Source organism: Ischnura elegans, chromosome 9, assembly GCF_921293095.1.
Source record: "Ischnura elegans chromosome 9, ioIscEleg1.1, whole genome shotgun sequence".
Classification (NCBI taxonomy): domain Eukaryota; kingdom Metazoa; phylum Arthropoda; class Insecta; order Odonata; family Coenagrionidae; genus Ischnura; species Ischnura elegans.
Genome location: NC_060254.1, coordinates 109,204,217 through 109,448,009, shown reverse-complemented (window position 1 = coordinate 109,448,009; position 243,793 = coordinate 109,204,217). Strand labels below are relative to the sequence as shown.

Genomic DNA, 243,793 nt, shown 5'->3' with positions numbered 1-243,793 from the left:
TTAATGAGATTCCCTCCCTCACCAAGTGTTTCCCCCTGAACAAGTCAATGAGCCATAACTCAGTATGTAATGGCATCACTATAGCTCATGAAAAGTGGGCGGTGACAACTTTGGCATTTTTTATTTCAAAATACACGATGAAAGAATGGCTGGATGAGGAGGATTTTCTTTAAGCCATAACTTAGTGTACTTACCGCATCAAGTAAAAATGTTATTGGGTGGAATCAATAGAACATACCAGACTATGAAAATGTCATAATATTTTATTCAAGAGAAAGAATTGCCACAAATGCACTTTTCAGATCAGCGTATGAAATTCATTTGTCCATAATGAAACACCATATTAGATTGTAAGATACTGACTGAAGGAAGCTCAACTGATAGATATTTACTTAATGTACTCAGTACCATTTTTATTTCATTTCATTATGGACACTGGCAGTATTCGTTCATTTTTATAAATTTAGCTGTGTGAGATGTAACATGATGTGCTTAATATGAAATTATTTTCTTTATAGAAGGCTTATTTCTTCCATAGATAGACTGCATTTTTGCATATTGGCCTGATTCAATGGTTGCGATGACTGTGATAGTTGATTCAGTATAAATTTTGGTAGGGTTATATTTTTATTGTTATCATTTAATTATTAAGAACATATCAACTCTTGTACAAATGTATTATTGAGATGTCTAAAAGACATTTTCTATTTTTTTTTTCATAATCCAAAGGCTTAACCTTTCTAGTGAACTGTTTTGTTGAGCTAAAGAAGAACTTTCTGGGTGTTGATTTCCAGTTTGAAATCCGACCAGAGATGGTTTTCCATTGTTGCTCCTCTAGCAACAATTGATCAGTTATTCATTTTTTTAAATTTGCTACAGAACCAGTTTACAAATGTCACATCAAATCATAATAAATCGTAAAGAAACAGTTTTTAACAAATATTTATCCAAGGTGTTTCAGTTAATTTTGGACGCCATACATAATGGAGGGATTTGTGGTCCTCAGAAGAATTTTTCAACTTCTATGGTGACACACTTAAGTGGGATACACCCTCCTCCAGAATATGTTTATGGAAAAAGATACAAACTAATTATGGCAGAGTGTTTCACCATCATTTACTTTTGTTGTGCTTCAATCCTGGAAATGGATTTTTAAAGTTCATTGTTCATTGATTGCCATTCAGTAGCACAGGCGAAAGAAGTTATTCTGGAAGGCCTACCATTAAGTCTAAATTTTTTATCGAAGTACTTGAAGCCATTATTTTGGATTTAGTCTTCAAGGTAATCTAAGTACATTAACAAATAATGATCATTTATTTCATCAAAACCTTATGATTAAAAACTATTGAGTTATAATAGCAGTAGGAAGTTGACAATTTTTACCTCAAAAATCACCTATGTTTTCTTAATGTGGTGTCCACAAATTATCATATTGACTATTTATTATCTCAAAATATGCATCCTTGAAACATTGACTAAAATACCACTTTTAGATCCGCTAATAACTTTTTCTGGGTCCAGAATTACTCAACATTTACTACTCAGTTGGCAATCATTTTCGTGAGAAGTCTTAATGGTTTACACTTCAGAACTCCCATCCTCTTTAGTGAAGTTACTCTTATCACCTTGTCCATATTGCTAATGTCCTCGGAACAACCACATCTTCGGTGAAGGTTCATTAACACTTCATGTTTTTTTTCATTCAGCTCAAGCTCTCTTGTCTGCAAAATGTTCACTCTGCTAGGTGGTAAGGTACTCCTGGTTTACGCCTCCACATAAGGAATCCAAGCAGGAGACCCAAGCATGCACCAACAACACACGTTGAGAATCCTAATCCTACCATCGAGCCTGAAAAAAATCATCATAATTGGTTGTTAGCATTTAGTTCTGTCATTCCATGATCGGATATTACGTCAATGTATGCATCATACCAACCTGGTGATCTCACTCTTAAAATGGGAAAATTGAGGAGGGAGTTTGATGAATACTCTTGTGATTGGCATTGACATTAGGGAATCTAATTCCAGCCCTATTGGCCAAAACATGGGTGATGGTATACACAAATTAATTATGATGAACAGCAGTGAATTGGAAAACCAAGCGTCATGAACCACAGTGCTTGTTGGTGGTGTGTGTAAAATGCTAGCATAATGCATTACGTTCTTGAACTCTTTACATATCACTTTTATAGATGTAATCTAAGAGTGTAATCTATGTTTTATTTTTTAACTAGTTTTTTTAAATATTATATAAACTTATATATTGATGGAATATCTAATACATATTATTTTTTATTTTAATCGAGCCTTGAAAATGAAAGTAATGTTGACTATATGTGATCTATTAACTGAAGCTAATCATCCACGCTCCTAGATTATATTTATATATTAAAATATTAACTGTATAATTACAATTATGCTATGATCATTATCATCATCAGCCAACAATTTCCTAAGATTGGTTTGACGCAACTCTCCACTTCTCTCTCCTATCCGCTAACCTTTTTATAGCGACTTATTTCATCTCTTTTACAACCTTCATTACCTGTCCCATATAACTTATATTCGGGGCCGTCCCTTGCCTGTCTTCCCTTCCACCTGCCCTTCTACAATTGTTTTCATCATGCCTCAGAACGTGGCCAACTAAGTTGTCCAGTCTCCTGCTTCAGGTTTTTTTAAAGACTTCTCTTTTCTCCCACTCTTCTTAGCACTATGACTACTATTGCAACTTACTACAACTTTTCCTACCCTCCCTATGTCATTTGCCAAGATTCGGAAGTGTTCAGCAGACTATAGACTTTAAGTGCTGCTCTTTTCTCATAGCCCTTCTCGATGGTTTGATGATTAAATGTTTAATCTGTTTTTTAAAATCCTCCCCCTGGTTTGCCCCCCCCTCCCCCCCGAACGGAATTCCTGGCTACGCCCCTGACTTGGGGTCACACCTGTCCACCAATCATAGGAAGCATTAAATATAAGGAAGGGAGAATTCGAGATGTGTTATCTCTGATACTACTCGAATAAATTCCTAATCACCAATTAAATGATTGTCCATGCCAATATTTTAACCATCTTGCTTTTAATTGTTGTGAATTATTATATAAATACGTACAAAATAATGCATTGCATCAAAATTCCTTATTAATTTATTTTTCATTATATATTTTTTTAAGATTTTTCCCATGGTATCTCTAAGGTGTGCACAACTTGAACTTTTGGTGATAAATGGGCGAGTTTTTTCGTAAATTTTACCCTTACAATAAATGTTGAGTGAGTTTATATTACCATATGCATATTTATGATTACGATCGTACCCTTGGTCCTTCACCTTTCAAATACGGCGCTATGTTGGAAAAGTTTTTGTGTCAAATGTGTTATATTTATCCGTCTCAGATATTTGAGTAATTTCAATACTAATTTTTTAAATCCTATTTTTAGTTTTGAATAAATATCAGATCATATTGTGATCGTTACCTCGTAGACAACGGAATACCCTTTGACCTTGGCGGGCGCGCTGACTAAAGTTGGCGGGAGTTTGAAAAAAATCAGCGCATTTACATCTGTTCCGGCTGATGATTTTGTGCAATTTAAACGGAATATCGTTTTCAATTTATATTTATTGACTTATGACTGTGAATATGTTTTAAGTCAGGATTACATCATAATGTTGACTGCCGAATGTCATTTGCGAACTTGCCAATCGTGTGGCGTATGGAATGGCGCCGTATTCGGTCGTCATGAGTTGTGCGAGTTATCACTGCTTCAGGGGGGAAGGAATCACTTGTTAATAATTACATCTCGATTATTAGTACAGTTAATATCCTTTGTTGCACATATTTCCGTGGCATAGTTGTTTCAGCTTTATTTTTTACAGCTTACGTATCCAACTTCAACCGCTTGAGCTGTCCCAAATGGTCCCAACTTGACTGCCCCTCGTGGAATGAAGCGTCCGTAACTCGGCCCTTACGATGCAACCAAGGTCTAAGATTCAAGGTGTTTTGCTCTTTTTATGCCAGTTTCATCGCCAGCAAATGTTTTATTAGCTATGCAAGCAAAGTTGAGGTGCCCTATTCACGCCTCATTGCAACCATTCGATGTTTACCGACAGACAACATTTGGAGTAGAGGCTTCCATTTCCTTGTGCAGCTATTCCAATGCGCATTTAACTCTGTATTGGCATAAACACTATGCATTAAGGTCAGTGCTCTAAATGCATCATTCTCATTTGTGTTCATTTGACCTTTGTATGCTATGATCGCTGAGGAGAGTTAAAGAAAGTGATCTTGCGACCGTGTTTTCGTTGCATTGGTCTTCTTTCAGCGCTTTTCTATTTTTCAAGGTTCATTATTAATGTCATAGTGAACGTAATGTGAGTTGACGCTTTGCTTGAGATAAGAGCATCGCATCATATGACGATAACAGTTTCATATATAGTTTTTGTGGGTACCACTCGTCTTCTATTCTTGTCAATCTGAAATAGAGGATGTGTTACGATGGGCATTTGCATTGTGATTCTTGCCATCCAACTCGAAGGAAGCATCTTTGATTTTCAGAAGATTAGAGCAGTGATTTTCTGTTTTTAGACATGCCCGATCATCATATTTATATGTGAGAGCAGGGATAAAGTGGTTTACATCCATTAGTTAGTGAAATGGTTGATATTCCATTAAATGACAGTTATCTACATTTGCATCTGTGATGTTCTTCAACTGTCCAATCAGTCGTATCAATAGTAATTTGTGGTGACAACTGGGGGATTTCGTCTCAAATTGTTCTATCTCGTACTGAAATATCAACAGGAATTTCAAGGGAAAGTAGTGGTAGGTATGGAGTTTTTGAATATTGGAGGATGCCTCACTATTGTGCGTTCCTACCGCAATTGTGTTTGAAGTGCTATGTGATTAGTCCGTCTGATTGGGATATTACTTTTTTGTGGGTAAATATGGTACTTTTTAATAATGAAAGACACTTTGTTTCTTCCACAAGTTTATAAAAAATTATATTGACTGGTTTCGGCTATTACACCATTATCAAATACATTCAATGTGCTAAAGTGTCTTTCATTATTAATACCTACCCTTCCACCACGTACGTGCTTAAAGTTTCGATTTAATGGTTATTTTTCACAATTTTTTCGGGTGTTGCCCTGTTTCAACTTTAATTACATTATGTGATGTAGGTATCTACTGGCAAACATTCAAATATTCTCAGATATACTATTTGCAACATTTTCTGGTGTGTTAATATTTCCAGACTGATTTAGGCGACTCATTAATTGTGAATTTCACCATAATTCTTTTCAATAATTTACGGAAAGCCAAAAGTAAGAAGAAGGATGGTAACATTCGAGCACCACTGTACCCTCTTCATCTCCTGAGTATCCATGACTGCTCATTCCACTTGAGAGATAGATGTGAAACGATTTGAATTGGGTCAGTCAGTTTTATGCTTTTTGAATATCAAGTTTTATCAGTGATCATTGTGGATGTTTAACATTTCTTAATATCTTAACTCAGGCACTCCGGTGTTGATGTCAGAATAAATTTAAGATAACAATCATAGCAATGCCTGCTATCTTGTTCTCTTCATCCTCACATTTACAAGTGAACCTAAATTGTTACGAGTTAGTGCAAGCATGTTTGATTTCTTGTAAATGGGAGCTTTTGGATATCTTATGTTTAATTTGCCTTGAATAATTTCTTGGTATCTTAACACATTCAGCAGTCCAAGCCGAGATATGGAGCTCGTCAATTGATGTGCTCTGCCTCTGTACGTGATTATAATATCCACTTCTGAGTCTTAAGATCGTGTGTATGGCCTTCAGCAAGCTTTCCTCTTTCGACCCGTGTGCGCCTTTTGTAAATAGCAGTATTTGAACGGAAGTTATGGTGCGCTTCTCTATTTTTCTTTCTCATTTTATCGGCCAATTCTGACGATGTTCATGAAAATTGGGCCTGCATTGAAAGTGTTAAAGATCACGATGCTGTGAGTGAAAAGCTCAAAAGAGATTGGTTATAATTACCTGTCGTATAACTTGTTTGTAAGTACATGACTGGAGATGACCTTCTTCTTGTAAGAGGGTGGAATGCTTCTGGAGTTTTCACCAGTGATCCTGGTGCAATTTGAACCACCTTAAAAAGTAGAAAGCACATTATTCCGTGTGAATGCATCTATACGTACCAGAAAAAGATAGAACCAAGTCATTAACACCTACCCATTATTTCAACTTGAGATTAAAGTATAATTATTAGAAATTGATGTTTTCTTTTTATTATAAAAGCATGATCTTAATCTTGAGAAATAAATATATTTGTTCATTAATGAGATAAAGTCTGAAAAGATAAAGAAAAAATATGTTCTTTACTTTGGCTCAGAATAGGCTCACCTTTTGTCTCTGTGCTCCCAATGCTATGCGAAGTGGCACTTCATGGCGTCTTGTGATCCCTCGAAGCATTTGGAAAGCATCTGCGAGACTCAGCTGTGGGCGTGGCTGCTCGACTGGGCCTGTCACTCCTGGAGCCTCCAGGAGGACGAACCAAACGTGGGTCACTGGCCCCACTGCACCATCTTCGTCTCCTGTGTTTCCATGACTGCCCATTCCACTTGAGAGCTAGGAGTGAAACGATTTGTTGGGTAGGTCAGTTGTACGCTTTTTGAATCGTATCAGAGATCATGGTGGGTTTTTAACATTTACAAATATCTTATCCCTATTATTTTCTGTGCCTCTATCGACAGGGAATCCCTTGAAACTAAGCAAGATATTTGGTGATTCATTGGATTGGGAAAAATCTGGAATGTGACTTAAAATTCATGATTAGGCTTGTTGACCATTTTTTTATTACTGTCGATTATGATAGACTTGAAAAATGAAAGAGACCTTTATGTTTCTTTTATGATCGAAAGCCTACTTCTCAAGTTTATATTCTTGTGATGGATAGCTGGTAGGGAAGCTGATTTTGAATGCATTTTATCCCTTAATGGTGAGATTCAAATGCCCTGTCTGCTATGGCAATACAAATATCTTCTGAGATGGGTTTGCAATAGCCATGAAAATGAGATTTAGTAGTGTCATTTTGTGGCAACTATTAATTCGTGGTTTTTCTCTTGAGTTGAAATAATTTATTTTTTCTTGGACTGAATTTTTGTGAATAGATAACTAGTTTCAAGGTTTTAGAACTGTACAACTTAGGTTTCTGGTAATTATGTAATCTTCATTGTGTGTGCTGTTTACCTAAATCATCAACCATAGCTTATAATCATTTTTCAGACTTGCTGGACAAGGATAGATATCTGTCAAATGTAAATGGATCAAATATAAATACATATCCCCTCTTTTACTGCAATATGAAACTTAAGCCACTCTTCCCTTACCATCTTCTCTGCAGGAACAATACTTATACATAGTGAATACCCTCATCATGATCAGTCGGCTAGGCAAAGATTGGTCCACCAGGAACTTAGTCGATAAAACCATTCAAAGCTCCTGAAATAATAAGATTTACTTCCCCTATTACCTGTTTCTTTACTTCATCGATATTTTCTTGGACATCTCTCACCTCATCTTTATAGTTACAGAGCGTATGTTGGCATACAAAACCTGCTCCAATACTCTGAGCATAGCTTTGGTCTCGATTTTATTCTTTATGCATTATCCTTTAATATATGTATTTTGGAAGAAACTTTTTATATGCTTTCCAGTGCTCTTTTAGAGCATTATCCCAAGTGTGGCATTACTCTTTACAGTTCTCGAGTGTATTATCCTGTAGCTTTCTCTCTTTAATTCCCCTTCTTTGGACTATTTCATTTTATGGATTTCCAGTACGTATAGATCCATTCTTGACATTTCCCCCTTAACCCTTACGCTACTAATGATAATAAATATGCGGCAGGACGTTTCTTGACCCAGGAGACAAAAGCCGAAAATTTTTGTTGGAGATTTTACAACATAGGCAAACGAATGCTGAAAATATACGTTTCCTTACTTCTCCCCCTTTAATGATGGTCACGGGTTCGCGAAGTCTTAGTTTCGGGACCAAACAAAGGGTGGCTTAGGCCGTACCCTCGAAATCTGGGAGCAGTTACCCCATGTCTTATATCAGCCCTCTTTGTGGTAATAAGGGACCGCAGTCATACAATTGTTCATTCAGTTTTCAGTTTTTGTTGAAGTAATTATTTGTTCCTTTCTCAAAAAATATAAACTAAAAATTCTTTGTCTTTTGAGCAGCATTTACAATTTTTGAACGAAATTCTACGATAAATATTAACTTATATGTATCTCGATTTCAGTATAAAAATCAACATGGAAATTGTTGATTCAATAGATCCATTAATATAGACAGTAGAGCTTCATTCAAAATTTGACAGATCTCAGAATAAAACGAGGAATTCTATTCAAAGTCTCCAATTTACGTGCAAGCAACAATTATCCTCACAGCTAATTCATATAAGCAAAGCATGATTGACCGCTGCTGCTGGTAGGGTTGTGAACCGCAAAAGGAGGGAGACCAACTACCCTCGGAGTCGAAGATAATACTGAGTCCCCGTTGGGAGGGGTCGAAAAAGGTTGGAGCTAAGAGTGTGTGATTATCTGCGAGACCCTTCTTCACGAAAGTCCTGCAAAAATGCTCCATACAGAGGGGACGGAAGAGTCTCTTGGAGCTCAGTACAGCAGTCATGCTAAGGAGAGAACTCCACCATCTCTAAAAGGTTAAAGTTCTCTGGTCAAACATAGGTTTGAAGCAGTCACACATTCGGTGTTCGCATCTTCAAAAGTTTATTACATTTGCATGATGTACTCTCTCTTTTAGTACCTGCCCTGAGATATAAATGGAGCCTGGTTTACCACTGAAATATTTTGCTCAAGAGAATTCCATTATGTCTGATAGTAAATAGTTGAGTAGAGTAACTGTGATACCTCAGGATAATAATGCTGTGCTTCCCCTTGACTTCCACATCTTGATTCTACTGCCATTGAAGTACCTAAATGTTACCTCGCCTGTACTGATATGATTGTCACTATTAAGACTATAGGGTAGTTTCTTTCATCAAAGAAAACGAAAGGCATTGATTGCGATTCGTTACCCACCATTAGCGTATTCATAATACTAAACTAAATTATTTGGTTTTAGAAATCCCAGTTTAGACAAATGGCAATGGTCAATTTTAACTGCATTTGAAAAAGGCCAGATTGGTGCCCATGCGATGACACTCCACGTGACGTCACAGGGACCTAGTTTCTATACGAGTAGATAGGAGCTTTACATTGTCTGAGATTACCAATGAGGCATATGACTTCAAGGAGAGGCACAGGCTTCAAGGAAACATCTCTTAATAATCACCTATTAAAACTGCCTATTGTCGGAAAGTTTCCTTCGTTTGATAAGGCATTAATAATCCTTAAACAATAAAAAGTTATGGTACTTTTTCACACCATTTATTCAAGACAATCGTCCCGGAGGCGACATCATCAGGTACAGAAATCGTTAGTTTGTTGTTGTTTATCTGGTTGCTATTACGCGTTGGTAGGGGAGGGTTGCGACGAAACCAGCCGTCTTGAATATATCGTGTGAAAAAGTACCAAAACTTTTTATTGTTAACAATGGATTTTCACAAAGTTAAGCCTGAAAAAATCGAGTTTATTAATAATCTTTATTTAAGCCAAGCGCTACCAGCTAGCAGGGTGCTCTGCTACCTGCTAGCAGTCTGCGCCTCCCCCCAAGGTAACCTCACACGCCGACAGCTGGAACCAGGAATACGTCGCACGGGCTTTTCCCATCATTCCTACTTAGCCATCGCGTTTTCGCGCGCTTGAAAATTTTCACTTTTCATTTAATCGCGAAAAATAGATATCGTCATTAAAAAAGCTAAAAGCGTGAAATTCGTACTCCATAAGTAATAATCTTTTGATTTAGGCAATAAAAAAATAATAGGGAACCACCCTATTGTGGTCTCCACGTACACTGATATGAAGAAATTCAGGCGCTCTCTCTCTTCTGGGTAAAGGGAAGCATATTTGTTGGTGGCCCGCCTTACCTAGGGGTTGACCAAATCCACTTCATTATATCATTCCTTTTTCTCGATAGTCTCTTTTTTGATAAGTACGCTTGCTTATTTTTTGGCTAACAGCTTTAAGCTTAACCATTAGCCCTGTCTTGCACCTTGGGTGACTCCCCAATCCTCTTTATATCTATTGGCTACCTTAATTTGTGCTTTTGAAGATGAACATATTAAAAATGAGTTGGTTGTCCCACCAACTGAAGCCTCAAAGTTGTAAACCTTGAGGTTAATATTTTAGAAAGTTTCAGGAATTATCATTGTAATGCTTGCATTATAATTTTCATGCATCATAATATGGCAAGACATGTGGTGATGGTGACACTGATACTTAAAATCCATTGTCAATGACTCCTACCAATGCTTGGAACTGGCATTCATTTTAGAAGAATTGCATAATTATCCTTTTACATTTCTTACGGCATAACTACGATACCTTTCTGATGTATGTCTGGAAATATTTTAATTGGTGTAGCTTGATAACTATGACATTCTGACTCAATGTTCTTTGGATAAAGAATTCTTAATCTTGCTTCATCGGCCACTTCCTGCACTAAAGTAATGAACTTAAGTTGTTAATCATGTTGTTTTCATCTATTTTGTGTGTGCTGAAAAATATCATATTACCGTTAATTGGCTGACACGCAGGGGAGTAACTCCAGCTATGCCTGCTATAGCTCTTCTCAAGGATTCTCTTGCAGATTCCATGCTGTATTGCACCAAATCTTCATATTTCACTGAAAAGAGGATTAAGTCATTCTTAATATCAGAGTCATTAGTGTGATATCAATAGCTGTTGCATTAAATTTTATCATTATACATTATTTAAGGATTCATGTTTGTTTTTTTTTTTGCAAAAATGTCAGTCATTACTTATATCAATGGTGACCAATGGTCTAGTATGCATTTAGTTGGTCTTAGAGAAATCTGTGTAATTTTGTTATGACTTTCCAGCATCATGGACAGTTGATATTGTTAAATCAAAGAATATGATTGGATTATTCATTTTTTCCAGTGAAATACAGGCGTCTGTGGATATGCCAATATTTCTGTTAAAATCTTACTCGTCTCATACTTGCTATTAGTGTGATTTGTGTTCTGTGGAGTACACAGAACACAAAAAGGTCACTCTCTCAGCAATACTACACTATACCTCTTGAGTGACTTACCTAATAGAGAAAGCCTCAGAAATAGGCGATTGATTCGATCCAGGCAGGGTGCTACATCAAAGTGGGACCATCCCGGACGTCCTGTTTTGTAGGCAACATAATGTGTTGTGGCAACTTCAGAGAACGTCCAAGAATTTTCCTGCAAATCGAGCAACAGCAAAATCAGCTAATTACCAAAAATTGCTAACTAGAGCTGTCTGCTTACTCATAGTGGGTAGATACGTGTTTGGTATTTTTTAGCATATGTATTTATGCATAATGTCCTTATCAAAATTAAGTAATGTGGTTGTCCGGAGTAAACTTTGGTAATTTTGTTGTTTGTTGTGAAACGGCATTGTAGCTCTCGTAAAGAAGATTAATCATAAGACAAGTCCCATGTAAATATATGTAATGTATAAATGTCATTTTGGCTCCCTGAAACATGAGCTTTAGAGTGAATCCCAGTGCTCAGACATTCATTTTTCTTTTGATAGAAAAGAGTGTATTTGCACGAATCACGATTAATGCAATTCTTAGATGACACCCTTTTTTTTGGAACTTCACTTGGGTAGAAGTTTAATTTTGAAATATATTTACCTTATATCTCCGAACATAGTCCTCTTATGTTTTTCCCAAAATTTGTGGAAGAGAAGTGTTATGTTGGGCCATATCATGGCCTCATTTAATAATGTAGTTTTAGAGGAAGCAATGCCTACATTGGAGTGCAAGTACTTGAGTAAATAATAAGCATCACTATCAAGGTGTAAATTATGGCCTAGTGGACGTAATGTGAAGGGAGAAGGGTGAAATTTTAAAGTCTTGCATTGCCTTGCAAAACTTAAAATTTTGAAACCTTTTCTGGTGTGGATATTGCATTACTTACTATTCACGATTTGTATGGATTTGCACGTTTTCTCTTTAATATCCATGTTACATTGACAAGTACAAGTCTTTGATGGCTGCTAAACAAATCGCAAACTACAATCACACTAAACAAATGCTATCGCTGTGTAATGTAGGTCATAAGAAACGTTATTTTAAAGTAATTTCTCTATCCAATCAACTTAATTTCAAGTAAGTCTTTCCAAATCTCCCCTAACAATTCCCTTTCTTTCTTTTGGCAACCCAACATGTACAGAATTTGCATTCAGACGTTACAGCTGCATTTATTTTTGCTTAATGCTCATCTATGTAGTTATCTGGACCCATTTTCTTTCTACTTCCTTGTTCTGTCCATTGCGATTCCGGACCTTGACGTCTTGTGCAAGCACTCCAAGGATGTTGTGTTTTCAAGCAGCAGATAAAGTCATTTTTAAAGACAGAGATCTGAAGGAGTGACTGACTATATGGGCCTACTCTCTCAGTTTTAAAACATAATTCATCTAAAAAGTTTTCGTCGAGTATATATTAGTTAGGGGCCTTTTCATTCTAGTAGTTTTAAATAATTATACTTGTTCTCCATTCTGAGGAGATTGACGAGTCCTTTTCAGCGATGCAATGAAACCATGATCCATGCAGTAATTTATGGATGTAATTTGAGTCTATGTACCTAAAAACTACTATTGTATGATGTCCTATGGTGGCATGGTTCCGCATTTTAGATTTGGGAATTCTTAAATGTAACTCTCAGGCATTGTAACTGACAATGTCATGAAAAAAATATTTTCATCTGTATTCGGTAGGAAAATCGGGAAAGCTTTGCTGTCCTTACTATGATTTTTCTTTGTAGTCAAGGGTTGCAGATTGGATTTAATATTAATTGTGATTTAGGTTCTCACGTGCATTATTTCCTATAGGGTATTTTATAATAATATTGCATCTTATAAAAAAAATTTCTTCCTGTAGTCTAGATCAATGTTACCATATCAAATAACTTTCATAACTTTTTTGTTTCTATGAAAGGATGGCAAGGAATAGACCAAAGCTCAGTCTTTCTTTTGTTTGTTTTGTTTAATGTACTGAAATGCTTTATGAATATTTTTGAGAGGTGGAGGTGTATGAAAAATAGGCATTTGATGGCACATGAGTTGGAAATGGGAATCATTTTCGTAGTTATACTTACTGAAGGGGCTGTGTACGTAGCAATTCCAATAGGAACTCGCTGGACTTGACCCAGGTCTTCCGTTTCCACTGTCCAGTCTTTATGCGAAAGAAATACTTCAACTGTTGAATATTCTCCAATTCCGTATTTTAATGATCTTCCTCCAGTGAACCCTTCTGCAATACTTTCATCTGATCGTCCCCTCTTATCATCAATAATATCTTGGGGATAATTAATGTTGTCTCTGTGTTGGTTGGCAGCCACCCAAACATCGCAGACAACACCTCGAACGTCTCTCTGTGAATAAAAATATCTTTAGCATTAGAACGAGTGCTGCAAAAAATTTGTATAATCTATAGCAACACCAAATCAATGCCGTGAATCTCCTACAGTTTCGATTTTCCAGAAGTATATGCCCATAAGTGAGATATGTTCTTAAGTGAACTGAAGAGCGCTTTCTCATTTTTCCATGCACTGCACCTTACACATTCATAATCGTGAGGTTATGCTCAATTCTTGAGAAAAGAGGAGAAATTTATCTTTGTGCATCATTCAATTCTAAGCTTTGTTAATGACTGTTTTGTTATTGTAAATACTCTCATGTAGCTCTATGAAATCACACCAACATTCAGAGAAATGTTGCCTCACCAGTCCCCAGTATACAAAGTCTTCTCGGGCTGCGTGCTGTAGAAACTCCTGTGCATGACGAAGCCGTATCCTGGTGGTAGTGTCGATTTCTGATGATGATCCAGTGGAGAAGGTTGATGTCGACGCAGGTGCTGGCGCTGCATCTGGGGAATCTGTGGGAATGGGTCCAATGGAGCAGTTGCCAGTACGCTCGTTGATTCGGTATTGCACTCCAGTCTTGAAGTCATGTACGATTCTATAGCTGTCTCCAGGTGGTGGGAGATTAGTCTGAGGGAGAAATTTAGTGAATTAGTTTAACCAGCCATGCATTAACTACAACTTTTGTTGATTAGACTGTTATTTCCCAAATAATCAATGTGTTCCATGAGTTGCTGAAAATTTGCTGAGAAGTTGAATTGAATATACTTATGTATCTTGGTTCATGACGAATTGCTAATCTAGAGAAACCTGTGTCACTGTATTTGTACAAATCTTAGACAAACTTAAATCTATGACAATACCATTACTTAAGGGAACCAATAATGAATAATTATATTTAGACCTGTAATAAATTATTTTAACTAATACAAAAATATGGTACAGTTCAGTGTACCACTGTCTGTAAATTTGTGTAAAGAATCAGCTAAAAAATGAATCTTTGAATATCAAATGCTTTTCAACATTTATTGCTCAGCATAGGTTTCTCTGCTATGTATTTCAATTTTTATCGCACTCTTTCCAACTTTAAAATTGGCTTTCACTGCACTAGAGTCATCAAAAGAGACTATAGCCTCAAATCTGAGAAAATGCAGCACGAAATTTGTTTAGTTTTCTTTGGGTATTGACTTACTATGTATAAAAATCTTTCCTTCACGATGACATAGTAAGAGATACGTACATATTTCAATCAAATGCTTTTTGATTTTACCAATTCAAATTTCTCACTAATTCCAATTTCACTGAAAAATATCTAAGAAATCGAATTATTATAGTAAAACTCATTCAAATCACTCTGTTTTAAGACCTGGAATTGAGGTTTTGCTAAATATCGTATCAAGGGATACCAACGTAGATACATATTTTACAGTTTTTCATACAGTATTCTACAATAATAATGTAACTGATTCCATAGTAATACATAGTCAAATCCTAGCATTTGTAAATGAATTGACTCATTAAAAGTCTCAAGAGAAACTGCTTAAATTAATTGAAACATCACTTCTTGGATTAGTCTATGGTGGTTACAGCAATATGCGATGGAATCATCTTCCAACTCCAAGCACTATTAACCTTGGTGAAATTTCTTTGGGAATAAAGAAACTTGGAAAGTGTTACAATCTTAGAAGTTTCGCAGGATACTTGAATTTTGTGAATTATTTTAGGTGTTCGCATCATTTAGTGATGGAATATTTCTCGAGTTTTCCCCAGCTGCTATTGTAACAGTGCCTCATGGCTGGGCAGGCTACGCATTGGGAAACTCTGAGAAATTTTGCTACCAAGCTCTGTTTGTATTCCCAGTTTGGGGGAATTTTCTCATTGCAATGAATTTTTTTATAACTTATTTCCATTTTAATATCCCCTGCGGCCCTGGTAAAGGGTAAGTCAAATATAAATATGTATTTTTAAAAAGGTGGTTTCCATTTGAATTTTTTGACCTAAGCTCAACAAATCAATATTCAGTTCTCATCATCATTTGAATTAAGAAGTTACTATTAGCTGTTTTATAAATATTTTCGGTGACCGTATGCGGCGGCCCGTGTTCAGTGGATCCCTGTTTTTTTGTTGACTGGGAATGGAGAATCGAGGAAATCGCCTGTGAGCTTATGCTGCGTGCAGCAAGATTATGTATGTAAAGGTTGCATACCACTACAGGATATATGCTGATTTCAGCCATTTCTGCGGTCTCCAATGAATGCATGCTTAGCATAGCAATGCTGAAATCTGGGAAAACATTAGCTTTTCTAGGTGCTTTATTACATATAATTTCAACTGTCCGTGATGATATTGTTATTATATTGTAAAGGAAAATTCATCATCAGTCCGTTTTATGATGATCAATTTTATGAGCATTATCAAATTTTTTGGGGAATGAATTATGTAAACCACAATAATTGATTTTATGGATCAGTTTTTATTAATTTTATTTAGCTTTTTCCATGATGATGGCTTCGCTCGTCGGTAATAATTTTTAATTGCAGGATTTAATTCTGAGATGATCACATTATTTAATTTCATATTAATTAAAATGGTACACATTCAGCAAGATTGCCATTTTGAAGAGAACTTAACAGCAATAAAAATGGAGGAAATGGGATTGTAAAATGACAAATCAATCGGTGACAAATCATAACAACAAACCGATTCGGTGGCCACATCCTCTGTATTTTGCTAGTTTTTTTGGCCATTTTGCATTTAATGAGATGATGATTTATATTTAAGTTTTAAGTGCGCTCTACTGTAGTTTTGAGTCAGCATCTTGAGCTGTTGATTACATTTAAAGGTTGTTGCAGTCGAGCTACAGGGAAGGTCGAAACTTGGCCACTCTCGATTTTCGTGCGGGAAGGTCGTTGTGGTTGAGCCCTTGCTTCAGAATTAGGACTTGGGAGGGGGGGTGTGCGGAACTATAAAAGGCTAAAATATTCAGAAAACGTGGAAAGCTCTCTTGGAGGGCGGCCGCCGACGAAAATTTGCGTAGCATGTGCAAGGAACTTACGGTGGACCGTGGAAAGTTTTCGGGGCTGCTTTGGCGGCGGTGGGCTGACTTATTTATCGTGATCCTGCAGTCGTGGAGAGGATTTTCTTGATGAGTCAGACACCCTCTCGACCGGTGTCTCATTTTGTCGTCTTCGCCACGAATTACTCTTTAAAAAACTTTGTTTATCATGTTTGAAATATTTACTAGTAGACACTTTTTTGCGATAAGCTATATCTTCAGCATGAAAATTTAACCTCGACTCTTGTACCACTGCCTAAGCTAAAACTTCCAAATGCTAGCGTGCTCTTCAGGCAACTGATGCGCCATGAAATCAAGACAAAATGCGACGGGTCGTGCTGTAGTCCTAGTGCGGCCATTTGCAAGCTTTACTCTCTTGATACCGTCCACAAGTGGCTGAGACTGCAGGTTAATTAAAAATATAAAACTTTAAGGTCAAATACTTTAAATTTAAATATTAGAAATACTTGAGGAAATCAGACCAGTCGAGAGGGAGTAAATATCTTCTTAAGAGGACGCCTCAATGCGGTCGCATTTTGGATTTTTTCGTGACGTGTTGGGCGTTTAAAACATATTAGTTAGAAATGAGCTATCGTCTAGAAATTTTCTAGGGATATAGAGAAGAATTTTGTCAACATTTTCCAGTATCTCAGATTAGTAGTTTCGCACCTGGTAAAAGAACTAAAAAAATGAAACTGAATTGGGTGAAATGCTTTGATTTCAGGCAATTGCGGACAAGGTTCCACACTAAATATGCTGAAAAATTTTCAGGTGATAGCGTAAGTTAAAAATGAGTAGTTACTATAATTAGTAATCGCGAATATAAGTGCCCGTCCATCGGAGCTTGGATTTATGTTACCGCCACTTTGGGTGCAATTAAATCGGTTTCCAAAAATGTCCGCAGTGCAATGCGATCCATTTATTCTCAATATTTTCCGCGTAACATTCTTCACTGTGAGGAATAGCATTTAAAAGTTAAGAATATGATTAATCTCATCACCACAGGTAAAGATTTCGGTAGACAGTCGTAATTATGTTTTATTTTTCGGTGAAATTGGATCGCTCTGCCCGTCAGCGACGCGTGTGGCGACTTTTGGAAACCCATTTCAACGCTCGGTGGGTAACAACAAATGCAGAGGAGGAGTGGGGAATGCCCGTTTTTTTTTTACTGTGTATTCGCTGTCAGGCAGTGGCAGATTCAGATGGGGGCGTAGTGGGCGCGCGCCCCCCCTTGCGGGCCCGCCCGTATTACCAAACATTGCAGAACCACTTTTATTTTAACTTTTTTACATCATAAGATAGTATTTTCTTGTATATAAGTGCAATAAATTTAATAAAAATTTTCTCAAACTGTGCATGTGACTTGATTATTTTTTATTAGGATAAAATTGAAGGTAGCTCATGATATCTTCTGCGCCCCCCTTCGAGTTTTTTCTGTATCCTTACTGCGGAAGAAGAAGAAACTAAGAAGAAACTAGAAAGATAGGAATGGCGAAAGAAGTTTTCAAGAAGAAGAAGAGAGCATTGTGTAACAAGGCACTGGAATTAAAATTGAAGGAAGAGATTGGTGAAATGCTATGTGTGGAGTGTGTTTATGTATGGATGTGAGACTTGGACGATGGGGAAGAGAGACAGGGACAGGATTGAGGCGTTTGAGATGTGGGTTTGGAGGAAGATGGAGGGAATACGGTGGACGGATCGAGTTAGGAATGAGCAAGTGTTAAATAGGATAGATGAGAAAAGAACATTGATAGAAAAAATAAATCAAAGGAAGGGTTAGTGGCTGGGACATTTGATGAGAGGGAATGGAATTTTGAAAGTAGATTTGGAGGGAACGGTGGAAGGGATCAGAAGAAGGGGAAGGAGAAGGTTGAAGTTTATCGACAACGTAAAAATTGGAAGAAATGGAGACTTCAAGGAGATGGCCGGAGAGAAGGGAGACAGCATTGGCGCGGGGGACCTGCAGAACACCACAAGATGATGAATGCGGTGAGCAGTGACTTACCTGCAGTGGCAGTGAGACCGGGGGCTGTTGCTGGTAGATGGATGCGGGAGGGGCTGGCGGGGGTCGGGCGAGGAGGGGGAAGAGCAGTCGGTGGAGCTGCTGTTGCAGTCTGGGTCTCCACTCGAAGCTCACGAGGCTCTCGCCCAGGTCGTAGTGCTGCTCCTGGTACGACAGCAGCCTCGCGTTCTGCTGAGCGGAGGAGGAATTGGAATTAATCCACGCTCAGCCAGTTCCTCAGCATAACCACTGCCCCATTGCTAATCTACTAGTGTCATAGCGGGTTTCTAATCTTAGTCTAACTACGTGCTCACCAAATTCACTACTACTTCCACTACCACCATTGAAACATGGTGTCGAACGAGTTAGTGCTTGACCACGTTCAGAAACGAAGACGAAGTCACCTGCTATATATCTGAATTTTTTAACTCTTCGAATGTGCTTGGCTTAACACCGTGTATTTTACATCTGAAGTTTGGCTCGGTGACCATGATACTTCGAAGCCTAATCCAACCAAAACTATGCTGTGAAACGCGTTTGGTGATTAAAAAACTGATAATCAATGTGATTCACGCGACTATTCTCAGAGGAAAATTCAAAGATTGGGAAGTTCTCATTCCGAGGATTCCCATGATTCCAACCAGTATGCTCTTTGAGTTAACACGAATTCAAATGCCAATTCGTGTTGCATTCGCGATGACGATTATCAAATCACAAGGTGAGTGTTTGTGCTCTGAATCTAGAGACGCCATGTTTTTCTCATGGTCATACGTTACATGTTCACGTGATGGTAAACCATCCGCTTTATTTGTTCTTCCGCCTGATAACGAAACCAAAACTGCTGTATATCAGAAGGTACTTGGCTCAAGGGAGTATAGACGAATGTGTGGGGTAGACCACATATACGCAAATGTGTCTGAATGAAATTATACATGAAGGATTGTGTAGGGCAGACGTTTACACAGCTGGCACTGGGGCAGGTTTACGCAGTGAACTTTTCCGAACCGAGTTATATCTAGCGCGCCACAAGTCCGGGCGTATTAACGCTGTTCTCTAGTGGCTATTTTTCACGAGATATCGAGCGTCAGTCAAGCATTGGTCCAGCGTTGCGTAAACTTGCCCCAAGAACGGGGCAAGACTTGGACCTAAAAAATTTTTTTACGAGATAATATGAAAATAGGCCAGCAACTGAATGTATAAAATTCGGACTTTATCAACTGCTTGACAAAAACCACAATGTCTAAAATTTCCTAAGTTGGGACATAAAAATTAGAGAATTCATTGAAACAAATCCGCGTTTGCGTGACCCGGCGCAATGTGTAGATTGAATGAAGAAAATATGTTTCTAACGAGCCATTTTAATGCTCATTGTTGTAGTTTCGTTGACTTTATTTCGTAATTTATTATAATAAGTCAAAAATTATTAAAATCGGCAGTGTATCTCTTTCTGATTTCTAAATGGTGTAACTATAATGATTCATTGATTGCTAGGCGGTACAGCGTAGGTCGGGTCAGCTAGCATGGCAGTAAAAAAATAATGAGTAGATAAATTCATTTTACGAATAAAATTTGGATGTTTGGGTTTATATCAGCACAATTCACGTGAGCTGCAGGCGAGTATCATCCTTCATTTTTTTCGTTGTATATTTTTTAAAGTCGCTAGATATTTCTCTCGGCAATGTTGCATATGGTAAGGATTAAGTTTCATAATTTATCTTCATTGCGTACGGAATTTTGGGGATCGATCTGTTCTGTGAGATTGGCTATTGAAGAGTCTTAATATAACTAAATATTTAATCTTATCACCTTTTCCTAACGTGAGGAATGGGAGTGCGAATAACGCCGTTAAGTGAGATGAGATATACTTATTAGTGATTATTAGAGATGCGTGAAAATCGCAAATGCCTTAAATAGATGCGACGTGCGCAAATAAATGCGACATAGATGCGATGACTGGACTTTTATGATATTTTTACGCAAATTTGCCTTTCGTACATTTTGTGACGAAATTATTTTAAATGCTCCGCCGACACTCACCGATTAAAGCATGTGAGCGACTGGCCAGCTGCTAGTTGGCTGGGACTATACGTGGCCAAACACTACTAGTGGGCGCGGGCAAGCTACACCTCCGCCTCTATATGTCTTATTCCTGGTATGGTATGGCATTTGGAGGAGGCGACCGACAGCTGAGGTCATTTGCGCCATGAGGAAAGGGGTAGGTAAGGAAGGGTGGAGAGAAACCCGGCGTCGGCATAAGCCTGCTCTTAACGAAGGGGACCACGGCTTAACGTCCCATCCGACGGACGGATTATTGTGCTTGAAATGTCCTCCACACTTCATTCAAGCAGGGAACGGGCAATCATCGAAAATTCTCTGCCACTGCCGGGATTTGAACCCGAGCCCGCCGGGTGGGAAGCCAACACTCTTATTCCATAATTTATTACTGTTCTACAACATAATTATTTAAAATATTCTGTATTTTGTCATATAACTGTGTTTCTCTACATTTCATCGTCATCTAATTCATTATGTAAATAAAAAATAGACGCTACAAAATGCGATAAACTTTTATTGAAAGTGCGACAAAATAAAAATGAAAGTGCGATTTTCATGTATCTCTGATGATTATATCTTAGAATTTTTGTGTCTTGATCTGGTCACACGAATATGCGAAAATTTTTAAGCACCTCTATATCTGGGGTCATTAGTGTCTCCTGCCAGCTTATCAGAGCCCTGCAGCTATTAATTATCAAATCTGTGATCACTACTCCAATTCAGTTGGAGCCATCTTAAACTTCAACTAATGTGCGCATGGAAATATTACTCAACTGTTTGAAATTAATCATGACTTCAATATATGTGCATGTTTTCATAATGTCGGTTATACTACGTTTTTATTCATGGCGGTATGAGTAATTAGTGTTGGGTCGATGATTCGATTTTTTAAAGAGTGGCGATGGAAGGCTTGAGTTCAACAGGTGGACTGTTCCATGTCTGTTTTACGCTCACACACAGTCATTTACGTTTTGTTTTGTGGCTTTTTTTCATATTCTAAGCTGTCGTCTGACGAACGAGCAGCTGCTTCGGAAAGGCGCAAAAAATGCGATGTCTCGCAAAAAATGTTTTCGTATCGAGTCAAAACATTAATGTAGATCTTAAATAATATATAAAATGACCAGAATGAATTGATGTCGACAGCGGCCCGTTGATTTTAATGCAGTCAGCTTTTATAATGGAAAACATACTTTAAGTAAATTTATTCCATTCGTAACAAAGGTAATGCTGTTGGAACTTTCATTATGGACGTTAGGATAGCCCTTATGTAGCCGTTGTGAATGCGGCTTTTTTTTACCAAATTGTGTAATTTTAACATTCGTCTGTGGTGTAAGCACACCGTTGCATTTTTTGATTCGTTAAAAAGATTATAATGTGAGCGTGGTAAGAAAGAAATCCCAGTGGTCTTCGTCTTTGCTGTTGACCGTGAACATGTGAGTTTTCATTCCAAATTCGAGGGCGTTATTCCCAAATGGTATCGGTTCAGCTATCTGAAACTAGGCTCAACATTGTTAAGTGTCAGTTTGACTTGTCTATTTGGGAATTCGTGTCTGCAACTCTTTCTTCTTCCCAGGTTGAGTGATGGTCACTGGCGCGAGTGAAAAACTTCACAAACGTGAGTGCATGCGTGCTCAAGGCCAACGTGAGTCTGCTAAGTGAGTGAGTAAACTAGTACGTGTGTGCGTGGTCTTCTGTTTCCTACTCTATTTTTGTAGCATTTACCACTTTGAATTCTTGGCCACTCTTCCAGACCTCAACTCACCCAGTTCATAGAAGGTACTTGGGTGGTAATTTAATTTCTTTCAGTTTTATAGTACTATTATTTACCCGTCGATCGATGGCCTTCCTCAAGTTATGGGTGTCGCTGTGTTTGTGTTTTTTACTTCTTTAATGCGATCTGTTGTTTTGTCTTAGATAGCGACTATTGCTGCGAAGCGGTTAGCGTTGCGAAGCAGATTACTGAAAACATTAAAATATTAAGTGGTGAAAGGCGCTGAAAGTAATTAATTCACAATCGTTGAAAGTCCATTACGCACCAGGAATCAAGAGTTATATAAAGCAGTATAGCATATGTATGCCAAGGGGAAGACAAGGGTGTTGGTGTACATCAACCACTTTTTAAGTTTTCTTCCAGGGTGTTTGTAATTTTGAATTATGAAACTATGTTAATAATTTTTCTACTGGTTAAACTAGCAATGCAATTTATTGTATAAACTGTTTTGTAATTTTATAATAATTGAGGAATTATTTCAGTTTTGTGCATGCATCTATGAGGGCTGTTCAAGAATTAAGACATGTTTATTAATTAAAATGATCGATATGTCGATCAATTCATAACATAAATCATACCGTCGAACCAACTTGATAACTTTGTGTTTACCAATTAATGGTAACTAGGAGCTACCTTTTCTATATTCAGGGCTGTTACTGGTCAGGGGACTAGAGGAAAAGCCAGAGAATCTCGTCCATGGCGTTTTAGAATGTCATGATACGCGAATATAAAGACCCGCCGCGCTGTTGGCTGGCTGATCGCTTGTGCCTTTGACACGAAAAGATGAGGTAAATTTGCCTATGAAAATAAGTTAATGTGAGGTAGAACCATTTTACTCGTTGCTTTGCGAAAATAACTATTTTAATGATATTATAAACGCATTATAAAGCAGAGTTCCCTCTAAACCGTGAATAAGCCACGAATTTCGTGTACCGTGAAAAAACCTGGAAATAGCCGTGAAATTCGTCGTAAAACCTTGAAAACATCTCAAACTTGATTGCAGATCTACGATTGACGGATAAAAAGGAAAATCGTTTCGTCGATCATATTTCAAAGTCAATCAATTTCAGACACTCTCCACGAATTTATCTGCACACGTAATATTCGAAGCGCAAATATTGGTCCGTGTGCCATGACGAGGCACAGACCTTAAGGCTGTGATTGGAAGACCGTTAACCAAAGTGATCAATTAGCCCTGGCGAGAAATCAGACACCTCTTCACTTCCCTGTCACCCTCCACTTTCCCACTCACAATCTTTAGCCGGCCCTAAATTTTGCTAACGATAGGCGACGTCACGAGATAATAGAACTTTCGTTGCTGCGTTTTGCATTCCTGGCGTTTATCGCGTTTGCTATATTTTTAGTTAGCGTGCGGCCAGTGATTTTTATGTGATCAATATTTCTTCCTAAAATTTACTATCAAAAGACCGTGAATTTTATAATTTGGTTCGAGTGGGAGCTGTGTAAAGCATTAATTATACTTACTAGAAACGCATTCATTATGTTTCCAAATAAAAATGAATCAAAACAGAATTTTTTAAAATTATCCGTCCACTTAAGTGGCGGTTGGTCTTGTCAGGATAGGCGTCGATTTACTCTGTGAATACTATCAGTCCGTGTGCATCAAATTAATTACCTTTTCCGCGCATGAAAAGATCTTCCCAGGCCACCCCTTTGCCCGCAGACCGTATTTTAGAGACCAGTGGTGCACAATATGGTAGGTCATGTCGTTCTCTGGTGTCGGTGTTAAATTTTGACTTATTAGCTTGTTCCCAAGTGCCTATGTGGCAATAGCGTGGAAAAATAGTATGAAGTGACATATGAGATAATCACAGGAAGAAGTTAGTCAATGCATCGCGGTCTTCAAATTCATTTAAGAACTTGCTCTCCGAACAGCCATCATAGATAGAGCTGATACCGATTATCTTGAAATTTGGCATTTTTGTTTCTTAAGGAACAGTTTCTGTCTCTCTACTTTTGATCTATGTTATTTGATATGATATTTGTTTTTGAGCGCTCAAACCGTTCACCGAGTGAGTGTTCAATTACTTTGTTTTTCAGTGCTTTCCCCATCTTCAGGTGGTGGGCAGTGCTTACGTGCACAATGGTTTCCATGGTGAGGGAGAATTGGTCCGAGAGCTGTGGCATCCGACGTCGCGAGGAGGCTTCGATCGGGGGGCAGAAGACCCCTGGGGGCGGAACGAAGGGGGAGCCCACCCTGTACAGGCTCCCTCCGCCTCCACCGCCTCCACCCCCGCCTCCTCCGCCCCCCACCTTGAAGTTCACCACGTTGTACACCAGGTGGATGTAAGTGTTGGGGAACCCGAACCTCTTCCCTAAACGAGAAAAGAAGAAGAGATGATGAGACGACATCGCTCATTGGTGAGGTCCACTGTTTTGTATTAGTACATGCGATTTGGTTCTCTTGAGTCTTTTGTTCAGATTGATGTCCATCGTTTATTTAAAACAAATATTGCCTAGTTGCTGAAGAAAATAATTATGAATAGAGATGATAATGATGTACGATGCCTAAATCGCAATTAAATTTCACTAAGACGGAATGCTTAACTGCCCGCGAATATTATCTTCTGTTGAGCTTGATTTTTATAAAATTTTCCTGATTATCAACAAAGTGACATTATCGTGTGGTTAGTGCTCTTTTTCCGAGTTATTTTTAGAATCAAACGCTATTCGTTCATATCTGGGTCATGGTTAAGTCTGTGACAGTTTCATTAGCCTTCTGCTAGTTGAGCCATCCCCTACTATTGGTGTCTAAAATTTTATGTCTGACTGTTGAAAGTTACTTCTCTCATGGTGGTCTATCGAAATTCATCATATCCGAGTTGAAAATTATAATTAAAAAGGTATATCATGTCAACTCTGTAAATTTGAATTTGACCCTCTGTAGCAGAAGGAAATCGACCAATGTTTTGTTTTTTCTTTTTTTTTGTGATTTGTTAGCGGAACCTTTGTGGCTTCTCATTTCACGTTGTGTCTGGGAAATATTTATTCGTATTTTTTTTTAAATGGCCGTCCAAGCTGTGCGTCATATCGGTTCAAACCATGACATTTCCTGAGCTGCGAAAGCGGAAATTGGGGTGCCGTGTGTGAAGTGCGCCACAATGCCACGGGACGCTGGGATTTTCTGCATTTTGCGAGGGAGAGATGGAATTTCGTGGCAATCCGGAGGAAACTGCGGTGGTGAAGGATGATTTCGCTGGACATTTATTTCAAAAAATACCTGCTGGCCGCCTGGCGACCGATCGTGGGCTTGACACGAAATTCATTCGGCTGCAAGCTGACAGGCAGATTTCCCCTTCAGAAAATAACAGATGAGCAAATGACAGTATTTTGAGTGCAGAAAATGGTTGCGTGTTTCATGTTGAGATGGAGCGGGGTAACAAAGTGTCAACGTAGTGCATACACACTCAAAGTTCTGCTGTAAAATTTTATTCTTACCTTTGGTAATTCATTAATTATATTCAACTTCGTTTGCAATGGTCTCGGATCTTTTCATAGGACCTTCGATTGTAGCATTTAGAGTTAACATTAATTTATTCTCACTGCTATGGTTTTTCGACATCCTGGCCCTTGATATGCCGATCTAGCATTTATAGGTTGTCTCTTAATCCATGGTGCTCCTGAAGGTGAGTTAGCCCCCAGCCCTCTTAACGTTACGATTAAGAATTCTCTATCATACGAATACTAATGGTTTCGCATACAGAAAAAATATTGAAAATAATTCAAGTTTATCTTCAGAAATCGCGCTTCATGTGTGTGTCCCCAGTACGTAGTACCCAGTAGTATTGGTAGTAGGAGTAGTAGTAGTAATAGTAGGTGATTTACCTCCAAAAGCGGCCGTAACTACACTGGCGCGCGACTGCATGACGCTTGTTTACCGTTGCGATGCCCACATGTATTAATGTATCCATTGTTAATTTCTCCCACGCAAAGGCGTAAAGATGTATCATATTCGTATGTTTTCGCAGAGAATTATTCTAAGGAAGAAAACCATCGGAAAATTTAATCTTATAGATATTTCATTTGACGTTATTTGAATATAACGGTATATTTTACACCACTCGCCTGGCTTTGTGTATCATCTTAGGTTAGCTGTGTATTGTAAAAGGCGTCCGACAAGGTGTTTGGCCGGTGCTTATGGTTTTTGTTGGACAGGTAAATACTAATATATCAGTCTTAGGAAGTTATTTTTATCCGGCTACTTAATTTTTTAATGTCATTTTGTTTATCTTCAGACGTTACTTCTGTTTTAACATGTCGTGGTATCTTATTTCATACCTTTTTACATTTACCTTCTCATGCACCTAATAACACCCTGATCTAGTGACAATCAAGAAGATCAGATATCATATTTCTTCCTTAACGATTTGGGGCCTACAGGTGCCACCAAGTGCAACTCAGTAAAAACGCGCGTCCCTTTCTCCCCTGCCAACACGATGAATTTAATTTGTATCTGATGACGAGCAGAGGAGTGCTACACATTTTCGGTAATTTTCCGTGTTAGTAATCAAATCTCTTGGACCTAATTCATATTTAGTGATGAGTATCGTGTCCACTCGAAAATGCTCTCATTTTCTCCGCGTTCCTCTTGATTCCCTGCAAAGAGGAGAAATTCCCTCAAGCGGTGAGAATATTGGCTCCAAGAACCCTTGCCCCTCTTCCTTGCGATAGCTCGAAGGCTATTATGCTGGTGCTTGCTGTATGCTGCGTTATCCGCGTCCCGTTGTATTGAATAATATCGAATGGAATATGGGCTGTATTGCGTTACAGTATTCTCCTGGGAAAACATCCTTTATTTGTGCAGAGCGTAGCTGATTGTATAAGCTTAGGGGAGCATGTTTATGGATGGTAGACTGTGGCTCCAGGGATGGATCCCTTAAAAATAAGCTATTGCTCTGTCGAGGGAGGTATAGGTCGGAGTTGGATCGGCCTTTCTCTAGGGGATGCGTTTTCTATGGGTTCGGAGCCACTTTGTGCTGATTCGAGACATATCTATTATGTATGCATTAACTTTGCAGGTGACCAATGCTCTCAGGTTGATAGATGGTGCTGCTATATGTGTTGTATTCATCTTTTTCCTTTAGAGAAAAATTACCCCTCAGTAAGAGTAACTTTTAGCTCAAAGCGCGAAGTGTGTGGGAAATACAATATTTTTTCAATGTTTCGTATTTTTTTCATAGTGATACTTTCGAAGAGATCACAATGAGCTAGCTCTTTATGCATGATGTGTAAATAATTTTGGTAAATAATGCATGTGAAAATGGTTTTTTCTCAGTGCTGTATTTATTCATTTATTAAATAGAAAAACGTTGAATTACACAAATATATTTGATGCACTATAGGTTTCTGTCTCTTCAGCCCATTTTCAAGCTTAGAATATGGAAAAAATTTATTTCAGACATCCTTCTCTTGAAAATGACCTGAAGTGCCCAAAACCGAGTCTTTAATATATACGCGGAATGGAGCATTTTAATTGCCTAAATTTCATTACGATTTCGTCTAGTGAACTGGCCTACAGTTGACTTTTCTGTATTTTCATGTTGAGTCGTCACGAAGGCGTTATTGAACCAGCATATATCAGCAGATGGCGATTTCAGCGCAGAGATGTGCAAAGAGTTGGTAAAGAGACGAACGAGGCTTTGAGAACGGTCGAGAAGAGAGCATTTTCAGGAATATATGGAAGAAGAATCAAATGTAAAATGAAGTGAGGCATATTAAGCTGTGAACGATTTAGACTCTTTGCCTTCGGTAATAAGCTAATGCACCTGGGTAAATAGTGGCATAAAATGGTTTCCTTGTCGTCAGGATTGTGTCTTTTCTTCCTTCATTTTTTCGACGAAGAAACACAATTTCATTACCTTAAGGTTTCGTTTGTCTCGTTGGTAAATTTTTTCGGAAGGCTTCTTCACTCTCTATTCTCAGGTAATCCTATTATAATTTTAAAATTATAGGAAATTATTTTTCATTTGATTCTTAAGCAATCATTATATACTAAATACTTTGTAATACTTTAAACATTGCAGTAAGGGGAAAGTAACATAGTATGTGTATAACACCTCAAAATCTGGTCTTCGTTGTAAAAGGTAATGGGAAGGCCTTCCTAAATATAACCAGTTTTTTTTTGCAGGCTTGGCGAGATAGTCTTATTGTTAGTGATTATCGTTAGGAGGCAGGCGAGTCATAAGGCCTGATTGCACTGCACGTTGGCATGCACACATTAATGCTTAAACGCATGGTCGCCAGAATTCATCGGCAAATTTTTTAGAATCAAGAAACGCAAACTAGATTTTTTAGGTTCATGCATTCGTACAATCTCCAGTCCGTGAGAAGCATTGACGTAAATGTATATTCATGAACTCATTCCAGCTAATGAATCGTGTCGTGTTTCTACTTTTTCGTAGAGATGGGTAAGGGACGAAGTATTTATTTCTTGCGCTTTTCATCGATAGCACCATTAAAATTGTCTACTTTCTTAGAAGTTATGTCCTTGAAGCCTTCCAAAAGTTTTTATTTTTAATCCGTGGTTCTCATTTGAAAGTGGCTCTTACTCCCTCGTTTTCTTTGTCTTGTTTTTTTCCGTATCCTTTTTGATGGGAGGTTGATGGCGTTCCTTTGCCCATAAGAACCATCTGTTAAGGAGACCTATTTTATGTTCCATAACATGCTTTCCATATCCGGATATTAAAATCGCGTTCTATTTTATCTGTGGTCGGATAATTCACTTTTCATTTGCTTCTAGCCGATTTAGTGCCAAATTATGTTTTTCTCACTTATGATTAACTTTGGCTGATTAAATGAATAAAACTTTCGCGGTCCATATGTGAATAATTAAGAACTTTTGGGTTAGCCCGCGTTGTAAAGTTACGACGTTTTTTCTCCTTTTCCGAGAACCACTTCGGGGCTAATGTGACATTTGCGCATCAGCATTCGAAGTCTCACATCAGCCCTCAAGAGGTCTCCAACAGAGGAGAGGAAACGTTCGCCTTAGACCTCAAAGCGCTGGTCAACCTAAAATAGTTAATTATTGGGCTAACAATCTTTGAGATATGTATAAATATTTAGGTGCATAAAGTCGAGTCTTATTATACAGGAACATAATTATACCAGGTAGTTATTACCGTGGCAGATATAAAAAAACACGTCCTTTTAGAGAGATTAGAAATCTCTGAGCAGCTACAAAATAATTTGTACCTTCGTAGTATACAAGATATGGAAAAAAACACTTTCAAAGTGATAGTAGCTCAAGAATTTTATCAGATAGCGCGTAATTTAAGTAAAATTACGACAGGAAACGAAATTAAGGTAAAAATTAAAAGATGGTTGATTAAATAGTGATATTGTTCAAAATAAAGAAAATTGTAAGGAGTAGAAAAACGAATAAATTTACAAATATTGTCAACGAATGAGAAGTTTAACTTTATATTTTATGGTATATTGCTATCGTATATTTGATTGTATACTGAATATTGGAATGGAGCACCGTGTATAAAAATAATCATATATTTGAATGATGCCATGTACTGAATAGCCCTTAGAAGTGTAACTCAGATTCATTTTATTTCAAATGTATCAATATCTCGTATTTTATGTGTTAATAAAGACTTATTATATTTTGTCCTTATATCAGTAAGTATTAAATTAAAATATAATATCGATGGCTAAGTTTTAACAACACGTATCTCAAAAATAGCAGATTTTCAGGAGAGCAAAAAAAAAAACGATTAATATTTGTTACTTGCACACTGAAATTAAAAACCAAAAGTTCATAAAATTGAAAAAGATGCATTCATTTGCAAACAAAGAGTTGTTTTTTGCTTGTATTTTATTAAAAAAAATGTTATTACGCTTTTTTTAAGATACCCGTCTCAAACCGGCCGAATTTGAGATACGTGTTGTTAGATCTTAGCCATCGATATATTTTTGGGAAAACTGATGACACTCGATAAAAGTTAAGTGCACCAAAATGTAGGCATGGAATGTTTTGGCCTGCCTTAATGTCGCAAATGAAGTCATAATGAGGAAAGACGTGAGTGTGTGCTACTCACCGCTGCCGTCGATGGTGAGCGTGGCTGGCATGAGGGGGTGTCCCTCTGTCTTGACGTACGTGGCTTCGACCCTCACGCTGTTGTTGGAACCCCCGCTGCTGCCCCTTCGCCACGTGACCAGCCCCACCGACCCCACCCCCACCTCCTGCACCGTGGTCGCCTCCTCCTCCTCCTCCTCCTCCCTCCGCCTCTCCTCCGCCGCCTCCTCGTCTTCGTCGGAGGCGTTCCTGCCGCCGCCGCCGCCCCCACCCCTCTCGCCCCCGCCTCCTCCTTCCCTGCCCCCTCCGCCCCCTCCGACCACCCCGTCGTCCAGCTCGTCCTCTTCGCCCGCCTCCTCGTCGTCCACGTCCTCGCTGACCTCCGCGACTCCAGGGCCCCTGCTTCCCGAGCGGAGGAAGTCGAGCGCCGCGGCGAAGCGCACGTAGGACTCGCCGCAGTCGCGACCCCGCTCATCGCAGAAGCAGTGGCTGGGCAGCAGCGTCGAGATCCTGCACCGGACGCCTTCGGAGGGAGAGAGAGAGGACATTTTAAAATTGCGATGAAATTGGTGGAAAATGACAGGAAAATCCGATTGATAATTAACCCTTTGACTGCCAACCGATTTTCTAGGTAATGTGCCAAAAGTGCCGAGGCATTTTAGCTGATTTTGCAGTAGGTTAGGGGAAAAAGTTAGGTCCCAAAAACAAGTAATGGTATAAGTTCAAAAATTTTAGGAAATCTTTATTATATGTGGTACCTTTTTATTATATTATTTGACGATTTTTTGTTATATGAGTTAATTTGTATAATTTGAAGAAAATAGTTAATGTTAAAATAAAATGAATATTGACAATTGTATGATTAGTTAATTATCAGCATCTAAGAGTGACATTGCATGAGGAGCGCGATAGCTCTCCCCGGCACTCTAAGGGTTAAAAAAGGAAGATATACTATATGTATCTCCGAATCGATTTACTCGGCAATCATCTTTGGTTCAGAGACATGCATGACTGCCAAGTCAATCGAAAAAACACTTCTGGAGATTTTTTTCGAAATTAATGGGTCATTCGGATTTTTCTGTCTTCGGACGTTTTCATTTCTTCAGTAACTAAACTGCTTCATTTAATGAAATGGATTGGTTGAAGCTGTGTTTTCTGTCGGTACAATTTGATCATTTCCGCGAAAGTTTTTGCCCTGGGTGTGTGGTATAAATGAGTGTTGTATAGTTGTGTAGAATCGTCTAATCTACATCATTCACATCTCTCATCAATTTTTTTGAGTATCCTCTATAATACTTCTTTATTTATCCCTTTGGTTTGTATCTTTTTTTTCATTGTTTACTTTGCTGTGCGGGCCAACGTGCTGTAAATGTACTAGCATGTTGATCGAAATATGGAAAATTTCTGAACGAGATTATTTGAATCCTCTCGCTGGATATACGCTCCCTAAAAAAGGACAACCTAGTCTGGAGAGTAAATCTCCTCGTGCCAAATTCTTGCCAAATGGTCCAACGGGAAGCTCATAACGAAAAGGTACACAGAACAGCAATTACTGGAATCCCGAAGCCAGATGGATCTCGATCAATTTCACAGCTTTGGCATCTGAGCGATGTGGCGACCTCGGCTTCCGCGCTCAGAGTAATTGGGTTTTCTAAGACCCCCACAACCCCACACCCCTCGGGTGACGTTTGTATGCATTATTGAGTGGAATCGTAAATTGAAATGCACGCAAAACGGGGCTCAGAAATGTATCTTTAAGTCTTATCCATTATTCCCCACCATTAGTATTTTAACGAATGTGTCTTATTTCGGTTAAAGGGAACCATGAAAATATTAAAGCTTCGTTCTTGATGACTCAATCTGGCGAAACTTGAGTTATTGAGTACCTGAACAATCGATGGCATATTCCTTCAATCATAGGACAGACCGCATTTCGATTATGAAATTGATTGCAGAGGACTCGAGGTAGTTTTTATTGTCTTGCGTAGTCAAAACTATATTCCTTGCGATTGAAGTTCATTGTATTCATATTTTCTTTGTGGCACGGGGTCGTTCAGTCATACCCGAAACCGCTAATCATTAAAATATCTTAAGTGTGTCCATTATTCCCTCTATTAAGTTCTTTTAACGCGTGCATTATTTCGGGTAAAGGGAACCATGAAAACGTCATTAACCCCATTAAAGATTTGGTCACAACAACTCAATCGGGCGGTACTATTCGGAACGGAAACAATTCTGTACGAGGAAGGGAGAATAAGTATAAATAAAACGATGTAAAAAAAACATCCTCATTCAACCGTTTTTTCGTAAGAGTAAAATAAGAAATCGCAAGAGTTCCCGCCCTCTTTTTGTCAGTTGGTGACGTCATTAGAGTTACTCGTTCAAGGAGAACTTCTCATTGAGGGAAAGAATCACACGATTGTTAACAATAGCGAAGCACACGCGGCCCGCGCACAAAAGACACAGTGGAGAGGAGCGGGAACACGCTAGACATGACGTCATTAAGTCATCTTGCCAAAAGATTAAAGCCGTCGATTTTTCACCACGGAGCGCTCGAGAAGTAAATGAGGCAACGAATCGAAAATTGAAAAAAAAAGACGCGTCTCCTAATTTTTTTTTCAAATTCTCTTACAATGGACGATGAGGTGAAATTGGTGATAGCTTCGTTATGGAAATAATGATTGTAATATACCTGTATACCTAGTTGTCCTACACAAGAACTAAATCACACCGAAATAATAAAAGTAGTGTAACAAAGGTTTTAAATGGAAAAAAGTAATTATCCATGCTCATTATTTTTATTCCCAGCCCCAGGTTAATTTCGAAAGATTAAATGTTCTTTCAAATAGTGACAATTCTAAGTCTAGTGGTGCTCTTTTAAGTTGTTTTCAACCAACTGACTCTCTTTAAGTTTTCAAATCCATAGTTTCGCCTAGTTAAGCCAACCTAAGTTGATTTGAACAAGGTAGTGACCTTTAGCGCATTAACAAATTGCCAAGGAATGATTTACAAACCGCAGCATCTACGTTGGTAATAAGCTAACCGTAGAAGTAAAATAAGTGCGTTTGCCAGCGGGTGTGTGTGTTATTTCAACCCGATGAATAATGATTTACATGAAATAACCCAAAGTTGTTGCCCATCGCGACGGAAGATGCCATGTACTACATAACGAGCCTCCCTTGCTCTCATGTTTCCTTCTTGTTATTTATTCAAGAGTTCTCGCATAAGTAGTGACATCAACCTACCCTTGAATGGGCAGCTGGAGAGAGTGAGTCGTTGGTTACTATTGTCGTTGCTTTTTATTTTGGAACTTTCGTATGAAATCTCCAGAATGAGAGAAAGTGAAAAAAGCGGAATTAACGTGGTGAAGACGGAGGATCTAGTTTTAAATTATTGAGGGGTTATTGTACAGGGAGGATGAAAGAAGCGGTGAATTAAAATAAAGTGATTCTATTTTTTACTCTATGAATATATTGTACAGGCATATTTTTTCGCATTCTACGTGTGTCATTGGTCCTATATATACATATTCAAGGTTTCAAGATAGACACATAGCAAATTGAGATCTAGATTGGTAAAATACATTTGTGTGCATCTCCTTCTCTCCCAACCACTACCGTACGTGTATGTAATAGAATGAAAGGGGATTTATTATCAACGTTTGCACCATAATAATGACTCGGTGTGCTGAAAAATTTGTCGGCTGTGAAATTCACCGTACGAAGTTCCTTTTCCCATTTCCTAGAGTGATTTTTATTTTCTATGAAATGCCATTTTATCGATGCAGCTGGATATACCTCATCCATGGCTGTCTTCTTTTCTCTAGCCGTCTATATTTTTTACTTCAGTCGCATCCTGTATAGTGCTAACTGTGGATTTTGTCAAACGCCTAATTTCGTAGCTGATATCTGTGTCATAGTTTGATTCGATGGAAGAGACATAATCGCAAGCCATGTCGGAAAAAGCAACATCCTGAGGATCAACATCGCTCCTCTCTCTTCCCAGTGGTCCTGAAATTTTTACCGCGGATACGAGAGCGGACGGCGCCAATCAGGCAAGGAATCGATAAACGTGGTCGTAACCACGTTTTTTGCCTCGATTCCAACATCCATATTGTATTTGGCATTCGGCGATGTCACTAGCAAGGGCATTCGACGACGTGGAAATTTGTTGAGCATCGTGGAATTTCGAAAAATAATAAAATTACCTGAGCAGAAAAATGACAGGCTAACCAAATGGCTCTCTTTCGTCATGACGTAGGAATTCGAAAAGAGCCGGCTTTATAGTAATCATATATCATTCAGTTTTGCGTCCATTTAAATATTTTTCATTTCCAAAACCCATAAAATTCGGATGAATGTGCATGAACATTTTTCATCTCATGGAAATGTATTCGACTGATTTTGCGTATTGTATTGTTATTGGAAGCCAAGTGTTGTAAAGCATGACTATGATGGATGTCTCTGATAGCAATATTGTAGACAAAATTGAAAATTATTCTAATTTTTTTTCTTGTAATGACAATCCCGTGGAAATATTTTATAGTTGTGCTTGGAAGTGGTAAACTCTTTCAAGTTAATAGTTTTTCTGCGTTGTTTATGTCAGCCTCTGTCAGGTATTATTGCATGCGAAGAATATGAAATAGATTGACTTATGACCGTTTTTTTTCTTTGAGACCAGCTTGAGCTTATTGGCTGAATGTGACCCGTATTTACTCGTAAGGGTACCTCCGTTGTAAATTAAGTTCAGTAATTCTGTAAACATGTATTGAAAGGCATTATTTTCAGTAATTGGAGGAGCACTTGAGGTCTCGGTATAGTGAAAAAACACCAAGTGAGTTCATTTCCTTTGCCAAATCTTCATCGCATGCTTAGTGTGTTGTTGATGACTAGGCGGGTGTGAGGATAGGAAGGGACAGAATTAAGGCTGAAAAGTGGAATATTTGAACGCTCTATCTAAAAAGTAATGGAGGATATAACTCGCCTAACGTCTTGAAGAACCAACGCGATAGAATTTCCAAGAGTTATTGTTTTGAGGCACTATAGATGTTTGAATAATCCGAAGAATGTGAGAGTTTCATCTGAGATGGCTTATAATATTTGGTAATATGCCGAAGAAAATATTATTTTTCTCGTGTTTATGAATTTTGTCCTGTGGCGAAAAAAGATGCTTTATTTTATAGCCTCGTTGTAGATCTATTGTTACTAATGTTTTCTCTCGCATCCTACTTCATTGCTTTATTTGTCTACTAAATGAATTTATTTATTCCTACTCTCTCTGTTCGAGAAGCAGAAAATGGACATTTTGAAAAAATCCTTTTTACACAAAGGAATAAAGGAGTGGAATGACCTTCCAGAAGACATTCTTTAAGATCTTCCCCGCAAATGCTAATTTTTAAAAAGTAATTGTTCGTTGATTCTTGGTTGATTTAAGTGTGCTTTATTAACAGTGTTGGAAATTGGGTTATTTAGTTCAATCTTCATTTTTTAATTGTGTGATATTCTAAGTAACGTATTTATTTATTCTATAGGTGTATTTTCTGCCTCTTCATTGCTCTCAGATCGGTAGACTTTTCGTTCATTTATTTAAATCTCATGTTGCCACCAGGCAATAGCCTACTTGTAGCAATATGCAATACGTAAGCAAACGAATACCCCCTCAGAATGAGGACCGTAACTTGGTTATAATAGTTGGGTAAAATGATTGTTCCAATCGAGTGTTTTTCAAGTATTATAAAGGAAACTGGTGTCAGATTGTTTATTTGAGTTTCTTATTTATATCCTCACCCTGAATTAAATGATAAATGTCTTGGTAATCATGGTCTTTGTGGAATATAACAACGCATGTTAGTTCTAAAAACAATATTAAGTACTGCTGTAGTTAATTTTCTCGGTGTAGTTTGCTTTTGGCACTGCTTAGATTCGTGGCTATCGAAGCGTTCGGGTCGAAACCTAGGTGTTGTATTTCTCCTTGTTCATTCAGGACCTGAGCTTTGTGGAGACATTGCTTTCCCTGTGTTCGAGGTCTGAAGGGACTCCCATTCTGTGTTAACCACATCCAAAGGGATGTTTATTATGCAAATGTATGCGAAGAGGGAACCGTAGGTTATGTATAACTCGGGGGCATGGCCGTTGTTGATCGCTGCAGGTTTTGTTTATCCGGGCATCTATCGTGCGTGGCTCACGCTCCAAGGCTAGCGTTTGGGTCCCAAAGAATTTGTTGATCCCTGCGTGCAATGACTCATCTGTTCAGTCTTACGGCATTGCTCCTGCTCGCCGGTTTGCTGATTAACGGGGGTTAGCATTTGTATGTGTGCGTGCGACAGGAGTTGAGGAGTCTTTGATGCTTCGACAGTCGTTACTTCTCCACAGGACCACGGCTTCCTCGGTTTTTGCGCCCTTAATGAGAGAAAGATAAGGGAAACGTCATGATTGAAAGACGATTGCCGTGGTAAGGAATCAGCAGAAATTTTAATAAAATCATTATTTTATTCTGTGAGATTCCAGTATAGTCGACAGCCATCGCTTTCATTTCGGGGATTTCGTTAGCACTACGTTTGAAGGGGGCAAATGGTGAATCACTTTTAGGAGAGACTTCCGGGATTCTTCAAGAGGTATTCTTCCCCCTTCTTTGGTGCGTAACTTAAGTTTCCAGAGAAAACGTTGTTTATGGTGCACTTCGTGTTTCGGTGGTTGTTCTCCAGCGATTCACTTTTCTCGACCGTTTCGCGAATTGCCGAAAGAAGTGAGGAATTCTTCCCTGGAGGCATATCTGTTTATGTTTTTGGGGAAATTCAATCCTGGCCCTCAATCTCGTGTGAAAGTACATCTCAGTAGCAAAAATGAAACCAAACCCAATTTTTATTGTGGGCCACCTGAAGGGTCTTTGTAGGGGGCTTTGAGCGAGTTATAAAAATTCTCCTTGCAAAATTGCGTGAATATGGTGTAACGTAAGATGTGCGTATACTTATCTACATCTACATAATACCCCGCAAGCCGCCTAAAAGTGAGAAAAGCGAGTGTGTTAGGACACCAGCCGTTTACAGATAAAAAAATGAAGTGCTTTAAGGAAGTTGGGACTAGCGTTTATCAAAGTCCTTTATGGTTCGGGGGAAAAACGAATCCCCAAATCTATTCATTCGGCAAAACATCTCTCTTCATTTATCGCTTCTATCGGACCTGGAATTATAGTGTGGCTCTAATATTATGTTCTCTGTGTCGCTCTTAAAGATATCCATTCTCAATTGCTCAAGCAATCTAAGCCTAGGGCGCAGCCTCCGAGTCGCCAGTGGCTCCCAGCCTAATTCGCTTAACATCTGGGTAACACTGTCTGCACGCCCGTAGCAGTTTTTGAAGACACGCGCAGCCTTCCTTTGAATTTTATTCAGTTCGCGGATTAAGTCTTTCTGCACCGGATACCATACGCTCGCTGCATATTCAAGGTGCGGTCGGACTAGCGCAAAATAGCACCTTTCTTTTACTTTCTCATCCGAAAATCTTCCCACAATACGCTTGACGAATGCTAATTTCTTCAGGACTATGCCGCAAATATTCCTTATATGTGTTCCCCACGAGAGGTTCGAGGTTATCGTAACTCCCAGGTACTTCACTTCGTCTGTTGCCATATTTTTTGCCTCGTTCACATTACAATTGTCCGAGCGATCGTCATAACGATAGTTGGCCGAACTAGCCGTGTGAATGCATGTCCTGATAATAGTTACCGTAGTTCCGAACGTTGCCACTTTAAGATGGTTAGGCGCCGGGAGACCGGAAGAGGAAGCGACAAGAGAAAGACGAAAAGTTCGTGAACCTCCCTTCGCTATATTTTTTTTCATGTATTTGTCCTGGGAAGGAAGAATATGGGCGGAAGAAAAATTAGTCGGTAAATACGCGTTGAACACAGTAATATCTTGTCCCTGCATGCCTCAACAGCTTTGCTAACCGTCAATTTCCCGTACACTTTAGATGTCAGCACTAGAGGGCAGCACAGGATTTAACCATCTTCGTGGGGATCGGGTTGGTGTGGTGGCTAGAGTGTTGGCTTCCCACCCGGCGGGCTCGGGTTCAAATCCCGGCGGTGGAAGAGAATTTTCAGATACTACCCGATCCCTGCTTGAGTGTTGTGTGGAGGACATTTCAAGCGCAACACTCCGTCCATCGGATGGGACGTTAAGCCGTGGTCCCCTTGGCGCCTTTCGTTAAGAGCAGGCTAATGCCGACGCCGGGTTTCTCTCCACCCTTCTCTGCCTATCCTTTCATTATGGCGCAAATGACCTCAGCTGTCGGTCGCCTCCCCCAAATACCATACCATACCACCATCTTCGTGTGAATGCACGATAGTTTTTGGACGGTGTGGTGTGCATGTGGGAGTCCAAATGCATGCTGCATGCTGGTGATTGATCACCCCCTGCCAAACACCCTAGAGGTGGCTCGCAGGGTAATTTGTAGATGTAGATGTAGTTCTAACGATTGCTGGAACAATCGTGATATGAACGAGGCATTTATTTTTCTTACCGGAGATGACGTGTCCCACTCCCGTGTCTAGGTTGGCGAGGCAGAGTCTGGCCGGCGGGTGCTTGGGCGAGTGCGGCACCCTGCCCCCGTTAGCCATGAGCATGGACGAGGGCATGGCGGTGGGCGGAGCGGACGAATAGGCAGGCGGACCGCTCGGCGTCGACAGGCTCGTCGACAGCCTTTTGTTCTCCTGGTGCTCGGAGACGGTGAAGCGACGGTCCTTGGCCGCATCCCACACGTCCAGCGCCATGTGGAAGATCTGCGGAGGAAAAGCAATGCCAAATTATGAATGGAATCGGAATAGGGTGGTTTCCTAATATTTTTTAATGCCTAAATCGAAAGATTACATCTACATCTACATCTACAAATTACCCTGCGAGCCACCTCTAGGGTGTTTGGCAGGGGGTGATCAATCACCAGCATGCAGCATGCATTTGGACTCCCACATGCACACCACACCGTCCAAGAAACGTCCCGTATAATAACAAACTATACTACTATATGCTGTTAGAAATAGAATATAGAATAGAAATTCAGAAACATGCAGTAAGTTTTACATAGGTTAGTAGGCTACTCTACAAGTCATGCAATCTATTTACGCGTTCTATTGCTGCCGTTATAATCTCTTATTGATCGTGGAAAAAATGACATTCGGAATCTGTCTGTTCTGCAATCTATCTCTCTTATTTTATTTATATGATCTGATCTTCCGTAGTACGTTGGCGTCCGCAAGATATGGTTAACTTCGTCAGAAAAGACACTGCTCTTGAATTTATCTAAAAGGTTTAGTCTATTTTTCAATCTACGGTCCGACAGAGATTCCCATCCGAGTTTATGTAAGAGGTCAGTTACACTAACAAGACTATCGTAACGACCTTTCACATACCTGGCAGCTCTTCTTTGCACGCGTTCTAACTCTGTTATTAAGCCTTTTTCATGAGGGTCCCAAACACTGGCAGCGTATTCCAAATGTGGTCTAACGAGGGAAAAGTAGCTAATTTCTCTCACTTTGTCGTCGCACTTTCCTAATATTCTTTTAACAAAACCCATTTTACGATTAGCTTGACCGGTTATTTCTCGAATATGTTAAATTATTACTCCTGGAGTACATATTTCACGCGTTTAGATTTTTACAGGACGGTATCTATTTTTCGCGATTAAATGAAAAGTGAAAATTTTCATGCGCGCGAAAACGCGACGGCTAAGTATGAATGCTGGGAAAACCCCGTGTGACGTCATTCTGGTTCCCGCTTCCGCCATGTGAGGGTCAGGATATTGTGCGCCGCTGCGATGCTGGCTGCTAGCAGGTAGCAGAGTACCCTGCTAGCAGGTAGCGCTTGGCTTAAATAAGGATTATTAATACCTTATCAAAAGAATGAAACTCTCCGACCTTAGGAAGTTTTAATAGGTGATTATTGAGAGATGTTTCCTTGAGCTCTGTGCCTCATGAATGCATTGGTAATCTCAGAAGATGTCAAAGTCCTGACTACGCGTTTAGAAACTAGGTCCCTGTGACGTCACGTTGAGTGGCATCGAATGGGCGCCAATCTGGCCTTTTTCAAATACAGTTGAAATTGACCATTGCCATTCGTCTAAAGTGGGAATTACAAAACAAAATAATTTGTATATTATGAATACAGTAATGGTGGATAACGAATCGCAATCAATGCCTTTCGTATTCTTTGATGAAGGAAACTACCCTTTTTGGGGGCCGAATTAAGATGAGAATAATGTCACTGCTCCCTCCATAATCCGGTACTTCGCTACTCCGGCCCTGAAGATAATCCGGTGCTTTTTTACAGGTAGCTACCAAGCGGGTAGCTCCGTAATTTTGAGCAGTCTACTTGTCAGGTGAGATTAGTCCAACTCATAAAATTGGGATACTGCGTAGTGCTTGCTGAGACATGCGCGTACATTTGTCCCTCGGTTGAAAGGAGGGGGAAATTAATTATTGTAGTATTACTTTGCGTAAACACTTCAATTGTATGTTCTGATGTAGTGTACGATACAACATATAATACACATGTAGGTATACAATAAAGCATAGCTTTTGGCGTTTATTTGCGCCATCAGTAGTGATTTCCAGTAATCCGGCGTTTTCGGTAATCCGGTAGTGATCTGATCCAATATATGCGGATCACCGCAAGACCACCGTGCTGACCGGCAGGGGCTGGCGATTTTGTATACGAACACTTAGAATGAAAATTTTAAACTCTTCAGTTTTAATGGTATAATTTTATGAAATTACAGCGTTTTCCAACGTATTCCGACCGTAGGACATTTTCGTACGAAAAGTAGTGCAGAATCAACATTTAAGGAATAATTAAGTATACATTAAATGTTTTCAGGATCATCGGTAACAAGTATTTTATCATAATGCTGTATTTAATATTCGAAAAATGGAATTTTGACATAAATAAGTCTTTTAACAATTACGTATTTCAGTTGGTTGATTACAAAGCTATTTACGTGACACTCCTCTTCTTCAATAATTCCATTGAATAAAGGGATAATTTTAATAAATTAGTATTTATAGCATTGATATTTATCAGCTATATTTCAACCGTAAGAATATTAGATTAGATCGATATGAAATTAAAATAACAATGACGGTGATGACGATTTTTAATTTTAAAGTGCTCTAAAAAAAATTAATTTAGTGCGCATTCACAATCGTTGACCATAGGTTACGTCTCCATTACCCGTTGATAACGTGAAGAATATGTTTGACATGTAATTAATGTATACATTCCCATAATTAAAAAAATGATCGATCTCACTACTTCTACAGGTGTAGAAATTCAGTTCCTCGTCAGTAGTACTTACGTTTTATAAAATGTTTATCGTTTTACGTGCCCAAAGCTATCCGGTCCTTTAGAAAATAATGAGTATTTTTGCTGTTGAAATAGTTAAATCGCCTTCAAAAGTAGGTGTTTTTTATATCAATCTATAGAGTCTACCCAATCGACTGAGAATGTTTTTAAGTGTGCAGGTGGTAGCTTTCAAATCGGTCAAAAATTGCCTGGTAATGATTATCCTCGAGGTGAATAATGGATTACATTCTCTGTCTTTCGTCTTTCTTTTGTTCTCCGTCTTTGTGCAAGAAAGAGTTTTCAGCAACAGTGGACGTCATAGCACTCGTTGGCTATCGATCGAAGCTGGACTCAGTGGAGCCTACTTATGGGTGAAACTAATTATGAATGGATGGCAGTAAAATTTTATTCCTGGCATTGGAATTAATCAAGGCTTGAAGTCATTATACTTTTCCATGAAGTTTTTGCAGGCACCGTAAATAGCCTATAAAGGGCATTTTTCATTCTTATTTGGAATAAAAGCAATGCCGTTGGTGAAAGGCATCAATCATCGGTCGCCCGAGAGTTTTCTCCCCCTACATATTTTGCATTGCTTTTCTTTTTGCATTGGTTCACCTGTGGCATATGAAATCCTGCCCTCTTGTGGACATATCCCTTAACATTATCAGCGGAAGTAAAATGAGGGCGAACTGAATGCACGAGAATTGGAAACTGTATATATCCGTGTGCCTCACATCACAGTGTTCGTGTAGTTGTGGCCGTTGTCAAATCCATTTGAGGTTTTCGAGTCGTTTCCAAGCCTGCCTTTATTAGACCTTTTTCACGCCGCCGCCGCCACCGTGCACAAGAATACTTTTTCCTCCTCATCTCTGGTCATTTGCTCCACGACGAGGAGTTTCGCGGGGGCGGGGGGACTAATTGCTATGTAATGCACCCTCGCCTAAGTGCTGGGTATTTCCTTCTAGGTCTCCTATTCTCCCCACTCCCCGGGCTGACTTTCTATTGGCCGACGCCAGTGGAATTGCAAAAGCGAGCTGAAAGGTTTTGCAGGTGGTCTGAGTGAGAATTAGTAATGAATTTCACTAAGCCTGGATCGTTCGTAAATTGAATTGTGCAGGTGGCGCGCCGCGGATGGAAATCCCTACCCCCCCACCTCTTGGCTCTACTTTTGAAGAGGCAAATTTGCTCTGCTTTGCACGACAAGAACAAAACACCATTCAGGGAATCATAATGGAACACTTAGTGGAATGGTGGTGAGGTTGAATATTTCTGGGCGGTTAAATCCCGTAGTAATTGATCCAGCGTCAGTTTCACGATACTCGCCAAAGCATATCTTTCCGTTACAGTGTAGTGTGCTTTTGAACGCCGTGGCTAACGAGCAGGATTGCTATCATGCGCAAGTTCATAATTGATACGGTAATGCGTGAAAATGTTGCCGTGGTGGAAATTTGCGCCGTGATTTTCGCATGAAATGCAGCGACTGAGATGCGTTGCTAACTGAAGTAAGTTATGTGCTTGACATTGATAAGAATTGGACGTTTCGCCTAGAAGCGGAGTGGTTATCAATTTCATTAAAATTTTAAACCATCCTCTCGTAATTGCGTTTTATCGGCTGTCATGCACGAATGAGCACGCCTCGCTGGCTGTTCTGAATTTCGCACTTGAAAATGCAACGATTCCTGTATGATCTAATGACGGTGCTTGTGGGTGGGTGCAAAAAAAGTATAAGCATTGCAGCTTATAATGGCAATGCCGTTTTGACGGAACACGTAATACAAGGTTCTACGGAGCAATTATAATAATGAAACATACTAGACACCTACGATTTTCAATTTCTAAATTATTGCCAAGTTAATACTTCAGCTGAATTCCAAATGTGTCATTTGCATGCAATTGACTACGGGTAACTACGGGATCAAGGTAAAGAATATATTCAATACAAAATACATGGTAAGTAACATAATTTATATTTTAATATCTCAGCATGACGAGTGCAAATAATATTTTTAAATAGGGTAATACTTTCTTTAGATAATCATGTTATTTTTATGGTAAAATTATTTTTATTCTCATATCATTGTGTAACTCCTGTGTATTAATGCCAGAGAAATGATATTAATGAAGAAGAAAAAAACACAGTTCAATTAAAAATTTTCAGTCTGCTCAGATGTACTCATCCGTATATGTATCCATTACTTTATGGTATATTAAGAATGGCCAGTCATCGTGTCACGTGGGTATTGTATCGAATAATTTGGCTGTATTTTTTTACATGCATTAATGAATTACCTGAACGAAAGTATGGGAAACTTATAGTTTTTTTCTGTCAATTGCCGAGGAAAATGCTGGGGTAGAATGAATTGAGGTCTTCAACTTCAGAAAGTATTAAAAATCATATAGCTTGCCGATTTTTTTATATTGTTTTTCAACTTGTGCTAAAGGTATTTACATGGAGGAATTTATAATCATTGATCACCGTCAATGGGAAAATTTAGAGGTCGTCTTCGTTAAAAATGAACTCCTGCGGATGCTGTGAAAATAGTAAGCATGACGTCAAAACCATTAAACTGAGTTGAGGGCCCGTTGATATGAGCCTCGGAGGTGAAGAATATTTGACGTCACCATCGCGGAAAGCGCTGAGCTTGCATGAGTTAAAAAAGTGCCTTCTTGTGTAGAGTTTGTCGACCATGGTTTTGTTTTCAGCCTTGCTTAATCAGGAGCACATATACAACGGAGTGTGCCGATATTTTATCATTTTCAAAGGGCACCTCGTGGAAATAGATTGAGACGCGAATAGAAGGATCGTATTCATATCGGGAGTGTTGTAGAAACAGCTATAGAATTAGTTTAAAATTTGATATAGCGTAGGTACCTATGGAATTTTTTATATTCTTAATTTTTCATTTTGGCATGCACGACAATGAAAATGGGTTATGCATACACTCATTACTGAAATTTTATTTACCCTGTTGCATTTATCATCATCCTTTCATTAGCTCATCGCTACTCTGGAAAATATTTTGCTTTGCAACTGCTTCGGAACCCTTTTGACACTGTTTTGATACATTGTATTTAACATGGAACTCATTTATACATAGTGTAGTGTCATTGGCCCACTCCTATTCCTTCTTTATATAAACGACATTGGCGAAGTAGTACACAGTAAGTTACGATTATTTGCAGACGACGCTGTAGCTTACAGAGAAATCCGTTCCAGCAAAGATATGGATGAACTAACGAATGACCTTGCTGCTATCCAAGCTTGGTGCGATGCTTGGCAGTTGGAATTAAATTTGGAAAAATGCGTCGTAATGAATTTCTGGAAGAAGAATAACTCCCTACAGCGTAACTATATCATTCGAGGCACCCAATTAAATGCAGTTGAATCCGTGAAATATCTAGGCGTTAGACTCAATAATGATCTATCGTGGAATAAACATATTCGAGAAATAACCGGTCAAGCTAATCGTAAAATGGGTTTTGTTAAAAGAATATTAGGAAAGTGCGACGACAAAGTGAGAGAAATTAGCTACTTTTCCCTCGTTAGACCACATTTGGAATACGCTGCCAGTGTTTGGGACCCTCATGAAAAAGGCTTAATAACAGAGTTAGAACGCGTGCAAAGAAGAGCTGCCAGGTATGTGAAAGGTCGTTACGATAGTCTTGTTAGTGTAACTGACCTCTTAGATAAACTCGGATGGGAATCTCTGTCGGACCGTAGATTGAAAAATAGACTAAACCCTTTAGATAAATTCAAGAGCAGTGTCTTTTCTGACGAAGTTAACCATATCTTGCGGACGCCAACGTACTACGGAAAATCAGATCATATAAATAAAATAAGAGAGATAGATTGTAGAACAGACAGATTCCGAATGTCATTTTTTCCACGATCAATAAGAGATTATAGCGGCAGCAATAGAACTCGTAAATAGATTGCTTTACTTGTAGTGTAGCCTACTAACCTATGTAAAACTTAATGCATGTTTCTGAATTTCTAATCTATATTCTATTTCTAACAGCATATAGTAGTATAGTTTGTTATTATACGGGACGTTTTTTGGACGGTGCGGTGTGCATGTGGGAGTCCAAATGCATGCTGCATGCTGGTGATTGATCACCCCCTGCCAAACACCCTAGAGGTGGCTCGCAGGGTATTATGTAGATGTAGATGTATACAAAATTTTGGAAGTATGAACAAATTTTTAACTCATTTGTAATCTCCCTTTGAACACCTTTGTACAGAATGTGTTCGTGTAGAGCTGCTTTCTACACATTTTCAACTCCTTTTGAAAGATTCGACAGGATTTCTAGACGTCATCATTAATATTGTAACTGCTGAGTACGGAGAATACTCATGTGTAACTGCTTCCAAACATTTTCAATTCCTTTTGAACTATCCCATGCGATTTATAGACGTGGTCATTTGTTTTGGAACTGGCTTCTTAGCGCCAACATGCCATGGCCAAGTTCAGTCATGTTCGTTCGCTCGAGAAAACGAAAATTCTCAAATATATGTGTGCCATAGAAATACATTAGCGGTTTAAGAAGTAATCGTAAGTCAGATGAGAAATGGAGACGGAACGCCCAAATGGCAATTCGAATTAGTTTTAAAAAATATTATATTTTCCGTATTGCTCAAATCGTATTTTTGGAGCCGTGTTATCATCACTGCGTACCGAGAATCTTGGTTACATAAAATAATAGGTATTCAATAGCAACTACATGGCAAACGTTGTTAATAATGGCATTTTCATGTAGATTATTATTATTATAAAAAACATCAATGTCAATGCTTTCTAGTATATTTTGTACATAAATGCTGAATTTTGCGATTACCTTTATTGCAAAAATTTTGTTAATCCTTTCGTTCTTTAATATTTTCGGAAAAGTATATTTTACATCGATGTATATACAGAAAAAATACAAGTCGATTCATTGTCTTCCCGATCCCGGGGAAATGGTAATATATTTTTTGTTCTGTATTTTAAAACTTTTTTAACCAAATATCTGTCTCTCCTTCGAAAATCTGTTTCAATGTCGCTGTATTGAGGTACTCGGAAAGGCCTTTTTTTCGTACTTTCCATCGTATTTTCGGATATTTTTCATGACGATTTTCAAGAAAAAATATTCTGAAAAGGAGGTATTTCATATAAATGAATTCATGTACACCACATACGCTGACGCAGATTTTTTTCAGATATCCTTACTGATGCGTCCGTTTACCTCTTATTTTCTGCCTACTAGTTTTTTTCTTTTAATACTGCCAACGTAGTAGATTATATTTATAGTCGAATAACAATTTTCTGCATCCTTGATCGACAATGCTTCACGTATTCATTTTTGTGATAAATATTTTTTTTGCTATTCACTGTTGATATTAATAATGCGTTCATCTAATTTTGATAAGCCTTAAATTTAATTGTTCCATTGGTTTAGAAGTGTACTCCCTTCAAATCTTTCTAGCTCAGGAATATTTTGTGTTGTCGCATTTGCGTTCCATTTGTTCTCATACAGTGCTTTTGGACTTGTTTTTATTCTTATTAATGACCGTGTCATTCCATGCTGTCTGCCATAGGCGGGTAATTATTATTTTTCTCCTTCCAACCGAGCGAGATGTTGGGAGATCTCTTATCTGGATTGATATTTTGTCCTCTTTGGATGCTCGAACTAATGAATGTCATACACATTTGTATTCTGCGTTATCTTCTCAATATGCAGTCGTTATCCCTGGCAAACATAAGTGGATGATTCGTCCTTCTCAGTGTACCTTACTTCTGTTTCTCTGGTTTCCATCATGACTACAGTCTTTGGTCATTCATATCACCGTGTAACAATCGTTTCATTATCCTCTTGTATTACCTGATTTTTATCCTGCATTGCAGTGGTTACTACGGTCGTAAACGGAGGAAAACTTGAACGAAGTCGACGGCGCGAATATCCGCTGGCGTTGGCAGTTAATATTATTTTCTTATTGGTAAATTAATTTGGACTTAGATTATCTATTTCCTTTGCCGTTATTTTGTGGGTTGCTTCAACATTAATCACTGTTAACAGCTGGGCCATGATTCATCACTGAAACTTGGCAAGAATTGAGCTCCTCCGAAGTGATGTCAACTGCTAAGGACTGCTCGCGGACTCATGATTCCGTGTCCTGATTATAAATAATTAGCACCGAACAACAAAACGTCATCCAAGGATGACAAAATACGATTCCATCGCATGTATATTACATATTGGGAGTATTTCTTTAAATACGTATTTGACGACCGGTCCCCGTAACGGCGCCGTGGCTTAGTTGGTTAAAGCGCCTGTCTAGTAAACAGGAGATCGAGAGTTCGAATCTCTCCGGTGCCTGAGTGTGTGGTACTTTTTTTCTGAGATATTATGTTTTTCCTTGGTGTAACTTTTTCGAAAATAAAAAATAATATCCCTTGCACGCAAAAACATTTTTATTATCATATTGTATTTTAAATTCCTATTTTCATGCTTATCTCTATTACGGTTCGTCGTCGTATTTATTTCAATTCCTTTTGATGTTTCTGGAATCGTCTTTAAATTTGCAAGTATTGTTGTTGGTGTTAGCGTTTTTTTTATATTCTACTAAGCTGTTGTGGAGTTAGTTCCTTCTAAGTTTGAAGTTAACAAACACAAGGTTGAAGGTTTTGGGTCACTGGGCGGGAAAATATTTCAAATGTTCACGGGCCGATTCTGATACGAGTATTATCCCTTCTTTTCACCAGAAAAGCTCCACCTTTCGCAATACCTGCTGGTCACTTTTCCTCATGAATATCTTGAGAAGTTAAGCGAACAATAGAGGTTGCTGAACGTCGGATTTTCTCTAGTGAAATACTAAATAAACAGATCCACTTATTCTTATGAATCGCATAACGCTGAACGAAGATTGATATCCGTTGTTAATGTATTTCATATAATATTCTACAATTGAAATTTCAGCTATAGCCACCGTAGTAGGGAATCAGTTGGGAGATCGATACCCGAGTCTCCATTTTTGAAGGTTTCTAAAATGGTTTAAGGCTATTGAAAATATATCATCTGCGCTCAAAAATATATCGCATCTGAGTGTATTAATATCACCCCAGCTAATACTCGCCTTGTGTATCACGGTGTTTTATAAATATTTTTCTATTTTTTCATATTTGCATTTCTCCCCGTCAATATTAGGTAGGACCCAACGTTTCCCGTCCGATGCTGGTCGCTTTCTCAAGGAAATCTTTAGAGTCCGGTAATCTTCTTCTCATCTATGCCGAGGTGCCGCGTCTGGAGGAAGGGGAAGACGGAGAGGAGTTGACAGTTTGGATTCATTTTTTCATGAGTAAAAGCTGCCACGTTCGGCTAATTTTGGGGCCGGTGTCCCGGTTAAAATGGTTTTTGTCCTCCTTAAATGTCTCTATTGCGTATCTCACCAGTCTTTGCAAAAAGCATTTTATGTTGACGCTACGATTTGTGTATACCGCGAGTCGATTGCGTGTCCCAGAGCTTCCTGTTCGGATACTGCGGATTTTGATGATTGTTCAGTCGAATCGCACGATCGTGTTCCTTTGGGAGGGTTTTCACGGTTCTGCGTGTTTCACCACTGTAATTCGTCCCGCAGGTTTGGTAAGGAGATCCATGGATCCCTTCAACTTGCAGCGGCGTCCTGTCCGTGACGCTTTTTACTAGATATTTTGCCTGCGCGTGTGGCGAGAAAATTTCCCTTTCACGAAAGAATCTAGCTACCCTCAAGAAAGCAAATGGCATCGGTCGGTCGAAACGTAGCCGCCCCAACTATGACGCGTTAACTAAAAAATGTTTTAATCGCCATGACGATCACCCGCCAAAGTTTTTACGGAGACTTACAGGAATAGTTGTTTTGCTTTCTCTTTTAAATTCATTTCAGTGAAAGATAACTCGAGAGGAATGACGTCGCAGCTGACTGAGAGAGACTGAAAAGTGCGAGGTAATATTAACCCCTCCAATGAACTGTAAAGCAATTTTCGGTGCCTCAAATTTTGGGATTCGAGGTAAAAGTCAACGCCATGTCCAACAGACGGAATCGTTATTTGGCATGCCACTGAAGTTATGAAATTGTAATTAGCGAACAATATCATGATCAGAGGAATTGAATATCTCTAGTTTTCAATTCTTATGCCCGTTTTTCCGATTTTTAATGCCTGTTTCGACTGAAATTTTTGCTTGACAGTTAAGTTAACGACATTTTCGGCTACCTGTAAAATTTAGTTTTTTTTTAATTTTTCTTAAATCGAAATTTGACGTTCTTTGCAAAATTTTGTAATTCTAATTTCATGTTTTTACCGCGTACTCACATATATGGCTTTTTTTAGAAACTCTTATTTGTACTTTACTATACTTTCAGGATGCGTGACCTTTAATGGAATTAGATTTACACTCTTAATCCTTTGTGTTAGCTACTTTACTATGAACTTGCATTACGTTGGAGGAATACATTTCGGAAGTTTGTATGAGTTGGCTGATGTTTAATAGCTTCTGTAAACTCCTCCCAGACATAAATATTTCATCTTCTTTTAGTAGGAAGCGCTTGCAAAAGGTACCTCCAACCAAAATTTCCATGTAAATGCTCTTTGCAGCACTTATGATTTCTAATGTTAAATCTATTTCTCACCAGGGGTGCTTTAGTCGCCTCAGTGCGCCTTGACCTCCACACAATTTGACTCCAGTCGCCCCTTCTATCTATCTTCTCCATCCCTCGATATTCCTTTGCTGCAGGTTTGAAATATCGTCATCTATCGTCTGTCGTCTATATGTAACTTCGGTGTGGGATCCCTACTGTAAAAACGAATCTTTAAAGCTTGAAAAAGTTCAGCGAAAGGCAGCCAGGTATACTCTTGGGAAACATAGAAGGGGGGAAAGTGTATGAGCTATGCTAGGGAGCTTAGGATGGAAATCTCTACAAGTGAGAAGAACCATAAATAGGATATGCGGGGTGTACAAAGCATTCACAAATGAGTGGGGCTGGTAAGAATAGGTCTGAAGCTGGACTCACTCTGCTACATAGGGGGGAAAAATCATAAATTCAAAATTAAGTTTAAAAAAAAAAAACAGAAAACAGACATTTTGAAAAAATCCTTCCTGCATAGAGGAATAAAGGAGTGGAACGACCTACCTGAAGTTATTTTTAAGATCTTCCCTGCAAATGCGAAATATTTTAAGAAGTGTGCATCACTTATTGGTTAATTACATAGTGGTTTAAATGGGAGAGTGTGAAATTGGGTCAATGTTCATTTTTTAGTTGTATTATATTAGAATTAATATATTTAATGGATTGTTTGAAATTGCTATATTGGGACAATGTTAAATTCTTAGTAGCATGAGATCTAGTGGCGTAAATATGGCGACCTTGGGGGATAGAACACCCTAACCCCATAATCATCTCAGATCATTCATACCGCCTATCTTGTACAATAGTTAGCCTTCATGTTAGTTAAAAAACTGAAATACTTGTAACTTTCTCCAGCAAATATTGAATGCAGTCATGTTTAAATGAAATAATCTCATGTTTGAATGGAAAATTTCGTTGATTATTACCCGATGTGGCGTGCTGTTTCATCTGATACATCCCCCGCCCCAAAACTATTCCGATTTACGACTCTGTCGCCGCTCACCCATCTCAGCTTTTCGGTTTCTTTCAGAGCGTTTCAACTTTTCCCTCATCGTTTTGCACGATCTTTCCTCTTTTATTCTCTCCTCGTGGCCTGACCGCTCTATTCTCCGTGCCATCATGTTTCTGACTATATCTTGACCTCCAGTTAATTGATTCAGCTATTTATTTACATTTTGTCTCCATTTGTCATTTTCCTTTGCAGGCCAGTGTATCTTCCTTCGTAGTATCCGCTCGAATACTCATAGTGGGCCTTGTCCTCTGACTTTAGTTCTGACTCGCTTTCATCTTCGATGATGATAATTTTATATTCGTGCCACTCACATCAATTCATTTCAGCATTTAATATATAGGATTTTTACAGAATTCGGAACCCTCTATCTTGAGTCGCGAACAACCTTATTAACGCCAGGGAAACACAGCGCATTAAAATGTTATGCGAAATATTTGGCATGTTTCCACGAAATGCGGCCGAATTGTCGATGCATAGCCATTCATTCTTTATGCTGAGGAGCATGGGAGAGGTTAAAGGGTTTCTCTTCCCTAACGAGCCTTTAATGCACGCCGCCGGGCCAACGATTATTTTTTTCGCCCCGAAAAACGCCTCCACTCTGTGGGAATGGTAGCATTTGCACTTGATGGTAATTACTGCCCGGGTAAGATGGATGGGGGCCTTTTCAAGGCTTAGAAGGAAAAGGTAGGCACAAACTGTCAGCCACCCCTCCTGGCTTTTTAATTTGCGCCGGTGTTAGAGTCGATGTACGCTAACGGCACCAGTATCTGCGCGGGGTCTCCGAAACTTCGGCCGGGGTAATTCATGGACCTCCCTCCCTTCGACTGCCTCCCTGTTTGATGGAGCATCCTCTCTCCCTCTCTCTCCTAGCTGAGCGACAGAGAGAGAGAGCGCGTTGTGATGTTTACATAAGTGACATATTGCTCGCCCGTTCCTCATCGATCAGTTCGCGCGATGGGCTTGTAATCGAGACCTGGTATTTTTTTGTGTGCTCTCCAGCCTGGAGATTGACTCGACGAATTTTGTTTTTCGGAAAATCCCGCCTACTGAGTAGGGGATAAAATGAAATCCTAGGGAAGGGCTTCCATCGTACGAGCTCGTCGCTATTGGTACTCATTGAATTCTGACACTCTTGAGTAATGAACTTAGCCGTGCACGATTGTTTACGGAGATATCATGTTCGCGTCTGGTTTTTGCGAGTATATATCTATGGAAGGAAATCTGGGACTGGTTCTGTTTAATGCATTAGTTTTCATGGTTTGAGTGAGGGTTGGAAGTGTAGTGGAATGTATTCGTATGCCATTACTCTTATAACTCTCTCGTTTTTTGCCCTTCCACCGTTAAAGATTCTGGAATATTCATGAGCTATAGACGGAGTCTACCCTAAAGTGCCTCGTATGCGAATGGGGATCATATGCGAATATGATTTACCGGATTTACGAGTATATGCTCATGCAAGTAATAAAATAATATCGTTCCTCCATTTTTTATTATTAAAGCCTAATATTCAAATATTCAATTTAGTTAATAAGTAAGTGAATTAAATGCTAGTGCTCCCCTGTTTCTGTTTAAGCCAACGTCATTTTCTTTGAATGTTTGACCCAACATGCTAATACTGTTCTGTAACAGTACGTACTCAGAAATCAGATGGGCTGCTGCCAACTGAATATCCCGGAGAATTTTAAAGTTTTCAATGAACGAGTAGGAATTTGTTAGGGGATTTGTTTGAAATACAAGTGCATGAATTTTTGTTTTGAATCTGGTGAAGCAAAGAAAAATATTTGTATGGTAATTTAAGAATAATGGAAGGTAATCAGCTATATTATAATCATATCCAGAGCTCGTACAATCAATAAGATATCACAGCGATAAATTTAAAATGACGTAGTAATAATTGATACCTAGGAGACTTCACGTAATAACGGTGGTACTTGATTGGTGGTACTTGATTGGTGGTACTTCCTTGTATAGGTTTTGAAAAACTCATATGCTGTGATGCTCTAATAAATACAACTTTTATTTTTATATTTAGGATTGAATGATTTTTCAGTAACTATGATGAAACTTGCCTATAGAGTTGAAGCGTTTCAAATGTGTAAAATACATAGAATTGAGATGAACGTATGGTTGAGAAAGCAGTTGTTCATGCAGCCATTACGTTTATGGTAGATGGGAACATGTATTTCTATCTTCTCTATATAATAATTGGCGACAGGTTTCCTTAGATCGTGTTCTTTGCTCTTTCATTTTTTCAGTAAATATTTGAGGGGGAATTATCTGGTTCAGTATGATTCTATGAAAGTTTATTCCGAAAAATGAAAGGCGTGGAGAGGGGTATGTTTTGTTCAGATTAATGCGAGCTGGCGTTGGCATATACTGATCTCACCTTTAGTGTATTCTAAGTGATTAATCATTTGTGGTCCATCGTTGAGGCTGGCTGGATAAGGGTAATGCTACCAGCACTACACTTGACGGCATATCAGGTAATCTCGTAAAACATTGCCCTTGTATGAATCGCTTCTCCTTGATGTCGAGCTCAACTCGAAGTAAGACCTGATGCGACGACAAGCCAAGTGCTTGTAGCGCTAGACCTGTCGAGCCAGCCTCGAGGTTGGACCACGAAGGGTTAAACCTATCCTAATTTCCTTAATGATATTCGTTTACGTAGGTAATCACGCGGCACTGCGTTGAATCTGATTGAGGGGGAGAGAGGTTCTGGAAGCAAACGCTTCATCGCCCCACCCTCTTGGAACCCCCTTGATAAATGAATGCGCGCTCTTTATTTTTCGATTAACTTGTCAACTAATCACATGACCCTGTTTTCAAACTACCTTCTTGACTATTCCATAGGGTGGTTTCGTATTATTTTTAATTGCCTAAATCGAAAGATTATTTATTACTACTGGAGTACGTATTTCACGTTTTTAGATTTTTAAATGACGATATCTAATTTTCACGATTAAATGAAAAGTGAAAAATTTCATGCGCGCGAAAACGCGACGGCTAAATATGAATGCTGGGAAAAACCCGCGTGACGTTTCGGCTGCTGCCGTGTGAGGCCATCTTGGTTCAAGGCTATGATCGCCGCTACGATGCAGGCTGCTAGCAGGTAGCAGAGTACCCAGCGAGCAGGTAGCGCTTGGCTTAAATAAGGCTTAATAACTCACCCTATCAAACGAAGGAAACTTTCCGACCTTAGCCAGTTTTAATAGGTGATTATTAAGAGATGTTTCCTTGAGCTCTGTGCCTCATGCATGCATTGGAAATCTTAGACGATGTAAAACTCCTGACTACTCGTGTAGCATCTAGGTCCCTGTGACGTCACGTGGAGTGGCATCGAATGGGCGCCAATCTGGCCTTTTTCAAATGAGGTTAAAATTGACCATTGCCATTCGTCTAAAGTGGGAATTACAAAACAAAATAATTTGTATATTATGTATATGTACACTAATGGTGAGTAACGAATCGTAGTCCCTGCCTTTCGTTTTCTTTGAAGAAGGAAATTACCCTATTGGCTGTAAATCATTCTCTTTACGATGATATACCACCTTCAATTCCCCTGGAATGTCTACAGATCACTGGTAATGTTTTACATTAATGTAAAAAAATGCGATTCAAAACGCGAGAATGAAAACGGATTTGGAAGGATAAAAACACCACGAATTTTAATCTCTCTGGTCAGGAAATTCGGCTCATAACGCGCGGGAAAAAATTCGGATGGAGTCATAACGCTTATTTCTTTTTTAAGCCCGGATCTTCGCGTCATAATTTCGAGATGTAATCGTATATTTCTGGAGATTTCCGATCGGCGTGCTCTCTCACACCCCAAGGCCTTCGAATTTAATTGTTATTGCCTGTCTTCTTGTTTTCTTTATTATCCAGTTGCTATTTTTTATTTCATCGTGCTGAACCGTCGTTTTCAGTCAGTGTTATTGGTTGATAAAAACCATGCCGTCGTGGAGTTCAGTTCCAATTAAAAATACCGTTTCTAGTCGTTTTTGTGCTTCTACTTGAACGACCATTTCTGGAAAAACGCTAGGGTACACTTTTTAGTGCTTAGCATTTACGTAAACCATAAAGAATAGATTAGGTTATATCGGAGAAATAGCTTTTCTTTGTCATTCCGGGGGTTCGAATATCATCTAAAAATACGTGTTAAGGGATACAATTGGTTGCGATTTTGGGGAATGAAGAAATGCTAAACTATAATTTTGTTGTACATTACATCATCATCTTCTTAAGGAAAGCCTCCCGAGTACCTTAGCCCGAAGTCCTCTACACAAATATCGTAGTCTCCTTGGTCGTCTATGATGAGGGATGGCCTTCTAGTTAGTATCTATGCACTTCTTAAATAAGGTCACTCAAGTTTGAGGCGAGACCGTTGTACAGTCTTGTACAGTTGTATAATCGTAGAGGAAGCCTCCACATCATCACTATCCATTGTAGCTTATTATCTGGTTTTAGTGGTGACTACTGTTTATGAATAAAGTTTTATTTGTATCGTCTCGATGGAAGCGGAAGGCGAACTATTCTACAGGAGTCAGAGAGCCTTCGAGTGCGCTCTTCAAATATCTACTTGCGACTACAGAAAATATTATTTTTAGCATCCGCTGGTGGCTATACTTTTACTAGGTATTAAATTCCTTACTTATCAGGATCTTCGTATAGTCATGGCTGTAGTTCTGAGATGAATATTTGATCGCTTATCATAGAACGCGCTCCTAGTCGAAGTTTCTCCCGCCGCCTTTAAACCTATCCGTCCGTCCAACTTTCCACCCTCTCACCAAACCAAATTTCCGGTCATCAATTATGAAAAGGAGGATGTTGTCCGGATTGACGTCGGTCCGCCGTGTCCTAGTCAGTCAGTGCGTTAGTCTTGTGAATTGCTGGGCCAACCTTCGTTTTACGTGCACTCGATTTCGTCAAAACGTATATATAGTGGTGAAAAATGTATAATCATCATCATTCTCGAGTTCTATGTAATTCGATCATTCGAAAATCGCATTCAAGTCCTTAAAAAAATAAAATAGTGCCGCCGCCTGTCTTTATCTGGCTCTCGAATCCAGTCAAGCATTGCAACTGAGTCGAGCAAGGCAAGAATTTACTTGCAACGTTCTTAATACGCAAAAGAATTTCTTTTTGAGCATCCTGAACTGTCAAATTAATACGATGTAGTCGTGGAGGCGTGGTTAAATTTATTCAAGAGCTCGAAGCCTCAAAGTAGAAAGGGATCCAAAACGCCATCTTCCGTTCGATCTGTTGCCATTTGATCTTGGTGAATGGTTTATTCCAGACTCGCAATGTTCTATCATGGTGCTCTTTCGTAATTAGATTTTCAGTTTTACTATTTTGTGAACGATGTCCTCAATAGTGCTATTCGCACGATTTGAGGCGGATTGTAAGTGTTATTGGATTGGTTTCTATCTTGATTCTAGAGAGATAAGCCACTCTGTTGAGTCTTAAATGCGATAGGAGAGCAGGGGGAATTAAATTTGATTTATTGTGGGTGTGCAGTTGAGGGGGTCTCAGCCTCTCAATTTCTTAACTCGTGATTTTCATAACTCTGGAAGGATATCTTTCTGTTATCTGATCTGATGGGCTTTACTGCTGTGAGACTTTCTTCAGATCACTCTTTCTCATATTTACTGAGAATATGTAACCTGTTCGTTGCGATTAATTCCAATGCTATCCTTTCGTTCAGCAGTTCCGTTTTTTTCTTTATCTCTCCATTCCGGGCATTTCATTTACCATGCATTTTATTCTCCTGTTTAAAAATTAACGTATGTTATAAAGGAACACATTGCACATAATGCTAGGAACAAGTGTACGGTATAGGATGTCATAGCCGGACTCATTTTTAACGGAAGGTGCTCGTCAAACTGTACGCTACCCTTTCATGTGAGGAAAAAGTCGTTTACTCTCACATAGTCACTTCTAGGGAGCGAAATTACTCCCGTTACCTGCGTATTGTTCTGCTAGAATTCATAACATGCGAATTTACTTTTGATAAACTTCCCTCTTCAGTTATTATATGCTTTTTCCATGTCTTTTGTAGGTTAAGACTCTAGAATATGGCCAGTTTTACAGTTACGCCGTATTTGGGGTAACTTGAATTGGGGGTCGGAATATTGTCTTCCAATGCGGCGGTGTCTACCTTTCTCTCCATTATTGCACCGTGGTCGCTGTCAGTCATTTTGTCTGTCGTAATTTCTCAAGTTTGGGATCGTGTTTTTGTATCGAATCTCTCAGATAGAAACACTCAGCCTCCATTGAATGAAATTAATGAAATGAAATTTCCGTCTTTGTAAAAAAATTACTGCAGATCTTTTTTTTTTTACACTTCTACCGATTCAGGAAACAATAGGTTGAGCACTAAATTATTTATTCTGAATACAAAATCATAAATCTTAGGAAATGCCATGATTCTATGACCCAATGGTTCCTTTAAAAAATGGCCTCCTTATTCCTTAATCCTTCCTGTAAATTATCTAGAAAGTGATTTTAATTTTGACTGGTGTAACTTTAACCGGTAGTTTTTTTCAAAATGGAATTGGAACTTGTTGAGACTTTGAAATGGAAGTCGCAATGGACCTTGTTTCTCTCGTTAATTCTTTAGTATCCAAGATGAGAGTAATCAACTAAATGATTTCAGGCGAAATGTTACACGCAGGCTTGGGATAAACGGAAAAGAGGCAGATATGTGAAAATTTGTCATGTTCGAAAAGGATGGTGCTGGTTCGTGATATTTTGGCCGAATCGGTGAATTTAAAGAGCTTCGGAGTGGAAGCCATTGCACCCGGCAGAGCTTAATTCGAAGCGACGCTTTGTGACGCATGAATATTTGATCTGTTCTAGTCCATTCGTTTACGCGCATCCATTCATTTGTACTTATCCATTCGCAAAGGAGGCAGTGGTGGAGATATGTATACTACTCGCGAAAAGTTGCGACTTCTAGATGCGCAGGAAAGGAGCGGCGTAAACTGTGGCAGAGGTAAGATGAAGGAAGGGCGGAGGAAGGAATGAAAGGGAAAGTGATTCCACGACGAACTGAGTCACCAAAATAAGTGCGGCTGTGGAATTCCAATCCAATTCGGACAATTCAACTCGTAGTGCAGGTACACGCTTGTAAAAAACAATACCCCTACATTTATGGCTGCTTCAGTTTCTCTCGTTGTATCAACAACGTATACTCCTCTGAGAAATTCACGTTCTAAGATATTGGTTTTAGGAGAGCGTCAAGCTTTTGATGGCGAGGATAGTTGATAATAAACGCTTATCTTCTCTGTTTTAAATCATTCCCTTAAAAAGTATAAGACATTTTCCTTTACAACTACTCTATGCGGAGTAGTAAGCAGTAGTTTACATAAATTGTATTGCAATTGCACTAGCTGCTATTCAGGCACGATCTCGGGATCATACTTTCTTTTTTGTAAAAGTAAACTTTTAATTTATTTTCGACGAGGCTACCATGTGCTGGAAATGAAATGGTATTCTTTCGCAAACGCATCAGGCTGTGGTTATCCATGTGGAAGTTGAATTTCTTAAATGTAACTTCGTTTCCGCCCTAATATATTTATTTCCATGGCACGATATTTTTCGACACTAGGGTGTCATCATCAGGTTCTAAGACTTACAAACTTTGTCCATATATTCATGCCATGGAGTGACTTGAGTGTTTTCTCACGATATACCTACAAGGCGGAGAAATATTGTGTCACGAAATTTTAACCGTTGATAGCTGTCGCCAGCAAAAACAAGAATTGGCCGTGAGTTTGTCCTGCATCGCTTTCTCGGGCAGGCAAAGAGTTCCGAGTCATGAGTTGTCCAGAGCATCCGGCAACAGGGCAAACTCGCGGCCAATCAGAGCGCTTGGCTCAAAGTTTCCGCAGTTTAAAAATGGTGCGTTTTCGGCCTAAACATCGCTGGTAATTTTTATCCACCTTGTATATACCATTATTAGAGATGCGAGAAAATCACACTTTCATTTTTATTTTATCGCACTTTCAATAACAGTTTATCGCATTTTGTAGCGTCTGTTTTTTATTTTCATAATGAGGTAGATGACGATGAAATGTAGTGAAACACAGTTATATGACAAAATACAGAATATTTTAAATAATTATGTTGTAGAACAATAATGAATTAAGGAATAAGACATATAGTGGCGGTGGTGTAGCTTGCCCGCGCCCACTTGTAGTTCGCGGTCACGCAGAGTCCCAGCCAACTAGCAGCTGGCCAGTCGCTCACATGCTTTAAGCGATGAGTGTCGGCGGAGCATTTAAACTGTGCTCTGCACAAAATGTACGAATTTTGCCGTCGAAAAGGCAAATTTGCGTAAAAATATCATAAAAGTCCAGTCATCGCATCTATACGTCGCATTTATTTGCGCACATCGCATCTATATCGCATTTGCGATTTTCACGCATCTCTAACCATTATGCATGGAAAAAATGTACGTTTTTGTACCTGAGAACGTCACCGAATTGTCGAAATTTCCTACCAAGGCAATAAATGACGAAGAGAGAAGAAAGTCAGCGTTTCATAAGTGGCGTATTTTCGTATTTGCTTCTGAGTCTGTAAATGTACATATATCCTTCTATACGTACTCTGGTATTGCGGCTACATTCCTCACCAATTCGCACCCCCCACGTAGACCCCCACAGGAGGTGTGGAAGGGTGAGGTGTGGTGATGTTCAGGCGATACTCTCGTGGGAGTACATCCTCCGATCGAGCTCATCCACGTATCAGTCGATTGCCTAATACCGCGTACACCTCTCTCTCGTCCAGGTAAGGAAGGGCCACATGTACGGCGCGGCGTCTCGTCACTCTGAAACGCTTCTTCCGATGTTTGCGGGAAGGGAAAGCCGCACCCTGGATGCTTGAGTGTACACCTGACACTGAGAAACCGATTCAAGTGCTTTGTTGAAGTGGACCCGAAGTCCTTGTCATTGCCACGCGGTTTCTAAACGCCGTATTGCAAAGGGTCTTCGTTTCATCACAGAGATAGAGCATTTTGGGGGGATGAATGATATTTCCCATTTTATTTTGCCTGACACGCAGTCCGCTCGTAAACTTTTCCACCTGCTATAAATGAGGGGGGATTTCACTTCCCGTTTCCACAAAATTTCTTCACTCGAATCAATTGGCCTGTCTGTGACGACTTTCTACTACATAATTATGTGCCACCCACTCGATCTAACCATTGGTGGTGGCAGGGTAAAGTCCTCGCTCGCTATTCCGGTGTCCGTGGGTTCGATTCCTGCCTGGGTATGTTAGTAACTATCTATGTTATAGTTTTACGTGTGTGTTCAAATGTATGGGCTCTGCAGAACTAATGTCGCTTTTTAAATAAGATATTATAATCATAACGATTCTACTCGATGGTAGGTTTGAGTAGGTGACAGTAGAGCACACCTTAGATTAAAACTTTCAGTTGACATATCACTCACGGGTAAAGAAGGCGATTTAATTGAGTTGTTAATAGTTTTTATCTTTTATTTTGCATGAAAATTAACGTTTGTCGCAAATAAAAATGTACAGTTTCGATCCAATGGAACTGAAATTTAGTGGGTAAAGGGTGGATGGTGCGAAGCGTCAGTGGGACTTTGCGTTGCGTCAAGTACACTCTAGATCTCTCCAAAAGCCCATGAGTTTCACATTTGTTACCAAATCTATTGGAATGTATATTGAGGTTTCACATTTGCGTATTTTATTTGTTAATTGTTTTCGGTATCTTGAGATATATATATATATCACTTCATATTCAGGATTTTTTTGTTCACTGAGACTCAAAAATATATGGTTTGATATCTTCCTGAAAAATTATTTCTTGTGAACAGGTTACCCGTTTAAATGTGCTTGAGGAGAAATAATCATTCCGTTTTGAGCCCACCATAGACTAAGGCTCAATCGCATAGATTGCTCGTAATGGGTCAGGAGGCAGTTTCCTCCTCTGAGCCACCTACCACTCTTCTCTCCCATGATTCACTAGAATGCATAGAATGGTATTGATTACCTACCTTTATCTGAGGAACAGAGTTATTATTTCATAAAAATAAGAATCCCTTATTATATTTCGACGAATGAGTACTTTCTATATCTCAGGTACAAGCCTATCGAAGTATCATTGTAGGTGTCAAATGCAATCGAAAAAGTTTTCTTGTTATTGAAGTTGTTGTTTGAATGTCAAGATGTTAATTTGGAAAACCAATAATTCCACTCTCCTCCGCAGGCAAATTTTCATTCGTGGTTGGCCTATTTCTTTGGGGAACCTGTCAGACTCCCTGATGTTAAGCCTCCGCCCTAATAAGATCTTTCTTCTCTCCGCTATCTATATGGCTTGGCTTTCCTCAGACCTCACCTCTGACCCAGCTGTTGTGACTTGCCTCCTTATTAAGGGGTAGCTTTATTTTGGAATCCGCTTGGGAAATAATACTCCCGATTGATACCATTTATTCATGTAGATGCAAAGTTTCAAAATTGAAAATTGATATGATGAAGCTTTGAGAATGCTGTACGAAAAGTATGGATTCGATTTGAAGCTGGTTGTGTTATTAGTTATCGTGTGGTTACTTTGGGGTTTACTTAAACTTACGCGCAATATAAGTTCTGCATTTCCTCATTCCTTTCGGCAGAATTATTTTGAGCTACATTGCAAGTATTTGAGTATTTGAAGTAGAATTTTTGGTACAAATTTGAATGTTAATGAAGGTGAGCTTGTAAACTTGTAACCCTCCTTTTATCGTGGTGCATCGTTTGAGCTGTGGGAGAAAATGTTCGGGTATTAATTTGAGCTCTCTTGAATGTGCATGTTCGAAGTGGTTTGATAATATTCTCATACCATGTTAGCCTTACCGTTCGATACTTATTAAGTAGTGTTCGTAGTATGACTTAGCTCATTAAAACCTTTGCATGAGCATTCATTTGAAATGTTGAGAAAAATAATATAAGTATTTGTGACGTAATTAATCACTGTGGAGTTATTTGATTACTATTAAAACGGACAATTTTCAACGTAACTGCGTGAATGTAGTTATGTAAAAATGGGAATATTTCCATTTTTAATGGTTAATTTAATATGTTTATCATTTTGGAAAAAAAGAATCAAGTATGAGTAAATAACTACTGTTAATAACTACTATTAATGTCATGTTGCCAAATGTGGCCGCGCCGGGGCAGTGCCGGTTACCAGGAAGCAAAGTTTTGCGCGCAAGACGTGGCAACGCAGCATCCGTTCGCTCTGGTATATTTTTTTTATACGAACAACCAACCTTTGTAAAAGGGAAACCTAACCAGGTGGGACTCGAACGCGCGATATCTTGTATGACAGGCAAGGACTTTACACAGCCGCCACCTAAGTCGGTAACATGATTTTGACGAAATGCCTGCTCACATAATGAAGATAACATCGTCAGCAATTTCGGAAAAGGTGTGAACTCAAAAGGACCTTCGCATTCACAGGCCTATTTTTTCAACGCATGAGACAGAAACTCCCTAATAAGTTGGCTTCTACTATTTTTAATTGGCTCGCCTCCACTTAGGTGTCACATATCAATTCCGACTGCGTCCCCTGTTCCGGGGACCGAATCAAATTTATCATGAGTATCAAATTTCTCCTTGGAGTCGTCGAGGGCGAAGTTGGGAGGGGAGTTGCCTTTCTCTACCCTTTCTCTGACTCGAGGCGCTTCGGCTTCGGTCTTCCTATCCCGGCGCTGCGGCCAAAGGGCTTCGTGAGCCGTTAAATTGGGAAATTCAAACGCTAAGGCGCCCCCTTAAATGCCCATATGTTATCTATACTACATAAAAATCATGTGTTTTCGGATCATAGAAACATTGCAAATAAATTAAGAAGTGTTTCTATCAGTTTTATTTTTTCTTTCAGGGTAAACTGTAGGACTAGTAAATGTTTAAACATTTTTGTTATTTTACGACAAAATATGCGTTTTAAAAATACGCAAAAGCCATTTTATTAATTTACATTAATTTTTGCAACTTATTGTGGAAGATGAATGTTGTAGACGAAGTAGTTTTCTCTGGGTTAAGTTACAAAGTTCATGAAGTTGACAAAACGGCTAATTGTATGGTGCGCGGAGTCATTGATTGCACTCGCGTGTCTTGTTTTTTAAATTTGAAATAAAAAATAAATTAGAATTGAGAATAAAATTTTATTTAAAATGACGTATAATTGATAATTATGGTATGCACTGAATTCCAGGTATTTGAAAAGTACAGCGGCACATCATTTTGACGCCGACTGTGGTCCGATTGTATTCATTTTATTTTGTCGTTTTTTACGCTCCCAGAAATACGGTGTGGTTCCTAGATGATGTTCTTTGTGTCGCTATGAAAAATATGTTCCTAATTGCGATATGTATCTTAAGCCTTGCTCGACACAAGTTATCTTGAATAAAATTTACGTAGCTATGGTGTTGGGAACTTAGTAACCTATAAATGATATTTCTCAATGAAGGGTAATCGTGAGTTGGGGAAGTTAAAATTACTCTCGAATTGAATCAGTACCAAAGAAGATATTTATGTCCGAATAAGTTCAACTGAATCAGGCATTGTATTGTGGAAGTTCGATATATTAAAATGAAGGTTCCACAGTGCAGTTAAAATGCATTTTTCCACAGTAATTTAATTCGTACGACGCGTTTCGGCTCGTAGAGCCATCATCTCGTATAGGTCACATTTGTAAGTAATAACATCCTCAAATGTATAAATGTCATATTCTTAAGTGATACAGCGTCTTGTCCCTGTGTGCCGGAACGCGTCTAACTAATTAAATTACTGTGGAAAAGAGCAACTACCTTTCATTTTAATAGTTATGTCGGGTGAGAAACGATATTGAAGCCCCCAAATGAGAGGTATCAATGAATGCTCGTTTATGCTGTGATTCAAGGAATATTTCATTGATTGTTTAGTGAAGTTACACCGATAAAAGTGTGTATCGCGTCGTTTATCTCTCCAAGTCCTCAGCGGTTGGCACTCACCTTTGGCAACGGGGGAGGCGCCGCATAGATGATCTCAGCCGGTCTGGGTCTCGGCCGAGGCCTCTGTCTTGGCGCTGCGAATCTGGATGTGGTGGCCCTTAGGCTGGGCCTCGTGGCCACTGGGTCAGGGGCCGGGTCGAAGCCCGCCGTGGTTTCCCTGGCCGGTGCGTGGGGCCCCGCGTCGGCAGCCGCGAGGTCCGGCCCCGGGACCGATGGGCCCCCTTGGGTCTCCTTACCGGCGGCTGGCGCGGAGGGCCCCGCGGCCGTCGTGCTGGACACGGCGAGCGTGTTGACGTCCGCGGTGAAGTCTGGGACCTCGCTTGCGGCCTCTTCTGCCGGGTCCTCGTCGTGGTCTTCGGCGATCGGAGCGGAGCCCGTGGTGCTCGGGCGAACCGCCGCCGCCGACGCCGCTGGGGGTTTGTCGGAGGCCGGCACCTCAGAACCCGCACCTGCAATCAACATAGAACGGAAAACTTAGGAAATTTCGTCTAAATGCTAATACCATGATGATGTGCTGGCGTGTTTTTTTTACGCTAAAATTGATTCCACAAATATGGATAATATTGATTTGACAAATGATAAACAAATATATAGCACCGCCCCCTGATTTTATTTTTAACCGTTCACAATACGTGTTTCGATTGCTATCAGGTGCTCAGGTTTTAATGGCTTTACAATTATCATCGGGTGCGGAATAAATGGTTATGATTGTGTAGCAGTCGAAACACGTGTTGTCTCGGGATACAGGAATCTCAGACCTCTCAGTCTAGGATCAAAGAAATTAGACGTCAATTAAAGTTTAATAGTTTGCGAGTGGCGATTATATTGGGGAGTTCGGAGTGTCTAGCAGAATCGGAGGTGGCCAATTAGGTCGGGGTTTCCAGTGGAAGTTGTAAAGTTTATGTTGTGATTGGATAAGTCGCTATAACTCGAGTCAGTATTCACGTGTTTCTTTTTCCTTACATTCCGTTTCTAGCCCTTCTGTGCATGCACAGCCAATCAGAATTGAAGAGAAATTGGAAAGGAATATGAATGCTTTCTGTTTAGATTTCGAATGGAAGGTAATGATAGTCGTAGTTTGATTGACACGTCACAACATAGCGACTAGAATAGAAAGGAAAAGGCGAAGGTGAAAACTTGCGGTTATACCTAGTGGTGATTGGTGTTCGAGTGGTGCTCGGTGGTTAAGATAAGCTGATTTCCCTCACGCTCTCTAAATGCTCATTCCAACCCTGAATTTTGTTTCAGAATTCCATGAAAAAGATTTCTCATGGTCCTTTTTTTTCACGATTTTTTGACAAAGTTAAGTGAATAAAGAGTAGGTGTAGGTGCACTTACTGATTTCATTGAATTTGATCTAATTAATATTGCATGGAGGTTTCGTTGAATCAGTACAAAATTTCCGAATTAAGTGCTAAATCAGTTTGAATAGATTTGTGTGAATAATAGCCTGGCCAGCGGGATATTGAGGAAAAAAGATCTCACCAACACATGGAGACTGGTTGAGGCATTGCAGATGCACAATCCAAAATATACGGTTGACCTGGAATGCTTCTAATGAGCTGATTACGGCGCAATTACGTTAACAATTTTGGCAATTACCCTGATAATTTTTTTTTGCGAGTCCTGATTTACCGAAACGTTGGGTTTTATGTGTAGGTACTATTCTATTTCTAGGCCGGTTGATCAGGTAATTATTAAATTTTCATGGGCCATCCTTAACAGTAATAAGCATAAGTACTGATATTTAAATTCGCATATTATGCGTTCAGTTATTTGCACTTGTGTGTCTTTAGATTTTAACGATTAAAAATAAGAAATGTGCCGGTAGAATTTTGTAAAAGCAAATTTCGAAAATAAGCTTTAAATTATGTTTTTTTTACAAGTCTCGTAAAGTTGGAGAATGTATGAATTTGGAAAGTTGTGGCTTAGTTAGCATTTCAATTATCACGCATGACCGATTAAATAACATCTACTTTGCAAAATTATTTAAACTACTTATTTCTATTGAGATTAGAAAATATAGTTGATGGTTTGAGGCTTCACTTTGTGGAATTTATTCATAATGAATGAAAATTGAACTTTGTTTTTCCACAAGCAGGATGACGCAGTGCGTCGAAACCACGGTCGCGATTGAATAAATATTTATGTGGAAAAACAAAGTTGAATTTTCATTCGTTAGAAAATATAAGTAAAAATCCAGTTTTTTTCATTTATCACGAAAGTGAGAAGAGAAATTAATATAAAATACTAGTCATGTTGAGATACCGCAATGTTTAAATGTTATAAACAATTTTCTGAAGAGACGAAGTCAACATCAGAGGAGAGGTTTATGAGTATTGAACAAGAATCGCGCTGATCGAGTTATAACATTGGTGTTATTTTATCTTTTTTACCAGTAATAATAATTTTAATGGCCAACTGCGTTTGTTACATGTATTTTTAAGATTCATTCAGTGCACCCCAATATTTTCGTGGAGAGGGACCGGAGGTATTACATTTCGAATGCAGATTACCCCGCTGCGATCTGTCGTCGCCGCCCCAAGACAAACCCACTTTGTGAGCGAAGGAGCGACAGTGCCTCTTACTTTCTCGCTGTGCCTTCTCTCCTTCATCAGGCCTCTCCCCTTTCTTCCAAACTTTAGTCGTCGACGGGAGCATCTTCGTGGACTCTCCGCCAACTTAATTCATTGCCGAAGGTTTTGATGATGTCGAGGAGGGAAAGTTGGCTGGCGGGTTCACTCGCTTCCCAGAAATGGAGTGAGGTCACCGTTATGAGGGAAGTGACGTAACGGAGTGAGTAACCCCCTCCCTCCCTTTCTCGCTACACTTTGGACGCTCCCAAATTATTTTCTCCTCGGTGACTCCGTTCGGGCGCCCTCCTGTTTTCTCCTCGTCTGCTGCTGCTTCGCTTCCGCCCGCTTCTCTTTTTGCTGCTCGTCAGCCGGAAGGTACCGGCTGCCGGAGCACAGAACACGGAAGGGAGTGGTGAAAAAGCACTACTAAATCAAATTTCTATCGGTATTGCATGGGGATGCGTATGTCTGGGAGAAAATTTTCTCGAACCATATCAAATGCGTCACCGTGGTTTCCATATTTAGGCCGTTTAAAAATTTGTAATGGAATAAAGATCATTTGGAGATTATAATCTGAGGTTTCAGGCTAGATGGAGTGGAAACAGAGCATAATGAAGAAGCAGGAGTAATTTCCACAATTTTACATTTATTGGTACTACCGGTTTCGCTTACAGCGTCATGAGGTACGTAACTAATGATGCTGTAAGCGAAACCGGTAGTACCAATAAATTTAAAATTTTGGAAATTGCTCCTGCTTCTTCGTAATTTGGAGATTATCTCGCTCACGATATTTTTAGGCCAAATATTTGTGAAAATATTTATTAATGAATTCAATTAATTTTAGTATAACAGAATGGGGCGTAAAATTTGACTTTCCACTACGTCGGTGAAGTAGTCAATATTTGGCCATTTCCCTTTAGTTGCTCTTACACACTGAGAATGCATTACATAGTTTATTGTGGAATATAATTTGGTTGTTGTTGTTCCTTGCGGCTAAAACTTTGTAGTCTGTAAAGAATAAATTCGAAGATGCAAGGCATAATTGATGCACCCACTCAACAATCAGGCGTTTTAAATTCTCGGAGTTCGAATCATGCCGCTGAAATAGTATATCTTTACGGTTCACAATTATCTTTGTATAAAAGTAATTAGAAATCTTCACTTCATTTTGTGACTATGTTCGAAGTACCGTGACGGAGTGCTTGAAGGGTGGAATAAACAGGGGTGGTCTCCCACTCTTGGTACGCTTCGGAGGATGCCAAATGCTTTTCTCCTCGGTGACTTCGCTCGAGTCCCGCCATGTTTTCGTCCGGCTCTTCACGTCCGCATCTGAGCCCTCCACTTTTTGCTTCCCCGTAGGCACATCGGGATGTAGACCACACCGACAGAAGATGGTACTAAAATAACAGTTATAGAGTTTTATTAAATGACCGTATTAATCATTGTTTGAAAGTTTTTTCAGTACGTTTATATTTTGTCTTTTCTGTCTGCCTTTATTAATCGAGGCTTGTGGCTTAATATCAATTTATTCTTCACTGTTTAGTACTAAAACAGTGAGAAATTAATTGTTTCATTTTACTCCGGCCTGCAAGGTATCTGATTCATTGCCACTGTCTTTGCATTCATTGCATTAGATTTCATTTCCTTATTTCAAACTACTTTTTGTATCAGTCTGGTTATTAATATTAATAATATTATTGAATTTATTTCGTATTTTTAGTAAATCCCCTCAAATATGTCTTATCTCTTTATTGCCTGGAATAAATTGAAATCAGCGTTGAATATCGCCTATTATGGAAAATTTTCCAGCAATCTTAGTCCTGTTAATTTTCCATTTGAAATAAATTCGTTTAATATCATAATTTAGGTTGGAGTCATGCAAATGAGGAATTTTTACAAGCGTAATAAGTGCTGCTGAGTTGGATATCTTTTTACCGTTCACAAATTATCTACTTTTATAATAGCTTATTTAACTTCCTAGTGTACCTATCGTGGGTCAAGGAAATAACGTCACGGAGTGGGTGTAGGTTGGATTAGACCTTCCGCCCTGACGCGTCGTGACGTGCAAGACTTTAAGGGGCTATTTCTCCCCAATGACTCCGCTCAAGTTTTGTTTTGGTTCATTTCGTCCCCTTCGCCACGCCCGCTTCGGGGCATTACTCATTTTATTCGCCCTGTCGGTGTATGGCATGGGATGCGAGGATGCAGGACACGAAAAAGGGAGACAGTGCTGAAAAAACAACTTTAAAGTGGTGTTACGCGACTACATTTATTTTTATGAGGGAAGATTTTCGAACCATTTTAGTTACCCCTACCTTCTTGCAATATCATCAGGAGCTGAGGAAGACCAAGAGAATAGCTTCAAAGCTTTCTTTCGGAGATTTTTTTAAATGAAACCAATACTTTTTGCGATGTTTTTTAATGGAATTTTTCCCTCGATCGAACCCTCGAATATTGGCCTCAGCGAGGGGTTGACGCGGCGAGAGTTAATGTGGATTAAGAACTCACTCAATCCTTCCGTTGGGTGCGCCGCTGCCTTCGCATCATGTCTCTAACATTTTTCGCCGTTCGCTCTCAGCATATTTTGCAGCAAGACTCGCGGCCCTGCTTTGTATTTTCGTGCGACGGCTCCCTCTTGGTCCCCCGCGGCAAATAGATCGTCTGACCCCTGTGCGCGCTCCATGACTCCCCTTCCCCTTGGTCGCAACCCGCTCCATCAGCACACCTTCCCCCACTCGAGGGCTTCCCCCACCCTCCTTGCACTCAACTCCCCCCCCGTAGTCCTCCCGCAAGTGAAGACTCCACTTTTGAAGTAACGAGGCCTCATGGGTCAAGGAGATGAGATACGCCGTCCCTTCCCTACCTACACCCACTGCCTCCTCTCCGAGTAAGGTCTTTTTTACCTCTCTGTCTCCGTACACGTATATGCACGCCTCTTCATCCCCTTTTCCCCTGCATGTCCGTCTCTGAGTGAGTGCACCCAAGTAACTGTCCATTGCCCCCTCTCATCATCTCTCTCTTCGACCGCAACTCTGCCACCCCTTCCTCACTCACTGCGCGTTCTAGTCTCCCTTAAAGGTCCTCCTCTCCCCTCAGCCCTCCTCATTATCCATATTTTATTTCCTCCACCTTGAGCCCTGTGTTGAAGTCAGTGCCAACACATTCCTGCCGGTGGAATGTAACATTTCACTGTAAAATTCAGTGTATCCTTTCCAACCTAGGTTTTGCAAATTAGCGTTAGTCAAATTTAGAATGGGCGGTGAACCCGGAAAGTCCGCGAAGTTCATCCTGTCTGCAAAGTGATGTTATCCAGGGAAAGTAATGTGTAAGTGTAGAGTTTTTCGGTGAGGACCTAATGATTTTATTTCCTCGTACTCCCCCCGTATGTCTGGGTAAATGATCTCCATTTGAATATCCTGACCTATGTTGAGGGCCATTTCGACTTTGCTATTTGGGGAAGACGGGGGCTCAAGGAGTCTAAAACCCCCCCGAAATGATGGGAAAATGTACCTTCAGGTGTAGGTACCTCCTCAAAGTGAAACTTCCCTCCATAAATTTACATTACCCCTTCTTAAATCTTCAGTATAATATTTATGGCTACGACCTATCTATATGTTTACTCAATAATTGAGTTTACGAAGAAATAATCCAGATCCTAACCCAACTCAAAGAGCTAAATGTGTTCATTTTCATAAAATATACCGTATTCATGTTACTAGGTTAAATGTCATCTAATCTTAATTATCTAATATAAATGATCCAAAACTGCTTAAATTCAATTTTAATCAATTTGCATTTTTTATTTCATTGAGGCGAGTTCATTTAATCAGTGTACACAAATTGTCACTTTAAATCATATAATTGTTTTCCGAAACCCTTATTTTCCTTTTACTCTCGGATATCAGATATCTGTTGGCTGGTAGATATGAATTAGTTAAACTCAGTTTACCGGAAGTTCTTTTAAATTGCGTAGACGACACGGTCCCTAGTCAATCTAGAATCCTTACTTTGAAGCTTTACGTTTTATCATAGCCCTTTGTTCGCAAACCAAATTCAATGATTACCTTTTCCAACTGCAGCACAATTTTTACAATAGGTTACTTTTTACGAACCCGGCGTGACGGCATCTCATACAAGGTATTACTCTTGTGCCCCCTTCACAGCTCTGAGATAATTACTGATTGGAAACATGTTATACACAGAGTAGTATTTACATCATCGGAGAGAATTTAAGCCATGGAGGTTTGATTAATGACCGCACGACAGCCAGTAAGGGAGAAAAAATTATGGGAATCTTTGTGGGAATATCATACTCCGTTCAGGAATAACTTAAAAGATAAATTTGATATATCTATTAGCAGGAATAGCTGTCAAAACTTGGGTCGAAAGAATAGATAGCCGTTTAAAATTTAATGCCAAATTTTGTCTACATTTATATTGGAGACTGCCTCTGTTTTTCACCAATTGGTAGCGGGTCTCAGTCATCTCATCTTGTTCACATTCCCGATGTGACATAAACTGCCACCTATTGGCTCATTCATTTAGTGTTTTAAATGGCATTGGATTTGAAAAAAATATAACCGCCCAGCGGGTATTTGTGGAGGTCTTTCTTTTCGTGGATGAACATGATAATTGTTCCGTTATCGTTTAACTTTGATATTATTATTATTATTATATAGTACAAGTTACAAGTTGGCTATTTGCCAGGTGGTAACAGGTTATACAAAATAAAAAGAAAAACAAAAATATAGCAAATGAGAAATACATTACCAAAATAAAACTGGAAAGTATTAAAATTCAGTGATATTAATTGTCCAATATTAATCCTCTACACCTCTTTTTGAAAATCCTTGCGTTGTTAGGGTAGGGCTTAAACAGTTCTGCAGGGAGTCTATTCCATTCCGTAATCGCCCTGTTAAGGTACGAGAATTTCTTTACATTAGTCCTTTGCGGCCGGCATTTCATCTTGAATTGGTGATCATGCCTACCAATATAGCTGGGGTATTCAATCTTCCTCCGAAGTTCCCCCCATGCCTTTTCCCCTTTCAGTGTGCGGAAGAGTGCGCAAAGCCTATTTATTTTTCTTCTCCGTTCTAGTGTGTCCCATCCCAGTTCTTTCAGCATTTTACCGACACTTTCGGTCTTTTTGTGTTTCCCCATAACGTACCTTGCTGCCTTTCTTTGCACCTTCTCCATGGATTCTGTTTGTCCCTTTTCATACGGGTCCCACACTAGTGACGCGTACTCTAAAATCGGCCGGATTAATGTCTTATACGCCTTCTCCTTTGTAGTTCGATCACTTTCCTTAAGATTCCTCATCACCCAATGTAACGTTTTGAACGCCTTTTTTGTTAATTGTTCGACATTTGCCTCCCACCCTAAATCTTTCATTAAATACACCCCTAAGTATTTACATCGGTCACTTTTTGGAATAACCGTCCCTTGAATTCTCTTCTCTACCCTATCTCCCCTGTTAACCAGAGCCTTAATCGTAGGTGCCTGCCCCATCGTAAGGTGCCACCAACCCTCCCCTTCCCCATATTTTAACCGTGCCGTCAACTCCCCTAATGGCCGTCGAAACACCGCGTTCATATAAACTTGGGATAGTTTGCTTGCCTTACTCCTCCGCAGCAGGTTGCCACGATGTATAGAGTGATGAGGAAAATGGCTGTGGAGGAGGCTTCCCTAATGAAGAGACGGGACCATTGTCGGTTGGAGGTATGGCTACATAAGTAGTGTACCTATATATGTACAAGCAGGTTGGGGTGAGCTTTGAGTTGAGTGGGAAGAGGGGTAATTAGGGTTACTATACTCTCGTTAGATAGCTTAGACATCAGGGTTCGTTGTGTTGTTTTAATTTATCTCAGGATATCCTTTAAACCTCTTACAGTACGCTATGGAGAGTAGAATGAATAGGCCAAAATATCAGGCCAATTGTTAAACACTTAGAGGTTACTCGAGGGTAATACATGTAGTATAACTACTAGCTTTTTAAAATGGGTATTAGAGTAGTATATTTTCTGGGGGTGCAATGATTTGTTAGATTCCTTTCTGTCCTAAATTCTCTCATTTTTTACGTCCGAATTACTACATTTCAGGAATAACACATTTTAGTGTGAAATGTGGCCCCGTACCCTGCCCTATCATATTTACCAAAATTTACATTTTTATCAGTTTTAATAGTAAAATTATCCTAGAATAAATTATGTGTCTTTTTCATTGACTCCTAAGAGTGGTCTATACTAAACAAAAATAATGGTGAGCTTCGATGAACGTGTGAAACCATATATTTCGTAGATTTGAGTTGTGATTTTAGTCACTGCGGATAACGGGAATTAATAAGCAGCGGCCTCTTGCCATTCATGCATGAAATTGACAATTTTAAACTCTTGAAAGATAGTTACGGCAGTTCGAAATACATTAATGGCTCTTTCAATTGTTATTCATTCCTGAAAACCTCGCGCCTCTCATATGAATTTAGCGTTCACTTCCCGAAGCGGATACTTATCTTCAATCCGTTCGTCGGCCGCGTTATACTATTAATCATAATAATATTTTTCACTGTATCTAAAATTATATTAAAACGGCGTTGCAGTTGCTAGAACGTAAATATAAATAAGCTGGCTAAACTACATGTCATGTAATCTAATTTTACGTTTTAATATTGAAAGAATTCAGTTCCTTCCGAAGGGTTCGTAACTATTTATACAAAAGTTTGAATTGAAGGTTAATACGAATGACGTAGGTAGTCTAGTAAAATATATTGAAGAGAGCAAACGGGATTAATGAGGAAAAGATACCTTTATTTTGTACCTTTTATTATAAAATAGCTGACAAATATGCATTTATATTATAAAATGGACAAACGGGATAATTAAGACATGAGAGACGTGATGGGCGAAGTCGAGAAAGTGTTGGAAATTGGAGGGGGTTGAAGAACGTGATCAGTCGCGTTTAGAGTGATGCAATAGGACGTGGAAGAGGGAGGGGGGGGGGCTTGAAGCGACGCAGGTAAGTGCGAAGAGGGGAAGAAATGAAACCGCTATTGTGAAGGCGACGAAGAGATAGACAGTGGGCCGAACTAAAGCGGAAAATAGAATCGGGCAATACTTGTGTGAATACTTCTACGGTAGCAACATATCCTCTCTGAGGACCTCCTGAACTTGTATATTATATATAAGCTATAAAATTATGAAAATATAAACCTTAGAACGGTGGTATTCTGCACAATAAACAAGATAGCGCTATGGGTAATTTTTCATGTTATGGTTTTGTTTGAAGCCTTCTCTCTTTTTCCTTTCACCATCTCTTTGTCTTTTGGAGGTTAATAATGAATGCGGGCATTAGATTCTTCCTAGCAGGCATCTCATTGCATTGAGGGGGTTTCGTCTGAGTATGCATTGCATGAAATTAAGCGAAGCGTAGAGTAACAAAACGAGTGGCTCTTTCCAGTTCTCTTCCATGGCTGCGAGATTGAGGTGTGCCAGTATAGGATAGGTGTGTGCGCTGAAGTAAGGCATAACTGTGAGGTGCAGTGTTTTAAGTAGCAGCAGTGCTAAGTTTGAAATGAATGAGGCATGAATAAAGAAGGAAGGATGCTGCGGTAATGGACCCGTGCGATGGAGACTGAGTGCTCCATTGCTTTGTCCTTGTGGATACAATGGGGAGTTAATGCCGCCGTGAGAGAAATGAGACCCAGAAAATAAATAAATGCCCGTCTTGGCGAAGAGAGTGATCGTCTGAAAGCCCTGAGTAGCCAATGATATTAGTTGAAGCAGTACTAGCGTTGTATGCTTTTCATTGGGGATTTTAAAATACGCTTACTATACTATTTATATGGTATTCATATAATTTGAATTTCACCTTCTTGGTTCATTTAACAGTTTGTCCAATGGATTTCAATTTTCCATAAATTGATTGCTTACAATTTCCTCTCTGGTGTATTTTAGTCTGCGTTTTTACACCGCGGGTATTCGAGGAGGAAATGGGCATTTATAACTGTGCATTCTTAGTTTTCAGGCTCTGTTCCAACTGAAAAAATATCAAAGTTTTGCAGTTAATACATCCTTCGAAGCAGTGTCTTTGAATATTTTTCTTAGACTGTAACGATACCACTTTTTCAGATTTTCGTTCCTTTTATAAAAAATGAATTTTTGTGCTTAAATAAAATAATGTTGATTCCGTTAGTTCTTCCATTTTATGTTATAACCAGTAGACATTTGAATAAGAGCGAGAAAAATCTCGAACGTAAACCAAAGTGACTAAGTACTGCATTGTACAGTAACGACCAATCTATAATGTTACCCTTTTCATAGACTTTCAAAGAAGAACAGGAAAGCTTAATCCTTTTACTAAGGTCTGGAAATAATAATATTGTCTCGCTTGCCTTTGTCTACGTCTTATTTGTGTTTACAAATTTGGTCGGGAAATTTTTTTTCATTTCACTATGCTAAAATTTGAGCGGTATTAATATTGATTGTTGGAAGTAAAGACAGTGGTAACTATAGGTTTGACATTTTAGTTGTGATTGGAGAAAAAAAGAATCATTTTCGCGTGATCGTTACTTGTTACGGCACTGAATATTTAGTGATATCATTATTTTGTTATTATTCACCGATGAATTTTGAAGGAGAATATGATATTCATATTTTCATGTGCTTCTCTTGTCGGATATTCAATATTGAGTTCAGAAATCATTTTGATGGAGTCGTTATTTTGGAAATGGAATATATTTACTAGCTAGACTTCCTGGGAATTATGTGAACTTGATTCGAAAAAAATGTGCTTCTGTAATTTGCGGAATTATGATTGGTTATTTGAAATAAAGATGTTGAGAACTTTCGAACGGTTTTTCTGAAACAGGAGAAGAATTATTCGTCATCCTCTTTGTTGCGGCATCCGTGGTTTAAATAACTGCGCCGGGACGTTTTGAAGGGTTTAATGCTTGAGGTGGTCGGATGGAAGCTGTGCTCTTCTCCCTCTCCGAAATAAGGGCCCATTTGTAAACTCACTTTCCCACCCTCCCCACACCAGGTAATGCTATCTCTGCAGAACATCCTTTTAATTCAAATATATTTTATCAGTTTTGGGCAAGATTATTTCGCTGATTGGTTGAAGTAGAAGTATGAAATGTAATAATAGAGTGTAGACATGTTCAATCTCAGCGTAATTTATTCTAGTTTCTAATTTTAATATCAAGTCATGAATTATATGAAGTAATTAATGATGCTGAATTCATTTTAATGTTATGTAAGTCGCGTTTTATGTCTCTATTATATTCTCAAACTGTGGGGTATTTTCAGCGTGATGGTGGACATAAGAAATATGGACATGTGGTAGACTGCCACGGCTGATCTATTTAGAGACCAGCTCCATTTCACTTGATACTCATCTCGAGTTATTAGGCAGACGTGTTGTTTAATATTCAAAAGGTGAAAAGTGGACTGTATTAGAAATGTAATGCCGCCGAGTGGTGCATTTTGTCTTACTTTTGTTTCTTGGTGTGTGTTCGCCGTAAGTGGGCAAAAGGTTCTCTTTTTTTTTGATCCTCGAGACGAGGTCAGTAGTTGGTAAGTAGTGAAAGTGAACGAGTGTGTGTGCTTCGATCATCCAGGAGGACCTGCCTCAGAGACCACGCGCCAGCTCGCCATGGCATTGACGCCTCCGATATATTTGTGAGTACCATTCGGCGGCATTATATTCCTGTACAGTCCACTTTCCACCTTTTGAATATTAAACATTTTTCGGTCGGATTCCGCTTACCGGATCGCACATTTTGTTGGTTGGATTCATTTGGTGAGTCCACATCGTAATCATTTTGTTGGTTATCATATTTGAAATCATTATTTGTCGTATCGAGTGGTTGGGGAAATATTTGTTCCTTGTCGTTTCATTGTTATTTTTGCTATTCTTTGGTCGTTTTCTTCTGGATTTGTGTCAAGCATTTCCATTTGTGTAACATTGTTTCATATTAATTTGAGTGAAGTTGATTTATCATGTCCGATAAAGAGAAGAGTAATAGGCTGATAAGGAAATTTCGATTAACTAAATCTAAATTTGAAGAGAACATGCGTATTATTGAAAAGTTACACGCAATATCCATGACGGTCTAAGGCAACGCGGGAGATAAAGACATTTTTGAGAGTAGGTTTTTGCTACTCGATGATCAATATAAGTCCTTCGTTGAATTATCGGATTGATTGCGGGAAATGACAATTGAATTAGAGTTGGATAAGAAAGTGGCACCACAGTTAAAGGCATTCGATAAGGTAGAAGACTTCTACCAAGAAATACCAGCCGTGGCAAGACGTGTTCTGATTCGGGAGGTACCTGCAGCGTCAAATTGAGAAGAGCCTCTTCGAATGAATCCGACGATAGAACGGTGCATTTTCCTAAAATTACGCTGCATTCCTTCGATGGGAAAATTGAGAATTTCAAGCCGTTTTTTGATGCGTACAATATTCTTGTGCACCTAAACAATAAATTAACTGACATTGAAAAATTCTATTATCTGGTGTCGAGCGTACGAGGTAATGCCCACAGGCTTGTAACTAGTTTGCCGCTAATCGCTGAAAACTATCAAATAGCGTGGAAAACGTTGATCCAACAGTACGAGAGTAAACGCCAGTTTGCGTTTCATTATTTTGATAAGTTGTTTAATTATCCATGTTTGAAGAATAATTCTCTGGATTCTTTGCAAAAGTTCATCGTATGACCCATCCACACTCTGGCATCCCTTACAGGTACGTACATTAATCGATGTGTCTTAAAGGGTTATATTATTCTGACTAGAAACAGCATATAATTAAAATAATTCTGTGTACGCAAGGGAAATATAAATTAGGACGAATCCAAAATCCCCCTCATTTTGTCCTTTTCTCTCATGAGTTCGAAATTAGATGAATGGGCGATTTGGCGCCCGCTTATCATTTGTGTCGGGGTGTCATTAGAGTGCCGGATGATTGATTCGTTCAGAGAGAACCACTCATTGAGAGTATTAATCGTCCAAAAGAATGAATAAGGACCACCTTAACTTATGTGGCTCAGTCCTGGGTGAGCTCTACCCTTTCATACTCAAACCAATCCAGGGGTTGACGTTCTGAATTGATGGAGTGGTATTAAGGTCTTGTTACGTGCCTCATGTCGAAGGAGCCAACAGTTTTGTGCAGTTTATAATCTGATCTAACGAAACTAACTATAAAATGAAAGACTATGAATATGAATGACTATCTTATGAATACTTTTCTTTGGATGCTTTTTCTGTGATCGGCGAAAATTAATTATACTACCTTTCGCTTTGCGGCGTTGGAATATTTAATTAATTGCCTAAAGATGTTTTGGAGGGATTATATTATATGCTCCTACTAGCTCAGAGTGGCTCTCCCCTCCCTTTCTCGAATTACAGGTATTATAAATCGATGTTCGGTCGTAATTAATCTTAGGAAACCCTTGCCGCTCACCGCGTTCGCGGCAGAACTCTGTGGTTTTCGGAATTGGGAGATTAATGACCTCTCTTTTGCATGCCTTCGGCCCGACAAATCAGTCGCTAGTTGGGCTGTTGGCGCCGAAGCACTCACTACCGCCCCTCCCGGCGAAATTCGCAACGAAATAAATTTTATCCCATTATTCGAGGGAGGCGCGCTGTAGAGGAACGACTTGGTTATCCTGTGCGAAAATCAATGCCGAGGGCCAATGGAATGGCTTTTTGACTGCTTTTCGTTTTTCCCGTCACAGTATATTTCATGAGAGATTGAATTGCTTGCGTTATAGGTGGGAGGAAGCCTTCCTCTCTTTATTATCATTAATTTCTCGATTTTATAGGTATGTGTAGATGTTTCCTCTTTCAGCTCTTTCACCATTCACGTGGGATTACGGCGGTGTGTTTTCATTTACTCTTTGTAATTCACTTGGGTTACCTTTGTTCCAAAATGTACGTTTCTTCCGGGATTAATGGATCATGGGAAGTTGAAAAGTAGCATTCCGGTATTAATAGAGATTTGAAATTTTGAATGGAACCTACCTCTCGTCTTTAAGGAAAAATATTCTGCTTATTTTGTGCTTTCCAAGAAATGGCTAGTCTAATGATGTCATAGCTCTCTTACAAACAGCTCGTCGCCTGGGAGAGAGGCGTATATAATCTTCAATACCCCCAGAAACTGCATCAGGTTTCACGAATAATCTCTGTACGGCCAGATATGAAAATAACGAACCTCTGAAGGGATTAAATTGATAATCCACACTTACTTGCTACCCGCCGCTTCAATAAGTGAGTGGCGGAATGTTTAAAAGAGCAGTCGCACCTATCGTCATCCCAATCGAGAATGCATGTAATGGTAAACGAAATGAAGTTATATGCTAAAAATGAAGGTTTGTATGCGGCACGTTCGCCAAAGTTATTAGTTCACTTTCGGGTGTTCTAGTGTTGGGGGGGGGCTGAGTTGGTTCCGTAGGTGATAGACGTATTTTCGACGGATGTACGATTCAAAACAAATAATTTTTGCCAGAGTCATGAAAGAATTAGGGGTGTGGGAGTCTCTTTGATCTCGAGTCGAGCATCGAATCGAGTTGAATATGGTAATTCCTGGACCAATGTAACGGCAAGGCAATGCAACGATGTATTCTCCAAGATATTCTCGATTTTCCAATACTCATATTAATTATCTATTGTGAATTCTTTGCTTGATGTCTATTGAAAGGATAATGAGGGGCGTTGATTGTTGTGTCAGAATTTGGAGATATATTAATGTCTCATTAAGAGTTTCATGAGCACAATGAAATGAATTAGCCTCTGGTAATATGTAGTCAATTTAATAAATATATATATATACAACCAGCTCGGAAGAGCCCTGAGTAAAGGCATTTGCACAATTAAAATAAAGATCTTATAGATAAATTAATCATGTAAAATTTGATACTTCCAAATTCTCCTGCAGAAAATCCAATTTTTGTAGTTGCTCAGACCGCAGGTTTTGACGTATCCTTGTTACAGTAGTGCAGTACAGTTACAGTAGTAAATTATATCGGCAATTTTTACGGATCTTGAATCTTCATGGAATTTAATTGGACGAACCGAACGAACTATAGAACTTTGCTATAGATTTGTAGAACAAAAAAAATCGTTATTTCTCACTTCGTTAAATCAACCTTAGCAACGAATAATTTCAAGAGGGAAACTAAACGCAGCGAAGGAATAAACGAAAACTAGCATCGGACGTATGTAGTAATAAAAAGACTAAAAGATGACACCACTTGGGATGCCACCAGCATTGTCCGCTAAAACCTAAAATTTGCATTTTTTCATAGAAATCTTAACGATGTTTACGTATTCTCTCGGCGTTTGAGTAAAGAAAGTAGGGTGGGGCATAAAAGTGCTGTATAAGAAAGTATAAGCGACGCAACGGTCCACTCGGATAACTCAGAATACGCCGCCGGGCCGGAAGACGTGTCGGCCGCCGCGGCAGACGAAAAGGTATTCGGCTCCCACGTCGACTACTAAAGTGGTTAACTGCTGCGTATACAGCACGCTGAAACTCCCAGGCCAAGGTATTAGAACGACTTATCAATTTTAAAAACGATAATATTACATGTGTTTCGTGATGGAACTTCCTGTCGGCATATCTCTGAACTTACTGACCTCGACAACTCTGTAACCGAAACTACTCGACATTCGTAATGTTACTCGAATCATTCGAGTCGAGTACCAACTACTCGACTGGACTCGAATTTTCGAGTACTCTTCTATCCCTAAAAAATGGCAGCTAAGAATCGCAGCTAGCATTCAAAGAAGTTTAAAAGAAAAATGAATTGCGGAGGGTTGTGGGAAATACAAATCTAAGTTTTTTAATTAGTATTGTTTTCAGCAATTTTGGCGATTGTTCACTTAAATGTCGTGATTTGACTTAGTGTTATATTTGTATTCGCACCGTAGTCCAAATAAGAGTCTTCAATTTCATTTAAAATGTTTTCTTCTTCCAAAAAAAAATGGCTTAGTAGCGTCCATATGACTTCACCATGTATCATCATAGGATATAATGGCATAATGATAACGTAATCGTAACTTTTTTAAATCCCTTGAAACAACTGTTAAACTGTAAACGTTTTAGTTCCTTATTTCTTCTTCGTATAGAATTCTTCTTCAATAGACTTATTTCCCAGGGTTTTCAAAGCCCTGAAGGCGATAGCGGGCGCACGGTGGAAGCGGTAGGCTGACACGGAAAACGGTGAAGGCCCGTGAAGACTTCTCCGCTTATGTTTAAAGTTGGTTTTTATTCTCGGACACGGCAGCTTTCAGCGTTTTCTATGATCATGAAATAATTGATTAGGGCCCACTCTTGCATGAGCTGCTTTACGTTTTCAGTGATATTTTTAAGTCCCATCTAATCCTTTGCTGACCAACGCAGTCTTCTTTTCGCGCAGTCAACGCAGTTCTTCCCCAACCCTCTCCCCCTTCGCATATATTTTTCTTTCTACAAAATAAATTTTAAACTTAAATATATTCTCAATTATTCATGAGTTGATTGATTGGAATATTTTAAAATGGGACTAATTTCGTTGAAAGGTGTTGATTAGTAAGACATGTGAGCAGGTGCATCGCAGTGACTTTCCAGTGAGTTAGTGAACGCATATCTCCCTATGGTTACGCTCTTGAGGCGACAAGCATTCTCCCCTAAATTGACAACATAGTTTATGCACGACTCCTAAGTGGAGGATTTCGTGAGCAGACCTTCAAGGGAATAACCTCGGACTAACCAGCGGTATACGTACCTTTACGGAAACTATCTTAAGTGCACACATCACGTGCGGACATTCTGCGGAGGCGAAATAGTTTTCGTCGACCGGGCTTTAACCTCACCTCTATCGAATTCGCGACAGCTGCTCTACCCGATGTGGAAGTCCATAAAAATGCCTCTCACTATCCAAACGAACCAAGTCCTTGTAAAGGAGTATTTTTTGAGTATTCCCTGTTAGGGAATGCAGTTAATTGTGGCTGGCCATAGCAACAACCGCATCCCTACGTGTAATGTTTCTTCATAGCGTTAAAAATTTCGCCGCCTTGTAATTATCTCAATTCTGTATTCCTCGCATATGTACTCAACATCGAGGAGCTCTTGTTCAGAACACATTCGATAAAAATAATTTTCAGTGTTATTGAAGGTATTTTACGGATCGAGGTTGGTTTACGCGAGGCATTTAGATAGCCAATCTTCTTCCACGTTTCCTCTTTTACTGACCTACTCCTTCTCATTATATCCATAATCGCATTGATTTCTTCCTTCCTCTTCCCCGCTTTCCTCACTCACGCTTTCAACTCAATTCGCAGCGTATCATCAGCCCATAACACTCCTTCTTCATTATTAATATCCACGTTAGCGTGCCTCCAAGCACCTCACTTCATATCGCAATCTTCTTTTGCAGGACCTGGGTTCGAGCTCTTTGAAATTCTTTTTTCATCGCGAGTAGACTTGTTAAGTAATCATCGTTAATATTCTAGACCCGTGAATAAAAAGTAATTCAGTGCATTTGGTGGATATGTAATCATCTCCATCAGGACGGTATGGATGCAAAATTTGAAATTCGTGTTTTATCGAAAAATAGATCCTTTTGATTGGTCGTGAGACTCAGTCTCAGATATTGATTCGCAGGTATCAATCTTCGTTTTGATTCCATTAAATGCGTCACCGCGCAGAGTGCCTCTCGCAGATATTTTCACATTATTCCTGACAACTATTTTAATATCTTTTCTGCATTTAAAATTTTCGTTGTTGAATGAAAATAGAGACGCATATGTCAGCTCACGAATATGGTTTACAGGCATTTCGTATTACATTCGTCGCTGTGAAGTATTTGCGTTTGCTTCGTGAGAAAACCGTAACATTCATCTCACGATGTCTCCTTCTGAGTGAACGAATGGATTTTTCGGTGTACGGTGGCGTCTAACGTGGTCCGCTGAATGCTTGCTGTGATTTAGGTCAGCCGTGAGAGATTTCATGAATTCAGGGGACTGACAGTTCGGAATGGATCCAAAGTATTTCTTTCACACACAGATATATCTCCTGCTACGCAATGCGCAAGATTTTTAGACGAAATGCACAACGATTAAGTCATCGTCTTAAACCAAAACCAAATCTGTTACCTCAGAAGTTACGCGTCAGAACTGGAGAAAGGGATATTCTTGTGATTTCGACATCAGTTAGGTACGAGATAATACCGATGTCTTATCTTATCAAATTACGAGGATCGGGGTAGATGAAGTCTGGGTTGATAGCAATAGTTTAAAGCTGGACTAGTAATTAGGAGATCCTGGTTTGAATCTCATCCAGAGAATTATTTTCTTGTCGTATTTCGCTGTGTGTGGTGTATACCGAAACTTACCCCCCAGGGAGTTGTGAATTATCAGAAGTTTTGGATGCAGTTCACATGTGATAGGGGAGGAGAAAGCTTATTAGTATATTATGGCATAATTGCAATGATTGTAACATGGATTGAATGCAGTAGTGAAAGACCAATAATTTCATCCAAACGTGGTAAATTTATATTAAAGTTTGACTATTTTGTTGACTTGATTCAGTATTTAAATTGAAATTAGTTTTTCAATCAACCTTTTTAATTTAGTGACCGTGGTGGAGAAATTTAATTTTCGTAATTTTTATGATTTTCGAGCGTATTTTATTTGATCTACTCCATAAATCCAATAATTACTTTTCTCGAAATTTTACGGTTCAAGCACTTTTTACGTTGGATATTAATTTTCAATTTTGCCAGTAATCGAATTAAGGGACGGGTAAAGAGGTTGGGATAATGAGTTGAAATATACGTTTGCCCTCATTTCCTCAACGTTTTGTAAAATACAATTGTTTACTAAGTACTGCGTTTTGTTTGAATAAAATGTTTAGTAATGAATGATTTTTGTCGATTTTGTAAGAAAAAAATCGATAAAACTCTTTTCAATTGCGGCTAAAAATTCTCGTGCACAAAAATACGAAAGAATTATCTTTAAAATCCAAATGGCCTTTCGGCGATTATTCGGTAATCACGCAAACATTTTATGGGAAAAGGTGTGGACCCGGATGAATGGACCCACAATAGGGGAATTTTTGCAAAAAGCCGCGCGTGACATCCGCTCGTTTATCCATTTTCTCTGGAAGGATCTGCGGTAATATAAGTAGCTGGGTTCTAAAGGATTAGAGGCGGACATTTTTGTAAAACATGGGACTTAAGCGAAGAGGAATAGAGGTGAAGTCGTAGTGTTGTGGGAGAGAGGGAGGGAGGGAGTTGGCAGTGCGGGAATTAGGAGTGGTTAGTTGGTTTTGAGGCGAGGGTTTTCGGAATGGATGCTGAGGGGAGGGGGTGGAGAGGGAGGGAGGGAGAGATCCGTGGGGGGTTGAAGGGGGTGGGAGGAGGCAATTAGGAATGGCAGTCCGAGCGACTAACTCTGCGTGACGACGCTGTCCGACAAGGGTGCCGCCCAGAACCACCCCCCTTCCACCCTCCAAACGCCACTCTTTAATGTCTATGTATGTGAGCGTTTGTGGTTCCAGAGGGCGTCTGGCAACCATCCCAGCCGTGTTCTTTTCTTTTTTTTTTAGTAATTGTTATTCATAAAAAAGAACCGCGGAGAGAGCCGTCGCATCATTGCAGTGCATTTCAGTGCGTCTGCCCGCCTTACCGTAACTATGCAACGCTTTGTAAATAAAAATTTAGCGTGGAGAAATATCTCGTATCACATGCTAGAATAATTATTTCTGGCAAACGGGCAAAATTTCTAAAACGGGCGGTGGGTTTCAATTATTAGACTTGCTATATATTTTTACTGTAATTAAATTTTTAAAGAAAAAGCGAACCTAAACATCATTGCACACGAAACTAATTCAAAACGCCAAGGGCCTCTCTTGTTAGTGAGCACCGGGAGATCTTTTTGAGTACTGTTTTTAATTTTAAGCAAAGTATAGTTTGTGAGCGTATTAATATTATTGAACCAAGGTAATGGAGAGGAAGACTTCGATGAACGTCGACTGTGCCTACACCGCGAGTCTCCTTTGCTGGAGTAAATGGATTGTACGAGGTAAGAAGTGTTCCAGAGAGCTATCTAAGCATCGTTGCGGTTACCACCACGAACTGCGAAAACGGTCAACGGCTCTCTTCTATCTTGAATCCTTCCCCTAATATATGCGTAGTGAGTATCATCATTTGCTGCGATTCTGTGGGAGGGTCTGGTGGCGATAAAATAATTCTTTATCGATTGAACGAGAATCGTGAAGTGAATTAGAAAATACCGTGTAGTTGAAATGCCATGTAGACTGCTCATTTTCCTCCTTACATGTCAATCACACAATCTTGACACGTAATTCATTTCCGTTAAACTTTGTTGTCACATTTGTTAGCGCTCTCTCCGAGTTCATTTCCTGTTTTTTTTTCATGAATTTCGTCATTAGTGCAAAAAAGCGTATTCTAGAAAAAGGGGAATCAGGTTTCTTTCTTTAGTGATCTTACTCACTGCTCCTTTTCTGTCTTTAGTGCTCCGACCTGAGGAGTGGATTACACAGGCCAACAATGAAAAAACTTTTACTGAAAATACCTTATTATTATGTTTTTTAAGTTGCTGAATCCAAATGTGATGCTTAAAAAGTTGTATCACCCACCATTCATTCACATTTTACAGTTAAATTCATGAAATCAAGCAATATTTTTAGAATTCAACAGCTTTTTTATAGTTAAAATAAAATTGAAAAAGTAGGTCTAATGAACGATGATAATGGGGATTACTGTTGGTACTTCACCGAGAAGTTCATCGCAGAAAAAGCTACACAAGAAGCTTCAAGGAAAAAAGGGAAAGAAAATGTAGACCAATTCCAGTTGACAAGTGAACCCTGTATTATCACGCTACATTACTATTGTAAGTAATTTAACAGTAAATACAAACAATTTTATGATGTAACACAGTGTTTCATTGATTTCGCTGTATACCGTATGGGGGTATTAGACTAAATATTAAAATACTTATTGATTGGAAACTATGGGTGATACAAAAAAACTAAGGCCAGTTTTGGATTTGGCGCATAAAAATATATAAAGATCAGCTATTTTAATAAAACAGTTTTCAAATAAGTATTTTTTGTTGGCCTTTGTTATTATCGTGAAGAGATGGGCTACTCTAATGGCGAAGTTGCCCTTCCGTCTGCCCTCACTTATGTGACACTTTCGCCAATACAGCCCATGTCATGTATATATTATGTACGGATTGCAACCAAAGTTACTACGTCTGTGGATCTCATGCCTTCGAACCCGCAATTGCTACTGTCGGCTGCGTCCTTTGCCTGTTTGTTTCATTACCATTTGTTACGTCATATCAAACGACCTGGGCGGTTAGAATCTGTAATGTTGTTTTCTGCATCAATCGGCCACGAGAAATATAGAACCATTTAATGACGTAATGTGCTATATAATATTTAAATTATTTGATTCAACGAATGAGTAGAAATATCCTTTAGTAGCCATTAACCCCTGTTACTACAATATACTCGTAGTAGCAACAAGAACCTTTGCCTCTCCTATGGCGCTGATGCCCAAGGCATCACAGGTTGGTGCAATTTGGGGCGAAATGAGGATTTTTCTACCTATCTACCTTTTACTTGACTCCGTTGGTTTGAGCCGTGCCTCACTCTACGCTATCGGTCGAGCAGCTTGGCGGGTGGTGAAATCCTCCGCCAAAAGGAAATTGCCTCCGGTCAGCTGGGGCCGAGCATTGGTGGTGGCAAATGGGCCCAAACCTATATAAAGGAACGCTTGTCCGTGAGTGGTGGGCATTATTTTGCAAGTGTTCTTGTCGAGTGTTTGGCCGTGAGGAGAGCTGCTCCCGGGAGGCGTCCTAAGGCACCATTTTTTTGACCACCTCTACTGGTTTTGGCTACCTCTTGCTGCCAAGGTAACATCCCTGTCTCCTACCTAGCCTTTTCCCCGAGTCATTAATTGGTATCGTCGCAACCACAGTTCAGTAAGGTGATTTTTTTTTGTTATTCGACCGCTTTTGTTTGTTATTAAAATTTTGGTACTCTGTTTCACCGCGTCTTATTTTTTTTAGCCTTACACTCCTACAAGGGTCCCCCCGGGCCTCCAAGTACGTCTCAGGTTTATCATCAATAGAATCCGTTTCATAAACGTCTTCATTGCTTAAGATAAAAATATCGCAATTTCTTTAAAGAATTATGTATCATTAACAACAATGTCATTGCATAAATAGGAAATTGATAGAGATTTACTTTTACAAGGCTCGTGTTTACTCTTTAATGCATATTCGCATCATATCTTCTCTTTTTCTCCAATCAACGCGCCAGCTTCGCTGCCTCCTCTCTCTCTCTAAAAGTGCTAGCTTAAGATCTTTTGAAGTACGTACCTACACTATCGGGGCGTCCCGGTTGCCTCTGTATTTTCAAGAACACTTTGTCCTCATCATTTCGCATAAGTTCTATAGCATTTACGGTGGCAATATAAAGCAACTGATCCATTTTTTCTTTCAATTCCTCTTCATTCTGTCGCTGTCGCGTTGGTCGCCGCCGAGAATTTTTCTTGAGTTTTAACAAATCACTTCAAAGTGCTTCTATTTTCTCTATTCCACGTCTTTCTTGATTAATTGGAATTCTCGACATAATCGTCCAGAATGGGACCTCGAACCTCATCGTTAGTCTCGTATTTGCACGTACTCCTTATTTCAGGGCTAAGTCGTGGTGATAGAACATCTGCAGCACTTCGCGAATCGAAGGCAGCTTGTTTTTTTTTGCGAAACTAGCGGCTATGGATACTGGGACACCGAATAGGACTACTTCATTAGACTTGCGCGCGCGATAAACGACATTGATTTTATCACCTGCGTTTCAACTTTGAAAATTTACTCTTTACCATTCGAAATCCGACTGCGATGGGGTGTATGGAGGTGTGAAACACGCATACTTGGGAAAGAAGACATTCACATAGTTGTCTCTAAACATCATCCATCTATTCTGGTTAACCGCATGTGAAAGTCTCCCGACTTTAGAGCAATGTTAAACAATTCAAGTTTTTAAGTAACTCCTCCCTTCTTCCGCCGATTCTCGTTAGATAAGGCAGTGAAGGGCGCAGGACCTATCAGCTGACCGTGAATGCTGCCTACGAGCGACCATTGGGGCCGTCAGGAGTGTGACGCGCGGCCGCAACTCGCGAAAAAGTGTTGTTTTCCTGGAAAACTGTTGAGCGGACGTAAAATTGGAGCGAATTTCGGATCTAAAGGAATGTAAAATTGTGTGTTACCCATGTAAATGATATTATTTTCTAAAATCGGGGAAATTGAATGTTATTGCATTTATCCTCTTTGAGCGACCTCTAATAGTTGAACAATAGGGCTGAAATTTTTAGAAAATCCATTCTACACCCCATAGCATATTTTAAGAGGCATAAATCAAAAATCCGAAAGAAAGTAAAAAATTAGCAACATATTTTGGACATCCTGCCCGGTCGGCACACCTCTTTACACTCTCAAAGGAAAAACATTTCTCTTCACTAAGGATTCTACACGTCGCTATTAATCCTCTCGTTGCTAGCCTTCTTGCTGGGATATGTGCTCTGAAGTCGTTTTTGTTGTATGCACGTAAGGACACTTAACGGTCAATGTTGTTGAGCGGGGAATAAGCAGACCGTCTAACTTCAATTTTTAGTACACTCGAGTAACGCCAGGTGGCCTGCTACATCATAGGTTTTAGTTGTATTTTGATTTGGAATAAATTGCGTTCTCTTGATGCAGTAACGCTTAAATAGGAATGCGAGGGTCCTTTTGCAGCAAGGCATGGGTCCATCCCCTCTCCTCTGCTGTTAAGTGTATGCTTTGCCCCTATCCCCACTCTTTCTCTCTCTTTCCAACTTAAACTTCATCCCCCTCTCGGCCTGTCCGCTCCCTTCGCTTCCCACCCCCTCCCTCTGGACGAGACCCTCCCCTTTTCCCTCCCCAACCCCCCAAGACGTCCCACTCCAATTTAATTGCTTTAATAATAGATTTGCGGCGCTTCGTTCGTAACGAGGACCGTCGCCCTGCACCCGGGTGTGTTCTTTAATGTGCTGCTCCAGTTTCTTTTTTTATCTCTCGTGTATGCGCATACATATATTCATATTTATTTCATGTGCACGTGGTGCTGTGGTCTCGTTTGTTTTAAGGGTATATTACTTGGCAATTTCCGCTCTTAGGAAGGAAAGATATTTCATTAGCGTGACTGTGCGATGTTTCGCCATCGTCGAGTCATGAAAAATTGTACATATGTTGGCTCTTTTACATTTTAAATTTCAATTTCTATGCCCGAATTCTCGTATCGGGTTGCTGAAATGGCTAATAACTCCCTCCTGCGTCAACGTATTGGAAATTGGATACTCTTGTCATAAAGAGAAAAACTGGGGGAAAGTGTTGTAGCGTAGTTTTAGTGGATCCTTACTTGGGTGTCGTCGTGGAATCTCAATTAAAAGTACTCCGTTAGTGGGATAAGTGGTTTGTTTTCTTTTGGCGTTAACTCTTGTACGTTTGCTTCGTTTAAGAATGCTTTAATTAGTACACACTGCGTAAGTTTTCTCGTCCACGCCCGCGTGGTCAAACAATTTTAGAGATTTAATTTTCGTTTCAACTTCTTAAATACTATACACCGTCTAAGAAATTTTTTAGGCATTCAGTGCAGGAATTTGTAATGAATTCAGTTCTTTGATATATTGTGAGTCGTTCAATGCCTCATTGTGGTCTTTGGTACACCTACTTGTTTCCCGCTTAGTATTTGCTTCTTATTTTAAGCTTCAATCTCGTATGCATTTTTATTTCCTTCTTCAATTTTGTTGTTTCTATTCCAATCACTCCAATTCTTGAGATTTAGAGTTCTTAGCATTAACTATTGTATAAAATTGGCGCTTCCGTCTCCTTCGATTGCAGTATCCGAACGCTGTGACTGTTACGTAATATAAAAAGCAGTCTGCTTCTGTCGTTGTTCCTCATCAAAAGTTACCTTTTGAGAAGAATCGTTTTCCTCGCCCCAGGTTTTCTCCGCAGACGTGCACAGTTTTTTTTATGTTCACGCATCCCCTATTTCGCGTGCTGGATCTGTTTTCATTCCATCACATCAAACTTGTGTCGTGAAATAACTACTGTTGGTTTTAAAGTGTACATCTTTCCGCTTTCATCTACCCAATCGAACTGATATGTGTACTCTGTAAATGCTTTTATCTTCATCTCAGTACCTCTCTCTCCATTTATGACGCACGTTTTTCTGTCTTTTATTGCCCCTATTGAACTTCTCTCCATAAAATAGTGTGTATCTTATCTATACTGCAGTGTTAACTAATTAAAAGAAAACTATGAATTTATCCATTAATTTATTCTCGCTTTATAACTAGTTTCGACGCAGCGGCGTCATCATCAGGTACAAGGGTTACAAGCATAAAATACGCCCTTATATATCATACAAATATTGTGATTTCAGTGGGGGAAGAAGAAGGTAGGTGGGAGGGGGTGGATGGGAAACCACTCGACCATAGTTCTGAATGAACTTCCTCAAAGTTTAGCCGGTGACCATAGAGATTACTGTAGTGATATTGTTTTAGCTCTGACGTTAGTTGGTGAAATGTCAATAAGACTCTGCCACCTAAATCATCTTAAACTTTTTTAGGCTCTTTCAGAACAAATTAACTTTTCTTAAGGCCCCTCATAATCCATTTGATGATTGACAGGCTGTGTTGTGATTGGTGAAATATTTTTCTAATCGCTCAGGGCCATTTTGAGTCAGGGTAAGCTGAGTTAGGTTATTGTATTCGAGGGTTTATGGCTAATTTCTAGCCCCCTATTAAAATCCGTTTTAATTTGTTAATGTTGGCCGCCATGGAAACAAACATTTTGAATTGGAGGTCTGGTCTCCAATGGCAAGGTGTCCTTGGCTGCAGCACTATCACGGAATTGCGATTATCTTTTTCTACATTTCTGATTTCCATGCCGAGATTTCTCCTGCCGCGTTTGCCACGTCACGATGTTTCTTCAGTTCCACACGCTCCTTTTTATCCAATGAAAAGAGAGCAATCTCGTGGAATTAAAGCTCCTCGTATCAGTGCGAAAAGCCGACTGTGAACTTGCTAATTTCATACGAAACCTGGAAATATATTTATTTCCATTCCGTTTTACCCTTATGCCACAACCCCTCCACGCTTCTGCTCCTGATATGCTCGGCATATTTCTTCAGACACTTAACAAGAGGAATTCCCATCACTCCTCCGCTATCCGGTGCGCCTGCATAATTAATGATGTTATTTCCGACGGAACCAATTTTAAAAATTGAGCTTTACGCAGTAAAAAGGGACGTCTCTGGAGTGTGAATAAATTTGAATTCCCGTTCCGATAGGTCCCGTTAGAAGTGTGCCCTTGATTGCAATGAGATTCCGTGTTCCACATTGTTGTGCTCATTAAAATGCATGACGAGTTTGAAGTGGATGAATAGTAGCTTAGCGAGAATTAAGCATTAGAAATCAGCCGCCGCGAAACTGGGAATTGCGAAGATACAATAATGCAAATGAAAAAAAGCATTCCAGGGGAATAATGAAAAAGCCTCACAGATAAAACAAGGGGCTAGAGTGGTTACTCTGTCTAACTCTTTTTACATTGGCTCTTCGTTTGAAAATAATAGTGAAAGTTTTGTCTTCACAGTTCAAACGAAGAGATGGAACTAAATAAATAGTGAAATGGAATAACGTACCATTAACATTGATTTCTTTAACTGATGTAAGTAACTAGATGGAACAGAAAGAGTGATTTTTCGTTGTACATTCCGCGGCTTATCATTCGTGACCATAGTTTCGACTGGCCGTGGTTTTACCCGGGAGAACAGTGCAATGGATCTACAATAAAACTCCATCTTGTAAGAGGGATGGTTTATTGGCGGGAAAGATAAGGTTAGGTCCCCTTCTAAGGATTGTTCGTTGACATTCCACTTCACGGTATTTGCTTTTCTTTGCACTATTGCCCGAAAATACGTTCAAATCGTGGTAATGTTCCAGTAATTTCGGAGACTTCTTGATTACCGATCGAGCAGGGCTCTATATTTACCGTGATGGAATCAGAAACGTGCGCGAGGAAAAGATAAAAAGATGCATTCTTAGTTTGTCGCAGTGTGAGCGTAAGCAAACCTAACCTACCGGGAGAGGAGGGTCGTGGACTTGGTGAGAGTGAACTTCCGCAGCTCGTGCGAATTGAGCGAATAAATGGATCCGCGCCTTCAGTCGCCGTGTTCAGCCCGAAGACGGATGCCTCGGCGTTGGAAACTCGGTTAACATCGGAAATGAAATGCGTGTGCATTCGGGACGTTGTCAAACACCCAATCGATCGCGCCCCTTTCCCGAGGGAGCTGCAAGAAGCAGTAGGAAAAGTGAAAGACCGTGCATTTCTTACGTGAGGCGTCTCATAAAGTTTGTTGGGGGAAGCCATTGCCTGTGTGCGATTTTCCTTGAATTCCGATTCAAAAACAAACTTATCTCTCGAAACATACTGAATATGTCGTGGAGAATTAAATTGCAGAAAAAGTAATCGGGTCTTAATTTTAAGTTCCCGTGCTCTGTTTACAAGCTTTGATTAAAAATGAAGTAGCTAAGTCAATGAGCGCTGTTATTTTTTAAAGTTAAGAATTGAGTCTGTGTTAGGAAGAAGTTTAGCATCAGATGTGTCTTGCTCATTCGGCATTTTTTTAAAAGTTAAATTGCTTCGATGTAATAGGCTTTAATGATCATTTTCTAGATCAATTGAGTTTTCATTGCAATATATTCGCTAAACATATATCTACAAAGGGATTCTCTTCATTCGGATGCGGTGGAAGAGTGAGGACTTATGGACGTACAAACACTTGAGCATTGAGAATGTGCATTAACTATTTATTTTGTTTAAATTTTGATTATTGGAAAACATTTTCATTTCTATATTTCATTTTGTATTGAATGTTAAAAATTATAAACATTACCCTGATAGTGACTCCATTATGCATTGGATCCAAATGGGGCTCGTTTCCAAGTTTCCTCCTCCCATTTAATGATATTCATATTCCTATGAGTTTTGGGATTATAATATTTCCTCCTGACATGACACAGCCGGGGCAGGAAATTGCCCGATTGAGGATTTGCGTATTGCCCTGTGTTTTCAGTTGAATATTTATAGTCTATTCAGGTGGTATCTGTTTCTATTATGAAGCAGTTATATGAATCATTCACAAACACCACTCATAACATAATTGCATGATGTGAATGCAATTTTTCGCTTTACAATGTACGGTGTGTGCTACTCTGTACATGTTTTCAAATTATGCTTTCGCCTCATGGTTGTTTATGCGTTTATCCATGTTTAGTAAATCAAAATGTGGGAAATTGTGACTTTCAAAATAATTTTCTCTGCATTGGAACCAATTGAGGCCCATGGACCACCATCGTGAAACTCATCTTTCGTCGTGTGTTATGTTTACCATACCGTAATCCACGCTTCGATGTATATCACCGAACAGGGGCGGATGAAGGCCGTTGCTTGGGGTTATTACTTGGTGGAATGCAATTCCTCACAGCGATAATGCGTCTGAGGCCTGATATGCGTATTAAAAGTGACTTTTGGATGTTCATCAATCACATTCAAACATTGTTTGTTTAGCTAGTGAAATAAAAACTTACATTTGAGAGCCACCTGAGGAATTACCAATTTTTCAATCATTCCGCAAATTGGAAGAATTATTGCAGCAGGCAAAATTATTTCCCAGGGCTTTGTATTCACCATACGAAACCCTTCTTTTCCGCACGAAAGAACAAAATTCCCCTCGTTTAACAAATTACGTGAAGGAAAAATTTTGACGTCGAAGTAAGGGCGTGTTAAGTTCCTTTCGTGTGAATTTGAGAACCGATTTCAAATAAGTGGATAACTTTCCGTACAGCGACAAAAAGCATGGGTTGAATTCGCCAAATCCATATACACTAAATTTCTAATCATTAGTGAAATTAGCTGACAGAATCAAGAACATAGAGCCAAAAGAACTTACCGATGCATGAATTCATAAAGCGTACCCATTCCTATCACCACAATCGGAAATGGGAGGGTCCCCCATTTATCCGCCAGGGATATCGAGGTATTTTTTGAAAGTATCCCTTTAATTTTTACTATGCCATTGATGGTTCATCACCTATTTACATAAATAATGAGCTTGATTGGATGGTGAATTATTAACTATGAATCTTTGAGCCCTCATGATGCACGAGCACATTCGAAGTGATTTTGGTCCTACAAACGACAATATATAAGTTATGTGGATTTGTTTCAGCCGAGTGGAACTCTCTAACAGATTTAGTTGGGCAAGAGATACATTTCTGGTGTGACATGAGTTTGCACTTCCTCAGAAATCAGTGAATGTACATGCGTGTGGATTTTTAAGTTTATCTCATACCTTCTCTCCGACGCCACTCATCTGTTTGATCAACCGGATCTTTTGCCAGTTGGTTGCCGTTTGGGTGACAGAAATGGTGGAAAAGTAGTTGGCGGCGTAAAAGATACAATGGTACACAAAATGATATCCGCTAAGGTGTGCTATCGTTATGTTATCGCTTTTCTTCTCCCTAACTCCATAGATGAATCACACTTTATTTCCATACTTCTTTAGACAAACATAGTTTTGACGTCAATTCTGACTTTAATTGAAAAACTAATTTTCGTTTCCATTTATTTCGGTTTTAATTATTCCATAGTTAGAACTAAAGTACTATATTGCCCTTTTTTATTCAGCCATTTTAATAACAGTTCCATTTCTATTTGAAAATGAATTAAATGACAAATTGGCGACATGAATATTTTAAAACGCTTCCCTTTAGGTGTGTTTAGGTAAGCCGTGTCGTATGCATTTTAGCTTCCCAGATATTCCGTTTCCATTTAAATTGTATTTGGCAAAACAACTCATGAGTCGACCTGTGCTAACGCGGACACTCAAGTGGGATTATGGGATAATTTATGGCAATGAATGGAAATCACCCGATGTTGCTTTTTTTAATGTACGCAATGACCCTAAATATATTTTTGATGTCGGCACTTTTTTCATTACCTGTTTTTGTAATGAAATTCCCATGTTCTCATAATAAATTATTTCGATAAACATAATGGTAATATGATGGAAAAGAATTGCTGTTATTAGTGGCATGCTTTGCCAAAACTGAGATCTTAACATACATTGGTTACCATGAGAAAAAATTGTTCTGAACCAGGAATGGAACCAAAGACCTTTGGCTCTGCCGGCCAGTGCGTAGACTCTTTGCAGGTTCCTTAATGGCCAATGCAGTTGTACCGAGGCTCTTGATACCATAAGTTAGACAAAGATCCTAATGCTTTTAATAATGGATGTGGCATTTTGGTCAGGGAATTGGACGTTTAGTTCATTTAATAGTTCAAGTTATCTGGAATACGAAAAATTGTCCATATTCCCTGTCATATCTACTCGTAATTATCGTATTTAGCCTTCAATTTAATTGGAATGGGAATGGTCTCTGGTGTGAGTTGAACATTATGAAAATAAGAGCTTAGTTGAGTGTATTAAGTTGTCTAGAACGGATACTCTGCGATTATTACCCTGCCACAATAAATGCATTTCACTTCATTTCATAAACGGGGAAATTCGTATTATTGGATGGAGAGAAGGGGGAACTGGTTTGATGGCGTGGCGAATTCATGAATCAGAGGACGTTGTCAATACTTTTTTGTGCGAAGTTGAAGTGGAATTGGGTGGAAATTCTTTTATGTAGATTCTTGGATATGTTTAAATTGAACTAATGATCATAATACGAGCTTTTGAGCCATTCTACTGTACTTATCTCGGGAATTACCTGTACGCTTCAAGAAACTCTATTGCCTCCATGCATCGTATCGGTTGTGGTGATAGGAATGGGTAAGCTTTATGAATTCATGCATTGGTAAGTTCTTTTGGCTCTAAGTTATTGATTCTGTCTGCCAACTTCAATAATGACTAGAAACTTAGTGTCTATGAATTTGACGAGTTCAACCCATACTTTTTGTCGCTGTACGGAAAGTTTATCCACTTATTTGAAATCGGTTCTCAAATTCACACGAAAGGAACTTAACACGCCCTTAATTCGACATCAAAATTTTTCCTTTCACGTATTTTGTTAAACGAGGGGAATTTTGTTCTTTCGTGCGGAAAAGAAGGCTTTCGTATGATGAATAGAAAGCCCTGGGAAATAATTTTTTCCTGCTGCAATAATGCTTACAATTTGTATTCGAAGATATATATTATTAGCCGTATAAAGCCTTCCTCTCATAGAATTCAGAATTATTCTGTTGTAAGCAAGCTTCCATTACGTTCTACATAGACCACCGTGACTCATAATTGAACTATTAGATGAAAGATGTGTTTAGATGGAAGATTTATTCATCAAATGTGCCCTTTCAGAATGCCTGAAATTGACTTTGGAGGTTATGCCGTTCTGATATTATTTCCTAGTGTTTTATTTTTGTTTATCGTCATTTACTTCCGAGAAAATTGAAAATATTTTTAGGAATCAAATTCGAATGAAGAAGGAGTTCAGAAGTGTTTCTTTTTCTTGCGACGGAAGCGTATTTGTCCCATGCATAATGGAAGAAAAGTAGTGCCCAAGGGTAATAAATAATTTCAGATCTAACTACGGAGTAAATTATAGCATATCAGCTTATTAGGAGCGAGTTAACTTCTTTGCAAAGTGGTAAAGAAGTGGGTATTGCATTTTAATGCGGAAATATTATATAGTTAGATATTTGGTGTACGTCGAAATTCTAGTTTAAGGCAACGTGGGAATGCTTTTGTAGGTTCCAGCCGTTCCAATGAATTTGCTCACAAAAAAGGGATTGATTTTACGGCGCACAAAATATGGTTGGACAAAGTCCAACAATATATAAAGCGTTATATCAAATCGTTATATATCAAACATCAAGTGGTTATACGGAAGCGGATATATCAAATGTTAACTTTGAATGAACTGGGAGGGGATTTCTTCGCCTACTGCTGTAAGTTAATGGCTAAATTTGGTTTTATCAAGAAACTAAGGAGTTATTAAATTTGAAGAAGCTTTACTTGTAATAAAAAAAAATAATAGCTTATTTTCACGAAGAATGTGTTCGAACACATCGTATGAAGGCGTCTCCTTGAAACTAGGTAAAACTTATTGTGCTGGTGCGAATAATTTTCAGTGCTGAATGTTGAGAGGGAAAATATTCAGTCCTCAAATGTACGTTTTACAAAATGATCTTCTAGGCTGGAGGCATCGTAATGATATATGTAGACTCCGACGTTTTCTCACTGTTACATCCTAGCCATTTGCAATGTTAAGTTGTTCGTAGGAGAGATTTTTCGTAATCAGAATTGTGTGGAGATAACTCTGCACAAAGCATCGAATTGCTATTCAATCATAGGCCTCTCTTTGTCATTTTCTCCTTTCACTTTTTTGAGCTTGGATCTTTGCGCCGCTGAAACCCTGAAATTGATGACATGCAAGGGCAGCATTAGAGCATTGTTTTACCTAATTCGATCAGTTAATGATACTGAATGATGCTTCGTTTGAAAATGCGTAAGTCTAAAGCATACTCAATGTGCAATAAGGCATACGCAACGTGTGATAGTAGCAAAATCCCTAACTATGGTTATGAGAATGCTTATGATGCTTCGAAATCGTGTGAAAGGCGAATCGTTATATCAAATTCGAAACAGAAAAGTGATCGAAACAGTTTCATCATATTTATCATATTTCTGTAAAAATATACGAGTTTTTTAATTGTGAAAATGAAATGTACTGAGCAAGTGAAGAGATAAGAACATTTTCCTAAGTTAAAAAATTTATTGTCAAGGAATAGGGTTGGTTTGGTGTCTTCATACAGTGGGCCCGGGTTCAACTCTCGCCGGTGGCAGAGATTTTTCAAAGATTACCCAATCTCTGCTCGGGCGCTGAGTAGAGGACACTTCAAGTACTACTTCCGTCGGATGGGACGTTAAGCCGTGGACTCTTAGGCGTCTATCAATAAAAGCAGGATGATGCCGACGCCCTTCCATTCCCAATGGAGCAAGTGACCTCAGCTGCCTCCTTGTTAGACTCCTCCTCCGAATGTTCACAAGCCATACCCCAATTCTCAAACTCAAAATAAAAGCGAAGCCGCCTCCGTCAACTAGTTGACGCGCCGCGACGCAGAGACTGCTAGCATAAAATCCTTCGCATCCCAATAATGACCCTGTGCGTGAATTCATACTTCACAGCTAATCTATGATTTTCACTCTCTTACTCTAGTAGCCCGTTTTTCAGTCCTTAGAATTCATAAATCTTTGTGCTGTACGTATAACTCCATGAACAGCTCCAATTGGCGTGTGGTGGGAGATCATGGGACACCAGTCGTTGAGAAAAACAGCGAGAGCACCTAATTAGAGAATGCAACCTCTGGATAGTAGAAAAATTAAAGTGCGTTTTGCGAGAGATTAGTCTCCCCAAATTCGACCTGACTTTTGTTTGAAGTCCTTCATCATTCAAGGGAGAAATAATTCCTCTATTTATCCGCTCGCCTAATAACTCTATCATTTTATACCATTTATGTCGCACCTGGAAAGATAATGCTGTTCTGAGATGATGCTCTGAAAGATTACTGTTCTCTTAGCGTCAGTCTAGGTTGCAACTGTGTTAAGATTTATATCTCTCCTTTCCCCGACTCCTCCTCCCGAGCAAAAACATCCTCACCATCTCTCGCCTAGAAGGGCAAATCCCAGAACCCTTTGGGTAAACGAGGGCATCCTTCCTTTCCATTAACGGTTTTTCCTCCCGGCTCTCCCCCAATCCCCTCCAACATGTTTTCTATTTGCCGAAGCGCCGAGGGAAAGGCGAGGATTATTTAACTCCTCGCCGAAATTATTATCGGAGAGAGAGAGAGAGTGTAGTGCGGGCTTGGAGTGGATATAGGTAGTTGAAGGCTTGAAGGATGGCCGCGCTGAGAATTGAAGGGAAAGGAGATTAGAGGTGATGAGCAATTTCGAAATTTATTAGCTCGTGATTAATTATTTCTCCGGGTAATTCCATCAAGCCGCTAGGAGGCAGAGTTGAGCGGGCGAGGGTTGGGCCAAGGGAAAGGAAGGGGACTGTGGAAGGATCTCCTTAAAGTAAAGAAAAAAAAGTTCTCTTCTTCTTCTTCGTAAAGTCGAGAGGGGGGTTGCAGAGGGCGGACTATGTACCTACTAGAGGACACTATACGGGACAATCTACTTCTCTATTTTTGCAGAGAAAGCGTCGGCGAAGACCTAAAGAAACCTCCGCGTAAAAAAATTCGCTAGCAGTCCTTTTTTCCCTCTGGCACTATGAAGAAATTTCCTTCCAGTTAGCGGGCTACTCAAATTTTTTAAATTGCAAACCCATCCGCGGAGATAATTAAGTCCTTTCCTCGTGAAATATTTTTTTAAAGTCTTCTGGAGTACACTGTGTTTTTACCGAGAATTAATTTTGATTTTATTAGCGCCATCAATATATATAGCATAAAAATGCGTTGATTAATACAATAAGTGCAGCCTCCGTGAGACAAGAGTTTGATTTAAAAACACGGAAAAATTTAGGTATTAATTTAGTTTGGCCGTTTCCCGGAGGAAAATAATCAGTACTTTACAATTTGAAACGTCAGATTTGGTGAAAAATATTTGATATTTTATCGGCTATTTATGTGGGTAAACTTCTCTCGGGATTCCCACCGGGTTAAAAACTCCATTTATGCCTTAGACGTTTCGAGATCCGACTCGGGGCTCATCCTCAGGAATACTGAACACGGATAGACTTTGTCTCAATATGTGACCTGTTTCATTTACGAAGAATTATCGGATAATGTTCCCCAAAGCAGCAATGCGTGAAAATTATGCAAATGTTTTAAACTATGATATCCCTCCTGAAACTGAGATAAAATTTGTAGATCCCTTCTCTCCTCGTGTCTGCTATTGAGGTACTTAAATAATATGTTGACAATAGGTGTTTTGAAAGTTCGTACATTCCGCGGAAATAACGCTATTGTTGATGTATCTGGTACTGTGAAGTCATTAAAAATGTTGCCTTCCACCTATATGAATAATAAGTGAAAAATGAATCAATGAAGTTCTTTTCAGCATTTAAAACTGCAGTAACTGTCAAACGATAATGGCCTGTGATTTTTACTTACACGAACATAAACGATGGTGACTACTGTTTTCAGCGCTATTGCCAATATTGAGATGAAACCTTGCTCATATTGCTGTTGAATAAAGTGTGGATCATGAGCGATTTTATATATTTTGACATAGATATTAAAAAATATTCTGCTAATCTTACTTAATACGCTATCATGCACTGGATTCAGTATTTGATCTCATTTCAAGAATCTCACTCGGTGGAACTTCCATTATAAAAGTAAACAAAATATTTCGTCTTCTTGGAAACGGGGTAGGGGGTGGGGTGGGGTGGGGAGTGGGAACTCATGAGAGGGAGGGAAAGAAAATAGAGAGGTTGGCTGGGAATGGTCGACTCGCGCACTGTTAGCATTAAGTTTCGCAGAATGGCATTTCTTGGGACCCCCACTCGTGGCGTAACAATTTCCGTAAAAGTCCCCTTCTTTCGGCAAAAATAATACATTTTGTGTATATAAGCCGCTGAGTGAGAACTTTCTATTCCTAACTGAATAATCGCGAGGAAGAATATGAAAACAGGAGAGAGATGAAGCGAGGGAGACGTTCGAGATAAGGCGTTCGTTCGTTCCATGTGGGCCTTTTTTTATTTACTCTTGGCTCGCACGGAGCCGAATATGATTCATCTTGACTTGTGATGTGACCTTAGTCTATGACGCATTTGTGATATCATTTGAAATAGTTTCGAACTAGGCGTTTTTTATATCACTGTAATTATAAAAAAAACTCCAGTCTCTTCATGAGCACTTTCACGACCAAAATTTTGAAATACTTCCAGGGATAATGGATAGGGATAATGAAAAGGGGCTGTGAAATCTTTTTCGGGCCCCTTATTCATCTCTTCTGCCTTTCTTAAGTGAAAGAATTACCTAATATGTGATTCTCAAAGTTACGTTTGTGGTAATATCATGTCGTGTCTGATAGATTTATGCATCCTAAAACATTATATAAGGAAGGTTAATTGGGGTTCAATCTTGTCTTGCTATTTGAAGCAAATGAATTACTTCTTGAAGTTGGAATTAGTGGAATATTTTCAGTCCTTTTTAACAATATTTAAAAGTTTCTCTGCATTAATATATAATTTAAAGGAGCAACTGGTCCATTTGGTTCTGCTGTTCTTCGGCTCACATTGGACTGGGGAAGGGCAGGATCTTTCCAATGTAATATTTTATGAAGTGCATTACATTGTAGAATTATAATTTATTGACACCACTGTCAGGGTTGAGTATAGCTCTTTTATGTGATAATCACGTTACTCAATCCTAAAATCTTGAATACATATTAAGTACAAGGTTTGACTGGATAGGTGAAAGGGTAATCCTTTCGTTCGTTCGATTGACTGATTTCCACGTCGGAGGGGTGCGGAACTTCCCGAACGGATTAAGCGTGTTGACCTCATCATATTTGCTTTCGTTGCTTGCTTCGTCCCTTTGGGTTTAGTTGTTCATTCTGGAGGACGTTATGGACGGGCGGATAATTCTGACATAGGTAAAAGAGAAATTTCAAAATCCATTTCAGCTTTTTGAATCGGCTTAGTTGTAGAAACAGAGCGAGGCTTACTATATGTATACATTTTTTGTACACGTTTTTCAACGTGGGTCTTATATCAGGTTTTTGAGGGAAAATTTAGTATTTTATTAAAAAATTTGGACTATTTCCAGGAAGAAATTGAAGAGTTTTTATGCGCAGGCAATGTAATTTAGGTTCAGTTAATCAATATTTCAACACTTTCTTTCGTTTATTCAAAGCCTTTAACAATATATTACAAACAGAAATTGCTTAAATTGACGATGATTTCAATTATGAAAATTATTTTAACCTCGGAATAAAATTGGCAATAACATACAGCGTAAAATCGGGCGAATTCCATTGAAACGTTTTCTTTCCAAAAAAATCAACCGAGATGAAATCTTGCGATTCATATTTGCGTGATATGCGAGTAAGATTTTCCTGTTTATATATTTTAAAAAACATATCGAGTGATGATGCGATATGACTCTTTGCTGAAACTACCTATCTACCAGTTTCAATTTAAATTGTGTATAAAGTTGAAAAAACCTGCAGCGCTCAATTCTAAAAAATGGAAATATATAGTGGTTTTTCTTGTGCCCGGAAGATGAGAGATTAGGCAGGGAAGCAACGTGCACGATAGGCTATCGTATGATTTGAAAAAAAAAGGAAAAGTTTGAGGGAAACGGATTCTGAATCCCGGGCGAAAATGAGTGCGATGTGAGTGTGGGGTCGTGATATTGGAGGTGAAAGCGACCGGAAGGAAAAGAAAATTCGGGCCCGCGAGAGAGAGGGAAGGGTTGAAAGGGTGGGCACGTATCGGAAATCGAATGGACCTCGACCGCTAAAGGGAGGGAGGAATGGTGATGATAATGGTGGGAGAGATGGCCGTAAAAAGAGCGAAGATTTCGGAGAGAAAGAGGAGGCGTATAAAAGGGAACCGTAAAGGTGTGAGAATTAAGATCGGAGATATTTGGTGGGAAGAGTGGATCGTGGGTGTCGCGGGGTGAGGAAGATCATCTACGATGTTTGAGCGTCTAGAAATTAGTGATTGTTTTTCGGGTTCATTCCGCGTTGACTCATCTATCGCCTGGGAAAGAAGAACAGGTTTTAGAATAACTAATTTTATGGATGTTTGTGAAAATAAATGTCAGGCCAGGTGATAGCTATCTTTCACGTTATTCCACGTTCATGTAGCCATATAGTTCTTGCCATATAGTTATGAATAGATGAACATGTGTATGAATTGTCGAATTTTTATAAATGTACCTCAAGGAATATGCGAATGTTGGATCTTTGGGGACAGAGCCTTGGTGGCGCCTTCTCTCGCTTGAAAAGTGATAACATATAATAGATCTTCGCTTTTAGGGATTATGTCTTCGAAATTAACTTTAGCGACGTGGTATTGGTATTAATTGGACTCACTCCGTTTATTTAACAAAAATGCTGTTTTAATTTGCTTAAGTTTGTTGGGTTCAAACCCTCATAATCAGAAAGGGAGGAGCTACAATCCTAGGGTAAGGGCTAAAATACGAAAAATCGGCTATATTTCACAAGTTATTATCATCTTTAAAAATATTTATAAAATATCTTTAAAATATCTTATAAAATCATTAATTTCATATTTCTCTCCATTACGTAAATATTCAATTCAAAACGTTCTCTCAACCCTTATATTATCGTGGTTACTAAGACGACGTTAAGTATTGTTGAGAGCGAAAGAGCGTACGCTCCGTCTATTTCATCCATTTTTAACGATATTGTGAGGATTTATTTCGTAGTTTAAGCAACTTCTGGACCCAATACTCGAACACACGTGACACAAAAATGTCCCCACCCCCCTAATTGCCCGCTTGATGAATTAAAGCGACAATCGACTCGTATATAAGGCTAGTCAGGTGGCCGTTGATTTGAATTCCATTGTTGGAAGAGCCTTTTGAGGCTAAAGGATAGCCGTCCACCCTATTGAAGTTCTTTCCATGACTCGCTATTTCAATCGCCTCCCTTATCAGCCGAGGGAAATATTTATTTTCCCTGGCGATGATTTTTGATTCTTTAAATAGTATGACGTGTCCAAGTTCCGACCATGCATGCTCTGCAACCGCAAAAATACGAAAATTTTTCTTTTCGGTTGCCTTCAGATGTTCATTTATTCTGAATTTGAGGGATCTAGATATTTCCCCGATGTATGATAGACCACAGGAATACGCTACTTCATACACTCCTTCATAGATATCGGATGGGTGACGATCTTTTTCACTCCGCAGGAGGTCAGAGGTCTTCTTCAAACTTCTAAATCTCGTCAAAACGTCATGTTTGGCGAGAACTTTAGCTATTCTCTCCGAAGTCCCTTCGACGTATGGCAAGAGAGCATGTGCCTTTACCTTTTGCTGGTCTTCCCTTGAAGTGTCCAAGGCCGCATATCACGGCCGCCTGACTAGCCTTATATATAAAGGATTGCTGATCTGCAGATCATTTGGACCCGAAGACGGGATTTCCGAGTCAACGCGGAATGTACCCGAAAAGCAATCACCAATTAACTCCCCGCGGAAGCCTCCGCAATAATTTCGTCTAGAAATTACTTGAGATTGGATCGTCGCATAATTCCACGTTTCGTCTCGATTTCCAGCTATTCGATGATGCCTGTATGTTTTCGAGACGCAGAATCTAAAATTTCAATGAATGCTGTTAAAAATTTGAGTTATATCTTGATCATATTAAATTGATTAAGGACCCATTCCTACGATTCCTTTGTCATGAACTAGTCAGTGCAGTGTGGTGGAGATGCGAAGAGGCCTTCGTAAAGTTGAGAGAAGTTCAATCGAAGATATTTTGTGGGAATTGTGTTGCGCTGAGATGAGGAGTCGAACAAAGGCAGCAGGACCAGCTGCAGTGATTGATCCGCCTTGATATTTCTCGTGACTGAATCGCAAACGAAATCTCGGCTTTCCAGTCGTAGTCGAGTCCTTCGGGACTTGTCATGAGTCCCACTAAATGTTCGAACTGCGAACGCTATGGAATGCAGGACCTTGGAGTCTTCACAGAGCACCATTCACCGAAGGGTGGGATGCATCGTGATACATAAATTCCGTTGTGTTCCTGTCTAATTTTATCAGAGCACATTATGTGTTTCGATCATCTTTCGTCGTTGTTGGGGGATGCAATCGGGTGAAGAGACAGGAAGGGTTCCAATATGGGAAGAAAACGGAGATCGAAGATATTTCGTGGCGAGAGCGACGTTTGAGGTTTTAGTCGAAGTGAAAATAATAAGTTACGATGGTGTATTCTCTTGGTTCTTCGCAATTTGATTGCACGCGGTTCCTATGTCTCATTCGTGTCCTCAGGCCTCATCCAGTAAGGATTCGGAAGTCGTGCAGCCAACAAAATGACGTGGTTTTGATTCCAGAACGTCAAATATTCCCAAGAAAGCCTTTCGAAAAAGTGAATGTCGTCGTCGACGATTTCTCGCGCGCACGAAAGTGTTGAGGCCTCGCCCACTCCACTCAGCGAGTCCTTAAAATACAGATCACGCCGAGGGATGAAATTTTGATTGAAGAGACACTTGTTTCAGAAACAGAGATCATGGCTGGCCATTCCATACACACTCATCCAGACCATTTCATTTGACAAGTGTGGGCTCACCGTCTGGAACATTAAAAAAAAGCATGCGTTGCAAACCAATATGATTGATTTAGTAATTAGTAAAAATATCCATGTAACCATTTGCAAAATAAAACACCAAAAATGGCCATTCTGGCGAGGGAGGGGGGAAAAAGTCAAATTTCAAATGTTTATAATTTGGATAGAAGTGGCACTAGAGTGTAGATATTTTTTGTTTTGCAGTGATACCTTGTTTTTTCACTATTTCGCGAGAAAAGACTTGAGTTCTTCTCGATGAATTTCGATTTCAGATGTGAGTGAAGGACCCCATAAGGGAGAGAGTCGTTTTGCCATTGACGACGCAATAGGGTAGTTTCCTTCATCAACGAAAGCGAAAGGCATTGATTGCGATTCGTTACCCACCATTAGTGCATTCATAATATACAAATTGTTTGGTTTTAGAAATCCCAGTTAAAGACGAATGGCAATGGTCAATTTTAACCTCATTTGAAAACGGCCAGATTGGCGCCCATGCGATGCCATTCCACGTGTCGTCACAGGGACCTAGTTTCTATACGAGTAGATAGGAGTTTTACATCGTCTGAGATTACCAATGCATGCATGAGGCACAGAGCACAGGGAAACATGTCTTAATAATCACCTATTAAAACTGCCTAAGTTCGGGAAGTTTCCTGCGTTTGATAAGGTATCAATAATCCTTTTTAAGCCAAGCGCTACCTGCTAGCAGGGTTCTCTGCTACCTGCTAGTAGCCTGCGTCGTATCAGCGGCACACATATTCTCGCCCCAAGGTCACTTCACTCGGCGGCAACGGGAACCAGAATGACGTAACACGGGGTTTTCCCATGCTTCATACTTAGCCGTCGCGTTTTCGCGCGCTTGAAATTTTTCACATTTCATTTAATCGCGAAAAATAGATATCGTCATTTAAAAATCTAAAAGCGTGAAATGCGTACTCCAGGAGTAATAATCTTTCGATTTAGGCAATAAAAAAATAATATTAAACCACCCTATCCTCCAGCTCTCTCGATTTTCGACTCTTCAAAAGGCCGAGGGTACTGTCTAGTATCTGGGTCTTCAATAATATCAAGTGTCGCTTAATCCAGACCTTACTCTCTCATCGCAGGAGGGTTTTCGAGGCAGGAAGAGAAAAATAAAGTCGTTAGCTTTGCATCTCGCGTGGCATTTCGATCATCACGCCGCCATTCACTTCAGGATCTGGGTTTCAGGGTTACGCTCCCTCCTTCTTTTTATTTCTCAGGGATATATCAGTGGTGAATGGTCGAGGAAAGGGTAAGTGGAGGGTGAGGGAAGAGTTGGCGATGATGAAGGTTAAGCGACACTTGTGGCGAGGAATCTTTCGGTGGTTCGCGTTGCTCGCGTCGAAACGGATTGAAAAGTACTCATTAACGTATAAAACGTGTCGCTCAATGCGTCTCGACTCACCTGAGATGCATGGATGCCACTTTTCATTCGTCCGGAAGTCAAAAAACCTCCATTTAATGCGTGATTCTTCAGTTGGGAGGTGCATCTGGCGCAAACCTTTTCCATTACAATATAAATACAGCATTTCTTTTGGTATTAATATTTTATTGTATTATTTTATGAATGCCTGAATACGTGAATTGTACCAAACCTTCCATTAAGAAGAGTAAATTCATATTTGTCCTTACATCATGAGTCATGCAAGTTCCTTTCCGATGAGTAAAATTTAGATGTCTACCATGGGATATATTTTCCCGAAGAAGCCTGAGAAAGCGATTGTTCCGAAAGTCAATAATAATGGAAGCTAATTGAATCATGAAGGAGAAGAGAATTGCTGGTGTAAGCGCAAAATCTGTTTTTTTTATTATCAGCATGTTTGTTGAATCGTCATGAAGCATCATAGCAAGAATAAGAACAAAGCTTACATAATAAACAAAATTATAAAAGTTGATTATATAATTAGATACATTCACTAGTGCATTAGTCAATTTTTAAATGTGCGTGCATTAGTCATGAGAATTCTTTTGCTTTATAATAGTAATATTCCCCAAAGCATGGGGCACATGGAAAATATTTAAATGAGCATAGAATTTCAAATTACATTAACCTTTTTCCTAAATGTCCCTCACATAAGCCAAATCAGGGGCATAGTACCTGAAAGGGTGACAGAAGTTGCTCATTCAGCACTTCAGATTTGTAATTATTTTCTAAATAAGCCAATATCGATGGAGACTAGTGAAGGGTTAGTGGATAGTGGTATTGGGGAAGGGGGGGGAGGAGAGGTTAAAGTTATCGCAAACGGTGATGTATATTTTTGGAGATTGCAAAATGAGGGAATAAAGGAAAAACGTGAGGGAGCAGGCGATGGTGCGAGATGAGTGGGTGGGGGTGGGGGTTGAAGGGGGTGGGGGATGGCCTCTCTCATTGGCGGTGGCGTCGAGAGAGAAAGGGAGAGCGGATGTGATGATGGTGAGGATGATATGGGAGGTGAGTGGCAGGTGGTGTGCGTGGGTGGTGATATTCGACACGAGCAGCTTTTAAAGGTGAAGCGAGGGAGATGCTCTAATTTCCTAATCGCATTGCCGTGTGTACCGCAAGGCGTCGCTTCACCCCGGATTCCCGGCACTGTTGTATAATTACTGTATATTTCTAGGTCACGGTTTAAAAACCTATACGTTTTTATTACCATGGTATTTCACGCTAAAACAATTCTTAAATTTCGATAATCTCTCACTTCATTTCGCGAAAATTAATCGGGGACTGAAAATAATATAAACTCAGTTCAAAGTGTTGACTACAGTTTGCCTTCATCAGACGACACTGATATCCACTATTGTATGAAATCGATCGTCTGTTAAAGCCAATATTAGCAAAAATGGTCACCAATTTTGCTTTTAAATCCAGCACTAGTCGCACTTTAATGCAAAATAACCCCTTAAAATTGGCGGAGAGACGTGTTCTTAACACGGCAAGTGAGGAAGTTAAAAGAGTCCATCCTGAATTCGTTTTAGGGTGTCTATCATGCCTTCACTTATTTCTGATCTTTATCGCGGAGCTGAAATGATATAGTCCGTATCGCAAACAAAATTTCTGTGTTCAACGCTGGTAACGCGGAATAATAAATAAAATAATAAATATATAAATTAACAAATATTTACTAATAATGATTAATCGGAGGTGGGATTCGACAGCGGCAGTTTTTTAAGGTTAAGAGGGTGCCTATGTACCGATCCTTCTTCGTTTCTCCGTTTGACGCGTTTATAACTCTTATCGCTATTTTGAAATACTCTGGCCATATAGAGTTGATCCATATTAACATTTGCCTGCACCTTAAATTTGAATGATATACCTCAGCAGTTTATCAGATGTGAATATTTATATTTAAGATGCAGGAAAATTTTGCAAGTGGTCTTCTGAATACACCCTGAGAGTTTTTTAAGATAGTAGCCATAAATTAAAGGATATAGTAAAGAAACAAAATGCACAAAATGGTGGATTGGGGTTAATGGTTCCTCCTAAGGACGATGCTCCCAATTGCATTTCGATCTTGGCATCGTTTTAATCTTCTGGAATATCTCGTAGTTTTGCAATTAAACTGTTGAATTATACCGGGATAGGCCATGGCTAAAGTACCCAATGCCTCGATATCGTCACTGAAACGACCTCAAAATGCACATGCACCCTTAGCCCTTAAATGTGATGGATAGAAGCATTAGAATCAAGGTTCCTCAAGTGTGGAAGTTCAAGTGTCTCGAGGAATGAGCGAATTCTTGTAAGCATGATTTCCCTACAAAGAATCCACCATGTATCGTCATTTTTTTTGCATATATTTAGTGTGGCGTCGAAACTGTTTTCTTAACCGCAAGCACCGTGAGGTTAATATATTAAATAGGTAACTCGGAATAAATAATTTCCATTCTTCACGAGAAACGTTTTCCCTTCTTTGTTGCGACCTAGTTAATCGCGTCGCCCGTTAAACTTTCATATCCATCTTGTATATATGTAGTGATTGTCGAGGATTGCCAGTAATGCAAAATTGGCAATGGACTCAGACGTTTAGGATGCCCCGATAGTTGTATTTTATTTTATGTTATTATATTATTTACTTGCTCTGGTAGAATGTAGATAATTAAATCAAGTTTGAAGCACACGCACGATAAAATACAAAAGTGAAAATATAAATTTTGTTTTAAAAGTTGAAATCTACTCTACAATATCTGTCCCCTATCGTATTAATCTGGCACTGTCGTATCTTTCTCATACCTGTGGGCGAATCACAGTGCACACATGTCTCTATCTTCGTGTGGTGGCTAGATTGTGTTGGTTGGGTCCGTGACTTTAAAGATGCGACTCGAGTGTTTGCACGCGTGGGTGTTTTAGGGGGGGGGGGGGGGGGGGGCTGTGGGGAAGGGGTCGGGGGTGTGGAAGAGGCATCGACCCGGCCGCTGCCTCCATCCTCTCATCTCGGCGTGTAAAGTTACCTGAGGGAGGGGGAGTGCCGGAGATGAGGGGCTGGGTGTTTTTTAATTTTGTTGTGGGTAGCGAGGGCAGAGAGAGGGATGGGGTTGGGTCGAGGTTTTTGAGGGAAGGCAGGAAAATGAAAAATTTATACTCTTATTTATTTATTTTTTTGCATAAACCTACATTTCGTGGCTAACAAAGACCCCCCCTCCCAACTCTTTTAACTTTTCTGCGGGCCAACCTTTTCGTAAACACAATGTGAGGACCCCCCCCCCCCCATCCCCCGCCATCGTCATCCCTCGGTCTTTGATCTCTCATTTCTCCGTTTTCGTCTCTGACTCTTATTCCTTCTCTGTCCTCGCTAAGCTTCCTTCGTTCTTCTTCCTCTCGTCTGTCTGGATGTTTAGGTATTTGGAACTGTACTCGCTAATATCTCAGAGCCCGTATTTATACATTCCTACGTCTATAAACGAAAAGGTCCATGATGCATATGAGTAGAGATCAAGAGGCATCGACCTGGCCGCTGCCTCCATCCTCTCATCTCGGCGTGTAAAGTTCCCTGAGGGTAGAGATCTTCAAGTTAGGACTCGCTAATGTCACAGTAATTGAATCTAAAATAGATTTATACAGTATGACCAGCGCTCTAAAAAATCGTTAAGACCGGGAAATTATATATTCACTGGAAGCATGAGGGGAGAAAGGCCATGGAAATATTGAGTTGACTCGGTCATTTATGGGGTGCGTGGAACAGCTATGCGCCATTATTTTTTTTTGACAAGTTGCAAACTCGAAGGAGCCTATGTTATGCCCTATGGTATTTTTCTCTAATTACTGAACCAACGTAATGGAACTTGTACGTATGTAAATGAATTGTCTAGTGATTTACGTCCCCCTTCATTCGACCAGTGTTATCATCGAAGAAATGTAGCTTCACAAAAATAAGATAATTCCCAAAGAGATGTTCCAGACACCTTAAAAAGAGGGAATAACTATAGGCTCTAGGAGAGAATAGCTGCAGGCTTCATTTCGACTATCTTTGTCTCCATGTTCTTCCTTTGATACGTATAAGTTTCTGGATTTCGCCCTCAGGATCGACGGTCGACCAGACGTGGAAATCACAACAATACGGGCTTCAGATTCAATGTGGAGTAGCGCAAGTCTCAAATGCCTGTCTGTTTTTGACGAGAATTAACAGGTATTGCGCGATGTGGGTATTGCATTTGACTATGAATTCATGTTTCATTTGTTTGAAAAGACATATTTCACAATTGAAATAGACTGCAGAAATTATAATAAATGCAATAATTATTCTTAAAAATATAGTCTCCGAGTATTCAATGGCTATATTTTTAATGGAAAATTTCTATTTATAGTGTGTGATTTTTGCATTTAAATCGATTTTGTGTTTTCAGGACATTATTAGTCATTATGTGGTACTGCCCGAGAGACTTCGTATTCAATGGAAATAATATATTATGTACCTCTTATGTTTTTATATTGAACCTCTTTTTATACTCATTGTGTTTGAATAACGCATAATTTAAATAAAGTTGAATGAACTGAATGCGTCATGTTCTTTACTTGCTCCTTTTTGATAAATTCTTAATATAAAAAATGTATGAACATAATATGAGTTATATGTGAACTTGTGTCGTAATCGGAGGTTATGAAGGTCAGCAAGGAAGGGCAGCAAGAGTTCTGTCACTCGCTGAAAAAGCAATTCAATGCGAAAATTGATTTGTACAAATATGGGTGGCGTTAAGCCGAACTGATTAAGATATGTTGAAATTTACTAATTCAGGGTAGGGAGTATTTCCTTTTCGTGGGTCCCCTCGCGCATCGAGTGTTTTTGTCTGAAGTATTGGAATGATTTATCCGGGGTTTGAATCGGAGACTTTTCAATTAATATCCAATCGATCGGCCCACTGGGCTACCACGCTCTCCTCAACTTACTTCATTCACCATCAAATGGAATTTTTGCAGGAATATGCATGGTAAAAAAGTCGAAATTCTTGAGGTAAGAACCTAATCCCGCGACATTGTGAACCGATTCGCTGCTTGCTGCACCAAATGGTTTCTGCGACAGTTATGGAGTGGAGTGCTAAATAAATATGTAGTGCTTTTTATTCGACTTGAAAACATTTGCGCCGTCAGTTGTGGTTTGTTTGTGGGCATTCCCAATTGACTGGTGGAAGTTTGAAACTCGTATCAAATATTTCCGTTCGTGCCTCCCTTTCATGAGGGGCTTATTTCCTCCCTGCCATCCCTTTCGCCTCTTGGAGTTCTCAACTTCGGGATCAATTCGTCGCCGGCACTTCATCCCGGAAGCCTTGTCGTTCCAAGCCGTCCGTCTCGACATGGGGAACGAGTGCATTCTAATGAGATTGATCTTAATCACCTGAATGTCCCAATAGGATGGAGCAACCCTATCCTCACTCATTTCCATCATCCCCCCTCGCCCCTCAAGCGCAGAATCCACTTGATTCGCTCCTGCACCTCACCGTGTTTTCGTCTTTCGAAGGATTCCTCTTTCAGTCCTCTTGAAAGCTTACGTCCTCATTCGTGCGCGGCGTAGAGATCCAGTTAAGACACATTTTACGCGTACACTGAACGAACTGTAAAGGTAAGCGGCGCTATTCCTATAAAAAACTGCTTGAAGCGAACAGAGAGGACGCCACAGCTTTTTGAGAACTTATTGCTTGCAGCAGCTGTGGACTTGGAGGCTGAATTAGAATGCTTGACCATTGAAGAACACACATTTTTGACAGGGACACGCTGCACATCTCTAGAGAAACACGTTTTATTTCTTTGTCCGACGGAAACAATATAGTTAAAGAGTTATTCTATCAAGCAGATGAGAATATATAAAAAAGACTGTAGAATGGCGTGAATGATGGGAAAGGACTTTGGTCTAACTCAGGCAGTTATATATCTGGCAACACACACCTTAATTGTCGCACATGCTAAAGGCTGGTGTTCTGACACCCCCCACCATGCGCCTGTAATGGCGGTTTGCGGACGAGTACGCTGATGGATGAAAAGGAGAATGTGTTGAAGGAGTGAGTGAAAGGAAGTGAGCACATCTCCTCTCATAAATTCATTTCCTCTCCCACCATGCACAGGACGTCCTCTTGCCTTTTCCTTTCCATTTAACTCACGCCCTAAACTATCATATCTACCCATATCCGCACTGCCTCATTTTCAACATCCACGTTTCCATCCCATGACCGGCTTTGCTCTTAATCAAACTCTTTATTTAGAATAAGATGACCATCCTGGAATCAATCATCGCATTTATAAATTGCCCTTCTCCTTTACTTTATACACATTTATTTGTGCTATTAAAAAATCTCTTCCTATCGTCACAGGATGGGCGGACAAAAATACTTTAAGTAAAAATAATAATATATTACTGGGAGGTATTTACCAGGAATTATTATACTTGTAATTTTCGATGAGCCCGTAACCCGCCTTGATCTCTCTCTTTTCAATGAAGACAGACTGCTGGCCAGACCATAGAAATTAGAGATATTGTATACCCCATTGTAAAGGACTCTATTCGATATATACTTTCACTTGAAGTATTTTTCTTTAATCGCTAAGCAGTGAAAAGGAATGGTTTTTATTATTATTGTTGGTGTCTTTTCGAAGTTTATTTATTTTTCTAATGTAAGAGAGTCCTTGACGACCATGGGCCCTGCGATCGTGTTTCTAATTGTGGTTTTTATCTCATTTAAAACGCCGCATTTCGGATATTTCGCGCACTGAACTTGCATGGTAGTTGTGTGGCGTGGTGCTGCGGGTCGCGGAATGAGGAAAGTCGATCCCTGCCTTCGAAATGTCATCACGGAAGGGAGTTTCCATGTTCCTGTAGCACGGCCTATCGGATCGTCGCAGTCGAGACAATGATTCTTGTCGGATGGCGGGCGAGCTATCTCCATGGGGTGGATGCGAATTTTATGTTCTCGAATGTCTCCGGCGCTACTCTGGTGCGATAATTTTATTTTGTCTTTCTGCCGCGTTGGGGGAGTGCTCCGACAGATATCCTCCACGTGGGTAATTTATTCGCCTCGCGAAGGTTACGTGAAGGTCTCGCACATTGATCACCATGCTTCACCCGCCACACACTGTGGAATGTGGGATAGCAAGTGTCATGGAGAATACATCTCCATCGTCGTGAAAATGACACCCGGACGTACACATGATCCGTTTCTTGTGAGTGTTTCGAGTCACGTCACGCCATCGTTAATTATGCCTCAAAATTCCTCGGGTTGATTCTTTCTGTCGAGTTGAAATCAGGGCTAGCCAGTAATTTAAAAATAAGAATAGTAAAACAGTATGTGAAACAAGGGTCGATATATTTATTTATTTTTCTTGTGGCAGACCAGAAAATATTTTTCATATTGTTTTCAAATAATAAGTTCAGAATTTCTCCGACGAAAATCCGGATATTTGTAATAAATTATCATTTATAGTTCAGTTAGTATTTCTAATCCTCTGCAAGAATATGTCTTTCATTGCATTTTCAATTAAAAATTTAGTGTTTCTTTATCCTAAAATACGATTGTGAAGTATGTGAAGATTAACCTTACAATTTTCATTCCAAAACCGATCGACAGAATTGTTTTAAGGGTTCATTTAGATGCCATGAAGACGCACTATGTCCACCACTTTGCCCTTCAGTCTTCGCCCTTATAAAGGCCAAAGAATTGCGAAGACCAACATAGATCGAAGCCCATTCGGCAGTTCAATGGCATGATAGAAACCTATCTAGTTTGAAAATAACCTATTGTTACGGAATCTTATACTTAGTATGTACCTATGGTCATTATGTTGGACCAGAATACATGGAGGTTAGGAAAGGCGCAGGGCAGGGACTGTATTGAATGTATTGTGTTCTCCACACTCTTGTGGTGAACGGGTCTCTAATAAGAGGTTCCCAAGATTTTTTTAGGTTAAATTTTTAAAGAAAGCTATTCATTTTGTACAAATGTATTCCTTGTTACGGTTCAGCGGCCATGTTGCTGTTAACTTTAACGTGTATGTATATATTGTAAATAGTTGAGACCTTAATTTTAGTTAGGTTTGGCTAATCATTCTTTGCTTGCATTATCTTCATCATTTACAATACTTCATCTATCATATTTCGCTCAACTGGTGATAACTTGTGGTCGGAAACATATATGCCTAATACAGTTCACGAAGTAAACTGCCAGGTTAGTTTATGGCTAATAGTAGATGTAAATGTGAGTGTATCTGTCTTCATACTTGAATTGCATTCTTATTTCTCTTATCTCTCGTTTCGTTTTTACCTTGCATGTCGCATAAAAAAGTGTGCGTTAGCGGTATTCGTGGAAACGAAGTGGAATGAGGAAATCGTTTGGCTGATATTTGGGGAGCCAGATTCATGCCGTAGTCCATCTCTGAAAATTTATGTGAAAATGTGGGATTCGAATAAGCTTGCATGGGACCCCACTGGCACATTCTCTCATAAAATTGCCTCCCCCCCCCCTGTGCCGCTTTCCGCTAACTCAGCGTTTCGCCAACGTTTTGAAGGCGCTCTGCATTCTTGGCTGGGATGCCGTGGGGGTTGGAGGCGTCCTTCGCCTGGAATTCAAGCTAGACCGGAATTTGGTTTGGATTTCGCTCGAAATTGGCTCTGTGGGGTTTTCTTTTATCCGATTCGTCGGCTTTAAGGCATCGCTGCCCTTTTCATGAGGTGGATACTGGGCTTTATTAAAAATGAAAAATGCTGATTACGAGGAAAATTAGTACCGGCGGAAAATATATTTTATTGACGTCTAAGTAGTAATGTTCGCGATTGCGGTCATCACTTCTTCCTTCTGCCAACTTTAAACTGTGTTTATCCTTATACTTTCTATTGCAGCAATATTGTATACTACGAATGTTAGTTCAATTTTAAGCTTCTCTATCTGTGGCACATAACAACACAAAACGTAAATGATCGTAGTTTTTCCCGGCGAATCGAATGAATAAAATCTTCTCGGGTTAAGCACCGGGTCAGGCTTTTTGAGGCCAACGTTTCAATGAGTACCTCACTCATCGTCTTCAGTCTCAGCCCTGAAGACGATGAGTGAGGTACTCATTGAAACGTTGGCCTCAAAAAGCCTGACCCGGTGCTTAACCCGAGAAGATTTTATTCAACACAAAACGTATTGCAGGAAAACGTTCAAGTAAAATTTTTGTCTGCTTTGGATGGCTTAACTAAAAAATCTCCCACCAATGATTGCTCGGGCACAATTTTTGCTAAGCTGTGACTTTTTTCTTAAACAGTACCTGCTCACGCTCTTACTGTTTGGTTTATAATTTTTGAGTTGCACGCATCATCCATTCCAATGAGACAGAGCTCATGCAGGAGAGAGCTTGGATTATTCTTTGCAATTGGGGGAAATACTACTTGCACTCTTGCAATTGAGCAGGCCTACGCAAATCTGAAATTGTTGGATATTAATGTCTCTGAATTTGAACGTTGGTTAAGGATTTTAGAGGAAGTTGTTTGGCGTTGAAAGCTACAGTTATCTTGTTTCCTGTTGTCTACGTTTAAATTTTCTGAATTGTGATTGCTAAGGAACAAATAGAACATAGAGTAACCGGTATGTATTGCAATAGATATTCCTCCAGATTGTATTGATATCTAGTGCATCTGTGTGATTATATTGGGGAACCCACTGCTATTGAAGGAAGAGAAGAAAGAAGAAAAAACTAAAAAATACTTGAATTCATTATAAGATTTTAAAAAGTACTGGTAAATTTCGTATGCGCTGCAATCCTAGATTTGTTGAACGACAGCTCTCAGCTAGTTTTTCACAGACGTTTCGGTGGGAAAACATAGACACACGTAAAAAAGGAACACTCACAAAAAAACGTTCAGACGTTTCAGCGGATTGATCCGCTATCCTCAGTGCTGAAGGTGTCCCTTATTTACGTGTGTCTATGTTTTTATTAGTACAATTTTGTTCGTTCGCCTTGATCGGCCACATACTTATATTTTGTATCCACTTTAATGATATTTGGTTTCTCGGATTCGTGTCAGCAGATAACAGAATAGACATTAAAAAAATAGTAAAAGTCTACAGAAAATTAATCTTGATCTTAGGGGTATTTTTTTAGAAGTTGGTAACACTGCAAAAGCTTTAAAGTCGGTCGAAACTATATGATCTGTTTTTTGTAACAATTTCATGACTGAGCGTCGTAAAATATTAAAATCATTTTAATAGTTTTTATATACTAAAAATATTAAGATAATATTAAAATATTTTAATTCCAACTATACCGTGAGTCGTCAGCATACACGTCACTACCCTGTGTGTTAACAAATCTCCAAGCAATAGTTGACTATCGGTAATAGCCGTGTTCCTGTCGACAAATCGAGTGGATTAATTTCATTTCCTTGGAATTTTTGCAGTTTCGGTTCATCGAAAGATGAGTTCATCAACAAAGTAATCCCAAACGTGATTGATAGCCGCAAAAGTCACAAATGGTTGAGTGAGCGATCAGTTTTGGTGGCTAAGAACGAAGATATGGATGACTTAAAATTCGTAATTCGGAATCAAATCGTTGGTACTCTACATTAATTCAAATCTATTGACTGTGTAACAAACGAGGACGAAGTCATCAACTATCCATTTGAATTTTGAAACTTCTCGGATGTGCCTGGCTTACCACAGCAAAATTTACAGCTAAGGATTGGCTCGGAGGTCATGATTTTTCGAAACCTAAACCAACCAAAACTATGCAATGTAACGGATTTGGTAATTAAAGAAAACCCTTATGGTCAATGTGATTCACCCGACTATACTCGAATAGGAAAATTAAAATATGAGAAAGTTCTCATTCCAAGGATTCCCATGATCCCAACTAATATACCATACGAGTATAAATGAGTTCAATTTCTAATTCGTGTTGCATGACAATTAACAAAACACAAGATGAGTGTATGTGGCCTGAATCTAGAAAATCCATGTTTTTCTCAATGTAAAATATATACATAGCATTTCATGCTTGGTAAACCATCCGCTTTATTTGTTCTTGCGCCTGATTAAAAAAAATGTTGTGTATCAGAAGGACCTTGACTGATGGAGTATAAAACCGTGTGTTTAGGGTATACCAGGGCACGTTTACGCAGTGCACTTTTCTGAACCGAGTTATAAATAGCCCGCCACAAGTCATGACATATTTATGCTGCTACCTAGGGGATATTTTCGCTAGATTTTAAGCGTCATAGCATTTTTGTATAAAATTTTGACTTTATTAATTGCTTTATAAGACCAAAATGTCGAAAATGTCCTAAGTAACAAAAAATAATTGAAAAAAATCCGCATAAACGTGCCTCGGTGTACCCTATGTAGATTGAATAAAGAAAATGCCTTTCTAACAAGCCATTGTAATACTCATTTTTGTAGTTTTATTGGAATTGCCTTATTTTATTATAATAGTTTCAAAATTATTAAAATCAATACAGCCGCTCTTGATTTGTAAATGGTTTAACTAAACGGTTCATAGATTATTAGGCGGTACGAAGTTCACCGGGTCAGCTAGTTAATTATATTTCTTAGACGTTTGGAATTAGAATTTTCCGTCATCATTTTGTTGTATTTCAAACCTCCAATGAGGTTAAAGAATTAAAAAAAGGAGAGGTATTATTGCATTTTGGCGGCTGTGAATCCATTGTAATTTTTTTCCAATTATTAATTAAAGTATTCACCTTACTCGTGTTTTATTTCACTGAACTCTCTGTTCCCCTGCTTTATTGTGATATTGGCGACAGTCATTTTATATGCGTCGAATTCTCATGCAAGTGATGCATATTCCTCCTTGCGGCAGTCGCGCAAATTTATCTTCCTTGGTAAAATATTTATACGACCCTATTTGCGAGGCCTTTCTCGTGATTTCGGTTGTTTTATTTGCCTGAGAGGACCCCACTGACGTAGTTTTCCTCTTCCTCTCACTTCCCAACCGCAGATGAGTACAGGAAACCCTCGTCCATCAGCCTTTATTTCGATTCCACGTCACCATGGCGAGCGCACGGATGAAATCAGTTTTCTGGGAGGCCAATTCCCTCTTCCATCTCGTGCACCCAATTCGCGATTGCCTCACGCGGGAACCAAAAACGGACTGCTGGACGACAGAAGGAGAGAGACCCTGATGAATCGGCGAGGAATAGAAATTTCCCACCCAAGGGAGCTGGGAACGGCTTGTTTATTGATTTATTTTTAGGATTTCCACGGAAATTCGCGGGATTTTATCATTGTGAAGTGGTGAATGCGAGTTGAAAAAATTAACGCGGGCGTAAAGGAATAAATTGGCTCTTAAATAGATATCATTCGATTGGGAGTACATTTATAGTGGATTTGTGGAAAAATTTGTTGGTTCTATTTTTCGATGGGATCGTGGTAATTGGATCGATTCGTTATACATATTTTTATTCCTCCCTGGCTCTCCTAGTTCGTCGTTGGCGACGGGAGAAGTGGAAAACTAAATTTTCAGGAGGACGTAAATTGGTTTCCTGCTTCATTGGTTTTCCTCGTTCCAGATTCAATGACGTTCGAAAATTTTGAATTGATTGCGGCATCTGAAAATTCTCTCATCTAGAGCTTAGCACAGCATAAAAGCGATCTAAGGGTTTGGCATTCCCTCTCCCAGGGATAATTCTTTCGTTGATATTCGAGATGAGCTGCAATCACGCCGTCAATCAACATCAAGGAGGTTCGTTCAAGAAGTTAAGGACATACCATTTTCATGCAAATTTGAAAATATACTCCTTTATCGAGTGACGGCCGCAAAAAATAAGTGACTATTGCTATACTATGCGTGTCGTGTAATACAAATTACGTTCTTTACACGAAATCGGCTCTACGCTCGGCAAAAATTGCTGGTGATAGCATTAAAATAAAATAATCAAGGATTGAATTATGCATTTTATCTTCACATAAAATTCAAACCATTCAAAAAATTAAAAGGGGCATAAAGAGCCCAATTTTGTCCGTGATAGGATTTCAGGGAATTTAGTTTGTGGTGGATATAGATCGGTGCAACAATTTTAGAGGAAGAATTAGACCCCAAGGGACAAACGTTGTTGAATTGAATTGGAATGAAGCTTTAATGAAGAATGGAAGATCACGAGCATCATCTTGTACGTGGGATAGGTGTGATGCATGGATTCGAAATCACAGCCCAGGACGCAGCAGGCGTCGACTTCAACCACTTATTTCCGAGCCGGTTCGCTATGACACGGGAAACGGGCACTTAATTTGGAGAAGAGTTCACTTAGGGTATTTGAAAATAATAAATTTAATATTAAAATCAGTCACTTGCCATTGCGGAGAGGCAAAACGAACTATGAGTTGTTTCTCTGCGCGGGTGGAATTTTATTTCTTTTGAATGAAATATTTCCATGCTCTGCTATTGTTAATTCCTCTAAGTCTCTCTCCATTTGATCGTGCCATTCCGTCTCATGAAAATTCCCGTTTTTTCTATTTTACCGTACCACACGTAATTTTAAGTTGTGAAGTGATATGATATCCTATAGTAAGTTATTACCTGGAGCTATTAATTCAATTCGTTGACAGATATGAATATGCTTTATTAGTGTGTTCACAAAAGTTTTGGAGCACTGAATACACGATTGAAGTTTTAAAAAATGGCTGATTTAAGATTAAATGTGAAATATGTATGGAAATATGGAATGTAGAGGTATGGTTATCTTCTGCTGTTGTAATTTGGAGAAAAATGTCTCATGACCTCCAACCATTCACAATTAGATTTGCGATTCCTTATCTTCAAAGGCTATCTTCAATTGACAGTAGTTTTCCATTGGCTCTACTGACGAACGTTAAACCTGCGCCCCTTAATTTTACTCAAAGGTTAGTTCCTTGGAACACCCGCACGGATTTACTAATACGCGGCCCTTGTAGTTTTTTTTTGGGGGGGGAAGTGCCTGGGAGTTAGCTTCGCCTTGAAAACTTTACAAGCGGTGGAAGGAGTTTGATGGAAGTTCCACTGGCATGTCGATTACCTGTTTCTTTTGCCCTCGGGCCTTTCCTCTTAGAGAGGCTATTACTCCTAATTGACTTCTCGTCTGTTTTGTGCGCCTTCCGTTTAAATTAATTATCGCCGCTGCACGCGCCTTTGCATGTCGTTCTGTCCCTTCAAATTGTAGTCCTTCAATGCTCCCCGTACTGCCCCTTCACTCTCTTCAATTTGAGAATATTTTGAATTTTATTTATTTCGTCCACCAAAAAGCCAATCTTTTTTCTTAAATGCATTTAGAAATATTGTCAAATAGATGAACGATTATATAAACGGAATGTTAATGAAAAAAAAGGTGTATAAATTAAGTTCAACTTTGAAGCATTTGTCGCGAAAAATGAAATTCTTGAAAACCCTCATGAAAATATTTATTTTGGTGTATTTAGGGAAATAACCATTTTCCTGCACCCTCATGTCTGAAATAATGACTTCTTCTGAGGAATTATTTGTCTTTATGTTTCAGTTTCTTGACCATGTACCTTGTGAAGTGGACGAGTTGGTAACTGGAGACCTTCTCGTATGAATGCGAATTTTCATGCTTCTTTATGTATGCAATTTGACAATGCGTATTCATGTTGGAGGAAGTGAGGGACCGTTTTTGCTTTGTAGGAATGGCCTAAATTGAGAGATAACAGTTAATTAAGGAGTAAGTTGATGGCATGACATGACGGCACGGGGGAAATTCCTAAAGGTCCAAATTAAATAACAACCACTAGATTTATCCAAAATATCGCTGGAAATTATTAATTTTATTGCAAATCTTTTTGCGATAAAGTAAATCTTCGCTCATACTAACGTTACTTGGCTGACGTTGGCCATTAATATTGGAACTGGATGCTCAAAAAGAGGCGATAATTGAAATCTTTTGGTTTTTATCAGCCAAAATGATTCCAAAGGGTAGTCATTAGTTGAGAAAAACTAAAGTTTCTTTCGAAGTAATTAAATAATCCAATCGGTGTAATTATATCTCTAACAAGGAAGATAATTTAGTCCTTCGATAGACATAAACTAAATACCCCAAAGTCGATTCTGCGATTGATGTGTGACTTGTGATGTGATTTAAGAATCATGCCATCAGTTGATGTGGTTCATAAATAGTCAAGTTTCTCCCAAGTTGTTGTAAACGGTGCTTAAGTGTGTTTATGTTAATATTATCGCTTAATTATTTGCAATGGCCAATGTGGCAATACTAGGCTCTGTCCTGTTGTAGAGGAGAGTGGGCTGAAAACGCCAGAGTAGAGCCCGCATTGAAATACGAGAAGGGAGGAGGATTCGCTCGCTCTGAAGGATACACTTTGAAGCGGTGACAGACACTCTTTCGATTCCCTTCCTTTCATACGAACCAAAACTCCCCTTTCGCTCGGATGACTAACCAATTTAGATTAACTAAACCGAGGAGGTCGTCGTTCGTTAGCGAGTTTTTCGCTTAGAGTCCTCCTCGACTGTGAATTCATCGGAATCGGCCCCCATCTCGTGTCGCGTTGATTTTCCGTAGAGTCCCGAATAAAAGAAAACTTACTGAATGGCCGGAATCACTGGGGAACGAATATTTGGAGCGAATCGACCTCTCTCTCTCTCTCTACAGCGCCGTGGTAATGAGGCAGCGAAAAAAATGCGGAAAAGTGTTTCGAACTTTTGGAGAGGATTCGTCGTGGGATAGAGCTAGCAAACCCTCTTTTAACTACTGGTCGAATAACATAGAAAAGCCTTCCCATTAATTTCTTACACCCTAAAGAACTCCATTTGAAAGAAATGTTCACGGAGCGTGAGATAAAATTACTCATTCCCAATGGATACTCTTTGTATTTAAAAAAAATATGTTTTCCTCAACCTACATTGGCGAATTTTACAGTGATGCGAATAGAATTGGTCGACCTGTGTCTGATTCTTTCCCATTCACGTTCAGCAGCAATGAATTGATGGCGGGACACCGGTTCACGTCACGGTGAGGTCGAAGCGATCGATTTCAGCTCACGTTGTGTGCGATGAAGTGCCCAATGCGTGTAATTAAGTCATTCTCCTTGCTCTGAATATCATCGAGGGTGCTTTAATCTTGAATTGGACGCCAAGTCATACGATGGAAATTTTGAAAAAATTTTATCACTACCATAACATGAGAAAAGTGAGAACTTTTCGCACTGACGGCCACAATGAATGTGGGAAAGAAGGGCGGAAATCAAGCTGTAAATTTACTTTTCTTGTCATTCTCACACGAACTTTTTTGTGAATTTGGTTCCATTTGTTTTGTTACATCGATGCAACATTTCAGTTGCAGAATTGCAAATCTTCTTATTATCCTCTGTTGCTCCGCCTACTCACAAATTGCCAGGAGAGGAGAGTTGCGTCTTCGATGCACCTGTGTTCCTACCACTCTGTTGCCATAACATTCGGTTCAATCTTGAGAGATGTACTAGTGTTTGAGTCATTACTTCTCTATTTTTCTCAGACTTGTTAGAGAAATTGGCTTCCACTTTTTACTTGTAGGTTTTTATGGCCCTAACTCAGTCGCCCTTACTGACAGGCCCATTGTTTTTTTTAACTTCTTCATGGTTTCTCTTTTACTCGCCAATTGAGAAGACGGCAGGAGGGGGAAGCGTTTCTAGTTAGAATTGCCGTTCATTTTCTCTATCTGCCCAATTTTAAACATATTCTGCCATGTATTGAGTAAATTTGTACTTTCCTCTGTCATTTTAAGAAAGGAGCGGAAATTCAGCCATTTCGGATGCCATTTCAATTCACAATATTTGATGCATTTTGTTCCATAACTTGGATGCGTGTTTATGCCCACTATGGATGCAGAGTATCATTAGTATAATAGTACTGCTTCGCGATGCGCTATCGACCGACGTGCTTCGCAAAAATATGAGCATAAATGTTTGAATGGTGTTAAAAAGGTCGTTCTCGGCGGAGTCGACTCCGTTGAGGAAAGATGGTTTCTCTCGAATCTCGAGCGAGAGAGATGTAGCACTTAGTCTTCCCCCCTCCCCTCCTCCAATCCCTCCCCCTCGACCCCCTCTTCCCCACTCTCGATGCCGATGTTGACTCCCCAAGGCTTTCCTAGTCCATGAATAGTTTACGGTTTTCTCGGTTTTCGCGTTGAGTAGTCGAGTTGTGCGCAACGCCGCGAATAAGAAAGAGATCAGGCTGATGGCTGTTTATGTTGGTGCTATTCCTCCGCTCCGCACTATCCATACTCGCCCAGTCTTCAAATAGTCTTACAATCCATTTTTAACGCCATCAATTCATACTTGTAGTAGATTAGCACGCTTAACTGTGTGGAGATGTTTCAACTACCTAAATTATAAAATGATGGAAAATAGTGCCCTCCCACGCAAATATATTATTTACAGCATTTTCCACGGTTGAGCCCATATTTTTTTAAATATCTCTATCTATCAATATCTATCCCTTTCTCCATCTATCGATTTTGTGACGCTCTTTTCAACATTTGGTGTTTGCTCTTGCACAAAAATCGCACCTTGATAATGGTCTAGGTGACGAAACTATGAATGGAAAGTTATCTGCTGAGAAAAATGTATTTGTTAGGGAAGTTTCCATTGCTTGTTAATTAATAATGATTTTATATATTTTTTCGATTCCTACTCAAAATTCCGTATGGATATGTAGAGTTGTTTGTCAATGATTTCTATATAAATTATGCCAAGATTTGGGCGTTTCCGATTCTTCGTTTATTAATAAAATAACATTTGAAGTGCTTGAATATGAGGGATGTATATATTTCTATTTAATTATTTATATTTATTATTATTTCTATATTGTTGAGTTCTTCCATTTTTTGGCATTTATAAGAAAACCCACCTGTTAAAAACAGGGCAAGAAAAAATTAAAGATGTAGTTGCAAAAAAATAAATTTACATAATAAAATGAACTGATAAATATAAATTAAATTTTTTAGTCAATTTGTGGGGGCGTGAGATAGCTTATTCGTATTACTAATCCTCCTATAGTGAAAATCCGCTAGCTCATCGATTATAGTTAGTTTACTGTGATAACAAGTCTAAGCGCGTTTGCTGCTATTTGCTGCAGCCCTTCTTTGCCTTTACGAATTTTTCTAGGGTTTTGCTTCGCCATCGTGTTATGAAATGAGTTCGCGGTAAGTACCGTTCTCTGAGTCAGGGGAAAAATCCGGTAATATTTCTTAATGAAGTTGATAATAAACTATTACCTTAATGAGTATCGTTGATTAGTTATATTTTAGCGCATGAATTTTACGTACACGAACTGGCTTCAGGGTCTAGAGCCAATCCAAAAATTTTCGTAGGCATCTTTTATTCTAGTAAGTTTCCAAATGCGTGTATTTTTACTCTCACGATGTGGTAATAGTATTGTTTACTCCCTAATGCCCCGCTAATAACTTTGTTTTCTCATCCCATTTGCATGAGCGTCTTCCTTTCTTCGGGTCTAACCATGCGAATGTTTTTATCAAAGTGGACTCGACGGACCTTTTCCAGAGCTTGCATCAATACAGTCGCGTTAGCCTTTTTGTTTACGCTATTTGGGCATCTGAAAGGAACGTGCTTTCACCACAGAACACGTGTGTGTGAGTGGATGCTTGCATTGCGCAAAGAGGCATCAAGAGTAGTATCTATAGGCTTCTCTAAAGTCTTCCATAATGCCATCGATATTCTTCCCTCTCCACTTATTGATCTCTGGCCTATATCTTACCCCTCTACCACAGTGGAATTTTTCCCTTTTTTTTTACAGATTTCGATTGTGATAGAGATTTAATAAAGAAAGGTGTTTATTTCTCGAGCTATTAGCGGACCAAAATCGACGGCGTCAAATACTTCGCAGATATGACATCCCACGCTCCTACTAAGCGAGTCACTGATTTTCACCTGCTCCTCTATCTCTGGTGGTTATTTGTTCTTTTCTCCTTGGTGAGGATGCGATATACTCTCACCATGAGAGACGTCACCAACGTGATTTTTACTGCGTGCGTTTTTTTTACTCTAAACTTAATTAAGAGAGAAGGGTTGCTGAGTGAGGAAAATTGTTTTTCTTCGTAATCCATCTTTCCCTTCCATTTATCGAAGTATTTTTATAAATTGCGACATCGTGTTTGCCAATGAGGGTATGGATCTATTACCATGTTCCGTTCGCTGAAATTTCAGTTGACTGATCGCCCAGCTCTAAACTCCGTGGCTCCGCCAAGGTAATGAAGTATTTTGTGAAGTGGGCTTAAGTGTTGTCCGTCGTGGAGTGAAAACCACCATCGCTGTCGCCTGGCGCAGAAGGAGACGCTCGCTGCGTGTCGAATCGCTCGCGAGTCGACAACTGACTGCTTTTGTCCGTCCCGGCTTACTGATGACATAGGATCATGGTTTCGTGGACAGTGGATTATTTTTTCATTCTCGATATCTGATGATGGTTTAGATTCGTTTGGTTTTGAACCACATAAATTCTGACGCAATTTTTGTTTGGAATATTGGACTGCCAAGTGGCCTGAGTGATGACCCGACATGTCGTTAGTGCGGATAATCTCTCGTGTCACTTTCGCACGAATTGTCACTCTGACGCATTACGTGAATCGGATGCAGCATCAATTTCGGAAAATGAAAAAAATGCAAATACGAATTTTCAGCTTCCCTGGAAACTGTTAAAAGGTTTATATTTTCACGTGCCCTTGAATTTGATCGAGGACATTGGCTAAGTAACTTGTCATACACCTTTAGTATGTAATTATTGACAGAGGAAAATTTGAAAAACATCCTCCATGTTCTCCATTGTTTTAAGTAAATTTATTGACATAGTGGTTCATCTTTGCTAATCGGACTTCAAGTGTAGAATTTATTTCTGCTGACCTTAGGGTGACGTAGACCGTATTCACAGGTCCGACGGAAATGATAAATTAGGAGAGATATTTTTCAAAAGAGGTAATTAAAAGAATTCGTATCCCCCTCGATAATAATGGAAATAAAGAAATGCTAGACGGAACTTTGCGCGCGCATTTACTGTTTATTTGCTGACGACTGGTTTCCATGAACACGCCACACGCCTCCTGAGACTGCTTACGGGGTAGTATGAAGATTTAGATATTGTGTATATTTGGCTGCTCTGAAGAATTACAGAATAAATGGTTGGTCTGAAAACTTAGCAAAATGGTCTTCTGCTATTTTGGAAATGGCGGCTTCAAAGGAAATATTTTGCCTCTTGCTTGGTAATGTTTCACACAGAATCGCGAGTATATCTCCTTTCAAATTTAGAAAAATATATTTGGAACGTGCATTTTATCATTTCAGTTCCTATGTATGAAACGTAGAACGGTTCACTTAAAATAGTAATTTATAGAGAGTTAATTCTAATGCTATAGTTATTTCTTTTATCAGTGTTTGTATTATTCCCATTTTTGATCATTTCGATACCTTAAACAGGGGTGAATGGAAAAAAGTTAACATCCTTTCCTCATATTATTCATTATTTTGATTGCTCTTCAGGTCATGAACCACTTTATATTTGCTTATTTACAACCCTACATAAATACTATGGGTCTTATATATATTTATTCTCTCCGTAGTGATTCCGTAGTGACATTCAAGTGCATAAAAATTACAGAATTTTAAACGCATTTTGAAAAGGTGGCGAGGAGCGAACAATACTTTTTGGACGACGCAAATCCCAATAAATGGTCATCGTCATGAGAATGACATTAAACTCATTTCTTGGCGAAACCTGCTTGAGATGAAGGCCGTTCCTTCGTCTTGCGTTGTAATTAAAATTATTAGTTTGAAAACTTTAAATTCTCGCGCAAGGGATCTTTCAGTTATCATCTGGCGGGAATAATTTGACTGTTAAAGCGTATGTTCCGCGGACCCTTGAAAATCTTGAAATTTGGAAAATTTTCTCCTCAGATTTCGGGAGTTTTCGGAACCGTCAAATTTTGTTTATAATCCGAATTTTTCCTGAATTTCCGATCGTTAAAGTTTCGAATATTTTCGATAAGAATTTTTGGCATCGCGTTTTTGTCATCTCGGATGAAACATATTGGAGTAATTTGCTTTATACTTTATTTTAATGTATTTACTTGAAATTAATTTTTTAATCTATTTAAAACAATAGTCATTACTCAATTACAGCTTTTGATTCGCATCCAATCCCATCCCACATCCATTTTTCAAACACTATTACTTGTGTTGCGAAAATTTGTACCTTAACGTCTTTGCGGAGTGGACAGGTCACTAAATATCATGGCACGGGGAAGGGGAAATTAAATGGTATCTCGCGCCGCGTCTGCAGGGACAGCGGGAGGCTGTAAAAGTTTCCGTCTTGTGCAATGCGACGGCATGAGGTGATCTTTGATCATGGGTTTTTAGGTCTCTCTTTGCGAACTCGGCCCCGCTAATGCTCCCCCATGTCTTTTTTTTCCCGAAGGCCTTTTTAAGACCATCGCGTATAAATGTTTGCCCCGTTTTCGATGCTTCTCATCCCTCGGCCCATCCGACCGTTGGCATTTCTCCTCTTTTGCCGGCAAGTGGTCCATGAAGACGGAGGGCGTGACAGGAAGACGGCATGGAGATTTAAAGGATTCGCTCCGGGGATATGAGATAAGATGCTGAGGTTGTTTAGACAGGAAAGGACGAAAAGATCGCCCTTTGATCGTCTTTTTTTTTGCTCCATAAGACTTAAAAAGAGGTCCTCCTCAAGTTACCAGTGGAGTTTTAAAAACATCGCGTGGGCTATGAAGTGATCAGGACATTTGATGCTGGTTTGCTCAGATGCGAATCATAATTCCGCGGCGTTGTGTTGCCAAAATGTCGAACTGCCAGACAAAATCACTCATGCTGCAGAATTGTAATTTTATCCATAATATCCGTAGAATTGTAAGTTTATGCGATTATTATTCCTGTTAATGACTCTATGCTTTGCTCAGTAAATGGCGGACTGTGAATTAAACATGAAATTACATGCTACGTGTTAAAAGTATGTAATGCCGTTAATGGCGCGTGTACTATACCACGGGTCTGTGGAATTATTTGTAAATACAGTTTCCAGCGGCGGTATGGCGTCGCTTACTTTAATTTGCACGTAGCCGCAGCATAAGGTAGTTCTAATTGGGTGTTTTGTACGTAAAGTATGGTACCATTTCCCTGGCGAAAAATCTTCTCGCATTTATTTAGTATTCATTCTCTATTTTAAGGACTTCATCCTGTTTTCGTGCGCAGTAGATCAAAATTGCTTCCGATGTTTACTGCAAGTCGGCCAATGTGGAGGGCGGTGAGTGAGCAGGGACACGATTACGCGGTGAAAAGAACTGGTGTCTGGTAAGAAAAAATCGATATTCTTATGCATCCCTTCTATTGTAAATTGGCTGTCACGAAAATGTTATTATTTGATTTATTAATTACAGAAAAAACGTATTAAAATATTTTCAGTTTATGGTGAAGAAACCATGGAATTCGTTTTCAGTTTCAATGAATACAATTATTTAAATCTTGATCATACGTCGAAGGAAAATTTCTTAGGCTTATATTATAGGAAATTTAGACCCGAAATAAATGATGCGCGAGAAAAACAGAGGCTGTTAACTGTATGGTATTTGCATGGAATGATTAATTCAGAATAGTTGGGTAATATGATTTTCTCTGGATAAAGACATTCGAAGAAGGATTTGGTGCTTTCCCGGCGAATGAAATCTTCACGGGAAATCAGCCGGGTCATGATGGACATTGCTGCCAACGTTTCGATGGCCCTCTCTTCCATCGTCCTCAGGGCGAAATTGTTGGGTGAAGCGTTGGCAGCAATGTCCATCCTTACCCAGTTGATTTCCCGTGAAGACTTCATCAACAACCAGATTTGGTTAGGAAAATTTGGGACCAACCTCACGTTTACATTTTTCAAGGATATATTTAGAAAATTTTAATATTTACTTTTTAGCGTATTCTAAATTCTATTATCGGTGGAGCTTAATTGTCCATGTGAAATACTGTGCACATCCTCAACATTTTAAACGGGGAAATTATGACGAACTGAGAATTTTCCGTCCGCCATGAATTCAGAAAGCCAAGATATAATAGTGCAGTGGCGGATGCAGAGCGTGGATTATGATTTCTGGTGAATTTCGGTGAGAGGAAGAAGAATCACTTCATAGAGGAGAGGGTTTGAATAACTCGTCGAGGAAATTTATTTTCAACCTTGTTGCTGCCTCAAACGATCTGAGATGGAAATTGCTTTCTAATCACGCGCAAGTATCCTGGATGCTGAACTGCTTTTCATGCAGGTGTGCTTTGTTCTTGTCTCGTTGGATGTGCAATGTTTTCAGTGATTATTTGATCTCTATTGTAGAAGTTCAAGACAATAACTGTATGCTTTTGTTTTTTCAGACGTATGAGATGCAGAGAAGTCTAGCCAAGAGAAATATATTACATTGTGTAGCTTATCATATATACATATATGTCTTCCACCCATCGTTGTACTTCAACAATAATGTTTATGAAACCAATATGACGTACTGGAAGACTTACTATGATTACTGTGATGAAGATGAATTGGTAAAACACAACCAAATTTTGTATTGCTGCCTTCCGTGAATTCATTACAAGACGTGAAATTTTTAAGACTTTGGAAGGAGGAATTTTCAATCTGTAATTTCTCTCGCTATTTATTTTGATCTTGGATGTAAAATATGAATCTAGGTGACTGAGATTTGATGGTACAACTGCGTGGATTTGTTCAATTTTTTTACTTATTAAAATGTTTCATTCTTCCTTGGTAAATTGCCCAGAACTCGCCCTCGCAGTTGGTATAAATTATTGCTGTGGAAATAAGATGACTCTGTCAATCTTAATATTAAAAACAATTTCAATCGATTTTAATTTTCACCCCTTTTTGTTACTTTTGTATGTAAATAAACGAGTGGGAGTATTTCACTTTTTTACCTTTAATATTTCATCCTAGGTTTCTAGATACATTCAACTGAACTCGGGCCCACGCTGACGGCGCAAATTTTCGGAATCGATGTCGGCTTGATCAAGTGACTGGAAATTTCGCCATTCAGTTTTTTTTTAATCGATTTTCTCGATAACTCTTATGCCGTAGGCATTTTCTGATTATGCAAATTGTGTCATCCGTCCGGGTTATTCCCAAGGTGACTCCTCATAGAATGGGGTGGAGAGGGTGGAAGGAGGTGAGGGATGTCAGGCAGTGAGGGGTAATGAAGCAAACCCCCCGGTGGTAGGGGGTGGAGGGGGCGGAGGAAGGGGCTGAGGGGAGGGGGCTTGAGTGAACTCGCTCTAATCCTTGAGGGAATCTCTCGTTTCCGCCTCTCCCGTCAAAGTGAGAATAAAGGCAAGCAGACAAAGTAAAAAAAGGGATGAGAAAGTCACTTTACCATTGAATTCCTCTTTGCGTTTTTGGTTTTCCCAAAGATGTATAATTGAAGTGGGAGGAATCGTATCTGTGAACGGGTGAGTCCTTTTGGGATGAGGAGGGAGATACTAGGGTTATGGGAAGGAAGGGTACGTGTTTGTATGGCTCAGTGAGATAAAATGCTGCGGAATTGGCATTGAGGCAAAGAGACAACAGCATTGGGGAGAGGCGGATCTTTTCCTTCATTTCGATAACGCGGTCTTCTCTGTCAAATCACTGACATTTGAGATGGATAATTTTGGAGCGTTTCCCTGCTACTTTGATTCCTGTTCAGCTGATGGCGAAAAAAGGGTTGGCTCCTTTCGGTGAGGCATTTCTTTCACCGTCATCAACGCAAAGATTCGAGTGGTTTGCTGATTATTATTCTGTTCTCGGAACGCCCTTTGTTCTCCTAATTACATCTTTTTGGACTTTCTTCGATCAGGCGTCGATTTTTACGGCGGTTTGGATTCCTTTTCAGAAATTTCGGGAAAATGAAATTCATTTCTTTATTTTTCTGGTCATTTTATGTTTTGTTCTCCGCTCGTGTTTTTCGTCGAAGGCTAAGGTTGTGTTTATTAGGTGTTTGTGGCGAATAGTTACCTATTGCTTTTCAGGAATTTCAGGAATACTTACCTCCAATTTGATAAAATAAAACTTATTTCTATGTTTATGCTTTGTAAGGATTTTTTAAAAAAATAATCGTTCTGTCCCACTCATTGATTTGACTTTTTTAAGTGTGGGCTTGACACACGAATGTTTAACTTGGCTTGCTGAGTGTGATTATTCTCTCATTAAACTTTTAGGGATGTTCGAGGAAAAAACTGAGGGAAGCCGTCACATCTGCTGACTGCTAAGCATATATAATGATCATATCTACGGTCTTGAGTTCAGTATAGCCATTCGTAGTTACCAAAGGATATTTCGCAGTAATTATATGGCGACGAATAAAAATTTTGCAATTAAACTCTACAGGCTTTTTTTGATCGCTATTTAATTGTGTGGACTATTCTACGGATGGTTTGCTGAAATGGGTAGTCGCTTAATTAATTTCGCACCTCAGCACAATGAAACCCTTAAAAAAGATTTTAAAAGGTATTTACAACAGTCAACTTGACTAGATTCAAATCTGCCGGAAAGTCAAATTCAAAGTCGGGAAACTAAAAAATATTTGCTTAATTTTTTGGCGAATTCGGTGTGGTGGTTTTCGTTTTCCGTCGTTGGTATCAGAGATTACGATACCTCCTTGCCAGTTTCAGGCAGATTTTCGCAAATGCCTTTTATTATTTCATCATAAACTATTACTGTACCATGCATATTTAGATTCGTCACAAATTTTGCTTCTAATGAGTGCCATCTCAACAACTTCTTGTTACAAACAGCTTTTCTAGCTGGAAAAAACCGTATTTCACCATAAGAGCCCATGTTTAATAACACTAATTTTTTATTATCTCAAAAAGGGAAAATGGAAATAATTTTTTATTTGGATCAATAAATGTTCGCCTTTCAAAGAATATATGACCATATTTTGATCAAATAAAGTTTTCATTAAAAAGTTTTAGCCTATCGGTTATCTATTCTCAAGCATTTCGACAACAACTGTCACATTCACATTCTCCGATCCATTTAGTAGGAAAATGATGCGGCTACGGTTAAGCTGTTTATCGCTTTTACGTCATGAAATATTTTTTAGTAGAAACAACATCTTTACTTTTCTGGTTTTGAGGGTGACCTTAATGTTTTTCCGTTGAAGAAATTATCCTCGCAGCTACCATTGAAAATTCGTCTCATTAATACCATGCTAGCGTAGAATTTTTGTTTCCTATCTAAAGTGCGTTGTATAGTGTAGACTACTCAATATTTTGACGAAAGAGCGTAGTGAGGAAAAAGTATTTTGAAATATTCTCGAAGATGTCATTTGATTGTTAATGTATGAATCCTACCGTGCCTGAGGTATTTTCAATTTTTTTAGTCAGTTTTTGGGTCTCAAAACTCACTTACGTTGTCGACTGTATGAAGCGTATGTCCCAACATCGCAACTTGAGAATCATCTCAGTCTCAGTATCGAAGCATCTGCCCCGTAATTAGGTTTTGATACTGTCAAAACCTGCTCCTTATGTGAGATTCTGCGCCAATATCTCTTTGTTAGCCCTCTCCTTCCTAAGGACTGCTCCATTTGAAAGCATCGCAGTACGTGACCAACGAGTGGGCTAATTCCTCAGCTGCAATTCCCGTATAAATCCGAATTTTACCATTTAGAACTATGAAAACCGACATTTTGTGATTTCAAATGACCCTGGATTTATGGCGTTTTTCCGATGAACTCAAAAGGTTAAGTGGAAAATCCTGGGAATTTAAGAAAGTGCACTTGAAAGGCGATGACCAAGCGTTGAGAGAATCCTATGTTGTAAAGGGAACAAGGTAAGAAAGGTAAGTCTAGCAAAACACGAGAGTTCAATGAACCAAATTTCGCAGTCCGAGAAGCGCGGAGGAATCTCTTCTTGAGTGAAAGTTTTCAACTCGAGACACTTTGGAGGTAGGACTCCGAAGTGTTAATACTTTGGTTGCGAAGTTGCTGTTTACTCCGCTACCAAGGAAATCTTCTGTTTACTGCGTAGTTCGACCATTGATGCTGGCTTCACTTCGAGCGAATTTTTGATGATATTCTTAGAAAAAAATACGTTTGACTCATTTACGTATTGATGGGATGAAATGCAGTGATTTGATGGTGCGAAGAGGGTGTGTCGTGGCAGGGCTCAGTTACAGCTGTAGCTTAAAGTACGTATAATGATCTCATCGCGCATTCTGTCCCGCATTCAACTCCTTTGCATTGATCAAGCCATACAGGGGAATGTTTAGTGAACTTGCCCTGTTTAATGTTTGATTGGACTTTGCAGTGCCGTAGCAAGGCTTCGGGCGATAGGGCAGCTCCATTGCGTAGCTTATAAAAGCGCTTCCAAAATATTTTCAAACGTGAAGAAAATCAAGCGCATAAATTTTGTATGTGCAACAAAAGAAGTACATATAACCATTGCAATTATTAATGTATTTTTTTGTTTTCTTGTGTGTGAAACTGTTCATCAGTTAGTTATAAGATGTGCTTGCAGAATTAACTACGAGTAGGATAGAAGGAATTGAAATCGCAAATCCAAGTTCATAAGATGACATTTACCTGGATATCAAAATATAAGACTTTCACAGCCGAGAAAATGCAAGGTACACTTTTGGTGTTATAGCGAGAGTCAAATGCCGACAAGGATATACTCTCTACAACATGTAAATTTGAAGATCATACCGTTAGTTCTAACCAAGTAATGCGTCACGTAAAATCAGAGATCGAGCTGGTTGATCAGATTTGCGACGACGAAGAATCAACCAGTTCGACGCATTGAAATACACCACGACTCATGGACTTTCAACACCTACCTCTTTAGTTAAAAAGTTTTTGGGTTTACTGGAGAGGCAACGTCATGTACGTTATAATACTTGGTGGACTAATCGGTAACCCTGCCCTCATATCACAACCCAATTTTTCGTAATTATGTATTCCAACATTGTAGGACAAATGGTCATTCGATGTTGTTATTAAAGACAATTCACCAGCGCAGAACTGTCGGGTAACGGAGCCGTGTCCGTGCCTGATTTTAGCGCGACGAAATTTTATTTTGTTAAATATTGTTTTTATGGCGATTTTTTTGGTAAATGTTCGAGAAGAAGTTTAGATTTTTCCCCGAATTATTCGCCCGAGTACTTCTCGAAAAAGCGAGAAGGCTATATAGCGTTTCAATCTCCGATGGCCCGTGGAGTAAAATAAAAAAAGATAGGTTTTCATGGCTTTTCGTATGAGTCGGTTAAAATAGGTTGTAACATTTAATTTTGAGTTGTTTTGGATTGGATGTGACGATTGATGGGAGGAGGACAATGAAGCAAACAATAATGAGCAGCAGAGGTGGAGTGAGGCGTTGTTGTTGTTGTTTTTGACGGCGCGGGATGGAATGTAAGGGGAGTTGGATTGTAATGGTCGTGGCGTGCGGATGTGTTTTTGTTCCCGAGTTTGTTTATAAAGTGTAATAAGAATATTTGTGAACCATTGGAGAGAAAATAAAAATCATTACATTTTGGCGCACAACGTGAGAGGCTTGACTACTCGAGAGGTGAGATCACGAGAACCGAAGAGAAAGAGGACCATCCCGAAGGAGTGAAGAAAGAAAATGGCGGGCAAAATGAAGAAATTTCCGGAGCTGAAGTCGGCAAAGCTACGGCAACTATTTCGAGAAATGGACTTGTTAGTTGGGGGAGTTGGATTGTAATAGTTGCGGCGTGCGGATGTTTTTTCTCCCGAGTTTGTTTATATTACCAATATTGTGAAGTTTGAGGTGGAAAAATAAAAAAACGTTGCAAGGTATTTAATTACGATACTCTTTGTCATCGTCAATGTAGGGTGGAGAATTTATCGAAGTACTGGATTCGAGTTTAATCAAAATCTTTTCCGCTTACGGATTTCGGATCTGCATTAAAATTGGCGTCAGTTGTCAGACATGTGTAGAGAGACAGTTTAATTGGTAGGAAACGTTGCTTGTTCAACGGCGTTGTGCATCGCATACGCGGGAATAGTTCTATTAGTAGATAGCGTAGTGATGCATACATTTCCGATTAACATACATTTTTGATTCTCAATAGGATATAGAAATATGTTTTGTTTAGTTGTATTGGAAGATTCTATTGAGGAGAAAGGGGAGAAATTATCCACATTACCTTGACTCGCAGGTGATTCTTCGGTCACTTGGCTGGTTCTCTTCTCCGCCGAGGAGGTCCGGATTGGCGCCACCGTGCTCGTCGTTTGCTGCGAAGTGGTGTCTTTTGGCTGTGGCGATGATGAGGTCTCCGCTGCCGAATGCGACTGTTCGTTGAGAATGGTGGCCATCGGAGCTGAAGTGGGCTCGGCCCTCGGAGGCACCACTGACAGGGCCACCAGGAACAGCACCAACTTGGCGCCATGCGGGAAGTTGGGCTTCCCGCGGCGGCGATCAGCCGTTGCGGCTGACGCCATGTTTGTTGTTTGTTGACTCTAATTCCCCGCCCGCCGCGGTGTTTTTATTTCGTGCGAGCGAGCGAAGGAAGGAGGAGAAAGAGAGGAAGAAGAGGACATCGGATTAATTCCATTTGATTGGAGTAGTGGCGAGGATGCATAAATACATACTCCGTGGGCACGATATTAGTAACGGTTATTTAGGCATGACCTAGGTAGATTCCATGAGTAACAATAGATTTTGTTTCACGGAGCTGAAGGAGGAAGTTTAGGAAATGCTTTGATCGCGGAAGGGCTTTTAATCGGAAATTAATTGTCTTCTAAAGGAATTATTGCCTAAATAGAAAGAAATACACAACATTACGCATTGCTCGTAAATAGTCTATAATTCGTAGCTGAGGAGGCCGCTAAATTGGGAGTACATTACCAATGTTAATAACCATTACTTATAAATACTCCGGTATTACTATCACTTTACTGGGTAAGTGCATGACAGCGAAAACTCACGAGCGGTTTAGAACTGAAGGTAATGAATACTTATCTTTAAGTTGGTGACACCGAAATCTTTCCCGCTGAACAGCAGAATTCCGTCGTGAGAAAGGTATGTCGTTACTTTTCTACGAATGCTTTGTGCTGTGATTTTCCTTCGAAAACTCCGACTCCATCGAACTGAATAAATTGATGTATGATCCGAAAGTAAATCGCCGATCGTTTTTATCACTGAATACATATATTTAAAATATTTAAATGCATAGGATACTTAAAGAACTTTTGCAAGGTTGAAAAACGCCTTCAAAAGTTTCGCTTTAATCCTAGAATATTTCCTGGGGATGAAATTGAAGAAATATGAACCCTCGCGTCGCAGTATATCACTCTATTACAGGACTGTCTTCAGCTTTTTTCAACCACATAACATATTCATGTGATACAAAGTAGCAATATCGGGCAGGTAATAATCTCGTCTAGGGTAAAATTTCCACCCATTTTACTGATCGTGGTTAGCAATAAGCACTGCCAATAAAAAGTATTGTAGACGAAGAACTAACATCACCGAAAATTCTCCATAATTCACATTTTTTGCCTTTTTAAAGTTGAGCACATTCCCTGACCGCAAGAAAACACTCCAAGGGTCTCCACCAAGTCACTGTCTCGAAAGCACTGAATTTGAGGTCGGAAACCAGATCACTCGATATTGCGATAAGTGCGGGAAAATAAGCCAGCATTCTCAAACATGGGCCAGTTGAAATATTGGACTCGCATGTGTTGGCGATAGGTACCTATAGAGAGAAAGAGATGAATGGAGGTGGAGAGAATTTTCTTATCAGCGGTGGCAACTGTCTCGATGCGGAGATGCTGTAGTAGTGTCGAGGCGACTCCATAACTCCTCCAGCTGTTTTCTCACCGGCCCTGTCTCTCTCCGACACCCGGCCGAGTGCCGCCCGACGTCTTGGGATGAACGAACGGAGACAGGTCTCCCGATCCCTCGATAGATGACTCCTTCCATGAAGTATTTTCCACCAGAGTTTCGTGCCGTTGCTCTTCACCTACCCAATAGATCATTATCTAGAAGTCTCAGAATCACGAATGTACCGCAATGGACCGCAGTTGATTCCGATTTCTGCGAGCACTTAATTTCTGTATTTATCTCAGTCAAGAGGCATTTTTTCAGTTTATTTTACCGGAATATTGGAAACGATTGCTAGAAAAAAATTCCCGTTGAACTTGTTCATCACAGGCGAAGACGCAATGATCCCGGTCAATGTTTTCCTTCATTCGAGGACGTCCTTTTTTCCGTCCCTAGAAAGTGCCGTTTTTGTAGTCTGAATGCATGTCAATAGGTGAACTATAAGCATGTCTGACGGGGAACGTTTGATGGAAAATTATGTCAGTTAAAGAGCGAAATTTTACTGTGAGTTGTAATTTTCGCGAACCTGATAAGCTGCGGCAAGGAATGATCCGCGGAAACTAGCGAAATACATTGCCCTGCAATTTACCTTCCACGAATTACTTCCCTTCATATTATTCTCCTCCTATTCTACTTTCTGCACTTGCTTGTAAACCTTCATTTGGCCACTCGGAATGATGTGAAGATAATACCCCAGCGTTACGGCGAAATAAATACCTTGTGATAGCGGAACTGGCGAAGGAGCATATTAATTTGCAGTCCTTAAATGTTTAAGCATTGAAGAATCCCTAGACACCTACTCAGTGAAAGGATGTTCGTGTGTGATTCAGGGGCATACAAATTTCTCCACGACCTTACATCTCTGGTCCCATTGCTCGGCTCGATTTGACTCTGTCATTTGGCCACACACGAATGCGAAGGAACAAGTTTAGTAAACATTGAAGAACGTCGACTAGGAGGGAGAAAGGGTGAACACAGAGGCAGAGTGGTTGCGCGAGCTGCAATTCGTGCAATCCCGGAAAGCTACAGCGGAACGATAAATATTGTTCCGTGAATTATTCTGGCTTCGTATTCAATTACAGCGTACTTTCATCACTTGTCCGCCTATTCCACTTGTCCGCTGCTTCCATTAAAAACCACAATTGGTATGGCACTCACCTCTTGGTAAGCGTATCCCTGCTTTTCCTATCCCTTCTGTCTTCTCTTCTGTATCACAATCTGTGCGGGAGTCTGCAGCGTCCAAGAGCACATACAGTTCTTCCCCGTGTCCCTTGCTCTCTCTCGCTCCCCTACAGCCCCCTTTCCCCTCTCTCTCCCCTCTATCTATCCCTCTCGTATCTCTCTCTTGCTAGATATATCCCTCGCACTCCAAACCCTTCGCTTACCGGCTCCGGCTGCCCTCTGCCGCTCCGCTCTGCAGTCAACCGCTTGAGCTTCTCCGCCTGCCGACGCCGCCTCGCGTATTGATTCTAACGGAGATGAGACCCCGCGCACGGCTGCCAACGTCTGAGGGTTGGGACTCCCTCCCCTCGCAGACCACTCTCGCTTCCCCTCAATTCGCGAATCCCCCTCCCTCATACCCCCAGTCAGGGTTCGCAGCCTCCCACTGCTCAGGATACGGCCGGATCCCCCTCGTAAAATCCAACCCTACCTCTCTCCTCCGTCCTATAGCTATTTCCCCTCACCTCACCCCTTCGGGGTAGCGTAGTGGCGTTGGCGCCTGATTCGGAGAGGCAAGTGTCCGTAGTTCGATCCGAGTTCTTGAAAGGACTCGTTCGCAACGGCGCAGCAATATACCACCGATGAAAGCGTGTAAATTCCAATCCTCCAATCACGCATCAGTCGTATAAATTATTATCTGATGCTTTCTCGGTGAATAATATTGGTGAAAATAACTGGGGTTTCACACCGGGTGAGGTTTTATTTCTCTCATTGGAAGGAACGATAGAAAACCACAATCATGGTGTGGAAATCGAGAGATCTTCACCAATATCTTTCGTATGATATGTGTTCTCTGTGTATTTTATAATGGTGATAGTTAACGCTGTATTTTTTGTTGACTAAAAATATGACGATATTTGTTTTTTTTTGTTCAAAATATGTCGAGTATGTCGGGTAAGTCGTTGTGAAGGAGTAGTTTAAAAAATCATTTACTTAGATCAGCTAGCTCCTCTAAGGTATTTACGCCAAGGATGAAGTTAAAAATTGGGGTGTAGTTTGGTTTAGCCTTGATTCCAACTTGTATCTCCAAGTTTCTGTTCAAATATGCTGCCAATTAATCATCAAACCGTCTTCTTCTAAGGTGGATTTCTGACTAGGTTTTCGCAACAAGATATTTGGTCTCAAGTCCATCTTGTAGTACCGTTGACGGTTGTGGTGTACTCTGAGCCACCGTTGGGTATAAATAGTTACTATGTCGCTATTGAACGAAGGATTTTTTCCAAAGTTAATGCAAAAAGTTACTTTGCGAGTCGTCGCGCGTACGAGTTCAAAGTTATGTACACCATAAATGAAAATCACGAATGGAGAATATTTTGGATGTCGATGAGATGTAGTTTTTAAAGCCACGCTGACAATGTCAGTGAGAGTGAGTTCTAAATCCGAATTAGCTGCCCAAATGTGTGTCCTCTTGGCAGTAGGTTTTTGTTCGATTTTTCCTCTGAGGATTCTTTGTACTTCGATCAATCTTGCTAATGCCCCTAACTTGGTTTGTCATTGGTGATTCAGCCGTTATTTCCTTCGATTTATACTTTTGAATTAGTAGAAGCATTTTTCACTCTCCATTCAGAGTTGGAGACTTGTTACGCCGAGTAAGCCTACTGTGAACCAGACTTTGAGGCCTTTGCGTTGAATGGGTTTTAATGATCAAGCGAGCTAAATGCTCCCTCATCAAAATAAATTTTGGAGGTTATTATTCCATTAAAATTATTAGCTATATATTGAAGAATTTTAGGCAACATTATCTTAGTAATGTGATGTGCAATGACTCTCGCCCTTCTGAAGACCCATGCATTACCAGGAGAAATTGTTACAGCTGCTAAGTTTTCATTCCCTATTTTGCACACAACATTATGAAATTATAATGATTATTAATGATTGCCAGTCCCAGACTTCTATGACTTTAGTGGATTGAAGAGGAATAATAGGTATGTAGTGATGAATGGAAATAGATTTCTATGTCGTCTCATAAAACGATAGCACTGACTGATGTGAGGAAGAGGGGGAAGAAGAACCATAATCGCGGCCTATTATTGATAATCGGATTTTGTCTTCCCATTAAAGCGAGTGTTCATTCATCGTTCAACGCACGCTCGAGGACAGTCGAAAAGAGAGTTGAGCAGCACGGAGTGTCAGCGACAGCGTTGACGAAATCGCGGTGAAAAGTAAATAATTGGCCATTTCTTGAGATCACCGTCCTCTGTGGTAGAACCAGCTTGTAGATCGGTTGTGGTGAGAGGTTAGCTGTATTGTGGCGCGACAAGGAACACAAGGGAAAGAAAATTCTCCTTCTCAGTCAATCCATCCCCGATCGTTATCCGTAAACATTAGTGTGCTCCGCTATCCCATTTCAGAGAGCAACGTGGGGAGCAACCAGAGAACGGATAGCATACGGGCATGGACACTAACAGCGCCAACTTGAATCTTTTATTTTTACGTAAGTAAAATCGGGTGAATTAGGAAGTTAAGGCCTACTCATAATAACAGCAAAGGTTCGATGCTTAGCGTAGCGGTGAGAGCGACGAATGGTTCTGTCCCCAGGGATACACAATATCTCTACTCTGCGGACATAAAATACTTACATGTCAAATTAGATGTGGTGAGGACTTGAATACTTCGTACTCCAAAACCTTAGTGAGCCTGATCCTCGCATACGAAACCGACCCACGGATTTATACGCGGAGTGATCGGGTGCATTTCCTGTAAATGCATCGCCTCCTTCAACCTTTGCTCGACTTTCAAATTTGTTTGTTATTGTTTCTTCGTATTCCCGAAAACTTCCCAGAAAAAAAGTATTGATATTGATGGCGATTAATAAATACCTGTCAATGAAAATCATTTAATTATGTTATTTGGAAAGATGAACACTGTTTCTGATCAATTGGCTTAAAGGATTATTAAACAAATTTCTACAAATTTTATTTACCCATAGTGTAATCTTGAAACTGGGAGTTATTTTGATGTCCAATGCCAGGTTTAAAATATTATAAGCAATTTTCGGTATCTTAATGTATTTTTTATAATTTTTAATCCTTAATCTAGCAATATTGGAGACATTTAATTCACTGCACTGCGAGCGAATCCGCAGGAACTGCTTGCGACAATTTGAGAAATACGTAAACCTAAATTTTAAATTGATAAATGTCAGTATAAAAATCTGTTGTAATTGGCAATCTGAATTATCCATCGAGCAGCTTTGATCTTTTCTCCGACGTTAGCGTAGTGTCGAAGCATAATCAGTGCAAAATGAACTCCAAATCCCTATTTGCCACATTGCTTTCTAGCTAGCTCCTGCGGTTCGTATTTCAAGAAAATATTGACGTTGCGTTGGTTATTATTAGTTTCCATTACCAGTTTCATCCACGGAAGTGACGGCTGTAGGTTATCTTTTTTCCTCAGATCTTCGTATTTGGCTTAGAAGAAACTAATATTCTCCCGTTGTTTACGAGTTGTTTAGGTATCGATTTTTGCGCGTCATTTGTCAGACGCACTTGGGTGTCACGAGATGAAAACTGGGAATTATTAGAGAGATGGAGTTGCAATGTTCTCATCACCGAAGGACTCCAGCCATCGTTCATTGGGTAGATTTGAGCCTACGATTAGCCCTCTCTTCAATTACAGATTAGTGCAATTTAATGTCCATTTAACGCTAGCTCTTCTGGAGACAAAGATTCTTCCCCTTTTATGGCAAAAAATGTAATCGTGTTGTCTTTGACCAAATATATCCACTTAATTCATTACTGAAATATTTTAACGTAGGTTTGAGAGAGATATTAATTACTAATTCATTAGGAGATCGACCCTGTTTAATACATACGTGCTCTTGTGCCACATTTAAGATGTGTTTTGGCTTTAAGATCGTGTTATTCTTTCCGACTGTGAGCTTAGGTACTTTATTAACATTTAGGTTAATTTCTATGTCACTTCAACGTTTGCTTTATTTATATCGTAAGTTACCCTTTTTCTCTATTTATACTAAATACGAGAAAAAGCCTAGTCTGTCTGTTAATAACTAACGACCCTAGTTATCTTTATCTCTATTTTTCGGGGGTTGGGGGACACTTAATATCTGCTCGCGTATCCCTTCCACATCCTATCCTCCTGATATAATTCTTATTCTTCCCTTTCCATCACTGCGGTATCTTCTCTTAATCTCCTTTTAAACACGGAATAGCATAGTTAATTTATTGATAATGACTGATTCTGTGGAAATACTTATTGTGAACCAAAGCTCACTCAATATATTTGTTGCGAACTAATTGTTCTTTTTATTATGAAATACTGAGGAATGCGATGCTATTTATGGACTTAAATATGAAATTTTTCGTCATCCTTCAATTTGTATTGAAAAAGCAAAATAATTTAATTTATTCCACGAAAATGAGTATTTTTAAACTCATAATAGTCTGTAAATATATTATTCGCTATTACTTCCTGAGCGAATTTGCACCTTTTATGTCGCAAGGGCCGTGTTTTAATTGAAACTAGGCATTATTCTCATTCACAGTGACATTTGTCACGCATGGATGGAAATTAAACGTATTTTTGTGGATTCGCCAAGTTATTTTTGTTTTCACACCCGCAGTGATTCAAAGCGATGGTTGGTTTAGAGGAACAGAATGGTTGCTCAGTATGGTAGCGTAACGCATGGCTGTTGATAGAAAGGTCTTGGGTTCAAATCCCAGATAAAGCGTTCCGATATCCCCTAACAAATCCTCAAAGTGATACGGGGGAGGGGAACCCCTTCCCTGAATGTGCGAATTACGCGCCTGAGGATTCGTCCGGGTCGAGCTCTACACTCACCTATTCGTGTCAAGGCTCTGGTTGAAGAAGCGAGTTAGGGGGTTCCTTGTTAAGTGGTAAAGTTACACAGGAAACAATCAATATAGTCAAGTCACTGAATTTATTTCGCGTTAAATTGCGAAGTTAATTTGGTATAATTTTGGTATTCTGGATCGGTCCCTAGTTCTTCTCTCTTGTTTTTGGGGAACCCTTCCTTTACATACGGTCTCGCGTTGCCCTCTTCCCCACCTCCTATAATTCTTATCCTTCCCTCACCATCCCCCTCCCTCCGCCACACATCACCTCCCCTCCTCCCCTCCCCCGCGTTGGCGCCTGCGCACCTTACCCTGGCACTGTCTGGAGTGGGGGTGGGGTGGGGGGGGGTCCAACCACCCTCTCCATCCCTCTCCTCCCCTCCCTTTGCTCCTCTTCGCACACATGGCAACGAGACCTCTCTCCCTTCGAAGTCTCCTCTCACATCTCCTCTCCTTCTGTCCAAAATCTCCTCTAGTTCATACTCTATGCCCTCTGGAGACGGCGATGCGACTCATACGCCGCCGCTGGATATACCTCCTCCGGATTTGAATCTTTTTGCGGCGCGAGATTTTAGTCTGACGATTATCGCCTCGTTGATATTGAGTGTCAATGATCCATGCTAAAAAATAAACAACGAATTTCAAAGCACTGCAGGTGCAAGTGACTTAGTACGCAGTCACGCGCAAGGGTGCAAAGTTAAATACACTAAAGGATGAACTTCGCCATGAAAGAATATTTGACTTTTGGAACCCGGATCTCCCGATTGCCGGTGAGGCGTGTCAAAGGATGACCGGCAATCGAATCCCGGCCAAGGCAAATATTTTTTCATGGCGAAGTGTACTTAAACAACGAATTGTAATTCCCACATTTTATGCTCTCAACGTTATTTTGTATTTGAATTGAATAAGTTAGTAACTCTGTCAGACTCATAGAAATCCATCTTATTTTTATAGTCCCTCAGAAAAACGTTCCTCTTCATTAATATTTTATTTTCATATCGTAACCCACGTACCATACGCTCGTTTTACTTGAAAGTGGAAATATTACTTATATCTAATCTAGCCAATTGAAAAGTAAAAGATCCGTAAGTAGCAAGCGGCATACAAAAAGTATAAGACCTTCCATAGCGGCCAAAACAAGGCCGAAGGCCTATTTCGGGGGGTCTGGGGCGAGCAAAGCGAGTTTTAATATATAACTCCTCTGCCGACCATGGTTTCGACACCCATGGTTTATGTCATTTTCGACGGTGTCGACATCACGGTCGGTAGTGGATTTATATATTAAAGTTTGAGAATTACCATTCGTTGCTTATATTTTGACGTGGATGTTTCGCATTAATGAGTTAGTATGAGTTAGTGCCGCCACTGCATGATTGAAAACAAATGATTTTCTCCTGTTTTTTTGGAAACATTTGTCGCCCTTAGAGACGACATCTTTCGAAGTTAAAAAGCTAAATAAAGACAAATATAATGTTGATAATCCAGTAATTTTAGTTCTTGGTTGATAGTGTTAACAGCTATTTATGCCGACCATGGTGCCATTTTGTGTAACTGTCGTGATTGAATTAAAGCATTCATTTGCGAAATACTCAGAAAGTATTGTGGCTAGGAGCCGAAGTTTTTGTTACCTTGATTCTCGTGGCACTGATGAACATTATATTAATTTATGTTTTCAAATTTGTTTCTGTGTATATTTTAGGAAATCCTTTATTCCATTGGAAAGGGTTTTGCCACATTTAGAGTCCAGTTCCCGTGAGATCACTGAGCTTGAGCAGTGTTGGGTCCGGACTATCGTTTGATAGGTGAGCATTCATTCTGTCTTTTATGCTATCTGCACGTGTCACACTCTTCAGGGTAAAAATGCTGTTGATACAATAGGGTGGTTTCCTATTATTTTTTATCGCCTGAATCGAAAGATTAATACTCCTGGAGTATTTCACGCTTTCAGATTTTTAAATGACGATATCTATTATTCGCGATTAAATGAAAAGTTAAAAATTTCAAGCGCGCGAAAACGCGACGGCTAAGTATGAATGCTGGGAAAACCCCGTATGACGTCGTTCTAGTTCCCGCTGCTGCAAGTGAGGTGACCTTGGGGCGAGGCTCTGAGCGCTGATATGACGGAGGATGCTAGCAGGTAGCAGAGTACCATGCTAGCTGGTAGCGCTTGGCTTAAATAAGGATTATTAATATCTTATCAAACTAAGAAAACTTTCCGACAATAGCCAGTTTTAATTAATTAAGGTGGCTTCTAGATAAATAAGATGTAAATATTTAAAATCCGTTACTTGCCATGAAAATTTGGGGTGATTTATGTTGGTTTTGGAACTATGTACCTGGTTCTGAAATGAATTAACGAGTCTTGAGTAAAAATGTTGAGCCATGGGGTTTTTAAGAAAATTCCGTCGCGACCTCATAGTTAAATACAAGGGTACAGTCTCGACTGCTCGCGAAAAGCTTCTAATAAAAACTCCGCTCTGGCCCCTGTCATAGTCTGTTGGCATGAAATTGGAATGTGTAAAAATAAATGAGTATGTTAAATTCCTTTGAATATGATCAATTTTTAAGGTTTTAGTTTTTACAAATCGGCTGTTATGTTATTTCATTCACTTAATCTGTCGAGGTTTAAAATAACAGCATGTATTTGCAATTAATTATTAAGTATTGTGAAGCACCTGTGTTTTGTTTTGCATTAAAACTGTTGCTTCATGCCGCCCGTATACCAAGTCATTTTTCCAAACGATCATTTCTATTGCATGTATTCGCGACCCCTTGTTATCATGTACTGAAAAAGATTTGCCTAACCGACCCGATGAAAATTTTTAGTTAATAAATAAATGGAGTTATCAGAAAAATATATTACGGATGTCAATACTTTTTTGACGACGCACGATGAAGCACGAATCTGCCTTGTTTTGCTATTTACATGATAATGGTATTTCTCTGAGTAACGATCAATAAAATGATCAGATGATTTTTCTACAAACAAGCCATTAAGCCTGTTTTACACGAGGAATGTAATTGCACACCAGGAACGTGCATTACAGACCGCATCGTCTAAAGCCTTGGATTGCACGAACGTACGCGCAATGAACGATAGGTGGCAAAATAGCGCTCCTGTAATCAGTTACTTATTGAAATTACTGTTCGCCTTATTGAAAAAAATGTGCCGTTTGAAGTTTTGTAATTTTTCCCCCGAGTAAAACGGCTGTTAGGAAGTTTCTTTCCTGAAAATCTCAGCCAGTTCGCTCGGTGTCCATGGGGGAGACGCGGGTTGCCAAATGGCCATGGGTATGGCGGAGGGCTGTGAGATTGGGCTGAAGAGCAAAGGATGATGGTATTGTAAATGGGAGTAATAGTGAAAAAATGTCGGTCGAAATCGATTTTTAATCGAAATGAAAACTCGACTTTTCAATAAAAATTGAAATTTGAACCATAAGATCCATCAATTGAAAAAATCGACTTTTTATTTAAAAATACAGTTCGTACAGAAAAAGTTTATCATTCATTCGATAAAACCTCATTACACACATTTGAGTTAAAGGAAAAAAATCCCAAAAAATATACCCGGAATGCGTGATTGAATAATTGGCAGTAAACATTTATAAATGTGCGCGCGTTAAAGGTTTGAGATCAGCGCTTGATTCGGCTTCACTAATATTTGAAAGAAAGATTAACTGCTGTTGATATGCTTTCTTGATGATAGAGGGCGTACCTATCCAATTTTACCGACCTTAGGGGAAAGTCTTTCACTCGGGACGGATGACGTTATCGTACAATAGTAGTCACGCTACTGAGATCAAACAGAATGATTCGGATCGAAGTTGAAAAATCGAGTTTGGACCGAAACTCAAAGATGACGGCTCGATCTCGAATACCCCGATCTTTGCTTGTTGTAACTCGATTTTCGGTGTTAATCGAAATAGATTTTTCCATCTCTAAGTGAAAAAGCTCACTGCCTCGCCTTCCTCCAGGAGAGCCCGCACATATTCCCTCTTATCTGTCTTCAATTATCCCAATCTTATTTATGTCTCTCGTTTTCCTCCGACGGCCACCTACTGCCTTATGCCTTCTCCTTGCTGCTTGCCCGATGGCCGTCGTCGCGTGCAGGGTGCGGAGAATGGCCGATATGGACAAATGTCTCCGATGTCTGCGATGAGTGATGGGGAGCAGAACACGTGCTACTGGCTGAGATGCAGACTTGGGGGCGCAGGCGGTAGATCAGTGTGCGACATTATCACTCCTCGAACGCCAATAATAGGCACTTGTTTCAGTTTGCACTTCAGTTCCAATTCAGCATTTATCTTTCTCTTTATTTTCTAACTGACGTCTTGTACATTGTCACCCGTAATTTTCAACGTTTACATTGAGAAAGCCATTAATGAAATCAAAGAAAAGGCATTGGGAGTGAATATCCATAAAGGAAAAATTAGCATGCTAAGATTTTCCAATGGCATAGCCGTAATAGAAGAAACAGAGAAGGATTTGAAAAATATTCTGGTTAATATGGGTAGGGTGATGGGTAAATATCAACTGAAAATAAGCAAGAAGAAAACCAAGATATTAGTATGCAGCAGAAGAAAAGAAGTCAAGACTAACATTAAAATAGGGAAGCAAAAACTGATGGAGGTGAATGAATTCGGTTACTTGGGAAGCAAGATAACTAGTGACGGGAGAAGCAAGAAAGAAATTATCAGAAGAATAGCTCAGGTGAAGAGAGCATTGCACCAAAAGAAAGACCTGCTCACAGCGGGAAACTTAAATATGGCAATAAAGAAACAATTTATAAGAACCTACGTTTGGTGTGTGAGGAAGTGAGGTATGGACAATGACCGAAGCGGAGAAAGCAAGGATAGAGGCCTTCGAAATGTGGTGCTACAGAAGAATGATGAAAATCAAATGGATCGACCGAGTTAGTAACGAAGAAGTCCTAAGAAGAGTAGGAGAGAAGAGAAGCCTCAACCTTGACAAATGAAAACCTTAACAAGAAGACGGAACGACCTTAAAGGCCACATCTTGAGACATGATGGCCTGATGAAGATAATCGTCGAGGGACAAGTGGAAGGAAGAACGGAAAAGGAAGACCTCGAGCAAAATATATGGAACAAGTAAAGAAGGATGTGAAAGAGAAGAAATACGTAGGTGTGAAAAGATTAGCTGATAGGAGAACTGAGTGGAGAGATGCGTCAAACCAATCCTAGGATTGTTGACCAGTGATGATGAATTATTCAATGAAAATTATTCAGTCTTAAAATATTCGCCGCCAGTGATTCTGAATTCAGTGGAAATTATTCACTTGTTAGTGAGTGAGGAAATGCTTTCGCAGGAGGCCTTTGAGCGATGGCACCTAGCCTCGTGGGCTCTATCCACCGAACTCTCAAGTGGGGAGGAAAGGGGTGGGAGCGGGGAGGTAGATACACGCTTATCCCAAGGCAAAAAAATAAAACCAAGGAGGGCGTGGGATTGGGATTGTAGCGAAACCTGGACCAGCCATTAATGTGCCAACGATTTTGGAGGATTTTCCTTTAAAACGGAAAATCTCATCAATCAAATCGTTGGATAATTGTTAACGATTGCGGGAATCGGTGACTAAGTAGTGTGTGTCTGTTTGTGTGAGTAGATTCATGGAATCCTTCCGAGACGACGCAATATATTCGGCGGCCACTTTTCTCTTGCAGCGAGGGTTTTTCCCGCATACAGAATGTGCATTTCGGCTCTCTTCAGCCTCCTCCAATGAACAGCGGCCAATGTTTTAGGTGATCTAACCCCGGCCTTCCACAAAATACTTGGATATGGGTTGGGCGTTGCTCTCTCCTAATTTAGAAACTCTTCGTTCTAATGAGCATCTAAAGTGCGATATGAAGAGCGTGCGTGATTAATGGGAACGCACAGCCGCTCGTCCTCCGTCTGCTTCATTTGCTCTTGCGCGATCGATATAGATTATGGCATGTGCCTGCGGTTGAATTTGAGAACTCTATCCATATGAGAGTGCCTGTATTAGATTTAAAGTTGATTGATAGTTTATTTCACTCTCTCACTCCTCAAAATATATTAGGCTGGGAGCCGCTGGAGACTCGGAGGCTGCGCGCTAGGCTTAGATTGCTTGAACAATTGAGAATGGATATCTTTAAGAGCGACACGGAGAACATAATATTAGAGCCGCAATATATTTCCAGGTCCGACAGAAGCGATAAATGAAGAGAGATGTTTTGACGAACGGATAGATGTGCGAATTCCTTTTTCCCCCGAACCATAAAGGACTTTAATAAACGCTAGTCCCAACTTCCTTAAAGCACTTCATTTTTTTATCTGTAAACGTCTGGTGTCCTAACACACTCGCTTTTCTCACTTCCATGTCTTTTCAAAACCATGTCTTTTCAATATACAGAAATCCTACTTTCACAGATCAGGTCATCCCAGCGGATTCATGTCACCCTATTTCACACAAACTAGCTGGTTTTCATTCCCTAATCCATAGATTAATCAACATTCCTATGAATAATAATCACTTCCATCAAGAACTCCTGACCATCCAGTCAATAGCAATTAACAATGGATACAGTGTGGAACTCATCGACTCTTTGCTTGCAAAGAAAAGACGACAACAAGCAGTGAACCTCAACACCTCTCTCTCCCCACAGCAGACAAGTGAACCCCGTAAATGGTGCAAAATTCCCTTCGTCAAAGATCTCTCCTACAAGATTGCCAATCAAATCCCTAAAGAAAAATTCATAGTTTCCTTTTACACCCCCACAACATTATCCCGACTCTTGTGTAAACACAAAGACCTATTTGAAAGTGAAAAACTGAGTGGTGTATACGAGATTAAGTGTTGCGAGTGCCATGCGCAATATATAGGTCAGACAGGAAGAGATTTCAACACGAGATTCAATGAACATAGGAAGTGCATCGCCCATAGTAACCCAACTTCGATGGTGGCCAAACACATCATTGAGAGCGGCCACAATCCAAACTTCACAACCAAAGTTCTCCATAAAAATACCAAAGGGAGGAAATTAGACGCCTTGGAACAATTAGAGATCCACCATCGTAAACATTCCCAGGTTTCCCTTCTCAACGACAACCTCTGCCTTTTAAAATCGCCCTTGCTTTCCATTGAGTTCCAATAGTGCGTTTCCCAGAAGTGTTACAATCCCTTCCCCCCCCTCCTGTCGCCCACTCGACGTGAATGAGATCCCACAAGAACCATACAGTGAATCCTAACCGCCGACCCCCCGCTCCCCACCCCCACCTACACACCCTCAGAAGAACGCGTCCTCGAGGCCCCCTACTAATCTGCACGGCAGCCTACGGGCACAGAAGACGTCTTTCCCCCCCCTTCCACACCATCCACCGATGGCCCTCGGAAACAACACCCGAAGATAAGAAGACCGCCACGTGTATTCAAATGCTTTCATTTCTATGTTCAAAGTTTGTTAACCCTGGAAAAAACTCTTCAATTTCCAACCTTTTTACCTCCTCTGATTTTTCCACTCTCCCCTCCCCCCCCGCCTTGCAATTCTACCCATTCCAGCCACCTCCTTGAGCACTTTCCACCCCATTTCTCCTCTCTCAGTTGTACCTTGAAAATGAAGTAGTAACATCGAAACTCGAGTCGAATTAAATTTTATTTTTGTGGAAAATTGCAAGTCAGTGTTTCATTATAAATTACTGATTCTTCGAATGATGGAATCACCTATTTCTCCCTTGATGTCGTTGGTCATAACCATTAAGTGCATCCTTAAAATTCCTTTCTCGTACTTTCCAACTAGTTAAGCATTTAAGTATGGTCCTGTCAGAGGTTGGATAAATATTGAGATGCGAGGAACATCTTCTGGCATAAATGTATCCTGAAGATTTCACCTATTTACTAGAGGATGGTATCCGTTGAACTTTCACAGAGATTCAAATGCATTGAAGTCGATATGATGCAAAATATTGATTCATTTAAAGTTACTATCGGAAAACTTTGGCTGGAATGTGAAATATAGTTAGAGGGAAATCAGGATTAGGTCCACTTTTATTGGAGGAGTCGGGAGAAAATATGTTTGGGGGTGTGGTGTCTCTTCTTCAGTTCCGGCGACGCAGGCAGCTCAGCGAAGAAGGCGTAGACGTGGATTGATGGTGACTCGGCAGAATGCTGCGGAGTGCATTCGGTGGGAAGATGACGTGTGTGGTCCCAGCCTCCCTTAATATGTTGAAAGCGTGCTCAGATGTCATAAAAATGCCAAGGCCCATCGAATTAGGTTCTTTAAACGCAGACATTAATGAATGATCTTTCGATTATTTGGATTTCTAGAGTAAATTGAGAATGGTTAGCAGCACCCGTAGAATGAATCTACAAAATATATTTTGGAAGTGCCAAAAATAATTTCAGTTACCTTGATTGTTAGTCATTTTCGGAAAAACTGACGATAAATGTTCAAACTTACCCCTGCTGTCGAAATAATGAATAGCTCTGGAACCCTACTTTATTTCAAAAGTATTTTATCTTTTATAATGTGCCGAAAAGTTTTATTTTTACGTTTTCAGAGTTGCTCTTTGAATGAAGAAATGTTCTCTTTTTCACGTCAATTGGTGGAAAATTGTAAGGATATTTCCTGGAATTGAGTCGAGACTTTTAAAAAACAAAGCAATCTGGTGAGATTTCATTATTATGCTGTGATATACTTTCGAAGCAATTGCTAGCAATACTTGGGATGATAATAATTTATATTAAGCATACTTAAAAACAAGTACGAGTCGCTTCAAGAAATAGCCAACTGAGTGACAGTTTAAGATACGTGAGCACTCGGGCTTACGTGGGCCACTCATCAAAGTAAATCATCATGAAATTTTAGGGCTCCACTCATCTTGTGCTTCCTATTCCTTACTTTTACTCCTTACTCCTCGCTCTTCGAGGATTTTCTCAGCTTCACCCGGGTTTTGAAACAAGGACCCTTGGATCAGTGGTCAGCAACTATCCAACCTCTCGCCTTCCAAGCCTTGCCATTATGGCCTTTATACATCTTTTTTAACTCTGAACAGTAACTTACGTCTACTATGTAATATTATTACGTATTCGTTGTGTTCTGCGTGTGGGAGAAAGTGGAGAAACCGTGAAAATAAAATGCAGTTATGTGACCGCGCGAGAAATGGCATTTCATTTTTCCCGATCTAGGCTCCCAGATGTAGCATATTTAGAGACGAATATCAAAACTTAGAGATCGAAATATTTTGTTTTGTGAATGTTTTTATTTGTAATGAACCACGTACAGTATTGTGTGTATGTAAAAATCCTGAGCCATGCCTACAATTTGCTGAGGGGACATGAAAAACAAAACGTCCGGGGGAACCTTTGCCTAGCTCAACGATTAGATAAGATGGGACGGTGAATAGACAGAGAGTGCACATTGAGTGTGCTGTCGCCTTCCGCAACCTCGCTTGCGCATCCCTCGTCATGATGCTCTATTTTCCTCTCCCCCCCTCCCTCGCCTCCTCTGCGAGTTACAGAATGTTTTGTGCACCGCTGGGCTCTTTCTTCTGCCTCCACTATATTTCCTCCTGCCTGTTTGTTTGTGCTGTTTGTGCTAGGAAAGTCACGAGCGCTCCCAGAGAGCCTCCCTCCTCCCTCAACCCTTCGCGCTCCGGACATTCTTTTGTTTATTTAAATCTCTTCCGGCCGCTCCCCTTGGGGCCTAATGCGTCAAGTTTTTCCCTTTTTTAACCTTTCTTTCGATAATGTTCCGTCCCTTCCTTATACCTTTGATGACACAAGTTGCTCCACATTGCGTCGCTGTATTTTAGTAAATTTTTAATATACCTCCGGGGTTTTCCGATTGTTACGGAACCTGACGATTAAATCAAAGCCATTTTTGGGATTGAGAGGTTGGTTGGAACAGTTACATGTTTATTCATATGAACTAAGCTCTCATTTATCATGATCATCCCGTAATTGGGGCGTGCTGAAGAGAAAATACAATTTTGTCTCAATATTAAGATTTCCAGTTCTTGTAATTAACCCTAAGACAAGTTCTCTATCCAATTCAGCTCAAGTTTGAGTTCTATATCGAACCCGTTGGCTCTTATTTTTCTTGATAAAATTTTTCTTTTTGGAGCTGAAACGGAAGCAAAAGATGGTGCTGGTGTTGGATCTTACTAGTCCTTATGGTATTGTGAGTGTGAGAGGTCAGTGAGTTACTGCTCGTATAACCGACGAATTTGCCATTTAACGAGTACACAAAAAGGTTCAATATGTCTTTTGTCCCGCAGTTTGATCAGTTATCCTCGAAATGAGTAAACTGCATCAAAGGCGACTTCGCGTAATAACTGTTATCATATTATGGGCCTGGAGGTTCCAGTAAGATAAAGGAACAGTTCACCATAGGAGCTTTATGAAATCTTCTCGGCATCATTAACCAAGGTGTAGGTTGAATCGCCTAACTCCATTTTGTATGTAGAATTCTGGCCACCTTTTGCCATCAGCTGTAATCATCAACGGTCTGACAACAACCACAAACACAAGAGGACAGATTTAATCATTTATCATACTGAATCATTTATGTGGATAATCGTTATCTAATGTGGAATTACTGGTCCGTCATGATACTTATTGCATGAAACTCATGAAAGCTTTATCGTCGAGAAGCAAAATGAGCATTGATAATTAAATATTGAAATAATTTTTATTTTCATCATAGTAGTTCTCTACCTTCTGTTAAAAAATAATTTTCTTGCGTCATTTTTTGGCAATAGCTTTATTGATTTTTAAATTTCATCATACCTAAAGGACCTACCTTCTTTTGGCAACGTCCAGTAATGGGTTCTATAAATATATGTAAGCAATCAATATGTTAATATCGCTTACCTAGGAAACTGACATAGAACTCGTGGTCACAATGTAAGGCAAGCCCGTCACCATAGTGCATGTTAAATTTCTCGTAAATTTAAATTGTTAATGTAATGAAAAGCGTTAATTATTGTGAAAGGGTTGTATAGTCGGGATAATCAGTAAATCGCGTGCTAATTTAAAGGATATTGAAGCCATCAACTTTATTATTTTATTAATACTGTATTTATCGTCGAAGGATGACGTGGTTTAAATCTATTTATTACTTTTATAATATGTACAAAATGTGATAACAAGGTTAGTTTTATTGGGTATCTCGGAAAGAAACTACTTCATGCTGCAGTGATAAATTTAAAATAAATGTATTCTTTCCTTTTAAAATTTATAAAATCATTTTTGAAACGGAATCCTTAGTGATTCGCAAATTTTGTCTTCATCGAGACTGTTGTCTTTTATTTTAATGGACGCACTTTTGAGCTGTCCCCTTTTTCCACGTTTTCCCTTTGATTCCTTGTTTAGAGGCAACGGTCATTCTGTCGAGTTCTCCCGTAGTCACGCGGATATCTCATTTGCTATTCCTTGTGGTGAAAACGAAAAGAGAAATTAAAAATTCCAGAATTCGAGTTCTTTGCTCGCCTCGAAAACATTCCGCGACATTAATTCAATTTCGATCCTTTATATCTCACTTTTTATTCGTCCCAAATCCCACGACTCCCTCTAATTGCCCCGACAACAACTTCTCCTCCAACAATGTCTCTTTTTTTCCCTTCATTTTTCCATCCCGCACGTTGGTAGGCCTTGTTACGGTAAATATTATTCTTTTTTGCTCTCCAATTTTTTTCCTCTTTGCCCGCTGTGTAAGAATTTATTCTCCCTTCCTTTCGCATTCATTTTTTCGCTATGCATAGAGAAAGGGATGCTAATGTGCCCGATCAGGATGAATTCTAGAGGAAATGGTAATCCGATCGGAAGTGAATCGGTGTACGGAATGTAAAAGTTCCCTTCGGTGTTGATGTTGCAAAGACTCCTTTCGGATAGCTAGGAGCTTCTTTTTATTCGCGTGGTGATGCTGACGAGAGAGCCTCAAATGACGTTCGTTTGAGGTTGGTTTTTGAAACTTGATGAATTACTTTATCTCCAGCCCCTCGGTGGGAAATATTGTTGTGGAAATCTTGTTAGTCACTGGAAACGTCAAAAATAACGTCGTCGAAGCTGTCGTGCTGGGGAAATAAAGAACCCTCAACAAAGACATCTGTGTAGCGGTATTTTTTGGTATGACCTCTTAAACCGAGATATTTCCGATTAAGTGAAAATGGCTATGGCTCAAGCCTTTCGCCATTAGTGGTAGAAATGATACAATCCAAATCACATAAATTATTTTTATTTAGTAATTTATTACATTTAATGCCATATTTTGAATATAAAATCGATTAATTATCACGTTTCATTATGCTGGCTTTCTTGTTTGCGAATTTGAACTTCCAGGCTACTAGTTCTGACCTTTTTCAAAATAGCTCAGAACTGGGTGAAAAATGCAATTTTCGTATACTTTTACGACGATCGGAGCAGATTTTGAGTAATGTTCATAAATAAAAATGAAATATATGGAGTTGTGTCACGAAATTTTAACCGTGGATAGCTGACGCCAGTAGCAACAAAAAATACGAATAATATTTTCTCCGAAAACGCGCCATTGTGTAAACTACAGGAACTTTGAGGCAAGCGCTCCGAGCTCCGCGATTTTTCCCTGCTCGCAATCGAGAACAGGACAATTGCATTACGATCTCCGGCGGGAAAAGAAGTCACGAGTTTTCCTGAGCATCCGGCGAGATCGGGATTTGAACCCGGATATCCTGATGTCCAGTCGAGTGCTTTAGGCAGTTAGTTTACATAGTGCTTTAGTTAAGCTACCGAGGCGTCATCCTCCACTGTGGAAATTTGAGATCATGTTCCGAGACAGCGGTTTAATCACAGGCGGTGGCGCCGACTCCATGGCGCCTGAGGGTGAGTAAAAACATGAAAAGTGAAAATGTAACAGGTATTGGAGGACGAGAGATAAAACGTATTAAGTTTGTCGATGCCATAGTGATCCTTGCCGATGGCAACTGGGTTATTCAAGGAATGATAAACATATTAGAGGAAGGAATGAAAGTAAATGCTGCGAAAACGAAATTTATAGGAGTAAATGATGGCAAATATGTGAATTTTATGATGGATAGGGGAAATATAGAGCTATTGAGAAGATATTTAGGAAGCGTGCTGATTGAAAATTGGAGAAGTGTAGCAATTTTGAGATATGGGTCAGCCCGAGCCCCCTAAAAAATTCGTTATGGGTGTGAAGTACAAATGTGTCAGGCTTGCCGATTTTTCGCGGAGTGTCCAGATATCGAGATTCGAGTTATCAGGGTTCTAATGTTGACCTTATGACTCTTATAAAATGCTTAAAATACTTAAAACTCACTACTTATAAAATTTCGCTGGGCAAGATCCCCGGTTTGGGCCCCCCCCAATATTTTTTGCAAGTCAGATGACCTTAGGCTTCTCGAAGTCCACTGCGTGGCTAGGTTCTGACCATACGTACTCCGAGACAGCGGAACTGCTTCTTTTCTGTGGCGCGTTCATGTTCTCTCTTCCTCGTTTTAATAGATCTCCCGGTCTGTCCTATGAATGCTTTCCCACAAGAGCATTGGAGTCGGCGAACTCCCTCGTGGAGTAAACGAAGTGATGGAAACGAACGCGATATTAGTGGATGTGATTCATCCTTGCGACTTATTGAACTCTCAATTGGTAATGCTAACTTGGGAATTGCCATTTTATTGTAATATTTTACACTTACATGTCCCTATTATGTGTTTTATAATGCATGTCATGCGATAGACCCCTATCAGGTTATGGTCATCGCACAAGGTTTTGATATATTACTAATATTAATGAATTTCGGTTAATTACCCCGGCTCAGTACCTTGCTCATTACGCTGCTTATAAATATCTGGGTATTTTACAGTGGTATTAATGAGTATTGCGCCGGTAATAACATACGATCTCTCGGAAATTAACGTAACACACATATTTTGAAGAGCTAATTTAATGAAAGAAAGAGAGATGGCAATTCTCCACTAATTTATTTTACAAAGTACGACGCTTTTCGACCGTCAGATCATACTCAAGTACTAGCTTAAGTTAAGTTGAAGTTGTTATTAAAGTTCGGTTGTATAACAGCTCCAAAGCTTACTATGAATAGATTTTGTATTGAGGACCTCTTATGATGTACTAAATTCTCATTTCGCAATGCTGTTATTGTTGTTGAATTGTTATGGCTGGAGAGGAACGTAAAAAGTAGTTGGCAAGTGCTTTGCCATTGATCAGTTCATATGTCTGTAATTGGTGCGATTAAGCTCTCCAGAGAGATGGATTAGATCCACGGAAAAGGCTCGTTTCGGATTGATGCATGGATGCAGGAGGAAATATGTTATAAGCATATCGCGATGACGATAGGGTTTTGAATCACTTCTACGGTAATATCAAGAGTACTGCATCACGGTAATCGGATATTGATATACCTCTCTTGCGCCGCGAAATAGGCAAAAATAATTTGTTTACGCAAAGTACACTCGTTGTATTTCTATTGAAATAGAAATCTCAACGGAAGGTTTTTCGTGAATGTAGTTTGAAATTAATGTACGGCATTTCAACCAGCGAGATGTGCTCTTCAAAGGAAATACGCTGTGGTGGTTATAGCGAGTAATTATAATCAGCGAACAGAGCCGTTTGATATTGAATGGTGATATTAGAGGATGGTTAATCTGTAATTTCCATTTGATGTTTGTTGATGTCATAAATTATATTCACTTGCCACTTTGGAGAAAGGCATGAGATGCTTTTAATAATGCTGCTACTCAGTCGAGGTATTTTGATTAGCGATCTGGATTTCCGGTTGGAGTTGAAATAAGAATCTGTAAAACAATATTTACGCGTAGCCGCTACCCCGAACAAAAGTAATAGTCCGCGTTCATCGTGGAGAATTATTAGACACAGTAATTACGGTACGATCTCATTACCCGAACTCCCTGGCAACGCGACGCGGATTCATTTCCCGTGTTTACGCTGCACTGCTATGCAAACTCTCTTGTTGACTGTAATGTGGAGTGAGTGCTCACAGGACGTTTTCAATCTCAACGCAACGTTATTAATGCGAGCCACTCGCGATGGAAAAATACGTAGATCCCCTCGTCGTGAACTCGTGGGCATGGATCACTCGTGGTCAACGTGGAACAGAATTTACTCTACTCCGGCTTGCGATTTTAGTGTTGCCTCTAACGCGTGAGTTAAGGGCGTTTTCCGGGCTTCTCAGACCTGTTATTAAACTTCGGCCAACATACAAGTCAGAAATCTAAATAACGTTCGCAATGCGCGGTGAGCCATGGAATTAGTTGGAGCGAAGTGGAGTTCAACGATGGTTTTGACGATTTGATATGCCAATAATTGTAACTCTATTTTAAATTTATAGTAAATTAAGGTTCATAGTTGAGATTTCAGTCGTCCCACTATGAAATTTGGGAATGAAAGAGGAAATTCTGTGTAGAATGTAACGCCTTTCTCGATTACAGTTTGTCGTATCGAATTAGGAAATATTCTTATCGTCGGTTTAGTTCTACCATGGTTCTAATGCATTCTATCGATCTGGAGAATAGCTAGGTACTGAGAAGAAATACCTATAAAATACACTTTCGTACAAGTTTTTCTGATTTGCTGTTAATAATTTTTTTGCATTCGAAGTGTTTAATATCATGGAAAAATATTAATTACGAATGACCCTAATTTCTGAAAAACGAAATATTTTAGTTGATTACACAATAAATACCAACCCAAAGAAATTCTCTCATCGGAAATAGAGAATAAAGAAAAAAAATGGCTTTTCATTCCCAATGAATCCGTGATAGGTCTGAAGATAGAGTTCCTATTTTGCTCATGAAAACTGAAAAATTTCAAGAAACATGTAAATGAGTTGTTGATCCTCTACCGAGTCCGAAATCTTCTGTGAGCTGTCAACTTCGCACCATTGTAATGAGACTGCGCGTCACTCCTCGAGTGTTTCGAGATCCTTTCAATTGCCAATGAACTCCTTCGATTCAGTAACTCTCGTCGAAGTTCTTGCGTTCGAAGTTTGTCCAATAACCCACGGAAGCAATCGGAAAGTCCGTCGCCCATTCCTTCCTGTTTTTTCTTCCCTGCGTTGCACGCTCCGCGTTGACAATACTTGCTTTCGATTTCCTCCGCGCGATCATTGCCTTTACTTTCATCGAGGCCGGCATTCTCGTGCCAATGAATGCTTTCATTTTAACTCCGGTGAACGTCTGGAAGTCTGGAAACTATTTTTCCCTTCGAATTTTCCGCGTGAGTGCTTTGCAAATCCAAATGAGTAGGGAAAGACTCCGAATACTCTCCGAATAAAAGAAAGGGAAGAGTATAAGCGGAGGACTTCGAAAAATGATGGAGAATCAGAGCTTAATTGCAATCATTAGCGTTTTCGCCCAGAATTCCTTCGAAAGCTGAAGCAAATACTGTTATTGTATTACAAAATGTGAATTCATTGATCAAAGGGAAAGATCTTACATAAAAATATCCTACAAAAGCGAAGTATTTCTGTCCTACTTCTCTTGTTATGATGTGCCCGTTGTAAAGGTTATCCGCAAATATTTGAATAAGTGTGCAGGAATCCCATTCATTCTTCTAAAACTATTCTTTTTCAGAGTTAACGAGAAAAAATAGAATTTCCCTTTGACTGATTGTGAGATATTCTAATGAGAGAATTGATTTTGATTCAGCTATTTATTTCATTGAAGTGGGTGATTGTTATCGAAACTAACTTGTTGTACAATTCATAATTTCTTGATTATTTCATTTTGAAAACTTTTAAGCGACGATTTCAGCTATAGATAGAGTATGGTTTTTTTTAGAACCATTTCAGTGAACTTAATGCTATTTCATCAAAAAGTCTTTACATCTGCTGCATCTGATGGTTGAAAGGTTAACTCTAACAAGGGTGTACGAACCTGAGAAAGTTGATGGCGTTTGAAGATATTTTTCTCAATGTCAAGGCAAAAAAATATCAACGGAAAATGTAAGCCTCATCGTGTTAAGAAAATAGCGGCCCTAAGTAAATAATTAAGTAATTGTAAAAAATTACAACAAAATAAATGAATGATTACTTCCTTGGCTTTGAGAAATCCAGCCGCCTTCTGCATCCGTTGCAGTCCTTGACTCCTGTTTTTGTGTTACACTCGCAGGGTTTATTTGAAAAAGGCATTCTACACTTGGATTGTACTTATCATGTGACCGTTGTATTCTTATTTTACTGAGCCCTTTCCATTAGTTAGTTCAGAAAATCTCGTTCCCTTGATTCATTTATCTTTCGCGTGTCCTGCTCGCTTATTTTATTCCCTAGATGCGAATGTTGGATTTTCCTGCGTGCTGCTTACCTACGTTTGGTCGTTCTTGAGTGACCCAAAATGCCCGAGTTAATGCACCACACTCCCGAGGTACTCTTTGCCTCCCGTGCATATATTGCGCCCTCCCTTTCATTAAACTGCTCACAAGCCATTTCTCTCTCCCCTGTGTATGTGAGTGTGTGTGTGTGTGTACATACCTACAAGGTACGTGCACTCGTCTCGGTCATCCTCCTCTGCGTGGTACTCCAAGGCTCCCTCTTTGAACCCGTTTACTGCAAACGGCCTCACTACTTTCTCTCTCTCTATTCATCTCTCTTTTACTCTATCCCTCCTCTTCCTATCTTTTCTTTTCGCTCAAGACTTTTATTATAATTTTTTTCCTGCCTGCACAACACATTTCCATCTCGCTGCATAATTCACGACAATATCCCTTCGCGCCCCCTCCCTTTTATCCGCCTCCCCTTCTTTTCTCCTTTCTTCTTTTTTTTACGTGTGTCCGCACAAGACTCGCTTCATTCGCCTGATTCGACCCCAGACGGCGTCGAGGAAACAAACATTTCGCCGCGTCTTTTTTCTGCACTTTTTCTGTTTTCTAATTTTTTTTCCCAGCGTGGCGGCGTCGGCATCGGAATGAGATAGTGGAGTGTGTAGTCGTAGTTGTGTCAGGGGTTTTAGCGCCGTGTATGAGTTGCGAGAGGCGAGGAAGTTGGTTCGTATTGGGGGGGGGGGGGCGAGGGGGATTGGTCGTATAGAAGTGTCGGGGAATGTTGGATGCGAAATGAGATTGAGGATAAAGGTTTCGGCTTAAACGGGTAAGAATGCTCTCACTGCGCGCCGTATATTTCGGCATCTTTTTCTCGTTCCGAAAGGGGATGGGGTGAGGGGGATTTTGGAGCTAATTTAGCTGTTATCTCGTGCCTTGTACCTCATTAAGTGCGTTATCCTCCCATAGACGAAGCCGCTCTCCCGCCAAATAAGATTCCTTGCATTGTTTTCGAGGAGGAAGCTGGGAAAGTAAGGCGAATGACTGAGCGCGCCGTTCGCACAAGAAACATCACACCGACTTTCCATGTATTCTTTCTTGATTAATTTCCTCTTTCATCCAGCATGTATATATAGCCATCGACTCTTCACGAAATTACTTTCCTTTATCTTACTAGCCTTAATCGTATAAATACTTTTTTTCTTTCTTTTTCTTCCCGCCTTCCGCAAAGGGACAGTTTAAATTAGGCCTGAAATCGAAATATTTGAAAATATCATTTTTAATTTATCGGCAACCCGATATTTAGTTTTGACAGTTGCTGATGTATGTTTGTCCGATAAAAAAATCGTGACATAAAGCTCCAGAGCAAAAATCAAATTATTGAGCCTCATTCAAATATCACAATATATATCACTATGAACATAACGATATTTCATCGTATATCATCGAATATAGCCATGATATTTATGGAGAGGTAATTTTTTATCGAGTGATACATCCCGTTATTTCATTGTGGTATTTTCTCGAGACAACAGATATTTTACTGAAATTAGCTTTCATAATCGCAAATTAACAAGCTTAAAGAGTTATAATATACCGATATTGAACATTCTTTATCGCCGATGTCTAATTTACGTCTTTGCATCCTCCATTATACCTGTGGTGCATTTTTTCATTTTCCGGGGACCATCTCTTCTTTCATCCACAACTCCATCAGAAAGACCTGTAACAGTTTTTTTTCAAACCCTCCACCTGCGTTTGCATAAATCAAGGTCTTTCATTAAATTCATAAAGCAATTCGAGGTAAAGAGAGAGGGGTTGGTTGGGGGGGGGGGGTGCAGAGGGGGTTTGCAGAGGGGTGCAGGGAGGAGTGAGAATGAAAGCATTCGACTCTAAAACGCCGCACAATCACTCTGTATTTTTTCATATCCTCCTCAGAGGCTCTGGTGCTCGAAATGAAAGTAGTTTTTATTTTGCTTGAGTGCTTATCGATTGAGATCCATTCTGCTCTCTTCCTCCCCGCGTTTTCATTCCGCCTGCTTCTCGTTATGCGTCATGCCACATGCTTCGGTGGCCAGCCACCCTTACTTGCACTCTCACTTACACAAATCAAAGTCCAGAGTTTTGCCTTATTACGCTCACATTTTTCCATTATCTCGCTATGAATATTTAGGTTAAAGTTTCCGATCTGAATTAAAATTTGAAAGAAGTGTTTTTAACGGTATTCTATCTGTTACGGTGGGTTTGCATGCAGAAAACGTATGGTTTTACGAGTCACCTCGCCTGTCCCCAAATTGAGCTCGCCTTTTCCATTCACAATAAGGCCTATGCCCTTTCATCGTGTCTGCAAATCCTATCTTCATCTCCCTTACATCTTAAACTTGCATTCCTCTTTGCGACCCTGTTTTTCGCGTTCCCTTCCCGCTTAGCTCTTGCTCAATGCAGACCGTCTGGTGCCCGTCCTCTTTCATATACAGTAGAAATTTCCTCTTCTCGTCCACCCTAGATGTCTACTGCCTTGTTGTTCCTCTTCCCTCTTCAACCTCCATCCCATCTAATGCTGATGAAAAATGGGGCTTAAATAATAACACAGGCCAACAAAAAATTTTGTTCGAAAACTTTTTTTATTTTAATAGCTGATCTTTATAGATTTTGATGTGCCGAATCCAAATCTGGCCCTAGTATTTTTGTATCGCCCATAGTTTCCAAGCAATATGTATTTAATATTTAGTCTAATACCCCTATACGGTATACAGGGAAATCAATGAAACACTGTGTTACATCATAAAATTGTTTGTATTTACTGTTCACTACATCGTGATAAAATTGTTTGTATTTACTACAGCGTGATAATACAGGGTTCACTTGTCAACTGGATTAGTCTACATTTCCTTTCCCTTTTTTCCTTGAAGCTTCTTGTGTAGCTTTTTCTGCGATGAATCGCTTGCTGAACTTCTCGGGGAAGTACCAACAGTAATCCCCCATTATCCTCGTTCATTAGACCTACTTTTTCAATTTTATTATAACTATAAAAGAGCTGTTAAATTCTAAAAATATTGCTTGGTTTCATAAATTTAACTGTAAAATGTGAATAAATGGTGGGTGATACAACTTTAAAACCATCATATTTGGATTCAGCAACTTTAAAAACATAAGAAAAAGGTATTTTCAGTAAAAACGTTTTTTCATTGTTGGCCTGTGTTATCTGTTGACTCAGTATTTCAATGGAATAGTTAGCTTAGATGTGGCATTTTCAAGCACGGCAGGACAATTATTTCGAGTAATTGGCAGTATAAATCTGGGTGTCCAACAGCATGGATTTTTGGCAATATACCTTCCTTTATAATGCACAGCATTATGCATGGTGTTTGTCAATTCGCGTTGACATCAATATTTTTACTTCATAAACCTTTACCTTAGTTAATATTAATCAGAAATAGGTGCTACTTATCGAAAGCTCTCCCACTCCTTTGGAGGGAACGAATTCGATTCTCTGTCAGCGTCATCAACTCTTTCTTAAGCAGGTGACTATTTCAATGAAGTTTTGGAACGCAAAGCGGTGAATGGAAAGTAACGTAGCATTCTCGTCTGCTTTCTCGGGAACATGAAGGGGTCAATTTAATTGATAAACATTGTACATTTTCATCTGAAATTGTCTTGGGTATTCTCAATCCCTCAAATTATACCTAAGACTCGTCACTGCGTGTTATTCGTCACGAGAAAATATCGGGAATTATGTAGAGCAAATGAGCAAATGTTGCCGGTCACTTTCTCGCGGGGGAAACCCATAAATTTCCCTCCTGCATTTTGCTCGTGGAATCTTCCCGAGTGGGTGGCCACCCTGATTCAAAGGCCAACTCCATTTCCATATTAGCGTTCATAAAATCGTTTCCCGCCATCGTCGTCCCGCTCTCCAAAGTTTATTCAAGGTTAAAGTGCCTAGGTGGGGCGACTGGCATTCCTTTCTCTGCTTTAAATATTTAGTTTATATCGGAGTGCCCGCGGCTTTGTATCAGTAATTAAATAGCTGCTTTCTCCGACCCCATCCCTCGAGTCGGTCGGGGGAGAGCTCTCCTTCCGTGGTTTTGTTTACCATGGCGTAATTAATTCATTCCATCCCTTCTCCTTTCTTTCCTCTCCTTGCACTATTCTCCATGGTAACACTCTCTTTCTTCAACTCTTTCTCATCCATCATCACTCCTCATTCCCCTTCGTCTCTGAATTTAAATCTCTCGTCAAGTATTGTCAATTATATCTCCTCGCTTTGCAAACACTGTTCATTCCTGTTATTTCGATGGTTTGAGTTCCAAGTTTCCGGCTATACTTTCCATCCTATGACCCTGGGTGCAATCTAGTAGCTTCCCCATCTTTTCAAGAGAGCGTATTAATTTACGAAACGACTCTCTGCTTACGACATTATTTTTTTGCCATATGACAATTGGCATGGATTCTTTCGCGTTTCATCATTCATTCATTCATGTAAATAATTGTTCGATGTATATTTCTGCGGTGGTATTTATACTTGCCTTTTCCTTAATTTCGAAAAGATGAATGGTTGTTAATTATCCAAGCGATGCGATGTGATTAAGGTATTTGTAGTATTTGAATGACGGCAATGAAGTGAGCCGTAAATTGTAAAAACGTGAAGCTGGATTTAAGTTAGTAAAAAAATGCAGTCCCGAGTTGCTCCAGGACGAAGCGCTTCTTGGGAATAAAATCAGTCATGAGATATTTGTGTGTTTGCGCGCCGTAGGTCGGACGATGACGACGACGAATGGTAATCTTATCAGTTTGGGTGCTTAAATCTAATATCCACTTTTCCTTCTCGTCATTGTGCGACACAGAAGTGACGGATGCCGTTTTAAACTCCCTCTGAATTCCATTTACGAGCGTTTATGTATCGTTCTGACAGAAAACCTCCTCCTCCTCTCTTTTGATTTTCTTTTCGTCGCTTCCATATTTTTTACCATTTCCACGATTCTTCTCCTCTCTCTCTCTCTCTCTCTCCCTCTCTCTCTCTCTCTCTCTCCAATTTCGTAGCCTCTGACTGCGCACTACAAATCCTCTCACCCTCCTTTCATTCTTGATTTTCTCTCCCATCTCCATTCGACATTTCCATATTTTCTCGTTCCCCTTACACATATTTCCTTTCGTGGAATCGTACCGCCTCATCGTTTTATTTCTTTTGGATCGCGTGGGCAGATATTTTTGGGGCGAGGGGCGGAGTGGCTTTGTGTACGAGCATTCAAACTGTTCCTTTCGGCCTTTTCCTAAGCAGGCTTCAACGAGGAGAGAGGTAAACGTTATTTTCATGAAACTGTTACAGCATTATCGACTTATATGCTTTTCCGACTGTCTGTGCTTTGCTGACTGCGATATATACATATATATATATAATCCTGTGTATCTGAGTGATATACAAAAAACTTCATTTTCTTAAGCACTTGGAGCGAAAATCTTAAAGCGAGCAATACTTCTAGATGGCATTTTGCGTACTGTAGGGGACTGAAGGCGTTGGCGTTACTTGGTGGAAAGTTATTGGATTCTCAATGATGGAGAAAAATATCTTTTGTCGATTTAATACAAATTAAATGGTGGCGGTCTTGGTTTCTTCAAGTTAAGTCAGTTTTTAATTTCTCCAAGAAATCGAAATCATCTTTTCTTCTCAGCTGTTGATGCACATACAAAGTAAATAACACAAGCAAAAACCTAATCATAGGTTTAATCATTTTTATTATGCAATGATCCAAATTAAATTATTTGATTTCGATCATGACGTAATAGTGATGACTGTTACGAAACCTGATCGTACCAAGCTTTTAGTAATTATGGAATCATGGTTTAAATAATGCTATACAATTCAATACCATACTGAAATATTAAACGTCGCGCTTTAGTCGAATCAGAATGTAGAAAATTGCAATTAGAAATGCATAGTTGCATTGATGCGAGTGCTATATAGCCTAATAATATTTCTCTGATATGAGGATTTCAAGCAGAAGTTATTTCTGAAGTTATTCAGGATATTCGTGAAACGTTGGCGTTAAGTGTGCATTTGTTTTGAGTGACGTCGGCGCGGAGAAACCTCGTTGATATTTTTGTAGCAGTCGTTTCCTTCAGATCGCGATTACAGAGTAGTTACCCTTTTGCCCAGACATCCCTACTGCAACTCCCGAATCTCCAAATTTGTCCTCTTGTATTCGTCCGCTATCTTGAATCGCTATATTTCGCTTCCGCTCCCCCCCCCCCTCCCTCCTCCACACATCTCCCATTCCTCGCCCCTTCATTTCTTGCCGCTGCTCCAAGAATTCTCGCTGTTTTTCCCAACGCCACGCCGGTGAAAGCCTCAACCTACCCTCGCTAACATTTTTCTTTGCTCTCGTCTTTCTCATCTCCTTGCTTACTCCCATTTGCTTCTGTCATGTTCAACGTTTTTCATGCTTTGAATCGAATGCTTAATTATTTTCATTCGATTTCGCTTGACCTTTTTCATACACCATACTGTTGATATCATTTCGATTCGTTTTCATAATGTTTCATCTGATATTGCCATTTTTCCCTCTGGAGGTTCGCATTAAAAAAACAATCGTACACCATTTCAAACATTCCTATTCCTTCCCGATATTTTTTACTGGGATAAACAGCTGCTCAGCAGTTCTCCTGACTAATTTCACATCTGACATTGGTAAGTTCAGATCTGGGACAGATATGGTATTCGAGAAGTTCCTGATGTGGGACAGATATGTAGATTAAGTTGACGATCCATAAATGCTCGCTAAATTCATGTATGAAATAAATTTTTGATTGGGCATTTGTAACAACGAGTATTTACCCAAAAGTGCATCACTAAATCATAAATAATAGTGTGTCTATATATTAGCTAAAACTAAATTACCCATTTTGAGGAAGTATTACACAAGGTACACCCATTATATTATGTGTCAATTTATTGACATATTACTTGTTTAAAACTCGCACTATTAACTTCAAAATTTGAGAGTATTTAGAGTAGACCCTATTCGATATTCGATTGTATCTCGTTTATGGAAGTGTATATATCCCTATATATCTATTATATCCATACGTAAATAAAAGAAATCAATTCGAACAAGTGGAAGTTATGCCTCTTCCTAATTGTATGGGCGAAAGGTGTTACAATATCGAAAATCTTTAGAAGTTTTATAAATATAGAAAAATCCTTTTTCATGTAATAGGGTGGTTTCCTAGTTTTTATATGGCCTTAAATCGAAATATTATTACTCCTGAAGTACATATCTTACGACTTTAGATTTTAAAACGAGGATATCTATTTTTCGCGATAAAATATAAAGTGAAAATTTTCATGCGCGCGAAAACGCGACGGCTAAGTATGGATGCTGAGAAAAGCCCGGGTGACGTCTGGCTGCTGCTGTGTGAGGCCACCGAGCATGGCGGTAGCGTAGAGTACCCTGCTAGCAGGTAGCCCTTGTCTTAAATAAGGATTATTAATGCCCTATTAAACGAAGGAAACTTTCCGACCATAGACATTTTAATAGGTGATTATTAAGAGATGTTTCCCTGAGCTCTGAGCCTCATGTATGCATTGGTAATCTCAGGCGATGTAAAACTCCTGACTACTCGTAGCATCTGGGCTCCTGTGACGTCACGTGGAGTGGCATCGCATGGGCGCCAATCTGGTCTTTTTCAAATGGGGTTAAAATTGACCATTAGCATTCGTCTAAACTGGGATTTCTAAAACAAAATAATTTGTATATTATGAATACACTAATGGTGGTTAACGAATCGCAATCAATGCCTTTCGTTTTCTTTGATAAAGGAAGCTACCCTATTAGTGATTTGTTTGAAGTCCTTTATGATAGGAATAATCATTAAAGTTAAGTCAGGAAATATTATGAATATCATGAAAATAATAGTATCAGGAAATTTAAAGTGCTATCGAGTGCTAAAGTGCCATCAATGACATGCCTCTTCAAATTGAACTATAATTTAGAAATATGGCACGGATAACTTAGTACAGGGACTTAAATACTCCTAAATGAAAGGAATTTATGCAGTGGCGTAGCCAGGTGTGCGGACCCCCCCGAAATATAAAAACACAATATTTTCCTTCATAAAAGAAAACGATGTATTGAAAAATCATGAATTTCAAAAATATTTCTTTGACAAATGAAGTTTTTTCGAATATGAAAAATGTTAAACTTAGTTTAAAAACCATTACTTCGTACCCTGTTTTTCAAAAAATTTCCCCCTGGTTTCGACCCTACCCCAAACGAAATTTCTGGCTAAGCCACTTAATTAACACCTTCAGATATCTGCGGAAATTGTTCCAATTCAGTTAAGTTAGACGCGCGGTAGATAATTATGGGGTAAAACTCGCCTTGCGTATTGAAACTTATTTTTTATTGCGTTTCTGGCGCAAGTTTTCAGACTTGGAAGTTGGTAGAAAATGAATGCAATATTTTTCTGCCTGAATGGTTAAAATGAGGTATTAATCAACGCATAAAAAAACAAGAAAATATTAAAGGATAATCTATTCATTCAGAAGTTTAAAATACTCTCGCTAGCGCGGAGAGTGAAATCATATGCTAAAGATTACCACTGAGTCACAATTTAGTCTCTTTCCGCGCTAACGTCTTCATGTTGCCATTCTATGAAAACTATCAAAAGGGTCTAGCTGGTTAAGATGGTGAAAAGTGCTTCCAGATGTTTTGAAAAATAAAAAATATACTATTGAAGTGCATAAAAAATTATGTGTTTCCCCTAGGTTACCCCTAGTTATAGGCCCTAACATTGGAAATTAACCCAAAAAAATGATGCACGATTTTCCGGTTTTTAACCATATCTACAGTTTTTATTTTTGTAAAAATATTTCTTAATTTCAAAATGTATATATTATTACGTTCCACCACTCTGACTTTTTTCAAATTTTTTTGACCGAAAACTAAACTTTTGCACAAGTTTGAAATTTTCATAAGTAAATTAAAAATTGTAGGAAACAACAGACACGCCGAAAAAAATATATGTTGTTACTTTAAATTTTTAATTTACTTTTGAAACTTTCAAACTTAAGCAGAAGTTTAGTTTTCGGTCGATAAATTAAAAAAAATCCGGATGGTAGAACGTAATAGTATATACATTTTAAAATTAAGAAAAAGATGTTACAAAAATAGGAACTGGAGTTGTGGTTAAAAAACGAAAAATCTTGCTTCAATTTTTTGGGTTAATTTCCATTGTTAGGGCCTTTGACAAGGGGAAACCTAGGGGAAACATAATTTTTGATGCACTCCAATAGTATATTTTTTATTTTTCAAAACATCTGGGGACACTTTTCACCATCTTAACCGGCTAGACCCTTTGCATACAAACTCATCGCCGAAGGCAATTTGACAAAATAATTCATTTGTGTTAAAAAAAGGATGAATTGTGGGCCAGTTTATACAGTCACCTTTTTTATGCACGAGGCTTTTGCTGTTTTACGTCCACATTTATATGTCTCTGGCGTTCGTCTCGGCTCGAAGCTCTCACATGCCGTATCGCTCTGCATCAGACGGCATCTTCTTCCTCCGCGCAGTTCGCGTTCGTTCGTTGGGGGGCAGCCGTTTCCCGTGGCGACATCCGACCAAGATTCGCTCCGACACAACTCTCTCGGATTCAACCGCCTTCTCCTCTCCGCTGCGAGTCTCCTCTTGTCTCCCCTTATTACTGTCACCCCTAATCTTTTTTTTTCTCTCTCTCTATCTTCGTCGCGATTCATGCATTTCTCTTGCTGTGGTTCATCAGGTTGGATCGAGCAACCTAGTGCATATCGCTTTCATGACAATTTATACATATAATCCTCACATTGAACCTCATCGACTGGCCACAAGAAAAAAAGTATTTCTGCGATGTTTTTAGAGGAAATTCCAGTTAAAAATGTGCGTTTCAATGTAGGCTCCAAGGGAAGTATTTATATCGTCAAAGAAAAAATATTTCCAACTACTTGGATACCCCTCGAAGTTCGTTCCTGTTCTCTCATCCCTCTTCCTTCTGCCTCGTTCTTTTTCTCCTCCCTCCCCTTCTTTTCGCCTCTTCTCTCGTCAGCTCTCTGCGCGTCTCGCGTCTTTTCCTTTGATCCCATTTCCTTTTTTCCGGCATTTGCTCCGCTTATAACGTTTCCCTCTTACATTTCTCGAGAATCGCTTTTTCCTCCCACCCACTCAATCATCCGTCGCGTTCTTTTTTTTTTTTCAACGTTCCTAAGCTCGTCTCTTGTAATTTTTCCGCGGTCCTTGATGCTGCAACATGCGAGGCAAGCGAATTTTCCGCGCACTTCCTCGTTATATATTTCCTTTTCAAAATTACTCTTTTAAGTATGGTTCTGCGTAAATTATTTTTTTTTCACTTTGTGTGCTGCCTTGGAGCCGAGCCATTATTGGAGCATAATTTTGACGAAAGTCACTCCTTGCTCTTCGCATAATGACATTTCTATTCTTTCACGACCATTCTTTTCGAGCCTAAGACCATTGAAACTATTATTTTTTCTCGTGGTATGATGGAATGATCTTTAGGAGGATGGATTTAATAATTGGAATTGAAATTTGGTTTTTCCTCTCTTGAATTTATCTGGTATTTCGAGTTAAATCTTAAAATAACTCCTTTCCACTACAGTCGTAGGTAGATTTTGCTGCACATGTTTTATGTTAAAGCAATGCATTAAAGTAAAATTTTATAAAGCGTGATTGTTATAATGGAATTAAATACTCCTTAAATCCGGAAATTTTGTGTTGATTTAGTAAACAATAAATAAGCAAGTAAATGGCACTCACAATCACAGACTTAACGGCGTTGTGATTGTGCGGATTTATTCGTACGGATCCACATTTGCGGAACCCTCAAGTGCTGGAATGTCCCGGAAGATTGAGACTTGCCGTTTTCTTTCTATCAAACAAAGTATATGATATTATGCATTGGATATTAATGTTTTTCATCCTCTTCGATTTTTGCGAAAATGAGTTTATACCTATGATTGCATCTTTCTTAATCCTATCTGTCCCTAAGATTGGTTTGACCTAGTCTTCACGCTCATTTCTCTCAGAAACTAACCCTTGCACAACCAAGTATTTCTTCCCTTCCTTCATTGTCTGCTCGATGTATTTATTCGAGGCTTTCGTACTCCTTTCTTGCCAATCAACTTTTAATGGAACCAAACGTTGAGGTACAATTGGTTGGCGGGATTGATGATGGGTTTATTCTTTCTAAGCAAAATTCGGCGTGTGCTCATTCCTAATTATTTGCATTAATCTTAATCTCGGTGTCTCGGATAAAATCATGTTTTCTCAATCATATATTTTTCATGGCATATCCTATATGTTTTCGTGAACCGTAGTTAGGATAAATATGACCGTTTTTCTATATTGCGTGCTATCCGGGGGAGAAAAGGGACAGCCTTGGCTATTTTCTTACCTGGTAAGGCTAGCATGTGGAGAATGCGAACGTAGGAGTTTGCTTGCTGTCAACGAATGGCGCCCACGATCCAACGTCCCAACACACGGCTCCACTTTAAGGGCCTTCCACGAACTTTCTAATTAGGGACTTTTTATAGAAAATCGACGAGATTAAAAGGGAATTCCTGCGCGTGGTATGGCAGCCCCCGCTTCAGACACCACACCAACCCGATCGATCCCCGTGGTATCCTTCGACCACAAACAATCAGCACTCTTTATGTTCTCGATGTTATAAACTAACCGTAGGATCATTCTGGCAGCATTATACGCGACACTTTTGGCAAGATAAAGGCAAAAACGGATGGCAGTCACCTTAGGCTGTCCCAAAAAAACTTTTTTTCCAAATTTCAAAATCTTCAACCGAATTTCGATGACCTTCATGTATACAAGGATAGGCGAAAAATATTTTCGAAAAATTTTAAATAATTAGTTAGCGAGAGACGCCTAAATACCAGCACCCTTAATTTTTCATACGATTTCGCAAAAACTACCAAAATAAGGGTAATCAGGGTAAGTAATGACCCATAAGTCGAAAATGTCGTCAGTTTTTGCGTATCTTTCACCGTTTAGGCTTTGCGGCCCGCGCAGCCTGGCGCCAAGAGTGGCGCTAAGCGATGCGGCTCGCGCGACGCGGCGCAACAGACGGCTGAGGCCGTCCCCCTTCGTTCCCCTCCCCCTCCTCCTGGTCGCCCACCATGTTCACATGCTTCAGTGACTCTCTCTCTCTCTCAAATTCAGATTTTGCATTATTATTTAAAATTTTTGAAATTTTTTTTCACCTATCCTTTTATACCCGAGGGTCATCGAAATTCGGTTGACGATTTTGAAATAAAAAAAAAATGTTTTTTTGGGACAGCCTACATTCACCTATCTTCGACGAACCACCGACCAACTGGTGGAATGGTACAGCATCTGGCGATTTGAAGTTCACGAGGAGAAGACTCGAGGCATCCTGGTCTCCAGGGGAGGCAAGGATCGGGTGAGCACAAGTCCTCTGGCAGCACACAGTACCTCGGCGTTCGTTTCGACCGACGCCTCACCATGCGACCTCCGCAAAGCTGCCATCAATGGAGTTCGTAGGCAACAGCAGTCGTCAATGATGGGAAACGTCTGTCCTCCGCAGCGCAGAAGAATTCATCTGCACAATGCCATCCTCCGGCCGATCATCGCGTTTGTAGCGCTAGCCTGGATCGGTCTACCCAGCAAGTCTGCACAACACACGCGGGGAGTTGCTGACAGAAAGTCCGTTTGTGTTGCAGTACAACTCGATGGACGCCGCACAATCTTTCCCTATGGGAAATTGCAAGAATGGAGCCGCTGGCAGAAATTCTCCCGGACGGAGAGATTCTTCGAATCGACTCGAAATATAATTGAAACTGCGGAAGAGTATCGACTTCCCAGTGCGACCATGGGACAAATATCGACGACCCGAAAAGGACGAAGCTCTTTCTCTACAGCAACGGAAAAGAGTGGTTCCATAGAGAAATCACCGGCCTCAACAACAGAGTCGCCACGAGGGAATGCGACTCTTGATTGAAGAAATCCATCGAAGGAAAACAGCGTCTGAAGAGCCCAGCAGTGATGATCAGACCATTAGATTGACATGCAGTGCCGCGTCAAAAAAATGTTACGTACAAATTTTAATGAGAGAATCTTTATGTACTTTGATTACCTCCTATGAGTTTACGAGCTTCGATACGCTTTATGAATGTTAAGCGCATTATGTAAGTAAAACCCTGCGAAGACATTTTGAAGTTACCTATGCCTCCCTAGTTATATAAATAGGAGATTATATTTTTTTAGGCTAAACTTGTTTTATTTTCTGTTATGAAATTGCAAGCTGACATTACTCTGAATGGAAAATTTAAAAGGATGTATTGCGTCGATAAAAATTCCATATGGAACAGCATTTTGAAATCTTGAAAGGATCAAAGGATCAATAACTTGTGAAACCAAATTTCAACGACTATCTTCCTGATTGGACTATTGCAATGACCGGATAATTGGAACCCTTCGATAGCAGTTTCTTGGAATGCTCTGGTATAGTATTTTCTTGTTTGCTAGGATAGGTTATATGTTAAATGTGCATAATGACGAAAATATTTCTGTTTTTGTCCCTTTACGGTCTATTTGGAGATTATTTGGTGTTGGTTTGGCAAAGTCATATAGGGGTATAGTTTTACTCTTTTTAAAAGCCATTGTTAATCTTTCCTTGTTGTTGCAACGGCGGCTTGGAACGTTCTCCTAATGCTCTTTGGAGTTAATAATACTATGAATATTTTGCGTTTTCCTCCATTTACTTCACGCCTTATAGAATTTGTGTATATTTTTCGTTGCAATGCGTTAATTCTAATCGAATTTTGAGTGCGATTTTTATTTTTTTGTGGCGTGGTATTTCTGCAAGTGAATTAGCAAGTGAGAAACGGGCCACATGCTGCATGAAGTTCATTGCGCTCGTCACAGACCTCACACATTTGCGAGATAGCGAGTGAAAAAATCCATCCTCGGCGTTGTTATGATTTCACCCTTAATTTTCGCTCCAATTCTCGGCGAGAAAAACTGAAAAATAATTTAATTTTCCATTCATTAATTATCTTTGGCCCAGTTCCTCTTGTCTCGGTAATTGGTTTGTATTATATTCTCTCCCTATTCACTCTCTGGGTTAGTTGTTGCGCGAGGAAACCCTGGGTTTTGTCGATAGGTTTATGACCTCACGATACAATGATAAGGCATGAAGGTATTCTTCAACGTACCGTGAATGGACAAGGTTTTTTTATTATTATTTTAAGTATCCAGATAAAATTAAATATTAAAATTAAAGAGATACATGACTTGAAATTCCTTTTTTTTTCGGTTTCGAATTTGATTTTCAGTGCTGGAAAGAATGAACGGTGTTGCAAAGCAAAATTATTTAGTGCCCCACATGCTGGGTTATATTTTGGCGGCTAGCTGATAAAACAAAAGGAAAGAGATAACAGTTTTTGGTGGATTTGAGTCCAAAATCCGATTACAAATTTCATTTGAGGTTATTATTGCTACTAGGTACTGAATTAAAAAATCGGATTTCACAGTTGATGGAGTGATAAAATTAGGCGACAAAAAAAAAAAGCGAAAATCACCTCTAATTCACTAATTAGCGAACCGTTTCGTATAGTCGAAAAGAATAAAAATTAACTGCAGAAGATTTATGCCTAACTCCACTGAAGAGCATGTGGTCGAGAGTAGAGTAATTGTGAAAATGACGCGAGGTGTCACTGTTTTGCGATTTAATTCAAAGGTTTTTTTTGGGAAGTTTACGAAAATTGCATTGAATAAATCGATACTTCGGTAGAAAGCACGGTAAAACCGTGAAAGTACGCTTTACTAATTAAGTTTTTCCTCTGTACTCTCCTTGTGCAGCGGATTATTGTTCATTACTCGTGCATCATATTATGTAATCCCACTTTCCTTTGGCTAATGAGTACCTAAACCCTGTCAGCCCCTGTCGCAATCATCGTCCAAAAACCTACATCCCTGTTTTCGGACCATTAAAAATCTCCAAACTTAGTAATTGTTCTTGAGTTTTCAGTGTAAATAAGCTTATTCGTGAATCATTCGTGTATTACTGCTTGAAGTCGGGATTTAAAATAAATATTATGTCATGGCACAATAATTTTATAAACCCATTAAACGGCGAATGTAACGATGCATCAAATGACTTCACGGATCGGAATGAATTTTTTGGGACTCAGGGTAAATTTAATATTAATAAACTAAATTGATAATTAAGTTGGCTTAGTTACAGAAAAAAATATAAATCACTGGTGCTATCTATTTGGCACTTTCTCCCTTTTGTTACAAATTTTAATTAGTGAACATTTTTAATTCCTTTCAGGCTTGGCATGTTGGAAATGCGATATAACAATTTTTTTATCATTGAGTTGTTTTTATTTTATCTCTGGTTTATTTTTGTGTTACTGTTATATTGTCCAACGATAAGTATTCATTATTATTTTACCTACCTCTTGGATGTGATGAATTACCAGGTGAGAATAACTAATCTATGTATACCTTTACCTTACCTTAGCCTTTAATCACTGAAAATATTCCCTTTCTACTCCTCCATTACGTAGCCATACTGTATAACGAATTTTAGGAATATCTGATTGATTAAGCTTGATTCAAAATTCACTAACTCTTGGTTAACTATGTGGTATTCCATCATTTCCTGGATATAAACAGTTACTTATACCACTTATTTTAAATAAGTGGTATAAGTAACTGTTTATATCCAGGAAATAAGCTTGATTCCTCATTATTTTCTTATTGACAAATTATTTTCATTTGAAACTTTAGGGTAGATATCCCAGCCATAACATCGCCGCATCTTGACTCCGAAACCAAATAGTTCCCCAATGAAGAAATTACGCCGCTTTGGTGCTCCCCAGAAAACTTGTACGAAACTAGCAGGCTTTTGTTTTTCAGCTACCCTTGCTTGCGTTTGGAGGCACTACTTCACGATCTCAAATACGATTAGATTATTGAAAATATGGGCAAATGTGAAATACTCTATGAAGCCTGCCAAAACAATATGCTTCTTGCTGCTTGAAGATATTTTATGTCCGAAAGCAGCGGTTCGCCATTTTTGGTTGCGGAGAAGGAAGACCACGAGGAAAAATGCATTTCGGTTCTCTTGAAGATGTTTCTCTTTCAACTGTGCATTCTAAGTTTTCTGGTCTGTTATGGATTTCTCCTTTCATCACTTCCCTTTCCTTTCTTTCACATATTCACCTCGAACAATCCATCCGAAATTGGCAGAATTTATCTCTTAATTAGATGCGGTGACGTCATGTGCATGACGAGCCTTTTTTTCTCACCGGAATGTCCTACGTGGTTCGTAGTAAAATGGACTAAGAAAGTATTAAAAACAGCTCTATATAACATAATTCTAGTGAGCTATAGCCAAGGGTTGATGAAGAGTGAAGCTATATTGATGGTATTTGGGTTGAACGAAATCCTTGGCGCAGTACCAGGTATGAATGAGGTGATCGACAAGGGGAAGAGAAATAGAGATGAGAATAATTTTCAATATTTAAAGGATGGGTACCTATCTTTCCAATGTTCTTGGCAAGGATTTGTATAAATGGTATATTGATCAATTGCAGCTCGTCATTCCGTTGGATTTGCGATTTCAAGTTTCCACTCCGATAAATAAAAATAATGATTTTTACATTTCATTGCATTTTTTAATCATTAGTAATTTGAGCAATTATCCATTCGTCGAATTTTACTCGTGGTGTAAATTTCTGGCGTCCAATGCATTCATCCATTTTAATCAAACTGCGTAACTCGAAATTTAGGTCACGCCTTGCGATTAATTACAATTTTAACAGCCTCAAAATTTGAATTGCTCATAAAAAGGAAATGTCCCCAAAATTTTGATTTTATTGGCGTCGTAACATTTTCGATTTACACTTTTTTCATATCTTCGTATTGCAAACGCTGTCGGGTGAGAGATGCGTGCCGAGTTAGTCCGGGTAACGCTTTCTCTATTCACTTACGTAATGTATTGAATTCTACCGCCTCTACGATATGCTTACGCCTCCTCGATTTTGCGAGTTAGAACTCATGAACTACTGAGTGTATAATAAGTGCCTTCATCGGTGAAACACAGGGTCGAGCATTGGCAAACGAGTGATAATTACTTATGCAAATAGTGACTGTTTGTAATTACTTTAGCACTAATGATGTAGGTACTGGATCAATTATTTTTGTGTTGGGTCTTTGATAAATGTTCCGAAAGTTGACTTGTACACGTGTCTGTGCAAATTATGATTCAAAATAAGAATTGACTTGGACTTGCGGAAGTAATTGAAAGTATTTGGCGTGATTTTTGGAAGAGTGCTAGCTACTGGAAATTGATTTGGCTGAGGAAGCTTTGGATTTATTTCCATGCCCTTAATAGATATGGAACAGAAATAATTCGATTACTTATAAGTTGGTGGCTTGTGAAATTTTTTCGTGGGAAAGAAACATATGTTTTTTATAAAATGCGGTTAAATGTATATTAATTTTTAAAATGAAGTAGTTTTGTATTTTCTTGGCAAAAAATAAGGTTATTTTAATTAGCACAAAATATTTGATTTCATTTAGACAACTTGGCATCATACCTGATGGCGCACCTCTGATTTCCGCGCCCATTCTATCGCATTTTTCCAGAATATTGACTGATGAAGGTGATTCGAAATCGTTCGTAATGCATGTAGAAAAATATTTATAGATTGTAGAGTTGTCTCCTATAATTATCATAATCTTCTTTCCGGAAAGGAAAGCTTAGCATAAAAAAAGAAAAATTAAAGAATTACTGTAGTGCTATTACGATTCTGAGAATTCTGGAAATTTTCTGTTGTAAGAAAACTGTTTTAATGAAAATGTTGACTCCAAGTCCTTCGCTTCATTATAAATACTAATTGTGTTCTTTCGTTAGCCTCTTTTTGTCTCGACGTATTTTTTATTTTCTGAAACGGTCTTTAATGTTGGGATTTAAACTGCTTTACCTCTCAATTTCAGGAAGGGTCGCTACTCTGGACGATGGACGAGGATTGATGACAACCAAGGTAGGGAAATTCACTTGGATGCGAAATAGTGGAAAAAGTACTTGAGAAAAACAAAAGAAAAAATTAAAAACAGTTAAATTAACGATTTCAATTTTATGCCTTGCTCGTGGCGATACCTAAGTAATCTCATTGTGTGAATGAGTATGTATTATTGTTGTATCTATGCAACTTTATCATTTTCACAGTTTCAATGTTCATAGTCATTTACAATTCTAGTAGTAAAGTGTTAATCTAGTTTAGATTTTGCATCTAGCCATTTTGATATCAGATGTTTCAATTTCTTTTTCATAGGTATATTTGAATCTATAAGAGATTTTTTGAGTTAAAAATTTAATATATTTTCATTAATATCGAAAGTCTACTTCATATCAGATCTATCAGATGTTCATGTTAATATTTTGTTATCAACAATTGATAACAATGTTCAATGTCCCATGGAAAATCCTACGGGATTTTCTCAAAGTTATGTGTGTATGTACTTATGCTCCAAAGGAAATTCCTAGAGTAAATTAAATATCTATCCATCTGCTTTAAAGTTTAATCATAATATTTTTCAAATTTTTATCATTTTACCCGTTATTTCTTTGACCTGACTTAGTTTTTATTTTCCTCAGTTTGGTAGCCGCTGCTGTAGAAAAGTTTTTTATGACTGACATTTTCGAAGTAGACGCTAACGGAAGCAGATTAGAGCGAAATCAGAGGGCAACATTCCGTACACGTCACTCCGGGGAAATTATTTTATTTAAACATTCGGGGTAATGGAATTAAGTATGGCAGCTTTAGTTTCCTCGCTTTTTAGTCCGTGGCTGTTCTCTAAATTTATCCTGACATGAAAGTGAAAAATCTACTGCTGTAATTTATTAAATAATTAAATATGATAAGATACCTTCGCTTCTTATTGTACAAGCATGTTTTCGACTCTCAAACACTGTGACTGCGCTCCGTGAATGATGTACCATAGAATGGACAGCGAGTAGAGTGAGGGTTGGGGCATTAGTTCACCATAGAGCACTTTCGTGTGGTGGATGGAAGTCTCTCAGAAAAAATATTGCATTTTTTATCCCAAGAAAAGTATATTTGGATTTGGCGAGGGCCTGACCTTCAACTACCCCTCTAGTCAATAACCTTTCTGAGGATGTTTTGACGTCATAGTCCCAGCCCACTGTCCTTTTCGTCCCATATATTCGACTATCTCTTTAAGATTAACTTTTCCTCTGTATACCTTTGCCTATTGAGTTGAAGGACGAATTTATTTTACCATTGTGATGTCTGCTTACCTCAAAACAATTTAAACAGGTGGATGAGATACATTTGTTTACGTCTTTGTCTAGTTCATCGCCCGTTTTTTTTAACGGATTTTTTCTAGGATTTATTTAATCCATGAAAAAGGAAAGTCTTGAAAATATGTCGATATGCAAGTGCCGTCTATACTGAAGCGTCATTTTCAGGCATTTATTATCTACAGTAATTGAAGTATATTTTAAAAATTCAGTTGGACACCGCATATTGGTTGTTTGATATGCAACGACCAATCGACGCCCAACCGATGCTCGTTTGACCATTTCAATGTACTGTAATCCACGAGGTGACGTGTAAGTCAACCACGTGACCTCGTCGTTTGGGGCATTCCTGAAACGGATCGAGTGAGGCCAAAGTGTTTTCCCGCCCCGTGGTAAGAATCACTTATGAACAACCTCAACGCCACTGGAGTGAATATATCATTTGGACTTTGGATGGGGCATCAGCAGCGTAATTCGATATCGTCTTATCGCTATTTAATTTGTCCAAGGCAAAGGTCTTAATTGCCCTGGCATCTATTTCAGGAGTTTTTTGCGTCCTTATCATGAACTCCACTATTTGAAGGTACTTTTCCATTGATAGAATATTTTATGGGTGATGCTAAAAATTTATTTTGCTCCTAATAAATTAAATGTCTGCAATGTGTCAAATTTCATAGAATTTTTATTTGATTAGAGTAAGGCAATTTTATAATTGCTCCTTCATCTGAAATTTTCGCTATCTTTCCGTCCGTAATCATTATACTTTGTAAGGTTGTCTTTCTAACCGTGAATAGGATTTTTACGTTAGATGGGTGATGTTTAATTCATTTAAATGGATTAATATTGCTAATTAAATACATGTATTTTAATCGTAAATGGATGATGTTCCACTGTGCTTGACACTTGCCTGAGATATACTATTTCATGGGCATTGCTCTGATGAGCTGGTTAGAAAATTTTAGAACGTTGCACCACTGTGGCGGTTGTAATATCAATCGTGTATGAATTAATTATTTTAAATATAGTGGAATACATATTACATATTTTCTTAACTTCTCCCAGCGTGACGAATGATTCTATTAATGAATCCTTCTTGGGATCTCCACCGGGTTAAATGGCGGCTGCCGACGTATAACTATTAATCATGCTTATGCGCCCTAAGAGAGAGTCACTTACCCGGTGGGGATTCTGTGAAGACTTCATCTACATCACACGCCTCTTTCTTACCTCATGTCTCGTATTCCTATTGATTTCTTGTTCCTTGTTTACGCTTGTTGAATTAATGTTGCTTTCATTAGGATAAAAATACAGCAAGTCCAGAATAAGTCACGTTGAAGATAATTGGGCACTTATGATAATCAAATTATCTCGGAATTATCCCTTTTTTACCGTCTCGCCATGAGTTTTACGGTTAGGCTACTGATTGTGGGATCATGTGCCTATTACTGGCGGTACCGAACGTACGCGAATATTGATTTTCAATTCAGCAAAGTTCTACATTGATAATATCTCTGATTTTTATAGAAACTGCAAACCATGTATGACATTTCCGTGGAGTTTGTGTTTCTATTTTATTAAGAAACATCGTTCTTCTGAACCTTGCGCTGTCACTATTCACGTATATTCGGTGCGTGTGCGACAATTGCTAATCCTTGTTTGGTCGTCCGTGCAATTGCTTTGAGGAGATTTTGATGTACATAGAAATAATTACTGGTTACATTCCATTTTACTTCGTTACCCATCTTGTACGATATTTATAAGGACGAATAATTCTTATTTCCTCTTAGATTCCAAATAGCTTTTCTTAAATACCCTTCAGCAGTATTGAATATTTTATATCAAATTATCGATTATCTCTGTAGTTCCGGATTTATTTTCATTTGTTTTTGAGGTAACATTGGTATCTAAAAGGGATAAATCACTCATGGCCTTAATTCATAGCTTAATTATAATAATGTCCTAAAATGTCATGGTGATAACATATGTTTTATATAAATAAGAAAGTCAATAAAATAAAATAAATAGGTACATCAGGAGATACATTGATGAGATTGATACATTTTCTTGAGCATTATTGAGAATGTTTGCTTTTCAAAAGAAACTTTACACGAGGTAGCGCTGACAGTTTTTCAAAGTGGGACAAGTTGCTGAAACCTGTGTTAAGTTATATGAGAGAGTAAATGCCGATAAATTTTTCTGAGACTCGCTTATAAAATGGAGCGGTGCGCCGATAATAAATTGCGATTCAGGGTTTCGATGCACCACCGCCAGAGGGTATTTTATCGCCTCCCCTTAATCTGGCACACTTCCATAATGTGTTTACCCAAACCTTTTTTCTCCCTCCATTCATTCGCTCATAGTCCAGAACTTTTAAAGCAATGGTTTAGCAGAATTTTGACGTTCGCTGTTCGTATGGCTGCAAGTTAAGGTCTTCATGGCCTATTTCTCTAGCCAATTATTCATCCATTTATGGTTTGGCAATGAATTTTAACTCAGTCGTTAAAACCGGATTAAATTCCTCCTCCACCAAGTCATAAACGTTAGTGATTTTCGTGAGTTGGACTGCATGCACATGAGTTGAATTGTTATTTTACGGTTGCATCGCAAATCGTGAAAATGACAATATTTCGCGGAATAGTAATGTCGTAGGTGTTTTAGTAAGATGGAGCGTATTTTGGTGATGAAGGTACGGTTTTGTGTAAACACTGACACACTTGTATTATATTGCAATATTCTAGAATAGCATTAAGAGTATACCACTTGAGAATCTCATCAGTTTGATGCGTAATTTTGTTCTGTGTGGAGGGCAAATAGTAATCACAAAATCCTTTCCGTCGGTGGGAAGTAAAGGCGTTGTACCCTTGGTGCTTTTCATTTATATATAAATAATTCCGACGCCGGTGTTTGCCCCTATACATTCTAGTAGGACGTTTATTGTGGGACATCGTCCTACCCTTCTCAACGAATATATACGTGACACTGGAAAAGGAATTTACCCCATTCCCTGAATGTGTGACATCACACGCCTGTGGATTAGCCCGGGATGAGTTCTGCCCTCACCAGTCCAAACCAACATTCGGTTTTTAATCATTGAATGAGAGAGGGTCAACATTTAACCATATCAAGCATGAAAATATTACTCTTGAGTATAATTTTTCATGCTCTGAATCCATTCATTCATTGAAAAACCTATTCCCTACGTACCTACCTTTAAAATTAGTCTTCGATTGAATGAGCTTTAAGCAAGTAGTGCGTCGTGAAATGAAGACATACCGAGAAAGGTCATGTGGGAGGAATGCTTCCTCTTAAAATTAGGCTTTCGACTCTCGCTCAGGCACAGCAAACCAGCTGACCCCGGCCGCGCACAAGGGGTCGTATTTATCCACTCTTTCATTTTATCCATTCAGAGCAGGGAGAGACTTTCTCTTTGCTCTTTCCTAATCCCATCCCCACTAGGCTGTGTGCGAACTCGTGTGCGCTTGTGCTCAAACATGGGTGTATATATATCTCTATGAATTCATGTGTACACACTCGTACATACTCGTCGCGGCCCCTCACTACATCTCATCCCGCGCTTCCATGTTTGCGTTCGAACTCTTAGCTTAATGCCCGAGACGCGCTCTGTGTGAGTTATGTGCCCAGGCTCGTGTTTGGCATCCTTGCGAGACGGAGGCGTCTTAAAGGGGCAGCAGCAGACGGGATAGAGGAGAACAACTCGAAGGAAAGAGACATCGATCACGGATAGGAGGGATTCTAAACGCGAACATTTGAACACGGGGAATGCTTGTGTGCCTCTCTTGGGGGAAGGGGAATCGCTCCTATTTTCTGTCTTCATTTCCTGATAAATTTCTTCTTTGGAACGATAACGTTACGTCCGAATAAAACATGACCGTATTGAAAATACTTATGAGAAAATCGTAGTGCACAGTCATGCCTCAACTGTCTTTTTACATGCAGCTACAAGCACTGAAATGATGAGCAACACACGTGCATTATTGCAACGGTATCAAGCTCACAATAAATGAGATTAATCTGAAAACATCAAACAATTATTCACCACCAAAAACACAACGGGTACAACTCAACGAAGACAGCACTTTTAATTAAGTTCCACTTTCTGATAATAAATAAATTATAAATTTAACATGGCATCAAAATAATATTGCTTGCAGCCAACGTGAACACTTGGAATGGTTTTAAGGCACCTCTAACGAATAATTTGGCCGTGCGTAGGGTAGTTTCTGATTGGCCGTCGTCTTTCAAATTTTCAAAACGACGCGATGGTAAACATTTATTTGTTTTGTGCGTGAATTCAAGCGTTTACACAGAACGTCGGACTTGTTCCCTCACCGCACCTTCCCTCGACTCAGCCCTTTTGATTTGAGCTAAGCGCTCACAATATTTAGTGATTTCCATTCAAAATTCCGCACGTATGACCAAATTATTCGCTAGAGGAGACTTTTGACCGTTCCAAGCAATCTTATTTTCATGGCATGTTAAATTTCTATGCTCATTTATCCTCAGAAAGTGGAACTTAATTAAAAGTGGGTTGTATTCCTTGTGTTTTTGGTATTGAATGATTGTTTCATGTTTTAAAATTATTTTTTTGATTATTTTGGACTTTTTAGTGTGAGCTGGTTATCGTTGCAATAATGCACGTATGTTGCTCATCATTTCAGTGCTTGTAGCTGCATGTAAAAAGACAGTTCAGGCATGACTGTGCACTACGATTTTCTTATAAGTATTTTCAATACGGTCATGTTTTATTCGGACGTAACGCTATCGTTCCACTTATTCCGATTGAGTAATATGATTCCGATTTAGATACTCTTTAAATTAAAGTAGCTAGTTTAGCTAGAGAATAGAATTCATGCCAGAAGATTCCACTGTATGAAGCGGCAACACTTCCGGTCATCCTGGAAAATCAAGAATTTGCATGGGGCCCAGTTGGGGGCAATGAATGATCAGAAAGCCGGAAAAGTATTCTAAAAATGCCGTCTTGATGCAAAAGTAAACCATTGATATTTTATTCTGCTTTCATTTTGAAGGTAATCATTTAAGACATTTAATGACATTTTTAGTATGTAGACAAACTTTTCATGACATTCATTTAGCCAAAGACGTATGCCTAGTTCTAGAAAGAACGGAATGTGAATAAGTTAATGAATTCGTGTATGATATTTGAGTGACCAGGCTTGGCATGTGAATAATACAAAGACTGCAGAATTCTGGAATCTACCTCTGAATTAGTGAATGTTCAGTCAATGTTATTCTTCGTAGTTTTAGTATTTCGTAAATTATAGTGTTGAAAAGCTATTTGGCGGGCCGGATGGTATTTATTCGCGAAAATAATGCAGAAGAAAAACTGAAAATGAGAATTGTGTATTTATTTTACCCTTCTATCTCGTGTAACTTGTTTACTCAGAGGGATGAGATATTGAAATGGAAAGACAAATGCCATCGCATTACTTTCTCCTTGCGTCCGCGTGGTTTTGTTGGAAATGTTTTGAAACCTCTACTTCATGGGAAATATTTAATTTGCAATATATGTTGGAGGAATGTACACGTTAAAAATGTACTAAAATGGATTGTGTTTTGAAAAAAATTGTTGTAATTGTTTTTTTCTCATACGTTGAGAAAACCTCAAGGAAATAGTCATTAATTTTGGGTAGGAAAAGTAACTCCATTTAAGAACAATAGGAGCTTTAATTACTGCTATATATTTTTCCAGAATTTTTCTTTTTGTATCGCTTCATAAGTGCGAATGGTCAATTTTTGCGATGCCGGTCAATTTTCACTGTGAAACTTTTCTAGAGTCTGGAACAGAAGATTCATTTTTAGTTCCGTTACATAAATATGCCCGTTACTTTGATGGTTTGAATTTGATAGAGCCATATAATGTAGAAATGAACCATAGAAGTTGTTTGTATTTTAAATTTTTGTGTAAAATTGGTATATTTGTGTAATTGTTAATGCTGTGGTTTCTCAGACAAGATTAGTGATGTACCTGATGACCTGTGTATAGTTAAATATTTTCTTTTATTTTGATACGTTCATTCAAGTTATGATTTCCCTGGGTTGTTTTATAATATTTTGTGGAACCTTTTGCTACATGTAAAAGATAATCCCATTAAATAGTAATAACGTGCGTGGCAGCATTTAGAACAACTAAATCTCTCGGTTTCCGTTTGTCATTTTTTTCGAAGCGTTTTCACTTTCTCGTTCTCTCCCATTTTTCTTTGTCCCTGTTATATTCTCCCTTATTCAGAATCACACGGCTTATAGCCTCGAACGTTCTGCTCAAAATAATTGCATTGACGGCCTCGAAGAATCGAATTTGGAGCGCGTGAATGTTACCTCGGATTTATTTCACAATTTCGTGTGAAATGCGAAGAATCCACTGCTGGATGATATTGGCTTCATTAGCGTTATTTCACCGGACTCTACAATGCCAAAGAGTAATTTCCGAAATAAAAAAATGTAGTTTCCTCATTATGAAATAAGAGGTATGACACGAAGAGCAGTACATGCGCACCTTCTGTCAAGTTACGTGTGTCTGTGAGGTGAGCAGTAGAATTCTTTTCTCTCATTCCAAGAAGCAACGGTGGGGGAGGCTTTTCTTTGTGTTTGCCTTCCTTGCTCGTGTTTAGGCTTCTATTGTGTTCGATGGCTACACCGTGCGGGCCATGGATTATTTCAGTTCTGAAGAGCGTATCACCAATCATGCCTGTAAATTTGCTTTCCTCTTTTTCCCCACTTCTTTTGATTTTACATGGCAAAGCAGTGATTTTTGTCAACATAATCGCAGTGAAATTCCGAGGGAAGAAATTGTATGCCGAAAATACCATGACTTCAACGCGATTCGAACCCAGATTGATTTTATTAACGTATTTTTATGGTGGCATATCTTTGAAATCTGAAAATCAGTGATGGAATCATGGTCATGTCACGTTTATGATTTTTTAGCATCGAATTCATTCGTTGCGTTATTACCTTCGTAGTAGTCTGTGTATTTGCTCACTCGCTTATTTATCTGCGTGTATTTTTAGTTTCTTGATTTTTTGTTGGTTCTAAGAACAGTTGAAATTTTTTCTCCCGCGACTTCTATGCGACCATTGACGTGCTAATTGTCAGAAGGCTAGACTGGATTGCATAGGATTTGCGAAACGAAAGACATTCTACATGAGCACGTTATATGGTCGCAGAAGGAAGAAGATCGAGAGGAACACTGAAGAAGAGGTGGATTGATGGCATAAAAGAAAATGGCAACGATTGGAAGCCCGGGAAGATGATTGGGAGAACGTGTTTGGACAAGAGAAGAGGAGAGCGGTTTTGACGGTCCACTGGACATGATCTCGAACAGTAAGTAAAGTATTCTGTTCAGGAACTAATACGCCCTATTGGTAATGAAGGCAAGGTCGCCCAATAAGACAAATGGGAAAATTATTATCGTCTTCTCAACTTTTCTCACAAGTATTTTTGGGTATTTTTTACATGTTACAGTTAGTAATGTTGTTAAAAGATAATGATTATCATTATTACCAGTTGGATGAATTATTTAGGTTTCTCTATTAAAACGAAGAAAAAAAAAACATGCCATGTTTGAGAGTGAAAAATTGCGCATGCAAAAAGTGGGGTTTAATCTTAAATAATAATTAAGTTAGCTCTTAAATAATGTCAATTCCGTTGCATATCTACCACAACTTATTTCTCAAACTCTTTCTCAATCCATCTCAAACCCATTCTAGATAGACCTTGAATATCGTAATATTGTGATATCGAAAATTGGCGCAATGCTTACAAACAGCGTTTTCATTTTATACTTGCAGGTAGTACTTTCACATAAAGTCTTGAATAATTTTTAGTTTACATTTATCGAATTCAGTCCGGGTCCATACAAAATGAGAAACTTAAAATGTCCTTTTGAATGAAATACTCCCTCCTTTTCAAGAAACAATTGTCCACAAGCAAAGGGCATCCATGAAGATGTCCTTTGCACGTTTATTATGAACCCAAATCCGTTAATAATGTTTTTTTGATGATTTTTTTTTCGCGTCGATGGGGTTCAGTTTTATGGGGTCCATACGTTTCCATCGCTACCACGATCCCCCTGGCATAAATAATGCGCCGAGATGAAATTAAATGAATCGGCTTAACAGGAACTCAATTAATTGTGAAAACCAAATAAGCTTATTGAGGTATTTCGAGGAGTCCAATTTATGGAAAAGCATTGTAGTATACTCTGGACATTAAAAAAATAATTTTCATGAAAAGCATGAATAACCCATCAAAGGCATTATGTTTTCCCAATTATCACGAGATTAATCCGTTAGATACTAGCGGGTATTTTCATACCTTCATAAAGTCGTAAAATGCTATTCAAAAGTCGACAAAATTTGTTACAGTGCATGCATATGATTTAAATTTTATGCGAATCGAGCTGTATTATATCGTTGATAACAGTTAAGAATAATCTCTCCCATAACAAAGCCAAGATCCAAAACGCGGAAATATCTAACTGGCAATTTAAGAGGTGATGTCAAGTAGCAAAAGTAACAGTTATGAAAATGATTATTTGCATTGATTTAAATATTATTTTAATATTAGACACGTTGTCAGGCGTTACTTTGTGGAATTTCTTCGTCATATAATAAAATAAAATAAAATTTCTTTGTTTCATTCCACACTTTATTTTAAATAGCACGACCCGGGTTTCAGCATCTAATGCTATCATCAGGTGATAACATTGATGCTGAAACCCGTGTCATACTATTTAAAATAAAGTGTGGAATAAAACAAAGTAATTTTATTTTATTATATGATATTATTTTAATTCCATTTTCCATTTTTTCCTTGAACTTAAAAATACTTTGAAGTTATTCCAGACTTACCTTTTACGTTCCTAAAACGTAATAATAAACGTTCATAATCATAACGTTCCTAAAAGCCATATCATGCCAATTTTGATTTGAACTCATTGTCAGTAAAAGATGACATGCCGAAAATGTTTTTAGTGTTTTATTAAACCATTCTCTTTGACCAAGAAAAAATTTGTGGAAAATGGCAAAAATGTGTTTTCTGCAATTTTGTCACTGATGACTTCTGATACAAGTTAATCGTGAACTTTCAGAGACCTCATAATGCCTGGGGTAATTGGGGGATTTAATTCAATGTCGTATATTTTATTACTTCACTCTCAGGTACTTCGATAGACCCTCTCTCTCATTGCAATTAGGCGTATTAGAATAATGTATGAAGCTAAAGGACGTACTCTAGTGCCGATGGTGCAAATGGTCCTACCACCAGCGTCACCCCGGGAAAATAATAGCGAACACACTGCCGACTCGGATTGCCAAGAGCATTCGCCGGGGAATGAACTTATCGCCGCAAAGAAGCCAGTGGGAAAGGTGGGACGCATCTGGCTCCATAAGAGCCCCAGCTGTGGATAGTCGCGCTAGAACTGCAAGCAGCATGCGGACGAATGGACTCCATTCTGGAGAACTCGCTTGCGCCGCCATCTCTTTGAAAAGAGCAGAAATCTAATGCCTCGATTTGTTACACCGGCGACCGCACCACATCTTGCCCGTAATCTGGCCGTTAACCAGTGACTTACGGCTCTCATATGGCTTTCATAAAATGCCTCAATCCTTTGCATATTGGTGGCGAATTGCCGGCGGTAGCAGACGTCTATTTCATGCGGCCGCGAAATGGTTTCAAAGAAATACCAATGATATGTCGGAACGTTTAAGGAATCACATGCTAGGGGTATGTGTGGATCCTAATGAAAATTCACGAGTCAGTCAGTCATAAATCCTTGTTCTGGGTTGGCAGATTTATTGGTTGGCATATAATGACGAGGTAATTTAAGAATAAAATGTTTTCATTAAAAGTGCAAAACTATTAACAGTGTCCGGCGATACCTTGTGGAAATGTTTGATCTCCATGAGAATAAACTATGAATGGGGAACTTCCACACAATTTTGTTTAAATACCGACCCGGTTTCGACACGTAGTGTCATTATCAAAGTGCCATTATTATTTTATTATTGTATCGTTATTATAAATATCATTATCGAGACTGGGTCTATATTTAAATAAAATTGTGTGGAATTTTGCCATGCATACTTTATTCTCATGCAAAGCTATGCTATATTTTTTGTATATTTTCCATTATGTAATACGTAATAACTTCACGGTAACAATACATACCAATTAATGCTTATGCCATGCCATCATGCGTAATTTTTATACCTTCTCTTTATATTTATCTACGTTGAGTATTATGTATTGTATATATATATGTGAAAGGCACTTAAAGTGTCAGCGCATTAATTTTAATCGCAAATTAATAAAATATATTTAATATTTGATTTTAAATATTTGAAAGGCCACCCTTCGTTCCAGTCCTCCATTTAATTTCAGGCCTCTAACTTTCCTCGTAATACGTCGCATATTATATCAAGAGATCCTCGGCGGAATATGCTTAAAGTAGAACCACTGGTGCAAAAGTCCAAAGAAATATTGAAAGCGTGGCGCGGGAGAGTGAGATATGCCTTGCTGAGATAGTATGCGAGAGCTAATCCGAAGAGAAAAAGGCTGTGTTACTTCAATGCATCCTGCGTGGTTAAAGTGATTAATCTAAAGATTTGAATTGATAAAAACGGTACCTATTGATGGAATGAAACTGAGACACTAGACCCGAATACAAAAAGCGCCATGAGTTTTATGTGAAGGCGTCTTTTACTAATTATTATTAGAGGATAGAATGATTGCGCGGAGCGTCGGATCAAAACCCGTAATAGTATGCATATTATGCTACAAACCTTTTTAGTCCCGCTTACATATTACATGAAGGTCCCATTTGAAAGAAAGGACTATCTTTTTTGTGAGTTAGATCAGATCCGGAGTAGGAAATCATCTTTCATGAAATATCTTGGATCAATGAAACATTCACGTAAAATGTCTCTTACCTCTTTCAAAAGTATCCAAAGCATTGTATTCTCTGTGTTTTAGAAAATAATATAGTAAAAGCAGAAAGTTAAATTTCGAAAAGAAATTGAAGAACTCATGAATTTCAATTTTCTGTTTCCTTCTGACTATGCATATTAAATATATGTCATTTTAAATGCACGTTAAACGCCGAAAGAATTCCTATTCGTTTTTGGGTCAAGTTGGTAATGCAGAAACTCCTTAAAGTACAAACGTCACTTCCCGACAAAAAGAAATGCGCAAGCCCCTAATTTGATCCGGGAGAAGTTTTTTAAATGGAATTCCTCTTCGTCAACCACGTTAAAGCTATCCAACCAGTCTCCTAAGCTTCTCTTTTTCGATATTTCTCTCCCTCAACGTCAAGACGAATTTCGCTCGCGGCGGGTTGGGAAATCCCAGAGGGACACAACACAGCAAACTTTGTTATCCAGACTTTCAGTGAGACGATCTCCTTTCAGTATTTCTTGTTTGTGCATGTGCACCTATTGATGTATGTATACAGCCTGTGTGTCATCATGCATAGACACTCTCATTTACCTACTTATCTGCAAAGCATGTGAAGTCAGGGAATTTTCTGCAATGCTCACGGCGGGCCAATGAGAATGAAAATGAAATTTGGAAGAAGTACCTTTTTTGTTATAGTAAAATGTGGGTTTGAAGTGCTGATAGATATACGCGCTAGCATATGTTTAATAGTTTAATTCCGTTCCTAATATTCTATTCTGTTTTTAATCATTAATTTTTTATTATTTTATGTTCTACGTACTTTTATCGATACGACTTCAAGGTGAATTTTAAAAGTTTTCAAATACCATTTTGATTTATGTGAACGTTTTTAGTATTCCGTTTTTAACCCACCCACTCATCCTAAGGTGTGTTTGCTTTGGCGAGGGTAGAGTTCAACCCATGCTAAGCAATGCATTGTAAAAAAACGGTATAATTATGGCAGTAATTAGAAAAAGCCATTGCATAACGTTCTTAAAGTTTCGAATGGCGCTTCTTAGATTGGAGAGTTGAATGGAGAGCTGCGCAAACCGAACATAGGATTGTTGACCTGCGATAATACTTAATTTTGTGTCCTAATGGGAGAGAGTGAAATGAACTGGATAACACAAACCGTTGTCATGCGCAAATGTTTGCGTAGAGATAAGAGTTTGAACATAGTTCGGCAGTGGGGCCATCACTTGACGTCATCTTCGCATAGGGAGATGTAGAATATGTCGAGCTGCCCACACTTAAATTCGGAGAGCAGAATGACCCCTCTCATCTATTACGCTTTGCCACTTCTTCTGTTATTTTCCCAGTTTGACCCGCTTGGCCTCCACTTTCGGCGAAACAAAAAAATAAGGCGAGACGAGAAGGAATACGTAATAGCGTCCAACTTCTTGAAGTCTTTCGCTTTCTTCCTTTTTTTGCCGTCGGGACGCGAAGTAAATGTGGGGCGAGGACCCCTCGAGCTTCAACCAAAATAAGGACACCTACTACCTCTCTCTACATGCTGTCCAAAAGGAACTAAAATAACAAGGGCCAAAAAAAAACTGTTCGTGGCAAAAATGATGGTGCCACTTAAGTTTCTATGTCCCCAGACGCCATATCCATGCATCCAAGTCCTCACATCTATTTTCCACACGTACATACTCATAAGGGGAATTCCAAATGGATGGATACACGCAAAGCAAATGGATGGATAGAGAATTTTCCAGGAGCAAAAGGTCTCTAGATTCTCGCATAAATTTGATGAGAGTATACGTACGCTAATGAACCCGCCTCATTCAATTCGAAGATATATTTTGTGCATGATATCGTTCTTAACAGAGAGATCATTTACGGCGTGCTACAGCAAATGAGTCAAAGGTTAATGAGTATTTGGTTTTTATTTTGTATATATTCTCTTGGAATCGGGAGACGCTAAGATGGATATCCTTACCAATTAATCGCTAACAATATTTTTCTTCTCGAAGACTATCACAATTTCTGATGTCATTAACTCTGCCATTCATTAAACCTATATCCTCGGTTAAAAAGTCTCTTCACGACCTAATGGAAATTAGCATAATGATCCCATCATTCTCTCTATAGTTATGAAGAGTAACTTTGGAGAAGTGAATACACAGCTATTGAAATACACGCTGAGATTATGTTAAAAAATGAAAAGGAATGCACCGCTTTTATAGGTTTTCTTTCTTACAGTAGGGGTGTAATAAAAATCCAACCTACTATTGATGTAAATGTATTTTTTGACAAACGTCTAATCCACCATACTTACCTTGGACGAGAATATTTGAAAATGCGAGGCAGCTGTTGGGGGTATGCCCCTCGAACATGTGAATGCGGAACAGCCACTTGACGTCATTAAAAAAAAACAAGCGCAATAAGTGTTGCTTTGAGTTGAAACGAATTTTCCCTCATAATACGAGCGAGATTGATGCTTGGGAGCGGCTCTTAGGGCCGTATCGACATCCCAAAAATTCAGGCGGACTAAAACATGGCTCTTGGAACGAGGTCAAAGCTTGTCTTCTGGAACGAATATATGATAATATACATTCACAGCAGAAGCTCTGTGTTGCACTGTGGCTTAATAATTAAGTGCCTTAATAAAATAACCGATAGTTTCCATATTCTAAATACTGCACACACATATTCCGTGAGATGGCATTGGTGATTGCTTTCCAGGTTAATTGCATTGACGGTTCAAAAAATGTCAATCACTTTCTACGATTTATTAAGTTGTGAACTTTACTTGTACTTTGATTTGATTTTAGAGCCAGCTATTCTCTAAATAGTATAGGCAGTAGCTGACCATTTAACTAGAGTAGTTTTTGGTGAATCATTCAATCAACTCACATGGATACGATATAATTATTTGCCTACGCTATTAAATAAATGAATGAATAACTTTGTAATACTTGACGTAACAGTTGTTCATTCTTCATTTTTATACTTAAATAATGAAATTTGGTCTCCATATTGGCATAGAATTCCTTGAAAAGAGTTCATGATAGCCATCGATAAATCTTAAGAATTCCATCAGATTCACTCGCTGCCTTGAGGGGTTTTATTAAGCCCAATTTAAAAAACTATTCCTTGATATTTTAGCTCAATTTTGCGCAAAGAATCCGTCCCGGTAATACAGATTAATTACGCCCTAACACGAAGAAGGCATTTTAAATTCCCTAATATCGTCCTTTGTACTGCTGTGAAATAAACGACTCGGCGTCGTCTTTAAATTCCACGGAAACATTGCTTCTCGGAGGTATGCGTTGAGAGTGAGAAAAAATTCCGCCAGGGTTATTTTACGTGGATTTTCATGGCTCGTAAACTTTTGGACTTCGTATCGCAGGTATTGTTCCATTAAAAAAACCTGGATCGTTAAAAGAAATTGACGCGTATAAAAAATCGATCAGATGGATGAGGGAATACTTTCCGCAAGCTACGTTTCCACGTCGAGGCATCCGTATCTGCCAACCGCAGGGGGTCTTAAAAACAGCACCTCGCACATTATGCTGAAAATGGTTACAACACTCTCCGGTTTATATACCTAATACAGCACTATAAAAAGCTATCTGAGTTACAACCATCGGGGGAGAATATTTTGCAGACCTTTCAGCATTAAGTCTCCCGTAAAACTGCCTGTGCCTTTCCGTTCATACCCTCCGAATATTGGCGGTTTTGGTTTAGTTTATATAATTTTAATTAACAGCACTTACTGTTTGATGGTGATTCTAGGTAATTTAAGAGTCTCGCTTGTCTCTTAGGCAATGAAATGAGCTTTAATTATGAAATGAATTAGGAGTAGTGAATTCACAGCATTTACAGAGAATTACCCGCTTCTCATTACCAATTTTTATGCTAATTATACGAAAATATTGTCTACTAATATGGGGATGGTGTACAAATAGTATTTAGTTCCATAAATTATTCCGTTTCTCCAAATATTATTGAGCGCGTTATTGACCTGAATTGTCAACTGCAACAGCTGGCTGTGTTTAGCTCCTCTTCTAACTCTACCTGCAATTAATATTGTATTTAGTATTGTCGTCTTGAAAATTCATTCAGTACTTTGTTGCTTGACATTGGAGTAACATTTTGAAATGTAATTACTCGCTAATTGCGTTCTCTGTGCTCAGCAATACGTAGAAATGACGTTTGTCCCAGACGTTTCCTAATTTTATTTTCCCTCTATCCATTTTAATCATTTGCGCTCTTGGATCTTGCCTTGAGAATGCTTATATGGGCCTTGCGTTGTGCTGTCATATCGTTTGTGTGAGGCATTTGTAACTTGCGAATGAGTTACGTGTTATTCCTTCTGTCCCCAATCTAAACTTAAATTAAAGTTTGAGTACGCTTCCATGAGATTAACCTGAAGGGTGCGCCGGTGTACATTCCTGATAGTTTCTGGGCATGAGGATTACATGCTCGGAGAAAGGTGATTATTCACGCTAATCTACCTTCTCGCCCGAGGTTGTTCTTCGAGTTCTCTCCCAGAGAACAGAAATGCGCCCATTAAAACGTTAATCTACTGCCGAAGTTGTGATCTTTTTTTCTGGGAGGAAACGCGGGGACGCGAGGCATAATCACTTTTGCGAATGGAGGCAGAACTTGGCGTGTTTTGGGAACCAGTGTCAGTGTGGGTTTCTAGCAAGGCGTCAGTCAGTGGCTGCAACCAGGTGGATGCCGGGGAAGAATGGTTGGGAAATATGTCAGCTTTGTGAGCGATAAGTTTGGGTACGTTGGTGTCAGGATTCTTATCTGTGTATTGAGCGCGACGAGCGAAGAACTTCTACTCCATCTTAAAGGGCTCGAATGAAATTCCTGTGCGGTAAGACTTGTTTCGGGGGTTCCGAAATTAGTTCGAGAAACATGAGCCGGGGAGTTTTTTCCCATTCCCCTTGATTAATAGGCTAAGAATTCCTTTGAATCGGCCCTGGAATTTATCTCCCAATACAGCGTCCCGCTGAGGAGAGATCGCGTTATCCTCTTTTTGCCTCCCATTTTCGTCCATACGGTCCTTGCGATTCCAATTTGAATATCTTCCTTCTATCGAATTTTGGAGAGCGATAATTGCTATCGGAACACTCATTCCTCGATGCGCCCTTTCGGAATCCTATGGAATATTTCCTCGATTTCTGTACATACGCCTCACTTTTATTTGACTGGAGATACCAAAGTCGGTAATTTATTTTTTGCAGGAGAGAATACTAGAGAGACCTTAATGGCGGCGGCATTTTTTGAAGTATTAATTTTTATATAAGTTACATTTTAAGTTTTACGTTAAATTTGTGGAAAGTATGTAGTGCCATTTTAAAAGAGGAATTCAATCCAGGAAATTTATTGCGTATACCATTTCTATCCGTTTACACGTTATTTACTCCTCTGTATTGCTATTAGCCTTCTTCTAGCAAACAATGACGCAGACGCCGTGCGAACATATCGTTTGGTAATTTTCTCATCATACTACTTCTCAATAGTGGCTCGGAATTCCGGTTTGCTCAAATGTAAGGGAACGAGAGCGTCGTATTAGTTCTCAGCTCATTAAGGGAGCGGATTTTGCTATTATTTAATTAATGCGTATTGTGCTATTGTTTCGCTGTTTTTACGGTTCCAAATGATAATTTGGCGATTGGTGATAAAATTTCGATCTTTAATCTCTTAAGATAATAATAAGTAATCAATTTTACCAAGTCACTATAAGTCATTATAAAACAAGCTAAGACGTCTATTTTATGTAGATGAATATATATCGCTTGTGTGAAGTCACGCTCGGCAGCGAGCCGTCTAGTTATCGGGCATCACTATCACAACATGGCTTTTTTCGTAAGTATTATAAGTTTTTGCAACGTAAAAAATTGTCATTTAAAAATCCAAATGTTTAAAAAAATTCTCATTAACCTCGAGCGTAAAAGAAAATGAATTATAACTGATAACTTCAGGCTTGACTTAGTGAAACCTCTCCAATAAATAAAGGAGTAAATTTTGTCAGGTTATATTAATATGGGCACGACCCGGGTTTCGTAACGTAGTTGACCTATAGATGTAACTACGTAACAAAACCCGGGTCGTGCCCATAGTAATATAGTAGTGAACCTGACAAAGTTTTACTCCTTTATTTCCGAAACTGAATTAATTTCACTAATTAGTTTCTACGTGCCTCCGTTTGTTATTTAGCTTTTATATTAAGGGCACATGTTAATCTACTCGGAAACGACACTGTTTATAATTTTCTGGATAAATTTCGCCTGTGTCTTCATTTGTAAAGGCGGTGTTACGCATACTATAGGACGTTGAATGTTTTAGTCCTCTTGTGCCTGCTTGCGAATTGGTACATCTAAGGAGCTTGCCTAGTGTGATAAGCCCGATCTTTAAAATTGGCGGTGACATATTAATTGCAAAAGGTGTGTAGTCTTTCAGTCTGTATAGTCTTTAATTTGCGAATTTGCGTTTATGACCAATACGATGCCAAAAAACCGAGCGGCGAGCATTGGGAATGCTCAGCTCGAAAATTTTCTCGGGAAGCTGTTATTCTTGAAGAGAATATTTTATTTCAAATAATGTTGAGGGATGCTCTGTTTAAGATTGCATTACATGGTATATTTAAAGTTACTATTTGATGAATATATCTCTTCAATCGTGAAGATTACTCCTTAGAGCTGATACTCACTAATTCATCAGTAAAATCAATCTCACGTAAAAATATCCAACCAACCGTCTATTCTTCGACCCATCTTATTTTAGTCCTTACTTCCGTCCCACCATCACTCCTGAACACTGTATGCTGCGGTATGCGTACGATTTGGATTTGTTTTTCAGTACTATTATTTTTCTTTAAGACGTCGTTATAATGAAATGCACGGAAGGTTATGATGTCATCAAAAAAGCTAATTTTGACATTCCCAATCAGGATAATGAATTTATCTTTATTTGCATAGCTAAATAGCCTCTATTCTTACTAGTAATGTCCTTTTAATTGCGATAAAGTGGTGTCGGAGTCAGATGTAAGGCAGAGAAATTATTTACCAATGCATTTGCACTCTAGAAAAAATGAAACTGCTTCATTTTAGGAATTTTAAGAATTTACTTATTTCATGTGTCCGTGTCTTCTGAACATTTAAATTACCAGTTTCATCTGTAAGTACTCCTCTTCGTGCAATTACTGCCCAAGTGATGCTCATTATGAAGCCTATTTTGCGAAAGTTTTAGCCATTGCGTATAGAATTAAACGTGTATCTTAATACAGTGCATTATTTTTATGCTGCTCGAAGGGAATAAATTTTCAGATATAATCTTTGTTTTGAATGTGGTTTTCACCATTTAAAGTAATTGTTTGAAGTGTGGTAAATGAATCCTGAATTACATGAATCCAGCACAACTAATATGAAATATAGATATTACGCAACGTATTGAATTTTTATGATAGTAACGCTGGAATGGCAATAGTATTTCTTGTCATCATTGGATTGCAATTATTTTCCACAGGCCTGTGGTGGAAAATGGGGACAGATCTGAAATCTAATTAATGTATATAAATGTCGCATCGCTATAGAGATGTTCCAGGTTCATTCATAATCTATATATTGATGAAACCAAGTGGGGGTTTATTATTCACTAAGACCTATCTGTATCGTTTCCAATTTCAAATGAATTTATAAATGAGTGTTTTATCACTCATGTGTACTTATTCATCCGAATGGGGTGAATATTGTTCTATTTCATGGCAGCTGTTTCTTTTTATGGCTATATACTGTTCATAGGAGAGATTAAAAAGATAATAGAGATATTTTTTCAACATTTTATTCGCTCTGCAACCTGACCTCAGGTTTTCATGACGTCGCACAGTGGGCGGAAATCGAAAAAAGTGTGACAAAACCCTAAATTTTCACTATTTTTTTGGTAAACAAAAATGGTACAGTCCGATAGAATAATGTCCAAGGATTAAGGAACTATGGCTATTTTAATATTTGGTTCACCTATTAAATCATTAGAATCCGTTAAAGACGAGAAAAAATTATAAAAAATATCAATTCTGAATTTCTGCAAAAATCGAGTATTTACTTTCGCTATTGAGCCGTTAATATGGTTTTTCAGAAATTTCAACGCATATTTTGTAAAAGAGTAAACCTTTCCTAAGAATTACGCGGGATAGTTTATTTATTTTTATCAATTTTTCATATAATAATTAAACATTTAAAAGTGCATTGTTTTTTGACTATTTTTGACATAAAGTGGAAAAAAACTTTATGAGGGCGACGAGACTCGATCTTAAAATTCATATGGAAATAAAGACCTGAATCTTGACTATATGATCCAAAAGAAAAATCTTGCTCCAACTTGCTACCTTGCTTTTAAAGATGGGATATGTATAAAAAGTCAACGCTGCCGCCCGGCCCGGCCGCGGGTTACCCTGATTTGGTTTTTGCTCCAGTTTAAAGCAAATAATGGTTCCACCACTATTATTTTTACCCCAATTGTTAGGAAAGATGTGAAATCTAAAAGTAAAGGCAATATTTTGTCCAAAAAAATTTCGCACTCTCTTGTTGCAACATAGAAAGTAGAAAATTCGCCGCTGCCGCCGGTCACCCATGAGCCCGATGAGGACGTGTGACCATACGTCGGCAGAATGCTTTGTTCCCTTATTCGTACTTATTCTCACATACATATGCACAGGGAATTTCCCGCACTTTAGGTCCCTTCAAACTAGAAATCCCTCCGACCTTGAGAAGAGGGAAAGAATCGAAGCAGGCGCGGTGAGTGCACACGACCGACAGACCGCAATTGTTCCTTGGGGCGGTAATCCGCTTCCACTACTTCCATGGGTAGTTCTCTAAGTAACACATCTTGACTACTCCAGCTTATTGTTCCTTCAAAATTTGGGGCTCTTGAATTTGGTGTTTGGGGCTAGGTTGTTTCTTTGAAACTCGCCGCTATTCGTTTTACCACCGCAGCGCACGTGCATCGGTTAATGCCCTCCAAAAGATCGCTTCTCTTAAATATATACGCTTGTGAACTAGTTAGCTGGCGATTTACCGGGCGGTTTTCCGAAAAATTCACACGTTCTATTGGCTTAGATAATGTCTTGCTTCCTCAGTTTTACTCATACGGTCAGTCTAACTTAGCTGGTGAGTGTTGAAACATCGACGTCTTTTAGCCACAGTGACTACTAACAGAGGAGTTCTCCTAGGTGAGCCCATCGATTGGTTACCGGTTGTCGAACTTACTCTAATACAGAGAGGTCGTACACGACGGAGAGATTACATTAATCGGTCACAGGTATGATTAAAACCACTAGTTGTAGAAATATTTTATGTCGATAAGGCAACGTTAGAAAATGTAGCAATTTTTTGTGGCTTGTAGATTTAGAAGCTTTTATCTCCGACAGGGGAGAAAATGAAGAGGAGGAAAGTGACTCGAAAAGAACTGCTCGATGCTATGTTCCAAGGAATGGTGTAGACGGTAGAGTCGAAAAAACTATTGGCATTCAAATTTCTATTAAAAAATTCAGCATTGGGGGAGATGCAGAGATAAAGTTTTTTTTTTGGGAAATTAGCGACTTCTAATTGATGAAGATCGTTTCCGCGGGTATTGCTCTTCCACTGCCGCCCTTTATGTGGAGCACTATGAATGGTATTATATACCCCCAACTGTGAATCAGATTCTAATACATGGAGCGTGTATTGTAAACGCAGCATTGCTACCCATTGGACAATTGTCGAAGGAGGCCCTTGAATCGAGGCACAAGGATATTAGGAGGTTCAAAGAGCAGCACTCCAGAAAATTTTCCAGTGCAAAATTTTATTTTTCGAAGATTTCTTCTATCTTCGGACGCAATAGTATCCTCATCAATCGATTCGAAATACGGAAATGTGAAGGTACCTAAGGGAGCTAGGAACCTCCTTCTGATTGACGAGAACGCAGAGTCAGATGGAGACGAGATTGATTCAGGTGACGAAGACCTAAAACTGTATTTACTCAGGTATGCATTATTTCCATTTCATCAGTCATTCATTTCAGATACAGAAATATGGTTTTAACTTCTAATGAAAATAATCGAAAAATACTTGCATTAATTTCCGTGGAATACATTGGTAAAATCCATATCCTTAATATTATATAGATACCACGCATCTATACATTCTATGATGTATCGATACATCACGGTAAAGTTGTTTAGGGTTATGTATCAAAGTTTCTAAGTCAGTTATAGTACTTGTATGAATATAATAAGCATCTAACATGCAGCGCTTTTAATATTAAAATCAGGGGATTTTTACTGTTTCCGCCATTGCCGCATCTCGGATCCCCGCCATTTTAGAGAGGCCCCTGATTGTTCTAGAGCAAAAATAACATTAGAATCGGATTAAGGAGGTAAAAATAATTATAAACCGAAAAAATCGTGGATCTACGTTGAATAATAACGGAGATATTAGTTTTGTCAAGCTTTTTTCGATTTCCGCCCACTGTCGACGCGTCGTTTCTTTGTGGAGCTGGTGGAGGCATCTATTCGTTATCAAAAAATAAATTTGAGCGAAAATTTAGCGTCATTTTTCAAAAATTTTCTTATGGTGTAGGTACGTGACCTTTATTTTTCCGGACGTTCTTTATGCACATGAAGTTTAACTTTATTTTATCCCTTGGCAATCACGAGCATTAATTAGCTAATGGATGCATTATCTCGCAGGATATTTGTTTCGCCAAAACGAATTGTTTCCACCAAAAGAGCGGCTGGCTGTACAGTGATGACAAATGCATGACATTGTTTCTATAACACTCCCATTGGACTGCAATTTCCGCTCTAGTGTATAACTTAACTTTTTCAATTTTGCTTCGGTCGCGATTATTCTAGTCTCGCATGTGTATAAAAAACGAAATATTCATCAATTATATAAAATGCTGCATTATTTTTCGCATTTTTAGTTGCCTCGGTATTGGTGGGGTATGATTGTATTATCGGCTGTTGCGTTCTTTCCGTTAGCATATCTTTCAATCTTAATCCATTCGTGGAAGCAGCATTAAATATATCCTATTAACTATCTTGTATCCTTTTTCAAATCGGGAAAAATGGTAATAATTTTATTTTTACAAAAGATCTCTGCCTGAGATAGTTACTAACTCCGTAATTGGAAGGAAGCGCTCTGTTTGATTCGAAAATCCAAAAAAGAGTAGCCACATGTTTCTCCAAAATGAATATGCATCGTTGAACCTCCCATTTTTGTGCAGTCCACGTTGAAGCAATGTTTTGGCGCCTGTGATGAGAAAGTTATTTTGAATTGGCGCTACCATTTTTTAATTCTTAAAAACGTTTTTTTGGACAGTTTGCGTTATGGTCAATAACGCTTTATTTTATTGATTTGATTCATATGTTCAGGATAATCTAGTTGTTTTAAGTTATTTTGCACATTTTTTGGAAAATTGGGATGCCACATAGGTAGCAAGAAGTAGTTTGGAAAGTATATGGCATTTGTGTGGGGAACTGCAGGTTCTTTCTCGGTAATTAATAGACGAATCTCTCCTATAGTGTTGCAGAATTAAACTAAGTTGATACGAGATTTAACTGATTATTGGATCTCTGAACCCGTTTCTATAAAATTTCATCGATTTATAGGCGTAATCGTGCAGTACCAGCTCCCATTTTGAAGGAAATGTACTCAGATATATGTATATTTCTCCGTTTCACGGAAGAGCTCCCCGTTATGCGAGGTGCACCCACTTGGCATTCCGGGATAGCGAAGCGCTATTCACTCCCGATCATTTCGCTCTGCTTTTCTGCCCAGAAAGGCGTAATTGGCATCTAATTTTCTCGAGGATTTTGCTTTAATTAAGTCCTGAGTTGAGCGCCTAGTGCGCTCGGAGAATCGCTGCGTTTTTGTTTGAATGCAATCGATTGATGTGATCGTCGGAACTTGTTCCATCAGTTGGCGGCTCTCATAACTTTCTGCTGGCCTGAGCAGGGCAGCATACATTGCCTTCGTTATTGATTTCCGCCCATGTAGCCCTTCTCCATTCAAGATGTCGATGGGATTTTGCGTTGCAGCGGAAGCGTGCTCGAATGAATGGATTGCTGGATACCTCCTCCTTGTGCACACTCGGCACCACTCCGACTCCCACTTGGTACCTCATGCTACCCACCCATGCATCAAATAAACTTCTAGGCGAAGATGCTTCTTCCGATTGAAATTATTATGAACTCAGTTCTTTCTCGAAGGCGTCATCAGCATTGGCGGTTTTTATAACAGTTATGGTATTTCTTTTATTCGACGAATGTGGTACTCCTTTTGTATAGAAATTAATCAAAATGCAATTGGTATGAAAAATTGGAATAGAATCGTAAAAAAATAACAAAAATTGCTCATCAAAATGATTAGTTTCTCAGTTATATACTAGCTTAACATAAGTACCATCGAAAAAGTTAGAGCTCTTCATTGAAGTAGTGTGCAATATATGTATAATAGCCATAACAAAAAATGAATTATTACAATTGCTAAATGATTTATGGATATGAGTTTCAGAATGACTTAAACAGGATCATTTAGGCTTATCTTACCACTTGAAGTTCGACGAGCTGATATAATGTTTGAATTAAATATATAGCTGGTCAAAAAAGCAAATTTTTCCTCGCAAAATGAGTGGAGGAAATTTAAACAATGCTTGTTATATGATGCTGTTACAGAATTCGACTAAATATTTTTTTATGAAATTCGATTCAAAATAATTCTCATACGTAGCAGATAGCAACATATGTTATGTATGCAATGAGCAGATTCTTACCATATGTCGCTGTATGTAAATTTCTTATGCCAGTAGCAGTGTTTCTACGTTAAATAGGTGCCATGAAACATAATAAAGATGCACTGTTGTGTGTTCCACAGAAGTTTTAATAACCGACCCAGGTTTCGACAGTACACTACGTCATTTCCATCTTTGAAAATGACATAGTGCACTGTCGAAACCTGGGTCGGTTATTAAAACTTCTGTGGAACACACAACAGTGTATCTTTATTATTTTTCCTGTCACCAAGTTCCACAAAATATCGCCGTCCAGCCTTAAGTTGATAGGTGCCATGTTTTCAAGTGTAATCGTAATAAAGAAAAAAAATGGTTCACGTATAATACAGAAACGTTGGCGTTTGGAGAAAATAGGAACGAAAGTATGAGTCAAATGGGAGTAGTTAATTATTTTATAAATGAAATCTGGAAGTTTTGTCTAATGATAACTAATGTTTACTAAGGTAGAGAGTGGCGGGGAGAAGGAGTGTTTCATAGACTGAAATAAATTGTAAAATCCTCTTGCATTGACAGTGAAGGGTTGGGTTGATATTTGTCCGCGGTAACGGAAACATAAGATGGGAAGGCTTGATTATTGGCCCTTTGCAAAGGATGACTTTAATGGGTTCGAAATAAGTACATAATTAACCTTGGATGTACTTTTAGAATAAGGGTCGGTAGAAATCTTCAACTTGGGGCACGTTTTTTCTTAAGTTTCTCTCATGTGGTAGCGTTTCAGTTTCGTCTTCGTTGGTATATTTGGTCTGTTTTTATTTACCCCTATCGTTCATCGATGACTTCAAAATCGCCTTAAGGTATCTTCACATTTCGATTGTCAAAGGCTTCACACGGCCCGCGGATCTATGCTCGCAACGAAGAGCGCTTTCTCTCCATCCATTTGCGTACTCTCCATCTCTTTAGGGTTGGCGGAATTGGGGATGAGCATCCGATTAAAGGAGTTTCAGTCCATCCCTTCGCCCACGATCCCTTCTTGCTTTCATCCCGTCGGTGGGGATCGGATATCCGGGGTGCGATTGTCACGAACGGCTATTTACCTAAATATTGGCAACGTTGACGACTGCCTCGGATTTTCATTTTGGGAACGTGTTAGCTCAGTGTTGAGAGCGTTTGCCTTTTGATCGAATAGGCTGGTTTCCTTTTACTTTTTTATTGCCTAAGTCGAAAGATTATTACTCCTAGAGTAAAAATTTCACGCTCTTAGATTTTTAAATGACGATATCTATTTTTCGCGATTAAATGAAAAGTGAAAATTTTCAAGCGCGCGATAACGCGACGGCTAAGTGGGAATGATGGGAAAACTCCGTGTGACGTCGTTCTGGTTCCCGCTGTCGCAAGTACGGTGACCTTTGGGCGAGGCTTTGAGCGCTGATACGACGCAGGATGCTAGCAGGTAGCAGAGTACCCTGCTAGCTGGTAGCGCTTGGCTTAAATAAGGATTATTAATACCTTATCAAACGAAGAAAACTTTCCAACCTCAGGCAGTTTTAATAGGTATTATTAAGGCATGTTTCCCTGAGCTCTGTGCCTCATGCATGAATCGGTAATCTCAGACGATATAAAACTCCTATCCTCTCGCGTAGAAACTAGGTCCCAGTGACGTCACGTGGAGTGGCATCGCATTGGCGCCAATCTGGCCTTTTTCAAATGAGGATAAAATTGACCATTGCCATTCGTCTAAACTGGGATTTCTAAAATCAAATAATTTGTATATTATGAGTACACTAATTGTGGGTAAGGAATGGCAATCAATGCATTTCGTTATCTTTGATGAAGGAAACTACCCTATTGTCCCGGGCGAAGCTTACGGATACCCACAAACTAAAATTTTCGATGGACTAGGTTTTCCATGGAAAGGAACTTCATTCTCCCCCATAACCAGAAAAAATGAAATTCACTCGCCCATGGATTGGTTTCAGATGAGCTGTGCTATCCAAAGCATTCGTCGCATTGAGTCTCAAGGCCGTTTTACACGGAGCTTGTCATTGCGCAGGTTAATCATCGCTTTACACGACGCAATTTCGTCTGTGCGTTTGTACGTGCGTCCGATTACGCAATGACGTGCCTCGTGTAAAACGGCCTTCAGCGTGAGAGAAGTGATCATTCAAGATATCATTTGGCTTAAAAGAATTGGTTTATGGCTCAGTTAAAAGTATGGCTTGCGTAGGAATAACCTTTCATTTACAAGATTTTATTTTATGATAATTTTTATTTCAATACTAGACGCTGTTCATTGATGAAATCCACCCTCTTTCAATTGCTACTTAATTTAATCTGAAATGATAAAATAATTGCTGAATTAAAGTGGATAATCTATCGTGGTGTTAAATTATCGTGTGCGTAGTAAATGATGAGCTATTTAATTAGTATTTCTTAGTCTTCGTTTTATCGCAACTTAATTTTAGAGTGTTGTAAGGTATTTATAGAAAAAAAACACTGGAATATTTTCCATCGTTCTCCATAACATCTGTTCACATTTTCTATCGTATCTTGATTTACATTTTTCGTTTTCTTCGCTGTTTCGAAAGGCTTTCGTTGCGAATCCGAATTTTAAATTTCTAATTTATTCCATTATTCTCCTTTTTTAGGATTTTTTATTTCAGTGGATGTATTAATTGATGAGTGTAAATAGTTGACCTATCGCTAGTTTAAATTATTTTGTAAGTCGTAACGGGGTATCTATTACGTTTAACCATGCAATAAGGCGACTTTTTATCTGGAACTTCGTTAGGTTCAGATATTTAGCTTGACTTAGAATACAGTGTCATTTTCCACCACCTTCCCTAACGTCGCTGCGAGCGGTTTTAAGGGAGAAAAAGGGGTTGCGAATTTGAATTTTAAATTTATTCCCTTATCCACTTTTCTCGGTTTCCTCCGAGTCGCTGGCGATAGCGGTGGTTCTAAAAATTCAAAAGGATATCATCCATTGATCATCTCTCCCGGGATGTTTACTTACCGCGTTGATGCGTTCTCCGACCACTCCGCTCCTGCACTCCGAAACCCTATATCTATCTTTTCCCCCGCGCATCTGTCAATCCCCCCTCCCCTGCCTCCCTTATTCCCAATTGGTCCTTATCTCCCATGCCTCAGAACAAGCGCTTCAGCGTGCGTGCGAATGCAACTAGTCGGGCTCTCGTTTTACCTCTAGTTCCTCCCTCCCCCAGGACGTCATTAGAAATGCTCTCTTTCTCTTTAATTTCGGTTATTTTTTCATGTTCCAGAATCCAGCTTCTGCGTAGGAACGGTGTGGGAGCAAGGCGCAAAATGTCAAGTGGCAAAGGTGATACCGCGGAATTGGCATCGCATTAGATTACAGCTGTTTTATTGGTGTGCTCGTCGAATTCCGTGTTTACTTAGTGGAATACCTTCATGACAATGAGAATGTAATATTTGTCGAATGGCCTCAGAAAGTAAGGACGATTATGGAGAGATCATCTCGTATTGTAAACATATGACATTCGTCAGCAGAACCTGATGTGAATGTTGAATTGGTAGGCTTAATTTTGTATATATCTAATGCTATACCTTGGTTTTAATATTCAAATGCTGTCTTAGTTTCTAGTAAAGATATTATTTTCAATTTTTCATTAAATTATTGACGTCATACAATACTAACTGCAAATTGTGAATCCATATTTTTCAAATTTTAAAATGCCCTTTTTTTTCTTCGAGGAGTTTGGAAACAGGAACTTTTATGAAGATTCCAAGGGATAAACTATCAGAGTTGGGGATTAAATTCTTAAAAGAGTATAAATTTCCAGATCTCGGTCTCAACTGATCATCGATATTTTAGCCCAATAATCGTAGTTAAACTAATGACTCACCATCTTAGCCAAGTATTCAACGGACGGATGTTCATGGTTATTGCATGGATTAATTCTTGTCACGGCATGAGAAATTATTTATTGGAAAGGAGTGACGATTAGTATTTCTTGGATAACCTTAGATGAAATTCCATAAAATATTTGTAGCATTCGAATATTTGACCCAGTATAGAGCCCAGGGATATGTGTCATATGTTATTCTACGGAAAAACGTTAAATATTTTAAACTCCATCAATTTATGATCTGGTATTTATCATTTTGAGTATGAGAGTCAACTTCTCTTCCTTCGTGCTGTTTCCATTTATGCCTACTTTGGCTTGGGAAATTATAACTCTCATCACTGAGTAAGTGTTGCTGATAGGTGCCTGGATAGTTGGATTCCAGAGATGGTTCCGTCTTGGGGTAGGTTGGAAGTAGTTAGGCAGCAGAAGGAAGCGAAGGAGTCTTTGTTTTCGGCTTCGGGATGAATGGAATGTATTTGGGCTGCGAAATATATCTTAAACCCGAATTATGACTATTTAAGTGAGCCGGAAACATTTATAAAACCGTGTGCGTCTGAGATATTTTTGGTCCGAAGCCAGAATCAGCTATTCATGCTTGAGAAATGATTCGTCACTCACCGTGATCAATGAAGTTAAATCGCCAAGTTTAGCGATTATGAAATACTAGCATATATACGGATTATCTACACTTGCTGACATTCTTTCCGCAAATTAAAAAGGCAAAAGAAAAGTTGGCAGTTTTGACTGATTAACCTGTTGGGAATCACGAGGAAACCTCGTGAATATATGAGACATGAAACAGGGTTGAATGGTGCGGAAATGCGTGATGGTGGTGGGATAAAGCTAGGACAAATGAGTGGAAATTCATTAACTGTAAGGGAAGATCAGGAGACCTCTTCTAATGTTCATCTCGTAGGAGATGCAGTGGATTTAACTCGCGCTGCACCAACCAACTGCCCCGTTCCGCTCTGCTGCTCCGCGCCGCACTTAATCCTGAGGCCGACTCGGCATCCGTGACGGTGGTCTGAGGAGAATAATGGCGGTGCTAGTTGGTCACCACTTGGCTCAAGAACCGAGGTCATCTCTTGCCCTCTATCCCATTAGAACCTTTAGTAAACGTGAAAACAAATCCGATGCATGAATCAGGTCTAGTACTCTCTGGAAATTTACGCTTCCTATTGCTTTCTTCAGATGGAGAAAGTGGCAATTGGATGTCTCAAATATCCCTGATCAATAATTTTCTATCGACAATATCTTTTATATAAAATTTAGCCAGTGTAGTCATGAATGCACATAGACAAATACAATTTGGCTTTCACTAATCCGGCAGACACGCATGTCACTGCGTTTTATATCATAGCCCTAAATGTGAACTGTTACATCCCTGTGCTACCCTATAGCATGAGCAAGAATGGATTTTGGACATGATTTTTTTCATTGTTTTAAATTGATAGATTTTATTCACCTTTATTTGGAGCCAACGCAATAACATCTAAATTTAATAGTTGGATGGTGATGACGGTTGAAGTATACTTTACCGTACATCATTCTCCATAAAATTAAATTCAAGCATTACCTTTATTATCAATGAAATAATCCGTGGATTGTATTATTTCGGAATTTCTCCTAGGATATCACACGATATATTTGGTATCCGATGTTTCGCTCTGCTCCATGCGTTGGAAAAAAATCCTCTTGCTTAATATATAATGCTTCCTGCTCCGAATTGAGAATGAATCTCGCGATTTTTGTGGAGTACAACTCGTAAACTCTGTCCTACTGGTGAACCCTAGCCATTCTCACATTTTATTTTCTTCCGTTCTTATACATCGAGTTCTATTCCCACCACTTCCAACTCTTTCATTGGTTGTGTCTTCGGTTATTATTCCCTACGGACCATGATCGATGTATTCTGTCTCATGAAATCATCTCGCATTTCTTCTCCTCTATATTGGACGTTGCTGCTAGCATTTTTTCCAGCCGTACATATGTATAGAGTTACCTCCACAAAATTTTCGCTCAATTTGCATCACTTCTGTGCTTTTTAGGATGATATGATTCAACACACCCTATACTTGTGAAGCTATTTGGTGTTCCTTCAGATCAACTCGATACTATGATAATCGACACTTACGATCCTCTCATTTCGTCTTTTACCCGTCATTACTCTGTCCATATGATTCTTCTAATCATGCCATTGCTAACTCTTCAATTGACGTCACTTGTAGCTATTATTTGATTTGGTTAATTTGCTTTCTTTTCCTTTTAGTCACACTGCAGAAAACCTTCATCACTGTCTTCTCAACTGTATTCTGCATTGCTCATTATAGAATTATTCCTAAATTAGAATTATTCCTGCAACATTTCTTTCATTTCGTTCAATATTTCTCTTTAAGCGCTTTCTCTTTAATATGCTATCATTTAGCGTTCTCTTTTCTAAAGCAGTTTTGAATCAATCGGAGTGTCTTCTGCTCCGTAATATAAGCCGATGCTAGCATTTTTAAAATGAGGCGTTTTTGTTATCGAAGTCTAATGAGTGCACTTGTGCTACTTATTTTGGAAAATTCTGTGCGTCATCAGTGTGTTTCCACTTACCTTTATTCGGATTCTCGGAAGTCAGTGCGCAAATAAAGCCCTTTTTGTGAGATAGCCCACGCATTTGGGGAGGTCGTGGCGGGTTGAATGCAGAACGATGAGGGTAAATGCAGAAATTAGTTCGGAGCACGTATTAAAAACAAAAAGCGCGCCCCACTTGGAGTGACTTCTATGGAACTGTGAGAGCTCGCTTTTTAAATTCCGTAGTGAATGGATTCGAATTGTGGCGCTGAAAATATTTCTCAAAATTGCTGCTGAAACTTGGGTTCTCGTGGCTCAAAAATCCCTTGAGGTCCACTCAGATGCTTCAAAGGAGAGGAAAAAAAAGCAATTGGTATTCAGCAGTTGGAATCTGTGTGGTGCATTTTTCGCTATTAATCTTCGGTGCTTTTCAGTTTAATGAAATACAGTTTTGCGTATTTGCTTATCATTATATTTGTGCTACTCAGCAGGCTAAAACTTGACACTTATTTCACGTACCTATGAAATATTTTTTGAAATCTTAAAGCCGCTTCTTAAGTTCCACCATTGTATATCCATGTAATCCACTGGTTTTTTGACTCTTGTTTCTCATTAAAAGTCTGTTATGCTGTAGAATTGTCTGTATACCTGACCCTTCGAGATCATGCAGCAAACAGTTGTATTATGGAGATGTCACCCCATGGAAAGTTTTGAGAAAGTTTACAAAAAACAATATTTTTAAATTTACTATTTAATATGATTGCTAAAATGTCATAGATTAATGAGACTTTTACGTGATTTTCAGCTCAATTATATCATAAAAACAGATCTATAATTGTGGGTGAAATGGAAAAATTTATAAACGAGCTGCCATTACTCCAGAAATTATCGGTATGCAAAAAATCTTTTTGCAATGCAAGTGGCCGGCACCATTTGTACCAATTTCGCAAGTAAAATGGAAATGATTGGGTGTGTTTGTTGTTTTTTTTTAAAACTTGAAATGGTCCATTTACTGATTCATGGAAGATACAGAAATGGTAGTTATTTCACCAACATATCCTTTATATAATTAATTATTCTATCCATAATTTATTTCGGGTATTTGCTGCGATAGCTATTTTAGTGTAGGCCGTGAAAGCCAGAAAGAACACTCCCTGGTTCGGGTAATTCACGAATTATTCCAGAATTATTCCCAATGCACGAATTATTTCAGTGTGTGGCCAAATGTGGAGCAATATGGCGTACGAGCGAATGTTTCCCATTGCTGAAGGCCCTAGAAAGGAAGAAGGCGCCAATTCAAGGCTCTTCAGGAGAATGGAACTCTCTCTCCCTTTGCTCCAGAGCCTCCTATTGGCAGCAGTATCCACCAAACAAGTACGAAGCGCCTTCCGAGGAGACTCGACGCTACAGCTGTGGACTCACGGAATTAGTTATACAATATTTATGTGTGGACTTATGTGCAATATGAAACTATTTGTGAATGCTGTGGTAATGCTTTGAAAATTACCGTAGGAGAAGCATGCCATTTCAACGATGGGATTAGCAATAATTGAGTTTATTTTTGCTAAATGGTATTTTATATTAAGGCTGGAATGGATAACTTGCTTAAAATTAGCTGATTTGAGGAAATTCATCTAATGTCACCTTAATCAAAGGCTTTCGATCAAAAACGTTTATTAGTCCTTTATTTGACCAAAATATATTTGGACCATTTTCGGGCCAGCAGTCAAGCAGCATTTATTTCAATGAATTTGATTGAAAGAGGTGTCGAATGAACCAGGTCTGATTGGATATGTTCAGTAATTTGTGGAAAGAAAATTTTGATGGGCGACTATTACTACCTGACGGTTGAAAGTACAAATATTCTATTGGCATAGGTGCATTCGCACTAACAAGATACTGACGCATAAGCTAGAATGATTAATTTTTATTCGTTTACATTGGACAATTCACCGCACTATACCCTCCAAAGATCTCTAATTTAATCAATGCTCTAATCTTCCGTCCACTCAAGCTCAGCAATCCATTTTTACACATTGTCAAAATTAAAAGGCTAAATCGTGCTATCACAAGCCTAGTTCTTTTTTATTCTGTAACCAATAAATAGTTTTTATTGTTTAATTGTTTATATTCGTTGATCTAAACCTGTACCACATAGATGTTGGAATCCAATGTAAACAATGGTTCAATTAAAACACGTTGAGCGGACTTCATTCGTATTCTGTTCAATATGCTCTTACGATATCTCCTCTAACAATTTAAACACAAATGTTCTGACCAGAAACAGCGGAAAAAGGATCAAGAGTTTTCTTATATTTCTACAACCGTCCGATCTTCGTTCTTCCTCACCTATATATCTTATGTTGCATCTGAATTTTGCTGGATGTCTCATCATCGTGGTTTCAATACTTTAAGCTGCATGTGGTGATGTGCAGTGTTTTGTCCGGTTGGAGTGAGGCCGTAGTCTTTCTTTGGTGCATCGCGGAGTTTCTATTATCGTTCAAATAAGGGACTTGCGTTGAATTTTACTTTTTTGTCTGCAAGCGTTGTACTCATTATGAGTATTTTTCGTACGGGTTCTGATGCTTCTGAATAACTTCTTGCTATATTTATTTTACGTAAATTCCCTGTTGCGCTTGCATGCTGATGGATCGAACGTCATCTGGCAGCGAAACGAAATCTATTCAAAAGCAGTGAATACTCAGATAAGAATACCATCCGAGTTCCTGTCGAAAAAAGTCAAGTATCGCGTTTGTTTGGCAGGGAAGTTGAGTCTCGAACTTCGCATTCGAAAATTCAGATGGTGCATTAGTATGTTTAGATGATTTTCGAAAACTTCTAGTCTACGAAAAGAATCTCTGTTATTAAAAGCTCTTCCAATGATTAATGTTTCCAGCATTGGGTTCAATTCATCGCAGAGCGATTATTTTATTCCGTAGATCATTATATGCTGGTATCTATGGATTCAAGTTAATATTTTGGCTGAATTGAAAAATTCTTATGAGTGAGTAAATGTGGATCATCTGGTTTAAGGAATTGACTTACTTGGCCTAATATGGACGTAATGATGTAACCAGTGATGACCAAAAGATTAAAATTGGTGTCTGATTTATGTGAGCCCATCATTTCCACTTGGCCGGCCATTTTATATGAGATGTGGTTGTTTAAAAGGGTTTAGGATTTCAAAATGCGATGCTTTAAGAGAATTTTGGGGATCAAATGGATCGATCGATCGAATAAGTGATGAGGAAGTCCGGAGAAGAGTATGAGATAAGAGAAGATTCGTGAAATCTTGACGAGAAGACGTAACGACCTATTATTGAGATATGATTAAGACGGACAAGTAAATGGCAGGAACGGAAAAGGAATACCTCGAACAATATACAAGGAACAGGTAGTTAAGGAACTTAAAACGAAGAAATCCGTGTATGATGAAGTATTTGTTGTCAGGAGAATCGAGTGGGGACCGGCCTCGAACCAATCTTATGGTTTTTTGACCAGTGTTGATGATAATATAAGACGCAGTCATACGCATATGGTTCACTGCATCTTTCTAAAGCAGATGACGATTTTCTCGGAATGTAAACTTTTTATGTCTGAGTTGGTCATATATGATACTGTGTACCGAATCGACTTCAAAATGATAGCATACGTCGTCGGTAACTTAAACACTGGCTCACCAAGAGTTGGTTTTATAATTCCTTGCTAGAGGTAACGATAACCTTTTACAGCCGTTACCGTAACTTGTGAACCGTTTCACAATGTTACATTCGAAATAAGTACTGAATAATGCCGGTCGGTTAAATTAGCTTCCTAAAATGGAAGAATTCTTCAACTCTGATCATTCTACGCCACTATATTTAAATAGACATTGTAAAACCTTAGAGAAGGCCTTAAGTGTCCTCCCTTGAGAAGGCCTGAAGTGAGAAGTCTTCTAAAAGCCCTAAGGATGAGACGTTAAGAGATATGATTGCCTGTTGAAGCTAACCATTGGAGAGCGGGTGGACGAGAAACCCCGAATGAGTTTCATAGAGTGAGAGGTCATTGAGAGTGTAAAAGAGAAGAAATACGTCGCGTCGCTATGAAAAGTCTATTGGTTAAGAGAGCGGTATGATTAGCTGCGCCAAACCACTCTTATGATGATGATGATTTTGATAACGGCCTCCAATAAGATAGGGGAAGGTCGCCTAAATCGCACCAATTTGAAAAAAAAACGATTTAACTCGAGAATAAGTAAGGCAATATAAGTTTTTAATGCTGATTAATATGAGGAGGAATGTCTACTTCTCTCACAATTTTTGGGGACAGTCAATTCCAAGTCAAACGAATGCATAAAAATTCAATTTGAAACCTCTGCAAACGGAGCGATTTAAGCAACTGGTTTCCCAAATCGCACCACTGGAGGCCAAAATTAGGAAATGATGTTTCAACGACAATGAGAGGCTGAGAGGCAAGTTATTTAAGGTTATTTTTTAGATCCCTTTACAAAGCAAACATGTGCATTAAAATTCCCTTAACCTAAGGAACGAAAAAAGTTAAAGAAATCATATCTTTGACAATGATAATAGATTTCATTTTTTTGCTTGATAAAAAAATCTGCAATAGTTGAAAGAAAATTTACAAGTCTTTTGTATAAGTTTTTATGCTTTGGAATTGTCTTTTCAAGGCAACTTTGTGGAGACTTCTTACATCGCTCAGGTATAGAGAGACGTGGTGCGATTTGGGAGCGACCGCCATTTTATATTAAATCATTTCCACTGCGTAAACACGAGATCATACCGCGCTGTTAATAGCATTAAATGAAACACAATAGACTTCAAAAATATATAATGCAGCTAAAAATATGTGAATACTACTTATTTATTTTCAATATTCTTGTAAAAAGACGAGAGTAATAGCAGAAGAGACCCTTCTTTACTTAATACCTGCGCACTTGACTTCTCACTACACTAGTAGCTACAATTGAAGCGGGGTGTGCGTGGTGATTCAGGAAGTTCCAAATGCAGCCATTAGATTGCATATATGTGTCATACATTGGTTGCTAGGATTGTGATGCGATTTGGGAAGCTGCGCGATTTAGGCAACTCTGCCCTAGAATTCAACCGGACTAGCGGTGGGTAGGTAGTGATGGGCCCTCTTCTTTGCTGTTGGCCCGTTGCTATAGTTACGCTTTCCTGAATGCCGTTCTGCTATCCTCCTGAACTTGAGGAAGTCGACCTGAATCTCATTATACTTACTCGACCGAGATCCGAGCCGCAAACTCTCCCTCTCCACTCATTGTCAGCTGGCGTTGAATTTCTCTGCGAGAGACCGTTGACCCACAGTCGCAAGCGGATCGCGTCGGCTTAACGTTGTTAATACGTCGCGCTCAGTATATATTTACTGCTTCGTGCCCTATGATCTAGGTGTCTATTTCACTTACCACCTGTTCGTATTCATTTGGCGTCACACCATTTCTATATTGTGACCGTGGCGACTGTGAAACATTCACAACATCTAATCTAAGCGTGAAAACGTCCTGGGAGCGTGTGAGAATGTCATGTGTATGCTTTTATCCGCGTGTCGGTTCAAATTTTAAATGGCAGAGATACTGAAATTGAGCTCCAGTGTATTCAGTGTGCTTAAGGGCCTTTGTGACTATATCACCAATGCACGTAGCGAACCGTACTATTAGTTTAATAATTGAATCATTTTTCATACCCGGTCCGGTCTTTGAGTATGCTTAAAATGAAGTACATTGGAGCTACATGATTTTTATGATTGCAATTGCTAATAGATGTATGCAATATGTACCATGTTTCCAGCGTTACTAATAATGACGGCTGTCCGTTGATGTCTTCTTTGCCTTCGATGACTTCCACGAATAGTAATGAGTCGTAAACAAGCTAGGAATTGGGCAACGTTTGACGAATCCTCTTCAAGAAATACATTTTAAAGGTTGTGAATTTGCAAAAGAGGGTGAACCACGGTTAAGGTTGGATAAAAACCTGGCGTCGGTGTTCACATACTGATTTAAGACTGTCACGAAGGTGTCATACATGTCATTTGACTATTGCAAATATATGATTTGGTTTCAATTCCTGTTGCTTTTAAATATTTTTTACAATGATCACAATGCTAGTCACCCGCTTCAACGGAAGGGGGATGGAGCACAGTGTTCAGCATCTGAGGCTAGGGGTTCGGAAAATAGCGTTACCTGGTGGAAAAGGGTGGCGGTGTCGGCGTTGACGTACTGGTTGAATGGCGACTGTACTGGCGCAAAAGAGTCACATACTTCCTTTCAATGCTAACCACGCCATGTTCTGATTGACTTCAAAAATAAATATAAAGTTCATGCTGAATTCCATTTATTTAGCTGTCTCCTGTGAATGAAGTGTAGCGTCTAAGAAATGAGCTGTAAATGTAAAAAAATCTCAAGTATGACTCATGTTCCATTTTGCTTTCGCTGTATATTATTTCACTGTCTGATATTCACACCTATATCCAATGTGCAAAAATAATCACCATTATGAATCTTCTTATGCCATGTAATTTTCTACCCCTAACATTGATAAAGCTAGATCAATCAATTTGGTTAGGTCGATTACGAGAGCCACCTTAGGTTTTCAAACAAAACCGGAAATTCAGCCAATCCCATCACGAGAATTATTACAAGAGATGACAATAATTAATTCACCCAGATTTGAAACAATGGCCAGAAGGTTATTTCCATGGAGACGACCGATAGAGAACGTTATTTGCGCCTTGAGAGCAGGTTTAAAAAAGGCAGGGCCCTGAGAGAACGCCGGGGACGGCTGTATCCTACTTTGAACGAGAGGCGCCAACGGGACATAAGTTTATCAACCCTTACGACGGCCGGAGGCCTGTGTTTGCAGTGCCTTCCACACAGCACTCAAGTAGGGGACGAGCTTTCACGGGAAAATTTCCGCCACTAACGGTGGGGGTTTGAACAAGGGTTCTCTGAATGAGTTGCCAATATCCTAGCAAACACAGAACCCGGTCCCCTAGACCTAGACCCAATGAAACTAGACTAATGTTTCATACCTTACGTCCTACCCACTACAAGTGGAATTCATAATCATTTAACAGGAAATCTTTTAATATAGGTAAATTAAAGCATGCGAAATGAGTTTGACTCTATGATAAGGAAAAATGAATAATAATTATATGATAAAAATAAAAAATAAATGAACGAGTGGATAAAATTCAGATTAAAGTATTCCGAGACGGGTACTCGATTCCTTATATTTACTCGATCATTTACAACCTTCTTAGCAAAACATGTAGCCCACTGAACCACCGCAGCTGTTTCCAGCAAGTGCCTTTTAAAGCGTAAAATACAAACTAACAGCTGCAACCGATGCAAGAACGCAGTTAATGCTCACGAAATTATCACTAAATACAATATAAATAGAAAAATAATGACATTTGAAATAATTGAGTAACTTCTCCCGGTGAGTATCCACGAAGACACGAAATATTTGCTGTGCGTCGCTATAAATGAATAGAAAAGGAGGACGAGAAACTAATTTTTTTGAGAAGCAGAAGTGGCGCTTCAAACTTTGTTTTAAAACTTTTGGAAGTACATAAGTGGACGTTACTGGATACTGTTTGAGTGTAAGTTATTTGGATGTTTCAATGTGTAGGTATGCCTTCTTTTTTTAATGCATGTCTGAAGTTGGTGAAGGAAATTCTAAAGCGATACAACCTCAAGCCTCAGGCCTCAAGCTCCGTGGTCAGACTCGCCCCAAATCACAACGCTTTTCACCATTGCTTTATTTTGCAAGGCGAACAGACGAAGATCGTAGAGCGAAGCAGTTTTTGGGAGAGTAGCACATTGTAGATCAGGGTAGATCTACGATTCCCTAACTTAGAAAGCTTATGGAATGAAATTACTCATTTTTTGAGTGAAAGTAATTAGTTCAATGCTTTGAAGCTATGTAATATGACACTGTTACGCTGACGCGTTTCACTTTCATGCTACAATTTGATACTTCTGTTATTTTAGCCAAGCGGATATATTAATGGTAGCCTAGGTACTGTGAAGTCATTCCAAATAATTAATCTTTTTCCATGGTCAATATTGATTTGGTTTATTAAAACAAAAAAAAAACAGAAAATTTTTGGTTTTCCCTGGGAAACCTGCCTACGTAAAATACTTTTATATATTTTTTTCATATCCTGCCCAGAAATAACTTGACGTTGCTTCAGGACGCCAACAAGCTCTTTGCCGCCTCCTTTGTACCCACGGGAGAAACTGACCGAAGTTTAGATAAGTAATAAAAGCGTCAGGTCCATTTTTATCCAATTTATATTTCCACGCGCATCGTGTTCCCAATTAGTGAAACCCTCGGGTGTCGCGCGGATGACAAATTGAAACTTGTATTGTGGCTTGTGTGGAGGCATGTCCACGCAGCCGTCTCGTGAGTTCTAGCGTTCTGTGCGTCGCGTCTGTCGGTGCTGGCCAATCGATAGTTGTCGGGCGTGTACCACGCACTGCACGCTGAAGCGATCGCTGTCTTGTGTTGTACCTGAGCCGTACACAACTCGAGTCGAGAGCCATGGGTCAATGTCGTCCGCTCTCCCGTGCTGCGTAAAGTTTTTCGTCGATAGACACTAATTGGATGAGCAACTTCCCTCGGGTACCCAAGTACACATTGTAAGTTGGGCGTTTCCATTCTCCCCGTGGCATCTTAAAACCTTTAAATATCATTACAAGGGTTACTTTTACTTTTTTCTTAAAAAAATACTTTTCACGAAATTTTTACAATGTGTAGTATGTGGGATGCTCCTTATTTTAATTGTGAAGAATGACAGAATATGTCGTATCGATTCAACCGTGGTGTCATACCGCATAGACTAATAATTCATCAAAACACATCCTGAAATTATGAAATAAAGCACTGTACCATAACGCAATACAATATCATAACATAAAACACTGCATTCCGGTTAATTTTTTTAAAATTATCGATGAACTTTGATGGATTTCTTGGTACGTTATTGTAATTAAGAATTATTTACCTAATTTACCGTTTTCATAAACTAAAATTTTACTCCAAAATTTAGTATTCCTTTCAGTCCATGATTAATGATTGTATATATTCCTTTTAGTTTTGCTACTTAGAAAATGCTCGTTTCAGAATCTGCCTTATTTTTAAAGAGGTAGAAAGTATCTTTGTGGTGAAATGAAAGGTTGAAAGAGGTACCAAGTATGTGAATAGAAATTTGATATATTATAAGTTAAATTGATTAATATGAAAACCACATTTGTTATTATGAGTCTTTTAAAAATAAAATTGTGCCATAAAATAAATAAATATTTTTTTCACTGGATCTAACAATATCTGGGGTCGGTTAATATTATTATTCCATATTTTTTTTGATACCATTATTTTATCTAATGCAAATTTTTTACTATTGTAATACCCATGAACCATCTTACTGTCACCAAAATGTTCCACTTAATTAGCTGTTTTGTAAACAATTAACTTTCTAATTCTAAAGATTCGCACAGACTACTCGATAATGCTCTGGGAAAGGAAGCTAGTAGGAATGGATCGGAGACCTTCGAACACCTCTGCGTTGAATGTTTTTTGGCTTCCGACCGAAGTGAGTAGGACCTCCATTTCTGCAGACTTTTCGACGGAAATCTTTTCCATCGCCCTAAGGGTTGCTCTGTCAACTCTTGCTACTTTGTCCTGAGGACGATTGAAAATTGCTCCATCGAAACGTCGGCAAAAATGCAGAGCGTAACCCGGCGGGAAACCCGAGCCGGGAAGGCATCAAACCTTCCTATAAGACTGCAAATGCAATTGAATCAGTGGAATATAACATTGATTAGAATCGCTCGTAATGGAAGAAGATTTGGGGTTCATGAACGATGAATACGAATGAATGTGCGTAAAATAATTCAATATATACTCCTCTTATTGCACTTCATCGTATGTTGGCATTAATGATTATTGCTATGCTAATAATACTGGATACTCCATGTGATTGTCAAATATTTTGCACTGGCCCTTTTGGCAGTTGTGTCCAAGCATCAGAAATGCAAAATGCAAATATTCACTTCTGTTGAAATTTATGTACCACTCTGTACTATAATACATATTATTTTCGTTATTCCATAATTATCAAGAGAACCAAAAATGAAAGCTCTTCGCCACTTATTCGCAAATTAATGCCAAAAGTAATTGAAGTCAAATCAGGTTAATTACGCGAAAATGAAGCTATGGGTCGCTCGAAGCTGAAAAAAGTTTACAGTAAAAATTATAGAAATGAATTATCCACATTTTCTATTCCAAAAATTTTCTTTGATTCCTCCAAGGATGTCGTCCATGATGTCGTGATTTATTTCACACGCGAAAGGCAGTGTTTTATTTTGTAACGCAACGTCGCGAATCTATCTCCGAGGATGAATGTCTGGAAAGTACGTGGAAGTCAACTTGAATTTCGATTTGATAATCTCCGCCCTGTTTGTAATATTTTTGTAATCATTTATGTCCTTTCCTTGCGTCATTCCATCGCCATAAAATGCGTTGACGTCTACGTGGCCGAAAGAGGAGCAGGGGAATGCTGGAGAACGGCTTTCTTGCGTGAGTGAGCTGATTTCCGTTCGCTTTCCAAGGAAGACGGTGGCCATGAAAATACGTGTAAGGATGAGAGGAAGGGGCGGGCGGGAGGGGAGGGGGATGGTTTTCAGGGTCTCGGGGGGTGGTGTGGCATATAAGCGAATATTGAGCAGCGGGTGAGGGAGGGAGGGAGGGGATGGGGTTGGATCCGTGGGGGTTGGATGGGTAATAATAGGAGTTTTCCGGCGTCATCTGTAGCAATTGCGTTTGCTTCCCAAGATCAGGTTCACATCAAATATGAAATCAATCTCGATTCGCTGCTTCCCCGCACTCCCCTCCTTACCTTCCCCCCTCTATTTCCCCTCTTGAGGCCACTTTGCAGAGAAAATAAATCACCCGCAAGGAGCACTAATCGTGAGATGCCCTATCCTTAGGTCTGTCGTTCATAGAAGATATTAGCGCGAAAATCAAAGTGAAGAGGAGTGGTGACCATTTTGAATTACCAGGAAAATTAGCGAGAAACTTTGAAACGCGCGGTTGCGAATTCATTTATTTCTTGTGCTTCGAAAATGTTTTTTGTTTGTCCTAAGTGTTTATCGTGGCTGAAGACACCAAGGGACAAAAAATAACGTGGATTTCATAATGAATTAAGAAGAAACTAAGGGAAAGAATCGATGCGGCCTAGAAAAAGCTCAACTCAATATGAATGCCTTTTAGTTGGCTGTTATAGTTATGCAGAAGAATGACAGGTGGTGCCCGATCCACGCTAAATTATTCTATGTACACCCCGAATCTGCGATGCTAATTGTTTCGTTTGTCTTTATTTGTATTTATTTCTAATTCATTCTATTAACCGATCTTGACTCTCTCTCACTCTCTTTGTGTGGTGTCTGGTGGAGTTGGCCGTGATTGTCCTTCTACCTTCTTTACACTTAAGGGGACGCATCACTCCATCCTGACCAGTCGTCGTATTTTTCCTTTCATTGCGACGAATTTCGAGGTTAAATCTTATGCCTTCCTATTACAGTTTTGTAGAGGTGTAAACAACATATTAGCCAAGTTTTTTCGATATCTCAAATATGAGAAATTGAGTGACAGCTAAGCTAACATTTGCATTTGATGTACAGGAAAATGTTGTCAATTGTCTACACCACATGCCTTCAAAAATCCAAGATGATAGCTTTAGGATTAAATGAGTTATAAATATTAAAAATACCGGTCGAGCCAGACGTATTTTCATAAGTATCGGCGGATGTCGGTATAATGATATTAAGGATATAATATTCAATTTTTTTGTTAGTGTAATTTTAAAAGCGCTTCAATTTTGAAATATCCACGGGATCTCAACTGTGGTGATTATCCATGAAACTTCAAGGCTAAGAGGTTTATATTAATTGTTTATGAAGTTACGCTAAAATCCTTTCCAGTTTTTATTTTGCACTTTCAAAATTATCCTTATTTAATAATTAAAATCAATTGCTAAAACAAATGTTTGAAAAAAACTTGTCGAACAAAGAAAGCCATTTTTACGAGTAAACTAATTCCATATTTAAAAGTTAGTATTTCATGTTGGGCATGCTGTGATTACCTCAGAGCCTAATCTTGTCCCTCAGTCGTTTTCGTACTTCAGTATGAGTGTTGTAACTACGCATTCCATAGCGTAGTTTTGCCCCTCCTTCCTTTTTTCTTCATTTTTATTAATTTATCTTGTATGTTTAAGTATGTAGATCTACGGAGAGGTGAGGATTAATGGAGAGATCGTTTGAGTTAAGTGGAAGTCGACAGAAGAAGAAAAGTTATTGGAAAGCCTCTCCTTTGAACTCCTTTTCAAGTTTATAAATGAAAGCAATGAATCAGTGGAATCACTAGCTAGTAAGAAAAACCTGTATATTTCCGAAGGGTATTTTTATGGAACCAATTTTACAGCAACATGTATAGTATTCCCTGCGAGAAGAATGATGCAAAAACCAGTAGTTTTCAAATAGTAATTACTGCTGTTTTCAATAAGTTTTTTGACTACTTCTATGTGAAAGAAGTCTTTCGGATAAATAATGCTGTCCTTGTTATTGATCCTTCTCTAAGTTGAAGCACATTGTGACAGTAACTTATTCAGAGTTTGTTAGGATATCATCATTTCGAGTAAGGGAGGAATCTTAATATTTTAATGTCGCCTGGGCTATGATAAATTTCACTTGTTTTATTTGTGGGCTTGGCATCCAATCCGTTCGACTCGCTCCCTCGTCTCCTTCGGCTTCTAAATATTATCCTCTCTGTCTTTCCGTCCCCATCCATTCCGTCTCTGAGATCCGCCCCCAACGGCGCAACCCCCCCCCCCCCCCAAATGCCCTTTTCCCAATCCCACCCCTCAGATTCTTCTGGTTGTTTCCTTAAGGTTATGGAATCGATATCAAATACAAACGGCGCGTGTTACCCTCGAATAAAATCCTCTCTCCCCTCCCCTCCTGGCTCCTCTCTCCGACGTCTGACTTTTTCATCGCTCTTCAGCGAATGAATTGCTTCGCTACCTTTATTATTTTCAGCCAAGTAAGAAACTTGGTTTCCTTAGTGATTTTTTTTTACCTCCACCCCATCTCTTGGGATAATTGGGAAATAATGACGATTCTTTGAGCTGCCTTTAAGTATACATTGTTCTTGTGATCCCGTATTGGGTCTTGGTGGATGTTGAGTAATTGCGAGGAATAAAATTGTGTCTGATTATTCCAGTGTAAAAATCTCATTAATTTACGCTCTGTGATCCATCTTAGTGCTCAGAACTATATTTATATATTGCTATTCGCTGTCATGTGCTGATATTCTGCCTTTTGAAATGCCTAAGCCCCCCTACCTGTGTTTCCAAATTAATTTCGCATGAAATGCTTGCTCGGGTGAATTATGTTTATTTCGTGTTGTGCTCGCGTTTATCCCATATTTTCCACGCTTATTTTTTTAATTTGGATGTTTCTTTTTGTAAACTGTTTGAGGCAGCTTTATACAAACGCTTTAAATATTCTCGAAGACTGATTCTTTCCCTTGTAATCGAGATTTTTGATTTTCTTAACTGTATGTTCGTTACCAATTTTTGGAGAAAGAGATTTGAGTTTCATTATAAAATAATCAGAATGTCATTATTATTCGTTTCCGTGGTTGGAGAATTCATTATCGTGGAAAATGTTTACTTTCAATAACTATGTACGTTTCGATGCATAATTCCGCTCTTGGAGTATTTGTAATCCATCTTATTTATGCTCTGGTAGGTTCTGTGTTACTTTTATTTTATTATGCAGTGATTTTATCATGGGGATGCAGTGATATCTAGTACTCAAGGAAATATCTGCTTATCAGTCGCCACTGGCGTGAAGAAAAATGGCGTGGAAGCTGTACCAAATGCAACAATAAGTAGCCAATGTTACTGCATTAAAACATTAAAGTAGATATAAATTGCAAAGGTAATTCGTATGCTTCAAAATTGCATTATGCAATTTGCAATGAATAACGGGAAAAATTGCATTTCGAGTCTGATGCTGAGCCACGCCATCTCTCAGTATTATTTTATCCGGATGATGATTGAAGGAGTGGTTGGATTTTTCTGTGAACCTAATCTATAGAGCAAAGTACGCCTTCTTTCCCTCTTTATTTTGGGAAAAGGAACGAGAAAAATTATTTCTCCCTCATTTGTAGAGTCAATGGGTATTGATTCGTAAATATCTATGGAAGAGTACCAATTACCTCCGATGTTTCCTTGCTTTTAATTGCTGTGTACCTATTAGGTCATGAACCGTAGTCCTTTCCTCTTCTGTAGCTTCCTGTTTCAGTATCAGCGTGACTCCTCCTCTTCTTCTTTGCTGGATGTCTTCATCCCTGGAGCAAACCCTTCATTATTACGCCTTTTAGACTTCCCTGGGAATCCGACCGGCTGCACCCTTTGCCGCCACTACTTACCCTTCCTTTGTTTTGTTCCCTTAAAATGCCGCCTTTGTTGTGTATTCTTCCCCTCCGTGCTCGCGTATATATTATATTTTTCCACCCTCTTTTCCCGCCTTCGTAGCGTCTTCTTTGCCGTGCCCGTATTTACACGCATCCATGACCACCTTTTCCGATTCTCCCGCTTTGCAATGCTTTTGGCTTCATCTCCTTTGTCCTCGTCCACTTCCTTCATCCTTCTGTCCGACCTCTTCTTTTCTCTCGAGTATTTACACTATTCCCACGGGGTCTAAGAAACCTTAAAATCTGGAAATAATTTTTTGAATTTCATGGCCGGTATATTTAGATAAATTTTCATAAATACCACTCATTTTCTTGTAAATGGGTGGATTTTCACTTTAAGAAATTAAGTTATTAGAATTTGTTAACACATCACTTCCATGAACTGAGTGACTCCAGTGTTAAGTACTCCGCTTTTCTTATTACCATAAGAGAACGTAAATATAACGGCGCGAGAAACGATGTTAATTTCATTGTTATGCGAATTTCAAAATGTGGTTTGTGCTTCATTGTCAGTTGCGCAACGTCGCTGGAATCATCAAATCGGTCGGGTAGATAAAGTATGGCAGATAACTTCACGAGAAATCCTCGCTGGGAGGATTCACGGATCGATAAAACACGTAATTTATCTTTGTGTGATTAATTGATTTTGAAAAGTTTTATTTGTTTGAGTCAAACTGCTTTTTCCGTAAAAACTGTGATCAGTTTTTTGCATCTGTATTATGGCTGATATGACGCTGAATTCCTCATGAGGTGGTGTGGTTTTGGCACTGAAAGGGCATATTGTTGTTTTCCTCTCCACGAAGATCTTAGTACAAGTATTCATTCAGCAAAATTTTTTATTTTACATTCTTCCATCAACATACTTCTAGTGGGATGAATAAGGTATAAAAAAATTAGGAAATATCCACATTAAGAGGATAATGTATCATTCAAACACGCGATATTCATTGATACATGGATATTTAACGAATTTATTGAAACAAGGCAAATAAGTTATGTGTTTTCGAGGGAATGTGCTTTGATTGGAATCGTTGATATAATTACATGGCGATCTGTTGACGCCCTTGAATTGTTGTGAAACGTAGTGACGGCAATGAAATACTGGAGGATTTTTTTCAATGTTGGTGAAAGGACTGCGTGCTCGGGCAGGTAGATCACACGACCACACCCGTAAAATTTATTTTCCCCACTATCGACGCCAGCGCCGCTGCGTCGGTGGCGTCAGAGTCGAGAAGTCTCCCCCCCCTGAGAGCGAAGTAACGGCTCTATTTTACTTTTCTCGTCTGGAGGCCAACCCTACCATTCGCTTGATGAATACCGACCTCCCTTTTAATGCTGTGTGATTCGGGAGCGAAGACGTAAGACTCTCGGCGGGCAAGGGTGGGCGGTGACGCGGACAAAGTGTAAAGGGATGGGGGGGGGGGGGGGCGTAAAGGGAGGGAGAGAGTGGCGAGGGGAGATAGCGCAAGAAGAAGCGGCAACGCCTTAAATTAAGAGAGGTGAGCGGGAGGTCAGGAGGGATGGGAGGCGAACCACACTCATCGGGGAAACTGACTGCTAGAATTCCCCTCAATTACATTTCCGAAGGTGATTTTCCGCCACCAATACAGTACTTAACCATTCAATACCATGTGTACTATTTCTAATCCTGCCGCGTGAACGGCGGTGAAATATACGAGAATTGCCATGAGAAAAAATTCCCCTGGACCGGGAAGCGAACCACGGACCTTTGGATTTCCGGGCCAATGCGCAGACCACTACGCTATCAAGGTTCTTTAATTCCCATGGCAATTATACCGAGGCTCATGGCACTAGGTGTTAGGCCCTCGCACACCCACATACCGCTTTGCGCGGATTTCGCGCAGATTTGAGGCTCTCAACCGGTTGTGGCTTCTTGGAAGTCCTTTCTCTCTCACGTTGCCATCCGTGATGGACCGCGAGGGCCTAACACCTAGTACCATGAGCCTCGGTATAATTGCCATGGGAATTAAAGGACCTGGATAGCGTAGTGGTCTGCGCAGTGGCCCGGAAATCCAAAGGCCCGTGGTTCGATTCCCAGGTCCAGGGGAATTTTTCTTATGGCAATTCGAGTACATTCAGTACCACTTTCTTATACCCTTCTATAAGAGATACTGAGTAGACAACATTATTAGAAATCAAATTGGGTTGAATCGTAATTCTCTAAATAAAATGAAATTTCTTCATTAATAAGGTAAAATCATAATTTGGAAACATAGGACATTCATCAAATGATCCTACTTACAGGAGGTTAACACTTTTCATCTACTCCTCTCTTTCATGTAACGACCTCGCATGGCTCGTTATTGCTTTAATTACACTAACGATAGCGATTCCGCCCCCAGTGAAAATACCGTGCTTGTAAAGGAACACTAATGACGTCACCAAGTATGCGGGAACTTTAGCGTTTTTTGTAGACCTATGCGATGATGGCTGAGTGAGGGACTTGATATTGATGGACCTGTCTTTCCCTTCAATCTATCAACCGGATTCGTTTAAGGAATTGCAACTTCGGACCTGAGTGACTGACTTTATTTAAGGTTTTCAAGGCTATTTTTTATATTTCCCGGTTATTTATTCGTGGGTAAATGTAAATAAATGATATGAATAAACTTTTTCCCGGTGTCCGCACGGGTTAGAAGATTAAAGGCAGCCGAATTTCGGGTTCCGTCTCGTCATCTAAATTTAAAGGTTATTTCATGCAAATTTTAATTTTGTGTTTATCCATTAAAAATGCGACTTTTTCTGATACTTTAATACCTATGACCGCCTGAACATATTTCACTTCAATTTAAAAAAAATATTGGAACTTGGAACCAAACTAAACACTAAAATACCGGCGAACGAGAATGCTTGCATTTCACATAAACTGAAGAAGGATTTGGTTCTTTCCCGGCGAATGCTGTTGATGAAATCTTCTCGGGAAATCAGCCGGGTGATGATGGCCATTGCTGCCAACGTTTCGATGGCCTTCTCTGCCATCGTCTTCAGGGCGAAGATTCACCCGACTGATTTCCCGAGAAGATTTCATCAATTCACATAAACTATTATTTTTCATATTTTTAATGAGGTACTTGACCGATTAAGGTAGATTTCCATCGAGTATTTAAAATGAATTATGGTAATCTCAGATTCAGAGTAGCCTTGAGAATGGTCAACGACATGGAACCCGAAACGTCGGCTGCCTTAGATTTTATTACCCGCGCGGAAACCCGATAAAAGTTGATTGATTCTATTCGCCGTTTGGTCATGAATCTTTGATATGTTTACCAGTTTTATTTTTGCACATTACGGATTTTACGAAATGGTTCCATCGGATCGTGTAAGTGAAGTAATTCAATCGTGATTGAACTTTATCATATCATTTATTGCATTGTATGGCTCGTTTTGGCGATTCGTAGAGCCACCCATCCCTTGCCTTTTCCTCTCTTCGCATATCCGACCCTCTCCCGTCCTCGTTCTTTGAGCAGCCAGCCTTGTCCAATGCGAGCAATTGCGACGCAGTCTCTCTCTCTCTCTTTCTTTCTCTCTCGCCCCCGTCCTCCTGGGGTCGTCTCCACTTCGCTTCACTGACTTCCTAATTTTAGAGACCTTCGCTCGCTTCCTTTCGAAAAGACGACGGCCACCGCTTTCGCTCCTTTTCTTGTTTTGTCGTTAATTCTCTCCTTTCTCCCTCTCGCCGTCCCTGCCCATTAGCTCCCTCCCTCGCAGCTGCATCTCCAATTTCCAGCAGTTGATAATGGCTAGTGGAAGGAAAGGGGGGGGGGGGCTCTCAATGGATGCCCTCCATGGCGATGTTCAACTGTTATTCAAGTCGGTCCCATCACGAACCTTCGGCTCAGACTCTAGGAGGCGGGAGAGGAATCCATTATTAACGCCAAGGATGGAAGATTGGGTGGCAGGCAGGAAAAACAGTCACCCACGGTATTCATGCCAGGTGTCCCCCCACGTTTAGGGATAGCGTTCGCCGTCATTATCACATTTTTACGAAGGTGAAAGTTGTTAAAATTCGCCCAGATTAGATTATGCGAACGCATTGGGAAGATGTCAAGGTTCAGTGGGTACGAATAGGGCAATGAAAGGATGAGGAATCAATTGGGACAGCATCAAGAGGGCTGAAGGCGAAATACACCTGCGGGGGTAGCAACTCAGCTAGCATACTTAGGTATGATGGGGTTGGGAGCGTAACTTAAGAAATGGAATGGTTGGTGGTAATAATGTAACATAAGTGAGTGATAAAAACTGGAGTCCGTTTGAGAAATTGTTAGCAAGTGTTTTCCATTGAATATTGTTGAAGTGAATGGAAAACGACTATCATCAATGTCTCATAACTACGGATTCTTTTATTTTCTTGCAATGAAATTATTCTGCACAGAATTCGTCTTACCCACCCTCATTTCATCCTCATAGACTGTTCACCTACGCCTTCCTCATTCGCTCGATATAAATTTCTTAAAACCGTACTTAGTATATCATTACCCTTAGCTGCAAAACTCTTGCCCATGATTTAATATCTTTCTTCTCATTCACCTTATTTAGCTTCTCTAAAATAAAATGGAACAATGTTACCTGGATGTGGTGGCCTTCGCAGAATTCTAAATTTTAATGTATCGGGCTTTTTCTCTACACTTTCATTTACATCTAAGTATTACTACTCGCAAGCCGATTCAACACGCGTGTTCTGGTAAAGTCGGACGTATGTAACTCATTTTATGGTACTCATTTGAAATATCATATATATATTTCGTGAAATTTTGGAGCTTGCTCTTCTTAACATGTGTGCGTAGAAAATTATGGCCAGCTTATTTATTTATTCAATGATCACGTGAGAAATGGCAAGAACGGCGGTATGTACCAATTTATGTGAATCTTTAACTTCACAATAAATTAAAATGACTCTTTAATGACTTTACCCAATTTTATATCAGCCAATTGTGAACCGGTTGTCGCGTAGTCAATGAAGGAAATGGTGACATTGTAAGAAACTGTTCCCAGAAGCGGTTTTCCCAAGTGCCCATAAGCAGCCTTTCAAGTGGAATGAGTGATTACAATTTCAGCTGAACCTCGGCTACCTATGTTCGTGTCACTCAAATGATGCTGATCGTAAATTATCCCTTGATCTAACAAACGTGTTTGAGGTATGATTTTTGTAGGGAAAACTTTAGTAGCGTCGTCTGTATAGTTTGCTCCCTGTTTCCTACAACCACAATTTCTTACATTCACTATTTCATAATTTTAACGAGTGTTTTCTTTAACAATATGGCATTTGTGATATTTTTATTCATACGATTTTCAATCTTTAATTTAATGCAGCCATTTTACGTAAGTAAAATCAAATATTGCTTTGAGTTGAACTCTACTCTTTTCATTGAAAATGATCCTTCATTGATTGGCCTCCTCTCTGAGACCATGTTAAGGTGTCCAAAGATGGCGTAAAAGCAAAAACAAGTAGCTTTAAATTGATTAAACGGTGATAGTTACCTAAGTTTTTTCCGCAGTAATTTTGTGTTCCTTTCATGGAGTCAGAGGTTCAAGTTTTGCCTTAATGCTTTGAGCATCATCTTCTACCACCACCCTTATCTCGCACCCTCGCCTACCGGGCCCTAATATCTGCATCTGCAAGCATTGCTGCTAGACGCAGATGGAGCGCGTGTAAAGGGACGCCCACGTTTAATGAACCATTTGGTACTTTAAATCCTTTTATTTCGTTTCTCTTGTGTAATTAGGTACTCGGTGGGCTAGATCCTCTAATGAGAATATTTGAACTACCTCCATTTCGACGTTTATTCATATTTAGGTATCACAATACTGTTTGAGCTGAAGGTTCGGAAAAAATTATATCTGAATTTATAATAATGTCTTTACTTTTGACTGTTTTCCTTCAATTACTGTGCAGCGATTGATAGCGAATTTTTTCTCGACTTAAAGTTTCGTTTTGATAAACCGGGTCTATTTAAGGCTAAGGTCTACCGCAAGAGTTAGATATGATTGCGTGTGAAATGTATATGATTTTTATGGCGAAAAAAGATATTAATCCTTTTTAAATCGTTTCCTTCTGATTAATATTCGCCTAACTGTATTAAGTGAGCTCATTGAATGCTCCGATGCAGCTGCAAATAGGTTTCGCAATTGGATTGAAGTCTACGGAGTGGGAAATGAGCTTTGGGATTTTATTAAGACCAAGAGGCAACATCGATTACAGAATTGTGTCATTTAGGTCATCTCCCTTTCATATTGTGGTATATTTCCTCACGACCGTGGTGAAGATATTTAAGTTGATGAAGGATGAAGGTGAAGAAGGGTAAATAGAGAAAAAATTACGAAAAACGCGTTGTATAAACGAATACTCGAACTTCACGGCATGGAAATAAAATCTTTTTAAAGCTTTCGAGCATAAATAGTTTGTCGATGCTCCACTTTTCATCTTCAGATATCGAATTGGGTGTCTTATGAATGAATTTCAGTTCTGAGGAATCAATAATTTATAAACGATCACATGCTACGAAGACAAATCAATTGAATAAATTTAATAGCTTCAGAGTATAGAATTTATTTTAAAAAAACCGCCAAGATTATTAGAAAGAAACCAAAGAAAGTAATTGCAAACTATTCATGAAATGATAAGGGAGCGTATATCCTGGAAGAAACCCATGTCTGTCGTTCATTCTGGACCAAAATCGATGGTAATACTAACAAGCTCGTCCAGAGGCTAAGATCAGGTTTTTTTCTAAAGAATTCCTTGGAGGATTGTGAGGAAACTTGGGTATCTAGCTCTGCTGTTCCTCTGCAAATGACAGATCAAAGTCACGATCTCCTCTAGGTAGTTCCTTCTGTGAGTGGTCGAGTGAAGAATCTTCGTAAGAGCTGTTCCGTGAGGTACGTGTATAGTTACCAAGAATCTCTCAAAGACTGTTGGGCTAGGCCTTTGGAGCTGTGCGTAAACCGCAAACTTAAATAAAAGGGAAGGAGAGAAGAATATTTCACAATTTATTTTCTAGGCAAAGGAAGCTAAAGAGTAAGGCATAAGAACTCAAACTAACTCGTAAGCAAATAATTCACCTGAAAGTTAATATAAATGGAAAACAGTAGAATGCGGGAAATTCTTAAATGGACGTAGTGATTTTTGAAGTCCTCGGACTGTGGCAAAGAATCTCAGTAGCATTTGAACACCCAAATTAGACTCCGATACACATTATGAAATCCGGCGAGTTAACTTTCGACGGTGTGTCCACTGTTCGATTATTTGAATGTAGCACAATGCTCGGAGTCTTAAATACGGCTGAATTTGCACTTATCGACCTCCCTGGGAATGGCGAAATTCCATTTTGTTAATTCCAGTCCTCAATTCAATAATTCGATAAACCGAATTATTTCTGGATCCGATTGTTATTGTGCGTCATCTCTAAAAAAATTGTCATGGTCGACAGTTGCTGGGATTTAAAAAAATGAATGGAAACGTCCTTGAAACAGTCTTTACCGTAAGTGCTTCCACACCCCAAATCGATCAAAATTCTATACGCTCTGAACCAAGCCGACGACGTCGCAGGGACAGATATGTTTTCGCCGTTGAGAGCAGCGGAGTCGCTAAAGCGCACGAAATTCACAAATCGACGCATTGGGAAACGCCGTGCTCGACGCGACCAATATTTCTAATCCATCCCGCGGGAAAACTAAAGCTGACCGCAGTGCAAATTGCAGCGAACATCGGCACCGCCGCTCAACATATAGAAGGCCAGGTGGAGAGATGTTTGTCCGCGGATATTCCCTAAGCGATCCCCGATACTAAGCGCAAAAGTGACTGCCGTGAGAGACACTTCAAATGTAGGGGACACTAGGACACTGATGGGCACACGGAGGGATGTGGGGCAGGTAAACAAACAGCTGGTAGTTAGGGTACTTATGAATGTACCCATGGGCCGAATGAATACGCAAAGAGAGGATAATTATTAGTTCATAATGTTCGCAAAATAGACGAGATATTTTTAATGTGTGATCTGTTCATAAATCATAATGGAGTATTCTTTCCCTACTTTCCATGAAAAGATGTTATTTACGACTGGCATTCGCTCCTATAAAAATTCCCATTCGTGTAGATTATACTTCTTTTCCTCTTGTCCTAACATGAACACAGTATGCAAATACTGATGTAATAACCTGAGATAACTCCATTAATTTTTGCAATACATAAGAGAAAATAAGTTCGTTAGAACTCAGATTTGATGAGAGCACAAATAGCCGAAACCATGGTTTTTCTCCATCGCAAGTGCGTTTCGAAGAATCCAGCAGGTATTTGTGTGAAAAGTAAACGCCCTGACCGTCTCAAATCAAAATGTGGAGTGTAATCGAGCAATTTCAATCCTGCTTGATGGATAAATTTCCTCTTTCTCTCTTTTAGTATTTCATCAGAAGACCTGAATTTAATGCCATTTAGATGCAATGTTATTCTCTGCCAGGTATTCATTCAGATGCTAATTTTCCCCCATCACTGCTCTCGCCATTCACGGCTCTGCAATGCCTTTCTCCCTCCCACAACACCCGCAGCTCTTCCTCTTTGCTAATTTGACCATTTCCTCCTCCTTTCCCACTCGAGGGTTCTCGTTTCATGCCGTGACATTTGGAGGAGAGGCCTGCCCTATCCCATTCTCCTCTTCGCTCCCACTTCCCTTCACTTCCTCCATTGCTTTCCTGGAATCCTCTTCTCTCGCTGTACCGAACCCGATTTCTCTTCTCCTACGCTCGCGACCAATCTCTCTTCCCTCCCCATCGTTGGTCTACGTCCAAATCTACCTCGAGCCCATTTCCTCGTATCCTGTCGTCGGGCTCTTCCAGTGAACACTTAGACACCTGCCCGCCTCCTTCCCTCGCTTTCAGAATTGAAGTCTGGCGGAAAGAGAAAACCACAACCTAGACCTCAACGCGGTCCATGCCCTCTTTCAGATGCCACTTCTGCCGAATCTTCCCCTTGCATGCATACAAGTTAACATTCGCGTATAAAACTAATACCTACGAAAGATGATTCGTGTCACTTACTTTCAGCCGGTCATATTTCGTCCTTTTTCTTTACGTAACACTATTTTTAAAACTTACGCTATTATTTAAAAATTTCAGGATATTTGGAGTACACCCTATTCGGCATTCATATGATTCGTTGAATGTTGAAGAAGGCGAACTGTCAGAAGCATTTAATTTAATTTCAATGCAACGATGAAGTATATAAGAATTTTGCGTCTGGGAAAATATTTTAGTAAATTTATTGAATTCGAGGTACAGACCAACGTTGAATACTGTGTGTATTCTTTGTATCGCGAATATTTCAACACGATAGTTCGATTTTTAAACCATCCGTCCCGAGGAGAGGCTTGCCAAGTAGTGGTGGTGCGTTCTATTAATCGCTCTGTCCACATTACGCATTCATGTCACTATGTTTGTCTTACTGCGTATCTGAAGGAATCTATTTACGCTTATGCTATTCGAAACAGATACGCACATTATTTTTTCGTTAGTATTGGTTTGAATTACTCCAGCCACGTCACAGCTTTCGTAACTATGAGGAATAATTCGGATGGATAGTAATGAATTACGTCTGAATGAATACTTTTTATAGTCGTTCACGTTGATTTTAGCGTATTCGACTGCCGCTTTTTAACGTTTTAGTAAAGACTAAGAAATTTAACTATTTTAAAAGGAATATGACGACGAAATTTTTGATGCAAAGATCTAGGTCTTTCATATCTGAGAAATTATTGCAGTTTTATCCTCTTTTTTGATATTAATATCTCCCGATTTCTGAATTAGAGACTTGCGGCAAGATTGAGGTCTACGCACTCTCTAACCTTGACCCCAGGCGGTCGCTCTCTCATCCATTCCTTCTTTAATGCCCTCTTTGCCGAGTCTCCCTCTTCAAAGGCACATCTTCGTTCCTGCCTGTACCCTGGTGTGTTGCCTCCCGTATTTTAGCCTGCATATGCCTCCTTATGTTACGTTTACATCTACTACTCCGCAAGCCGCCTAAAAAGGCGTGTGGCGGGGGAATTTATGACACCAGCCGTTTACACATAAAAAGGAAATGCTTCAACGAAATAACGCCAAGCAGTTATTTAAGTCATTTATGGTTCGGTGGAAAAACGACTTCCCATATCTAGCCGTTTGGCAGAATATCTCTCTTCATTTATCACTTCTGTCGGGCCTACAAATACAGTAGGGCAGTATTATGACGTTTTCCGTGTCGCTTTTAAACATATATGTTCTCAATTACTCAAGCAATCTAAGCCTAGCGCGTAACCTCCGAGTCGCTATCGGCTCCCGGCCTAATTCGTTTAACATAGATGTGTAACCATGGCGTGCAACGCTTTCTTTACACCCATAGCAGTTTTTGACGAATCGGCAGCTTTCCTTAGTATTTTATTCAGTTCACGGATTAAGTATTTCAGTATCGGATTCCATATTCTCGCTGCATAGTCAATTTGTGGTCGGAAGAGTGCGAAATAACACCTTTCTTTTACTTTCTCATCCGAAAATAATAAAACAAACTCATGGCGAACCCCAACTTCTTCAGGCCTCCGTCACAAATATTCCTTTTATGTTTTTCCCACGATAGGTTCGAAGTCACCGTTACTCCCATATAATTCACTTCGTCTGTCCCCTTTATATTAACATCATCCAATGCACAAACATGGGGTTAGTTGGACGACCTCCGCAGGAAATGTATCGCTGTGCATTTGCTCATATTATGTTCAAGTCCCAACTCTTGGCTCCAGAAATGAACGTTTTTAAAATCAGATGATAGATTTTCAAAGTCAGAGTGATCATTAATTTTATGATAGATGACAGCGTCTAAACGTATTTTACTGATAATTCGGCAGAAGAGGTCATTTATGTATGTTATGAAGAAAAGGGAACATATTACGCTTCCTTGTGGGACACATGATGTCACTTTAACTACACCAGAACTACTTCTGTCTAGAACTATTCTTTGCTTATGATCACTCAGAAAGTCTTGTATTCAGTTTACTACTGTTCCGTTTAATCCACATTACTGTAATTTGCATAAAAGTTTGTTGTTAGGTAACGTGCTGAAACCTTTCTTAAAATCCGAAAAATAAAATGCCAACTTGTCTTCTTCAACGACACCAGATTTGAGAACGTGCAGAAGAAAGAGCGTGAGTAGTGTTTCGCATGATCTACCTTTTTGGAAGCCGTACTGACAACCACAGAGAAAGTTACAACTCTCCAGAAAAGTCATAATATTGCTAACGACGATGTGCACGAGTGAATTGCTTATAATCGATGTTAATGAAATTGGTAGATTGTTCCCTCGGTCATGTCTGTTTCCCTTTCTAAATATCGGTGTAGCGTTCACTAATTTCCAGTGTAGTGGTATCTTTCCTTCAGTTAATGTCTTCTTGAACATTATTATTAATTTTACCTGTGGAATTTGCGTACAATGAATTTATTATTCAAGCATTAGTTTTCATACCAATATGCGTGGTCTTTCGCTTTATTTTTTATTTAGCTTAACTAGGTAACTTGGAAAAAATAGTTTGGTTTTTTAATTGTAAAGCAATTAGTTTGGTTAGGTACCTGGGTTTTATATTTGTTATGATTTTTATATTTAGGCTCATCGAAAGCCAGATCGTTGAAGGAAGGGCGTTCATATTTAAGTGCAATTTTCATTTTTTATAGACAAAAAAATGATTGGAATGATGATCCTTGAAAAATTCATGTTCTGCATCCGAGGAAACGAGAAACGGTCAATTTTTCAACGACAGTCGGTCGAGGTAGAGAGAGTAAGTGGGACATAATTTGGAATTTTAACTAAAACTAATTTCATTTCTCAATGCTCTTCCTCCATCATGTTCTTTAGGCACAGTCTCGTTTTGCGTCCTCGTAAACGTGTTGAGTTGCCGTCTCTCCTCATTTTAGCGAGTGTATGTGGGGATGTACTTTATGCCTCAAATTTTAAGTACTATGCATTAATGTGAGATTCCTTCGCCTCGCGTTATAACCATCTCTTTGAGCTCTTCCGGCCCACTCGTCCGTCCTTTTAATCTGCCTCGTCATCTAGATTCTCGGCGCGCGCGCGCGATTCTTCTCCTCAGACATTGTGTCGCCGTTGACGAGGGCCCTAACAATCGTAGATAAGGTGAAAGATGGCCCCAAAGTGCTCATTTTGGGCCCGACTGCCTGCGATGCTATTACTCCTGAGTATCCTGCACACCATCATCATCGCCGAAGGTAGTTATGGCGTGTAGGGCACAAAGCCCACCTCTGAGAGACGTGGATTCTATTGCAAATGGGTCCAAAGCGTTAACGCTCTTTTTCTTCTCGTTTTTAAGTACATCTTTTCTCTCCGTTGTTAGATAATGTTGATACATTCTTAGCGCATAACTTAATAAGCATCTGTTATCATAGTAAGTACCTGTTGTCGTTTGTACATGAATTTTTTTTTTCAGTATATACACTGAATTCATTGATATTGCTTTCCTAATATTGATGTTCGGCAACCCTCCATTTTGCTCTTTCTCAGGAAAGAACCTCCCTAAACGATCTTTCTTCCTGCCTTCTTCATCTGTCCGAAGTACGTACTTAACCCTTGGTGTTCCTTGGGCTACTTCTTCAGTTTTTCCCTCCATAAAATTGTCGTCGTAATTGTTATTTCTTAAGGCATGAATAATCTGCCTGGTTCTTCTCTGGCTAATGGCGCTTCACATGGTTTCTTCCTTTCTTCCACACATTCCTCAGAATAACTCGTCGTTTTCCTCCGTGCATTTCTTTCTCCCGATCAGTCACGACGTCTGCTCTATCCCCATATTCGTATTTTATATTCTTGGGTATTTAAGTTGTGAAATATTAGATTTCAATGCCGTAATTAGTAAGTATAGGCGTATTCTCTCGCGTCTGAGCCTAAAGCCACCGAGTGCGTCAAAAAAAATTGCGTCAAAAAAAAAAGTGCGTCCAGAAAAAAAATTACTTCTACCCCTTAATTCACATCAACGCCTACTCCCTCTAGATCCCATTTTCTTTCAGTAGTCTGGAAGTATAGGAGCACTTCCATTTAGGAGCATACCTACATTTGGAGCATGCTCCTATACGGAAGTGAGGCATGGACAATGACCGCAGCGGAGAAAGCAAGGATAGAGGCCTTCGAAATGTGGTGCTGCAGAAGAATGATGAAAATCAAATGGATCGACCGAGTTAGTAACGAGGAAGTCCTAAGAAGAGTAGGAGAAAAGAGAAGCCTCATGAAAACCTGAACAAGAAGACGGAACAACCTTGAAGGCCACATCTTGAGACATGATGGCCTGATGAAGACAATTGTTGAGGGACAAGTGGAAGGCAAGAACGGAAAAGGAAGACCTCGAACAAAATACATAGGTGTGAAAAGATTAGCTGATAGGAGAACTGAGTGGAGAGCTGCGTCAAACCAATCCTAGGATTGTTGACCAGTGATGATGATGATGAGGCGTATTCTGTGTCACTGCGTTCGTCAGTCTATTCCTATCGATTATAGCGCGGTGGCAGAAGGCCGAGAAAGTGAACCGTGAACCTATTTTGTTCTCTCTCTCCTTGCGTGCTCACAGACCTTTCGCCCGCCCTCACTCAACGCGGCGTAGCGCTCTCTGCCGAATCCACCGATTGGGATGGACGCATCAACATATGCGTGAGAACTCATATCTCATGACCTTAATCACGTGCGAAGTACATATTTGGTTGGTCTTTACGAGAAATCGGCAATAGCATCCGGTTTCCTCAATGATAATTTAATATCTGATAATGGTCTAAATAATTACATTCGCCTGAATGAACTTTGATCTTCTGTTGCAAGCTGTTTTTCGAGCATAAATGTGTTAATTTTACGGTCATTCAGTACTATAGTTACTCGGGTTCACTATGTTTCATAATTTTTCGTACCGGTTTGCGGTAAATATTTTAAAAGTTTCTTCTAGCTCCATTTTTCATTCCTAAATTCTGCTACATTATGATTGAGTAATGAACAGATTGGAGTCTCTGCACGCGTTTGTAATTAACTGTTTAAAGTACGGAAACAGCATCTAGGAAATGGATATATCTATAGTATTTTCTTAAGTGCCCACTTCTTTTGCTATGGTCTCTGTACGAAATGTATGGATGTATTCAAAATATAATGCATGAATTATACTATCAGATTTGAGAATTTATTTATTACTTTATGAATAAGATTCATATATTTAAATGGATCTGCATTGTTATAGTAAGATCTGGATGAGAAACCTCTTTTGAGTCTTAGGTATTCATTCTGAACTTCCCATATTAAGCCTTGTAGTAAAAAGTAGCATAATGCGCTTATTCCTGTGTTTCGAAACAGTCGTGATCAGTAAATACCTTGATAATAATGTGGTACACAGGAACATAGGTCCATATTGATGTATTCACCCATGGAATATTGCTTGGAAGTGTTATTCATAACGATGGATTTCTATCACCGTAGGCGTGGCACTTGAATTCGCATGATTTTTTTAAATTCTCGTAATTGCATTTTTGTGTAACTAATGAGAGAGGAATCTTCTATGACTGTTGTTGCTCGGAGGTCGGATCTCTTTTCTCGCATTACCTGGCATTAGAAGCGTCAGATCTCTCCTAATTTACCGCAAATTCTTTCCTTAGAATTACCATTCGATTTTTGTCTTAGGATTTTCGGTCGTATAGAATATGTACAGTTCTTGATATTCTGGTGCTATTGATTACGATGTATGGTGCGTTCTACTTATGGGGATTCAAACATTGAAATTTTTCTATTTTTTTTCGAGGCTGTAATAGAGTTTCTTTGTCGATGTTTTTCCTCACTGCTGTCGGTAAACTCCCCTTAGCGTACCGTTCTGCCTTCTTAAAATTTCCTCATGCCCGCAGGTAGAAGAGAAGCAGGAACACTTTGTTAGAGCCAGGCTCGCCGAGATGATTCACTAAGGGAGAGGGAGTTGTGAATGCTTTGGCTTTGCATCCGGCTGGGGGGGAGGGGAATGGTAGTATTTTAGGTCACGGCGGAGCGTCAGGCGGCGCTGTGTGGAGCCGCCGAGTCGAGGATTTCAATTCAAGCTGACGATTTCAATTACGTAATATGTTGGGCTCAATTGAAACGGAGAGAATTTAATAAAAACCTTAAAACGAAGGCAAAAGATGAGATTATTGGAAAAGTTGTCCGAATAGCTTTTTTTGTGGAGACCGAGCGCAGTTTGCATGTTCCAATTTTTTGCGTTGAAGTTTATTTTCCGTGAGTTTTGAAAGTCTTTACATAATATTAATAATGACTTTTTTTTGATTGACTTTAAATTGACTCTTTATTGAGCCCAAATTTTGATAATCGAAAAATTTGATTGCTTTGCTTTCACAGAAACTGCGTTCCTAATTTGGAAATAAAAATAATTTATTTACGGAATTTAACTCAAATGCTGGCGGCCATATAACATTTGCTCTGAGCTCATTGCTTTGAAGTTATATAAGAAATTTTGATCGGTCGATACCCTCATCAAGGCTTCGGCTAACCTGAATAATTTCAATTTCATTCCCAACGCTTTTATATGTGTGTTCGTTCTCAGTGAAGATATAGTGACAACTGTTGGAAATTGAAAATATTTTGCTATAGTTAATTTTTAAACCCAACGTGGGGTGTCCATTGGGCTTTCCCGTATTCCACAGTCGCCGATTCAAAAGTCTCTTATTGAGCATTGCAGGCATAAGTATCAGAATTGAGGAAACCCTTTTGCTATTTAATCTCCTTGGCGTTTTCCATAGTTAAAGACGTGTTAGTTGGAAAAAAGGTGACGGCATTCTAACCCTTGAAGTTTTTGTAAGTACTTGCTGTTTTAAAGGGTGTCTGGGTATCGCAATCCAAGCAGTTAATCAACTTAAGGATGGATGGAGATATTTGTTGTGTAACTGCGTAGCAGGAAACGTAATCACAGATACACTAACATTTACGTTCCAGATTTTTTTTAATGGTCTGACCCAGTTTTCGACACTACACACACTGAGGGACCTTTCAGAATGACATAGTGTATTATTAAAGACATAGTGCACTCATATTGTTGTCATGAACAGTATTTCTCTAACAATAGCATGTTGTAACCTTGTTATTGTTATCATGTTATCAGCATCTCAAAGACAGGCTGTATTGTGTTGAAATCAGGGTCAGACCATTAAATGAATTTTGTGGAACAACAATTGCAGTGCATCTGTGATTATGTTCCCAAGCAGCTCATGCTTTGCAACGATACTCAAGTCATCAATAAGTAAGATATTCCAACAGGCACCTGAATACTGCGCTGTGGAGATCTACCGCGAGGATCGTGACACAATACGTCATGGTCACTGTGTGAGTGATGGATCACTGACCCACACACTATCTTTTCCATGACTTTGGTGCCCTATCTGCGGCGAAATCTGTCCAAATGACCTCCTACATTCAGTGGCCACCTCAATAAGCGATCAATTTTCCTAGGGAGCGAGCGTATATGATTTATAAGCAAAGTATGTTCCACTCCTATTTTCAGCGTACAATTCCTTCAGAGGCCAGATTTCGAGCTGTTTCGCGCCATTAGCGAACATCCTCCGAAGTTTATTTCCAAAAAATATTTTGGAATATCTTTGTCGAATTTCTCTCATCTAATCTAGAGACTCGGCGTTGTAAAGACTCCTTATGAGCGTTCTAGAGAGCTCTAACGCAGAAAAGCACAGCTGCCCCTCCGTGGCATGCAACCCGCATTGCATTCGTCATATTGTCCTGTTAATGATGTTGTTATTATTATTATTATTATTATTATTATTGTAAAAGTTACAAGTTGGCTATTTGCCAGGTGGTAACAGTTTATATAAAATAAAATAAAAAAATAAAAAATATAGTAAATGAAAAAAACATCACCAAAATGAAACTAGATACAACCTCATTACATAGCTACAATCACATTATTTTTCCTTTACACCTCTTCTTGAAAACCTTTATGTTGTTAAAGTAGGGCTTGAACAGTTCTGCATGGAGTCTAGGAATTCCATTCAGTAATCGTCCTGTTGAGGTACGAGAATTTCTTTGCGTTAGTCACTGATGGCTTTAAAATTTAAAACTATTGCCAGAAAGCCTTGCCAGTTTATAGGCGGGAAATTAATGAATGATTCCTTTCGCTATTCCTGATTTCTAAAAACTTTATATTTCACCTTCTCTGCGGTCAACTTCCAACATTTCTTGAGCCTGTTTGGCGGCTACTTATCGCAGGTGTATCATTGTATTTGCATTATATTTAAGGTGTTTAAGTTTCTCACTCGGCAAAAAGGAATTTTGGTGCTATTTTGAGTGACGTCACGATCCCGCTACCATTATTTCTATTCAATGATCGCAAGGGAGTAAATGAATTCCTCGAGTGGTTGAAGTGTAATAATTTCCCATGTAGGGGTGTGTTTGCATTTCTCCAGATTAATATCGATACGTGAACTAAAGAATCATCATCGTCTACAAGCATCACTTCTAAGATTAGTTTGATGTAGCCTCCCACTCAATTCTCATATCAGATAATCTGTCAACACCTACACAATTCTTCTGCCTAACATCCTTCATCACTTTGTATCAAAAGGATCCGCTGATTTTTGTGTCATTTTGAATGATGTCACGATACCGCTACCAATTTTTCTATTCTATGGCCGCAAGAGAGTAAAAAAATTCGTCGAGCGGTCGAACGCGAAATAATTTCCCATAGAGCGAGCGTTCTGATACGTAACCAAGGACCCGAGCATTCATCACGATTGTCTACATTCGTCAATACTAAGATTAGTATGACGTAGCCTTCCAATCAATTCTCATGTCAGCTAATATTTAAACACCTACATATTCTTTGAACTGCATTTCATCCTTCAATCATGAGCTCAATGCATATCATCCGTGGTCTGACTCTGCAATTCTTTCCTTCCATTTGTCCTTAAATGATAATGTTTATTATTCAATCGTGTGCATGATGTTGCTGATTAAGCTGTACTGTCTTCTACTCGAGGTATTCAAAACAATCCCTCTCTCATATTGGAACTCCCCCATTACTAACACGACCCATCGATTTGATCTTCATCATTCTTCAACGACACCACGTTTCTAAAGTTTCCAACCTTGAGTTTTACTCTGCCGTCATCGTTCATGTCTCACTACCATACTTAATTAGTACATTCGCTTCAACGGCATTTACGGCCTTCAGGTTGGATATTTAACAATTGAAAATGACGATCGAGAACACCCGTTGCTGTGGATAGCCTTAGACGGCACTCGAATCCCTCGAGTTTGGAAGAATCTTGTCCTTCCGCCACCGAGGAGGCCGTTTGGTTGTTGAAATTGCGATGGAGAATTTCCAGCTTGCTGAAGGAAGTGTTGTGTTGTATTCTCAACTGGAGAGGTGTATCATGTTTCGTTCGGAGCGTTTCCTCGCGTCGTGATGCTCATGTGTTTCTCCCTCTCCTCGTCTCCTCCACTTCTCATCCTAATCCTCCCCTTTGCGCGTCCTCTCTCTCTCTCTTGCTCTGCGCTTCCTTCTCCTTTTATCTCTCCCTCCCCACCCGACAAATATTTATCTCCGGCCACTCCGTCTTCTCATTGTTTGCCGACGCTTCGCCAACCATCCGCTCTATCTTTCCCAGCACGCCAAACGCACCCAAGCCTCTGAAAAGACCCTCATCTCTCTCTCTCCCCATATTTCTGAGCTTCGCCACGAATTCTCTCCACCGCGCTACTATTGCTAGCGGGGTATCAGGTTGCTTGGCCTAAAAGTCTTTTTTTCCGATGTC

The 243,793-nt window shown here is 39.2% G+C and overlaps 1 protein-coding gene and 1 non-coding gene across 2 annotated transcripts; one reads left to right on the top strand and one right to left on the bottom strand.

Annotated features, from left to right (window-relative positions):
* Window positions 1–245: 245 nt before the first annotated feature.
* On the bottom strand, window positions 246–138,929 carry LOC124165035. Its single transcript, XM_046542273.1, has 14 exons — window positions 138,787–138,929; window positions 135,950–136,262; window positions 64,419–64,867; window positions 38,964–39,222; window positions 30,473–30,973; window positions 24,504–24,742; window positions 18,584–18,772; window positions 13,887–14,153; window positions 13,260–13,535; window positions 11,219–11,357; window positions 10,677–10,786; window positions 6,382–6,606; window positions 6,019–6,127; window positions 246–1,848 (listed from the first exon to the last, which is right to left on the bottom strand). Exons 2-14 carry the CDS (start codon window positions 136,242–136,244, stop codon window positions 1,733–1,735), a joined length of 3,174 nt encoding a protein of 1,057 aa, XP_046398229.1. The 5' UTR covers window positions 136,245–136,262; window positions 138,787–138,929; the 3' UTR covers window positions 246–1,732.
* On the top strand, window positions 48,057–48,130 carry Trnat-agu. The gene has a single exon. It is a non-coding gene; the product is annotated as a tRNA-Thr (tRNA).
* Window positions 138,930–243,793: the final 104,864 nt, after the last annotated feature.

Bases quoted from the DNA above. Each gene is read 5' to 3' on its own strand.
- LOC124165035 (XM_046542273.1), bottom strand. From the start codon at position 136,244: ATGGCGTCAGCCGCAACGGCTGATCGCCGCCGCGGGAAGCCCAACTTC. The intron at 64,868-135,949 runs GTAATGTGGATA...TGTTGATTGCAG, and splicing joins AGAATCACCTGCGAGTCAAG to GTGCGGGTTCTGAGGTGCCG. The intron at 13,536-13,886 runs GTGAGGCAACAT...TTTTATTCACAG, and splicing joins ACTTTGTATACTGGGGACTG to AGAGACGTTCGAGGTGTTGT.